This window comes from Mesocricetus auratus, unplaced genomic scaffold (genome assembly GCF_017639785.1).
Source record: "Mesocricetus auratus isolate SY011 unplaced genomic scaffold, BCM_Maur_2.0 Super-Scaffold_100004, whole genome shotgun sequence".
NCBI lineage: Eukaryota > Metazoa > Chordata > Mammalia > Rodentia > Cricetidae > Mesocricetus > Mesocricetus auratus.
The window spans coordinates 85031574-85308570 of record NW_024429189.1 but is presented as its reverse complement, the minus strand read 5'-3'; the positions used below and the strand labels follow the sequence as shown (position 1 = coordinate 85308570).

Genomic DNA, 276997 nt, shown 5'->3' with positions numbered 1-276997 from the left:
TACATTCTTAAAATTTTCCTGAAATTTGGCTAACACTCTAAGCTCTGAATTTTCAATCTTGAGGTCACATTTCATCTCCACTGTTCATTAGTTGAGTGATTTTGGCATGTTTAACCAACTGAGCCTCAGTGCTATCATCTATAAAATGGAGACAATTTCACCTGTCTCTGAGGATTGTGGGAATTCGGTGAACAAATCTCTTGGCGCAGGGACTATTCATCCAAGAGTTGAATGAGCTTCTGCTTTCCTCTTGGTTGGTCTATGTCATTATTGATCCTTCTTATTTACCAGTTACCAAGCTAATCTTCTAAAACCATGAGTCCCAGTCACTGCCTGTGCAAAGGTCTCAGGCTGCACACGTGCCCCTTGTCATTGAATCAAAACACAAACATCATTCAGGAGCCAACAGGAATCATATTCCCTTTAACAAGGTAGGCAGTTCCTTTTGGAGAATTCGTGTTTCCTTTTGTCCTTCAACATAACATTGTGAGAAAACAGTTATAAATGATCTACACGGGATCTAAAACCCAGGCAGATGCAAATTTAGTCAGAAGCAAATCCATGATGGTTCATACTTGTAATTCCAGGACTAAGGCAGGAGGATTGCTGTTAGTTTGAGGCTAGCCTAGGCTACACAAAGAGTTCTAGGTCTGCCAGAATTTGGTGTCTCTCTCTTGCCACCCCCCATACATGTTAGTATTGTTTGTGATCAGAAAAAAATGGAAGCTATAATAAGGCTCACGAATAGAGTATTGACTCACATAAGACTGTACTTCCTGATGCAAACAAGTACCTGGATCCTTAAGGATGGCTCGGTGGATAGCAGTGTAAGCCACACAAACCTGACAAGCCTCTTTGGAGCACCAGATCCCATGGTGAGAGGAGATTCTCTGATGACCTCCACGTGTGTGCCCTGGCATCTATGCTCATGTGTGCATGTGTGACACAAAATAGTAATAATAATTTAAAAATTGTTTCTGTAAAAACTGTATCTGCCCGGGCAGTGGTGGCACACACCTTTAATACCAGCACTTGGGAGGCAGAGGCAGGTGGATTCGAGACCAGCCAGGTCTACAAGAGCTAGTTCCAGGACAGCCTCCAAAGCCACAGAAAAATCCTGTCTCGAAAAACCAAAAAAAAAAAAAAAGCAAAAACTGTATCTTAACTCAAGAGAGAAGACACTGACTTGCTGCAGGACAATGAGAAAACAGTCCGTTGAAAAGTAAAATATATTTTTACAACTGTGTTTAGCAACAAAGTCTCACGCTGATGCCCCCAAGATTGGACCTAGTCAATCTTTTTACTTAAAACAAAAACAAAAAACTTTTGCTTTATTTGAAATTTCCACTGAGCATATTTTTCTAGTTTTAAAATTATAAAGTTAAACATAAGCCAGAAGGGCTGGAGAGATATCTCCATGGTTAAGAGCACTGGCTGCTCTTCCAGAGGACCCAGGGTTATTTGCCAGCACCACAAGGCAGCTGGAGCCACCAGAAACCTAATCCTAGGGGATCCGATGCCCTCTTCTGACCTTTGTGGCACCAGACACACACGTGATGCATAGACAAGCATGCAGGCAAACACCTATATACAGAAAACAAAAACTCTAAAGAAATAAGCAAGGGTTTAAAATTTTAAATACAGAATACAAAGCTAACATGGAAACCCACAAGTTATGAAGAGTAATTAAAATACACATATTTGAACATCCCCCAATTCCATTTTAAGGCAATGCAGGCATACAAAAAATCTTTTTTTTTCTTTTTTTCAAATTTCCAGAAATGGTCTGTTTTAGAAGGAAGGGCAACACAAAGATTGAAGGTTACTGAAGGAGTTAAGAAGTGGGTTGTTTATTATACTCAATTTGAAGGAATAATTGATTGAGATAACAACTACATTCACTCTCTTTAGGAAATGTAGCATTCCTAGGTTCCTGCCCATTTATAAGAAGTATCAGAAACCCTGAAGAAACTGACACATCTCCCTTCTGCGGTCACAGATAACAGTGATTGAATGAAGAGAACAAAACAAGCCACCTCCCTCCCCTCTCCGGATCAGCCAAGTTCTCCAAATACCAGCCCGGAGAATAGAGAACGGAACAGAGAAATCAGGGCAGTCTCAGGACCTCTAAGCATCAGCGTCTACACAGTCTACACAGATGCTCACACCTGGACAAAAGGTGCTTCGAAGCACCTACTGCAAGCCTGCACTGGGACCAAGGGGATTCTGATTGGCTGGCTCAGGTCATGTGCCCACACGCTGACAAAGGGGAGGAAGATTCTGGAGACAGTGCTTCTGTTATCACACATATGAGCTGGGAAATTAGTGTGCTGCCGTTGGAGGAAAGGAAACTGGGTGCCAGGCTATCAGAAATTACCCTCAGTAACAACAAATACATAGGCAGGGACAGGGGGCGGGAGGTGGCTCACAACATCTCTAAAGTCAGGTACTGTCTCGTAGCTTTAGGGACTTCTGAAAACTGATGGTCTGACCAGACTGAGACCCAGTCCTCTGTCGTGATGCATGGCTTGGGTGAGATATCTGTAAACTTGGGTCTGTACACATGTATGTACACACACACACAGACACACACACTCCGTATGAAGCAAAGATCTGCCAAACATAGGAAGAATTCCTGTAAAGGCTTGGCTGCCTGTTGCAAGTGAGAGGTGTCAGCTATCCCAAGTCCTGGCCAGTGGTCCGCCCTGGACCCTCCTTATCCTTCTAGAGTCCCCTCTCTCACCCCAGTAGCCTCTGGGCTCTCTAGGACAGGGTACAGCGGCTGCTTGTGTCATTTAGTTGGATAAATGAGTGAATATTTGAAGAGGCTCCATGCTCTAGCCACCCTTACTGAGAACACATGATTCTGAGCTCAAATGGATTCAAGGAAGCCCCGCCCCTCCTTCTGAAGATGCCAGCTGCCAACTGCAGCCCTGGGAGAGGAGGTGACTCAGCAAGAACACCCAGGGAATTAGAGGCAGCCAGGTCTAGAAGTTAACTTTCCTCACTCGCGAGTCTGGGTTTTCCCCTTACTGCTGACACAGGCCCATTGGAGCGGTAGTCCAGAGTGTGGTATTTCAGAAACTGTCAAGGCAGCAGCGGTCCCGTCCCTGTGGACATTTTGCCCTTTAAATTTTGGCTCCCAGGGATCTGCTGTAGTGTGAGTCAGCCAAGCCAGTGTCCTTACAACTTCAAAATGAAGTCTTTGGCTTTGCTGGCTTCTGTTTTTGTGAATGAACGTATGCTTAGGAACTGGGTTGTAACCTCCCTCACTTCACAGAGTTGGCTCGGCAGGAACAACCCCTTGTACGTGCGTTGTCCCACTTCATGGTTTTGGACTGTCATTTGGGGGTGCGTTTGGATAAGCCATGTCAATGGCATCTAAAGTTTTCATAAATCAGTAATTCCAAAGCTTTTCACAAAGTGACCAAATGTTAGACACAGACTTTTAGGTTCCAGTGTGTCCAAAGTTTTCCTCTTTACGGCCCCAAATGTCTAGAGCTTGTGGTGCTTTCCCACACTTCCTACCTACCTTTTACATAGACTTTTTTGCTGACTGAGCTGGGCTTGTCTTCACCTGCCTGCACTGTCAGTACCTGGAAGAGAGGAACGAACTTTCTGCCCAGCCCAGCCCAGCCCAGGCCAGGGCAAACCTGAGAGGAACAGCTTGGACCCATGAGCAGGTGTTGCCACTGGACACCCATGCACCTCAGAGCTGACCTACCCCTGGCCTTCAAGTCGGGGAAGCTAGACCAGGGGCAAAGGTCATCAGGCATCCCCGGTCACTGCACAAGGAAAGGTGTTCCTAGAGGGAAGGGGACTCCAGGGTCCTGTCGATGGGGATGCTCTAGGTTGCCTATATGCCCTTTCCTAGCTCTGCTCCCTGTTTCCTGTGGTCTGCTGGCAGGCCTGCCTCTGTTCTCTACTCTAGATGTGGGTGCCAGGGCTGCAGCCGAGGGAATGTGGGAGGGAACTCTTTCTCTTCTGGCAAAGGCAGCTAAGGGTACTGTGCGCCCCCCCCACCCCAGCCTTGACCTGGGATGAGGTTGCGTGTCTTCTTGGAAGTAAAGAAGAAGAGAAACCTTACAATATCGGGACCGGGCTGCAATCCTGGCTGCCAATGGGCAGGAACAGGGTGGGAGGAACTGTGAGGGACCACGGACTATCCTCCAGAAGCCTCCACACCCACGACACCCTGTTTCAGCGAGCTTGGGAGGTGAAAGAACAGGGCGATAAGCTGATAAGCACGGCCCCAGGGCTCGGGCAGCAGAGCGCACTGTCCTTGTACGATCTTCCCTTCCTGCCCACTTTTTAGCCACAGTGCTATGGGGGAGATGACTGTGGGATCCCGAGTGGGACTGTCACAGGGTCAGGAGTGACCCTGGTAAGGAACCCTCCTCCAGAGGAGCTTGGAACAGGAATTTTCAAGTAGGTAAGCAGGGGATGGGACTCTTTGTGACTGTGAAACCGGCAGCTTTGTGAGCCTGAGGCTGCACAGAGAAAAGCTCCCATTGGGCGGCATCTAACAGTCAGGCTCAGTAAGGCGAGGCTCTCTACCTTATTTCTGTGCTGACTCCTTAGAGCACCCCAAGGGGAGTGCAATTACCCCAGATGGTAGGGAGGAGCCTGCAGCTCAGAATCTGAAGAACCTGTCCCACCCAAGACGGAGAGGGGCTGGCAGGCTCGGGCTCGGAATCTGGGGTCTGCGGCTGGCTTTTACAGGGGCAATTCAGGCCAGAGGCAAGACTTACAGAAGAGGTTTGCATTTTTTGGATGACACGGCACAGGGGTGGGTCACTTGTAAGAAACTGCCTGCCTCAGTGGCTGGAGGGTTCACAGCGGTGGGACAGGAAAGCCAGGAGCTTAGGCCTCGGGTGGGAGCGGCTTTCAGTCCTCAGTGGTTCAGCAGCTGGCAGCCGGGCCAGCAACAGGGCAGCTTATGGATGGCTAAGTGTTTCATCCCCACAGAGGAACCTAGACAGGGAGCAGAGGCTCCGAGAGGGCCTACCCACTGCTGTCAGAGCAGGGAGGAAACAAAGGAAAACTGGCTGACAATTCAGCACGAAAAAGATGAAAAAGAAAAGCCTTTGTCAGTGATGGGCACCCATCCAGATCCTGACCAGGTGGCCTTGGAAGTGAGTGAGGCTGGTTCAGGGAGGGGTGGAGTTAACTCTCAGAGGTGACGGCAGTCGAGAGCTGCTCGGAAGCCAGTCAGAGGACAAACTGAAGTCCCAAGTAGGGACTGGTTGGAAGCCAGGGGGCCACAGATACTGACGTACAGGGTCTCCCTATCAGCATAGGAAGTGCCAGTACTCACTACCCACCTGATGTCCCAGAAACTTCTGAAAATGCCCAGCTTCTGGGAGAGCAGGAGGCCTGTGAAAGGCAACTCCTGAGTTTAGCTAAAGGGGATTTTCTCCCCACACATAATAGGTTACTCGCATAGGTTAAACATTGACTCTTCTAAACTTCAACACCTCAGTGAATTAATCTACTGTCCAACAAACACCTACTGAGTGAGTGACTGCTGGAGATAACTCAGCCCAAAGTACTCATACGCATGAAATTTGCAATCTCAGCAAAAACTATGATCCCAGTTTAGAGATGGGAAAACTAAGGCTTCCTCAGGCTAATCCACTCACTCAGATAGTGACAGAGCATGTCTGAGAAACAACCCTTTCTTCTCCCTGCCCGTTTCTAATTCCTAGCACAGTTCCTCATAGTTGCCAGGCTTGTGTGGAAAGTACCTTTACCCATGATGCATCTGGGTGCCTACACTGGCTCTTTTTGACTGATAGATCTTGTGTACTTGGCTGTCCTGTTGTTATATCCCACTAACTCAGAATTATAAACTCCTTCCAGGGAAAAAGTAGGCCTTCCATTTCTTTAAATCCCATCATAGATGATGGGCCATGGTGGAGCTTAATAAATGTTTATTGGCTAATTTTTTAACCACATTCCAAGATATCATTTGCTGCCCTGGAAGAGGTCTGTGAACTGGTTTCAACAAGCAGCAAAACAGGAGGCCATGGCTGCGACTGGAGGCCTGGGGAGTAGGCGTGCGAGGCATCTCGCTTGCTCATGGCTTGGAGTCAGCGATGGGGCAGCTCCAACCGCGCTCTTTCAGGGCTGGCAGATGATTCTAGGGCTCGCTGCGAGCCCAAGGAAGGTCCTGCTCTCTTTCTCCTGCTCACTCTCACAGGCCCGGAGGTAGGAAGCACGGGTCTGTGTAGAGGGACAACAGTGGCAGACAGACCCACAGCTGGTCACCGGCAGGGCTACTTTTCCAGTTCCTGAGTCAAGCTCAGGGAACTTCCTATTTCCCCCTGGTTTTTCCTATGAAGCAAGCCATGGTCTTGCATTCAGAAAGGAATATATCAGAGCACGAAACAGAAAAGGTTCAAAAGGTCAAGTGCAAACAGGAGGAGGCCAAGGATTTACCTTGTGTGACGTCAGTGGGTCCGGCTCCCTAAGCCAGCCAGAGGTCTCCCCAGTAGGGAAAAGGAGGGGAGGAACGAGGCACCGTGTCTGTGACTGGCTAGGGGGCAGCACTAGCCTGGTGGATGGGGGTGGATGGGGTTTAAGAAAAAGATTCCTGCACTCTGCACACAGCGCAGAAGCCCTGCAGCGGCGAGCCAGCGGCCCTTTGCATCCAAGCAGCCTTATGGACCAAAACCGAGGAGCGTACGCCCTCCTGATCATCTGGTTTTGCTTCTTTTGCTATTACTTCCAACCTTTAGATTTAAATTTGTTGTTTATTTTTTGATACAGGGTTTCTCTGCATAACAACCCTGGCTGTCCTGGAACTTGCTTTGTAGACCAGGCTGGCCTCGAACTCACAGAGATCAACCCACCTCTGCCTTCTAGCGCTAGAACTAAAGGTGTGTGCCACCATTGCCCAGCCAGAACAATTTCTTGACCTGTCTACTACAGTCCAAGTTTAGGTACACTGAGTACTATGAATTAAGGGAAGACAGTAAGTGGGCTAGCTGAACAAGAGAGTAAGGGGGTACTGGCCAATGCAAACAGAGCTAGAAAGCAGATGTGCCTAGTGCTCCAGACAGTGGGGAGGGGAGTGAGTCTGGTGCAGGCCCTGGCTCACCCTGAAGGCCCATACAGAGAGGCGGGAGCTTAGAATAGGGTCTGGGAGGGACACTGGAGGGCCAAGGCACAGCATGCACCTCAACTGGTCACAGACCACTTATGCCTTCTCTTTATGGTTGGTGTCAATGTCAACTTGTCACAAGTTAGAATCACTTGTGTAAGGAGCCTCAAGGTTGTCCTGATTGCCTTGACTGATGTGGGGACCGATTGGGTGATACTGTGAGGGAGCAGTCCATATGAAAAAGGGCATTTCATCTCACTTTCTGCCCACATGGCCTCTCTCTCACCGCCTACTTGATTCTCCCTGTTGCTAAATCCTTTACTAATGGTAGAAACAGTTTTCAAGCTTCCCTCACAGACTAGGAACCACCGGTTCTCCAGGATCCTCCCAGGCTCCCAGTAGTCAGACTGGGACTACTAAGGCACCCACCCCATCCTACAGATGGAGCATCTGTTGGCTGTTGCCATCTGCCCCACCAGTGAGAGACAGCTATTGTGGGACTACTCCAACTGTTGAGGCGTGCAGCTCCAAGGACGGAAGCTGCCAGGTTCTCAGCACCTCAGGTATGATTTCAGCACTGTTACTGTTTTACAGGTCACTAACACATTATTCATCTCCTTGGTTCTGTCCCTGTTGAGAGCGCTGACTAAAACATCTTCCTTCCAGGTTTGCTTCAAGGCCTTTTCCACATCCCCACACTGAGATCTGCTAATACTTGGACCCATTTCAGGGTCAGGGGTGTTCCTCATTTTAGGGACCTTGACCATGCTCAGGCCACACACATACATACAGCTCTGCCAGAGCAGTTTGGGGATGTTTGGGGTACATCGCCGTGCCTTGGTTTCCCCTGGCTCTTCCGCACCGTCTGCTCACACTCAGAGTCTCGGGCTTTCTCTGGACTGTTTGTGGGTGTTCTAATATCCACAGGGCTCATTGTCCCTTCGCTCTTGCTGCTTCTACTGCTCCCCACGACTCAGGCTGATCTGTCCCTATCTGCGTCTGGGTATTTCTGCATTCTCATGGCCCCAGCTTGCCACGCTGAAGCACTGGCAGACAAGAGCAGGTGTGTTCCTGAGACCTGGCTCTCACAGAGGTTTTGTCCTCACGGCTGGGAGCTCTAAGGCTGGAGCTGGCCTTTGAGGGCTTAAATCCCAGAGCACTTATTTCTGGAAGATGTGCCACACAGTTCCAAGCCTCGCCTTTGTTGCCAACAGGAATCCCAGTGATCTAGAAGGTGGCTACCTTGATGACTCTCTGACTACCACAGGGCTGGAGGAACAACTCCCCAAGGTGTTGTATTTTGTTTTTGTGCACCGGGTTTGAAATCAAAGCCTTACTTGTATGCAAAGCAAGTGCTGTGCCGCTGAGCCACACCTGGTCCCAACGCACTCGTCATCAAAAATTAATCCTTTATTTTCATGATGCTGGAGATGGATCCTAGGGCCTTGCAAATGCTAGGCAAGCACTCCGCCAATGGCTCCAGCTCCCAAATGCTTTTCAAATTCCTCACTGAAGTGAAAGGGAGGGCTGTAGAATTTGGTGCCAATCAAGTGCCAGCTCTTTCAAAGCACTGGGGGCTGAACTTGTCACCTCCTTTGCCCTGGGTAAAGAGTGGAGGTGTCAAACCCAGCCACCAGCCTCACACACTTCCTAACAAGCCACAAGCCAGCAGGCCTGAAAAAGGCCAATGAGAGAGAGCTTACACCTCCCACAACCTCTGCCCATCACCATCCGTCCTTTCTTTGTAACCCATCTGAGAACAAGCCACTCACTTTGAGACATGGTAATATGTATTGTATATAGTATAGCTCCTTTTAAATTGTGTTACTCTGCCCAGGAAAGAACTCAAGTTATTTGAAGCCTGGGCATAATTATGATGCATAAAAACGAGCGGCTTTATTCTTCTATCTGTAAATAGATTCTGTATCTGGGAATACAGGACCACCAGGTTACAACTGCTGTTGAGAAGTGTGCTGTGCGAGCTGGGGAGCACAAAAAGCCCTGGTTTCGATGCTCAGCATTTCATGAAACAAGCTTTAAAAAGTATAAGGTAAGGGTGGGCAGGGGTGTGGTGATGACTTTAATCCCAGCCTGCACACACACACACACACACACACACACACACACTCACTCACACACACACTCACTCACACACTCACACACAAATCCAAGTTTTTCAAAATGAAATACTTAGGTGGCCCTTGAAAAATGACTCAGTAAAAAGCACCTGCTGCCAAACCTGGCTACTTGGGTTCCATCCTCTGAACCCACATGGTGGGAGAAAACGGATTCCTGTAAGTTGTCCTCTGATTTATATCACACACACACACACACACACACACTCTCTCTCTCTCTCTCTCTCTCTCTCTCTCTCTCTCTCTCTCTCTCTCTCTCTCTCTCTAACAAATAGAAACCTGCTAGCATTGTGATGTTTCTTGACATAAAGGTTACAACAAAGTACAGAAGACCACTTGTATGTACAGATCTGATAGCAAGGCTCCAATCAACTAGGCAGGGTCTCAACCTACTTGAGAGGTCTTTACGGAACCTCAGGCCATTGGTCATTAGAACTAAACCAACACAAACATATATGCTGAGATCTTCAGTTTTCAATACTTTGTGAAGTAGGCTCTTGGGGTATCAGCATTTTAGAAAATGACATTCATTCAGAGAAGTTAAGGTACACAACTAAGATTCAAGTCCAATCCTTCTGGCTTCAAAGACAGTATTTCTAAATCTGGTATGGTGATATGAACTTATAATTCCAGCCTCGGGAGGCAGAAGCAGGAGGACTGCCATAAGTTCAAGGCCAGCCTGATCTTCACAGAGTTCTACACTACTGGTGCTACAGTGAGGTGAGGCCATCTTAAAAGCAAACAAAAAGATGGCTTTCTGACCACCACAATTTGTCTTGCCTTGCAGGGAATCACACTGAGGAACTTCTAAGCAGGTCCAAGCTTGTAAAGCTGACACCTGTAATGTAAACTCGAACGGAAGCGGAACCCGCCCCACTTCCGAAAACAGCTCACCTGAACTGGGAAAGCAGGCAGATGCAAGGCAAATGCAATGACTCCTAAGCACATGAAGGAGCAAAGCATAGACCTATGGGGTGGCCCTGTAGCTGTGGGTCTAACTATAGAGTCCTGGCTACTGGTCCGTGCACTGGGGGTAGGACGTGCTTGTCTCGAACCCTGAGCAATGGCTTTCTTGTCTATGTAGTGATGGCATGTCCTTGATATGGAAGAACCTACCAGACAGTTAGTTACCCTGTTCCCTGTACCAAATTTTACTTCCTGAGCCGACCTAGGTGAAACTTCCTTTGTGCATCTTTTCCACCTTTTTTTTTTTTTTTTCAAGACAGGGTTTCTCTGTATTGTTTTGGAGGCTGTCCTGGAACTCGCTCTGTAGACCAGGTTGGTCTCGAACTCAGAGATCCACCTGCCTCTGCTTCCTGAGTGCTGGGATTAAAGGCGTGCGCCACCAATGGCCGGCTCTTTTCCACCTTTATTAGCACTTTATTTCAGCACTACAAATTTTCAACTGTAAAAGCTAGCAAATACATATTCATCTCTTTACAGATTTTAAGTGGTCTTATTTACTTATAGATGGGCTTTCACTATGTAGCCTTGGTTGATCTGGAGTTCAGAGCTCAGCCTGCCTCTATCGCCAGAGTGCTGGATTAAAGGTGTACACCACCAAGTATGGCTCTGTTTATTTTGTGACATACAGTTGAGGCTACAAACTCACTATGCAGCTGAGGAAAATCAGTGTCTAACCCTCCTGCCTCCACCTCTCAAGTGTTGGGGTTGCAGTAGTACCACTACACTGGTGTGCGGTGCTGGGACTCAAACAGAGATATGGGGCATGTCAAGGAAGGCATTGTACCAAGTGAGTGCGCCCCCGGTCCAACATTTGCTTTTATGAAGTACAATCTCACTTTGCAAATCTTAAAATGGCAGCAATTAGACGAGAAGCATCATGTGACCAAGGTCCGCTGAAATGGCTGTGTCTGCAGCACACAGTGGCATCCCACTGTTTCAGCTGAGCACAAGCCCCAATTTAGCATGCACGGAAATGAGAGCACACGCCACAAAGAATACATTTCTGAAATAACATTTTCAGAGACAGTCTCTATATGTAGCCCAGGCTGACCTCAACGCAAGGTCCTGCTCAGTGTCTGGATTACAGGCATGCATCACCATACCTAGCATAACTTTAATCTGAAAGGTAGAACCTAGAGAGTGAAGCATATCACAATGTGAACTTAATAGTCAGTTAGCATGCTAAAGCAGCAGAATAAAATGGCATACTAAAGTGAGATCTAGAGCCACGAACAGACATTAACCTCAGAACCAATATACTTAGTCTCAGAATTTGTAGCCACCCCCTCCTAGTATTTTCATTTTTGAGAATTACACACATTGGATACAGAGTAGGAGACACAAAGTCCCTTGCTTACAAAGGGTTTGAAAACTAGTATTTTGGGCAACCTCGGTGTCAGGGAGAGGCTGACGTAAACTTGGGGAACAATTACAGTGAGCACCAACTCAGCCACAGGGGCCTCTCAAGAATAGCAGAAGCAGATGTTTCAGTGGAGAAGCAGTCCATTTGCAGATGTTTACCTGACACTCATCAGCGAACCTTTCATAAGTATACAGAACCAACTTGTGACAACTCACATTTCTATTCAAAAGCAGTGATTTTAAGTTTATTTGTGTGTGTATGTGTGCATGAAAACAACTAGCAAGAGGTGGTTTGTCCTTCCACCATGGGGCCCCATGTCATCAGGCTCAGTGACAAGGGCTTTTACCAGCGGAGTTATCTCAACACACACACTCACACGCATAGACGCATGCCACATTAGCACATGTGGAGGTCAGAGGACAACTTTCAGAAGCTGGTTCTCTCGTTCTACCATGTTAATCCTGGAGGCTGAACTCAGAATGTCAAGCTTGGAGTAAGTGCCTTTATCCAACTAAATATTTTAGTTTGGAGAAGCTGGACTGTATGTCACTCAATCCTTTGTTCATAGACATAAGGATGATAGTGACAGAAATGGTGGTTTTAGAAGCACGTATCTAACAGATCACAAAACATTCAAACTCAAATGAGTTTTCAGCATGCTACAGATACAAGTTTAGCTGCATTCTCTTTAGTGATTTTAAAATGAAGAACTGAGGGCTGGCTGGCTCAGTGGTGAAGAACACTTGTTCTTGTGGACCTGAGTTCAGTTCCCAGCCACCAGCCACATAGTGGCTCCCACTCGTCCATTAACTCCAGTTCCAAGGGACTCAGCTCCTAGTGTCCTGACTCCCATGGGCAGACGGATATACATTCAGGCAAAACATTCAAACACATAAAACAAAATAATTTTTTGGTTTGTTTTTTCTGAGACAGTGTTTTTGTGTGTAGCTTTGTAGACCAGGCTGACTTTGAACTCAGAGATGTGCCTGCCTCTGCCTCCTAGTGTTGGGATTAAAGGAATGTGCCACCGCCACTTGGCTCAAAATAAAATAAACCTTAAAAAAACAAATAATAATGAGGATGTAGGTTTGATTCCTGGCACCCACGTGACAGCTAGTGACTGCAACTCCAGTTCCAGGGAGTCTGACACCTCCTTGAGCACTGAATCAATGTGATGAATAGAGATACATGCAAATACCCATACACATAAAATAAACACATCTCTAAGAATAAAGAAATAAAAATGATAAACCTTCCTAAATTTCCCAGGATTTCATCTGTTTGCTTGTGAGATGGGGTCCTGGCTGTCCTGGAACTGGCTCTGTAGACCAACCAGGCTGGCCTTGAACTCAGAGACCCGCCTGCCTCTTCCTCCAGTGCTAGGATTAAAGGTGTGCGCCACTATGCCTGGCACCCTAACTTTCTCTTCAAACACAAGCTGGCAGTGACTGCTTGCCTCAGGTTCCGTCATCTCTAAGGAGGACTCATGGCAAACAGGTGCTAATGGCAAGATGTCTTGGCCACATGAGTCACCCCACTGGGCAGTGTTAGCTTACCATATCAATGTTTGGGTAATATAAATTTTTAAGAGTAATTTCTTAGCTGGAGAATATTTAAATTTAGAAAAGACAGTCAAGTTGGCTTCTAAGGATGAACCTGCTAGTGAGTGACTGATTCGTTAATCTCACTAGTGTGCTTTTCTTTAATATATATAATCTACCTACTTAAAATATAGTTTAGCTTGCATGTATGTATGCATACCTCATGTGTGCCTGGTGCCCTCAGAGATCAGAAGAGGGTGCTGGATTCCCTGGAAATGGAGTAACAGATGGCTGTGAGTCACCATGTGGGTCTTGGGACCAAACCTAGATCCTCTGGAAGAGCAACAAGTATTCTCAACCTGAGTCATGTCTCCAGCCCTTTACCAACACGATCTTCATCCTTGTGAACGATAATATAGTTTCCATGTATTTCGTTAGTGGAGCTGAAATTCTCACTCATGTCTTAAAAGGTTGCTTGTTTCCTGTCTCTGTTCTGGTTTTCTTCCATTTTTCGTACTTTGATAAATGGTTTTATTTATTTAGGTGCTATTCTAGGTATTAAGAGCTAAGAACTCAAGAGCTTAAATTGCAGTAGTGGGATACAGAAAAGGGGGTTTGAATACACAAGAACACATGAGGATCTCTCCTGTGTGCACAAGATGGTAAAGGGTGCTATGGGAATACAAAGGGCAAAACATGACAGGAAGTGACAATGAACCCACGGGACGCTATCCTGCTCAAGGAGGTCAGGGAGGACCACTCTAGTCCACAGGAGATTCGAGAAGGGCACCTCACTGAAGGAAGTAAGTCAGTCACCCACAGGACTGGAAAAGAATTACTTGTACTTTTAGAAACAAATGATTGTCCACATAGCAATTTGGCTCTCCAGCCTGCTGAAGAATTTGCTAGATGGAAGCTTATGTTAAAAGCTCTAAATTTCCTGGGTCAATGTAGGAAACTGAGAACTAAGGAAGGCAGAGGAAAGGGAAGGGGCCTGATTCCAGAAAGACAGAGTGTCATCATTTTATATCTTCCGTTCAGATCCAAATCATGTTTTATGGCTTTAACTGTACAGCTTGCTTACTATTTTTAATTGAGACATTTACTTAGGATTTTCTGCTTTCTAGTATTCTTAGAGCAATAATATAGTGACAACTATAAGGGGAAAATCAGGCACTAGCATGAGGAACATAAGATAACTTTGGTATTTTAATATGAAATAAACAACTAGATGGTTTTCATACCCTTACTGAAAAAAACAAAACCCTCCAGGCCAAGTGTACCTGGTGCTGCTCTCCGGGTACCCAGTGGCTATCAGATTTATTTTCTCCAATCAGTCCACACTTCAGAGTCCTCTTTAGGTTCTGACCCCTGCTTCTTCAAGTCAAGCAAAACCATCTTCTATCCTATCCCCTCAGCAACCCTGGCTTCCTTCTACATGAAATGACAGAAAGGTGAGCATTGCACTCCAAAAGGTTGGAAAATGCCTTCAGCAACTACAAAATAAAACTACAAATACTCAGATGTGAGTCATGCACAGAACACAACTTGGAAACTTCAGAAAAGTTGGTCTTGTGTACAGCATTTGACCTGCTCTCCATCTGAACACCTGCTAGAAGGCCAGAGAACCTGAAGAAATGAATGACCAGCTGGCTTGTCATAACCCATTGGCAGCTGTTCTAAACCTAGGGTACATTAAGTTTCCATGGTAAAATAATTCCTCTCTAAAATTAAACCATTTACCACCTTAGTTTGCAAATGTAGATGAAATGCCAGAAGCACACATTTAACAAAAACTATTTTATTATAAAATACATGGTGAATGCAAGAGTATATGTTACAAAATTACAAAAGAGAAAAGCAGAGGGGAAAGTAGAAACAAAAGGGTTAAAAAGTACCCATTTGTATGGAATCCGTTTAGAATCAAACAGGTGAGGCTGTCGGGGAACAGCATTCTATTAAAAATTGACACTTAGAATAAAGTCTGGCAGAAAGGATGGTAGTGTGTTAAGTGAGCTCCAGTTAAACGACAGCATCAACAGGCTAGCTCCCCACAGTACAGCACAGCTCAGGCAGGGCTCTGCGAGAGGCTTGACTGCTGGTCTTGCTGAAGGAGCAAAGCTCCAGGATTAATTACCTTCCCCACCTTCCACAAGGCTTTGTCCAGGTGACTATGGAACGCGGTGTCAAAAACCCCATTCATTTCTGCTGCCAGTTCCCTCAGAACAGACACCGTGGACTCATCGCCGGCATTCAGAATCCGCATAAAGAATTTATTCCATAAGTCGCCATCCTTTAACCTAAGAAAATATAAAAATCATTTCTATCAGGATCAGGCATAGAAGATTAGAATTCTTTCTCAGCTGAACTCAGCAGTACATTAATGTGTCAAAGTGACGGAGGGTAATACCCAGAAATCTAAGGCTGGAGATCACTCTTTTTAGAGTGTAGGGAAGAATTACAGAGCAAGTCTACCATGGCGGTGTGGAATGCACACAAAGGGGAAGCCACTCTCTCACCTGAGTCTGCAGACCTCGTCTGTAAACTAAAGCGCAGTAACGTCTCCTAGCGTCTCTCCTCTACAAACGGTACAAAGAAACAGTGTCCCCTATAGCCTTCTTCATTCCCACCTCAGGGGTCTGTCACCCTCACAGGCCTCTGATTCCTCAACTCGACTAAAGCAACTTGCTTACTTATTCTCCTTGTTCTTTACCTGAAAACATCCATTGCTGGAGAGGGCAGGTGTGTTAGGAAAAGCCAAGTCACCCCAGCTATTTCTGCTTGTGATAGCCCCACCTAGCTGGTCCATAGCTAATTGGAGATGCCTATTAGTCCTCCACATCTCAAAGTATGCTTCAAGCTATTTCATTCATTTACTTTGCTGTTGTTTGAGACAAGGTCTCATTGTGTACCCTGGCTGGCCTTAACCCTCTTCCAACCAAGTGCTGCGATGAAAGGCATGAGCCACCATCTCAGGCCATGCCTATTTAAAAATACATACAAGAGACAAATGTGATTGGTCAAGTTCTAAATCAAATGAAGAATATGCAACTTAATGCTTTGGAGAAGAAAGTAGGAAAAGGGCACTAAATCATTAACACTGATTTAAAGTGAAGACAAACTCAAGAACAGGCAGTAAGTCAGTAGTTGGTGAGCATCTTCTGGGAAGCCATTGGTGGAGATGACTTTTTTTTTTAATGAGACAAGGTTTCTCTGTATTGTTTTGGAGGCTGTCGGTCCAGCCCGGCCTCGAACTCACAGAGATACGCCTGTCTCTGCCTCCCGAGTGCTGGGATTAAAGGCATGCGCCACCACTGCCTGGTGGTGGAGATGACTTTAAATGGAACATGATACCTAAGTATGGTATGGGTATTGTTTTTCATTTATTGAGACAAAATCAAGGTCAATTTTGTGATGCTTATATTTCTCCTCTTGATTAAGTATTGTGCTTATACTGTTCTTTTAAAACATAATACATAATTGAATACAGACTATAGATAGTTACTTATAATAGAATTTATAGTTAGGTAAGTTAGGTTTTCTAGATATACAGAGATATATTTGAGATAGATAGTCTTCAAACCTTTCAAAGACCTTCAGAACATGGCATTTAAAATGGTTTAGGGTTTGTCTTGACAATGAGAAATGTCTGCTCCTGGCAGCACCAATTACGTCTGAGAGGAAGATGGGCATCGAAGAAACTTGTTATGGAGTTTGCTTTCAACATGGCAAGATTAGTCATTTGGGCAAGAAACTGCTCTTGCCTGTACTGCTTGACTGTTGTTGTATAATCTGGACATGCAGGACCCACAGGAAAGTGACTGCTGAACTCAGTCTTACAGGGTTCCTGCTTCATGAAAGAATCTAAGAGACTTTCTACAGGACAAAGAAAAATGACTGACAGACTGCCAGTGCAGATGGACAGTTTGAAATTTCCTGCTTTGCTGAGAAGTGTTCCAGACACATTGTGGCCTATGGGCTGAAGATGGATGCCCCAATGTTACAGAGGAACTTCAGGTGACTGTCCAGGCAGTAAGATATCTCTGTCAATCCTAGTGTTTATATATTATCCTTCTGTGGTCTTTGATGGAGTTGAAGACAGATAGTTATAATTATAGTTTTCCTTAGTTATGATAAAAGATAAGCTACATATAGAACTTTGGACTCACAAGGATGGGATGGATATTTTCTTTAAATCTTGCTAAAATATTGTAACTATGTTCTTATTTGATAACTGTTCTGTTATATATAATTTGACTATGTTAAAGTTAAAACCTTTCTTTTTGTTTAAACAGAAAAGAGGAGATGTTGGGGAAGTCCTGTGCATTTGTCAATAAAGAATAAAGCACTGTCTGGCCAATAGGGAATCTAGATAGGAGGGACGAGGAGTCCAGGAGGACTCTGGGTAGGAGAAACACAAGAGATTCGAGATGTAACCGCCATGGGGTAGGAAACCCGGAACTATTCTCCGGTAAAGAGACATACTTAGATTAACAATTATGGGGTAATTACTTAAGTCAGAGGTAGCCAGTAAGAAACAAGCAAGGCCAACAGCTTCATAATTAATATAGCTTCCTGTGTGTTTATTTGGGACTGATGCGGATCTAGAACCAGGTGGGCGGGAAGGCTCCTCTCAAGAAAAAAGCTTCTCTTTACACCTAAGAGGTTCACAAGCAGGCCTGAAGGAGTCCTGGGGTTCTGAGAGATCATTTATTTCTGCACCAGAAGAGTCTGCTCTATGGTTTGGTTCTACCTATTCCTTAAATGAATAAGTCTAAAATTAGTACCTAACATGGGAACTTAACTCTAGTCAAAAGACAATTAACTTTTGATAAACACAGCTATTAAAAAGACTAACACCAATGGTTAGAAAATTATTCTTCTAAAAGGTTTCTAATATTTCTAAACAAGACACTTCCACACTCCTATATGATATACCCAGGTTTAGAATGCTCTAAAGTCAGTAGCAACTATGACTTAGTTTTTTTCAGTTGGCAATTCTTTCTCCTTTCTAGCAAACTCAGAGAGACCACTGGAATCACAGTACCTGGTTTAGGAAACTAAGGTTACTCTACAGCAGGGACCACTGAGGAGAGAGGGAATGAACTACAGGGATGGGTGGAGACCCTGTAGGATCTGGTACTTACTCTGAAGTATTCTGGCTAAGTTTCCAGAGGAGCCCATCCCAGAAGACATGTAGGTGTTCCTTGAACAACAGTAAGTGGGCTAGGTCTGCTATGCCCAATAGATCTACCTGAAATCACAAAACATATCATGAGCTAAAGTCATTCTTGCTTCTACTATAAACTTATTCACATTAAGAGTTGAAAAGCATGCCAGAGCTTAACTGTGTATTTTATGACTTATTTTAGCAGATGTTCTATCTTCATGGGATGGAGAGAAGCCCCTCAAAGAAATAACCAGAGATAACCTAAGGGATTTTTATTATTGTTTGTTTTTGCAAGACAGGGTGTCTTTGTGTAGCCTTTGCTGTCCTGGAACTTGCTCTGCAGACCAGGCTGTCTCCAAACTCACAGAGATCCTTCTGCCTCTGCCTACCAAGTGCTGGGATTAAAGGCGTGCATCACTACCAACCAGCTAAAGAATTCTTTTTAAGAGCCAAACAGATGACCTGGATTACCAAATCACATTAGCTCCATCTGTGATCTAACAGGGCCCACATGACCACTTCAGTTACATGCTACCTATCCAATCAGCAAATATCTTATGTCTAGAAGATATGTGTGCATATAATACAATCTATAAGACACCTCACATTTGTCCTAGTGTTCTTTTCCTGTACATCACTGCATTTAATCTCACAAGTCTGATGCATAAAGAGCAGAGGTCACTATCTTTACTGTAGAGTGAAAAGCAAAGAGAAGAACTCATAAGAGACGGCATAGATGGTGAGTAATAGAAATGTCCTGAGCACTTAGTTACTGAGCTGTGTGTTTCCACGTGTGTGTTTATATTCTTGAATGCTGTGATACAGTATTTGGAAACATCATCTTTCCTAGGCAAGTCAATGGCAGTAAATACTAGCTTTCATAGCTTATCTAGACACAGAAGAGGCTAAGAAATGCTCTCCATAGTTGCTCAGGCTTATCTTCCACTTACCTGGTAGGGAGAACAGTTCTCCAGGATCTTTTGTCCTTCCAGGGTCTGTACAGTCCGAAAGCCACTGAAGGAAAAAGCATCTAGCTGCACCCTCAGGTCAACACTGTAGGAAAAGTCCACGATCTTCACAGCGTGATCGTTCTTATTGCAATCATAGGGATCGTGGATTCTGAGGCCAGATTCAAGAGGAGATAATAGAAACAGGCTGTGAAAGCAGCTGCAGAGCCTGTCTGTTTTTTTCTTTTAGGACTGCAGGTGTGTCTTCTCCTTGCCAACAGTACCCTCCAGTGGTTAGTTATGAAAATGCACATGCAGAAGTAATGGGAATGCCAGCCTGAAGGGTTAAGATTGGTTTGGCCACACAGGATCTACCTAACGTAAGCCACAGTGTATGGCCACACAGGACATTCTCAAGCTTTTGTACTATGTAGTAAGTTCTGCCCAATGCAGGTAAAACTGCCCTTCTTGTTACTGTAATGAGTAGGCTTTCCAAGTAGCAAAGATTTTTCCTCTAAAGGTTAATGAAAAACAACTTATAACGTTATTTTCTAGTGAGCTGCGATCTATATTACAAAATTTCCTGTTTCAATTACATCAACAACATATTCTTCCTTACTTTTTTTGTAACCCCATCTCTTACTTCCTACGAAAATACTCTTAGATCCAGGTTTCCCGTGGCCTGGCTCACACACCTCTGCAGCAGGGTTTTAGAGTTTACAGCAGCTGCCATTTTTCCTTGGCCCATATCCAACTTAATGTTGTTTTCTAAAACTGTGATCACATAAAACATTTTTGTGAGTTTGAGTGTTTCCAGATCAATGAAGAGCATGACTGCCTTCCAGTTCTCTCTCCTCTCAGCTACTCACGGGAAACCTGGATCTAAGACCTGCATTTGTAACAGTGAGCAACCAGAGGAACTAACCGAGAAAGGAAACAAAAGAAACATGTGAAAAGAGTTGTTGTTTTTTCTTTCCTCTCAGGCAAATTGTCTCTGGATATCCATAGCAAATAACTATTGTATGAAATATACTTACTTGATAGTAACTTTGTGTTTTGAAGTATTTTCGTAGGAAGGGACAGAGCTAGCCAATAAGAAGCCCTAGTCATCAGCCAATAATTTTATAGCATCAGTGCGTTTACTTGGGCTATGAAGGGGCTGTGGGACCGGGTGGGACAAGAAAACTCTATCGACAGACCCACCTGTTCCTTAGGACCAGACAAGAAAACTCTATCGACAGACCCACCTGTTCCTTAGGACCAGACAAGAAAACTCTATCGACAGACCCACCTGTTCCTTAGGATCAGACTCCTCGGACTCAAGTCTCCATGAACTATTTCAGCTTTGTGAAGCTTCTCCACTATCGTCAAGAGGTTATAAATAATCAGGACTATTATTTCATGAGTCACAAATTCACTGTGTTGGAGAAGATCCTGGAAACAGACAGACAGAAAACTGTTTCTCCAGCTGGTGCACCTGCAACACCATCCATCCCCGATGACCAATGCTGTGTGCATTTCCTTCTGTTCCCCACCCTTGTCCCAGCTGTAAGGTGAGGTCCCCTGCAGACTGGAGGGGTTTAGTGAGACTGTGGGCGAGGAGCATGGAGAAAAGGGAACGGTGCCTGCTGCCAAGCCACAAGATCGTTTGACCCTGGAACTGCACAGTGGACACAGAGAACTGACTCTGCTCTCTGCTCTCTGGTTACCATGGCATGTGCATGCTCACCTACATGTGAACACACACAATGAAATACATTACTTTCTCTCTCTCTCTCTCTCTCTCTCTCTCTCTCTCTCTCTCTCTCTCTCTCTCTCTCTCTCTCTCTCTCTCTCTTTTTTTTTTTTGGCAGTGAAACCTGAAGAACAAAACAAAGAAAAAAATGAAACTTTGTGCCTGTAAGGATGCAGGGGAGGCAGAATAGTCAGGACAACAAACTTATTTTGCCTTAAATGAGTTAATAATTATTCTAGTTAGGTGACTCATTCATTCCCCAGGATAAGTGTTAAAAAATACCGACTAGGCACTTGATCAAAACCATTGAAGAAGGCTGGGGAGGTAGCTCAGTGTAGAGCAATTGCCCAGATGTACAGGGCTCTCCGGTCAATCCCCAGAGCTAAAGACCAACCAGAACCCCTCAAAAAAAAAAAAAAAAAAAAAAAAAAAAAAAAAAGGCCAGGTGTGGTGGCGCATGCATTTAATCCCAGCACCTGGGAGCAAAGGCTGATGGATCTCTGTGAGTTTGAGGCCAGCCTGGACTACAGAGTGAGTTCTGGGACCGCCAAGGCTATTACACAGAGAAACCCTGTCTTGAAAAACCAAAGCCAAAACTAAACAAAAAAACCTCAACCAGTCAACCAACTAGTCATCTGAGAAAGGAGTCACTAGCACTTTTAAACTGTAATTAAGCTTGTCTTTCTCTAGAGATGATGTGCAATCCCAGCACTCGGAAAAACTTCTGTGAGCTCAAGGCCAGCCAGGTCTATGCACTCGCCACCGTAAGACTGATGCCAGGAACCCACAGAGAAAATTGACATGCCATTATCCTCAAATATCCACATACACACCATGGTACAATAAATGTTAAAGAAATAAAATTTGGGGAAGGGTCTAGGCCCTGCCCTATATGAAATGACAGACTATGGACACCCCCATGGAGGGCCTCACCCTCCCTGGGGGAATGAGGGGATAACGGGGGGGGGGGTTGGGGGGAGGGCACGGGAGGAGGGGAGGGAATGGGAGCGGGACCTGGAACTGACTTGTGAAGCAACCTCGTTTCTTATCTAAATTTAAACTGAAAAAAAAAAAGAAAGTTATTTGAATGCATGTTAAACATTAATGTAATTTTTGAAAGGTTATATCTGATTTTTTTTTTACCAAAATAAATCTGGAGAATAAATAAATAAATAAATAAATAAAAAAGAAAAAAATAGATGTACCATTTCAAAAAAAAAGAAATAAAATTAAAAACTGGTTTATTTCTAGATGATTGAAAGGAATTGTCTGTTAAATATCTTAAAATTTTAATTACATACATTTGTGTGTGTGTGCGTGCACGTGCACATGCCATATGAGAGTGAAAACCGGAAAACAATTTATAGGATTTAATTCTCTCTCATCACAATTTGGGTCCTGGGGATCAAACTTGGCAGCAAGCACCCTATCTGTTGAGCCACCTTACCAGCCCTGTATAAATCTCTTCTTTTCATTTTACGTTGTTTGTTTCGAGTATTATCACAAACCTGAAGGGTGGAACACTTTATATATTGGTACCAAACGATATGGCCATCTTGGTACTGAAAATAGCTACAAAGCGCATCACAGTCTTCATTTAGACGTTCCTTTAACTTGAGGTTGATGTAAAAATCCCATGGGACAGGTTGAAAAGATGCCTGTAAGATACAATATTTAACATGTAAAGGCAATTAGAATATGTGGTGATGGTTGACAGACTGAAAACACAAGGTTTCACTATGTATCCCTACATGGCTTAGAACTCTCATAAAGACCAGGTTAGTCTTGAACTCATAGAAATCCATCTGCTTCTGCCTCCTAGGATAAAGAGTGTATACGACCATGCCAGGCTGGAAAATACATGTCTTAGTCATAAAGAACAAAATCATAGTATTTGTAAGAAAGCAGATAGAAATGAAGATTATGTTAAGTGAAGTCAGTCGGATACAGAAAGAAAAATGCCCTGTGTTTTCTACTTAACTATACATGCATGAAAGCAGGGAGGGACTATGAGGGGGCAGTAATGAGGAGAGGGTGACAGAAGGGGAGCAAGCGTGCGTAAAGTACAATTATTTACACACACACCCCTACACATGTTAAAATGAAACCCATTATTTTGTATGCTACCTAAAACAATCAACCAACTAACCAACCAACCTAAAACACAACAATAACAACAAAACTGCAGAACTTGGAAGGTAGAGGTAGGATAACTAACATAAATTTAGACTAGCCTGGTCAACATACCATGTTCCAAACCAGCCAGAGCTTCAGAGTGAGACCCTGTCTAAAACAAACAAACAAACAAACAAAAGTAACAAAACCTCCACGTTTCTCCCAGCCTGTCTTAGTCCCTGTTGTATTGCTATGAAGAGACAACTTGACCAAGGCAACTCTTATAAAAAGAAAGCACTTAATGGGAGTGGTTTACAGTCTCAGAAGTTTAGTCCATTATCACCATGGCAGGGCATGGCAGCAGGCAGGCAGACGTGCTGCTGGAGAAGCCCCTAAGAGTTCCACACCCTGATGCTCAGGCAGAGAGAGAGTGACTCTGGGCCTGGCATGGGCTTCTGAAAGCTAAAAGCCCACCCCCAGTGACATATTTCCTCCAACCTACTAATCCTATCAAAGAATTACAATCCCTAGTGACTAAGCATTCAAATATATAAAACTATAGGGACCATCCTTATTCAAATCACTATACAGACTTTCTGATACTCCAGCAAGTATAAAGTAAAAAGTAATTTTAAAAAGCATAATCTGGGGGCTGGAGAGATAGATCACTGGTTAAGAGCACTGGCTGCTAGACGCCCTTCAAATGAAGAATGCAGTATATTTATACAATGGAGTATTACTCAGCGGTAGGAAACAATGACATCCTAAAATTCGCAAGCAAATGGAAAAAACATTCTGAGTGAAGCACCCAAAACAAGAAAGACAAATACAGTATGTACTCACTCATAAATGGATAACAGACATAAAGCAAAAGATACTCAGCCTACAATCCACAATCCCAGAGGAGCTAGAACCCTTTTCCAGAAACAGATGGAAGAAGATAAAGAAATCCACATCTAATCATTGGGCTAAGCTCTGGAGTATAATCGAAGTGAGGGAGGAGCAATAATAGGAACAAAGGAGTCAAGACCATGATGGGGGAACCCACAGAATCAGCTGCCCTGAGCTAGTGAGAGATCACTGCCTCAGGTCTGACAAATGGGGAACCTGAATAAGACCAAACTAGACTCCCTTCATATAGGCGACAGTGGTGTGACTGGGACAATATATGAGGCCAATGGCAGTGGGTCCAAGATCTAACACTAATGCACAAACTGACTTAGTAGAGCCCGTTTTATATGGAGAGATACCTTGCTCAGCCTAGACACAGGTGTGGGGGGTGGAGAGGTGCCTTGGTCCTGTGCCTCAATGAGATGATGGGACAGACTTAGTAGACTTCCTAGGGAGGCCTTACCCTCCCTCAGGAGGAGATGAGAGGTAGGGGGGAGTGGTGGAAGCAGGAGGAAAGAAGGGAGAGAGAACTAGGATTGGGATGTAAAAAGTAAATTAAAAAAAAAAGAGCATTGGCTGTTCTTCCTGAGGTCCTGAGTTCAATTCCCAGCACCCACATTGTGGCTCACAACCATCTGTAGGGAGATGTGATACCCTCTTTTGGCATAAAGGCATACATGCAGATAGAGCACTCATATTCATAAAATAAATAGATAAATCTTTAAAAAAAGCACAATCTGGCCAAGTGTGATGCACCCTTTAATGCCAGCACTCTACACCAAACAAACCAACAAAAGCCAAAGCATAACCTATACAAGACGACACAGAAGCAACACAGTTCTGAAAGCTGGAAAGAGAATAATAGAGTTAATGACTTAGAAGACTGCATCAGGGGCGGGCGGTGGTGGCGTACGCCTTTAATCCCAGCACTCGGGAGGCAGAGGCAGGCAGATCTCTGTGAGTTCGAGGCCAGGCTGGACCGACAGCCTCCAAAACAATACAGAGAAACCCTGTCTCGTAAAACCAAAAAAATAAAAGAAGACTGCATCAGTTAGGTGGGGGTGGGTGCAGCTACAAGAGTGCCCGCATCCCACTTAACTTAGCCTCCAATTCTCCTTCCTGACCCTGTAGCCCAGCTGGACAACCACTTCGCCCCGCCGTCTCCAGGAGGTCATTTCCAGATGTGCAGAGCAAAAGGACTGGACTAGAGGAAGCCAGGCACCGTGGAGTGGGGTGGAAACTAGGAGGAAGCGTCTACATCAGAGGTTGCACCATCCAGGCCACCTCTCCTCTGCACTATTTCTCACTCCAGCAGTCAACTCAAGAGAAAGACGTAACAGTTGGTGGGTTTCCAATGCCAAAACTACATCATCTACAGTGATGCCCATGCTGCCAGGGTCTCTCTCTATACACACAGTTTCCAACTAGCTTTCAGTGTTACACACCTAACTCCAAAGAGAGCAAAACACTCCAATTTGCTAATATGAAAAGACAGAACTTTAAATAGAAACCAGATTGGAGGGGGGCATGACACAACTTTTTTCCTCTCTTTAAAGAAAAAAAACATGGGGCTGGAGAGATGGCTCAGAGGTTAAGAGCACTGACTGTTGTTCTTCCAGAGGACCTGGGTTCTGTTCCCAGCACCCACATGGTAGCTTACAACTGCCTATAACTCTACTTCCAAGGGACCCAACACCCTTACACAGACATGCATGCAGGCAAACTACCAAGGCACTAAAAATAAAAATGAACAAACCATTTAAAAAAAAAAACATTTAGTGTGTGTGTGTGTCTCCATGTCGTGGCATGTGTGTGAAAGTGACAAGACAACTCGGGGGAATTGGCAGTGTCCACCCATGCCGGTTTCAGAGACTGAACTTCAGGTTGTCAGGCTTGGTGGCAGGCACCTTTATCCACTGGGCATCTTGCTGACCCAAGAAAAACATGTTATTTAAGGGCAGCCTGATCTACAGATTGAGTTCCAGGACAGCCAAGGCTACACAGAGAAACCCTGTCTCAAAACAACAACAAAGACCAATCAAACAAAAAAGGAAAAACAATTAAAAATTTCATTAGTATCTCAATGAGATTTGGAAGAAATAATAAAACCTGTAAAGAGACTGAAAATATGGCTAACATAAGTCTTCTGAATCCACAGATTATATATTGCAGGACTCAACCAACCATGGGTGGAAAATACTTAAGGGGTATGGGGGACAAGACACAGTAAATAACATAGTATGTACATTATGTTAGGAAGTATAGGTAACCCAGTGATGATTTAAAGCTTATTGGTGAGTCTGTGTAGGTTACTTGCAAATACAATGCCAGTCTATATTAAGGACTTGAATATCCTCAGGTTTGGTTATCTCGAATAGGAGGGAGGTCTCTTAGAATCAACCCCCTGCAGCTATGGAGAGACTACTACAGAAAGTAAGACAAAGGAGAAGCTGGGGGGAATAAAAACATTTTATTTTGTCACAGGTGGTTGTGAGCTGCCCACCATAGGCGCTGGGAATCAAACTCGGGTCCTCTCTAACAGCAGTAAGTGTTGTGAACCATCTCTCAAGGCCCATAAATGAGGGAAGGAGAGAGGGAGGGAAGAAGGGAGGGAGACCAAGGGAGGGAAGGAAGAAGAGACATAGAAGAAATAAGGGCTGGTAAGGAAATAAGGGTTGACAAGATGACTCGGTGGGTAACTGTGTTTATTTCATCAAGCCAGAACCATATGCTGAGAGAGAACTGGGGCCCACAACTTGTCCTTGGACCTACAAACAAACACACACACACACACACACACACACACACACACACACACACACACACACACACCACAAATAAATAAATGCTAAACAAAGAAATGACTGTCTAGGAAAAAACCTATACCCTAATATGAGAAATTACAAATTGAGAAAGCAGAAAATTAAAAGAAACAATTTTTTTTCAAAGAAAATGTCAAGACTGAGTCTCCAGACTGAAATGCCCACTGACATTTCATATCTGCCCAGCGCACACGCCATACAACTTATATCAAAGTGTGTAACTGCTACATGCTGTCGACAAACAAGACTACAGGATCTAGAATAGGGAGAGATTTCACACAAAGTACTGGAATTAAAAGGACAGCTGGGCGGACCTGCACATCCAAAGCTACAGGACTCATATGGCACAAGGCAACAGCAGGATACCCAAGAGGAGCCCCAGTGAGGGCCCAGCATGGGGGTGCAGCAGCAGCCAGCAGCCTCGAGCTAGGCCAATGACTCACTATGTAAACTCTTGAAAGTAAAGATGTATGCACTAAAGAGTATGCTGTGTGACTCACTGTGTCACACTGCAGCTTCCACACCAAGACCTCGTTGGTTTCTGTCTTTCTCATCAACTGTATTTTGATGGGGAGGTTGCAAGGGCAGAGAATGGGTGTGAAGGGATAGGAAATGAAAGGGATCAGAATGCATAATGTAAAATCCATGTACAATCAATAAAAAGTTAAAAAAACAAACTACAGCTGGGCATCGTGGCACATGCCTGCAACCCCAGCATCCAGGAGGCAGAGACAGGCAGTGCTGGTTTGAGGGTCACAACTAGGCCTACATAGTGAGACATCTCAGAACCCTATGACGGCTCCCACTGAGTAAAACTTTTGTGCACACAAACGCTCTGCTGTACTTCCGGAAGCTGAAGGCCTGGAGAGGCTGACCCCTGCCTTCACTCCCTTTGTGCTGCGGCTTCTAAACTAGGCAAAAGCTAAAGGCTGTGAGGTTGGACCCGGCCAACAGAGAAAAACCAAAGTCATCACCAAATGAATGTCCATGCTCAGGTATGCTTGGTTTGGGTTTTAGCACACCCTTTTTGCAAAAAAGAACCAAACAAAAAACAACAACAACAACAAAAAAAACCCCGCTTTGCTGAGCTTTAAAACAATGAAAAAAGATTAGGAGGGCAAAAGATTTTAAAGTAAGGTTGGGAGTTGATGTGGCTCAGTGGTGTGGTATTTGCCTGTACAATGCCTGTATTCAGTTTCAAAAATGGCAGAAAAAAACCCACCAAAACCCAATCCAACAGTATCAGAAAACAAACAAAACCAAGCAAGGTTACAAAAGAAGGCTTTAAAATTCTTTTGTTCTGTTTTTTTTGTTTTTGTTTTGTTTTTTTTTTTTTTGAGATTTCTTTCTTTTCTTCTTTTTATTTGATTTTATTTAATTATTTTTGAGACAGAGTTTCTCTGTCTAACAGCCCTAGCTCTCCTGGAACTAGCTCTCTAGACCAAGCTGGCCTCAAACTCAGAGATCTACCTGCCTCTGCCTCCCAAGTGCTGGGATTAAAGGTGTGCACCTCCACTACCTGGCTTAAAGTTCTGAGGAAAGAAAAAAAAATTAACAAATAATTCTATATCCAGTCAAACCATCAATCAAGAAAAGATGCAGAATAAGGAATTTTCTGACCCAGAGGATTTAAAAAGCTTTTTATTGCCTTCTTTTCCTCAGAAAGCTACTAAGTAGGGGGAAATGAGTATCTGCGTGTCCAGTATAAGAAAATGTAAAGAGAGACCCTACAGTGATGGTAAAAGGAGATTTCAAGGTGACGCTAATGTGTGTCAAGACTAGAATACAACTGTCCAGAGGGGAGCAGTCCACACACTCAGCATATTTCCTCAGAATGCTTGGGTGCAACAGTCTTTACACAACAGCCCCTCATTTCTGATCCCTGTCCTGACATAGAATGCTCATTTTTTTGATGGCTCACCGATTTCCCAGCAAAGAAGCCAGTAGACAGGTGTGACAGTTCCATGGGACACAACTGTCTGTCTTCTTTGCTTACTTACAAGGTAAAGAAATTCCAGAGTCAGCCTCACCTTGATCATAGTTAACTCTGCCGAGTTTCTTGGTGCCACCCAGAATAACTTGTAATCATCACATATTAGGTATTCTTGCTTAATGCAGTAGTCTTCGTTACCTGTTGACAAGTTAGATTCCATTTGAAAAGTCACTGTGAACATGTGCAGGCCCTTATACTCTACCTACTGGCTAAAGGTAAGAGGTGTTAGTGTATTTGTCAGTGAGTAACACCTATAATGCTTTTCAGAATCATTTGTTTAAAAATCAAGAGGACAGCTCGACAGATGGCTCAGTAGTTAAGAGCACTAGTTTTTACAGAGGACCTGGGCTTGATCCCCAGCACCCACATGGTAGCTCACAATCATATGTAGAAGCCCAGTCTAGGGAAACCCAGGCATCACATACATTCAGGCAATAAACACTCAGAAAGTAAATAAATCTTAATCTTAAAATAAAAGGAGGCAAATAAAAGTGCTAGTGTGAAACTATCAATGTGGGGCTGGAGAGATGGCTCAGAGGTTAAGAGCACTGGCTGCTCTTCCAGAGGACCTGAGTTCAATTCCCAGCAACCACATGGTGATTCACAACTATCTATAAAGAGATCTGGTGCCCTCTTCTGCCCTGCAGGCATATATGCAGTTAGAACACTATATATATCATAAATAAATAATCTAAAATAAATAGAATAAAACTCTCACATCAAAAAAGTAATTACTAATGTGTTAATCTCTATAATGCTATTTATTACAACCTAGGAGCGTTTACAGTGTTCAAAGGTTCATGGTATTCAAATCACTTAATTGTATGCTGTCATATGCAAAAGGCAGGTATTCAACAATACTTACCTAACTCAATTTCCTTCCCTGTTTCCAGGGTAGGCATTAGTCTATCTTCCATAGAGAACTCTGCATAAGCACTTGATTCTAGGAGGGATTTTAGTAGTTGTAGTCGATATTGTGAACACCAGGGTGACTGAATAGCATTTTCTGTGGAGAAAAGAAGTTGAAATAAGCATCACATATAAACTAATGTTCAGGGCCAGATGGGTGGTGGCATGTGCCTTTAATCCCAGAACTTGAGAGGCTAAGGCAGGAGGATCTCTGTAAGTTTGAGGCCAGTCTGATCTACAGAGGGAGTTCTAGGACAGCCACAAATGCTGGGCAGTGGTGGGCTATGCCTTAGTCCCAGCACTCAGGAGGAAGAGACGGGTAGATCTCTGAGTTCAAGGCCTGACTGGTCAACAGAGTGAGTTTCAGGGCTACAGAGAAACCGTATCTCAGAAAAACAAACAGAATACTAGCGGGGTTGGGGACGGGGTGCACATGGGAAGGAGACAGGGATAACAACGACATGAACTCCATCAAGATTACAAAATCAGCACTGCTAAGCTGCCCACATTCAGTTGCCTTGCATACTTATAAATTACGTTGAGTTACTGCTGGGTTATTTGGGAAATATCAGTTTGTGGAACTTCAAGCATTAACAGGTCAGATGGCTGAGGGATATAAATGTTCACCATGCAGATCTAGAAGCTCGCCCATAGGCTGGACAGATCTACCTGTGGCGTCATTAGTTAGCTCCAGCTTCTCAGGAAGCTGAAGGCCTTTGATGGAGGAGGTACTTGTAACCGAAGCAGAGGACCCAGAGAAGCCGGACGAGTGTGTGGCTTCACGACTGTCTTCAATAATTGGGCTGCAAGAAACAAAAGTGCAGCTGTCCTCAGGGATAGAGCACACCAACTTCTGACAGAACTTCTTAAATTTTCTGAGTGTTTCGCCTGCATGTATGAAGTGCACCAGTGTGAGAGCAGAGCCTACAGAGACCAAAAGGAGGCCAGATCCCCCAGAATTGGAGTTACGGGGGGCTGTGAGCTCTACTGGGAACTGAACCAAGAGCAAGTGTTTTCAATCACTGAGACATTGTTTCAGCCCCCAACCTTATGCATTTTTAATTTATAAATTTTACATTGAATTCATTTTGCAATAGATTTTAAAATAATTTATAGTTGCTATGATCTTTATTAGTCTCATTTTTAAAGCACATCATTTTCCCAAATCAGAAATAGATGGGGAAAACATTTATTTATTTATTTATTTATTTATTTATTTATTTATTGTATGTGAGTGTTCTGCTCACATGTTTATGCCTGGTACCTGGAGAGGTCAGAAGACACTGGACACCCCAGAACTGGAGTTAGCAGTTGTGAGTCACTATGTGGGTGCTGGGAATCAAACCTGGGTCCTCTAAAAGAACAAGTTTCTGAACTGCTGAGTCATCTCTCCTGTACCACTGAGTCTCATTATCATCAAAATTTACTTCTTCTAATCCTCAAATCCAAGCCTACCAGTAAACTCCCCTGATATTCTACCTGGGACAGTCAGGCTCTCTTTTTAAGCATCTGGCAGACAGTAAGAGCCCGATGCCTGCTCATTGTAACTGACAAGCTCACAGACAAAGAGAAAAAATGCTCCAATCACCTTAGCTTCTTGACACTGAGGGTCTGGTTATAAATAGTGGCCAGTGCAGTGTGATGAACCTCAGTGGTCTTCCCATCCAGATCCTCTTCCTGCAACAGTCTCTCGGGATCGGGAGGGATGCTCTGCAGGGATGGTAGCTCATGGAAAGGCGTAGATGCAAAACGGGGTGCTCTAGCAAAGTAACAAGTGTCCTCAGGGATAGGACACATAGTTACGTTCCTGAAACTTGGGATAGTGGCATCTTCACCCAAAGGATCGATTCCTGTAAGTTCATCCTAAAATAAAAACAACAACAACAAACACAGTTTAGCTGGGACAGTCAACAAACATGGGAAAGGCATATATATATTTAGACATCAGATCACTGGTATGAGATTTAGAAATAACATACCTGGATGTTTAAAGACAATTTAAAAAGCATAGTTCAGCATTAAGGAAAATGATTTTGTACTTCAAAAATCAGGCTGTGAGAACTCTCCACACATGGAAACCGCTTAATGCTGTCTCCCAACAACTTTACCTGCAAGCTGATGAAGCACTGACACTATTCTCCTCACTTAAGAGTACTCTGGGGCTAGAGAAATGGCTCAAAGAGTACTCAATGACTTTCCGGATGACCCCATTCAGTTCCTAGCACCTATGCAGGGCAGCTCAGCTCCAAGGGGTTTGATACCCGATTCTGGCTTCCACAGGTACCCCACCATACACACAGCATTCATTTACAGAACCTCACATACACATAGACAAAAACACTCTTTTAAAAAAATTCTTTAAATACTAATCTGGTGGCACACACCTTTAATCCCAGCACTCAGAAGGCAGAGGCAGGTGGATCTCTGATACAGGGCCAGCCTGGTCTACATAGTGAGTTCCAGGATGGCTAGAACTACATAGTGAGACCCTGTTTTGGTAAACCAAGTTAAAAAAAAATCTTAAAACCCAGGATGGTGACAACCTGGGTTGTAGTTTTAATTAATTGATTAGTTTGAGCGTGTGTGTGCATGCATATGGGGGTCAGAGGACAATTTGTCTAAGTCATTTTTCTCCTTCCACCTTATGGGTCCTGGGGACTCAGCTCAGGTCTCAGAATTGGCAGCAAAGGGCACCAAGCCATCTAGCTGGCCCCACAATGTCTATTTATTAGAAATTAGTCAAGGGGCTAGGGCTCTAATTCCGTAACAGAGTCATTAAAATATTCCTGGGGCCCCAAAACTGAGGACTAGAAGGAAAATGTAAGAAAACTTAACTTAGTCAAGACTTCCATGTCATTCCCCATTTCCCACTACTCGAAACTATTTTAAAATATACACAATTTTTTGAATATTTAAATGTTCCTAGGATAAATATTCAGAAAATAATTAGGTTAAAAACATTAAGGTTTTTTTTTTAACATGTATTGCTTAGCTGCCCTGAAAGATTAAACCACTTTATAAATTTACCTATAAGAAATGCCCACTTTATTCAACCCTGTAGATACTGGATATTAGTTTTCTAGATTATCTACTGTAAAGAGAAGTTTTTTTCCTTGAGAGAAGCCTTCCCGCCAGCCTGGTTCTAGAGCTGCATCAGTCCCAAATAAACATACAGGAGACTATATTAATTATGAAGCTGTTGGCCTTGCTTGCTTCTTACTGCCTAGCTCTGACTTAAGTAATTACCCCATAATTGTTAATCTAAGTATGTCTCTTACTGGAGAATAGTTCCGGGCTTCCTACCCCATGGCGTTATATCTTGACCCTCCTTCCCAGAATCCTCCTGGACTCCTAGCCCCACCTATCTAGATTCCTATTGGCCAGCAGTAATTTATTGACATATACACAGGACTTCCCCAACAATCTACAATTTGACATATTTTACACACTTTCTGACTCAAAATTAAGGAAGTAGAAGTAGAGGTACACCACAAAGAGACAGTGCGTGTAGATTTACAACAGCCTTGCCAGGCTTGCCTCAGAAAAAAATTTGTTTTGTTTTGTTTTGTTTTTTGAGACAGAGTTTCCTCGGTAGTTTTGGAGGCTATCTTAGAAGTCACTCAGTAGACCAGGCTGGCCTTGAACTCACAGAGATCTGCCTGTCTCTGCCTCCCTAGTACTGGGATTAAAGGCCATGCCATCACCACCTGGTGCAAAAGAGATTTTATGATAAAATGCTTAACTGGGCAGCCATCCTGGCCTACAGAACAAGTTCCAGGACAACCAGGGCTACACAGAGAAACCTTGTCTGGAAAAAATAATATTAAAGTAAAATAAACTACTGTTTATGGATCTATCTATTTCAGACATTTTAAATATGACTAGAAGGGGGAGCTAGAATATTCAGGTAGATATTTCTTAACAAAATCCAAGCAAGAGATTGCAAAGGGAAAGGGGGAAGAGAGGGAGAACGGGAGAGAGAAGGAAGGGGAGCGAAAGAGAGAGAGAGAATATGAATGAGAAGGAGAGCTCCTTTAATATCTTTGCAGAACAAAGTATGTATTAGTTACTCTTCAACCACTGTGTTTCCATAGCAGCCAGGAAACTAACTGCATCAGAATTACAGAGTAACTCTCCCAAGTTAGTTAAGACAAAGGGAAAATAATGCTTAGATTCCTTCTCCAGAAATTTAAATCACATAAAACTGGAATGGGGCCGAGTACCTTCCTTCAGTCATAAAAATCTCCCATGGCACTTCTGAATCATTGGAAATCTCTGTAATTTTTGGATATATAATTGATAACCATGTGTGAAAAATCTATCCAGCTATACAATCCTGTGACTTTACTAGATATCAAATATATCTCAAAAAAGTAAATAAAAAGAAAACTGTATTTTAAAAATGTCTCCTTGGATGTGGAGTAAGTACTGTCACTGACACCACTCATCACGTCCCCAGAAAAATCTTCAAATTAAACATGTCAGTCCTCCTCAACCTCCCAAGTGCCTGGGTGCCAGTTTGCCGAGAAGCCCGCTTCTTCTCCTCTAAAGTTTCAACAAAATGCCAATGCCAAGGCCCATTTTTTTTTTTTAGTTTAAATTGAATGCCTATATAGTACTTTTGTACCCCTGAGTATTATCAGGTAGTGACATTATAATGACAGTGGTTAAAACAGAACAGGAAGGGGACCATAGACAAGACGGCTCAGTGAATACAGGCACTGACGACTTTCACATGGTGTAGAGAGGATTTCTGACCTCTACATACACACACAAGCACTCACACATATAAACACAGAACAATTCAATGTAAATAAACAAACTACAACAGGAAGGAAAAACAGTTGGTCTACCTAATGTTTCTCCATTGCCACAAAAAGCATTTTACATATGTGTTGGAAAAGGCTGTCAAATTAGTGACCCCCAAACCTTTTACAACTTTGGAATATAATCCATCTCTTGACAGTGTTCTAATGTGTTCATACCAGCATGTTATTTCACAACACTGTCATCCCTCAGAAAGGAACCACAATGCTAGCAGCCCCTTTCAATTGCCTTCTCATTGTTCCCAACTACTCTGCTTTATTCTGGACACTTCATGTAAATGGAAAATATTTACCGTAGGTTCCTTTATTTTTATTTATTTACTTATTTTTGGCTTTTCAGGACAGGGTTTCTCTGTGTAGCCATGGCTGTCTGGAATTCACTCTGTAGACCAGGCTGACCTCAAATTCACAGAGATCCAACTGCCTCTTCCTCCTAAGTGCTGGGATTTAAAGGTGTGTGCTGCTACCACCGGGTTAATAACTATTTTTTAATTAATAAAAAAAAGTTTTACTTTATGTGTGAGTGTTGTGCCTGTGTTTGTATGTTAGCATATCATGTATGTTGGTACCCACCGGAGCCACAAGAGGGCTTGGGATCATTAATGCTTCAGCCAGTTGCTGGCTTCCAAGTTGGTGCTGGGAACCTGGGAATCAAACCCACGCCCTCTGCAAGAGCATGTGCTCTTTTTTTGTTGTTGTTGTTTGTTTTTTCCAGGCAGGGTTTCTCTGGGTAGCTTTGAAGCCTATCCTAGCACTCGCTCTGTAGATGAGGCTGGCCTCTAACTCAGAGAGCCACCACCGCTCGGCCGAGCATGGGCTTGCTCTTAACTGCCCTACGCTTAACACTTTAAAAAATGGCCAACGAGTGTTCCAAAATGACTGTTCCAGCAAGCTTGCCCTCAAACACTTGTTATTACCCCTCTCTTGATTATAGACACTCCAGTGGGTACAACGTACTATCTCACTATGGTTCTGTCATCTCCTGTGACATGATTCTGAAAATCTTTTCATGTGCTTTGTTAAAATTAGTGATTTTAATTTCATCCCTAAACTTTTTTTGAACAAGATCTAGCTATGTATTCAAGCTGGACTCAAACTCACACAGCCTGGTCAACCCAGGATTCTAGATTCTCCTCTACTTCCACTGCCCATTGAGACTACAACAAGCTTGCTTAGCACTTAACCCTAACCTTTTGTTTTAAACTTAAATATGTTCATTTGTACTTTCAAGTGTGTGGGGATGGGGGTGGGGGTCAGAGGAACAACCTGTGCAAGCCTGTTTTCTCCTTTTACCGTGTGGATGGGACCCAGTGGGGATCAATCTCAGGCCCAGTCTTGGCAGGCGGTGCCTTTCCCTGCTGAGTCATGTAAGCAGGCAAATGCTAAACTTCTGAGAGACTTGAGTGGACTAATTCACTAAGCCCACTTAGGTTAACTTACACAAGCATCAGGAGACACGTCCTCATTTGACGCAACGATTTCTGTAGTTTTGAGCACTGCAAGGGGTCTTCGCTGGGCTTTGAGAGCCTGTGGAGAATCTGCAGCAGTACTGGGAAAAAACATATTCCAGTTAGCAATCTCTGTTGCCGTATGCAGAAGTACCAGCAACCCTGACCGTGCCTTTTTGGTTGTTTGTTGAGATAAAGCTGTATTAGGTAACCCAGTTTGGCCTTGAACTCATGATCTCCCTCTCTCAACTCATTCTTCCCAGTGCCGTGTACACCAAAGTGTCCAGCTACCTTCACTCACAGACTCAAATCCTGCTGACATGGCTCAGCAGGTAACGATTTGCAGTTCAAGCCTGCTAACATGAGTGCCATCCCAGAGGCCCATGGTAAGAAATAGATATCCAATTTATAAAAGTTTTCATATAAGAAAACTTACAAAATTTTTCAAAGAATTTAACATAAGGGTTCAGAGAAATGACAATAGTTAAGAGTACTGACTGCCTTGCTGAGGTTCAGTTGTTAGTATCCACATGGCAGGCAGAGGACCTGGGTACAGTTGTTAGTATAGTATAGATCCACATGGCAGCTCACAACTGCTTGATCCAATACACGTTACTGGACACCTTGGGCACACAGCTTGTGTAGAGATACACATGCATGCAAAACACCCATATGAATAAAAATATTTTATTTTAATTTTTAAGAATCTAAAATTTTAAGTTAGAAATGTACATATATAGGAAGATTTACTCCTAAAAAATCCAAAAAAACAACAACAAAAAAAACCCAAAAAACAATAAAACCAAACCTTTTGTCCTTTTCGTCTGAAAGAAACTCATCAAAAATTGAGAAAGGCATGCTGGGACCTACAGAAAGAGAAAAGGGTTTTGGGAATATTTGATTCTTTAAGAAAACTATAGAAAGTAATTAATGCTGTGTTGTTTGAAAGAATAGGCACAATTGAAAAAAGACATTGATAATTAAGCAGATATGTGTGTGTCTTGTATATGGTACAGCTCATACAATTCAGCTGGCACTGACGTCTGAGAGGACAGAAAGGAGCATCCCATCCCTGAAGACGCATGACGTGTTCTGGGAACCGAACCTGGGTCCTCTGCAAGCACACACTCCTAACCACTAAGGCATCTTTCTGCCCTGGTTTGTTTTTATAAGGAAAAAGTTACGACACATAAAGGTAAGATCATTTCATAATAATTATCCAAACATGCATGATCTTACTTCATCTGTGTCTCCCAGATCCAACCCAACATGGTCCTGAAGCAGATCCAGAACACTTCAACTGCAAATATTTCAGTGTCCTTGTAAGCCTTTTAGAAGGTTCTTTTTTTATTGTTTAAGACATGATGTCTATATAACAATAATTTCTGAACATCTAGTCAGTTCTACATTTCAGTGATTGTTTACAAAGTTTTAAATGTGTTTGAACCGGAAGTGCATAACGAGGTCTGTATATCACCAATGATCCAAACGCCTCTAAAGCTTTTCCTCTGGGGCTGCCGAGGTGGCTCAGACAAAAGGCTCTTGCTTGATAGTCAGGAAAGCTGACAACCTGAGTTTGATCCCTGAAACCTGGCAGAGGGAATAGACTCCTGCATGCTGTCCTGACCTCCGCCTATGTGCCAGAACACACACACACACACACTCACACGACAAATATGAAAGATAAACCTTAAATCTTTTATTTATTCATTTACTTTTGATCACTTCACACTGGATTTTGCCAGTTATTGTTCCTCTGTTGTTCAAGACACATCTCCTTGTTTTGTGCTCCCTATATCTTAACTACAATCAGATGCCCACAAGATTTATGTTTTACAAAACTATTTCTAAGTAGATATTTAGTGTGTTTTAAGTCTTTTTGTTTAATACATACATACATACATACATACATACATACTGTGTGTATATGTGTGGTCAAGCATGTGGCAGTCAGAGAAAAACTTGCAGAAGTCAATTCTCTCCTTACACCATGTGGGTCTTGGTATTGAACTCAAGACACCAGGCTTGGTGGCAAGCCTCTTTACTGGCTTTGAGGTCTCTTTTTACTTATATTTTTCATAGCTTACATTTTTTTCTCTGATAGCTTTTATACAACAATAATCATTGATACAAAAAGAAACTGAGGGAAAATGTGTAATCTTTTTCAACTCAGCTGAACAGATGGGAAGTCGAATATTTTTAACATATTCTTATCAGAAAAGAAACCAATCTGGAGCTGAGGAGATGACTCAATGGTTAAGAGCATCGAGCTGGGTTCAATTCCCAGCACCCACATGGTAACTCACAACTCTCTCTAACTCCAGTTCAGACATTCTCATACATGGAGGCAAAAGACCAAATCACATTTTAAAAAATTAATGTTAAAAAAAAAAAAGCCAGGTGCTGTCAGCACACTCCTTTAATCTCAGCTCTCAGGAGGCAGAGGCAGGTGATCTCCATAAATGTGAGGCCAGCCTGGTCAACAAAGCTAATTCCAGGACAGGCTCCAAACCTAGACAAAGAAACACTGTCTCAAAAAACCAAAAACCAAACAAATCTGAATGTTTAAGACCTTCCCCTCTCCAAGAGCTACTTTCCTTACAGAGCTGGCTGCTGGTACTCCTGCTAACGCTTGTCTAAATGCAGAGTAATGAAAGCAGGAGACTTGAAAAAGAATTGTTTATTTTGCATGTGTATCTGTGCAATCACGTATCTTGACTGTGTGAAGGTACTGAGATAATCTTTCTATACACTGTGAAGAACATGTCTGTTTAGCCTCACCTGCCTAAGGTGCCTTCTGATTGGTTTAATAAAGAGCTGAGACTGGCCAATAGCTAGGAAGGAGAAGACAGGCAGGACTTCCAGACAGAGACAGGAATTCTGGAAGAGAATCTGAGGCAGGATATTCACCAGACAGATGAGAGAGAAGTCGGACATATGGCACAAAAGGGAAGTAACGAGCCACGTGGCAGAACATAGCTTAATATAAACAGGTTAATTTAAGCTTTAAGAGCTAATTTGGAAAAAGTCTAAGCTAAGGTTAAGCTTTCAAAATTAATAAAGAGTCTCTGTGTCATTATTCGGGAGCTGACAGTCCAAAGACCTGTTACATGAAGTTCAGTGGGTTCTGAGGGTCAAACTCAGGTTGTTGGACAGCAAGCACCTTTAGCTGTCATTCTGCTGTCCCTAAACTAAGTATTTCGAAGTAGTGAGAAATCTTATGAAAATATTCTCTCAAATCACATATAATAAATTATAGGTACTTATAATGAGTTCCATTATTTAAAGACAAAACTCTATGCCTACTCAGTCCTCTTCTATTCATTTTATTATAATTAAGAAAAGCGTTTAATGTTACATAGTGCATGTGTTGTTAGTATTCCTCCCAATGCTGTCAAATACAACTTACCTTTAGAGTCAGCCTGTTCTTGCAAAATGTTTTTAGCTGGTAAAGTTTCCCTGTGAAGAGATTTGTTTTAAAAAGATGTAAGTGTGCTCAATACCCACAGAAAGAGCCTTCTGTTTCAGAGACAGACCGCACACTGTCCAGGGCAGCCTTGACTAACTAAGTGGGTGGTAGTCCTGACCCCATACCTCCCAAGAGCTGGGATACAACCGTCTGCCACATACTCAGTCATATTGCTTTAAAAGTTAGAGGTTTCCATTAAGCATGATCTTGTTCATTCTAAGAGAAACAAATTATCCTACGAATATTAATCCAAACACTGAAAATTCTCTAAATAATTTTGATTAACACAAGAACCATTAAAGCAGATTACAAAATGGTAAGCCACCAATTTTATAAAACAAAGTAACAGTACAAAGAAGACACATAATAGCAGTTATTTTGTGTGGTAATGTTTTGGTTTTGATTTTAATTAGTATATGTTCATTGTACACAGCACTGAGTTACATAAGGACATTCCACACATGTATGTAATGAACTTCAAAGGTCTTACTGTATAGGCTAGACTGGCATTGATGATTTAATGCCTTAGCCACCTGAAGACTACCATTTTTATTTTGTGTGTATGGTGGTGATGGTGGTGGGGAGACATGGGGAATAGGACAACAGGGCCTCATGTATCCCAAGCCAGTCTCAAAGGGTATAAGCCTTGAATTCTTGATCCTTTTTGCCTTTATCTCCTAAATGCTAGGTGTCACTGTACATGTACCAGGCTATAGAAACATTTTATTTATTTATTTATTTATTTTCAGTATTTTTTTAACTTTTATGTTAGAAACAATCTTATTTTATATAATCAATCTCCCCTCCCCATTCCTTCACCCTCCCATCCTCCTATGCCCCCTAACGACCACCCAAACCCACCTCCCACCCACTCCCCAAGGATAGTGAGGCCTTCCACAGGGGATCATCAAAGTCTGTCACATCATTTGGGGGAAGGCTTAGGCCCTCTTCTGTGAATCTGGGCTGCAATAGTATCCTTCCATAGGGAATGAGCACCCAAAGTCCATTTGCGCTCTAGGGATAAACACTGACTCCACTGTTAGAGGTCCCACAGACTGCCCAGGCCTCCCCGCAGGCACCCACATTCAGAGGGCTTGGCTTGGTTCAATGTTGGTTCCCCAGCTTTACAACTGGGGTCCCTGTGCTCTCACTTGGTCAGGTCAACTGTTTCTGTGGGTTTCTCCAGCATGGTCTTGCCTCCTTAGTTCATCCCTCCTCCCGCTCTACAACTGGATTCCGGGAGTATGGCTCAGTACTTAGCTGTGGGTGCCTGCTTCTGCTTCAATTAGTTACTGGATTAAGGCTCTTGGATGGCAATTAAGGTAGTCATCAATCTCATTATAGAGGAAGGGCACCAAAGGCAGCCTCTCCACTACTGCCTAAATTCTTAGTTGGGTTCATCCTTGTGAATTTCTGTACATTTCTCTAGTGTCAGCTTTCTCTTTCACCCTACACTGTCTCCCTCTATTCTGGCATCTCTTCGTTGCTCTCCTCTATTCTTCCTGTCTCAGTCTTCCTGATCCCTCTTGTTCTCCTCACCCCTCCTCTTCTCCCCTTCTCTTTTTCCTACCTCCCCCCCCTTTCTCCCCGTGTTCCCAATTTGCTCAGGAGTTCTTGTCCCTTTCCCCTTCTTCAGGGGACCATGTGTTTCTCTATTTGGGTCCTCCTTGTTTCCTAGTTTCTCTGGTGGTGTAGATTGTAGGCTGGTAATCCTTTTCTCTGTGTCTAATATCCATATATGAGTGAGTACATACCATGCTTGTCTTTCTGTGACTGGGTTACCTCACTTGGAATGGTTTCTTCCAGTTCCATTCATTTGCCTGTGAATTTCAAGATTTCATTGTTTTTTTTTTTTCCATTGAGTAATACTCCATTGTGTAAATGTACCACATCTTCTTCATCCATTCTTTGGTTGAGGGGCATTTAGGTTGCTTCCAGATTCTGGCTATTATAAACAACTATGAACATAGTTGAACAGATGTCCTTGTTGTATGAATGTGCATTCTTTGGGTATATGCCCAAGAGTGGAATTGCTGAATTTTGAGGTAGAACAATTCTCATCTTCCTGAGAAGCCACCATATGATTTCCAAAGTGGCTGCATGGCAATAGATATGGATCTATCTGCAGTCTTCTACATGCCAGCATCCAGTTATGCCAGCACCATTTGTTGAAGATGCTTTCTTTTTTTCCGTTGTGTAATTTTAGCTTCTTTGTCAAAAATCAAGTGTTCGTAGGTATGTGGGTTACTATCAGGGTTTTCAATTTGATTCCATTGGTCTGCCTGTCTATTTCTGTGCCAATACCAAGATGCTTTCAGGACTATAGCTCTATAATAGAGCTTGAAGTCAGGGATGGTGATGCCTCCGGAAGTTCCTTTATTGTACAAGTATTGTTTTGGCTATCCTGAGTTTTTTGTTTTTCTATATATAGTTGAGTATTATTCTTTCAAGGTCTGTGAAGAATTGTGCTGGGATTTTGATAGGGATTGCATTGAATCTGTAGACTGCTTTTGGTAAGATTGCCATTTTTACTATGTTGATCCTACCTATCCAAGAGCTTGGGAGATCTTTCCATTTTCTAGTGTCTTCTTTAATTTCTTTCTTTAAAGACTCAAAGTTCTTGTTATACAGGTCTTTCACTTGTTTGGTTAACGTTCCCCCAGATATTTTATTTCTATTTTTACCAAGGAAAAGACAGTATCATATATTCCCTCACTAGCATAAAACCTTATATTAAAATTTGTAAAACTTGTGATTCAGCACTGTCAAAACATTAAGGAGACTTCAAGTCACCAGAGTCAAAAGTTTGTTCTGTGATCTGTGAGCAGTATGACTTCCACCAAAGTGGTCTTACCTGGTATTTGAGCTTAGTGAACAGACAGAACGGGACAGAGACGTTCGCAGCATTTCCTGAGATTCTGAAGCAATCCGAAGTCTGGCTGTCTCCTCTGTAGACCCCTTCTCTTCTTGCTGCTTACATTAACATAAAGAAAACCAATGTTCCCCATTCAGAAAATCAGCTGTCATACCAAAAAGGTCTCTCCAAAAATCTAGGTTCCTAGTCAAATTGGCACTGTTGTACTCAACTGAGCAGTGGCAAGTATATAGTGAATTTTTTAAATTTTAAATTTTAACAGACCATGACTAAAATAGAAAATTAATAACAGAATTAATCAGATAAGAATATAATCTAGAAGTCAGTGAATTACATCACTTATTTCACATGTTGCAAATCCCATTTGAAATCACTTGTTAAATTACTTTCTTGCTAGAAGTAACTAAAAACCTATCAAAAAAGTCTTTTTAGGTTGGGCATGTAGATCAAAGGTACAACTCTTGCCACGCATGTCTGAGTTTCCTGTGCTAAAAAAAATAGTAGAAAATTATTTACCTGGTCACCAGCTCTTTCTTGCTGAATAGTCTGGATTTCCTTTAGTTTTCTCTCCATCTCCTCAATCTGTTTCTGCATTTCTTCCCTCTTTTTTGCACTGGTCAGCAGTTCAGCTGCAAACAGTGAAGTAAGTTGGGGCATTCCCTCCCTCACAACAATTCTTCCTGGAAAGACTGACTCCGACTCATACTCTCATGGTAACGTAAAGACTGCCTGAGGCTCATAGCCTCATGTTAACACTGATGAAAATGAGAAAGGGGAAATGAGTCCTCAATTTGAGGTCTGGGTCTCTATTCTTTTATGTATGTGATCAGGAAAAAAAAGCAATACCTATCATACACAAGTAGTGAAAACAGGTTCCAATGATGCCAAGTCCTTGGCCATAAGATGCTAACATTCAAACATGGCAGAAACACACAAAGAAATAAGAAAATCATTTAGAGGTCTAAACTAGCTTGGGCTATAAAGCAAGACTTTCTCAAAAGCACCCAAAGCATCCTTACATAAAACAGGGCAGGGAATATAGCTTAGCTGGTAGAGTGCTTCCCTGTCACGAAACCCTAGGACTGCAGTACTTAGGAGGTAGAGAGGAAACTCCAAAAGTCAGTGTCATCCTCAAATACACAGTGAGCTCAAGACCAGCCTAAGTTACACGAGACTATTTATCAAACAAATAAGCAAGCAAGCACCCAGGAACTTCCAAATAAAGTGACCACAAGGCATGGGACTGAGGTTAGAGCCCACTGATAGAGCACTCGGCTTATGTTGCAAGCTCAATACTCGGTACAGCAAACTATGTATAGTGGATGAAGGGATGACGGTCATAGCTATTAAAGACCAGTGACAGTAATCATTTTGATAAAGTGTTGTGATAAAGCTGAAACCTGAATGATGAGGGATTAGTCACACAAAGATTTAGGGAAAGTTCGATAATACCAGAAGACCGCTGTACTGAAGAACCCAAAGAAAGCCAGCTTGCTTATAGCAAAGAAGGAAAGCTGTGAAAGATGGAACTGGAGAGGCAGTCAAGAGGTGTAGTGAAAAAATAGGCACTGGGTTTGGCAAATGGGCTTCAGAAGACCACGAGCAGAGCTGTTTGACAAGAATAAAAGGAATGCCTAAGAGAACACTGGGCAATGAAGACGACTGACTACACTTTCAAGGGGTCTAGGGTTGGGAAGACAGCTCAGTGTTAGAGCACCTGCCATGCAAACACAAGGACTGGAGTTTATCCTGGCATCCAAGTAAATGCTGGGTGAGTATGCTGGATACTGGTAATTCCAACTCGTGGAAGGTGGGGAGAGGGGAGTTCCTGGAGCAAACTGGCCAGACCAGTGTATGGCTTTTATCAAGACTCTACCTCAATGAAGAGGTGTGATGGGAAGTCCTGTGTATATGTCAATAAGTCACTGTTGGCCAATAGGGAAGCAAGATAGGTGGGACTAGGAGACTAGGATGATTCTGGGAAATGTAGTGAAGGAAGCCGGCGCCATGTGATTCCCGGGAAGAGGGGATGCAAATCTATGTTCTCGGAAAGATAAGTCCTTGTAAAAATATATATTGGTGGTGATAGGTCAATAATTAAGTCAGAGATAGACAATGAGAAACAATAGCAAAGCCAACAGCTTCATAATTAATATAGCGTCCTGTGTGCTATTTGGGGGCTGAGACTGTAACAGGGCCCAGGCGGCTGGTGGGAAAAACCACAGTTACAGAGGTGGAAAGTGATCCTGAAAAAAGCCTGAGCCAGGCCCAGGGTCTCATCATGCTGCCTGTGGACCAGGATGAAGCTCTCGCCACTTCTCTTGTCTGCCTGTGTGCAGTGATGCTTCCCTCCATGATGACCGTGGACTAACCTTGAAACTGTCCGCCAGTCCCAACTAAAATGCATGTGAGAGAAGACAATTTTCTCTACACAAATCCCACAAAACCTCAGCACAGGGATTTCTTTGGCTGAGAATAAAATGCATTCCATCACACTTTTGTATAGGAGGTATGAACTAGAAATTTTCCTTAGAAAAGTATTTTTAATTAGGCACCTCCTCCTCATTTAATCTTTGTTGACAGGCTCTTTGGGGGTTGTGGCAGTGTCTTCTGACTGACCCAGGTCTTCACACAAGACAAGTACTCTTAGCACCGAGCTTCGCCCTCCAGCTCAGCTCCTATTGTATTATTATTGTGTGTGTGGTGTGTTATGTGCCTGCCACAAGAGACAACTCTATGGAGTTGGTTCCCTCTTTCCAGCTTTATACAGGTCCTAGGGGTCAAACCCAGGTCACCAGGCTTGTACAGCAAGTTCCTTTACCCATAACCATGTACCGACCCCGAGTTCCTGTTTTTATTTTAATTTTTTAACACTTTATATGTAAGGGTCTTTTGTCTGAATATGCCTGTCTACTTGTGTACCTGGTGTTGGAGGCCAGAAGAGGGCATCAGATCCCCAGACACTAGAGCTAAGATGGCACTGAGCTCTGATGTGTGTGCTAGGTAGAGAACCCAGGTCCTCTGTAAGAGCAACTAACACCCTTAACTGCCCAGCCAGCCCTTCAGTTCCTGATTTCAAGAAGGCCACACTCAGTCTGCTGTAGTGGCACACACCTTTGATCTCACCACCCAGGAGGCTGAGGCCAGCCTGGTCTACACAGTGAGATGAGACCCTGTCTCAAAAACAACAACAAAACCAAAACACAAAAGGCCTAGCTCAGCTGGCCCCTTGCTTTTGCAACCATGGCTCCATCCCACATTGGCATATGGAGTCCATTTTTCAATATGTCATTTGAAATCTATTTTATCCCTAAAGTCTAGTTAATGCCCTAAAGTCTCCAATATCTACTTTCCTATTTGTTTGTCAGTTCCTTCTGTCCCTCCTAACCCAGAACAGACAGCTCCAGAACAGGAACTACTTTCTGTCCCCCTCAGTTTTCAAATCCTCCCTTACTTTCAGAGTGATAATATAAATAACTATTCTGAAGTGACTAAGATATGACTATGTTAATATAAATAAACTGCCAGAGAAATTGAGGCCTCGTATTTCACACAACATCAAGGAGGGTCCTTAAGGGAAAGTGCACCTATATGCACGCCAGGATCCTGGCTGCCTGCTTCTGCTGTGAAATGGGGTGCCCCTGCAGTGTGACCACTTTTCTTCTCTTACTCTCGAGCACAGACTCTGTCTGCTCCATCAAGAGGTTTTCTGGGAGGTGGCAATAAGAAAGAGTTGAGCATATGTACAGTGTATACATACACACACAGAGAAAAACTGTCCAGCCATAGAAGCACCACACAAAGGTAAAGGAGGCAAGCTCGTAGACCAGAAAAAGAGTTATTTCTTAGAACAACACACACACCTTCCCTTTGCTCTTTCAGCTTCTTCCGGAACACTTCAGCTCTGATCTCCTCGAAGGAGAACTCCCCGACGCCAGCATAAATCTTTTCCTTACAGTACATCATCTTTTCCTTCCTCTCCTCGGACCCTTGCTGATGACTCTGCACTCTCTGCAGGGGGTCTGCTTCTTCCTTCCCAGGCTTTCTGGTGCTGAGAACATGGTTGATACTAGGTTCAATTTTACACGGTGTCCTAAGGAAGCCAAACAATTATCATTCACTCCAAAGTCAAAATGAGTTATTTCTTACGAATTTTGTCTGAACAGATGGACAAGGCCAGCCTTGGGTCTATCTGTGATTTATTTCTAAAACAAAAACAAAACAAAACAAAAGGAAAATTAAGATTTTAAGATGGAGCTAAAAATAACCCACAAGAATAGCCAGGAATGATGTTCTAGAGCCCAGTGAGCACTGTTTGCAATGATCAAGGCAGAGCCGGGTCTCAGCACTAGGGTGGGAGGTGTGAGTTCTCAGGACCGCCTATGCTTTGAAGAAATTAATAGCAACACAGGCCATCAAGTTCAAAAGACCATATGCCAAAACTTGAGCCAAAATCAACCTTTTCTTTTTACACGCTGATTGTCTCAAGTGCTTGTGACAGAAAAGTTGATTAACATAGTTAGGTTGAAGAAATTCCAGCAAAGACTGATCCTCTAACTTAGGAAGAGCAACTATAAATCATTAAGAAAAGCTACCTGGCTGGGCAGGAGGGTGCTAGAGTAACCCAGCATTTGAGCTGTCCTCTGACTTTCACATGTACATTACTGCAGCGTTATCTCTCTCTCCACACACTCCATCCAGCACATACCGAGTCAAACGTACATTTTTAAAAAGGAGCCAGAGTAGTGATACATGCCTAGAATCTTAGCACTCAGGAGGCAGAGGCAGGAGGATCTCTGTGAGTTCAAGGGCAGCCTGGTCTACAGAGCAAGTTTCAGGATAGGCATGGTACATAGTAAGAACTGTCTTTAAAAAAAAAAATTAACTTAATTTAAAAAGTAGAATTGGCATAAAGCTCAATAACAATTCTATAAAGGTTCCAATGGCTTCCCTTGTTTTATGCTTGTTCAGAAAGAATTTTTGCTCAGAACCATACTGGTTTTGCCTTCCTATGCTTCCTATCATACAGCGTGAGTGATAAATTAGCCATGAGATTCAGGTGTGGTATTGTGGGCCTTTAATCTCAGCACTCCAAGGCAGAGACGGGTGGATCTCTGAGTTCAGGGCTAGCATGGTCTACACAGAGACTGTCTTTCAGAAAAAAGCAAATAATACAAATACACATATTAGCTACAAGAAAACTCTTACACTGAAACACCGAATTGAACCTAGTATTAGAACTCACAATCTTTAAAGACTAGACTAAAGCTTGAGCTGGTTATCTGTCATTTACCCTAACTTTTCTTATAACAAAAATTTTGGGGACTGGAGTTGACTCAGCAGTTAAGAGCACTTTTCTTGCAGAGGACCCAGGTTTGATTCCCAGCATCCACATGGTAGCTCACAATTGCCTGTAACTGCAGTCTCAGAGAATCCAGTGCCCTCTTCTGACCTCCGTGGACTCCAGGCACACACATGGAACACATATATACAAGGAGGCAGAACACTCACATACTAAAAACATTTAAATATCAAACACAAAAAATGTTTTTTAAAGTGTTAAGGATTAGGAAGGAGAAAAGAGACCCCTTTCTAATTACTGTCAATAATTAAGCAGCATGCTTCCCTTGAATAGCAGTGGTGTGTCTATTACATCAATATAACCCTAACCCTAACTATTAAGTTCATTACGGTTGCGCGGCTCTAACATATACAGAGAGTACAAAGAAGACACGCAGTTTTGTCTGCTTCCCTCCCACCAGAGGATGCCACTGGGACTGTGTACCAGGAACCTGTGCCAGCCTCAGTAATTCCCACTGCGAATGATCTGGAAGCCACTCACATGACTGACTGCTGAGCGCTCTCTTCCACATAGGGAGTAAAGCTGGGGAGCGAAGGGGGCACAGCTGTCACAGAGGCTGGATTGCTGCCATGAGGCTAAAAATGAAGGAAGAGTAAAAATGATGATTTTACATTCTCTCACAATTTAAGCAGACAATCTCTAAATAGTGAAGGAGTTAAGAGATATTAAAATAGAGTCAGGCAGCATGGTGTGTGACTATAATGCTAACACAAGGAAAGCTGAGGCAGGAGCATGGGAAGTTCAAGTCCAGCCTGAGATACATAGCAAGTTCAAGGAAAGCCTAAGCTAAATAAATAGAACCCATCTCAAACAAACCAAACAAAGCAAACAAGAAGCCAAGACAGACCCTGAAATCTTCATTAGATTGGCAAATACTATGAGATCTTACCCTATATTCCAAGGGTCTGTCTGTGTTCCACGGGCCTGGTTGTAGCTCATTCTCTTTGTCCCTAGGGACAGGGGGTGCCATCCATGGCTGGACTACAGGCTTAGGTAACTCTGCCCTAGAAGTGCTGTCAGCATTTTCATCAAAGACAGCGATCCTACGGTTACCACGCATCTGCTGAGGAGCTGCACTCTGGAATCCTCTGCTCTGACCCGGAGCTAGGAGACACGTATGAACATGTCATTATCAACTTGTATAGATATACACGGTCTGGTCCAAACTGAGGAGGGCACCTCCTCTACCACAGAGCCAAATGAGATTTTTAAAACCTTAAATTGAGGTAAAGAGATGGCTCAGCAGTTAAGAGCACACACTATTCTTTCAGAGGACCTGAGCTGTGTTCCTAGCACCCAGAAGGCTCATAGAAACTACAGCTCTAGAAACCCTCCCCAGGCCTCCACCGGTACAAGTACTTACATGCACATGCCGCCACACAGACCCACAAACATACTAATAACTATAAATACATCTTCATAAAAGGTAGTAGCAAATTCTCAATGATCCAACTAGTAACATTTTTATATATTTTATTTTCTCTTTCCTTTCCTCTTTGTCCTAACACTTCCAGTCTTTTATTTTTACTATTTTTAATTATGTGTACGGGTGTATGTCTGCATGAGGGTATACTGCAAGAGCAGGTGTTGATGGAGGCCAGAGGCATTGGGTCTCCTGTAGATAGGCTTCCATATGGCTATGATCTGCCTGATGTGAGTGCTGGGAACAGAACTCAGGTTCTCTGTGTAAGAACAGCAAGTGCACTTAACCCCTGAGCCTTTTCTCCAGCCCCCACTTACAGGTTTTTTTGTTTTGTTTTGTTTTGTTTTTTTTTTTTGAAATAGGATCTCACTATAAGCCCTGGGTGGCTTGGAACTCACTTTGTAGACTAAGTTGGTCTCAAACTCAGATCTGATTGCCTAGGTCTCCCAAGCACTATATCAAGAGTCCACCACTGCACGTGACCCACATCAATCCAGTCTTTTATTCATGACTTAAAAAAAAGAAATCCTATAACTTCTTTCAGTCATCGTTGTAACACTGCCTAATATTTTTGTTTGTTTGTTTAGTTGGTTAGTTTTTGTTTTGTTTTAATACAGAGTTTCTCTTTGTAGCTCTGGCAACTGTCCTGACACTCCCTCTATAGGCCAGGCTGGCCTTGAACTCAAGAGATCCACCTGCCCCTGCCTCCCAAGGGCTGGGATTAAAGGCAATGCACCACCACTGCCCCACAAAAATGATATTCTTAACTACATTAATAATATTCTGTAGGTTTTAATGCATTTAAGCTTTATTTAGATAATTTAATCCCATAATATAATAATAATATACATTGCTACATACCGTCTTTCAAAAACAACGCTTAGAAAACAACACATCTCAAATATAAGGTTTACTCACAGTCACAACACAAAATAGCCACCTTTGGTTCTCCTGCATTCTGTGACACCAGCTTTCTTTTTTGCTACCTAGTATTCAGAAACCTAGGGCAGTGTCCGCATGTATACCTACGTATTGCCTTCTTACATAATCTGCCCACCACAAGAGAGTGGCACTCCAAAAGAACACAAGCTCACCCTTCAGGGCACCTCCGACACGGCTGATGGGTGCTTTGGCCATCTTTTTCCCTCTGCTCTTCAGCTCAGCTAGTGTGCTTCTCTGTGGTACAGAAGACCCCAAGACCTCCTCCTCCTCTTCATTTTCAAGTGCCAAGAGAGCCTGTCGAGATACTCGTGCCTGGAATTGTCTGAAGCATGACAAAGGATGGTCAGCTTTTACCTGAAGTAACCGGTTCTCACACAACAAAAACAGGCTAGAGAAAATAGCATGCAACTATCCCAGGAAACTTGTTCTCTAGGAATAAGGAGAGCAACTCAAGACATAAGGACTTCCCAGCTAGGATGACTCTCAGGGTCCGTTAAAATATTTAAGTTTGACCCGTAATCGAAAAATCCTCATCACATTGACCCAAGCATCAGCTAAGACTAGAAAATTGATAAAATTAATAGTTTCTCAGCAACTTGTACTATAAAATTAAAAATAAAAATTGTGCCGGGCATTAGTGGCACACGCCTTTAATCCCAGCACTTGGGAAGCAGAGGCAGGCAAATCTCTGTAAGTTCGAGGCCAGCCTGGTCTACAGAGTGAGTTCCAGGACAGCCTCCAAAACAATACAGAGAAACCCTGTCTTGAAAAACCTAAAATAAAAAAAATAAAAATAAAAATTGCAGAATCGTGTAAAGAATGAATACCCAAATGCCCTTCACCTAGATCCACTGATACTACCCTGACACATGACCCCGCAAGTTTTTCCTTACACATATGAAATGAGTCAACACATGCCCCCACAGCTTTTCCTTACACATATGAAATGAGTCAACACACATGTCCCCCCAGTTTTTCCTTACACATATGAAATGAGTCAGCATACAGCATGACATCTTGCTTTAGTACAGGTAGCAGAAATTTGCGGTTATTGCCACAACTTTAAAGTGGAGTAAATAGATTGTGGGTGCTCACTAGGACACAAGCACTGCAGCGTCTTCCCCAGCACTTCAGTCTAAAACTCAGACCCTATCTTTCTGCCCAAAGGAATGGGGTTCTGAGGGCCAAACACTGTCAGAAGAATCCTGGAGAGGAATCCCCTGAAGACTGGGAACTCCTGACTCCCCTGCTCAAGTCTCACACTAGCCCAGCAGTACGTGTAAGACAGCACCACAACGGGCTTACGGCTGAACTGACACTGGAACAACCACTGCCATTAGCTGACAAAGAACTTGTGACTTCTGGAATTCAGTTCCTAAGACGACAATAAGGGTTACAACAGGCGCCAGGGAAGCCCACTACCTGTGCTGGGACTGCAGTCTTTCCAGGGGCTCCGCCTTGCGTTCAATCCCTTCCTGGAACACTGCATCTGCTCTCTTGAAGTTTTCTCTAGCTTCGTATTCTTCAGCCCATGAAATGTAGAACTGGGCAAGGGAGACGCCAATCCCCTGGCTGTGTAAATAGCTGTACAAATCCAAGGGCTCATTGCACAGATGCCCCTGTAACAGTAAGAGTGGTAACGGTCAGCCAGCTTCCTTCACTTGTCAAATGCCTGTTGTGTGCCAAACAACCAGTAGGGAAACTGCATGCAATTCCTGCACCGAGGAATATGTACTTCACCTTATCATTCCATCATATTATTTTTATACCATAATTATCCCAGTATTAAAATATAGGGAATAAAGACCCAAGAAAGGGACTAGAGTAAGAGATCAATTTGCAAGAAGAAGAGGAGGGGAGGGGAGGGGAGGGGAGAGGAGGGAAGGGAAGGGAAGGGAAGGGAAGGGAAGGGAAGGGAAGGGAAGGGAAGGGAAGGGAAGGGAAGGGAAGGGAAGGGAAGGGAAGGGAAGGGAAGGGAAGGGAAGGGAAGGGAAAGTTTCACACTGGTGACATTTAACTGACTGGAAAGGGAACTGGACTTTTAGCAGATATAGAATGGACGAGTACAGGACTCCCTTTATATCTGGCGTAAGTGAAGACAAAGACAGACTCTACCACGGCAAGGCAAGATGGGGAGTCTGGAATAAAGGCCATGACAGGTCTTAAATGTAAATCCAATTGATGGTAAATATATTCTGTGCCGAGACAGTTAAAAGCAAAGGCAAGATTTGATCAAGGCTATATTTAAGGAATTATGTAATCAGGTATAGTGGAGAAAATTTTAACAGCAAGAAATTCCATACTATAAACATATTTCTACATTTCCTGGCCATAAGAAAATTTCATTTCACTGTATTCTTTACATATACACATATAAGTATAGTATTTATTTATTTATTTACTTTGGGGGACAAGGTCTCACTCATAGCCCAGGCTGGCCTGGAACTCATCATTTAGACTAGGATACCCTTGAACATTTGGTAATCCCCTTGCTTCTGCCTTTCAAGTGCTAGCATTACAGACAGAACCACCACAACTGGCCTCAAATTTTTGTTGAGCAATAATTCAATGTCATTTAACACATAAAATCAATAGTTAGAATAAGTAGTTAATTCACATTCAGAATAAATAGTGAGCCTCCATAGTTTGTATCATTGTGACTGGTATTGCAGTACAGTCAGTGACAGCACTAAACTACTAGAAAGGAATCCAGATCACAGCACACTGCTGTGAGTCAGTCTTGCTGAAAACACACAGTAAGGGAGGAAGGAGGGCTGTTTGGGAATCAACACCTAGGGAGGGGACAGGAGGACGGGAAGCAAAGGGCTGGGATGACCTACAGGGGTTTTCCAGTTAAGTTTTAACTTAGTAACATTTTCTCTTGATGGTGCTTTAGGAAACTCACTTTGAGTGTGGTGTCAGCTTAAGATCCATTTGTGGTTCTGCCATGGCCCAAATAAAGCATAACAACAATTTAATACATGCAACTTACTGAGAGACTATCCCCTCGCATAGGCATAGCTAGTAAAGGTCAAACTACTCAGTGTTCAATAAGAACACTTAAGATGCAACATAAATAAAAAGACAATATGGCAGCTGGATAATGGTGGCGCACACCTTTAATCCCAGCACTCAGGAGGCAGAGACAGGCGGATCTCTGTGAGTTCGAGGTCAGCCTGGTCTACAAGGAGAGTTCCAGGACAGCCAGAGCTGTCTCAACACCCGCCCCACAAAAAGACAATATGGCTAGATGAATACATTTAAAGTTAAGTATTTCTTAGCAACTTCTAAATATTCAATATTCAAATAATTTTACCTCTTTAACTAAAAATACTGATTTTCTAGTAACAAATTTTTCCTTAGCTAGATTATAGGAATCATTGAGAAAATCACTGACAAGAAAAATCTTCACATAAAAGGAAGGAAAGATGAGGGATCCTTCAGTTACACCTTTTGACCACCCTCACAAAGAAAGAAAAGGCAAAGTAGTTAACAGGTGTTCTGTCTCTCCACATACAAAGTTTAGGTCCTGCTGAGCATTTCAACACAGAGGTGTCTAGACCAGTGCTTCAGATTATCTGTGAGGAAGAAGCCTGTGTGCATGCCTGCGTGTGTGTGTGTGTGTGTGTGTGTGTGTGTGTGTATACGTGTGTGTATACGTGTGTGTATGTATGCATGCATGTGCGTTTGAAGATTCCTACCCCACTGTGAACTGATATCTTTCCACTGCTACTGGGATTTGAACCTGCCACTGTGCACCACTAGGAAAGCACTGCACTATTAAGGGAACCCCCATTCCTCTCTCTTACTGTATTTTTTTAATTTATTTAATATGTGCGCAACATTCTACTTCCATGTATTCCTGCATGCCAGAAAAGGGCACCAAATCTCATTATAGATGGTTGTGAGCCACCGTATGGTTGCTGGGAATTGAACTCAAGACCTCTGGAAGAGCAGTCAGTGCTCTTAACCTCTGAGCCATCTCTCCAGCCCTCTCTTACTGTATTTTGAGAGAGGGTCTTACTAACTTCCCTGGGCTAGCCTTGAGTACATTATACTGTGCAGGCAGGCCTTTGCTCTGTGATTCTCCTGCCTCAGCCTCCCAAGTAGTTGGATTACAGGCCTATACTAACAGGTCTGGGTTTAAGGTATTCGCTGAACACAGAAGTTGGCATTGGAGAGTGGGCTCAATGGGTAAGAGGATTTGCTCTTGCAAGGACCCAGGTTCAGTTTCCAGTACCAACAGGGGAGCTTACAAACATCTGTAACTCTAGTTCCAAAGGATCCAACACTCCCCAAGAACACATGTACATACATGGAGGAAAACACCCATAAACATAGAATAAAAATGAACAAAATCTTGCAAACAATAGACATAGAAGTTACTAAAAAATGATGGTACTTTTAGATCTTCTACCAATCTTAACATCTGCTTTGTTTTTTCAAGGCTTTTGGTTAGTTTTATAAAACAGAATCTGACTATGTACCCCAGAATGGCATCAAACTTGTGATCCTCCAGCCTCAGCCTCAAGTGTAGAGATTATATGCACCACCATGTCACCAAGCATATAAGGGTTCAAATGGTTCCTGAAGTTTTCAAATGTTTACTGTTAACACCTCTACAGGAAAAAGCCGACCTGCTATTTGAATTCAGACGACACTTACCAATTTGAGCCAAAGACTGAGAAAGCGGGGGTCACTATAATAACGCTTCTCTCCCTGTAGGGCTCCTATAGCGCGCTCTAGTAACGTTGACATATTACTCTCCTTCCCCCCTTGAGGATAGTTCTGCTCTGTCCAGTTAATATACCTGAACAGAAGAAAAAGAATTCATACATGTTGAATTGATGTGTACTTTTGCTCTAGCTCTAAGTCTTATTCTGAATGGGTTTTTTGCTGTTTTGAGAAAGAGTCTTATGTAGTCCTGGCTGGTCTGTACTCAACTATGTGGGCCAGGCTGCACTCAGCTCAAAGAGATCTGCCTGCTTCTGCCTTCTGAATACTGGGATTATAGGCACGTGCAACCACACCTAGCCCATTCTGGATTTGCTTATTTCATTATTTGTGTATATGGGTTTTGGATGCCTGTCTCTGTATCACATGTGTGCAGTGCCAGAGGCCAGAAGGAGTCAGATTCCTTGGGACCAGAATTACACAGGGTTGTGAGCTGCCACGTGAGAACTGGAAATCTAACCCAGTTCTCTGGAAGTGCAGCCAGGGGTCTTAACAGAGGAGCCATTGTTCTAGCCCTCTCTTCTAGATTTTTCAACAAAAAATATTTAACATATTCAAAGACTGTTTCTTTAGAAGTCCTCAGTGACATATCCTAAGCCTCTGTCTCTCAAACTGTCTTGAAGTATTTGCAACAGATGTTCTGGGGAAAGGATAGAAAGATGCACTCAAAGCTGTGTCATAGGGGCTGGAGAGATGGCTCAGTGGTTAAGGGCACTGGCTGTTCTTCCAGAGGACCCCAGTTCAATTCCCAGCACCCACATGGCAGCTCACTATTGTCTGTAACTCCAGTTATAGGAGATCTGACACCTTCACACAAATGCACATAAGATAAGCTTAAATAAACTAGTTTAAAAAGAAAAAGCTGTGTCATACTCCAACTTAAACACCTCAAGGCAACTGGAGTTTAACTCAGTAGAAAAGCCCTTCCTTGGCATGTGTAAAATCCTGGGCTCTATGCACAGCCCTGCAAAACAAACACCTCAGAAAACCACTGTGGCTGTTGTGGAAGTCTGCGTCACCAAGACACCACTTTCTGCTGTCTTCACCACTCCATACCCTCAACTTGAGAAACAAGGCCCAGAAGATTTGTCTGTGAGTGTGTCTGTTGTTCCCTCCATGAACAGTACTCACCTGTCCCAAACATCCAGGGGGTCACTTCCAGAGTAAAAGCGGATTTCAGATTCAAAAGCCCTAGGATTGAAACAGACCACGTTACCACACGCAGCAGATGGCAGGCAGGGCAGGCCTCACTCACTCCTGAGACTGAGCTTCAGATTGATCTAAACAACTCTACCAGAGCTTGAGAATGTGTTAAATAGAAAAAGAACAGAGTGGGAATGTAGCTCAGTGGTACAGTGCTTAAGACCCTAGATTCAGTTGCCAGCTCAAAAAAGAAAAGGGCAAAACCACACCAAATCAGTTATGGAATGCTGTTCAGGCTAGAGAGCGGGCTCAGCAGTTAAGAGTGCTGTCTGTTTTTTCCTGTTATTGTGATAAGACACCATGACCAAATGAACTAACAGAAGAAAGAGTTTATTGGAGGCTAACAGTTTCAGGTGATTAGAGTCCATGGCCATCACGGAGGGATTATGGCAGCAGGCAGGCATAACCCAGGGCTTAACCCAGAGCATAACCAAGAGCTTATGCTATTGACCCACAAGCACCAGGAAGAGAGAGCTAACTGGGCCTGGTGTGGGCTTTTGAAACCTCAAGGTGCACCCCCATTGACACTGTTCCTCCAACAAGGACACACTTTAGCAATTGGAGACCCAGTGTGTACTGCTTGCTCTTGTAGACTACCCAAGATTCCAAGCACCCACATCATGCGGCTCTCAACTACATACAGCTTTATTTTGCCTGAATATATGTATGTATGTATATATGGGCTACATGTGTGTTGTGTCTAAGGAGGCTGGAAGAGAATGAGAGGTCAGCCACCATGAGTGCTGCGAAGCAAATCTGAATCTTCTACAAGAACAGTTAAGTGCTCTTAACCACTGAGCAATCTCTCCAGTACCGCCCTTCCAAAAATAGAATCTTGAGGAGCACACAAATAGGGTGAGTCACAATCACCTGGAACTCCAGATTACAGGGATCTGTATCTGTGCCTCTGGCCTTAGCAGGCACCTGTACTCATATGCATATACCCACATATACATATAACTCAATTAAAACTAACAAAAAGCTTAAATAAACACATAGAAAGAATAGAAATAATTAATATTCTAAGCTAGGTGTGGTGCTGCAGGCCTCCTCCAATCCCAGCACTCAAGGTAGAGGTGTGAAGATGTCTTTGAGTTTAAGGCTAGCTTGATTTACACAGTGAGTTCCAGGCCAGTCAGGGCTGCTCCATGAGAGCTTATTAAAAGTAAAACAAAACCCAACTCTATCAGTCATTAGCTTAGACAACAATAGTTAATTCTGTTTTTAGTTTCTTCACATGCAAAATGAGATCATAATGCTTCCTATTAGGCTTGTATGTATGTAATGCATGTATGTATGTTTGTTTGTTTTTCTAGACAGGGTTTCTCTGTGGCTTTGGAGGCTGTCCTGAAACTAGCTCTTGTATACCAGGCTGGTCTCGAACTCACAGAGATCCACCTGCCTCTGCCTCTGCCTCTGCCTCCTGAGTGCTGGGATTAAAGGCATGCGCCACCACCACCTGGCTGTTTATATATTTTTAAGATTTATTTTTAATTGTGTTTGTGTCTATGTGGGTATATGCATGTAAGCATAGGTGCCCAAGAGGGAATATGTATCAGCCTTGGTTAGCGATGCTAGTTTTTGTGGCGGAACACAGTAAAGGCAGATAAAAGGCTAAGAACCAGTGACTGATGAGTGCTCAGCCTAATTGAAGGGATATCTGCATCACTCCCTCCCAGGCTCAAGGACATCATGGAAGAGGTGGCAAGATTCTAGGAGATGGAGGATGGAGGAAAGCATCACAAAACAGTTTCCTGGACATGACCTGGGTATGGCACCCACCAATGCACAGCAGCTGTGATTGCTTGCACAAGACACAAACAAGAAAGAGTCCACTGGCCAGAGATGCTCACTGGGTAAGCACACTCACTGCTGAGGACATGAGTTGGGTTCCTAGAACCCACATGGCAGAAGAAGAGAACAGAGTCCTCAAAGTTGTCCTTTGACCTCCACACATATAATAAGTAAATAAATAAATAAATAAATTCCCCCCCCAAAAAAAAACAAAAATAAAGCAAAACCAAGATAGGGTCCAGTGACATTCAACCCTGGATGGGGAAGGGGTCATGAGTCCCCACTCCTTGCTGAGGTGCCACTGGCAGTTAATGGGTGATGGAGGGTAAAATCATTGTTTACAGGAGTAGTCACTGTTAGGTTACTCATTATCCAGTACCCCGCTATTTGTGCAAGCAACCATAATTCAATCCAATGGGTCTCACACACACACACACACACACACACACACACACACACACACACACACACGCACGCGCGCATGCGAGCACATACACACACCCCACATCACAAAACACACCAGACAAGCAGAGACATGAAAACGAGCGGTGGTGGCACACCCCTTTAATCCCAGTACTTGGGAGGCAGAGGCAGGAGGATCTCAGTAAATCTGAGGCCAAACTGGTCTACAAAGCGAGTTCCAGGACAGCCAGGACTGTTACCAGAGAAACCTTGTCTGGAAAAAAAAGAAAGAGAGAAACAGAGAGAGCGCAAGAGAGGAGAAGAAAAGCGAGATCATCAATAGTCAGAGAAGGGATAAGAGAGATTAAAGGGGGAGTGTGAAAATGACCAAATTATAGACACATATCAAAGTGTCAAGTGATAAGAATATAAACAATATTTATTATAAAGAAAATGTTAAGCTGGGCACAGTAACACACACCTTTAATCCCAGCATTCAGGAGGCAGAGGCTGGCAGATTCCTGAGTTCAAGAACAGCCTGGTCTACAGAGCAAGTTCCAGAACAACCATGACTACACAGAAAAGCTATCTTGAAAAACAAAAAACCAAACCGAAAAGATACTAATAATAAAAAAGCTGAAGTGTCATATGTCTGTAATTGTAGCACAATAGAGGCTGAGGCCAAAATCCTGCAAGTTCAGGGCCAGTCTGGGCTACCACAATAAGTTCAAGAACAGCCTAGGATATTTGGGGAAGTTCTGCTTAAAAACAATAAACAAACAAAACAGTTTCTAACAAAAACTAATTATACTCCTCATAAAAAAGGCAACATATACAAGTAAAAAAAAAAATCAACAATACAAAACAGGTGTGGTACTTGCCAAGAACCGATAGTAAAAGGTGTTTTGTTGTTGCAAGAGATTTGTTCACTGTCCCCAAAAGCTGTCAATAAACTGAAACTGAACCTTGACTCAGAGGGTGGAGTTCACACTCAGCAGAACAGAATAAACTATATTTTTTTTTTTTTTTGGCAGACTCAGATGGGAAGAGAGACACAGGGAGGAAGGAGGTGGGGTTTAGGAGTTTCATGGGCCTTTCTCAATCTTGGAAAAGCACAGAAGAGGGTTGACTGGGCCTTTCTCTGCAGCTTTTTGGATCTACCAGGTTCATACCCTACTATGTGACTCCCAAGTTTTTATTAATAATAGAATAATTTGGATAATTGTTACATTTTGTTTTTGTTGTTTCAAATGACCAGGCTGGGCTCCAGTAAAGGTTTTAAGAAGTCTGAAAAAGCCTTGTTAAATATCCACACTGGCTTGATTTACAAAGCACAAAAGAATGAACCAAAATGTCCAACAACTGGCAAATATTAAACAAATCACTTACTTGGCTGTAAAAAGGGACAGCCTACTGATATATGCAATATGAAGAGTATTCAAAATTACACTACATGAAAGATCCACATGAGACTATGTTGTGTGTCATTAGTTGAAGATGTGTTACATTTGTTTATGATGTAGAATATTTTAATGATGCAAAGATGTGCTGCATTCTTTTATGCTGCATTTGTTTAACTCTGTGAAGCTGTGTTAATGTATCTGCCTAAAACGCCTGACTGATCTAATAAACAGCGGATTGGTCAATAGCTAGGCAGGTAAGAGAAGCAGGCAGGGCTGCAGGCAGAGAGAATAAATAGTAGAAATTGGGAAGAAAAGATCAAGTAGCAGAGAAAAGGAGGAGAGGAGGGCATCAGGGGCCAGCCTGCCAGCCATCCATGGAATGAGTAAGAAGTAAAAGTATATAGAATATAGAAAGACAAAAGCCCAGATAGGACAATTAAGAAAAGCTGGCTAGAAACAAGCCAAGCTAGGGCTAGGCATTCATACAAAAGAATAAATCTCCATGTGTGATTATTGGGGAGCTGGGTAGTGGGTCCCCAAAGAGCAAAGAGTCAAAAGAGTTTAAAATAACCTACCATTTTATTTATATAAAATTCTACAATAAGCTGGGGGCGGGGGACATACACCTGCAAGTCCATCACCTGGGAGACAGCAAGAAGTGACCACAAGTTAAAGCCAGTCTAGGATACAGAGCAAGGCCCTGCCCCAAACAACGAAATTCCAGAACAGGCAAAGTGGCTTATTTTGACAGAAACCTAATCAGCGGTGCTTCACGGAGAGGGGAGAACGAGGGAGAGGGAGGGAGGGAGGGAGAGAGAGAGAGAGAGAGAGAGAGAGAGAGAGAGAGAGAGAGAGAGAGAGAGAGAGAGAGAGAGAGGAGAGAATGTCCTACAGTCAGTGTATGACGAAATGTACCGCTTGATTGGCATTCTTAGAAATCTGAGCATTCACTTACCTACATTATACTCAAATGAAATGTCCAGGGCTGTGGCAACAGCTTAATGGTAAAATGTAATCTTGGTATTTGAGAAGCCCTGGACCAACGCCAGAAAGGATGAGACTGCTGAAGACATGGCTCAGAGAGCACCCATGCTGGGCAGCTCAAATCAGCCTGCAGCTGCCAGGGACCAAAGCCCTTTCTGACCTCCTTGAGAACTTGTACACACGGGTACGTATGCACACACACGAAAAACAATAATATATAGCTTTACCAAAAGGGCATCAGAGAGCAATAAATAAGAGTCCTTCAGATGAGTTTTTGTAACATTAACCAAAATGGAGAAGTAGAAAAAGGGTCATTTGGGAGTACAGAAATTTGCTATCTGACAACAGAATTGTATCCAGTTAAACCTGTTACAGTTGAAAATACCCTAGGTAGCCTGGCAGTGGTGGTACAAGCCTTTAATTCCAGCACTCAGGAGGCAAAGGCAGGAGGAGGAACTTTGAGGCCAGCCTGGTCTACAGGGTGAGTTCCTAGGACAGTCAGGGCCACACAGAAACAGTCTGTCTCAAAAAAATAAATAAATACTTGTGTAATAATCTTTTTGTACACTGTGAAGATGTGTCTTTGCCAAGGTTCCTTCTCATTGGTTTAATAAAAGCTAAACGATCACTAGCTAGGCAGGAGGTATAGACAGCACAGCCAGACACAGGACACTGGGAAGAAGAAAGTCGGAGTCACCAGGAGCAAGACATGTTGAAGGACAGGTAAAGCCACGAGTCATGTGGCAATACGTAGTTGATCAATAGAAATGGGTTGTAAGAGCTAGTTAGTAACAAGTCTAACTTATGGCTGAGCTTTTATAATTTATAATAAGTCTCTGTGTCGTTAATAAGGATCCAATGGTACCAATGAAAAGGTCCAACCACAATAAATAAATAAAACAAACCCAAAAGGAAGAGAAAAAGAAAATACCCTAGATTACAGCGCAATAAATAAAATCTATCCTGCCAAATACCACAACTTAGCAACACAGCGTATTGCATATGGCTCAGCCTCTTAGAGATACAGGGTCACTGGGTACCACCCCTCTCTGCAACTACAGAGCATCCCAAAGCAGTCCTACTGTGTACCCCTCATCCTTGAAAAGATCAAAATTCAAAGTATGGCTTCTATCGGATGAGTATCATTTCCATGTCTACATAGAATCATAAACTGAATTTCCTCAAGCTTGGGACTGCCTACACGGTACAGGGAATAGACACTGAGAAGGCAAGAGTTGTCAATGGTAGCTGTGAGCACAGCTGAGGGCAGGGACTGGGACAAAACATATCGGAGCCAACACCGGTCAGACAAGTGGAGAAATAAGCACAGGGTCAATGCAGGCCCCAGGAACAAGCATTAAGAATGAACACCGGGCTGGGCGGTGGTGGCGCATGCCTTTAATCCCAGCACTCGGGAGGCAGAGGCAGGCGGATCTCTGTGAGTTCGAGGCCAGGCTGGACCGACAGCCTCCAAAACAATACAGAGAAACCCTGTCTCGTAAAAACCAAAAAAAAAAAAAAGAATGAACACTGGGTCCCTGCCCAGTTTGAGGCGCCTCCTCACCGGTGGCCCTGGGCACTGGTCCTGGTAAGGCTGGGAATGTCTCTGGAGGAGGCTGCTCAGAAGTGAGTAGCAGCACACCACCCTGCACGGCTTTGTCTCAGGGCCCGGGAAGTTCACTGTTACAAGATGGCCGGCCAGGGAGACGTGAAGTACTACACCCTGGAGGAGATTCAGAAGCACAAAGACAGCAAGAGCACCTGGGTGATCCTGCACCACAAGGTGTGCAATCTGACCAAGTTTCTGGAGGAGGCCATTTGCCTGAAAAGATTTTTTTTTTTTTGGTTTTACGAGACAGGGTTTCTCTGTATTGTTTTGGAGGCTGTCGGTCTAGCCTGGCCTCGAACTCATAGAGATCCGTCTGCCTCTGCCTCCTGAGTGCTGGGATTAAAGGTGTGCGCCACCACCGCCTGGCGCCTAAAAGGATTTTAATGTCCGTGCAACCTGTCCTTTGGACAGCACCCTGGTGGGGAACAAGTACTAAGAAAGCAGGCCGGGGCGACGCGAAGTTACCGAGAACTCTGAGGACGTTGGGCACTCTAAGGCCTCTCGAGAACTGTCCAAAACCTACAGCATTGGCGAGCTCCATCCGGATGACAGATCAAAGATAGCCAAGCCTCAGGAAACTCTTATCACTACTGTCGACTCTAATTCCAGCTGGTGGACCAACTAGGTGATCACAGCCATCTCAGCCCTGGCTATAGCCCTGATGTATCGCCTCTACATGGCAGAAGACTAACCTGTCTCTCCAAACCAAGGATGGGGAAGACTGCCCCAGAGAAGGGAGAAAAGAAACCAGTGTTAATCCACTGACAGAAACCTTCCCCTGAGAAAGTAAATGTAACATATCTGTTACCCTTTCCTTCTGTGTTAGCTGAACAAACTAACTCTTTAAAAAAAAAAGAATTAGATACCACTGGGCACATGCTGTAATCCCAGCACTTGTGAGGCAGAGGCAGAGGCAGACAGATCTCTGTGAGTTCAAAGCCAGACTGGAACTACATAGTGACTTCTAGACCAGCCAGGACTACAGAGTAATTAATCCTCTCTCAAAAAAAAAAAAGCAAAACTCAATACTATGCCTCAACTGGGAGGTGGTGGCACATGTCTTTAATCCCAGCACTAGGGAGGCAGAGGCAGGTGGATCTCTGTGAGTTCGAGGCCAGCCTGGTCTACAGAGCGAGTTCCAGGACAGTATCCAAAGCTACAGAGAAACCCTGTCTCAAAAAACAAAACAAAACAAAACAAAACAAAACAAAACAAAAAAAAAAAAAACGGGGCTGGAGAGATGGCTCAGGGGTCCTGAGTTCAATTCCCAGCAACCACATGGAAGCTCACAACCATCTGTAATGAGATCTGGTGACCTCTTCTGGCATGCAGGCAGAACACTGTATACTTAATAATAAATAAAATTAAAAACAAACAAACAAAAAATGCTATATACTATGCTTCTACAGCAAAATCATGAAAACGCTGCTTTCGAAGATCTAACACAATGAGTATGGTTACACATTACATTTTAACCTGAAATAAACAGTATCTCATGCAATTAAGAAGCTCACAATCACCAGGCAGTGGTGGTGCACACCTTTAATCCCAGCACTCGGGAGGCAGAGGCAGGTGGATCTCTGTGAGTTTGAGGCCAGGCTGGTCTACAGAGCGAGTTCCAGGACAGCCAGTGCTATAAAGAAACCCTGTCTTGAAAACCTAAATAAATAAATGAATCTTTTAAAAAGTTTGCAATCAGAGGATTTCTTAGGGCTCTTTCTACAGTACCACCCCCATGCTCTCTACCAGAACAGCAAGCTGGGCCCAGATAGTTCTACCCCTTACCTTTTCTGTTCTACCCCTTACCTTTTCTGCTGCTGAAGAGTAGTGTTACAGGCTGATTCCTGCTGTGCCAAAGCTCCCTGAAGCGTGGACATTTTCCGGCCATGCCGTAAGGGTTGTACGTTTTCTTTACTCAGCTCCCACTCATCCCCCTCCAGCGACACGGCTTCACTGTGAACAAGAGACAGAGGTGACCCTGACACCAGCAGTGTTATGGTATAGAGTATGTCACTACCTTTGCAGGTGCGGTTCTGGGATGCAGAGAGCTGGCACCCTGGTAGCATTGTTGTCCTGAGCTTCTGAGTCTACCATTTTGGTTTCCAAGTTTATGCCTAACAGAAGAGAGAACTTGGCAAAGACATTGCAAAATACCAATAAAGTTAAAGCCAGGAAAATTTTAAAAGCATCATAAATTTAGCAAAGTAGATTAGATTTTTTTAAAAGCTAGCAGTTTTATGTCTAACATGGAACAATCTGGTGTAATTCGAAAATTAGTCCTACTCAGAATAATATGCTATGTTTTAACTTTCACTTTATAAGAGAAATAAACTGGGCAGGGGAGGCGTATGCCTTTAATCCCAGCACTCAGGAGGCAGAGGCAGGTGGCAGGTGGATCTCTGAGTTCCAGGTCAGCCTGGTCTACAGAGCAACAGTTCCAGCCAGGGTTACATAAAGAAACCCTGTCTCGAAAAACCGAAAATATATAAATAAATAGAACAGAGAAATAAAAGCCAGGTATGGTGACCTAAGCTTTTAGTTCCAGCACTTAGGAGGCAGAGTCTGAAGCCAGCTAGTGCAGCATAGTGTGTTGTGAAACCCTGTCCAAAACAAGACAAAAAATCCAGAAATCTATCACTTCTCTATATCTGCACTGTTTTCAGTTTTGCTCAACTACCCCTTTCTCTCGCCTGAGTTAGTACAATGAGGTCTTCTCTAGTCTGCGGGTCACCATTTTTTTCTGGGTTTTTGTTTTGTTTTTGTTTTTGTTTTTTTCAAGACAGGGGTTCTCTGTGTAGGCTTGGAGCCTGTCCTGGCACTCACTCTGTAGACCAGGCTGGCCTGGAACTCACAGAGATCCTCCTGCCTCTGCCTCCCCAGTGCTGGGAACAAAGGTGTGCGCCACCAACACCCGGCCCTTTTTCTGTTTTTAATCCAATCAACACTGCACACCAATAAATCCCTCTCAAATTGCTTTGCTAAAATACATCTTGTGATTTTCCATTACGATCAAATGGAAAGCCCAGTCATTACTGTGCTGGCATACTGACCTTGTCATTTTGGTGGTCAGCCTAGCCTTTCATGGCTGAACCGTCTCTCCAGTTCCATACTCGCCTTAATTCCTTCTACTGTCTAGGTTCACGGTGCTCCAGTGACAATGACCATGCCAGGAGCAGCTTCCCCTCCTACATTTCTACAATACAGACATGACTAGTTCTTTAACATTAATGATTTATTTATGCGCGTGTGTTGTGTGTGTGTGTGTGTGTGTGTGTGTGTGTGTGTGTAGGCCAGAGAACAACTTTTCAAAGTTGGTTCTCTCCTTCCACCATGTGGGGTCCTAGGGACCAAACTGTGGTCCTCGGTCTTGGCAGCAGTCACCTCTATCTGCAGAGCCATGTCCATGACTAGTTCTAGTTTTGACCCAAATACCATCTCATCTGTTCAAATCTTTTTTCCTTATCAGTGCTAGGGAACAAAACCAAGGCCTTGTGAATCTTAGGCAAGTGCCCTATGTGATCCCAACTTTTCAGAAACTGCAAAACTCCACCTCCAATGCTGCCTGTCATCTCTTGCTTTATACCTTTAATTGGTTGCTATCTATTTTTCTCATTTTAAATGTGTCTTATTCAGGGTTTTCCCCATCTTTATTCCTGCCCAGAACTTCACAAGGGCTGGAATATTGTGTCTTTTATTGTTCACCTTCAGTGTTCATGTGGTGGTCAATAAATTCTGTTGCATGAATGGAAGCTTATGGCATGGCAATGACCCAGCTATTATGGATTCCATAATTAAAATGCATATTAAGTTCTAACCTAGAAAACCTGCTCTATATTTTTATATATGAGGAAAGTAGCTGAGGTTCGTGCTACTGGCATAATGAAACACCTATTAATTGAAAGCAGTTACTTTACAGCAGCATTAGTGTCTCCACGACTCCCATACAAGGCATGTTCAAGGTCAAACAAAATAGCTAAAATGAGTTGCAGACTCAGATCTCAAGGCAAATTCCAAGCTCTCCCTGTTTTGTCCCGTGGCTGGATGCAGGGCTCCACGCCATCAGGAAAGGGGCTCGGGAGGGCCTGCTCTTTCCCAACCTCTGCGATCCTCCCCCTCGCCCACCAAGCACGCAGCTGTAGCAGCTTGACTCGGGTCCTCACCTCGCTGCAAGCCCTTCCTCCCTCGCCGCGGCCATCCTGCATTCCCGGGTCTTGCTTTCGCCCGTCCGCAGACCTTTTTTCCCCGGGTTCCGACTATCTGGCTTTCCTTTCTCAACCTTCAGCTGGTCCTGGGGTTGCGAGGACTGTCTTCCCGTGCTCCTAGACGAAAGCGTGCCCCCAACTCTGTCCCAAAGCCGCCACCTCACGACCCATCACGCCTAAGCCGCCAAGTTTCAAATTTAACGGTCCCTCGCCGCGGACGTAGCCACGCCCCAGGCGCCTCTCTCCCAAAGCATTCTGGAGACTGTAGTTTGTCCCGGGTTAAAGCTCGCGCTGCGCTGTGCACATGGGAATTGTAGTTCCGGGTTTGAGGAGCTGGAACCAATGACTTTGCAGGCGCTGCAGCAGGCTGGGGCACTAAGAATTCTCTGTGGGCTCACTCTTGAGTTTCTACTCTAAGGCAACGAGAGACACCATAAGAACAAAGGTTTCTTTGATGTTTTGAGTGTTATATCTCAGAGTACATGTGTCTGACCTGGCTCTTCTGGCTTGCTCAGACCAAGTGATTGTGTTCCCCTAGGTCTTACTGTCTTCCCCAGGTATCACCTGTTCAGAGTTCCTTAGGCCACTCTCTCCCAGCTGTTTCCCGTCGAACCCTTGAATTTAAAAAAGTTAGATTCTAGTTCTCATTTTACCTCTTACACCAGAACTGGTTTAGCACCGCACTTCCTTTCTCCCAGCAAGCCCTTTCTCCTCCACAACTTCTCAGCTTCCACCAACTTCCGTTAAACTACCCTGGAAGTGAACCATTGTTCTTTCACGCAGCAGCCTAGCCAGATGTACTGTAAATTCCACACAACACGGAATACAACAAGGCTACGCTTCCTGCCTGTTTCCCTGAGGCTAAAGATCAGGCTTGCTACAAGCCTGTGTCTGAGCTACTCAAGAGACTGGGGCACAAGGATCAGGAGTTTTCAATAGCATTCAAGGAAGACCTTATTTCTAAATAAAAAGTTGGGTTTTTGTATTGTTTTGTTGTTGTTTTGGTCTGTGTGCTTTTAAGGGTGGGGAGGTGAGAGTGGCTCAGTGGAAACCACTGGTCTCGCATGCATCCGGGTCCTGAGTCCAATCCCCACGAACACACACACACACACACACACACACACACGCACACACGCACGCACGCACGCACGCACACATGCGCACGAAGCAGAAGATGGTGAGGAAGAAGAAAGGGAGGGAAAGAGAGAGAATGAGAGTAAAAATTACTTGGAACATGAAATCTGGTTAGGCTGGACAATAGTTGGATAGGACCTGGGGGTTTGAATGACAAGGGCCCCCATAGGTTTTTTTGTTTGTTTGTTTTTTGTTTTTAGGAGACAGGTTTCTCTGTATTGTTTTGGAGGCTATCGGTCCAGCCCGGCCTCGAACTCACAGAGATCCGCCTGCCTCTGCCTCCCGAGTGCTGGGATTAAAGGCGTGCGCCACCACCGCCCGGCTCCCCACTTGGTCCCCAGTTGCTGGAACGCTGTGGGAAGGATTAGGAGGTGTGGCCCCATTGGAGGAGGTGTGTCACTTGGGGGCGGGCTTTGAGGTTTGAAAAGCCATTTCACACCTTTTTAGTGGAAATACGATAAGACAAAGGCTCAGCTGGAGAGCCTCAGTGTGCTGAGCAATGGCAAGAACAGATGAGGTCGGTGAGCCAGACAGAGCTTTTGCCATTGAAGAACTTTGGTGGGGACACACAATGTTGGTGCACTGATACCCAGGCCAGAAGCAAATTAAAAGGGGGGGGGCACAGAAGCATAGCGGAGCTTGCAGCTAGGCTCTGGAGTAGAAAGGGAAGCTATGGACCGTCTCTACAGAAGTCAGTGAACCTGAAGGGAAAGGATGAGTCAGCACAATCTACCGCTCAGGGTACACAAAGTTGTGTAGGAGCTGAAGCGTCTTGAGTCCCACCCCCTTCCTAGTCGCTGCTTGAGTCCCACCCCCTTCCTAGTCGCTGCTGTCCAGGCAGTTTCCCACTGCAGGCTTACCTTGTGGACCTCTGTGCTGCCCCACCAAAATGTGCCTGACTTATGTTCCATTATCTCACCTCTCATCATCTAGAAAGCAGGCGTTAAATGGCAGAAGATGCTCCTGATAGTTAGTGTCTTAAGATACTAATACATGGTTTTTGTTGTTGGTTTGGGGTTTTTGGTTTCTCTCTTTCTTTCTTTCTTTCTTTCTTTCTTTTTTTTTTTTTTTTCCTTTCCCTAGACAGGGTTTCTCTGTAGTTCTGGCTGTCCTAGAACTCCCTCTGTGCATCAGGCTGACCTCGAACTCACAGAGATCCACCTGTCTCTGCCTCGAAAGTGTTGAGATTAAAGGAGTGTGCCACCACTACCAGGTGAGAATGCACTTCTTTTTTGCCAGTTTTCTAGATGCTTCACTGGCATCCCCTGGTTCATGCTTCCTTTTTTCATCCTCAGTGCCAGGATCTAGCTTCTCCCTGGTGTGGTTTCCTGATTCCATGCCTTTCTCTATCATAGTCAAGGAATTCTCTCTGCTTTTAAAGGCTCATGACTAGATGGAGCTCACCTAGGCAGCTCAGCATAACCTTTGCATCTCCCAGTCCCGAGCCCTAATCACATCTGCCAGGTCTCTTTGGCAATAGAAGGTGACATAGTCACAGGAATAATTTTGGAGGGTCATTATTCTACCTCCCTTGGGTTGAAAATATACATTAGTATCTCTAAAATTATTTCATCATAAAGAAACTTTTCTGTGTTCTTTCAGAGCAGATTTGGGAATATGCTGCTTAATACATTGCCTTCTCTAGGGCTCTTTATATTTTAATAGGGAGGTTTCTCTGTATAGCCTTGGCTTATTCTAGAACTAGTTCTGTGAACCAGGCTGGTCTCTCACTCTAAATCTGCCTGCCTCTTCCTCCTGAGTGCTGAGACTAAAGGCTTGTGCCACCGCTGCCTGGCTAACAGAGCTTTGAGAAAAGAAATTTATAAAGGAATACATTTTACTGATGGGGCCAGGCATAATGGTGTTTGCCCATCTGGAGGACAGAGCAGGTAGAGTTTGAGACCACCCTAGTCTACACAGAGAGTTCCAGGCTGCATAGTGAAACCCTGTCTGTCTAAAATAAAAAAACAAATAAATTCAATTTTAACTGGTAGATTTTGGGCAGAATGGCAACTTTTAGCAGTCTGGGATTGTTCTAAGCAGTTCCTTCATTTCTTGTATCTACTCTCATCAAAGCTGTACCTTCCTGCATGAGTGGCTCTTAGAGGGACCTAGTAGTGGTTACACATGGTCTCTTGTGCAGTATGATTAGGGTATGTGTTCTTCATCCTGAAATGGCAGATGGCCCCAGTTTTGCCTCGCCTTCTTGGGTTGTACAAAATCCATCTTTGGCATGGCAAAAGTCCAAAGATGGGAACCTTGGGGGTCTCCAGGGCACCCCTAGACTGACAGTTTATTGTGCGACTGCACAAGGAGAGTCTCCCTGGGGGTAGGAGTAAGGTCAAGGGGGACAAAATTAGTGGTAAAGAGAAAGTGTTCAAGGTCAGAAGTTACCACGTTTGGGAAAGCAATATCACTTTGGGGCCTTTACCCTGACAGCAGCAGATCAGCCAATCAGAACCTCAGGAACTGGTTGAATTTACCAACAATTAGGTGTTTTGGAATGGGAGAACCAGTAAGATAGAAGTATTATGAGTCAACCAACCATTGCCAAGAAGGGAGGTGGAGGATGGAGAGACATCTTGACCCCAGACTGAGGGCTGCTGGCTGCTGCCCAGCTGTGTCTCCCTAGTAGCTGTTGCTGACAGAGAACTAGGGAACTCTCCAAAAATGCTGGGGTTTTCTCTTCAGTTGGGTGGAAACTCCTTTCTGGGCTGCACTTCTGCTTTTCTGCAGAAGTACCCTACTTTCACGATCATCTTAAAAACATTGGAAATCGCTTGACCCCAGATTTCCACTGATATATGCAATAATTATCTGTGCAGAATGGGGAGGTACCATTTCAACTGTCTGACATCTGGCAGAAAAGGATCAAAATGTCAGAACAGACCACAGGCTGAGAACATACAAAACCATAGAGGAGGCTGTAAAGAGACAACTGCCTTTAGCCAGAGCACTTGGGAGGTGGACGTGGAGGACCAGATGTATCCTCAGATACATAGTGAGTTCCAGGCTAGCCTGGGCTACAAATGACCCTTTATGGGACAAACAAAGCAGCCCTCCCCATGAAAATTGCAAAAGAAACAAGACAAATGCAGGGTTAAATGAGCTTAGGAACCGGCAGGAAATAGAAAATTTAGGTTGCTTCACCATCGCATTTGCCCAGCCACTTTTGTGCTCTGGACAGAAGTTGGAGAGCTTTAGTTTGCCAGTCCCCCAGCTCCTGTGTACAAGCCTGTCTCTCCTTTCCCACACTCCCTCAGCACCCCTAGTTGGAGTTCCAGCACCAAGGCGAGAAGGGTGCCGCTGTAAGCTTCAGGCCAGCCTGGGTCACATAATGAGATCACGTCTCAAATACCAGGGGCTGTGGATGTAATTTAGGGGTGGAATGCTTGCCCAGCATATGAAAGGTCCTGGGTTCCATCCCCAACACTGCAAATCCATCAACAAATGAGCCTTGTTTCCCTAGTTTAGCTGAAGCACTGTGTGCCAGACCTGGCTCTGGACCCAGAGGTCCCACGGAAGAGCCAGTGGAGAGTTCTTGTGATTCCATCCCTGAAGATTCCCTATTTTGGAAGCTGATGATGATAAGCTACCTGGTCTGGATGGCTCCTGGAAGAATCGACCAAACATGGGGGGGCGCGCGCTGATGGGATGATGGGTAGAATGGATCTATCCAAGCTCTTTCTACTTTTCTACTAGGAAGGCTACCTTGGTTTAGCTTTCTCAGACATTGCCTCCTGAGGCTTGCTGCACATAGTACAAAGCTTGCTTCTGAAATTCTGAGGGGCTATGGGGGTGCATTCCTGGCAATCTGGGCTCCTTGTTGCTTTTCTAGAAGAAAGGTCAGAGGTCCCATACCATTACAAACAACATAGACTGGATTTGGAGTTTAAACTGATTCAGAGGGTTGAGAAGACAAGCTGATCTAACCCTTGTTCCCAAAGGTACCCTGTCTGCACGCGTGCGCGCACACATACACACAGTGCAGTTTGACTGGAGGGTAGGTCCCAGCTAAAATTGTCCAACATTGAGCTTCTATTGAAATAACCTTAAGCAATTGAGGGCCATGGGAGATGCTGAATCCAGAGCACCTGTGGGCCGTTCAGGAGATTCCCGACTCACTCTGCCTTTGATCCTCCACCGGTGATGACCTAGACTCAAGAGCCAGTGCAGAACCACAGCAGTTTCCCTTCTCCGTGGGTTCTTTCAGGGTGTGTTGCTTCTGGATTATTTCATTGCCTTCCTTCTTAACACTTTCTCCATGCCAGAGCAGGGAGAAGATACCCCAGAGGCAGGTGCATTACTGAACTATCTTCCCCCTGACGGCCAGAGACACAGGGAGGGGCGCAGACCCCCCTGAACCAAGCTGAGCCTGTTTCTGGCTTTCTATCCAGGCTTCGGCTTTGACCTCTGCTATCAGTTACTTTTCTGCAGCTATGATAAAACACCATGACCTCAGGCAGTTTATAGAAGGAAGAGTTTATTTTGGCCTATGGTTCCAGAGGGAGTGGAATGACAGTGGGGGTGGCTTGGCAGCAGTCAGCTAGAGCAGGATGTTGAGAGATCACATCTCCATCCACACAGAGATCAGGGGACAGGGAGAGGAGAAGAGAGAGGGAGAGAGAGGGGAGAAGGAGTGGGCCAGGGAGAGAGAGAAAACTAGAAGTATATTGAAACTATAGACCCCTAAAGCCTGCCTCAGTGACAACAAGGCTCCCCCTCCTGAAGGTTCCATACCCTCCACAAACAGTGCCACCCACTAGGGCTAGGCTCAAATACCTGAGCCCAGGGAACACTTGCATTCAAACCACCACAATCCGAGTCACTGCGAATCAGCAGGAAGGGGCCTTGCTTTCCTAAGTCACTGGAAGTACTGTGTATTCACTTTTCCATCCACAGGTAGGAGACTGCTGTGGCATTCGAGGAGAGAGGTGGAGATACTTGGTAACTCTGGCCCATGTGTCCAGCTGGGGACTGTGCAATAAGTAGACTGGGTTCTGTCCATGGTGAGGTGTACACTGGGGGCGTCTCATGCTGAAGATAATTACTTATAACTGCTAGCACGAGGAAAACGTCTCTAGGATGACACGCCCATGCACGGTAGTTTCCTCCACAATTATAAACAAAGAAATGGACCAGAAGATTCCTAGCATTCAGATGCTAAGGACTAGGGTGTTTTCTGGTGGCAATGTTCGAACCATGCAACAGGGCGTGGCAGATTTTGCTCTTCATCAAATGCTCAGCACCTGCCCTGGAGCAGTAGCTCAGTATTGGTTAGCTGACTAACAGGCATGAACACAGGGAAATAGTTAGCATGTGGCCTTGTTAGATCATGAAAATGACATATGTTCATTCAGCCAACATTTCTTGAATATTTTGTGTCAACTGCTGTGCTAGGCACTGGAGACCTAACTATGAAGAAAGCATAAGTCCTGTGACTAAGAAAAGCAGCCTGTAGCATGCCTACAGTTAGGGGCACGGGAGGGGCTGCAGCTCTTCCCCATAGGAAAGAGACCACCAAGTGTGAGTAGCTAACAGGGGACTGAAAAACAAAAGGGGATCCTAAAGGGGAGACAATAAGAGCACACCGGCCATCGGAGGGCTGCAGGCAGTCATAATGGTAGGAGTCTGGTGGAAGGTCCTGGCAGGAGCTATTCTGACCCACAGCCTGGTGAGCACAAGGTCAAAGGCCCAACCTGGCAAGCCTGGTCCCTTCTTTAGGTTGAAGAGCAAACCCAGCCCCTTTTGCTTAGTTTGGAGAAGAGAGTCTCTAGCTACAGCCTGAGTACTTCCCCTGAGCTCTCAGGTGGCTCTGCTTAGTCCTCCCACTGGCAAAGGGCCTGATAATCCCCTAGTCTTGCACTGGGACAGAAGCAGGCAGGGCACAGAGTGGGCCCTGTCCCCATGCCAAGGATGTATTCCCTTCCTCACCCCAGACAAAACTCTCTGATGTCAAGTTGTTCATGTTTGTTTGCTTTACTGAGAGTGCCAGGGCCCAGGGGAACTGGCCCAGCTGGTCTGACCGGTTGGAGGGCTCCTGGGTCTCTCTTGTCCCCACTGCTTTGCAGCCCACAGATGCACTGGCTGAGGAAGCCCAGGCTCGTGTCCGCCATTTTGCTCCATCTCCTGCCCCTACCAAGCTGGGAGGGAGAGGATTCAATAAAGGGCACCATGATGTTTTAGCTACTGCATCCTTCCTGGATTCCTGGGTCCATCTGTACACAGGCAGCACTGGAGTCAGACAAATCACCTGTACCCAAGGTCTTATGAGGAGAAGGACTCTCCTGGTTGTGAAGAACACTTCTCTCCAGCGTCATACTCCAAGGCACCCTAACCTAATTAATTCTTTGTCCCTAAGGGTGTTAGTGGGTATTTGCTAAAGGATGTTTCTATTTGTTATGGGGGGAAAAGGAGCTCATTGGACTTTCATAAGATGTCTTGCAAAGTGGGGGATAATTCCATACAATACCAGAGTGTCACACCCAAAATGTCAGTATCTCCCTGCCATATTCACACACTAAGGAACAAACACTACATGTGGCCCCGCTCTTTTCCAGGAAAGGTAATTTGAATAAACCCTACAGCTGTAGCAGCTAGAGAGAAGGCCCAGCAGTTAAGAGCACTTGCTACTCCTCACAGGTTCAACTCCTAGCAATCACACAGTGGCTCACAACCATCTACCGTGGCATCCAATGCCCTCTTCTGGCATAAAGTTATACATGCAGATAGAGCACTGACACATAAAATAAGTAAGTCTTCAAAACAAACAAACAAAATCACACTACGTCTAAACTTTATTGGGTAGATGAATGAATCATGGGGGGGGGGCAGTTTTAAAGGTCCAGATCTTGGTTCTGTAGGTCTGAGGTGTGGCGGAAGATCCAGGATTTCTGACAAGCTTTTGGTATTGTACAGGCTTTGAGCCTGCAGAGCAGACTTTGATGAGCAAGTTTCTTTGGCACAAATGCGCACATATTTTCTTTCAGGGAGACATTTTATCTGCAGAATTTGCTGAGATTGGGGTACAACTGATATCTAACAGCGAGAGGCCAGGGACATTGATGAACAGGTCACCACCCACAATGTGGAGAGACAAAATGAATTAATTAATGTCTCAGTTACTGTTTTATTGCTGTGAAGAGGCACCAGGACCAGGGCAACTCTTGTAAGAGAAAGCTTTATGAGGACTTGCTTATAGTTTCAGAGGGTCAGTCCATGGTCATGGTGGGAGTCCAGGGCAGCAGGCAGGCAGGTATGGGGCTGAGAGATTACCATGTCCTCATCTGCAGGCAGAAGACAGAGACACTTGGCCTAGCACAGGCTTTGGAAACCTCAAGGCCCACCTCCAGTAATATGCGTCTTCCAAAAAGGCCACACCTCCTCCAACAAAGCCACAATCTGTAAATAGAGGTTTTTCCCCTGCCCTCCAGTTCCCAAATAAACACTCAGAGGCTTAATATTAGTTATAATTGCTTGGCCAGTGGTGCAGGCATATTACTGACTAGCTCTCACAATTAAATTAACCCGTTTTTATTAATCTGTGTGTCACCATGTGACCGTGGCTTACTGGTAATGTTCTGATATCTTGCTCCTTTGGCGGTGACATGGCGTCTCTCTGACTCTGCCTTCTTTCTCTCCATATCATGTCCTTGTATTCAGAGATCTGCCAACCTCTGCCTTCTGAGTACTGGGATTAAAGGTATGCACTAAGCTTTTCCTTAATTGCTTTTCACAAGTTGGAAATTTAGTTTAGTGAGTCTCGCCCTGAGGTTACCACTCCCCTGTTAGTCCATTTCTTATCTATTTCCTTGGGACACAGGATTTAGCTCCATTCCACTTTTTGGTGTTCCTTTTCTCCTCAGCATGCTCCTTTTCATTATAAATCTTTGTTTGTTTGTTTTGTTTTTCAAGACAGGGTTTCTCTGTGTAACAGCCCTGACTATCCTGGAACTCACTTTGTATACTGGACTGGCCTCAAACTCACAGAGATCCGCCTGCCTTTGCCTCCTGAGTGCTGGAAGTAAAGGTGTGTGCTACCACCACCCAGCTCATTATAAATCTTTATAAGCATGAACCACATGACAGAGTCTATACTAGGCAGTTTTGAGATTTCTTTTGCCATGGAATTAATCCAAAATTCTTCACATTAGTCTCAGGCAGACTTTTAGGACAAGGGCAAAAGCAGCCACATTCTTCACCAAAACATCACAAGACTGGTCTCTGGGCCACACACTAACATTCTTCTCCTCTGAAACCTCTTGATCCAGACCCCCACAGTTCAAATCACACTCAGTGCCTCTATCTCCCATGTTCCTACTAGGATGTCTCATTAAGCAGAATTTAAAATGTTCAACTGCTTTTCCAACCCACAGTCCCAAGACCCATATCCCTTCAGATAAATGCATAATCAGGGTTATCACAACAATAGCCTACTCATGGTAACAGCTTCTGTCTTGGTTAGGGCTTCTATTGTGAAGAGACATCACGAATGGCAACTCTTACAAAGGAAAGTAGCTTACCTTTTCAGAGGTGTAGTCCATTATCATCATGGTGCAACATGGTAGCATGCAGACAGACATGGAGCTGAAGAGGTAGCTGAGGGTCCTACATTTTGACTTGAAGGCAACAGGAAGTAGTCTAAAACACTGGACAGTATCTTGAGCATATATGAGACTTCAAAGCCTGCCTCCACAGTGACACACTTCCTCCAACAAGACCACACCTACTCCAACAAAGCCACGCCTCCTAATAGTGCCACTCTCTTTGGAGGTCGTTTTCTTTCAAACCACCACACTTCAGTTACTGTTGAGCATCGGCAAATTAGTCAAGATCTTGGTCCTGGTGAATATAAACTGAGGCAGTAATTATGTCTTGGTCTGTTTGTGGTAATATGATGGAGTACCTAAGACCAGAAAAACTGTAAGGAAAGGTCTGTAAGGAAAGAGCTCACTGTTCTAGAAACAACATAGCATCAAAGGCCTCATAGTGCTTCGATTCATGGTAGAAAACAGAAGAGCAAGTGGGCCTTTGTGCAAGAGAGAAACTGAAAGGAACTGCCTCACTTTCTAACAGCCCATGCTTGCAGCAACTAGTCTCCTGAAAAAAACGAAAACTCGCCGGGCGTTGGTGGCGCACGCCTTTAATCCCAGCACTCGGGAGGCAGAGGCAGGCGGATCTCTGTGAGTTCGAGGCCAGCCTGGTCTACAGAGTGAGTTCCAGGGCAGCCTCCAAAACAATACAGAGAAACCCTGTCTCAAAAAACCAAAAAAAAAAAAAAAAAAAAAAAACGAAAACTCATTCACCACCTCAAGAATTAACTTGGGTTCGAGGCCAGCCTGGTCTACAGAGCTAGTTCTAGGACAGCCTCCAAAGCAATACAGAGAAACCCTGTCTCGAAAAACCAAAAAAAAAAAAATAATAATAATAATAACTTGGTCCTGCATAGAAAACATTAAATCCTTTAATGACCTAGCTACCTCACACCGAACTGTAAGCTAAAGTTCTCTGGAGATTGTGCAGGTCGGCTAATTAGAATTTAATGGCTGTCCCTTGTTAGTTGTGGCATGTGCCTTTAATCCCAGATCTCTGTGAGTTCAAGGCGTGAGCTCTAGAAGAGCCAGGGCTGTTACACAGGAAAATTCTGTCTTGAAAATGAGGAAGAAGAAGAAGAAGAAGAAGGAGAAGGAGAAGGAGAAGGAGAAGGAGAAGGAGGAGGAGAAGGAGGAGGGGGAGGAGGAGGAGGAGGAGGAGGAGGAGGAGGAGGAGGAGAAGAAGAAGAAGAAGAAGAAGAAGAAGAAGAAGAAGAAGAAGAAGGAGAAGGAGAAGGAGAAGGAGAAGGAGAAGGAGAAGGAGAAGGAGAAGGAGAAGGAGAAGGAGAAGGAGAAGGAGAAGGAGAAGGAGAAGGAGAAGAAGAAGAAGAAGAAGAAGAAGAAGAAGAAGAAGAAGAAGAAGAAGAAGAAGAAGAAGAAGAAGAAGAAGAAGAAGGAGAAGAACTTCATGAGTATGGAGAGGTGGAATGCTGCCATTCAAGAGCCAAATTATGTTTGTTTGCCTTTAGTCCCTTCAATAGCTATTTACCATGGCCTCTGTTGTCTGGGCTAGCATCTTTGTGACTATTAAGTAAAACCTTTGGAATATATCTACTTAGCAGACCACTAGTGCCCACCAGCCCTAAAGCTAATAGTGCTATTAATATAAAAATCTAAAAACTATAGAAGTCTTCTTCCGCCGGGCGTTGGTGGCGCACCCCTTTAATCCCAGCACTCGGGTGGCAGAGGCAGGCGGATCTCTGTGAGTTCGAGACCAGCCTGGACTACCAAGCAAGTTCCAGGACAGCCTCCAAAGCCACAGAGAAACCCTGTCTCGAAAAACCAAAAAAAAAAAAAAAAAAAAAAAAAGTCTTCTTCCCCCAGCTCTGCTACAACCACTGTCTCAGTCACTGTTCTACGGTGTGAAGAGACCCCATGACCACACAACTCTTTTCAAAGCATCTAATTTGCGCTTGCTTGCAGTCCAGAGGTTTAGTTCATTATCTTCCTGATGGGAGCATGGCAGCACCCAGGATGCTAGAGAAGTAGCTGAGAGTTCTCCAACTGGATCTGCAGGCAGCAGGAAGCGAGCAACACTAGGCTTTTGAAATCTCAACTCCCAAGTGACACGCTTCCTCCAACAAGGCCGTAACTCCTAATTCAAGTAGTGCCATTCCCTGATGACTAAGCATTGACATAGATGAGCCTGTGGGGTGGGTGGGGCATTCTTATTCAAACTACCACACCTGATGTGTTTGATAATTGCATCGACTCATGACTCCATTGTTTTGTATGAAAGTTCATGTAACCCCTGGCATGTTATTCCAGGTAACCTGAATCCAGGTTCCCTATTGGCTGCTCATAATGCTTCAGAATAAATATCCCTTAATCCCTTTTCAACAGGAGCTGGCTGCGTTCTTCACTTGCAGGCCCTGCATGCCAAGACTGCCACAATGGCAGTCAAGTTGCAACATGTGTTTTGGAGAACACACATCCTATTTTAAAAGATGTGCTTTATTTTCTAGTTGTGGCAGGGTGCGTATACAGGTGCCCATGAGTCCAGACGAGGGCACTGGATCCCCTGGAGCTGGAATTATAGCTGGTTTTGTGACTGCCATGAGTGCTAAAAACTGAACTCAAGTCCTCAGAGCAGCACATGCTTTTAACCTCCAAGCCGTCCCTCCAGTCAGACACATCATAGCTAAACCATAGTAAGATGAAATGCTTCTTCCCTGCTGTTGACCTCTCACCCAATTTAAGAAATAGTTGTCGCTATTTTGAGGCAGGTTTCATATAGCTCAGGCTGGCCTTGAGCTTGATATGTAGCCTTCAACTCACAACTCTTAAGTGCCAGTATTACAGGTGTGAGCCACCAAGCCTGAGAGACACTTTTTTTTTTTTTTAAAGAAAATCGATGTGGGTGTCTGACATGGTGGCACATACCACATATGTGTAATTCCAGCACTTGGGAATCTGAAGCAGGAGGTTGTACATTTGAGACAAGACTGGGATTATATCTCAACACACACACACACACACACACACACTTAAAAAAAAAAGAAAAAGAAAGAGACAAACAGAAAAGAAAACTTGATATGGGGTAGCGGGCAGTAGATGGGCGTAGGATGAAGGAGGAGCATGGAGCCTGTGAAGGTGGGGACCACATTTTAGCACTAGGTGATTCTTTCTAGATGTTCCTTATGGTATTACAAAATATATAATCACCCCAGAGAGGTGACACCATAAGTTGTAATGGGGGGGCAATTACTTTGGTGACAAAATGCCCTCCTCCTCTTCTTTTTAGGTTATTTGTAGCCCAGGCTTTGCCCAGAATGCAGCTTACTCTGTATCCCAGGTTAGCCTTGAACTTTCCTTGATTCTCCTACTCTGCCTCTTAGGGGCTGTGATTATACGTGTGTGTCACCACTATTCAATACCTGTTTTTCACGATGACATTTTCTTCAGCACCCTTTCTTCTTTTTTTAATATATAATTTATTTTTATTTTATGTCCATTGGTATTTTGCCTACATGTAGGTCTATGTGAGGGTGCCTTCTTTCTTTCTCTCTCTCTTTCTTTCTCCCTTTCTTTCTCTCTTTCTTTCTTTCTCTCTTTCTTTCTTTCTTTCTTTCTTTCTTTCTTTCTTTCTTTCTTTCTTTCTTTCTTAGGTAGGAGGATCTCCGAGTAGGCCCTAGTCTAATCGTCGAGGGCAGCATCTTGTGGAAAGACCATTGCAATGCAGTGAGAACCAATATACAGAGTTGAAGGTACATGGAGTGGGGAGAGGAAACTCCTGGGCCTGCTGCTACGGAAGACTTCACAGAGGAGCCTTCTGGTTGTGTTGTGAGTCTGCATCTGTGGTCTGGATAGGTCTCAGCATAGTGAGGAACTGTACACAAAGCAGCTTTAGAGACAGATGCGCTCAAGCTTGTCCCCAGTTGAGGTCATTCTTCTTTATTATGTACCAGTTGTCACCGACATATGCACCAGGATTCATTATCATGTTGAGCACAGGTTACAGCCCCAGCCCTGACAATGACATCATCACAGTAGTTGTCTGTTTGCACGGCTTCCCCAACATCAACCCTCTGCCCTCTCCTGTAATGGAAGGATGCCTGCTAGTGATGTGTCCTAGTTGCTTTTCTGTTGCTATGATAAAACACTGACCAAAAGCAACTGGAGGGGGTGCGGCTTGTTCTTCCATCTTACAGATTATACCACCAATAAGGGAAGCCAGAGGTAGGAACTCAAACAAGACCTGGAGGCAGAAACTGAGGCAGAGGCCATAGAGGAGCATAGTGGCTAGTTCTCATGATTTCCTTCTTAATACAACCCAGGGCCACCTGCCCAGGGATGGCACCATTCACGGGGACTGGGCCCTCCTATAGCAATCCTCACTCAAGAAAATGGTCCAAAAAAGAAAGAAAGAAAGAAAGAATGAATGAATGAATGAATGAAGGGAGGGAAGGAAAGAGGGAAGAAGGAAAGAAGAAAGGAAGGGAGGGAGGGAGGGAAGGAAGAAAGAAAGGAAGAAGGAAGGAAGGCAGGAAGGAAGGAAAGAAGGGAGGGAGGAAAGAAAGAAAGAAAGAAAGAAAGAAAGAAAGAAAGAAAGAAAGAAAGAAAGAAGAAAAGCAAGCTGGCCAGGCAGTAGTGGTGCTCACCTTTAACCCCAGCACTCAGGAGGCAGAGGAAGGCAGATCACTAAGTTCCAGGCCTGCCTGATATATTCAGCAAGGTCTAGAGTAGTCAAAGCGACACAGAGGCAGATCAGCTTTTTACTAACAATGAGTGCAACACGTTTTCACAGATTCCGCAGCCATGGAGGAGGAAGCAGTAGGGTAAGCAAGGGATGGGGGAGAGTGTTCCTGGGAAGAGGAGACCTCACAGTTGAGTGAAGGGTTCTCCTGCTACCTCCCTGCAGCAGGACTGCCTACTGACAACAAATTTGATTTGCACCAGGCCTGGTAGCCCTGGTGCAGGAAGTGAGTTTCTCGACTGCCCTCACTGATATGTGAAAAGTCTGTGAGTCACCAGGTGTCCCCTATCTGATTTGTTTGCAAGGAGGTTAGATGTGAGATAGTGCATGCAGTTACAATAACTACCACTAACTCACATTTTCCAGAATAATGGTTACCCCATATTTATTGCATGCTTCTTGCTTGTTTATCCTTGTTTTAATGATTCTATTGTGTATTTGTCATTTACGATTAATTGTCTCAAATTATACTTGGGACTAAATGGAGTGTGAACAGTAAATCCGAACTGGCCAGGCAGTAGTGGTGCACGCCTTTAATCCCAGCACTCAGGAGGCAGAGGTAGGCTGATCTCTGTGAGTTTGAGGCCAAGCCTGGTCTACAGAGTGAGTGCTAGGGCAGGCTCCAAAGCTACACAGAGAAACCCTGTCTTAAAAAAACAAACAACAAAAAACAAAAATAAAAAAAGGCCCAGGCTGGGCTCAAATTCACAGTGTAGTGGAGAATGGCCATGAACTCCTGATTCTCCTGCTTCTAGCTCCTAAGTGCTGGTATTACAGGTGTAGGACACCACAGCTGGCAATAAGTCTGACCTTGGCTCTGGGTAATAGATACACCAGTGACGCTGGCTTCAATAAAATGGTTACTTCTCAGTGAAGTGAGTATCTGTGGTGGACAGGCCATGCCAGGCATGGCAGATTTACTCTACAAATTCGTTAGGAACACGGGCCTTTTAGGGCTTGGGGGCCTTGAGGGGAGCTGCACTTTGGCCCTTTCATGGATTGTCTGCTGAAATTCTCACCAAGAGTCCTTTGACTAAGCAGAGCGCCAGCTGGAGCCTCACCCATGACCTTGGCTCTGGTATCATGGAGTGAGCTGCTATGTGAACACTGCAAAGACCTAGCACAGTCTGCATGCTTGGACTTAATGAATGTTTCAGGCTTAAGATAAAGTTTGCCCCCTCCCCAGCTTGAGGATCATTATGGGATGGTGGGGAGATACGGCACCATCAGTCTTCAAGGAAATACAGAAGCAAAGCCCCAGATGGGGTCTGTATTAGTCCATTTATTGTTGCCAATAACATTATACTGCAAATTGGACAAATTATATAGATTGGGGCTGGGGATATAGGTAAGTTTGTAAAATGTTAGACTAGCATACACAAAGTCCTGGGTTTGATCTGCAGCACCACATAAAGCAGGTGTGGTGACACTTGCCTATAACCCCAGCATTTAGGAGATAAAGGCAGGAGGATTACAAATTCAAGGTCATCCTTGGCCATGCAAAGTTAGAGGCCAGCATGGATTGCATGAAACTTTGACTCAAGAAAGAAAATTTAAAAATGGAGGGACAGGCCGGGCGTTGGTGGCACACGCCTTTAATCCCAGCACTTGGGAGGCAGAGGCAGGCGGATCTCTGTAAGTTCGAGACCAGCCTGGACTACCAAGCAAGTTCCAGGACAGCCTCCAAAGCCACAAAGAAACCCTGTCTCGAAAAACCAAAAAAAAAAAAAAAAAAAAATGGAGGGACAGGGACAGTGAGAGAGGAAAAAGAAGGGGACAAGTAAGGGGAAGGGAAAGAGGAAGGAAGGGAAAGAGGGAAGGAGGGAGGGAGGAAGGAAAGAAGGAAGGAAGGAAGGAAAGAAGGGAGGAAGGAGGGAAGGAAGGAAGAAAGGAAGGAAAGATATTGAACTAGGTCTGTGCCTGCTGCACCAACCACTTAGGAGACAGAGGTTGGAGGATCATTTGAGCCTGTGAGATCAACTCAGGCAAAAAGAGTTTATTTTGGCTGTGGTTCTGGTGGTCCAAGGTTGAGGAGCCATATCTGTGATTTATTTTCTTGCTGGCACAGTCCCTAGATGATGCAATGTCACACACCAAAACTCAGATTTTTTTTTAAAGGGCCAACAAGATGGCTCAAAGGATAAAGGCATTTGCTACCAAGTCTGGAATGCTGACCTTAGTTCAATTCCAGGCCAGACATGGTAGAAAGAGAGAAATGACTCATCGATGCCCATGAGTTGTCCTATGACTTCCACACGTACACTGAGGCATATATATACACATGTGCGCACACACATACACACATACACACACTGAGTGAATAAATAATTGTAATAAAAAATAAAACGAAAACCGTTCATTGTAGCAGGTGTGTTGGCACAGATCTGTCTGTAATCTCAGCCCTTAGGAATGGAGGCAGGATTAGCAATTCAAGATCCACGCCACTGCAGCAAATTCCAGATCTTTCTGGGTGACATCAGACTTTGTCTCAAACAGCAGCAGTAGCACCAACAAAACCAACAGACAGACAGAAACACAGGAAGAAAGAGACAGAGACAGAGACAGACATACACACAGAGGAAGAAAGTGTGTTGTGTCTTCTGGCATCTCTCCCTCTTATCCACCACCAGGATTCATTTATCTCTAAGATTGAATCCCATTATCTTATCCTAATCACATCTTAAAGGCCTAGCTATGTTCACCCTGTTAATACTTCATTTTTCTTTCCTTTTTTTTTCTTTAATTTTTTTGAGAGAGGAGAGAGGCTTTCTCTGGGTAGCGTTGGAGCCTGTCCTGGGACTAGATCTTGTAGACCAGGCTAGTCTCGAACTCACAGAGATCCACCTGCCTCTGCCTCCCAAGTGCCAGGATTAAAGGTATGAACCACCACTGCCCGGCCTGTTAATACTTCTTAATGTGGATTAAATTTCACACAGGAACCATTGGAAGATATACTAAGGACCACATCTACACCATAGTAGGAACCCATTGGAAGGCAAGTCTGAAGTTACAACCAGAATTCTGTTCTTATATAATGGGGTTGGGGGATATTTGATCACACAGTGAACCTTTGAGTTTGTGTTTGCATCAATTAAATAAAGTCAAGGGTGGGTCAGGAGGCTGAGTTAGCAACTAGTTGAGGGAAAGTAATCATGGAGAGTCATAGGGTGTCTGTAAAACGCTAGAGACATGCAGGGGAAGTAACAGGGAGGCACTTGGCATAGCTTGGGTTCTTTTGTTTTGGCTGAGCAGAAAGATGTGCTCTTAAAGTCAGCTACTTTGCTTCTCAACTTCTCTGAGCTAGCAGGTTTTCACTCCAGCCTTTGACTTCTGAGTCTTATTGATAAAAGGAATGATAGAGATTTAATTAAAGCCTAAGTAACACATTACCTCCAACAAGGCCACACCCACTCCAACAAAGCCACACCTCCTAATTGTGCCACTCCCTATGAGCTTATGGAGCCAATTAAATTCAATATACCGCATTGTCCTTTCTTCCTTGGCCTCTAAAGGACTGAGTCACCAGGTACATCCCTGCCCTTTGAGATCCAAAGCCAATCAAACAGCCTTCTTTGCTCTCTGTTCTCCAAGAGGACTAGAGAACATACCTCCTCTCTCTTTGTCCCTGCCACCTCTTTTTTGTCGATTTTACTTACTTGTCTGTCTGTCTTTCTATCTATTTGTAGTAGTATGTGTTTTTTAAGTTAGTGTCTCATGAAGCCCATGAAGGCCTAAAACTCACTATGTAGCTGAGACTGACCTTGAACTCCTCACCCTCTTGTCTATACTTCTCAAGTGCAGCGTTACAGGTATGTCCCACCATTCCTGACTTAATAGAAGTGTCTTAAGAGGGACCTGTGAAAGTTTCAAAGGAGGGTTTGAGTTGGGGTACCTGTAGGAATAGCAAGGGCTATGGAGGCCCACAGTGTTTGCCCCTCTTTTCAAGCCACCCCAGTGCTTAACCCCATGAAGAGAGAAGGCAACTACAGCAATGCCCAGTCTGGGTGGCGCTAATTTGAGTGTCATGGGGGATCCAGAGACTTTATCTACAGTTAGACTTGGCTCTTTGGATACAGATAACTCAAAGGCTAAAGAGTCCCTTGAGAGTAGAATTTGAGGTCGGAGGTCAAGGCCGTCCAGACTTCTCTTTAAGTCAGAGAAGTTCCAGCCCAGCTGTGGATGCTGGCACACACACTGTCCCCTTGGGTTTCCTCCACACACTGCTTGGCTTCTGGTTAAGAACTGAGTGACAACTCATTGGATAGGAAAGCCAGTAGAAAACCAGAATTTAGAACAATCTGACTTTGTCCTGGAGCCAAGCTGCTCTGCAATGGCCGGAGAACAAAGGACTCTGCAGACTTGAAAACAACATGAGACTTTGATGGTGTAACATTAAAAGCAGGGGCAATGGATCAGGGCCAAGTTCTTCCACGTTCCCAGGTCTGTCTGTCTGCCTGCCCTCGTGGAGATTTCCTTCCATGGTCCCACACCGTGGACATTCTTCTGAAGGCCCGTCCTGCTGTGGGGGCCGTGCAGATTCTTTGTGGTGCCTGTGTGAGCATCCTTTGGTGCCTAGGCTGGGAGTCCCTGAGCCAGGTCTCCCCTGGATCTAGAGGAGGCAGAAGCAGTGGTTGGGAAGGCAGAGAGACCTGGGGAGAGTCTCTGCATTGGGCCTTTGGCCCTCACTTTCAGGAGGTTCCTGAACAGTTGCTACCTGCTTGTGGCCTGCAACCCTGCCCTGCAGGTCTGCCGTCTGCTTCCCACAGGTCAGTGTAATCGAGGTTGATTACAATCATTACTAAGTGACCTAATTAACTCATTGTCCCTGCTTTCCTCTAAGTGTAAGTGAATACATGCTAATAAACATACCATCTGTGGCTAGCCTAAGAGGTCTGATGTTACTTTTATTCCCAAGTCCCAAACTAGAAAGGTGGGGTTTCTGTGGTAATTCTGGAGGCCCAGGTGCATTGAAAAGATAGTTATTTTCTATTAATTAATTAATTCATTCATTCATTCATCAATCAATTAGTTGATTGATTCATGAGGCAGGGTGTATCCAAGGCTGACTGTAGTCAAGGTTGATCTTGAACTTCTGCTTCTCCTCTCTTCACCTCTTGAGTCCTGAGATTACAGGCACAGGCCACCCCCCCCCCAACTCTGCCCCACCCGTTTGCCACTTCCTGTGAGAGAAGGGAAAAAAATGAACTTAAATCTAAAGATGAAACTGAAAGCTGGTAAGAGAGCCCTAGGCACTCACAAGCGTGGGACCTATAGCTGTGTGATAGGCTTACAGGACTGCCATCATCACTTTTACAATAGCAAATTTGGACTGTTAAGCAGAGGTCACAAGGAAGCCATCATTTTGAATTGAACTCTTGTATCTAGCCATTAGGACCCAACAAAAAATGGAGTCGGTTATGCTAAACACCACATTATCATACTGAAGCTTTAAGGAACAAACAGGCAGATCCTAAAACAGACCAGCATTTCCTGAGAACTGCAGAGTTCAGTCCTAGTCAGCTAGTAAGGAAGTTGCCCCTGCTTTAACCCTTAAAACAAAACAAAACAAAACAAATAGCCCAGAGTAACCTGATGTTAACCAATCAGCTTTTTTTTTTGCTTTCCGAGTTTCTATAGTACAAAACTTGCAATGTTGTTATTACTTAGAGCTTTTCCTATTTACAAAATTCATAAGTAAAAGCCAACTATATCTCTAAATTTGCTGTGACTTTGTCTTTTGACAAGAACTAAGCTGTAGATTTTGCCATTTTAATTCCTAAGTAATGCACTGGAAATGTAAATTCCTTTGCTAAGGAATTATTGGAGAAGTAGTTGACATTAACTCTTAGCCTGCTTTAGTTAGTGGGAATTCTGAAAGGCACAAACAATTGTAATGATACTGGTGGGTCTAGGAGGTCAGCCAAGGCTGTCCAATTATGTTCCCTTTTAGGGGAACGGAAGAGAAACTAACTTTGCATCTACATAGATGGCATCATGCAGAACTCATCTACATTCCCCATCTCTTTAATCCCTAATTTTAAAAAGTTAAGAAACTAGGACTCAAAATGTAAGTGACCTGGGCTGAAGCTATAGCACAGTTGGTAGAGGCTTGCCTAGCATGCAGGAAGCCCTGGGCTGCATCCCTTACACCGCATACACCGGGCATGGTGGTGCACACCTGTAATCACAGCACTCAGGAAGCGGAGGGCCACAGGGTAAAGAGATCACTAGTTACATAGGGAGTTTGAGACCAGACCAGGAGACATAAGCATCTGTCTTTAAAAAACAAACAACAACAAAACGTACAAGGTGAAAAGCATGTTCTCCGTTGCTGAGAATCCCAAATCCACCCTTCGATGGTGACTATTTTTTTACTCTGTTTTCAGCAAGCAGGTGGTCATTCCCTCTAATCAGAAGCAAGGCAGTTAGAAGCAAACATTCAGGTTTCCATATATCAGGTCTCACCCACCGGGTCACGTGGGTACTAGGTGCTCTGGTTTGCATTCACTCCCAGCAAACTATCCCAGACTTTGGAAATATAGGATATGCCAGGTGGATGTATGTGTGAGTGTGTCTGTGTGTGTGTGAGAGAGAGAGTGTGTGTGAGTGTGTGCGAGTGTGTGTGTGTGTGTGTGGCCACGACCTTGTTCCAGACTCATTCAGTGCGTGATTGATGCTGGGTAATTCAGCATCTTTCCTATTTCTCAGATAATTCAACTTGTCTTCTAGGGTGCATTTGCCACTGAGTGATTCAAAATGGAGTGTACACTCGGGAGGTGGAGACAAAAGCTGCAGAGAGACCCTGCCTCAAAAACAAAACCACACACACACAAAATTCTTTAAAAACAACAACAACCAAAAAGCCTTCAAGGTTGTCTCATCTCTATAGTGTGTTCCAGGCTATCCTAAGCTATAGGATACTCTGACTGGGGGGTGAGGGCTAGGGTTTCAAAAGTCAAGCACTTCAAGGGTTTTTCTATTCAGGGTTTGCTGGCCTTCTAAGAGACAAGAAACCTGGCTCAAGGTGAGGTTGGGAAGAGCTCATTTTTGGGTCTCTCATCTCACTGGCTGAGTTTGGAAGGAGGATGTCAGAATGGAAAGGGCACGTCGTAGGACCTTTTAGAAGCCTGCATTAGCACAGAGAAACCCTGTCTCCAAAAAACCAAAAAAAAAAAAAAACAAGCCTGCATTAGAAAATTTACCAATTTTTAGAATTAGAATAGTCTATTATTATAAAGCTTTGCCTAGCTGGGTGGTAGTGCCGCACACCTTTAATCCCAGTATTTGAGAGGTAGAAGTAGGCAGATCTTTGTGAGTTTGAGGCCAGCCTGGTCTACAGTGTGTGTTCCAGGACAGTAAGTGATACACAGAGAAGCCCTGTCTCAAAAAAAAAAAGAACAAAAACAAACCAACAACAACAAAAGGAAACAAACAAAAAGCTCTGCTTTGAGGTATGTTTTTTAAATACTTTATTTATTTTTATTTTGTGTGTATTGGTGCTTTGCCTGAATGTATGTCTGTGTGAGAGTATAAGATCTCTGGAACTGGAATTATAGACATCTGTGAGCTGCCATGTGGGTGCTGGGAATTGAACCTGGGTCCTCAGGAAGAGCAGTCAGTGCTCTTAATCGCTGAGCCATCTCTCTAGCCCCAAAAGATATATTATTTAACCCTTGATATATGTAAGCTTGGAGATTTAAGAAATTCTATGACGGGTTCCTGTCCCTCAGATGATTCAGATGATGACAACTGATCTCATGGACTGTGGCTCTCTCTCTCTCTCTCTCTCTCTCTCTCTCTCTCTCTCTCTCTCTCTCTCATTCTCTCTCTCTTTAATTTTCCCAGGCAGTTCTTTTAACCTTCATGTTTTAAGCTTTTACATTTACTTACATGCACATTCCCATGCTGCCATACCATGGCATATGTGTGGAGGTCAGAGAATACTTGTGGGAGTCGGTTCTCTCCTTTCTCTCCTACCATGTGGGTTCTAGGGATCAAACTCAGGTCATCAGGCTTGGTGGCAGGAATCCTGCTCATTGGCAATCTCTAGGCAGTTATAATGTACAGCTCTGCTGAGAACACATCTTCATCATCAGAAGGACATTGGCCTCTGCATCATCAGCTCCTGCCTCCAGGTTCCTACCCTGTTTTGAGTTCCTGCTTCAAGATGAACAGTGATCTGGAAGTGTAAGTCAGATAAACTCTTATGTACAAACGCAACCTGTAAAGGTACTTTGTATTTATTTACTTATTATACTTATTTGTATTTGTTAATTAACGTATGACAGTTTATACTCCAACATTATGCAAGGAGCCTGTCTTAGAGTTTCTATTGCTGTGAAGAGACACCATGAGCACAGCGACTCTTATACAGGAAAACATTTAATGGGGGGGAGGGGGCTTACAGGTCAGAGGCTTCATCTACCATCATGTCAGGGAACATGGTGGCGTGTAGGCGTGTTTGCTTGAGAGGTAGCTGAGAGTTCTCTGTCTTGATCTGCAGGTAGCAGAAGGAAAACTGTGAGACACACTGGGTGTAGCTTGAGCATGTGCAACCCCAGAGCCCACCTCCACAGTGACACGCTTCCTCCAACAAGGCCACACCTCCTAATAGTACCACTCCTCTATGGGCCAAGCACTCATACACGTGAGTCTATGGGGGCCACACCTATTCAAGCCACCACAGATCCCATCTGATAGGCGATGTGACAAAACTTAGAGGCAAAGCGGAGGCATGAATCTCCATGTACCAGACTCTAAAGCCTGCTCGTACCCTTTTTGGCTCTTTTTTTTTTTTTTTTTTTTTTTTGGGCTTCCTTTTTGGGACAGAGTCTCTGGCACTGTAGCCTTGGATGGCCTAGGGTTTACTAGGTAAATCTTGTAGCAATCACCCTGCCTTTGCCTCCCAAGTGAGAGAATTACAGGTATGGACCACCACATCTAGTTTATACTAACTGCCCCACTAAGTAAGAGCACTGTCCATACTGTAAGTGCTGTCTGTGCCCAGCAAATTAAACCTCCAGGGATCCCAGCCTTTTCTTCTATGGATGCCAAGCATGACTGAAATGGAAGAGATACTCATCCAGTTGCCTTCCTAGTCACACCTGTGTGTCTTGGGTCACACAGCCTGTGCTTAACAAATACTGTAAAAGTTTCTTTTTAGAGGAGAAGTGATAATTATTTCAGCTAAACCCATTGGGATTGTATGAAACTAGGAAGTGACCTTATTGCCAAAGACAAAGTGAAACAAGGTTCTCAAAATAAAACACAAAAATGTTAAACTAGGTGTGGTGACACATTCCTGTTAATTCTAGTTCTGGTAAAGCTGAGGCAAGGCAACTCTAAGTTTGAGGCCATCCTGGGCTACATGGTGGGACTGTCTATCCCAAAACACCTAGTTTTTTGTTAGCATGTTTTGTATTTGTTCTTTGAGAATCTCATACATATGTACAATGTATTTTGATCATATCTACCCCCCACCTCCAACTTCCCCTGGACCCCCCCAAACATGTGCCCTCCCCATTTCATATCCTCTTCTTCTTTTAAAAAGACAAACAAACAGCCCACTCAGTCATGTACATGGGGGCGGAGGGAGCCACCCACTGGAGCATGAGTAACTACCAGTAGCCATACCTCTGAACAAAATGACTCTTCCTAAACTCCCATAAAATGCTAATACATTCTCAGCTGGGGGTAGAGCGGCATGAACTCCCCTTATCCAATGAGTTAATGAATTCCACAGGCCTGTCATGGCCAGAAGACAGCCTTTCACAACAGTCCTTCCCATCTTCCTGCTCTTACATTCTTTCTGCACCCCTTGCCCTGAGCCTGAGACCTGAAAACTCAGTCACGGGGTCTTAGCACTTTAACCAGAAGTCTCTGTATTAACTGAGAGGCCCGCTGCAAAAACAGGTTTTTCTGACCAAAGTTGAGATTAGAGCAAATTAGGGGCATACACATAAATATTTAGAATGGAGTTTGACAGCATAATAAAACATTATAGGCTTCCCCCAGGGTCTATCACTTCTTCAGACAGCCTTGAATTCCCTCATGCAGAGCAAGCCTTAGGTCTGATCAGATAGCAGGGGGTTGCCCACAGCCATCATGCCACTATTGTACCAGTGGGACGTGAATGGAGGTTCCCAGAAAGAAGCTGCACCTTCCATTAAATCTTCTACCAGGCCAATCAACTGATAAAAATTGAAAGACTTTAGAAATGCCGGAATGTTGCAATTTATCTCGAGCTGTCTTTTGCCCCCTGAACAGTCATCCCTTGTCCACCTTTGGGCCTGACCTAATATCCTTTAACTTAAAACCCAGTCTCTACCAATCAAAAAACTGAGAACATCATCAGTTAGCATGTGAGGCCTATTGCTGAGATTTTTCCACTTTGCTGCAACCACTTACTATTTCCACCAATGTTTTTGAAAAGCACCTTGATTTATGACTTCTTTGTCTGTTACTATGAAAAATCATGAAATCTGGGCTAATATGAATCTGTGGTTATTCATATTTGGCGTCAGAACAATCTCATCCTGTTTGGGGTGACAGTTGTGTTTTTGTGTTGATAGGGAACGTTTTGAAAAACTAAATTTTCTTTTCTTTTCTTGCTTTTTGTTTTGTTTTGTTTTTCAAGACATAGTTTCTCTGTGTAACCCTGGCTGGCCTAGCACTCACTCTGTAGACCAGGCTGGCCACAAACTCAGAGATCCATCTACCTCTGCCTCCTGAGTGCTAGGATTAAAGATGTGCACCACCATCACCTGGTGAAAAGATTTTAAAAGCTCAATCATTTTTCAACCATAGTGTAAATATTTGTATTTGTTTATTACGATGTGTGTGATGTGTACACCCTGGTGCATGTGCAGTTGGTGCTCTCCTTCTGCCCCAGGTGCTAGGACTGAACCGAGGGTGCTGTGTTTGCCTTTCCTGGCAAGCATCCTACCCAGTGAGCCATCTTGTTAACTGTAAGAGGTATAGCTGGGATGAAGTAGCTCAGTGGTCAAGCACTTACTTAGCATAAGCCCTGGGTTCTATTCCTTCCTAGAACTATACAAAGAACAGCAAATCTCCCCAAAACCAAAGAAATGAAGCTTTCTACTTACAGGGAATATTCAAGAGCAAGAAACACTGAAACACAAACATCCTTCCCATAGCTAAGAACACTAACAAACATCAGGGACACTTGCCGAGGAACTGGACTCCAAAACAAGATATTTTATTTCTGAAAACTTGCCTAGTCCAAAAACACGGTCAAGGACAGTTTTACATCTGGTGGATACTGGAGAAGTCAGTAGTAATTTATACTGAGAATTTACACAGGGGTCAGAACTGGACCACTCCATGGGTACTACTGTTTCCATCAGAGTCCTGTTGAGGACACTGTCACCAGCACTGCCATGTGGGGGAGCCCAATTTGGACCAACAGTCTTACATACTTTACATCCTCATTTTAAGGGAACAGATCTGAAAAACAACTCCACTTTAAAACATTTTTGATGTTTTTCTTTAGTTGTGAAATCCAGGATTGATCCTAGTGTTCAGTTTCTTTATCAAGTCACATGGCTGCTGGTGATGAAGCCCCAAGCAGCCTCAGAGACTTGTCTGATCTGGGGGAAGAATTCAGATTCCTGGGATAGTTACATCTGGAAAGGACTTGACTACCTCAAAGCCTAAAATGACCTTATCACTATCCAGTTTCATTGTAGCTTGACATTTCTTTAGGCTAGTGGTTCTCAAACTGTGGGTAACAACCGCTTGACAAACCTCTATCTCTAAAAAACATTTACATTCTGATCCATGACAGTAGCAAAATTACAGCTATGAAGTAGCAACAAAAAATAATTTTATGACTGGGGGTCACCACAACATGAGGAATTGTATTAAAAGTCACAGCATTAAGAAGATTGAGAACCACAACTTTAGATAAAGTAATACAATATTGGCAATTAAAGCTGAGCTTGTCAAAAAAGATACTTTTGTATTATTTCAAATACTGAACCAGGCTGGGTGTGGTGGTGCACACTTTTAATTCCAGAACTTGGGAGGCAGACCTCTGTGAATTCAAAGCCAGCCTGGTCTACAAAGTGATGCAGAACTTATTTCAATAGATGAATAAATTAATTAATTAATTAAATACTGAACCAGTTGTCCTTAACACTCACCATAGAGTAAGTCATCTTAGGCTTTCAAAGAGCAACCAGAGAGCTAGGGGACTGGCAGAGCTGTCACCCGTGGAGAGCAGCACTCTCTGGAAAGATTGTGGTAACTCCATTTAAAATGTGTCTTGGGCTGGGTATGGTAACGCGCCTGCAATGCAATGCTAGCACTGAGGTGGTGGAGACAGGAGGAGCCTGTTGGCCCCCCAGTCTAGATGAAGGTGTGGAGTCCAGATTTAGAGACTCTGTCTCAAAAATGAGATGGAAAATGATAGAAACACACACACACACACAGTGCCTATCTGTGACCTCCACGCATGTATACAAAGGTGCACATACCCAAACATATACACACATGTATATAACACATGTCAATTAATAGTAATTAATTAATCAAACAAAATCTGACCTGGCAGGGTGTGATAGCATTTAACTGTAAATCCCAACATTTGAGAGTCTGAGGAATCAAGATTACTGTAGATCTGAGACCAGTTAAACTATACAGTGAATTGAGGACAGTCTGTCATATATATATATATATATATATATATATATATATCAAAAAAAACAAGCAAATACACAGTCATTCAGGCATAAGCAAACCATTTTTCTTTCTTTCTTTTCTTTTTCTTTTTTTTGGTTTTTCTTTTGAGACAGGGTTTCTCTGTGTAGTTTTGGAGCCTGTCCTAGAACTCACTTTGTAGACCAGCCTGGGCTTGAACTCATATAGATCCTCCTGCCTCTGCCTCCCGAGTGCTGGGATTAAAGGCATGTGCCACCAATGTGCAAACCATTTTCAAATGGAGAAGATTAAAAGTATTCTCTCCACCTGGGGACCTCCACTAAAACACTTTCTAGTTAGTTTGCTGGGTGTGGTGGCACAGTCCTGTAATCTAGCCCTGGGAGGGCTAAGGCACAGAGATCTTGAAGTCAAGATTAACTTGAGAGACAAATGGAGACTGTCTCAAAAAAACAAAAGTCATGGAGCATTTTGAGTTGATAAAGAGCTGACTGCCATTGTTGTGGCTCTAGGTGAGGCGGCAGATACAGGAACTATCCAGAAAAGAGGGGGGGGGAGATTAAGAGACAGAAAGAACTGTGGGAAAAGAGAAGGAAGCAGTTCTTCCCTCTAGGGAGAGGGAAAGTTCAGGGTGGGAATAAAAAATATTTATCCTCAGTTCCAGAAGATTCTAGAAATATAAAGGGAGACTGCAAAGTCAAATCTAGTGCCTACTGGACACCATCCCGGAGACATCTACCTGTGTTGACAGCTGTCAGTGTTCATCCGACAGCAGGACATGACTCAGACATGTGGGCCACTGATCCTTGAAAGTAAATGAAAGTGGATGGTGACCACCTTAGAGTTCCTTCCCTTGTGTGTCTCTTGTCCACAGAAGGACTTCTCTTGAGCCCATAGATCCCTAAGTAGTTCTCAGCTAGGAAAGTCCCTTCAGCCACAGCCGACTCCACCCATGCTCAGATCCCATCCCTATGACAGACTACACAGTATTTATGCCCAGTAGCCTGAGCCCTTAAGAGTCAGGGCAGGGAGTAGGAGCCGGGGTGCAGGCTGGAAGTAGGAAGTGAAAATATGCCTCGGAGAGGAGTAGGGCTGCCCGGCTGCTTCCTGTGGATGATGCAACAGCTTCTGCCACAGGTGGTGTGGGGGTGACCCTGGGAGTGTCTGCAACTGACAGACTGGGATTTACCTCACTAGGCTGCCTCAGGCAAGCTTCGCCTATTCTAGGGACAGGAGGGTGGTGTGTTATGAGTGGAGGCCAGGCCTGCTTGCCTTCAAGGCAGTAGATAGAGCCAACAATTTAAACCATGGTCCCATTGTTCGATTGCTGATGGAGAAAGGACCTTAGCTTTCTTAAACAGAAAACAGCTCAGTCTTGGGTTGTCTTGACACCCAGGTTGTAACACCAGGTCCGACTGTCTGTAAGTGCTCCACCATGGTGAAGGCTAGTTTGCTCTACTGAAGGTCCTGGGCCGGACTGATGGGCTATTGTCAGCCTTTGGATTGAACCCCTGCTGTGGCAGACTTTATTCTGCTTAGCAAGGACTTAAGTGTGAGTGTTAGAAGGTCTGCCTTTGGTAGAACCCAGATCTGATGTTTGGCATGGGTTTCCTTCTAGTCTCCCTAGACAGGTGGGCTTGGGGAATGGGACATCAGACCTTTCTGGGCAAAGCCACTGGGGAGGGAGCTCAGCCTCCCTGAGAAGCATACGGTTCTATTGCTTGTCTTGTTCCAGAGCTGTTGCTTTGCCATAGCCTGCTCCTGTCCCTAGTGTCTCTTTGATCCTGTGTGTAGTATATAAAATGCCATAAGTTATATACATTCGGGATACCTGTACCTCTAGTACCTCTAGATCCTGGCGTGGAGCTTAACACGAAGCATCACTGCTTGTTTGATGAATTCTCATCTCTCCCTTATTGCTTGAGACCTCTTCCTACTTCAGCACGTGGGGGCAAAAAGGTTGGCTGGGAAGCAGCCGTTCTAACGTGCTTTCTCAACCTATACCCTCCTAAGTGCCAAGGTCAAAATCTAAAGGACACTGGACAGTCATTTTTCTGTTGCTGTGATAAAACACCATGACCAAAATCAATTTATGGAAGGAAGAGTTTATTTGACTTATGGTTCCAGAAGGATGAGAGCCCAAGCAAGGAAACACCGGGCAGCATGGCGGCAGGAACAGAAAGCTGACAGCGCACATATCCAACAGCAACCACGGAAGACAAAGCAAGTAACCTGGGAATGGCTCCAGGATTTTAATTCCAAAGGCTCTTGGGAAGCACTGTGAAAACCAAAATGATGTTTTGAGTTTTAATTGCTGTGCCTAAGAGATCCATAAAACAAAACAAAAAGGACAGACACTTCCTGAAATGCTGGGGGCTATTGCTTGTTTTCACTGCCCTGACCATGCTTGTTTGACCCAACTACACTGAATGTGATTGATCACATGGAGGTGGAAGGTACAGGCAGGAAATATGTCAGGATGTACGCTTACCCCATTGGACCTAATGAGAACAGAGTGACCTTATAAGGTTGCCTTTTTAAGCCCCTGTAAAATACAACTCATCTCCATTTTCTAGGAGCCCAGGAATGGACCTGGCCAGAGTCCATCATCCTGGCCAGTTTTAATTAGAGCTTGCTTCAGATCTGGCTCAAAACTAAAGTAGTGGTTCTTTTGTTTGTTTTTGAGACAAGGTTTCTCTGTATAGTTTTTGAGCCTGCCCTGAAACTTGCTGGGTTTGAACTCACAGAGATCTGCCTGCCTCTGCCTCCTGAGTGCTGGGATCAAAGGCGTGCACCACCACCACCCAGCTACATAGTAGTGGTTTTATCTCCCTTGGTGGGGTTAACAGTACTTCCTTAGAAAGGCGTCCCACCTAACCCTCACGGGACAGCGCCACCAACTGGGGACCGAGCATCCGAATGCCTGATGCTATGGGGACATTCTTGTTCAAACCAGCAGACATTGTCAGGAGGGGTTGGTCCCCACCCTTCCCAGTGTCAGGAGTCCTTGGTAGCAGTCCATCTCTTTGGTCTCCTCTGAAAAATCTTGTAACTCCTCTGTTAATCCCAAAGAAAAGTATGTAATGCATACTAACACACTTTTGTCCGAAAGAGGCTGCCCTCTTTTGGTGTTAGTGAAGCCACAGGAGTATACTTTGATTGGATCTCTCCAGCCCTTGGGAAGATAAGGCCAGTTCTTTCCCTTGGGTCTGGGCGACAGGTGGGAATGGAGTACAGAACACTGCCCTGGTACCTGGCTTGGGATTTTTCTTTTAGTAAACTGTCTGCAGGGACCAGGGACAACTGACATCATCTCTGTTGCCTTGAGGGGTTCCCTCTGCTGATGAGAACCTAAGGAGGGCCAGGTGTTCCAAGGCCAAACACAATTTAGACCAGACTTAGTGAAAACCCTCCAAGGCTGCTGTCTCCCAACTTTGTGACACTTGTTTCTGTTCCTTTTCAAATGTGAAGGTGCACTCCTGTGTTCACTCTGCAAATGTGTCCTGAGGAGTCTCTAAAACAAGACTGAACCTGTGCACAGGGCCTGAACTATGCATCTTTCAGGTTGTCCTGGATCTAGTGTGCTTTAGTTCTTGCTTTCAAACCCCCTAGATGCTGCTTCTTCAGCACCTGCTTCTAACATCTGAATCCCCCTGAGTCCATAATTGTGAGTAGTAAGCACGGTTTGCAGAAGCTAATCTGTTCCGGTATAGTCTTTGAACTCATGGCAATCCTCCTGCCGTAGCTCTCCAGCGCTTCGATGGGGTACTGCTTCCACACTTGTCTCGCATATCACTTTTTTCTGTCAGTTTCCCTCTCTCACACACACACTGCAACTCAGAAAAGAGGGTTGTATGTCTGTACAGGCAGAACGATGCATAGAGAGAGAATTTGTCCAGCAAAGGAGAGGACCCCCTAAACCTTGGAGGTCCCCAGTCTTCCTACATGCCCGATCCCCCTCCTGAAGGGAGCCAAGAGGAAAGCACCATGGACTTCCCGGGCCAGACCTCACCTTACATGAATCAGTTTCCCATCTATTCCTTTTCTGGAGTCACCAGAAACCTCATTAACCCCAGGACAGCTTGCCTGCTAACGCCTGTTAGTCAGCTTTAAAAAAGACCCTCCCAGCGATCCAGTTAGGGGAGCTTGAGAGCCCATTCCGTCACCCTTGCCAGGTGAAACAATGCTGAGGGCTCCTGCCTGCTCCCTGCAGAGGGCTGGCGTTTTTCTTTGCATCTTCCCACGTTGTCCAGAGGCTCCTCCTCCCTCTTGGCCTCCTGGCTAACACTTTTCTCTGGGAACCCTCTTTGCAGTGCCAGCTTCAGTCAACAGAGAACAAATTGGAGTGGGGAGGTGGGAAGGGAAGGGCAAAATTGTCCAAAATGAAGATTGCTCTGCCCTGATGCATATTTGCTCAAAGTTGGATGCCTCTACTCCTATGCTGCTGCTGCTGCTGTATCCCAGGAGACTCAACTCAGATCCCCAGCTGGCAGGTCCTGACGCTTGCTCTGTCCGAGTACTGCAGGAGGAGAAAGGGCCAAGAGGGGGAGGGGTCTGCTTTGACAATAGTGAGTGGAAGGAGTGAGGCTCCTGACCTCTCCGAACTCTTTATCCCAGACAACCCTTCTCTGGTCCCTCCTGCTGGGAGGCTGGGCCTCCTGCTCTTTGACCCTAAAGGTTGATCTTACCAGAGACCAAGTCACCAGAAGTAGCCTGAGGGAGAAGGCTGGGGAGAGGTCTGAGCTTCCTACCATCTTACAAGTTCCCAGGCTCACTGAGGCTGTCTTCTGGGTCTCCAGCACCGTTCTCCCACAAGGATGATGCTTGCCTTTTGTCTTTGAGCTCGGGTCTCCCTGGATAGCCCAGTTTACCTCAAACTCCTGACTTTTTGCTGTAGTCTCCCTGGTGCTGGGACTACAGGTGAGCATCACCATGATTTTCAACCCTTTGTAAAGCAGTAGATTCCTTTGTGCGCACCCACCAACACCGTTTAGACACGTGGGTGGTGTGTTCACAGCTCTGACACTCAGGACTCTGGAGAGCTCCGTGGGTCTGCAGATTTGGGGTGAAAATCATGTTTTTGTTTTCGTGGCTTCCCAGCCTTGTGACCCAATTCTGACATGCATGGCTGGGGTAAAGTAAGTGGCTTTAGTGAGAAAGGTAGAACATTACTCCTCAGGGTCTGCAGGGGACTCAATGCTGCTTTGTCCTTCAGTTCTAGTTAAGACCCTGCAGTGGCTTGAATAAGAACGGTCCCTGTAGGCTCATATATTTGAATACTTAGTCACCAGGGAGTGGAACTGTTCTAGAAGGGTCAGGAGGAAGTGTGTCACTGGAGGTGGGCTTTGAGGTTTCAAAAGCCCATGCCAGACCCAGTCTTGCTTTCTCGTCTATGTTTTATCACCATGATCACCATCCTCCCTGCCATGATGATAATGGACTGATTAACCCTCTGAAACTGCAGGCAAGCCCTCAATTAAATGCTTTCTCTTATAAGAGTTGCCATGGCCATAGTGTCTCTTCACAGCAATAGAATAGTGACTAAGACAGATCCCAAGAGAAGCACTTAGCTAGCCCGAGGCAAGGGCCCAGGGAGATGTTGGTGATGAAGATGAACGGAAGGGATCCAGTGCATGGCTAGCAATGGTGGGTTCCTCATGTTTTTCTGAGCCACTGGTCCTTCATCTCCCCATATGTGGCACTCTGTCCCAGGTCACTCTGGCCCCCTGACAATCTCTCTTGGTCTCCTTTTGTACTTCCTTTTTGCTACAGCATCTCTTGTTGAACATCTATCGATTCCTAGTAGGATTGGGCTCCTGGCCAACCTCGACCCTCTTCTCTGTCTTTCTCCTTATCTCTGTTGCCTGGGATTAGGACTTTCTTACAGGAGCAATCACAGACCACAGCCCTCTGCACACCTGTTTCATTCTTCACTTCTTTCAGATGAATTTTGAGGAAACAAAGGAAATAACAGTAAGGGCATAAGGAACCTGGCATGGTGGTGCACGCCTGTAATCCCAGCTTTTGGAAGACGGAGGCAGGAAGATCAGGAGGTCACCTTTGACTGTATACAGAGTGTAATGTCAGCCTGTTACACACAAGGCACTATCTCAAAAATCAAGCCTGCCTCCATCACAGCTGTGGCAGGAATTGGCTCCTTTCACTGACTTCTGCTCCCTCCTCCCTCGATGCTCCCCTCTCTTCCTCTCTGTTTTCCCCAAATTCATCTGTAAAACCTTTGCTGCCAGCCCTCTATAAAATACAGATTCCTCAGCCTGGTTTTCCAGGCGCACCTCTGCAGTCTGATTTGAACCTGCCTGGCCACACTTAAGCATCTAAATCAAGGTGAGGATGCCAGATTGCTTGGTGGAGGGCCCTTGCTTCCTCCGACAAGCTTTCCAGCTGAGTACTTTATTCTAACTTCCTGCCCTCTCTGGGCCTGGGTTGTTTTATTTGGATTTTACTTAATGAAAAATTCCTCATTTTTCTAAGCCCGACTCAAAGTTTCTGCATTCTGAATTTTTCTGCACCCATCAGCCATCCTTATTCCTAGACTGAACGCCATTCATGCTGCTTTCCATTATTCGCAGGTGGGGTAGAAGTTCACTGCGGTCAGGCACCAGAAGTCTGGCACTTAGTCCTATACCTGGCACACGGCAGGTGTTCTAGAAATGTGTAGTCATCCTTGGATCGACCATAGTACGTGAGCTGCGTTTTGCTTTCCCAGCGGCCCATGAAGTCTTCTGATGGGACCATCAACAGGGTGTGTCGGCTGCCTAAGCTGCCCTCTTGATCTCTCCTCTGCCAGAATCTTTTTTTTTTCCCGCACATGTTCTTGCCCAGTCCAGAAGAGAGGACGTGGGCTTCTTATTGCACTTGCCGGATCCAAATGTCATTTGGTTACAGAGGAGGGCACATGTGTTCACCTCCAGCTTTCCTCCGACCCGCCCAAGCAGGCGATAGGGAGCCCCCCTTCACTAGGGACCGACAACTAGTTTTTCCGTTGCAAGCCGCTGAAAGCTCCCAGCCTCCTTTTGAGCCGGCTTTCTGGAAACCCCGCAATAATTCAGTCCATTTCCAAATAGACAAAAGTCACTTCGGCGCCCCGTCCTCCCACCTAGTGGAGAACCCAGGGATTCTCTTGCGCTTTTGGGGCCTGTCTTAGGAACCGAATCCTCACCCGATACAGCGCTGCAATTACGCTTCTGGCGAAGGTCAGAAATGCGCTCGGCCCCTTACAGTGTTTCCAAGGGAAGGTTTGTACATTGGTGACCGTCCCTGGCAGCTGCCCAGCCTGAGACTTGGAGCTCCACTTGTCATTGGTCAATGGTTGGAGTGACGCGGAGGGGCGGGGCCTCATCAGCTGTTTGCGGGATGCCCGGAGCGGGCGTATTTTGGAAACAATACCGCGCGGTGCGCCGTGGCCTCCTCCCGCGCCAGCTCGCGCCCGCAGCAGCCAGTGCCCCAGCTCGCGCCACCGCCTCCTGCCGCAGCCCGGTGAGCTCCCGGGCGGCCGGGGGCCAGGCGGAGTTGGATCGTGCCTCCTCCGGGAAGTGGGGAGCGGAGTCGCGCGGCGCGTGGGGGCCCGGGAAGGGTTTGGATTGCGGACATCTGGGGTGACCATGAGGAGTTGGGGTGCTGGGATGTGGGAACGGGGTGCAAAGCACAAATTTTGGCGTGCTGTTCCATGCGGGGCTTTCGGGAAACATTTGGAACTTGGAGTTGAGAGTAGGTGGGCAAGTGACCCTGGGGTGCATTGCCAAGCGCTCGGAACGTTCTGACCTCCGGGTCTGACTCTGGGGTGGGGCCGTGAGTTGTGGTGCTTTTTGCCTCTCTGCGAAGTCTGAAGGGTCCTCTTCTTAACAGCTGGAGTTTGCCCCCTCCTTCCCAATCGAGTGTGGGCTCCAAGCCCCCCGAGTGCTCGTCACCCTGGACCCTGGCGCAGAGCCCTGGCATCACGACTCGGAGGCTGAGACTCTGTCCTGGAGTCACCCAGGTGTGTGTGCGCTGGTGTGTGCGCGCGCGCGTGTGTTTTGAGATCTTAGCCACTATCGAGGTTCAAGGTGTCTGGCTAGTTCCATCTCCCCAGAAGAGGAGGAGTTTTAATTGAGCATCCCGGTTGGAGCTCTGAGGCTCTGGGATGGCTCCAGCGGACTTTAATCCGTTTGCTGGGAATAAAGCATTCTCTGGCTGTGCTCTCAGGAAGTGCCCTCTTCCTACCAGTCTGGACATTATCACTTTAGCTCAGGGAAGCTGAAGGTCTCTACTTTTTCCCCATTTTACGTTTGTATTTGCCCAGAACCCTCGGAGGCGGAGGCTCACACCAACCGGAGAACCACCTGCAGTTCTTGTGCAGAGCGGGAGGGGGGTCTCCGCGTTTTCAGAGTCACACCCTCTGGCTGCACCTCCCCCACTGTCCAGTCTAGGCAAGGGTTGAACTTTGGGGCTTTGCTGGGAGGGGGAGGGGAGTGATAGGCATCAAAAGAAACACCAAGACAATGACTCCTACTTGTGATTGGCTCTGGAGGATCCCTACTTTGGTTGGGATTGCCAGCCTGCAGAGAAGGGGTTGAAGGACAGAACCCCTCCTAGGTGACAGCCCTTGTTCCTTTTATCTGGGAACTTGATTTTTCTGTTGCTGACAAGCTGGAGTTCCCCCTTACCAATTGGAACAATATCCAAAGATACCTGCTTTGCCATCCTAGCAGGCATGGTATCAATCTCCAGGGAAGAGTCAGAGACAAGACCACAAGTAGCTCAGGGATGTGAGGTTGAGGCAAGAAACTCATTGAGTTCACATTTGGGAAAGGAAGGTTTCTGAATTAACTGAGATTTTTTTAAAGACAAAGCTTTTCTTTTGAAAGATTTCTTTAAAAACCCACAAACCATTTGACTTGTCTTTCAAAGGCAAGACCCTAGGGAGTCAGAAGAGTCTGAAGATTACCAAATTTGTTTTTGCATTGCCTTGACCATTCAGGTGCTTGCTGATGCTTCTGGTTGCCCCCCCCCCCCGGGGCATGCTTGGAAGCTCAAACTGCTGGGTGACTCCAAGTGCAGAATTTCACGAGCCGTCAGGTGGAGCGAGAGGAACTTAACACTAAGACACAGCCCCCACGGTGTAGGCAGTGAGAGAACACAGCAAGAGGACTGAATTTCACTTCCTTCTGTGAGGCACATTGCACCTATCTCAGGGTCAGCTCTGGTAGGAGAGGGAGGCTGTGTGGATGAAAATTTGAAGTCATAGAGATTAGAGGGTAGAATTAGCAGGACACTTTGCTAGAGACTGATTCAACCCTCAAGATTAACCTGTGGTGGGCAGACAGCTCTGCTCCAGTGGAAGAGAGCTGAGCCAGGCAGCTGGAGTGACTAACTTAGGTCCCCTGTTCCAGGACACTCTCACCATACCACAGAGCCTGTTTGTTGTGTTGTGCAAGGAGGGGGGGGTGGAGATGTGCCGAGGGGCGGGGCTTAGCAGGTTAGGAGGGAACCTGGCTGCTCTACAATTGCTGGCTTTTGTTTTTGCTGCTGAGCCTGGAGTTCAGCTCAGACCTAAGGGAGAGCTTGGAGATTCCTCCTCAGGGTGTGTGTGTGTGTGTGTGTGTGTGTGTGTGTGTGTGTGTGTGTGTGTGTGTGTGTGACTTACAGAGGTTAGTCTTGCTTATTATTTTCCCAGGTACCCTGTGGTAGCACCCGATCCTACCACTTGCTTACAACCCTCAGTGTTAAGCTTTGTGACCAGCCTAGGCCAGAGAGGGTGGGGAAAGGTGGCTCTCGTGGGTGCAGGGAGGAGGGATGGAGGGACCTGACCGTTGGGGTGGTCCACACTTTCCAGGTGAATGTCACCCTTGGCAGTGTTTAATTACCAGAGTTGTGTATCATCAGAAGCTGGCTTGGTTCCCTCAAGTGAGAAGAATGGGAAAGGAAGGAGGGAGAGGAGAATCCGTGGTCTGGCCTCAGTGGGACAGCATCCCAGATGCCTCCATTGTTCTCTGACAGGAGAGATGGAGCCACCTCAGTGTGTGGAGGAGCTGGAAGATGATGTGTTCCAGTCAGAGGATGGGGAGCCAGGGACACAACCTGGGAGCTTGCTCTCTGCTGACCCGTTTGCCCAGAGCCAGCTGGATTGTCCCCTCAGCCGGCTTCAGCTCTTCCCTCTCACTCACTGCTGTGGTCCTGGGCTCCGGCCCATAAGCCAGGAAGACAAGGCCACCCAGACCCTCAGCCCAGCCTCCCCAAGCCAGGGTGTTATGCTGCCTTGTGGGGTGACAGAGGAACCCCAGAGACTCTTTTACGGTGAGTGCTCTTAGCCTTAGAGATTGGGGGAAATGAGGGGACTTTCCCTTCCCAAACCTGCTCGGTACTATTTCCTTCCCCAAACTGAACAACGGCCAGGGCTATCGATCAGTTCATCAACTTTCAACCCTCTTCACCCGTGCTTGGGCCCCCAAAGGCCAGATGGCTTTATTCTTTCTGCTTCTTCCTTGGGTCCATGCAAGAGATCTCCTTCACATCCCGCGGCTCCTCCGCGGCTCTGCCTTTTGGGCCGGGCTGCTGATTTGCCTTTCCCGAAGTGGAAGGGAATGCTAAATTGTGTGTCACTGTTGACACTCAAGAAAAAGCCCAGCCAGCTCTTACACGGAAGGTTCCTGAAGACAGAAGGTGGCTTTGAGTTGTCATTTGGGACTTTCTGTGCTTGGAAGGGGAACTGGAGAAAAGAGGTTGGGCCTGCCTGGGCTCCGTGCCAGCAGAGGGGCTGTTTCCAAGGCTAAATCAGACAAGACCCCTTCATTTGTGGGCTTAAATGGTTTGTTTTATGGGAAATATGCCCTCCTCTGGCAAAAGGGCAGGAGTAGACACTTGGTCTGTTTTCTTCTTTTAGCACACTGGCCTGTGGAGGGAGGGTAAAGGCTCAGAGGTCATCCTGCTGTGTCTGCGGGAGCCGACTGAGAAGCCGCTGCGCTTAATCTCAGAGGGAACTGCCCATAGGGCACTTCTGGAAAAGCAGTTCTTGGCGGGAGTCTAAGAAGCTGGAGGAGGCCTGCTTCGGGCTGGAAGAGGGAGGAGGCAGGAGGTGGCAGGCGCCCCCAGCGGCCATTCTGGTGCCAGCACTCGGTGAGCCGACTTGGCTGCTCTGTGGGCTTCAGGAGTTTTCTCACTTGCTTTTCTGCTGCTGCTCTGATCTTTGAATGCTGAGCCCAGCTTTCCTTAACTGTACTAGAAAAACGAAGACACTTTTGGGTTTTTTGTTTGTTTTGCTTTTCTCTGTGTCCTTTGCTCAACCCGGGAACTCTCGAGAGTTTTCCCAGAGAAGAGTTTCAGAGTAATACATTGAGGTCAAGTATAGCTTGATAAATGACAGAAGATCGGTGTGTTCATCATACACATTAGCACTCTGTGCTATGCCATGGTGCTGAGAGTGGAGAGAAGGCAGGGTCTGTATTCTTCTCTGTTTTTCCAGGGTGTGTGTGTGTGTGTGTGTGTGTGTGTGTGATTGAACCTCATCTCTCGTGTGCTAAATATTCTGCTACTTCTAAGCTACACTCTCAGCCCTTGTGCCAACTTTCATATTCTTGGGCAGCTCTGCAAGATTGTCAGAATGCCCTGGTAAAGGCAGGCAGACTGCTTCCTCTTCCTTCTATCCTAAGATTTACTCCAGGTCGAGACCAGAAAGGATTGACGTGGAGAAGATGGGGGGGGGTAGAAAATGTTGACATGTGGACCCCTCCCTCTATCTTTGCAGGCAATGCTGGCTACAGGCTTCCTCTCCCTGCCAGTTTCCCCGCAGGCTTGCCCCTCGGGGAGCAGCCCCCTGAAGGACAGTGGCAACATCGAGCAGAGGTACAGATCGCCAGAAAGCTTCAGTGTATTGCTGACCAGTTCCATCGGCTGCACATACAACAAGTAGGCATGAGGGCTGGAGGTGGGGTGGGGGCAGGGAAGCCAGGGCCTGCCTTTTGTCCTCTTGTCGGTACCCAGGAGTTGCCAGGCCTCAGGATATGTTTCAGAGTTTTGGTCTTGCCTACTGTCGTTATGATGGACCGGGTAGGCACAGTTAGATGAGTTAGTCTTGTCCTTGAGAGCTCCAGCTGCCTACTTAGCTTCACAAGAGGTGGGAGATACTGGGATCCCTTCCCGCCAATGGGATGGCTTCCTGGTTGGACAAACTCCCCGGACCCAAGTTGGGGGCTTGTCTCTTGTAGACTGCCGAAGTGAAACTGAGCAGTTGGGGGTGTGCCTGGCGGAGGAACAGTGGGAAACCGGTAATCAGTCCTGAGATGGGGCCTGAGTGGGGGAAAGTGGTAGAACCGGTTGAAACCCGACACTTTCCAGCTGGGGAGCCACTCCTCACTGTCTGTGTCTGGGAACCCGGGCCCAGGACTCTGGAGATTGTACCTCGGAGTGTCTCCAGACCTGCGACCGGCGGCGGGGCGCTCTGCCTGGTGCTTGGCCGGCAGCCTGGCACCAGCCCCGCCGGGGCGGAGCATCGCGTGTCAGCCGAGCATGTGGCAGAGTCCATCAACAAAGGCGGCGGCTGGCAGGCTCGTGCTGGAGCCCGTTGTGCCATGGATGGGAGGCTGTCTTGCTCGACAGCCCTAGCCACCGCCTGCGCTGGGCCCCCAGGTGCTTAACCCTTCCCAGACTGGCTGGCTTTTTGGATGGCTGCCAAGGCAGGGGAGGAGCCTGAAGCTGGATCCTTGCTGGTACAGATACTACCTGGCAAAGCCACAACACAGGGAAATGAACACAACCTCTACCTATAGGACTGTGTTCCTATCCTAGCTGTGTGTGTGTGTGTGTGTGTGTGTGTGTGTGTGTGTGTGTGTGTGTGTGTGTGTGTGTGTAAATCACAGGATCGAATAACTATCAGGGCTGGGCTCAACCTGGGAAACTTCAGATGACCAGAACAGTTACTGGTAGTTATAGCTTTGACTTGGGAACAAACCCTTGCCAGCCAGTGGGTGGAGGAATTGACCTTGAGTTTTCTGAGAACAGGCCACAGGGTGTTATTGGTATTCATCTGTGTCAGGGAGTTGGAGGTTTGGGTTTTCCCCAGCCCTTAAGTGATTTGGAAAGAGGGTGGCCCTGAGCTTAGGTTATAAGGCAGCCTGGCTAATTGCTGTGGCCCAGCCACAGTCTCTGTTCCCTCTCTGATTATATTGTACAGACTTGGCTTAGTGAGTCCCCTGCAGTCCATGTACGGATGGACGCCCTCTGAGTCTTACCTTCAGCCTCTTGTGAAGGTGGGAAGACACAGTGACTGTAGTGTCTAGCCTCATCTAGAACACGTCTGGAAGACCTTCTTCCTTCCTTCAGAGCCTCTCTTAGCAGCTGTTTCCTGTGATAGTCCGCTGTCCATTAGTGAGCCCTGACATACTGGACACTAGACTAGAGGCCTACTCACTGCTGGACCTAGCTAGGTTCAGGAGGAGACCCTATCCTGAAGTCTCCTGTAGCAGGCTTTCTTGGACTGCCAGCCCCAAATCATGACATGGAGACTTATTATTAATTATGAATGCCTGGCCTTAGCTTTAGGCTTGTTTCTAGCTGGCTTTTCAAAACTTAAACTTAAATATTTATATTAATTCATGTGCTGCCCCAAGGCTGGCTTACCTCATGTACATACTGTCCATCCTGCTTTCCTGTCTCCTCTGCCTAGCTATTGGCTGTCCAACTTTTTATTAGACCAACCAGGTACCTCAGGCAGGCAAGGTGAAACAGCAATACATCTTTACACTAACAGATAAAGCATTTCTTCATATAGTTAAACAATTATTATGTCACACATCTTTACATAAACTAATATTCTATTCCACAACAGACCTTTCTCCCAGTTTAGGCTTGCTTCTTTGAGGGCACAGGTCAGCTCTGGATGAGGTGCTAGCATCTCATCTAGAGCGCCCCTTAGAGGTTGGAAGGAGAATTGCATGAGAGTGTTAGTTGCCCTTTAGTCCCTGTAATAGACTTCAGTGATGATGTAGAGCCTCAGCCCAGGCTGGCCGTGACTCACTACATAACTGAAGATGGCTTTTAACTTGTGATCCACCTCTTATGTACTGAGATGGCAGATTTATACCACTGTGCTTGATTTATATGGTGCTGGTGACCAAGCCCAGGCCTTCCTGGATGCTAGGCAAGTATCCAGTCAACTGAGTTCTCCCTCCAGTTCCTCAGCTGTTGTTGCTGTGGTCATTTCTCTTCCTGTTCTCCTGCACAGGGAGATGTGGGGCGTGACAGAGATGTAGGATGGTGTGCTGGCAGATTGGGTTTCTCTGTCGAGGCCCAGGGGTAGCAGGTGTCAATTCATGTTGGCCACATTCCTTATACCTACCTCTAAGCGATTTGCTATCTTACCACATTCCCTGAGGAGTGGGGAGAGGTGGAAGACCAACCTGGTTCCCCAAGGGGCTGGTTCAGAGTGACTTCTCTGGATTCATGGGCAATGAGTCTGCAGGCAGAAGCCGTCGGGTTTCTAAAGCAGTGAGAAAGTTGGAGGTGAGTGGAGGTAAAAGGTCCCTTCCTCCCCACTGCTTCCCTTCCCTCCCTCTCCCTCACTCCTCCTTCCCTTCCCTCCCTCCCCCCTCCTTCCCCACCCTCCTCCTCTTTCCCTCCCCCCTCCCCTCTGTCCTTCTTTTCCCTCCCTCTCCCCTCCCTCCTCCCCCCTCCTTCCCTTCCCTCCCTGCCCTCCTTTTGGTTTTGAGTAGGTGAGGCAGGGTCTTGCTGTATAACTGGCTTCAGTCTCCCTGAGTTCTGGGATTACAGGCATGCACCACGGTGTCTAGTTTAAGGGGAAGCGTTTTCAAACTTCCCCATGTATTCCACCTGTTTCTGCTGGGTCAGAGGGAGGCACGCGTTCTGTTCTGTTTTGACTGGCAGGCAGCAGAGGGATCTTTAATACCTGGCCAACAGGGATGTCCTTGGAGTTGGGTTCTAAGAGGGTGGCCCCTCCAGTTTCTCTGCAGAGGTGGGGGAGATCAGATTAAGTTCTTGACAAACTCACAGCTGCCCTGCTCAGGTCAGAGCCTCTGTTTCTCTGTGTTTTCTGTGAATGGATCCTCCAGCCAGTGTGGGCCTAGGGACAGTCAGTACCTAGTTTCCTTCCCGAAGGAATATTTCTAGACAGTGTTGAGAAGCTCAAAAAAAAAAAAGTAGCTACTGTAGGCTCTCGAGTAAGTGAACAAGAGGGTTAGCGTTATTTATATTGGAATTTTCTTTCTCTTACTTGGCCCAGGAGTGGCTCCATTCAGAAAAAAAATCAGATTTAGAAATTCCCTAGATAGTAATTCGATATTTTAGAAAATGACCTCTAAAGAAGCCATCTTCATTTGTAATATCAAAGGACAGATGGTAGATTTGCAGGCAGGTCTGAGGAGAATTCCCTTTCTGTCATTTACACATGCTGTGTTTGTGAGCAAATCATTTTACTGGTCCAGACCTCAGGTTCCAAGGTTAACCTTGCAGGGCTGCTGTGAAAGGCCTTTGGGAATTGTAATAAAAGCACTATTGGCATTGGCTTGAGCTCAGGTGAGTATTAAAGTCTTGTCTAGCATCCTGGAGGCCCTGGCTTTCATGTTCAGGGCTGCAAAAAAACAAAAACAAGAAACTATGATAGCTTGGAGAGTTGAACACAGGCTAGCATGTTAGCAAGGCTGGAGCAAGGCAGGAGGATCACAAGTTCAAGGACCACCAGGGCAACTTGGTAAGACCCTGACTCAAAAAGGGAACAAGGACATAGCTCAGTGGTGGGAAGCTTGCCTGGTATGTGCCTGGATTTTGCTTGGACCTGACTTTATAATTCTTGGGCAGCTCTTTTGGAAGTTGTACCCAGACTGGTGTTTGCATGGTTCATCACCTAGCAGCTTCTCTGCTTCACATCTTAGATCCTTTGTTCTGGGAGTCCCTGATTGCCTTCTGAGCCTTAGGATGCTCTCCACGTTGGTGAGTGGTTTTCTGGAGCAGAGACCATGGCTAATGAGGTCACTCAGGCTCCAGAAAGAACAGCACTGTGCAGGGGCCCCAGAGATTTGTCCTAGAGTGAAAAGTGTCCCTAGGAAGCCATCTTCTGTCCCAGGAATAGGAGGTCTATGCCAGACAGCTAGGGGAAGAATGGGGCTGGGGGAGGGGTCGCTGGAAGCTCAGTGTTCGTGAGAGTCTGTGCTGGGGCTTGGGGGCCCTGTGTTTGCTCTGTGGCTGGCTCTGTTTATATCACTCGCTATATTTAGCTTCTGAGTCATCAGCGTGGCAGACTGGAGGCCGAGTTCCCCACACACTTTGCACCTGACTGTTCTTTCTTCCAAGAGAAGGCCTTCTAGTTCCGGGCAGTTCATCCCTCTCTGCCCATCGAGACAGGCCATGGGGATGGGAGCTAGCCTTGGTGTGTTTTCAGGGTGGGGGAGGTGGTGGGAAGACAGGATTGGAGAAAGCACAAAGAAGAATGAAGAAAAATGCCTGGTTTGCAAGTCAAGAGGGCACATTCCATGACCAAAGCAAGAACAGCCTGCCTGTGTGCTGAGAGGAGGGTTCCAAACCTTATCCTTGCCCACTCTGCCTTGTCCTGCCCAGCAGACTCACCCCATACAGGAAAAGAAGAGCCAGCTGCAAAAGCTCCAATGAGCCTGGGGGTTCAGTCTCCATAGCTGTGTAGTCTCACAACCTGCTGGCCTGCTCCTCTGGCCTCCTCCCTCCTCCCTCCCTCCTCATCGGCTGAGACACTTCTCTGCTGTGCTCTTCAGGACTTATGTCATGGAGCTGGTCTGAGATAGATGAAAACTGAGACACCCCAAGGGAGCTAGGTAAGGGTGTCCGTAGTTTCTACCTCCAGGCTATGGAGGTAGGGACATGGGTAGTGTTCCACGGCTCTGTCTCTTGCCTAGCCACTTGACCCCCAGTGGCCAGATCCAGTGACTTCCAGTTGTGTCAGAGGAAACCCTGACACCCCCAGCCAAGAAGTGGCTGTTCTAGGCTGCCCTTTCTCCCTTGGAGAAGTGTAGGCTTTGCTTTGGCAGCACTGACATCCTGTTAGTACTGATGCCTGTGTTGAGAAAGTCCTTGGCAAGTATTTCTTTCCTTTTCCATTTTGCTATGTTGCTAATCATGGGGTGTCTGGGCAGGGCCTCACTGGATCCCTAGATGACCCTCTGGGTGTCAGACCCCAAGTTAGCTTGAAAGCCTTGAAACCTGAGCCCAACTGCCTCTGGCTACTGTGAGCCATCTCAAAATAGGAAGACTGGCCCCTCCCCAGGACGGCCTGAGTTTGGGCAGGAGCTGGTGCTGGGGGACAGAGGCAGATGTGTGCAAGCTGCTCAGTGCTGCCACCAGGCCCGAGGACGAATGCATGGTTTCTCATTTAATCAGCAGGACCGACTTCCAGCCCCACTGTTCCTATTTTATAACACACAGGCCCCTAAAATCAAAGCACCGCCTGAGTCACTCTGTAAGTGACCGCGCTCCTAAAACCGCCATCTTTCCACCTCACCGTCCCAGCTTCTTGGCACACGCATGTCAGAGGGCAAGGATAGAATGGCGCTGTCGTCCACCACCCTGACCAGTCTGACCCTAACACTTCACTCTGTTCTCTTGATTTCTTCCTCAGTAGACTGTAAAATAAACGAGAACAGGATTATTCTGAACCGCCTTTGTGTCTCTCGTAGCTCTCTGGGTTCCAGAGAACGAACCTCAGCAGCTTTAGCAAAACACCTTCCCAACTTGTGCAGAGTGGAATTTTCCTAAGGTTGCCATATCATTGTCCCTGCGCTCAGCCACAGGCTCTTTCCTTCATCCTTGGCCTGGCTAGTTTTACAGTGTGACAGGAGAATGTGAAGGGGCAGTGTGCAGATCCTTCTGTGACGTAGACCGTGCAGTTCTGCATGGTGAAGTAAATGAGGGTGGTTTCAAGACATGGCCCAAGGTCCTAATGTCAGCCAGTCCTTAGTTCTGTTTGATCTCCAGTTAGCTCTGCCTCTGAAAGGGCTCTTGTTTTCTGCTCCACATCATCTTTTCTCAACAGTTAATGATCTGGAAACAATGTCTTTAAGCAGACCGGGGAACAGTTCAGTGATGGTTCTCTTTGCACAGGTAATACTATTTGCATAATGTGAGCAAACACTGCAGTTTCTTTCCAAGACAGGGTTTCCCCATGAAGCTCTGGTTGTCCTGGAACTAACTGAAGACCAGGCTGGCCTTCTCTGTGTAGCCCTTCCCTGTGTAGCCCTGGTTGTCCTGGAACTAGCTCTGTAGACTAGGCTGGCTCTAAATGCAGAGATCAAAGGTCTACACCACCATGCCCACCATATTCATTGATGTTTTGACTAGATGTTTTTTGGGTTTTCGAGACAGAGTTTCTCTGTATTGTTTTGGAGGCTGTCCTGGAACTTGCTCTGTAGACCAGGCTGGCCTCGAACTCACAGAGATCCACCTGCCTCTGCCTCCCAAGTGCTGGAATTAAAGGCGTGCGCCACCAACACCTGGCTTGATGTTTTGCCTAGATGTATGTCTGTGTGAGGGTGTCAGATCCCCTGGAGCTGGAGTTACAAACAAGTGTCAGCTGCCATGTGGGTGCTGGGAATTAATCCCAGGTCCTCTGGAAGAGTAGCCAGTGCTCTTCTTAATCTCCTAAGCCATCTCTTCAGCCCAGACACTGCATTTATTAAGTAAAGAAAAGTTTTGTAAGACCTGGGAGGCAACTCAGAGCCAGAGTACTTGCCTAACATGCCCCAGGTACTGTGTTTGATCCCTAGCAGTGTAAATAAAGAAATGGCTTTCTTGTATCAGCTGGTGTAGACATTTTGCCTGCATGTGTCTATACACCACATACATGCATGCCTGCTGCCCTCAGAGGCCGGAAGAGAGCATCAGATCCCCTAGAGCTAGTTATGAGCCACCATGTAGGTGCTGGGAATTGAACTCATGGTTTCTGCAAGAATTAAGTGCTCTTAACCTTTCCAGGCCTTTTCGTTCGCTCCCTCCCTCCCTCCCTCCCTCCCTCCCTCCCTCCCTCCCTCCCTCCCTCCCTCCCTCCCTCCCTCCCTCCCTCCCTTTGTTAAAAGAATAGTTTGAGATTGAGAAGTCAGGGGTTTGAGTAACTCATCAAACTTTCCTGAGGTGATTCTTTGGAGACCTTGCTTCCCCATCTGTAAAAGAAGGTTGGTAATATCTGCCTGTCCTGTGACCCACTGAAGAGATATGAAAACACTTTGTCTGTTTGGTCAATGTGCTTTTCAAGTGTTAGGTCTATGGAACCCTCTTCTGACCCTCTGGGTGGCTTAGCTCTGCAGGGGCTCCTGAACACTGGTGACACATGAAGCTCCCAGAGGGCAGGAATTGAATCCGAACGGGGAGAGGCGAGTGGAGATTTTATCCAGGGAGGGCCAGGGGCACGCCTTGTGCTTGATGCAGAGGCCCCATGGGACCAAACAGTTTGATTTGTGTAATCTAACTGTATCACTCTTTCTCTCTTTACTGTTTGGCCTCTCCCAGATAAGAGGCTGAATCTATCATATAAGGGATATCTTTTCCCCTGGGCAGACCAGGTATTCTTGGCCATGGACGGCTGTGTCACCTTTCAGGTCTGATACTCCTGTCCTCAGCCCCGTGTGCACAGGTTGGGAATCCACAGTGTGTCTTCTAGCTTCCCCACTATGTGGGATGAGCGACCACACATTCAGTGGTAGTGCCTTGTTCACGGTGGGGTTTAAATACTTTCCATGCTATCAGCCCTTTCCCGACCATAGCAGGGAGGAGAGATTGACCCCTGCTCAGGCTCTGGGGTTACTCATACTCTCTCAGCTTTCGTTTCTTTTGTAAACATTTGATCTTTTGCTTATGTGTGTAGTGGCGGTCAAGAGAAAACCTACAGGAGTGTCTCCTTCCACTATATGGATTCTAGGTTTTTGTTTGTTTTGAGACAGCCCTGACTGGCCTGGAACTTGCTATGTAAACCAGGCATGCAGAGATCCATCCACCTGTCTCTGTCGCCTGAGTGCTGGGATTAAAGGCCTGCTGTCATGCCCCGTGGGTTCTAGGGATTGAACTCAGACTATCAGGCTTGGCAGCAAACACCTTTATCCACTGAGTCATTTAGTCAGCCCCCTTGAACATTTTCTATTTGTTCACTCCTCTTTTGGGTTTAAATCTTGATGAGTGGGAGGGCTTTGGGGTGTTTCATTCCCTATTCCCAATCTTTCATCTTTGGGTCACTCCATTGTGGTTTCTGGGAGCTCCCAGCCTGAGGCACACATTCCCCGCCTGGAAGAGCTGGGCCCTGTTCCAGGGGCTTGTCCTCAACGATAGATTGTATGTTGGGTGCTGGGCCGGGTGCCTGAGACTCAGAGGCCCCCAGATTCTTTCCTGGTTCCCCCTTCCTTCTCTCTCCTTTGGAAGGACTCGTGCTCTCCTGGTTTTGGTGTCTTTGTATCCTTCATCCTGTTTGGTAGAGGCAGATTTCCTTCCTCAGAAGTTTCTCTCTGGCTTCCTTTCAAGTCCTTTCTCTTTCCTTTCTCATTAGTCTCTTTTGTTTGACTTGTAGAAATAGTTTGTTTATTGTTATTCCTTGTAATCAGGGTATTCTTTGCCTCTTGGTGTGTGGGAGCTTGCTTTCTATTTTGGGGTGTGCAGGAGAGACTTATGTGCAGTATTCCTGGCTTTTGCCCTGGGGGTGCCGTCAGCCACCCCAGTAGTGCTTGGGCAGTCCTGGACCATGGCAAGAGAGGGCTGATGGGACTGAGTCCTTGGCACTGTGCTGTACTCCTGAAGGCAATTGTGGTCTCAAACTCCTTGGGGTTGGAAAGTACCTCAGTGGTTTCCAAAAGCCTGTCTGTGGCCTGGCTGCTGCAGGAGCACCTGGGCAGGCTCTACCTCTGCTCTGGCCACCAGGGCAAGACATCGGTTTAATGGAAAGAGGTTAAAAGGCACTGAAGAAGGTGACAAGCTATGAAGTGTTTTTTTCTAGGCTGTAGGATCACTAGCGGCTTTTACATTCTCCTCTGTAACTTCTTACATTTTATGATGGTTTTACAATGAATATGTATTGCTTTTATTATTATTTAAGTATACAATAAATTTTCCTTCCTTCCTTCCTTCTGTCCCTCCCTCCTCCAGCCTGCCTGCCTCTTCTGGTTTTTAAGCTATTACTCATGGAGTTTGTTCAGTGTGTTAATTTCTGGGTCCCTTTTCTGGACATTCTGACCTTGTTGGCATGGGTGGGGCTTGGACACTCTTTCTTGTGACACAGTTGGGTTTAGAAGGTATAGATCTACTATAACACCAGTGTGAGTTTTCACAAACAGATTAGCGAGAGAGCCAGCCTAAAGCTAGCCTCTGATTCCTGATCTGAGGGTCTAAGTGGATCTTCTCTGGAACAATGAAAGGTTCCTGGTGCACAGTGATTGTAAGTAGGGACATCGCTCTGGGTTTTAGCCAACCCCTGCCACTTACTAGCTATATGATGGCTGGATTAGATCTTTGGTTATCTCATCATGGGCATGATAATACAGATCCATTTCATAGGGTTTAGGGAAGTGATGGGTTTTAACATAAACAGAAGAGTGCTTTTTATCTTACACTGCCTCAGAATTTTGGGGATCTTGTTGAAAATTCACATTCTGATTCAGTGGGTCAGCATTTCTAGTGAGCTTCCCTGGTGCTGCTGAGGCTGCTGTTCTGGGGACCACACCTTAAGAAGCAGGACTGTAGCGTGCTCAGTATGGAACCACCACAACCTGTCTCTATTATTGTTGAGGATCATTGTTGTTATTGTCACTTGGCTTTTTCAGACAGGTACCTGAGAAGATTTGCAATGCCAGCAGACTGGCCTCTCCAGGGACCTGTCTGTTCCCGGGGTCTCCTGTTCCACTCATGACCTTTGCACCTGTTGTGGGTAGCGGCTGGGGAGGCATGGTGGCGGGAGTTCTCCCAGCTGCTGCTGGCCCGGGTCACTAGCTTTGCAGCTGAAGTTCAGGCTGCTCTACTGGAACCAGACTTTGTTAAGCCGCTGAGTTTCCTCTTTTTGCTCATCTTTGTTTACAAAACACAAGGAAGCCATCAGTCTCCCTAGCGCCTTCTGCCAGGCTGGCCTCTCTGTGGCACATCTCGTTTCCCTTAACCGGGCTGGCAGGCACACTTCCCTCCACTATGGACCCTTTCTCTTTGTGGCTGAGGGCCATGGGGAGGGGACTCACAGCCTGCTTGGTTCCCTGGGGAAACCTGGGGCTGGATGGAACTTCAAAGCTCCAGGAGTCCAGGAAACCTGGTTTAACAGCATTGCTTGTCTTACTAACTTACTCTACCCTTCTCCCGTGTAAGTAGGAGTCGCCTGGTAGGAGCTGATGGTTGTGGTTAGAGGCAGCCTGAGGGAGTCCCCACCCCCCTGCCCAACACCTCACATAAACTGGCTTGCTGACTGGGCCACTGAAGGAATCCAAATCCAGCCTGTGCTGACCCCTCTCTGCACACTAGGTTTTTATTCCCCTGTCCACTAAGAACCCCACCGAGAGGCCCCAGTCTGTCCTCCTCCCCTGGCAGACGAGGAGAGAACAAAGACCTCTTCCAGCATTCCCCTGTCCCCTTCAGGCCTCTGCTGGTCTCTGGGAAATGGTACCTGTATGGACAGGACACCAGCCAGAAACCTTTGTGCTTCTGACCTCTGAACTTTGCCCCCTAGCTTCCCAGCCTGACAGTAGGACCCGGGATAACCTCCAGAGCTGGTGTGCATTCTTTGTTTTTGTTTGTTTTCAAGTGTGTTCTTGCTTAACGTTTAATTGGCTCCAGTCAGTAGGAAAGCTCTCCAAGAGGGATTATTTATGGCTTACTGTCAAAGCAGCTATAAAAAGGGCAGCCCAGAGCTGGGGATGCTGAAGGGGGAGAGGGCGGGCTCTCTCACACAAGTGTGTGTGTGTGTGTGTGTGTGTGTGTGTGTGTGTGTCTGTGTCTGTGTGTGTGTTTGTACTGGATGAAATCAGATTTTTGCTGCCTCAGCAGTGTGGTTTAAATTGAAGATTAACCCTTTGACCTTCACAGTGTCAAATCACTTGCAGATGGAGGCTCCCCCCTCCCTCTCTTGTTCTCTGTGTTCCTTTGGAATGGGGGAGAGGGAGGGACTTCTTGTCTTTCTCGCTCAAGCAAGATTGTTGTTCATGCAGCTGAGATTGGGGGGGCTCGGGAGCCAATCTGATTAAAAGCAGTACTTGGCTAAACTCTGGAAAAATCCTGCGAGCTGGGAAGAAAGTCTGACCCTCCTGTCACACACAGTCTACACGGCCCAGCCTAGTGTTTTTAAATGCCCAAACTGCAGTTGTCTTTGGAGTTTTGTTCCCTGTCCCCCCAGTTTGCTGGATAACACAACGGTGCCAGTCTGAGATCTGGCAATGGGAGCTTGTTTGGAACCAGTAAGGAGCCTGTAGTCTAGGCTGGTGCCTGGCATCTAACACTTGTCTCTTTCCGTTACAGCACCAGCAGAACCGAGACCGTGCATGGTGGCAGGTCTTCCTCTTCCTGCAAAACCTGGCCTTGAACAGAGAAGAAAACAGGGAAGGGGTGGGTCCCTGGTGAGGCTGGGCGGCCCTTGTTGGATGGAGCACCAGGAATGCAGTCTGGAACAGGACGGACATCTGGGAGGACAGACACTGTCTTGTCGAGTTTTGTTATTTTTAATTTTTTTCCCTCTGTGTATATATACCATACCCCCGTGGGATCTTCCTTCCTGCTCAGAACTTGCACTGGGAATGGGGGCCTTTGTCAAACACTGTTGAAGGAGAGGCTGCTGTGGAGTTGCTAAGACTCTGACGATGACCAGTTGGTGATGTTCTCCAGGAAGTGGACTGAGGCTTTCCTGCTGGAACTGGTTAAGAAGTGGGAGGTCAGGTTAGACTCCCAGGATCACCAAATATGTCAGCCTTCCCTCATGCCTGATGGAAACACGACTCTAACCCACCAGGACCTTGGCCAGGGCCTTCCTGGCTAAGAACAGCAATGCCTTGGCTAGCCAGCCCTACATCTGGGTTCCCACTTGGCATAGCCGCTGCCCACCACATGGGCTCAGGGATTCTTATTCAGACCCTGTCACCTCCAGAAGACCTCAGGGAGGGTTGGATTACTCTAAGAACCTCTCAAAGGTGCCTCAAAATGGAGTCAAGCTTGATAGGCCTCAACTGTGACTTGGTCCCACATGGAAACCCCTTGATTGGTCCCAAGGTGCAAACTACTGCCACCTTTGCTGCCTAGGTGTCAACCGTGTGTGAGCCAGTCACCATCGTGTTGTACCCAGCAGCCTGTGCCTTTGTCAGCTCTGTTTTCAAAAGACCCTGCCAACCACTGGACCGGATTGGACTACACCCACCTCAGCAGAGATGGGGTGGGTTGGAAGGGGGCGTGGGAATGGGGCAGCCATTCCACTGATGAGTCAGTCCCAGGGGATCCTAGGCCTCTTGGTTTCCTGGCAAACATGTACCTCCTCCCCCTTACCCCCATTCCTTTTTCATACCTAGAGGGATACAGGAAGAAGCTAGGACAATGACTTTGTCAGCTGAAAAGTGACTTTTGAAGTAACAGACAGTGTTTAGAACATGGAACCGCAGAGCTGGTTCCTTCAGCTTCCGGCTAACCTGGAAGGGAGAGTTCTTGAACCCAGAGGAATCTCAGCTGCCTCTGAAGTCTTCCTTCTCTCCCTGCCTCAGCACTCAGGGAGGGGACTCAAAGCAGCTGACCTTAGTCACAGGGTGACTCCTAACCCGACACCTGGAAATCACATCGTAATTTTTATGTCTGTGAGGAAGACATTGGTGCTAAGGATGAAGCCCAGAGGAAAGATGGCTTCCCCAGCAAAGACGACTCGGGTCCTTCAAGGGATCTGGAGGAGGAGCTCAGAGGAGACTCAAATTGAACAAGCCCAATAGCTCTCATTTCTGTGGGGGGAGGGTCTTCAGTCCTGTAGAAGAGCAACTGGCCTTCCTGGGTATACAGTTGGGCATGCTTTCTACTCACAAGGGTATGTGAGGGATCACGGAGGCTCTGCTCTCTAGGCTGTATGTCCTCATGTGGGGCTGGATCTGCTCAGAGTTAGGGATGCCTTTCCTAATCTACACAAAGGTACTGTATGCACTCGAGACGGTCCCAAGAAGGACCTTGAGATACGTGTGTAAGCCTTTGTGTTCTGCTTAGATGATCTGGAGATGTTACCTCTTCTTGGCCACAGTCATTTTCTCAGGGTGTATACCATTGTCTGCTAAGAAGCTGGGTTCCTGTTTGCAAGAAGAAGGGACCTAATTAATGAATTTGAAGTCTGGTTCTGGTGCACACTAACCATCATGAAGACCTGTCTTCCTGTAGGCCTCCCAGGCAGGTTAGATGTTCACGGGACATATGTGGTCTTCCGCTTTCCTGAATCAAGGCTATGACGGGAAGGCTTCTGGTATGTGCTATGGTACACGTGCACCCCCCCCCCCCCCATACAGAACCATGTACACCTGTCATCTTTGAAACCTTTTAGCAGACTTTACATCTGTGCTAGGGCACAGCTCTCCGCTTCGGAGACCTTGCCAGGCACAGGCTGGGTGCCCCATGGTCTTTCCTGAGAACTGAGCCCAGAGATTGACCTGAACAATGAGTCTGGGCTCAGGTGGAAGCTGGTCAGAATGCACTGTCTCCACTTTGGGCCTAGGCAGGCTCAAACTCACTAACTTGGGCAAGCCAGGGTGAAATTGAAACCCTCTATTATCTTCCTTCAACCTGAGTCCAGGCTGGGGTTGGAGCTCTGTGATAGAGTTCTCACCTAACAGTCAAAAGACCCTTGGATGGATCCCCAGGACTGTAAAATATAAATAAACAAAAACACAGCCCCCCCCCCCCCAGCCCTAGGAGGTAGCTGGCAGCCCAGCCCAGGAGGCATAGGTTCCCCCTGGCTGGTTGCTTTAATTGGCCAGTGATCTATGCCTGGTGAATTGGCTTTACAGTCTCCCAGCCAAGCTCCAGGACATCCAGCCCCTCCCCTTTGCCTCTCTCCAACTCCAGGAGCCTAGCTGTCTCTGAGGAGTGGAGATTCAGGGCTAGAGGGAGGGAAGTCTGACCTGTGTGATGACCTGTAGCCAGCTGAAGGCTTTGTGGTGTGCTGAGGATGGGGTGGGAGAGGGGCGGGAAAACTGTATAGAAATGCCCTAGAGGGGCAGAAGCCCAATATTCAGGGGCCGAACTGCTCTTCTAGTTCACAATTCCCAACAGGCATTTCTAGAAGCCGGTGAACAGATCTGAAAAGGACTGTCCCCCAGTCCAGTTACTGGCTCCCCAGTGAGGCTGGGGCAGGGGGGTGGGGGCAGCCCACTGCCTGGCCCTGTCTCTGTTTCAAAGTCTGGCTGTGCTATGCAGTTGTCCCCAGTGGCCTTGTCTTGCTCAATCAGAGGTGGAAAAAGATCACCTCCCGGTGACCTCCCTCAGGCCCCAAGGGATGGGCTGTGTCCAGAGCTATGTGGCAGAGCTTGTTTCCAGGGCCTAGAGAGGCCCAGCTGGCCAGCCCTGCAGCCCCAGCCACAAGCCCAAGCCCAGCCCTGAGCATGGCGGGGAGTGGGTATTTGAGACAATCTAGCCAGGGCCCCTGTCTGTCCCAGGCTTTCCAGGAACTAGGCAGTGAAGTCACTGGCCGTCCCGTCAGGCCGTCCCATCAGGGAGAACAGTGCTGTGACAGGAGCTTTCCCTTCGGGGGACTTGATAGGGAGTCTGGTACATGTGCGCGGAGTGGCCAAAGCCATCAGTCCTCTGCAGGACTTGAGGAATCAGTACTGTGGCCTCTGTCCTCCTGGTGGGGCAAACTGGCTCAATGACAATGAGGACCTTTGGAAACAGGCTGTCTTAGCCTGATACCCTGGTGGGGCAGAGTGGACCCACGGGCGGTCAGTTTCCTGGGGTTCCTATGAGCTGCAGGCCTGGGAGACAGAGCCTCAAGAGGACAGCAGAGCGAAGCTGGGCTCTTCCGTATATGCCTCGCCTTGGCCAAGGTGCTAGGAGGTGTGCAGCCCCAGGCTTGCACTGCCCCTCTTTCCACAGGCTTGCACTGCCCCTCTTTCCACAGGCTTGCACTGCCCCTCTTTCCACAGGCTTGCACTGCCCCTCTTTCCACAGGCTTGCACTGCCCCTCTTTCCACAGGCTTGCACTGCCCCTCTTTCCACAGGCTTGCACTGCCCCTCTTTCCACAGGCTGGCACTGCTCCTCTTTCCACAGGCTTGCACTGCCCCTCTTTCCACAGGCTGGCACTGCCCCTCTTTCCACAGGTGTCTCATGGTCCACCCCATCTCTGGTCCACAGGAACTGACGGGGGGACCCAGTGAGATGTAGCATTTCATTCACCCCAGTTTGAGTGCCCTGGGGTCTGGGCATTCTGCCTTAAGGAGAGAAATGGGGACCATTATGTTTTACCCTGTACATAATATTTGGCTTTTTTTTTCTCTTTACATGTATACATGTGTAAATATCCTCTCCCTCATCAACTGGTACAATTTTTAATAAAACCATTTAAAGTAAATCTGTTCTTTATTTTTCTAAGATGTGGCAAAAACACTCGAGGGGCATCAAACCCTCTTAACATGTTTCTCCCTGACACCCCGAGTTACCCTAAGGCATCAGGCTCTTCCCATACTGCCTTTCGCCTCTCAGAGTTGGGAAGAACAGTCTGGCTTCATGGTAACAGCGCCACAGAAGCCCAGCGTCATGGGACAAAGGAGCTTTGGAGGGGTCATCCTGAGTTTGGGTCCAGTCTCTGGCCTCCACCATGACATTGACGGTGATGGAATGTGCCACAGGCCCTGCCACCTCTGGCACCCAGCACTGGCAGTCTATGTGGGAGAGGAAATTCCTGCCTTTCTGCATACAACCTATCCCCCGGCAAGCCAAACCTTGGGTTCCTTTTACCAGGTAACAAGCACCAGGTAGCATCTCAGGCCTGGCTTGGTAACTCAGGCCTGTGGTCCCACTGTTTGGGAGACTGAGGCAGGAGGATCACAAATCCAAGACTGGCCTGGGCTATAGAGAGAGTTCAAGACCCTGCGTAAAAGCAAAGGACTGGAGCTATCACTTAATGGTAGAGGACATTCCAAGCAAGCGGGACGCCTCAGGTTCAATCCCCAGCTCATGAAGGTAGGGGTGAAGTGGAGGGAGAGGGCTCAGGGGATACCAGTGGGTATGTACCTAAGGGTGGATCTTGAAGGACCCATTCAAAAGACCGGGAGCAAAGGCACACTCTAATCCTAGAGGCAGCAGCAGGAAGAGCCCAGCAGCTTCCCTGGCCAGCCACCAGCAATGAATTCACAAGCTCCAGGGTAAGTGACAGATCCTGCCTGGAAAAATTAGCTAAAGGGGCTAGAGAGACGGCTCAGTAGTTAAGAATGCTTGCTGCTCTTCCAGAGGACCTGAGCTCGGTACAGCTGCCTATGATTCCAGTTCTAGAGGGATCCAATGCCTCTAGGCTACACAGGTACCCACACTCATGTGCACATTCCCACACATATACAAACAAAGAGAAAATGAAACCTTTTAAAGACATGTATAAGGAGCCGGGCGTTGGTGGCGCACGCCTTTAATCCCAGCACTTGGGAGGCAGAGGCAGGTGGATCTCTGTGAGTTCGAGGCCAGCCTGGTTAACCGAGCGAGTTCCAGGACAGCCTCCAAGACAATACAGAGAAACCTTGCCTCGAAAAACCAAAAAAAAAAAAAAAAAAAAAAAAAAAAGACATGTATAAGAACATTTATCAATAGAGAGAGAGAAATAGGGGATACCCCAACTTCAACTTCCAGCCTGCACACATGCCTCCCCCATACATGCACATGTGTATGCTTGAAAAGAGCTTGGTGGTGCATGCCCTTAACCCCAGCACCTGGGAGGCAGGAGCCAGCCTCATCTACATAGGCCAGCCAAAGCTACATAGTGAGACTATTTATAAATTAATTAAAAGGTGGCCTGTGAGGAGTCATGTGCTGGGTGTGTAGGGACTTCCTGGTTGATCTCTTGTCTTATGTATGTATGTGTGAATCAACAAAGCATGAGACTAGACAGGGCGATTTCCAGCTCTTGACCAAGTTCTGTAAGTCCTTAGGGAAAAGCTGTTGTGGGTCCTGCTTAACCCTGTGCCGAGAGCAGAGGGCCAGCTGGCCTTCCTGTGTCACGCTGCTGTGAAACCACCAGCTCGCCACAGATGTCCTTCTCTTTAGAACGTGGTCACTTGGACCATCTTGCCTCTTGCTTTGCAGATCCGCTAACTGAGGCCCACTCTACTTTTCTATGGAGGCTCGTTAGATAGCTGAGTCAGGCCGGCTGTGTGTGAGTGTCGCACTCTATCTGCGTTTCCATTTGAAAATCACATTGCTAATGCCCAGTTATTTGAGGAAGCCAACACTTGTCTATTTTTAATGCCAAGTAACTGCCTCTTCTGTAAAACATGGCACTTTTAACTACTCTATATTTGAACAGTAAGGTTTATTTTTACTGGAGTGTGGTGAGAGTAGGGCTTGGTGCCATGTCCAGATGTTTTTCTACACATTATATGCTAAGTTGTAGTTGAGTCCATTAAGCAGTTCCTATGAGTTACACAGAGAATCAGTAGGTGCCTAGTGATAGCAATGTCTTGCAACCTCTGCCCCGCGAGATCGTCGTCTCTATAGGTCAGGAATTCTAGGTCAACAACCCAAGGTGGCAGCAGGATGAGACTGGGGTGTTGGCATAAAGTGGGGTTAGTTGAAAGACTCCTTTAGTTTGCATCAAGTCAGTTGTGTGGTTTAGCTGAGGAGGGTTGGAGGGAGGGGCTCATAGCATGGTGGGGGGCAGACAGTGATGTATTGGTGCATAGTGACATACTACAGCTCTCTTGCTCTTCTATGTGCAAGTGGCACTCTGTGCGTGCGTGTGTGCGTGCGTGCGTGTGTGTGTGTGTGTGTGTGTGTGTGTGTTTGTGTGTGTGTGTGTGTGTGTGTGACATGGAGCATGCACAGGCCCTTCCCTGGTCATATCACATCAGATTCTGATCATACACAGATACACCTCTCTGCTTCAGTGTTCTCAATGCCAGCCAGGGTTTTCCTCTGCTGCTCAGCTGAGGCAAAGAAAAAACTGGCTGGCTGGGCTTTCCTGAGAAGTGGTCATGGCTGCTTGTTGAACTTCATGGGCATCTTAAAGGATTTTCAAGGACAAATTTTACTTTATGTACTTTTCCCCCCCTCACTGGAGGACTTGGAACTGATCCCTTTGTAAAATGAGACTCTTTTGGACCACTAAACCCAACCACTCTGTCCTTAATCCCTTGCTTCCTGGGAGAACTTTTTGCCTAACTGGGAAGACTATATGGGACTGATGTCTAATTAGAATTTGAAATGCCACTTGGGCTAGGCAGTAGTGGTGCATGCCTTTAATCCCAGCACTTAGGAAGAAGAGGCAGGTGGATATCTATGATTTTGAAGCCAGCCTGGTCTACAGAGTGAGTTCCAGGACATCCAAGGCTACACAGAGAAACCCTGTTTTGAAAAACAAAACAAAACACACAAAAAAAGAAGTGCCACTTGGGAAGGTGAGAAGGAACCTTGTTAACCATATCCTGTCAGCCACCGACATTTAAACTTCCCTGGCTCCATGCCACTCTGCATTTGAGTAACACTAACAGTGCCTCAGAGGGTGAGGCCCTCTGATGAGCCAGTGACCACAGAGACGAGGAACCACCCTAAGCCCGGGGCACAGATCCAAAACAAGCCACTCAGTTCCTGTCCTGAAGATCATACCCTGCAAGAAATCCAGGTGGTGTAGAACACTGGAAACCCTAGCTGGCCTGGACTGAGGAGATTTGATTCGTAAGATGTCTGTCATTAACTGGTGAAGAGACCTGGGACAGGACCTCTCTGGTCTTGGGCATACTCACCTGTTAGTGGGACAGGAGTAGGTTTATCTGCCCAATGTTTTGTCCCTTGGTTTCTTTGCTGGGGAGGGGGGATCTTGAATTATTTTGTTTGTACCGAAACAAAATATTGATCATTTCCCCAGGAAAAAGGCACACAGTGTATCTAAAGTCAAGGATTTGTGTATAAGATTTCAGGCAATTAGCTGGGACATGGTTGGCATATGCCTGTCATCCCAGCAGAGGGGAGGCTGAGGCGTAAAGATTGAGAAATCATATAATGAGACATTCTCTCTCTCTCTCTCTCTCTCTCTCTCTCTCTCTCTCTCTCTCTCTCTCTCTCTCTCTCTCACACACACACACACACACACATACACACACACACACACACACACACTCACACACACACACCAAAACAAAACAAACAAAAAAAACCACAGAGGATTTTTTGATAGTTTTGACCTGGGTCTTGCCATATAGTCCAGGCTGGCCTCAAACTCACAGAGATCTACCTGTCTCTGTCTCATGAGTGCTGGAATTAAAGGCGTGCCCAGCTAAGAGAGACTTTACAATGTAGTAAAGACTGCCTTATTGCAAAGCAACAGGACCTAAGAACAAGCACCCGGGCATGGGTTCACATGAAGATCTTAAGACTGTCATTTTACAGAGAAACCCTGTCTCGAAAAACAAAACAAAACCAAAAAAAAGACTGTCATTTTAACACCCCAACTTTGTGATGAGAATGCTTTTTCTTCTCTGAACACCAAAAGCATTAAAGTCAGGTGTAAATGAAAAAACAAAAGAACAGGCACCCAAGGCCGCAGAGGCCTCGAAACCCAGGTGAGCCTTCTTCAACCTTCTTCCAGCCCTCGCTTTCCACAGTGAGCAGCATTGCCTCTGCACCCTCTGTGTACCGTGACAGAGAATTGTGCAACCAGGGGAGGCTTGTGTTTATCAGACTGCATTCCTGATGTCAGGGACCCGCATTTCCTGTCCACACACTCACAGACCAAGGCTGTGACAATGGCTGGTTCTTTGGGAAGCCACGGCCCCGTCCAGACAGGGTATTTGTGGCCTGTCTTTATAGCACTCTTAGCCAGTTTAAAGGGGGAGAGGTGCCTTTCCACAAACACAGAAAGGCCCTTCTGATGCTCATCCTGAGTCAGTGTCTTGAAACTAACCAGACCTTGAAAGTGTGGACAACATGGCCTGCGGCTATGGGAGCCCCAGGTACAGGCAGAGAGGCCAGGAGGTTTGCTCGATCCTGACAAAAGTTTCTTGTTTGTCACCTGAGTGAGCCCAGGGTTATGCCCCATGATTCTGACTTTGAAGTGGAGAGGGTTCAATGCCCAGTGGTTACCTCATTTCTAACACATATTTACCAAGTGCCCCTGAGCCCCAAGGCACCAATTTCAGAGGCTCTGAAAATGTGAATAGACTCAAGTGAACTGGATACTATTCTAAACAGAGCCACAGAAACGCTCTCCAGTCACTGAGTTTGGGAGGAGCAAAGCTGTGAGCTTCTTTGATGTTACCAGGGACAGTACAGAGTCAGTGTCCCACAGCTAGCCATGCTAAACATGACATTTCAATGTTTCCTTCCTGGATTATAGAGAAGAGTGATGGTTCTCCTCTCTCTTTCTCCTCTCTCTCCTCTCTCTTTCTCCTCTCTCTCCTCTCTCTCCTCTCTCTCCTCTCTCTCCTCTCTCTCCTCTCTCTCTCCTTCCAGACTGGTTTCTTTTATCCTCTGTGTGTGAGTGTTTGCTTGCATGTATGTACATATATGTGCATGCCTGGTACTCACAGGAGCCAGAAGAGGCACTAGATCCTTTAGAACTGGAGTTTCATGTGGGTGCTGGGAAAGGAACCTGGGTCATCCATAAGAGCAGCCTGTGCTTCCTGTCACTAAGCCATCTCTTTAACAACTGGTACCATTTTCTTTTCTTTTCTTTCTTTTTCTTTTTTTTAGATTTATTTATTTAGTATACAGCGTCTGTCTGTATGTCCATAGGCCAGAAGAGGGCGCCAGATCACATTACAGATGGTTTTGGCCCCCCATGTGATTGCTGGGAATTGAACTCAGGTCCTCTGAAAGAACAAGCTAATGCTCTTAACCTCTGAGCCATCTCCCCAGTCCCCTGGTACCATTTTCTTTTGCAGGGGAGCTCAAGACAGGACTCATTATGTAGCTCTGGCTGGCCTCAAACTCAGAGAGAGCCATCTGCTTCAGCCTCCCAAGGGCTTCCATTAAAGGCATGGGTCACTGTGCCCTGCTAGGTACCATTTTCTTGATCATCAATGGATGTGATGGGTGAGTGGCTCTGGACATGCCTAGTTAGACTGGAGGTCCTAGGTGGGGCCTGGTGGGGTCAGGTCAGTGGTAACTGGTCAGTCTCATTCCCTACCACAGCTCGATCACCTAGGAAAGAACTTGCCTCTGGTAAGGAGCTCAGAAATCTCTGGAAGAAGAGACTGAAGAATCATGATGAGAGGAGTGATGAGTGCTGGCGGTTATGGTGTTCAACCAGACCGTCACCACCAACTTCACTTCCGAATCCCTGAGCAGTCCATGAGACTGCGCTTTGTATGGCAACGCTGAGCCGGTTCCTTTCTTCCGGGTGCCAAAGCATGCAAGTCAGATCTGGGGACTTTCAGGAAATTTGTCTCACTTCTGTAAGGCTCCACGCAGCAAGCCCTGGGCTGAGGCGCAGCTCGGGGAAGGGCAGCCAAGGGGCAGGTAAGCTGTAAGCAGTACAAGATGATGGCCACCTGCCTCGTGTGTGTGTGTGGGGGGGGGGGGCTGGGGTATGAGCAGAACCCGTGCTTGCCAAGTTTCCACGGGTCCTCCGCACCTTGGTGCACACGGCTGCCGGGCCCGAGGGTGCAGCCAGGGTAGGCTGAGTCAGCAGCCTGCCGGTTTTCCTCCAGCTGTGGCCTGCCCACAGTCACCCTGCCACTCCTGGGAATGTTGCTGAGTGGCTAGGTCTGTGCTGCAGCAGTGTTCTTCAGGCCTCTCAGCCATGCAAGAGCAGAGGATGAACCGAGGGAGTGAGCCCGCAGCGTTTAGATGTGAAGACAAGGAAATGCTGTATCCATCAAAAAATCCCGGACTTTGGGCTGCCTCTTAGCTGGGTATAGGAACAATACTGTGTTCCTTTGCAAGCTCATTCCCTCACCCAGAGTCTCTGTCTCTGATTCCTCCCTACACCCCCCCCCCCCTCCAATGCTGCTTGACTCCTCAAGAAAGCCTCAGTTTTGGAAACAGCTTCGGCCTTCCCTTCCGTGCTGCGGCCCCTGCGTCTAGCCTCAGGACTGCTCACACACTCGCACTTGCTGGCTTGGCCAGTGAACACAAAGGCTCCCTTGTTTCTGGCCCCGCTGAAGTCACATGCTTTCACTCTTAACCGGAGCTTTAAAACGAAAGACCCGCCCTCTCTGGCCCCAGATGACCCTGTTTACGTCTGGGGAGCCGATTCCAAACAGCTACAGTAGTGAAAACTGCTTTCGAGGGTGACTTCCCACTATTGGTGTAGAGGGAACAGATCTTCACTTTGTGTAATGAGGGAACTTTAAGGAGTTTTGGGAAATGGCTGTGGGGGAAAATACTAGGAAGCCAGCAACTGGCCCCAACTTCTCTATTTTCTGAAGTATCTCTTAGCCAGGACCCCAGGGGCCAAGATAAAGCTTGAAAGAAACAAAAGGATGAGCAGAGTTTTAGGGGCTTAGAGACAGAACATTCTAGATGTTCCTAGTCAGATCCTATTTTGTTTAATCCCTGAAGAAAGTGGTATTTTATTTCTTTTTAAGATAAAGTTTTTTTATTTGTTTGTTTTTTTTTTGTGTGTTTAATGAGTTAATGAGTGATGCTCTTTGTTTGGTGTTACTAAGAGTAGGAAAGAAAGTTCTCTTCCTTAGCATAGGGGAGTGACCTATTGAACTGTGGAAGCTTCTAGAAATGTCTGGGCCCAGATCTGTTTTGTTTTGATTTTTCTGTTTGTACCATAAAGATTCCTTTCTCTCACTTTGTGAGTAGTGACCCACGTTCACTGTGAAGGAAGTCAAGTTTCCTTTGATTGTTCTTATTCTGATCAGAGTGGTAAAAGCTGAAGGGAAAACACCAAAGCCCAGGAGTGCTGGCAACACCAGAATCCCCAGATGAGGTACCACGTGTGGGCCACACAGATAACAAAGGATCAGATGCCGGCTGGCCTCCTTGTGCGTCCCTGAGAAAGTAGTGGAGCAGCAGAGATGGAGCCAGACTCGGCTGTCCTTGGGCAGTGGTTCTCAACCTTCCCAACGCTGTGACCCTTTAATACAGTGCCTCATGCTGTGGTGGCCCCCCAAGTCATACAATGGCTTTCATTGCTACTTTGTAATTGTACTTTTGCTACTGTTATGAATAGCAGTGTAAATATCTGATATGCAGGATATCTCCATATGTGACCCCATGGAAGCATTGTTTGAGACCCTCAGGTTGAGAATCATAATTGTAGGGTCTGGAGAAGTTCTTCAGGTAGGTGAGTTTCCTTCCCAGTGACGAGGCAGGGAAGGACTCTGCTGCTGTGTCTGGGCTTAGGAGAAAGAGTGCATGGCCAGTGGGTAGTGTGCATGCCCCGGGAAGAGGACCCGCGGCAATAATTGCTGTCTCTGGCTTGGGAAGTGTCAGGGAGCTGCATTAGTACACTATGGGAAGGTAAGTAGAAAGTAGGCGCTCACAGAGAGGAAGTAGCAAACAGGATGGCAGAGGTCGTGGTGACTATGGCAGACAATGGTGCTCACTCAACACTGTAGTCCTGAGTCAGGTGGACCATGAAACCTAAGCAGGAGTGAAGTTTCACCTTTGGTCTGAGGCAGAGAATAGTTATAGGCCATCCTGTACCCCGTCTTCCCAGTCCTTGTCGAAGGGTCTCATGTTCCACAAAATGGGGCAGCCTCTGTCACCATGGTTGCTTATGCAGAACACAGCTTCTGGCCAAACTGAATGTGTAGCCAGTGTGTGCGTGTCTGTCCATTGGAACACAGTGTACCCTTGCTCACCCTGACTGCTATAGTAGTGAAAGGAGAGCAGGTTGCCCCCCACTTTTCCATTTCCTACCCATTGCTTTTAGGGTCTCACTATGTAGCTCTGGCTGGTTTGGAACTTGAAGTGTAAATCAGGCTGGACCTTATCAAATTCATAGAAATCCACCTGCCTCTACCTGAGTTCTGGGATTAAAGGTATATGCCACCATACCTGGTTTATCCATGTAGTCTTGCTATATAGGCTAGGCTGGGCTGGAATTATCCATCTTCCTGCTTCAGTTCCCTAAATGCTGGGATTAAAGATACGCACCACTATGCTTGGCTTTGCCCAAACTTGAAACTGTTATTTAAAAAAAATAATGGCTGGATATGGTGTTAAACCCAGCTTCTTGGAAGGTTTAGATGGGAGGATCAGGGGTTCAAGTCCTGCCTAGAGTGTATAGTGAGACCCTATCTCACACAAGTAGGCATGCAAAAGCATAAGAAACACCTTGGTAATTTAGTCATGCATTAAAAGATTTCTTAAGAAGGAAAACCAAACCAGATCACTCTCTGATCATAATTAACAAAATATGTACATGCTTTATTGCAAAATGTTTGTACAAATGGTCAGCTTCTATACTCATTAAACATAAGATTTATACGACTTACTGATCAGTTTCTCTTCTTTGGGGGGGCATTAGAGACAGGGTTTCTCCATGGTTTTGGAGGGTGTCTTGGAACTAGCTCTTGTAGACCAGGCTGGTCTCGAACTCAGAGATCCTCCTGCCTCTGCCTCCTGAGTGCTGTGATTAAAGGAGTGTGCCACCACCACCCAGCAATCAGATTCTTTTCTTTCTTATTTTTATTTTTCAAGACAGGGTTTCTCTGTGTAACCCTGGCTGTCCTGAAACTTACTTTGTAGGCTAGGCTGACCTCCAACTCACAGAGTTCTGCCTCCTGAGTACTGGGACAAAGGGGTGTGTCACCACCTCCAGGCTCACCCTTCCCTTTCCCTTCCTCCCTCCCCCGCTCTCTTTCTTGGTGTCTATAACCCAGACTGGCTTCAAACTCACTAAGAAGCCAAAGATTATCTGGAACTTTAGATCCTCTCAAGTCCTGGGATTACAGAATTTATGTCAATACATGTGGTTTATGCAGTGCTGAAGATCAAATCTGGGCTTTGTGCATGCTAGGCAAGCATACTACCATCTGGACTCCATTCTTAGACTGCAGATTCATTCATTTTTCCTTCATTCACCCATTCTCTCCTTTTCCTTTTCTTTCTTTTGAGACAGGGCTTCACCGAGTAGCTCTGATTGGCCTGGACTTCTCTTTGTAATACAGGAGTAGGGGAGGATGGCTTGAATTTATGGAGTCTGCCTTGCCTCCTGAGTGCTGGAATTAAAAGCATACTCCACCATGCCCGGCATCTGATTATTTCTTTAGAAATTATGCCTAAGCTCAATGTCTGGGTAATAAGTGTAAGGGATACTAAACGCTAGGATAGATAAAGCTCCCATTTTCAAAGGCTTCACACAAGAGTCTATTTCTCCCTTACACATGTGTCTAATGTATGTGGCCTATGACCTTTACGTGATTGTTCATATTCCATCCAGCTTATTATGCTGTCACCACGAACAAGTTCTTTTAGAAGCCACTAAGTCTGGAAACGCACAGGGTGGAGAACATACTCCAGGCTTCTCAGCTTGGAAGGGATGCATGCCACCCCCCACTCACTTTGCGTCAGGGAGGGAAGCGGGTTACATACGATCAAACTTACCTCAAGGAAAACTGAGGAATACAGTTGGTGGCTGCATAGCTCCGGGTAGTCTCTTCCCAGGACTGAGCAGGACGGTGAGTGTCAATGACTCAGACTCTCCCCTCTACTAGTTACCAGGGAGAAAACATACACTGAGTCCGGAGTCTGTTGAAGCAGGATCTCAATTTATTCCAACAGGCAGGAACTTACATAGGGCTGAGGTAGGGGATGGGAATCTTAGGATGGGCTAAGGTGATGTGAGGAGTAAGGGCCAATAATATTCCACCAAGCTGGCAGGTAGCTAGGCAAATGGCAGTCTTACTTCAGGTCTGACTGAGTAACCCCAGTGGAGGTTACAGGCCAGAGACAAGTCACCAAACTCTAGCCAGGCTCAGGTGGTTATACTGGGCCTTGCATCTGAGCCTTTTTTAGGCCCAACGGGTAGCCATTTCCCAGAACACTTGTTATGTGAGGTTTCTCTGGGGAGAATGAACAAATGTCTATTCACCCCAGATAGGGAACCAAGGATAGACAATTCTACCCAAGTGTTGCTTGAACCAAGGAGTTTATTGGACTCACTTACAGGAACATGAGTTACTTACAGGAAGAATGGGCACCCACAAGCAGCCGCACCATCAAAATGTCTCATCTCAGCATGGATGATGACTTCCCCACAGCCACATAGATGGCTTGCCCCTTATGAACCTTCCACTTTCCATATTCTCTGGCAACTTCCAAGATCATGTGAAGCTGGCGAGGAATTATGTACAGCTTGAAGGAGGGAGTAGCCAGAATCTCAGGTAGGGATCTAATGGCTCTCTGTCCCAGTTAGCAGGTCTGAAAGAGGCTGGCTTGTGAGCAACCACAGCTGCTTTTGATTTAGATGATAACAGCTATTACACTCCAAGGAGATCGTCCTTGGCACCTGTGTACTGTGACAGACACTTGATTTTAGACAGCCATTATCTCTGGTCACAATAGGATGAGTTTCTCAAAAGCTCTGATGCCTGCGTCAAAATTGCCTTTCACTAAGTTTGTACCACTTTATGCTGTTAGTTCTAGTATACCACAATCCCACTAGAAAAGATTATCTAAAATGAAATGCAGTACTATTATCTGAAACATTTTTATTTTGCTAATTTTGGATGAAAGGGGTACATTTCATTGCTTAATATATTTGTTATTTTCTAAAAGACTGAGGCATATGTGCATGCTTAATTGTCATAGTTTCTTCTGTTAATTATCTCTTGGCATTAGCTCTTTTGGGGGGGGCAGTGGTGGACAGGATCTTAATATACGGCTCAGGCTCGCCCTGAACTTGCAATCATCTCACCCCAGTCTTTCGAGCGCTGAGGTTACAGGTGTTGTTTACCGCCATGGCCATATGCGTTTAACTCCTTCGTCTTATGGCATTAGTATTTTATTGTCCATTTATGAGTTCTTTATAAATTGTTTTTGTTTGATAATTTCATTTATGGGAGCTCTAACATTTTTAATATATTAAAACCACACATACTTTTCCTTTATGACTTCTGTTGCTTTTATGCTTTTAGATGTTTTGCATAAAAAAACAAATCTTTAAGAAGAAAGAAATTCAAATGCTGGTTGAGGAGGGGATGTTGCTCAGTGGTAGAGCAGGCATTCAGGATGCACGAGGCCCTGAGTTCAATTCCTAGCATTAGTTGACAGCAGCAGCAGCAAAATCCAAAATGTTTACTTACAAAAGCTTCTAGTTCTTTCTGGTGCTTTGCTTATGCTGGGTCTGGTGACACCTGCCTGTAATTCCAGCACACACTCAGAAGGCCAAGACAGAAGGATTTTACAGTTTAGGCCAGCCTGTGCTATAGAATGACAGAAGAAAACCTCATCTCAAAAAGCAAGCAAGCAAATAAACATTGCTTCCCTTCAAAAGACAGTCATTTATTCTGACTGACATTCTTTCTGGAATGTGTGTGAGCTGGAAAATACAGAAAACTCCCACAGGTAGCGGGTTCCCTGTAACATTTCTCTGCTGTTGCTGATCGCCAGAAGACCTGGAATACAAATGCTGTCGGTCAGGATTGATCTTGCTCCAATCACCTTCCAGTTACATGGACACAGTCACTCACTGTCCCCCAGTCCTTTCTCTCTCTCACTTAGTACTCTCCTTCCAAGTCCACGTGACTAACTCTGTAAAGACAGTCTGAGACACTGGTGGGACACACAGCCGACTAAAATGGCTAAAATCCATTTAATTCCCTGTCTTCTCTCATCATTAGACTCAAGGAAAATCATTTGGATCCAGTGGGGTTATGTTCCCACCCCAAGTAGAGTCTCCCCTTCACCTTTTACCCAGCATCCTGCAATTTTGGATGGTGGAAATTCCCCATACTCCCTCCTCTTCCCTTTGGGGGAATGAGAAGTCACTCTGCTGACTCATTGTTTTCTGCCCCACAGTTCAGAGCCCCTCTCTCTGAAACTGAGCTAGGTACTCCTGTGTTCTCTGAGTCTTGTTTACAAGGTTCGCTCCTGTGGCTTCTCTAGAAACCAGCGCCACGTGGAGTGCTTTCTTGTAGGGCGATGGTGGGATTAAACACCTTTAATCCCAGCACTCAGGAAGCAGAGGCAGGAGGATCTTTGTGAGACCAGCCTAGTCTACAAGAGCTAGTTTCACGACAGCCTCTAAAGCCACAGAGAAAGCCCGTCTCGAAAAACAAAAAACAAAAAGAAAGAAAGAAAAAGAAACCAGCGCCTTTGTCTCCTGGGGTGTAGGTCTTCTGAGTACGCTTTTACCATGCTGGGCTCACTATCTCCAGGGTCTCCTGGCCTGCCTATCTATTTTCACCCATCTCTGAGAGGGTGGACTTGGAGCACTGTTTCTCCCTGGGCCTGGAAAATGGTTGCTCCAGAGGATGTAGGGTGAGTGGATAGTCCTTCTACCCACAGATCCTCTTCAGTGGAGGAGGAAAGACAGAAGCAGGGCCTGGATGGCTGGGTAAATTCACTGAGCCCAGCATGTATCCCTGAGCACTGTGTAGGTTTTCTGGAGGTTGTTAGGATGGACCGGCCTGATTACTGCCTTGGAGAAGCAGACCCTCCCCACCTGAGTTATAGCCTTGACTGACAGCCAGAAATGACTACAACATTCCCTTTTGAGAGGTCTAGGATCAAAAGCTCTTCCCTGTGAAGAGGCCCAGTGGTTAAACTTCCTCAAAAAGGAGGCAGCTTGTGGGAGAAATTCTCATGTCACAGGCTACAGAGAAGTGCAGCCTGGAGAACCAGATTCTTGAACAATCCATGAACTTTCCCCAGGGCTAGTGACTGTGAACTTACTGATCAGAGGCCCTTTCCTTCCCCCAAATTCCATCTTACAGAAGACCCTGGTAGATTTTTCACTTACCTGCTTCAGATGACCCTATCTTCTCTCAAGATACTCCTTGACCTGCTGCAGGGAGGGAGGCAGAGGAAAGGGTAGTTTCCTTGAGAGACCAGGGCAGGGGAGCAGCAGGAGAGCTGCTTGTCTGCAGAGGAAGCAGTGAGGAAGGCTGAGACTCTTTGAACTGCTCCCACAAGCTGACAGGAAAGTTGCACAAACACCATCAGGCTCTGGCAGGATGTGAAGGGAGCAGCCAGGATGAATAAGTAGCTCCTTTGAAGGCTTCCCACCCTGACTAAGGGTAAGGAGTGGGAAGTAAACCTCCCCATCATCTGACAGTTATCTTGGAAGCAGGCTTCTCTGTGGTTGAGTTCCCAGCACCAGCAGAAGCAGAAGATAGGAATGTAAGAAGCTGCTGTGAGTTGTCACCAATAGGAGGTCCCAGGGGAGGCTGGCAGGAGCTACAGGAGGACAAGGTCAGCCCGGGTCCTGGCTGGACAGCAACAATGAGGTCTAGCTATGGTCCAGAAGGCTGGAGAAGATCAACAATGGCCTCAGGGCTATGAGATGAGCCAGCTACCTGTCCTGTGGGACCTAGACCTGAAGGAAAGTGTGGCTCCTTGTTAAAAAAAAGAAAGAAAACAAAGATGAGTTTTAAGCTGCTAAGCCAAGCTCAGACACCTTCTGAGCATTAGGCCCTGTGCAATTGGTTGCATTAGGTTGGAGTGTGAGGTTAAGCAGAGAGAAGGGGGCATAGGACAGATGAATCTGGACTAGATGGGAAGGGGGTGAGAGGGATCCCTGAGGAGTCCTTTGGTACTCAAAAACACGGGGAGACACATAGACTCTATTAACAACACATTTTTAACTTGCAGACAGGACTTTACATCTCTGAAACCATATAACAAAGGTGACAATTTTATGAGCCAAGTTATGCATAGCACATTTTATGTTCCTAAACGACCTAAGTGATTTTTGTAGGTCCTTCAAGGACATTAAAAAAGTAAATGTTGGGGCTGGAGAGATGGCTCAGTGGTTACAAGAATTTGCTGCTCTTCTATAGGAGTCCAGTTCAGTTCCCAACACCCATGACAGGGTCTCACAACTACCTATAACTCTAGCTCTGGGGGCATTCAACACCTCTTCTGGTCTCTGAGGGCACACACACGTAGATTAAAATAAATCATAAAAATTTCATTTTTCAGTTTGTCATGGTGGCTCATGATCGTAACCCCACTGAGAGGCTGAGGCAGGATTATTGCCTAGAACTGGCCTATAGTGTCTAAAAAACCAAAGCAAAGAAAGAAGGAAAGAAAAAGGAGAAGTAGGGGAGATTCTCAGTCGTAAAATGTCTTTCTTGCAAGCATAGAACCCACATAAAAAACTGGGCATGGCCCCCATGTGCCAGCCACCCCAGCAGATCGTGAAGGCCTGACAAAGACAGGTCGACCGTTGAAGCACATTAGCCGGTAGCCTTGTCAAATCAGCAAGCTTTAGGTTCGTTGTCTCAGAAACGAACGGGTGGAGGGCTGTGGAGGTGACTCAGAGGTTGGGAGCGCCCATATCAGGCTCACCTGGAGCTCACGTTCCAGGGGTCTGATGCTCTCTTCTGGCGCTGAAGGCACACACATCAAACAGACTAGGGTGGAGAACGAGCAAAGGGCACCAAATGGTTACCTCTGGCCTCCACAGGCACACGCGTATAGGTACCACACTAACACATAACACAAGCACACATGTATAGGTGCCCACACTAACATGTAACACATAACACAAGCACACATGTATAGGTACCCACACTAACACGTAACACATAACACAAGCACACATGTATAGGTACCCACACTAACACGTAACACAAACACTCACAGAAATAAATAAAATTCTTCCCTCCTACCTGTCTACCTAGTTTTACTTGCCACTGTCTTATTTTCTGTTTGGAGACCATCATTCCAGGGGTCATTTGGTGGCTGGTCGTACGTCCTTTTACTGGGGAGGATCTGGCCCCAGAGCCTAAAGGGAAAGGTTGAAAGTGGGCACCTTCCAGGCCCTGCCAAGTGGGCACAACAGAGTTAGTACAAGAGGTTTATTGGGGGAGGGGAGAGCGAAAGAGTGAGAGGCCAGGTCGGAGTGGGGACATGAGAGAGGCAGACAGACAGACAGAACAGGAAAGAGGCAAGAGAAGCAAGAAAGGTAAGAGAGGAAAGAGAGGAAGCAAGAGGAAAGAGACAAGAGAGCGAACTGTGCCTGGTAGACACTCTTAAGGGTCACATGTCGGGTAGCCCTGGGTGGAAAGGCACCTAGCGACTGGTGATGATGTAACTGCTTTGGCGGCAGAGGCAGGCAGCTGCCGCATCTGCAGTGGAAACTAACAAAGGAGAGGGGGAAATTGAGGGCGAAGAGGTACGGAAGCCGGAGGGAGGAGCACACGGTCACACCTGTGCTCGCACGCTCAGACTGCAGCTCTCAGAGGCCAGCTTCCGAAGGACGCTTGAACAATAATGAGGAGCCGATTGTTCCTGATTGGCCCCAAGGAGTCCGAGAGCTGGCATCATCTCCTGAGTCGAGAACGCCTGTGAGTCCCCCGGGCCGGCCCCCCTCCGCACGCCCACACTGTGCACTGGACAGCTTCATAGAACTCGGTCTCCTGCTCCTTCGTTCCCTTCCCAGGGTGGGGCTGCAGCGGTGGAGCACCGCTGTCCAGCAGGACTTTGGGGGACAGGAAAAGAAAGCCATCCAGCTGACAGACCCCAGCTAAGTTCTGTCCTCGCTGCAGGGGGATATTGCCTATCCCCTACACCAAACCTCCACTGCCCCTAGTCTGTGCGGCCCCAAACAGCCTGTGGCAGAAGAACAGACCTGGGAAGGATCACAAATCAGGGCCCAGGGTGTGTGTGGGGGGGACAACTGGCAATTCCTCCCCACCTGCAGTGATGGTGGTGGCGGGAGTGCAGCCAGCGGGTGACAGCGGGCGCCCAGGGTAGGCCTCGTGCCCTCTCTGTGAGGGTGACTGAATCTGCCAGCTGTGGGGCCTGTCCGTGCCAAGTCTGCCCTGGCTCCGTCTAGTCGTAATCGATGCTGGCGCCAGGCCAGGCCCCCTGCCAGCTCCGGTCACACTCGGCTAGCGCAGAGGCCCAGCCCATTAACTCCTCGCCAAGGCCCATTGTCTGGGTCCCAGCCCAGTGGTTTATTTACTCCAGGCTGGACGGGAGGTGGCGGCCAGCAACAGCCCGGGCGGGAGAGGATGGGGTGCAGGGGAGGCCTCCGCAGTCCCAGGGCAGGGCCTGCTGTTAGGACTTTCTGTTGGGATTTTCGTTGCTTGAAAGATTCCAAGGCTATCTCAGCGCTCCTCTGGGAGGTGTAGACACTGGAGAATAGAGACCCTTAAACCCCACTCACCTCCAAAGCCCCTTGAAGAACTTTTTTTTAAAACCTCGAATGCTGTCTTGCTCTTTTTAAGTTGGCATTTAAATATTTTCATCACACGATCATCCTTTCTATCATTTTTAGGAATATATACCTTTATTATATAGAATAGTCATGAAGTGTTGGTGGGCTTTTTTGTTTGTTTGTTTGTTTTTGAGACAGGATTTCTCTGTGTAACAGTCCTGGCTGCCCTGGAACTCACTCTGTAGACCAGGCTGCCCTCAGACTCACAGAGATCCACCTACCTCTGCCTCCCCAGTGCTGGGATTAAGGCATGCATGACCACTGCCCGGCATCATGAAGTTTTAATGGAAAATTATTACTGACATTTTACAATTATAATTTAGCATTTAGCACTTGGGAGACAGAGACAGGTGGATCTCTGTGAGTTCCAGACCAGCCTGGTCTACAGAGTGAGTTCCAGGACAGCCAGGGATACACAGAGAAACCCTCTCTAGAAAAGAAATTCGCATCTGTATTTTCTTTCTTTTTTGTTTTGTTTCAGCTTTTCATTACCTCTTTTTACTTCTTTGTGTGATGGGAGTGGCTTGTGTCCTGGCAGGCTAAAGGAAAACTTGTAGGAAGTGGTTCTCTCCTTTCATCATTTGGGTTCTGGAGAATCAAACTCAGTTGTCACCCTTGGTAGTAGATTCCTTTACCATCTGAGCTATCCACTTGGCCTGATTTCTCATTTGTTTGTTTTGTTTGAGATAGAGTCTCACTCCGTAGCTGAGGTTAGCCTGGAATTCACTATATAGCCCAGGCTAGCCTCCAACTCACTAGTGGCCATCCTTCTGCCATAAGTGCTAGGGTTATAGGTTATAATGGAGTTCTTTTTAAATAGCCAGTGCTGGCTAACTATCACAGCATTTTTATTCTCACAGCAGTTCTGCACTGAATGAAAATGAGGACATGACTGCACCTAGGTATGGATGAGGAGGAGGTTTTTATTGTAGGTATGAGGGAAGAGTCCAGACTGACTGTGGTCAGCAGGATAGACTGGGCCATGAGAAGAGAGGAAAGGGGGAGAGCAAGAGAGAACCCAATGAGGAACCAAGAGAGAGCATAGCCAAAGTGACTGGGTTTTAGAGGAAGAGAGAAGCCAGGATGGGGGACGGGGGAGGCGAGGGGGGTTTAGGGAAGCAAAGCTTAGAGGCTAGAGAGGTTTGGGGTAGGAGTGGGTAAGAAGTGTTGGAGGAGCCAGGGGCCTCGCTATACTGGGAGCCTGGTGCCAGCATCAGCTTTGATATGTTGAATAGGCGCCTCAGTTGGCCATTTTCCCCAGGTTTCTCTGAGACCTAACAGGCACCATTCAGTATCCATTTAAGGATCATAGTGGGACAAACTAAAGTTTCTGTTGATGGTTTTGAGACAAGGTCTTACTGTATAGCCCAGGCTAGGCTGGCCTCAAACTGAAGATTCTCGTGCTTCAGCCTCCCAACTAATCCTTTCTTTATTTATATTTTGAGACAGGGTTTCTCTGTGTAACCCTGGCTATCCTGGAACTCACTCTGTAGACCAGGCTTAGAGATCTACCTGCCTCCACCTCCAGAGTCCTAGAATCAAAGGTGTGTGCCACCACTAGCCAGCCCCCTTTGTAGAACATTTTTTTTTGTTTTTTTTGTTTTTTGAGGCAGGGTTTCTCTGTGGTTTTAGAGGCTGTCCTGGAACTGGCTCTTGTAGACCAGGCTGGTCTCAAACTCACAGAGATCCGCCTACCTCTGCCTCCTGAGTGCTAGGATTAAAGGTGTGCACCACCTCCTCCCAGCACATTTTGTTTTTTATAGATGTTTTTGTTGTTGTTTGTGGTGGTTTGGATAGTAAGGGCCCCATATACTCTTGTGTTGGAATGCTTGGACATAGGGAGTAGCACTATTAGGAGGTGTGGCCTAGTTGGAGTAGGTGTGGCCTTGTTGGAGGAAGTGGGCCACTGGGGGTGGGCTTTGAGGTCTCAGTGTGTCTCAGTTCACTTCCAGCTGCTTGCCATTCCTGATGTAGATGTCTCAGCTTCTTGTCTAGCACTGTGTCTGCCTGCACGCTGCCATGCTTCCTGGGGACTAAACCTCTGAACTGTAAGCCAGTCTCAATTAAATATTTTCTTTTATATGAGTAGCTGTGGTCATGGTGTCTCTTCACAATAGAAACACTAATGAAGACTTTGCTTTGTTTGTTTGAGACAGGGCCTTACTAAGTGCTGCCCTGAAACTCTCTATGTAGACCACACTGACCACCTGCCTCTTGTCTCCTAAGTCCTGGGATTAAAGGTGTATATGGCCATTCCTGGGTGTTTTGTTTCTTCGGTTTAATTTTTTTTAAATTTAAAGATTTATTTTATTTGTAACTATGTGCATATGTGGCAAGTGTGTGTGCGTGTTTGTGTGTTTGTGTGTGTGTCCAAGGATGTGCACATGTGAGTACAGGTACCCTTAGAGTCCAAAAGACAGCGTATGATCCTCTGCAATTGGAGTTACAGGCAGTTTTAAGCTGCTAGATGTCTCTAGTAGGAACCAAACTCAGGTCATACAACTTTGGTGATATTGAACTCAGGCTCCTGAAGTTGGACTTGAACTCCTGATTCTCCTGGCTCCACCTCAAAAGTTTTAACACAGGCCAGGTATTGGGCACACCTTTAATCCCAGCACTCGGGAGGCAGAGGCAGGAGGATCTCTGTGAGTTCGAGGCCAGCCTGGTCTACAGAGCGAGTTCCAGGACAGCCTCTAAACAATACAGAGAAACCCTGTCTGGAAAAACCAAAAAAAAAAAAAAAGCTTTAACAAATTTTATTAGTTTTTTTCCTTTAAACTAGCAACAAACTTGTTATACATGTCAATCCCAGTTCCTTCTCCCTACCCTTCTCCCCTGCTTCCCATCAACTCCCTGTTCCATTCTTTTTCTGCTCCCCAGGGAGGGTGAGGCCTTCCATGGGGATCTTCAAAATCTGTCATATCATTTGGAGCAGGGCCCAGGTCCCTCCCTCCCCCAGTATCCCTCTTTGTGTGGAGTGAGCTCCCAAAGCCCATTTGTACACTAGGGATAAATACTGATCCATTACCAGAGGCCCCATAGATTGCCCAGGCCTCCTAACTGACACCCACATTCAGGGGACCTGGGTCTGTCAGCTACCAGTCTGGGGTCCATGAGCACCCCGTTGTTCAGGTCAGCTGTTTCTGTGGGTTTCTCCAGCCTGGTCTTGACCCCTTTGTTCATCACTCCTTCCTCTCTGCAACTGGATTCCAGGAGTTCAGCTCAGTGTTTAACTGTGGCTGTCCACTTCTGCTTCAACCAGCTACTAGATGAAGGCTCTAGGATGGCATTTAGGTCGTCATCAATCTCATTATCAGATAAGGACATTTAAGGTAGCCTCTCCACTATTGCTTAGATTGTTAATTGGGGTCATCCTTGTAGATCTCTGTACATTTCCCTAGTGCCAGATTTCTCTTTACACCTATAATGGCTCCCTCTATTATGGTATCTCTTTTCTTGCTCTCCTCTATTTTTTCCTTGACTCAATTTTCCTGCTCCCTCATGTCCTCCTCTCTCCTACTCTTCTCCCCTCCTCTTTCTCCTAACTCCCTCTCTCCTTCCCTCATGTTCCCAATCTGCTCAGGAGATCTTGCCTCTTTCCACTTCTCTGGGGTATAATGCATATCTCTTGGGAACCTCCCTGTTTCCCAGACTCACTGGCCCTGGGATTGTAGGCTGAGACACCCTTGATCCATGTCTAAAATTCATATATGAGTGAGTACATACCATGTTTGTCTTTTTTTTTTTTTTTTTTTTTTTTTTTTGGTTTTTCGAGACAGGGTTTCTCTGTATTGTTTAGAGGCTGTCCTGGAACTCGCTCTGTAGACCAGGCTGGCCTCGAACTCACAGAGATCCTCCTGCCTCTGCCTCCCGAGTGCTGGGATTAAAGGTGTGCACCACCAACGCCCGGCTCCATGTTTGTCTTTTTGTGACTGGGTTACCTCACTCAGGATGGTTTCTTCTAGTTCCATCCATTTGCCTGCGAATTTCAAGGTTCCATTATTTTTTTCCACTGAGTAATACTCCATTGTGTAAATGTACTACATTTTCCCCATCCATTCTTCAGTTGAGGAGCATCTAGGTTGCTTCCAGGTTCTGGCTATTACAAATAATGCTGCTATGAACATAGTTGAACAGATGTCCTTGTTGTATGAATGTGCATCTTTTGGGTATTTGCCTAACAGTGTAATTGCTGGATCTTGTAGTAGACTGATTCCCATTTTCCTGAGTGGCAGAGTGTTCTTTCTCCACATCCTCTCCAGCATAAACTGTTATTGGTGTTTTTTATTTTAGCTGTTCTGACAGGAGCAAGATGATATCTCAGAGTTGTTTTTATTTGCATTTCCTGGATGGCTAAGGATGTTTAACACATTTTATAAAACTCTGAATGTTAGAAAATTTTACTGCTATTATTTCAGTTATTGTAATAGTTAATACTTAATTGATCAGGACAGCACTGATTATAAAATTCGGTATTACACGTAAAAAGTACATTTTTATTGAAAATTTACATCTTTTAAAAAACTTTATTTTTGAGCATATGTGTGTGTGGTTTTGTGTGTGCACCACAATGCATTTGTACTAGTGTGGGTCAGACTTATTGAAGTCACTTCTCTCCTGCCATGTGGGTGCTAGGGACAGAGCCCTGGCTGGTTGTCAGACCTTGCAGGAAGCACCTTCCTCTGCTGAGCCAATCTTGCCTGCCCAGAAATGGATCTCTTAATGAGATGATTAGGCATTTTTGTTCCTAACTATAGGTGCATGTTATATGATGATGATAATGGCTTATTGCCAGACTGACACATTTCAACATCAATTTCATTTTGTTTGTGGATCACAGACTGCCCCCTTCATAAGGTCTCATTATATCACTTAGACTGACCATAAACTCTTGGTCCTCCTGCCACACTGAGTGTTGAGATCACAGGTGTGCACGACCAGGCCCGACTCATGCTTTGTCTTTGAGAAACAGTAGTCAAGTAAATAAATACAGAGTTGGAGACTAGTGTGTTTTACTATGGGGATGTCATTCAAATCCTTGAACTTCTTCCAAGTTATACAGTGTTATCAAAGAATCACTGACAGTTTGATTGACAGTTTGATTAGTAATTCCTTCAGTTTTAATGAAGGCAAAGTTCTCAGCTTGCTTCTCTTTCTCTACACTGACTTTCTCATTACCTACCCCACTGTCCCCAGTTGTCATTCCTGGGCGCCATGGGTCTCCTTCCTTCCTTCCTTCCTTCCTTCCTTTCTTTCTTTCCTTTCTTTCTTCCTTTCTTTCTTTCATTTCTTTCTTTCTTCCTTCCTCATTCCTTCCTTCTTTCCTCCTTCCTTCCTTTCTTCCTTCCTTCCTTCCTTTCTTCCTTTTTTTAAAGAGTATGTGTGTGTGCATGCATGCATTCATGTGTCAGTATGGAGGCCAGGGGACATCCTTACCCCCACCGGTTGCCCTGACTCCATCACACCTGTACTGAGCAGTGTCACTGGGGGACATCCATAGCCTTGCTGACTGACCACACTCACATATCTGATCGCAGTCCTCAAGGAGGTGTTCAGCTTGCCCATAGCCTTACTATGTTTGTCTGCCAACTTTCCTGCCCCACTTTCCCAGTGCATTATCTGGCTAAATACCTTCCCTTTGTTCTCACTAATAGCTAATGAACTTCCTTCTTGTTTTGAGAGAAAACAGATGCAGGGTCCTTGCCTTCTTTATTTTTCCTCAAGGATTGTCGCAGTTACTTTTCTCCTCTGTGATAAGACACCATTACAAAGGCAACTCAAAAGAAAGTAATTTGTACTCACACTTTCAGAGGGCTAGAGTCTATAATGGCAGAACAAAGGCATGGTTGTAGAAATAGCTGAGCATTTACATCTGATCTGCAAGTAGGAGGCAGTAGAGAGACACTGGGAATGGCATGAGTTTTTTGAACCCCCAAAACCCACCTCTAGTGACACCTCTCCTCCAACAAGACCACACCTCTTAATCCTTCCCAGACAGTTCTACCAGGCAGACCCACATATTCAAACGTAAGAGCCTACATTCTTGTTCAAACCTCCACAAAGATTTATCCTTCTCCCTGCTCTGTCCACCTGAGCCCCCCTCCCCATCATCAGCCCTCATCTTAAAAACAAACCCTTCTCTGACTGCCCCAGCTTCTGCCCCACTCCCTCCCTCTGCTTTCTGCAGACCCCTTGCACCTGTGCTGGCTGCCCCCTCCCCCCAGGTCCTCACCTTCCTCCTTCCTGCTCCAGTCAAGCTTTTGTTGTCTCTCCTGCACTGAAACTGTCCGGGTCATCAGTGACCTCCCTGTGAGCACATCCAGAGGCTGCTGTCCTCTCATTGTCTCACTGCAAGAAGAACATTGGTTCCTCCGCGTCTTTACTTTGAGGCCAGGACACCACACTGGCCTGCTTTTCTCTCCGACAGATCTTTGTCCCTCTCCTTCCCTGACTTTCCCCCTTCGTGACCTCTAAATATGAGCATGGCTTGGGAAACTTCTTTCATATTTAGTCTTTCCTTGGTTAGATGTACCTAGGAAAGTGGAATCTTTGCAAGCAACGTGGAAGAAAGTAGACGATAAAGCATTGGGTTTTAAAGCTGGGCAGAGGTGGTACACTCCTTTAAACCCAGACTCAGGAGGCAGGAGGATCTCTGTGAGTTTGAGACCAGCCTTGTCTACCTAGAGAATTCCAGGACAGCCAAGGCCACACAGAGAAACCCTGCCTTGAGAAAAACAAACAAACAAACAACAAACAAACAAACAAACAAATGGGCTTCAGCATGCCTGGCCAGTGGGACTGCCACTCTGCACTGATGAGCTGTGTAGCAGTACTGTTGTTAAATGAGCCCTGTGCCTCAGGAAGACGGCAGTGTCCCTAGTCTCCCTTAAGTAGTTTTGAGAAATAGGCTTCATAGAATGAGGAGCTGGCTTGGGGATGTGATTCCAGAGAGCAGGAGTGGTGGGGAGGAAGAGGGAAGCAGGAATATTGGGCACTGGGGCAGGGGTATGTTAAGTGTGTTACCTTTATTGGTGGCTGTTCCATGATCCTTCTGAGACCTAGGAAGGTACTTCGGAATTCGCCAGAGAGTTCTGAAGTTTCCATGCAGTACTGCATAGAGCAAAACATTACTATACCGTGTGTGTGTGTGTGTGTGTGTGTGTGTGTGTGTGTGTGAGAGAGAGAGAGAGAGAGAGACAGACAGACAGACAGACAGACAGACAGAGACAGACAGACACAGACAGACACAGAGAGGTGTGTGTGAGAGAGAGAGAGAGACAGACAGACAGACAGAGAGACAGAGAGAGACAGAGAGACAGAGAGAGAGATGAATGACGTATGGAGGAGCACATGTCACAATGCATAAGTGGAGGTTAGAGGATAGTGTTGTGGAGTCTCTTCTTTCCTTCTACTTTTTTATTTTTTTAAGACAGGGTTTCTCTGTGTAGTCCTGGCTGTCCTGAAACTTGCTCTGTAGACCAGGTTGGCCTCGAACTCAGAAATTCACCTCCCTCTGCCTTCAGGGTGGTGGGATTAAAGGCGTGTGCCATCACCACCCAGCTCCTTCTGCCTTTACATGAGTCTCAGAGATGAAGTAACTCACTAGGGTTGTGTGGCAACCACTGTCACCCTCTGAGCCATCTTATTGACTTTTGTAATCCCAGGTGGGTTATATGACAATGCTAAGCATGTGTAAAAGCTGCCTCTGCCCTGGGTCAGGAGTCAGAGGCATCATGAAGACCCCATCTGCCTATGCAAAGCTGATCATTGCAGTCGTGGCTAGAAAGAGAGGTGAGGCCAGGGACTTTTGTAAATTTACAAGTGAGGTTTAGCTTTTCTTTTGTTTACGTGTCTATGTGTGTGTGTGTGCTTGTATTGTAGGGGTGAGCCCACAATACTGTCCACACGCCAAAGGGACAGTATTGTGGACAGTATTGTGGGCTCGCCCCTACATGTGCCTGCATGAATATACACACCACGTGATGCAGATGCCTACATAGGCCAGAAGAGGGCGTCAGATCTCTGGAACTGGGAATGCAGGCAGCTGTAAGTTACCTGATGTGGGTACTGTCCAGACCATCTCTCTGGCCCAGTTCAAGGACATTTGAACTAGTACATGTGTCTAGCGTAGATGAGGATAACTGTGGCACTTGCCTCATAGCATTGTTAAGGCAATTACATAAATAGCTGGTTAGTGTTCAGCCTTCAGCAGTGCCTCTCCGCATGGCGGAGACCCTTTCCTGATGTCTCCTTTACCCAGTAAACATCTGGGAGGCCTGTCATGTCAAAAGCAGAGCTGTGACTCCCTGACTGTCCCTTCACCCAACTCTTCTTCCGTGCAACTAGATGGACTGGATTCAGCTTCCCTTCCCTGGCTCTTTATATTAATTCATTGTCAAAGTCTAACTTCAAAATACACCCCAGCCCGACCTCATTAATTCCTATCACAGAGTGTCCGGTCCCAGCCAAGTCTCCATGAAGCTGTGCCTGGCCCCATGCCATAGCCTCCCAACTGTTTTCCTGCCTCTTCCTCTCCTCTCCATTGCCTCTGTAGTTTATTCTCCCACAGTGGCCTGAATGGCTAAAGCAACTCTCTAATGGCCCGTGATCCTTCTTAAAATAATAGCTTTATTGAGATATAATTCACACACCATGTAATTCACTTCTTTAAAGTATACGGCTCAATGGTTTTTTGGTATATTCATAGGGTTGTGCAAACATCACCATAATCAGTTTTAGAACATTTCCATTATACTTCCCCCCAAAGAAACCCAGTATCCATTAACATTCTGTGTTTCCTCCATCTCCAGGCAACCACTAATCTAATGCTTTCTTTTTCTATGGATGTTCTATTTTGGATACTTCATATAAATGGAATCACGTAATTGTTGTGGGATATTATTTTAACTGGTAAGGATGTGTCACATATGTTTATGCTGCGGAATATTACTTTAACTGTGTAAAGGTGTGCTATATTTGTTTATGCTGCATTTGTTTAACGATGTAAGAATGTGATTAATTATGAAGAGATGTGTTGCATTTGTTTCATCTTGCCTGCCCTAAGGCACCTGATTGGTTTAGTAAAAAGCTGAATGGCCAATAGACAGCAGGAGAGGGATAGGTGGTACTGCTGGCGGGAGAGGAAACAGGAGAGAGAGAGAGGAGAGAGAGAGAGAGAGGACAGAGAGGAGAGAGGACAGAGAGGAGAGAGGACAGAGAGGAGAGAGGACAGAGAGGACAGAGGACAGAGGACAGAGAGGACAGAGAGGAGAGAGGGATAGGTGGTACTGCTGGCGGGAGAGGAGACAGGAGAGAGAGGAGAGAGGACAGAGAGAGGGGGGGCAGAGAGAGAGAGAGGAGAGAGGGATAGGTGGTACTGCTGGCGGGAGAGGAAACAGGAGAGAGAGAGGAGAGAGGACAGAGAGGAGACAGGAGAGAGAGAGAGGAGAGAGGACAGAGAGAAGAGAGGAGAGAGAGGAGAGAGGACAGAGAGGAGAGAGGAGAGAGGAGAGAGGACAGAGAGGAGAGAGGACAGAGAGGAGAGAGGACAGAGAGGAGAGAGGACAGAGAGGAGAGAGGACAGAGAGGACAGAGAGGAGAGAGGACAGAGAGGAGAGAGGAGAGAGGACAGAGAGGAGAGAGGACAGAGAGGAGAGAGGGGAGAGAGGACAGAGAGGAGAGAGGACAGAGAGGAGAGAGGACAGAGAGGAGAGAGGACAGAGAGGACAGAGAGGACAGAGAGGAGAGAGGACAGAGGACAGAGAGGAGAGAGGACAGAGAGGAGAGAGGACAGAGAGGAGAGAGGAGAGAGGACAGAGAGGAGAGAGGACAGAGAGGAGAGAGGACAGAGGACAGAGAGGAGAGAGGACAGAGAGGACAGAGAGGAGAGAGGACAGAGAGGACAGAGAGGAGAGAGGACAGAGAGGAGAGAGGACAGAGAGGAGAGAGGACAGAGAGGAGAGAGGAGAGAGGACAGAGAGGGCAGAGAGGAGAGAGGACAGAGAGGAGAGAGGAGAGAGGACAGAGAGGAGAGAGGACAGAGAGGAGAGAGGAGAGAGGACAGAGAGGAGAGAGGACAGAGAGGAGAGAGGAGAGAGGACAGAGAGGACAGAGAGGAGAGAGGAGAGAGGAGAGAGGACAGAGAGGAGAGAGGAGAGAGGACAGAGAGGAGAGAGAGGAGAGAGGACAGAGAGGAGAGAGGAGAGAGGAGAGAGGACAGAGAGGAGAGAGGACACAGAGAGAGAGGAGAGAGAGGAGAGAGGGCAGAGAGGAGAGAGGACAGAGAGGACAGAGAGAGAGAGAGGACAGAGAGGAGAGAGGACAGAGAGGACAGAGAGAGAGGACAGAGAGGACAGAGAGGAGAGGGCAGAGAGGAGAGAGGAGAGAGGACAGAGAGGAGAGAGGACAGAGAGGACAGAGAGGAGAGAGGGCAGAGAGGAGAGAGGAGAGAGGACAGAGAGGACATAAAACAAGGGAGGAAAAGAGGGACGCACCTGGGACAAGAAGCTAGGCAGCCATCAGCCAGACAGGAGAAGCAGTGGAAACAAGATATGCAGAAAGAAAGGTTAAAAAGCCCAAGACAAAAGGTAGCTAGATAAACAGGTCAATTTAAGTTAGAAGAGCCGGCCAGAAACAAGCCTAAGTTAGGCGGAGCATTTATAACTATAACAAGTCTCCATGTCATGATCTGGGAGCTGGTTGGTGGCCTAAAAGAAAAATCCTAGTACATGTAATATGTGGTCTTTGTAACCATTTATTTTCCCCTTTATTCTTTTTTGTTGTTGTTGTTTTTGAGACAGGGTTTCTCTGTATTGTTTTGGAGGCTGTCCTGGAACTCACTCTGTAGACCAGGCTGGCCTCGAACTCACAGAGATCCGCCTGCCTCTGCCTCTCAAGTGCTGGGATTAAAGGCGTGCGCCACCAACGCCCGGCTGAAAACCCACTTTTTTATACTTTATATTCATTCCCTATTTTTGTATGTATGCGTGCATGTATGTATGTATGCGTGCATGTATGTATGTGTGCGTGCATGTATGTGTGTATGTATTTCTTTGTAGTACAGAGTTCCATGTATCCCAGGCTGGCCATGGTATCAGGACCCACCCTTCCTGCTTGTCTGATGCAGTCTCCCTTGTTGTTGCTGGCCTGCAAGTTTGCAGGGTTCTCCTCTCTCTGCCCGCTTCCTGTCATAGGAGCACTGGGATTACAAGTAAAAGCTTCCATGTCCAGATTTATGTGATTTCTTCGGATTATAACTCAGGTCCTCACCCTTGCATAGCAAGTACTTTTACACACGGAGGTGTCTCCCAGTCCGTAAAACTGCTTTATAACGCAGGTTAGAACATTGGGGCGAGATTTGAAGGACTATTGCTTTCTCATTTTAGGTGATCATTACAAAAAGCAAACTTAATTAAAAATAAGTCACCATTCTATTTAGAGAATTTATTTAGAATCTTTGTTTCCAGAAACTCGAAGTATTCAGCAGTCATGACTGGGTGCAAAGTGTAACCTATCTAGAATGTTGGCTGTGGCTCTTGGAGTGTGGCCTGTCAGCTCTCCAAAGACATGGGAACTGTTTTTGTTGTTGTTTGTTTGTTTGTTTCTTCAGAGTGTTCCCAACACCATCACCATAAATCACCCACAGTAGCCACTCAGTTAATGTTGTTGAATGTTGTATGAATTAATGAATGAGCAAAAGCATTTTATAACTTAGCAATGGAGATGTGCACATACCTTGTCAAAGGACAATGAAATGTTGACATGATAGAGTAAAATGTGTGTCTCTGAGCAAGGAGGAAAAGAGAAAGGCCATTTGGGAAAGCCAAAAAGTACACTGGAGGTCCGGTCAGTAGCACTCACAATAGCAGGCTTTTTGTGTTTTTGTTGGCAGTAAGCTCCCAAGCTCATAATGAGTAAATACTGGATATAGAGTTAAAACAACCATGAAGCACATGTAATCCACTGTGGACAAAGTCACCTCATCACAGGCACCTGCTTCCCAGAACCTTGATTTATTTATTTTTATAATATGAATTTGTGTGTGTGTGTGTGTGTGTGTGTGTGTGTGTGTGTGTGTGTGTGTGTACCATGTACCTGCAGTACCTATGGAGGCCAGAAGCAGGTGTCAAATTCCCCTGGAACTGGAGTTATAGATAGCTGTAAGTGACCATGTGGGTCCTGGGGGAATCAACTCAGGTCCTCTGGAAGAGCAGCCAGTGCTCTTAACCACTGAGCCATCTCTCTGGTCCCTCTCTCTTTCACACAGCTTTGACTCTGTACACCTGGAGAGAATCAGAAGTTGGTGTTCACTTTTCAGTCAGAGCTGTGCACTCTTGGTGTGCTATGTGGCCTGGCTGTGAATGTGTCAGGCATGTTCTGGAGCACACAGTGGTCTCCTGACACTGGTGCTGGACATGGTTATAGCCTGACAGGAAGGTGATGTTAGGTGGAATTTGGGACCGAAGCTTGCCCCTGTCAGCATGCACCCTGTCTCTCTCAGGCCCTGGCTGTCACCTTGCAGCTGGCCTATTCCTGAGCTGTAGTTTCTGCCTGCCTCTCCTTTCCTCCTCCCTACATCTGACTGGGTTACTGAGATGGGCAGCGCTGTTTTCTCTCAAGCCTCCTTTGCCAAATGGTCTCTGCAACTGGGGACCAAGGCCGCGCTGGGCCCGAGGCCGAGGGTCTGGTGGGGGAGTGCTCTGGCATCGCCTGGGGCTGGATACAAAAGAAGCCAGGGCTTTGGACCCTGTCACAGTGCAGGGTCCTGTCACATTCCTGCCTGTCACATTCCTGCCATCCCATCCCCCATGTCCTCTGGCTTTGGCACCAAAGTGAGTATTCCTTGGTTGTGCCCTGGAAGGGGCACCCCAGGTGTCATCAGTCACCTATCCCCTGGAATCTGAGCCCATGTTTTGCAGGCCAAAGGTAAAGGTTTGGCAGTTAGACTGAACTTCATGTTCATCTAGTGCTCGGTCCAGGGAGATGTCCCAGCAGGAAAGCTCCCAGGACCTGTTGCCTCATCGTCTCAGCCTGTTTCAGGATATCCCTGTATCCTGTTTCTGGTTCAGAGGGAAGCTGGGTACTTAGCTAGGACTCCAAGGCAGGCTGATCTTTTTGGGGGCTAGAGAACAGGCCTTACTGGAGTCCCAGCTCTGTGAATTCAAAGCTATTGTGACCAGCTGAGGTCTGTTCCTGCCCAGTCTCACTCTTCCTACCCCCTCCCCTGTCATACTTACTCACCCTCTCTTCTAGAGCTCCGTGTCCTACCTCAGGCAGCCAGGATGCCAAGTCAACACTAACGAGGCCAGTCGGTGTCTTCTAGAAGTCAACAGAGTGAGGCACACTAGGGCATGAGGGACTCTATGGAGAAGAGTTACAGCTATTTTTTCTTCTCAAGAAACCCCTTCTAGTTTCCAAAACAGAATCTCTGCCTTTGACGTCTAAGCAGGGACCCCAAATTGATCACACAACCAGAAGACTCCTTGTGGCAGCTCTAGAGGACTCTAAGAGCACCCCATACCATCCTTAGCAACTGAGTGGAGGATGAAGAGCCCCTTGCAGGCGCCTCAGACTCTGAGGCCTCTCGGGTTCCCTTGGAGGGAGGGGGCTGCTGTGGGCCAGCTGCAGCTGTGGGAAACCACACCACAGCCTGCAGGTGCAGGGGGCCTGATGGAAGGGAAACAATTAACTATTTCTTGGGAGTAAGCCTTTTCCTTTCCTTCCAATCCCAAACTGTGGCTCCCCCTCCCGCCAGACAGGGGAGCATGTGCAACGGGACTGCGGGGCGGGCAGCCAGGAGCAGTGTCAAGCCTCAGCTGTGTGAGAGTCAAGCCCCTGTGTTAGATGCAGAGCAACTTTCGAGCCACCCAGAAACCTTGTCACCGTGTCTCTTGGTGTCTGGTTACTTCTCTCCTGAGCAATCTCTTGCCATGCAGGGAAAAGGAAATCTTGTTTTTTAGGGTATGCCACTCACCTCCACCTTGGGGCTACCCACTGAGGACTTTCAGGGGGTCCTGCAAGGGCCAGTGGGTGAAGTCTCCTAGGGCAGCAGGTAGCTGAGCAGGCTGCTCCTACTCCTCCCGGGCCTCCGCTATGCTGTCATCGTATACCAGCAGCTCTAAGCTCGCAAGGACTTCGACACTGCTCTGAGGCTATCATGGGCTGGAAGCCACGAGAGGGAGAGCTTTCACACAGCTTCCAGACGGCTCTTTTCAGCTGGGCCTGCTGCTTAATGCTGCCAGCTGCTTGCTCCAGTTGCGTTGGTCCCATTCCTCATCCTGTCAGTCCGTCTGCCTGCTGGTGGAGTGTCTGCAAAAGCAATCTTAGCAAAACGGTCGGTAGGTTCAGGGTTCTGCTGGAGGAGGCGAGCCTTGACCTTGCCTTACTTAGTCCTACCCGACTCCCAAGTTTGTTTTCATTGTTCCCAGTAGAAACATAACCTATCACTACTATTCTTTTTTTTTTCTTCCTAAGACACAGTTTTTGTGTAGCCTTGGCTGTCTTAGAACTGGCTCTATAGACCAGACTGGCCTCAGCTCACAGAGATCCACCTGCTTCTGCCTCCCACGTGCTGGAATTAAAGACGTGTGCCACCACCGCCTAGCCAGTACTCTTTTATTTTGCCGAAATATGAGAAAGGTAATCTCTAGGAAGAACTGGGTTTTTTTCTGCTCATGTGCTGGGCCTGTGCTACATGTTGGGCTGCTCCAAGGATCAGAGCATAGACACTTGCCCCAGAGGAACTCACAGTTAGGGCAGATGGTCACATTCTATTCAGAAAAGCCCAGACTCTGTGAGGGAAAGCATGGGTCCTTGGTGGGCAAAGGAAGGGGCTACGGAGAAAGGGTGTCTATGTAGAGTTCACAGATGTTTCACAGACACAGTGTTGTTGTTTGGAATGGGGCACAAGGGGATGGAGTGCTTAGCAATAAATTGGGAGATAAAGATGTGTATAGTGGGCTGGAGAGATGGCTTAGTGGTTAAGAGCACTTTCTGTTCTTGCAGAGGATTGGGTTTCGATTCCCAATATCCACATCAAGTGGCTCAACTGTCTGCAACTCCACTTCTAGGGGATCCGAAGCCATCTTCCGGCCTCTGTGGACACCAGGCCTGCTTGTGCTACACAAACACACATGAAAGCAAAGCATTCATGCACATAAAATCTTTTTATGTGTGTGTGGTAATGTGGTTGTCTTATAGTAAGGGGCGGGTTCAAAGGGGCTTTCATAATTTAGGGCACGGATCCTTCCCATTGGGGTAATCAGGTAAGACATCCTTTTTTGTTTGCCAGACTGAGGATTGAACACTGGGCCAGGCAAACTCTCTACTGTTGGACTGCATCCCCAGCCCACCATTTACCCCCGGGGCTAGGGGTGCAATGCAATATTTTTTAAAATTATGTTTAGTTAGTTATGAGTGTATGTGTACACACATATGCACATGCCATGGTAGCGGTGTGGAGGCGAGAAGACACCTTGCAGGGGTCAGTTCTCTCCTTCCACCACGCGGGTCCCAGGGACGGAACCCAGGTCCTCTAGAAGAGCAGTCAGTGCTCTTAACCACTAAACTATCTCTCCAGCCCCCTCTTGTCATATTTTTTTATTCAACAGTAATAATAAGGACAGCACTTTCAGTGAATTCTAGAAGTTATCTGGATAAGTTATCATTTTTTATCTCTATTTTTTGAGACATCAGGTGTCACTGAATAATTATCAAAAATTTTAGTTTGTTTTTGAGTCAGTCTTTTGTGTCCCAGGCTGGTCTCAAACTGGCTAGTTAGCTGAGGTTGACCTTGAACTCTTGATTATAGCTGGTCTTTCTTTGGGCTGCCAGCTCCCAAATAATGACATAGAGGCTTTTTATTAAGTATGAAAACTTGGCCTTAGCTTAGGCTTGTTCCCAACCAGCTGTTATGACTTAAATTAACTCGTTTATATTAATCTGTGTTCTTCTATGTGGTTCATTACCTCTCCCCATACTATATGTCCAACGTCCTCCAAGTCTCACTGGCAAATTCCCTGCCTCTCAGATCCCTTCCCACTCCAAGTTCCTGTTTCTGCCCTGCAGTCCTGACTATCCTCTCCTGTCTAGCTATGAGTCATTTGTCTCTTTATTAAACCAATCAGAAGGTGCCTTGGCAGAGACACATCTTCACAGGGAACACAAAGATTATCCCTCAACACCTGCTCCTTCTTCCTTAGCCCCCTAGTGCTGGGATGGCAGGCATGTGCCACAATGCTCAACTCTGAACAAATTTTAGGAAGGTATGTGATGCTCCTAGATTTGTAACCACATCAGATAAAAGTGCAGGTAGCCTAAGGACCCCACTTGTACCCAACATCCAAAGTAAAGATGGACTTTGCCTTTTACCTTGTAGGACCTGACACTGTGCGTTACCGTGAAATGGCTAGCTGATGTTAGAGAATTGTCATTTGTGTACAAAGATGGAAGGATGGGCTGGGGATGTAGCTCAGTTGGAAGAATGCTTGTCTAACATTCACAAAGCTCTGAGTTCTATCCTAGCATTGCGTAGACCCAGCATAATGATGCATACTTATAATCCCAGCACTTGGGAGGTAGAGGTCTGGGAGATCCATTCTTTCCTCTCTTCCATCTCCCCCTTTCACACCAGAAGCAGTGTGCCATGTGGAGGCCCTGCCTTAATACACATCACTCCTGACTTTCCTTATAGGCAGAAAGGTTTTGTTTTTCTTTGAAAAAGGCTTTGGGAGAGGGATTGAGTGCCTGGGACAAAGGAGTTGCTCACAAAGCCCTCTGCCCTGCTTGGCAGACAGACATGGAAGGTTGTGTTGGTTGAGGAGAGTTGCTGGCCTGATGAATGCTGGGTACTCCTAGAAGGCAAAGCTCTTCCTTCAGCCTCTCCTCCTCCGTTTCCTTTTTGCTGAGAGAGGCAGTTCCTGGGTTAGGCAAGGGTGGGCCTCTGACTCTGAGGCTTCGAGTTTCAGTGGTCTTGACACCTTTACTGAGGTCGGAGGTGCTCCCCCAGGCTGATTAGCACACCCCCTCTTGTGTGCACACTTGTACACACACATACACACACATTGTATGTGGCAGGAGCATGTCAAGCCCCAGGCTTGCCTGACTTTGGGCTGCAGCTGAGAAGCACGAAATGGGCCTGGGCTGACCCTGCTCTTCCTCTCTACTTTTGCTTTTTGCCAACACTAGCTTTGGCAGGGTACAGGCCTTGAGACCAAACGCTGTGGGGACAGCCTGTTCCCTTCCCCCACATGCTCACCCACCCTTCCACCTCCAACACTGCACCCTGCTGGGAAGTCGCCTCTAAGAGCCTAGGATTGTGACTCATTTCGAAATGGCTATTGGGTCCATTTGGCCTCAGCTAGTGGGAGACTAGAGAGCAGTGTGACACTGTCCCCTCTTGCATACTGGAAAGCAAGCAGGTGGAAGATATTAGGTTGATTTTTCTTCCCAGGGGTTGCTGACACCTGGAAGGGAAATGTAGAGTGCTCCCTAGGGGCACAGAAGGTGTTTAGAAGGCCAAAGCCTCCTCCTACATCGCTACCCACAGTATGACTCCAAGGGGCTAACTTGGGATCTGCTTTCAGAAGAATTATGGTCCCTGTAGTCTTTGGCTCTCCTCTGTCTCTCCTTGCAGTCGCTGACCCCTCTTAAGCATATCCTTGGGCTTACAAGGACAGAATGTTAGCATTTAAATCATCATGGGGACTTGAAGGGTAGTGCCAAGTTTTTGTTGTTTTTAGCTGCAACTGCTGAAGGAGTTCAGGGGATACCAGCCCTAAAGATTCTACTTTTGGAGCTAGAGAGATGGCTGTGGTTCCATAGGATCCAGTACCGTCTTCTGGTATGCAGACAGACATGCAGACAAAACACCCATATGTATAAAAGCCCATATGTGTGTGTGTGTGTGTGTGTGTATTTTTTTTTAAGATCCCACCTTAGTATTTTGATGACATCAAACTGAAGGACTTGGGATACAGCTAATGTGTGGAGTGGGAGGGAGACCTTCTCTGGACCATGCTTACCTGCCTTAAGATAGGCACTCTAGAGAAAGCTTGAGTGGTGTGTATCCTCTCTTTCAACCAGGAAAGACTGTCATCACTTGAGAGGAGACTGGAGGGCCACACCATGCTCAGACAGACTTTGTCACAGACTGTCACCTATTCTGAGAACCTGTTCATATTTTCTCCAAAGCATTTAGACTTCCCTAAGTTGCTCTGGTCACCTTCTGTCCCCACCCGCCCATGAAGAAGCCATATATGCTTCTAGCCCTCCTGTGTGTAACAGATTTGCATACCTTTCCCCCCCTGATCTTTCCATGATACTTTAAACTTATCAAATCTTGGGAAGGTACAGGGGAAGTTCTTCCTCTTCTACACTAAATGAAAGTCTTGAAATGGAAATGTTAAAGAGACCCTCAAGAGAGACGTAGGAGTTGGGAAGACTGGGGTCTGTCCTTCCTGTACCTCACTCTGCTGTGGCCAGTGTGTCCCTCCCCAAGTCCTGTATGTGTGACTAAGGACATCAGGCATCTGGAAGCATTCCAGCTCCTCTACACCAAGAGTTTGGGAGTTTTCAGTAAAACTGCCCATTGTTCATTTTGCTGTTGTTGTTGCTGTTTTTTTAAAGGTCTTGCTATGTAGTCCAGGCTGGGCTTAGCTCACAATGTAGCCTAGAATAGCCTCAAACTCACAGTGATCCTCCTGCCCCAGCTTCCCAGGTACTAAGATGATAGGTGTGTGCCACCATGACCAGGTCTTTATTTTTTATTATTGACTATTTATTTTATTATTGTGTGTACGTATACATTATGAGTGTGTGTGGGTTCATATGTGATAGCACCATATGCAGGTCAGAGGGCAACTTCGTGAAGTCCGTTCTCTCCTTCCACTTTTTCATGGGTTCTGGGGGTGGAACTCAGGTTGCCAGGCTCATCTGGGAAGCACCTTTAGCTGTTGAGCTGCCTTATTGGCTCCTTGGATAGCTCTTTTAGAGAGATTCTCAGGTCAAGCGGCCCAAGAGTCTTAGTCTCTCTCTCTCTCTCTCTCTCTCTCTCTCTCTCTCTCTCTCTCTCTCTCTCTCTCTCTCTCTCTCTCTCCTGTTTCATTTTTTTTTTGTTTTTACAAGACAAGGTTTCTCTGTGTTGTTTTGGAGGCTGTCGGTCCAGTTCAGCCTCGAACTCACAGAGATCCGCCTGCCTCTGCCTCCCGAGTGCTGGGATTAAAGGTGTGTGCCACCACCGCCCGGCTCCTGTTTCATTTTTGAAGACATGGTCTTGTGTAGCCCAGTCTGGATTTGGACTCATGACATATTCAAAGCTGGCTTCCTGCCTCTGGCCTCCAAGGTGCTGGAATTATAAATGTGCACCAGCATGTTTGGCTTCTTTATATTTTTGAGACATTATCTTGCACTATAATCTAGGCTGTCCTCGTATTCACTGTGTAGCCTAGACTAGCCTTAAACTCATGGCAATCTTCCTGTCTGTCTCCTGAGAGATGAGGTTTCAAACATTGTCAACTCCCCTAACATTGTCTTTTTTTTCAAAGATTTATTTATTTATCACAAATACAGTGTTCTGTCTACATGCCAGAAGAGGGCACCAGATTGAATTATAGATGGTTGTGAGCCACCATGTGGTTGCTGGGAATTGAACTCAGGACCCCTGAAAGAGCAGTCAGTGCTCTTAACTTCTGAGCCATCTCTCCAGCCCCTCTTTGTCTTTTTAAAATGAAGACACGAAGGATTCAATTCAAGTCCTGAATAGAGTTTCTTACTTAAAAAATAAGCCTTTTATTATGTTAAATTATGTGTGCATGTACGTGTCTGTTGTGGGTATGTGCATGTGAGTGCAGGTGCCCACAGAGTTCAGAAAAGGACGTATGATTCCCTGGAGCTGGAGTTATAGATGGTTATGAGTCACCTGATGTGGGTGCTGGGAACTGAACTTAGGTCTTCTGCACAAATAGTAAGTGTAGGGAAAAGGAACCAGCCAAAGAAACACACCCTGAGCAGAACCAAAGACACACACCCTGAGCAGAGCCAAAGAAGCACATTTTGGCCCTGCAACCAGAACCAAAGAAATGCATCCTGACCCTGAAACCAGTGCCAAAGAAACACACTTTGTCCCTGGAATCAGAGCCAGTGAAAGAAATACACCTTGGCCCTAAAATTGGAGCCAAAAGGCTAAAAAGGACCAGAGAAAGAAACACACTTTGGCCCTGAATCCAGAGCCAAATCTGACCCTAGCCCTATGCAAAAAACTAACCAATCCTTGAGCAGGAGATCTAGCCAATCTGAGCTCAGCATTGAAATCTGACCAATCCCCACCCTGGAAGCCCTATATAAACCCTGTGTCTGTTCAGCTTCGTTTTGTTTTGTTTGTGCTACCTGGCTGTCCTCTGCCACTCTGGCAGAGGGCAGCCACTCTCCTGGATTCTTCCTTCCCGATAAACCCTTCGATGAGCTTTGGGTGAAGACCTTTTGCAGTGGAGCAGAGACGACCCTGGGCAGAGTAGAGCAAGCAGGGCTATAACACTTTTGCTGGGGAAACCTTCCCTTGGCAGAGCGGAGTGTCTCCACTCTCCCGGAGCAGAGCTGAACTGTAACAACTTTGTCTGGGAAACCTGCTGTCAGAGCAAAACTGCTACACTGAGCAAACATCCCCAGGTGGAAGACCCTCTCCTGCTGGAGCAGAGCCCATACACTGGGGAAGCCTTTCCCTGAGGCAGGGCTGTAAGCTGCTAAGTTTACCACAACCTGTGGTGTTCCTTGGCTCCCGAGCTCCAGGATACCTTTCCATTCAAGCTGTGTAACACTCAGTATTCTGTGACTCCCGAGTGCCAGAATACCTGTCCCATTCCGATCTGCCAGAAATGCCTACAGTAAGCATTCCTAACCCCTGGAGTAGTGAGGGATCCTAACCCTAACCCATCTCTCTAGCCCTTGAGTCCATTTCTTCCCTGTCTGGATCTTAGCTGAAATCATATCCTGATTTTCTTCTCAGTGATCCCAGCCCCAGTAACTGTGAGTTCTCTAAAGTGGCCTTAGAATGTTGGAATTGCACATTTTAATACTGAAAGGGACCCTAGAATTCAATTCCAGTTTCTCACGTTGTAGAGGAAGAAACAGAAGTCAGACAGGAAGTGGTTGGTCTGATATCACATAGCTGATTAATGACAGAGTGGAACTTGGAGTTCAGTGTTTTGATTCCTTCTCCCCACTGAGTGGCCCCACTCACTTTGAGTCTGGGGTCTGGGCTGGGGGCCTTCTTTAGAGATGCTATTGAAAGTTCCAGGAAGAGGCCCACTGAAGAGGCACTGCTGGTTCCCCCAAAAACGCTTGTTCTGGGCTTCATTGTCCCCAGGGTACTGAAGCTGGGTCTGGGGTGGTAGGGGGGGGGTGGTGGTGAGCAAGGCTGCTGAGTTGAGCCATGGGCTCTACTAGGCTCAGCCTGGGCTCATGGGGCCTGTCCAAACAGACCTGGGAGCAGGTGCGAGCCCTCTGTCCCTAGAGTTTCTTGAAGAACAGTTTGTTCTGCGGGGGTGGGGAGTAGGGGGGTGGTGGGGGGGGTAGAAGTGGGGGACGACAGTAGTGTAGCGAGTGAGAAACATTAGCAGGGCCCTGGAGTCTGTTGCAGCTGCTTCCTGTTGTCAGAGCACTTCCGGCGATGGAGAGGCTGGTCTCCCTGGCCCTACACACACACACACACACACACACACACGCACGCACGCACGCACGCACGCACGCACACACACACACACACACCACCTCTCTAAACTGTAACCTGCCTCAGGGTGCAGAGGAGTCAGCCTCAGGAAGCAACCGGAAGTTTGGTTCTGGCTTCAAGACTCGCCAGCTCCCTTGGGGACATGGGTCTCTGTCCTAAAATGTGCCCCCAGTCCTGTCCCCTCTCCCTTCCCTGTGTGAAAGGGCTCTCTTGTCTCTGTAGCATCCTTTCTCTCCACTCTGTCCCTCTCCCCCAGGTGCTCTGTTCCCCCAGGCTTGCACGCAGACAGTTTCTCTCAGCTTACTGGCTCTCCTTGACCATGTAGCATGCCAGTGTGGACCCAGCCTCCCCTGCTTGTCTTGTGGTTTGACATTTCACCTGGGCAGACAGGAGACTCTGGGTCCCTAACCGCTGCCTCCTGCTGCAAACCAGATCCTATGTACAGTCAGATCAGAACTGACCCTGTAACTGGGGGCACCGTAAATCCTCCCCTGCCCTTCCCTCCCTCCCTCCCTCCCTCCCTCCCTCCCTCCCTCCCTCTCTCTCTCTCTCTCTCTCTCTCTCTCTCTCTCTCTCTCTCTCTGCCCTCCTCAGTTCCTGCCTGAATTTTAGTCATCTGAGACAGTTTGCCTCAGACACTGGCATGTTGAAGAAGAATGGCAGCTTGCTCTCTTGGGTGGAGCATGCTGCTTGGTGGTCACTGTGTCTTCTTATAAAAGTCTGACCAAGACTTTGTTTCTTTTCATGTTAGTGGTCCCATGGCCTTCCAGTCACCCCTCTGATGCAGCATGAGAGCGCTACAGGAATGGCCTGAGCTAAGTGACCACACCACCCTGAAAAGGGTCCCTGCAGTGTGTTTGCAGGTGGTCAGCCAGGGAAGCAGCAGAGTGGTGGCCCATGCATGGCTGCCTCTACATCCAACTCTGCAGGTCATCAAATATTTCCCACAGGGAAACCTGGAGCCCCATTCTCATTTCTTGTAGCTCTTTTCACTCTAAACCTGCAGCAGGGCCTGGATCATTCTCCCCAAGGGGCCTGGTGGCGTGGGGGCGGGGAGAGCCGTACCCTGGTACTCACAGCCCAGCACTCTTCCCCCAATTGTGAAATGGCCTTGGACCAGAGCCAAACCGGAAGCTGCCTCTAATCTATGGCCTGGCGCCTGGGGTGTGAGGCCTGAGACTGACTCTTCCCTCCCCAGGGATGGCTGAGGCTGACACACAGGCCCACCTGCCAGGAGACAGCCTGAATTGCTCTTGGATAATCCAATGGAGCCTAAGCCTCCATCCTGCCCTGCCCTAGGCAGGTGCGGGGATATACCGAGTCTGTGAAGGCATGAGGGCTCAGGGCTCCCCGGGTCCACTTCCCCCACTCTGTTTTCTTACTTGAGAATAACTAGAAGGAAGCTTGGTATAGAGCCCACCAGTCGGGAGGCAGAGGCAGGCAGATCTCTGTGAGTTCAAGTTCGAGGCCAGCCTGGTCTACACAGTGACTTCCAGTACAGTCAGAGCTACATAATGAGACCCTGTCTCAAAAAAAAAAAAACAAAAATCCCCCCAAAAAGCCACTCGCCCAATCAACACACACACACACACACCCCGCAACTAGAAGGTAAAAGGTCGGACTAGAAAGATCTGGAGAGGCCGTTGCTTTTCCAGTTCTGTAGTGTGGCTCACTAGTCTGCGATCCACTGACATACCTATGAGGCTCAGTCAGGTGGGCAGTCTGTCTGTGTGTGTTTTTCCCCCCACAAATCTGCCTGCCTGTTCACCTGCCAGAGCAGTGGTGTGGCTCCTTGGTCGATCAAGGATGAGTGAGGACACGAGAGCATCTCTTGCTTTGGGAGTTAGGACACCTGCTGATCTGTGCAAGAATTCTCATTGACTTCCAAGCTGGAAAGTTTAAACCTGGAGCACTTAGGCATTAGTGGCACACGCCTTTAATCCCAGCACTTGGGAGGCAGAGGCAGGCGGATCTTTGTGAGTTTGAGGTCAGCTTGGTTTACAGAGTGAGTTCCAGGACGGCCTTATGTAGTAACCCTTTGTTTCAAAAAATCAAACAAAACAAAAAACCAAACCAAACCAAACCAAAACCCCCAAACCAAAACCAAACCGAAAAACAAATAAGTTTGGGACCCCCAACCATCATGAATAGAGGCTGCATCTCCCATCCACTAGGAATGGAGGAGAAGGAGGACAGAGAACATGAGCCTTCATGTACCAGGGCGTTCTGGCTGGGACTGCTCATGTAACAGCCAGGCATCCTTGTCTTCAACTCAGTTTCCTTTCGTACAGTGTGTAGTACACCCTGCATGAGTACCCCACGGCTTCACAAGGCACAGGGGTCTAGGGGCTGGTTAAGGGGCACAGGGAAGCCCATGCATCTCCCAAACCCCAGCATCTGAAGTGACATCTCTGAGTCTTTCCTTCATCCAACATTACCTCAGTTCCCTCCACTGATGGAGAGCTAGGTGTGGTAGAGCACTCCTGTGATCCCAGTACTCAGAAGGCAGAGGCGGGAGAGGCATGAGTCCAAGGCAAGTTTGTGTGGAGTCCTTGCTCAGACTCAGGGACTTGACCTGATGGGGACAGCAAAGGACTGCAGGAAAGACAGACACACAGACATACACACTGTAGGCTGGGACAGCGTGGATTGGGCTCTTGGATGAGAAACCACAGTGCTCTAGAAGTTCAGTGTTTATTGTAGAGCTGAACAGGAAGGTGGGGCTATTGCATACAGCTGAACAAGGAGGTGGAGTTATATATACAGATAAACAAGGAGGCAAGGTTAATATTTACAGCTGGATCAAGATCTAGCCAATCTTGGTAGGTGTAGTCTCTGTAGCCGAGCAGTCTTCAGGCTCAAAACATGGTGGTGTTGGTGGGCTAAAGCTATTATGGACATTTCTGCATACACTGCCAACATCCACACATGGACCAGAGGGAAGGTTTTGCCCATTTCCCTGTGAGCTCACCCTGGCAGGAGATGGGGAGGGGTGCCATTTTCCCATGGATCTGAGGCTATGGTCCTTGACATGGCTATGCCCATGTCAGCAATATACTTTCACTCAGGATTTCACTCTCTTAGGTTTTCCTCTATTCCCTACATGCACATGTTACAAGCTACAAAAAAGAAATAAAAAAAGTAAAGAAAGAAAAAAGGGTGTGTGAGACACATGATGCCCATGTTAGGGTGAGGAGGGTGAGGTGCAGGCTTTCCATAAGGGAGGACTGGTTGTGCTCTGTATAATGTTTGAGTAGGAAGGGGTGAGAACCCTGACTCCTGGCTTCTCTGGGTCTCAGTTGTGGAATGTCTCTGTACAGGCTCTCATGTAACTCTTCCCAGTGAGGAAGACCTTCCCATTTTCAGTTGAGATGGAAGTTCTTAGAAACCAAAGTGACTCTCCTGGGCTAGAGAGGTGGCTCATCACTTAAGAGCAGTGGCTGTTCTTCCAGAGGACCTAGGTTCTATTGGTAACATCTACATGGTGACTCCAGTTCCAGGGAGCTGATGCGATCTTCTGGCCTCAGGGGGTGATGCACACATGTTACCCAGACATACATGTAAGCAAAACACTCACAAGAAGTAGATAAGTCTTTTTTAAAAAATGATTTCCCTTCTGAAACACCACTGGAGAGTGCTTATTGGAGCCTAGAATGCCAGGATTTGAGGATTCGGGAGACAGGATTTTGCCTGGAGTATAAGGGAGGACAGAGGCTTGGAATGGGGTCTAGACCCAGAGACAGGAAAGAGAGTTGAGTACCAGAGCTGGGCAATTTTCTACCTCCTCTCCCTTCCACCATCTCTATGGCCATCTCTGTGGAAATCTGAAAGGTCCAGTCCCCAGTGTGAGTCCCTTTACTGGGCTCATCCATGGACATTGTACATTGGGCCCTAAAGGCCTAGTTCTTCTTGGTGTCATTTAACCTCTTAGTGCTTTAGTGACAGTGGGCATGTGTCACTCAAATCTCGGGACTGTTAGGAGGATTCAAGAAAAAATAGGTAAGGTACCTAGAAATGAGCCAGGTACTTAGTAACTTCTCAGTAAATGTGTGTGAAGTTGTCCAATGAAGCTAATCCCTCCGATACAGACAGGTATGTTTTGAATACCCACACAATGAGTGTTTAGCACCAAAGGTTGCCTGGATAGTCCCTGTTCAGTGAATGGATTAATGATAATCTTTTTTTTTTGCAGAAAGCTCCAGCCCCCTCTTAAAGCATGTTTTAAAGATAAAGCCCACAATCTAGTATAATGTCTGCTTAGACCATGGTTCTCAATCTGTGGGTCGTGGCTCTTTGGGAGGGTCGAATGACCCTTTCTTAGGATTGCATATCAGATATCCTGCATATCAGATATTTACATTACAATTAATAACAGTAGCAAAATTACAATTATGAAGTAGCAACAAAATAATTTTATGGTTGGAGATCACCATAACATGAAGAACTGTGTTAAAGGGTCAAAGCATTAGAACCATTGGTCTAAGATAAATTATTGTCCAAGCTCTAGGAGTTCACACTCATGGCTGCACCTGTCAATGATGCTATGGCGTCCCCTGCTGGCTATAAGGAATACTGCATGTGGGCCCCCGGGAGGTTGAGCCTGCCTGCTGGGAAGACACTGGGGCCTCCTCAGCTTTATCTGTCTAATGGAGCAAGAAGACCAGAGCTAATCACATACATTTCGAGGTGCTAGAGACTTTCTAAACCCCAGAGGGGAGAGATTCATAGTTCTGAAAGGGCCTGGCTATATAACTCTGGCTGACCAGGAAGTCACTAGCTAGATCAAACTTACTTCCAACTTTGATCTATCTTCCTGCCTGTGCCTCCTCACTGCTAGAATTACAGGCACGTGATACTGTGCTCTCTCAGTTCTCAGAAGTGGAGGACACTTTAGTAATTAGTGTAAGGTCTTACAGGATGGTGGAATTACCTTCTTGCAGCTGGAACACAACTCTTTGGGGTAGGTATTATGATCAGGATAAGGTCCAATAAATAACTCACCCAGGTCTCACACAAAAATGAGGAACCAGGACAACCCCAGACCCTCTGGTTTAAGTTGAAGCTGTTCACATTGTGGGGGGTACAGGGATGGGATTAACTCCATCACTTCATTCTAAGGATGAGGGCAGAGTAGGCAACGAGTCCCCAGAGGATGGGAGTCCCCCACCTGTACACAACAAACTTATTGACTGAAGAGAAGAGTATAGGAATTGGCAGTTTTGCGTAGCAATGTGGCCAGAGTGTGTGCAGACACGTCAGTGTGGTTATTCTCTGTAGGAACACCCAGGCTTCCAGAACACATTCTCTCCTCCCTCTGACTTCCCTCAGGGTGCCTTCACTACAGCTAATCTCTTCCCACTGACTTAGCAGGGATCTAGGTCTTAGGCCCTCTCTCTGTCACCCTGAACACAGCCCAGCCCAGCCCAGCTCAGCCCAGCCAAGTCAGGTGTCATTCCCTACTTCCTTTCAGCCACTCTCTCGTTCATCTTCTGCTCACACCGAGCCTGGGTGATGTAGCTCAGAATCCAAGGCCTGTTCAGACTGAAACTGAAAATGGTCCATATAGCTCAGAAGACAGTCTCTGTAAAAGGTACAAAGCGCCTGGGGAGGCACCACTGTGCTTCTGAGGACCATCTGCCTTGACAAGTAGTGAATGGGAGCCGCTTCCAGCCCGTGTGACTGGAGTCATAACGCTGCATGATCAGAGAGATCATTCGCTTCTCTCCATCGAGGCAGGCACTTCCTGTTTCATGACACCCCCACTTTGTAGTTGACGAAATTGAGGTGCAGGGAGATTTAAGTAGAGGTGTAATAAAAGTGGAAAAGACATTCAAAGAAGAAAATAACCCTCACCTCCCCTGCCACAGACACACGAGAGAGAGAGAGAGAGAGAGAGAGAGAGAGAGACAAGACAGACAGACAAAGAGAGACAGAGAGAGACACAGAGACACAGAGACAGAGAGACAGAGAGAGTCCTTAAGGAGGCTGAGAATGTAATTCAGTAAGGTGCTGGGTTTGATCCCCAGCATTGCATAAAACTGGGCATGTATTCAGGAGACAAAAGCTAGAGGGTTGGAAGTTCAAGACCATCTTCCACACTTAGGGAGTTCCAGGCCTGCTTGAGCTACAAGAGATCCTGTTTCCATCCCTGCTTCCCTCAGAAAAGCATACAAGCAAGATCTACGTAAACGAATGCAACCCAAAGTAGATCCTATGCTCTGGCCAACCTGCAGATCTTGGTTGATTTGTGATCTCTTCGGTGGCTTCCTTTGCAGACATTATTGGCTAGCAGTTTGTCATGAAATGCCTGATGCATCTTGAGATGGTCACACCACATTTGGCTGAGGGAGGCAGACATCCAGCTATAATAGAGCAATCTGACCTAGGAAAGAGAATAGCTGCTGGTGATGGGCTGTGCACCTGCTGACAAGGAGTCCCTAGGCAGCCTTGGAGCACCATGAGGTACCTTTAATGCTGTCCTACTTTTCAGAGGGAAACTTGTACTATAAGGGGAAGAAGAGTAACTTGTTTCATTAGTTCTTTTATACACAGTTTTGAAAATGTAATAACAAAAATCCAAAGCAAAACAACGATTAGTATTTTTTTCAAAGGGAAAGGCTGCCTTGTTTGGACAGCATCCCTCAGAGGTAGCCGTTCTAGCCTGTTGTTTCATTAGGTCAAGGATGACCCATGGCAGCCCAGATTTTTTTTTTTTTGCCTAGATTGACATACTCTGCTGAGTGAGGGACAACTTTGGCCTCCCTCCTCCTGTTCTCTTACAAACTTGTTTCTGAATTCCTGCTTTATAAATGTGTCTGGTCTTTATATTTTCCTCTGAATGAGTTGTTACATCTACTCAGATCCTTATTAAGAGTAATCTGAACAAAAATATGATCATAATTTCATTTTATTAAAAAATACATTTGTCTCTAGTCACTTACACAGGAGAGGTAGACATGACACATAAATTTTGCCAAATAGGAAGTGGTCACTTGCTGTGGAATAATCCTTCTGTACACTGTGAAGATATGCTGTTCTCATTGTTAGTAAAAAGCTGATTGGCCAAGGTAGGATTTTCAGGGCAGAGAGCATGCTGGGAAGAAGAAGGACAAAGTCTGGGAAGTTATGAGGCAGATGTGGAAGAAGCAACATGGGGAGCTCATAGATGAAGTAAACAGATTAATAGAAATGGGTTAATTTAAGTTGTAAGAGATAGTTAGAGGTAAGCCGAAGCCATGGGCTGAGCATCTATAATTGATATTAAGCCTCTGTTTTGTTATTTGGGAAGTGGCTGGTGAGATAGGAAAGTCTGGTTACAGTTCCTATCTTTTTTGTTTTGTTTTTGAACCAGAGTTTTGCTATGTAGCCCAGTCTAGCTTTAAACTTGGAATCCACTGAGTCTCCCGGGTGCTGGGATTACAGGTCTGTGCCACCACGCCTGGCTCATGAGTAGGCTTTAACATTTTTTAGAAGAAATTTTTATTTATGTGTGTGAGTGTCTTGCTTGCATGTGTGTCTATGTATCAAAAGAGTTCTTGTTGTCCTCAGAAACCAGAAGAGGGCATTGGATCCCCTAGAACTGGAGTTTCAGACAGTTGTGAACTGCCATATGGGTGCTGGGAACTGAACCCAGGTCCTCTATATGATCAGCATGCATTTTTAACCACTGAGCCATCTCTCCAGCCCATGCCTATGTTTTTGATCATCGCACTTGTGCTCCCCTCTTAAGAAGAAAGGACTGTGGCTGGAGATGGCTTAGAGGTTAAGAGCACTGGCTATTCTCCAGAGGTTCAGAGTTCAATTCCCAGCAACCACAGGGTGGCTTACAATCACCTATAGTCAGATCTGGTGCCCTGTTCTGGCAGGCAGACAGAATACTGTATACATAATAAATAAGTAATTTTTAATAAAAGGACCATTAATTATAGTCAGTAGAAGATGTGACCACAAAACCATGGAGCTTGTAGTGATATGACAAAGAGGCCATTAGCCAAAGAATGCAAATAACAACTAGAAGGCTAAGAAATTCTTCCTGGAAGCTTCCATATGGAAATCAGCCTTATAAACTTTGATTTCCAGAGATACAAAAGAATATTTTTTAAAAAATATCATTTTAAAAAGATTTATTCTACTTTGTGATTATGAATGTTTTACCTGTATGCATGCATGTGCACTGAGTATGTGCCTGTTGGATTCTCAGGAACTGGGGTTAAGGATGGTTGTGAGCTACCTCTGCAAGAGCAACATGTGCTCTCAATCACTGGACCATCTCTCCAGCCCCAGATGTGAAAGACGTATGTTGTATGAGGCTACGCATGTGGTATCTTGTTAGTAAGCAATTGGAAGCTGATAGAGCCCCCTAGTTGGGTTCCCACTTCCCTCCCATTGTTAAACCTGAACATTTCGAGGAAAAAGACCAAATTCACGATTTTCTAATTAAAGCAAGCTTTATTTAATACGGCCAGGATGACAGTCACTGGCAAGGCCCATATCCAGGATTCCGGGAGAATGATGCTGAATTAGGTTAGTCAGGTGCTCATAAAGGCAAACCCCACAAGGTTTCATACTTCCTGCCTTCCTCCAATTGGGGGCAAGCCTACATCCTGACATACTTCCTGTCTCAGTGCCTCCCAGCTATGTGTGAACAAACACATGCTGTGCAGTTGGGGCAACCAACCCTGTTTGCTGAAGTGAAAACACATGACTTGTTATCTTACATGAGCAACAGACCCAGCTTTCTAGGAAGTAATCTGTCCTTGGACAAGTGGGGCTTACAGGTTAGAGATCTCTTAAGCACAGTAATTTAAGCTAAAGCGTAACTTTAGCCATCACATTGCTAGGCCCCCACCCTGCTCTTTTTGACAGGGTCTCACTATGTAGCCCTGGCTAGTCGAACTTGCTGCATAGACCAGGCTGGCATCCAGTTCACAGACATCTGCCTGCCTTTGTCTCCTGCATGCTGGGATTAAAAGCATCAACCTATTTTTAAACATTGTTAACCTTAAATTTTGTAAATTATACTTTGACTGATGTAACTTCAAACACACACACACACACTCATTGTAAAGATGTCTTTCTCTCTCTCCATACACAAGGCACACACTTTGGGGCTGTGTATCCCGCTTCTCCTAAGTATCTTTCTAAACCCTGGTTCTTAAATCTAAAGCATGTATACACTCTTATCGCTACTTTAAATTTGGCTAATGCTTCACTGTAACTCTGAGCTGAAGTTATTTTCTGTGATGTAATCAAGGATTGCCCTTTGTTTGAATGGAGATTCCTAATAAGGGAACTCCTCAGAGTCCTGGTGTTTCTCTCAGCACACACACACACACACACACACACACACACACACACACACACACACACACACACACACACACACACACCCCTACCTCACCTGACCTTCCTGACAGAGCACTTGGTTTCCACTTTGGGATCTTTGCTCTAGACATTCCTTTGGCCTGAAACTCTTTGCCTTTGGAATTTTGGAGGTCTGGCTCCTTTATCCTTCAGCTCAGTTATCCTCTTGGGGGAAGCTCCCCTGACCACCACTTAAAGAGGTTCCTGTCACTGCCACTGTAACCCTTCTTAGTTGTCTTTATAGTGTTTGTTATCTGAAGCTCAGCTACTCACTTGTTATCCCACGTTCAAGGAAACCAGGACCTTAGTGTGTCTCCTGTGCTGCTGTACTCCACACCCTACAAGGGCCTGGCACAGGCTAACAGGCACTCAGCAAAAGCCTGTTGCAGGATTGAACACTTGCCCTTACAAAGGCCCGGGGTTCAAGATGGCTTGCAACAGAGCAGGGCCTAGAACCCTGGCCTCCTAACTAAATCTGGAGGAAGAACTGGCCTAGATTTTGATCACTTTTTTTTTTTTTAGATTTGGAGGTTGGACTTTAGGGCCACCCAGCCTGCTTAGAGGAGTTTCTCTTTATTATTTGACTTGGGATGGGGCTGTGACTCAATGGTAAAGTATTATTTGCCTAGCATACACAAGGTCTGGGGTTCTAGGACTGCATAAACAGAATGGCAATGGTGTGGTGGAAATAAGAATGGTCCCCATAGACTCATATATTTGAACGCTTAGTCATCAGGGAGTGGCACTATTTGAAAGGATTAGAAGGATTAAGAACTATGGCCTTGTTGGAGGAAGTGTGTGGGGAGGGGGAAGAGAAAGGGACTTTGAGGTTTTAAAAGCTCAAGCTAGGCCTAGAGTCTGTCAGGATGTAGAACTCACAGCTACTTTTTCAGCACCATGTCTGCCTGTGTGCAGCCATGATGACAATGGACTTACCTCTGAGACTGTAAGCAGGCTTCCAGTTAAACGCTTCCTTTTATCAGAGTTGCCTTGGTCATGATGGCGTCTCTTCACAGCCATAGAACAGTGACTAAGACGAATAGCTAAAGCTTAGTCAGCACTTCTGTGTACCAGATAGCATTCTATAGCAATATAAATTCATCTGCTCTTCACAGCCATCTTGTGAAAGGGGTACTGTCATCCTCACTTTAAAAATAAGGAAACTGAGGCAATGGGCTCTTGGATAACTTACATGTTTCCATCAAGTCTTTCTTTTGCTCTCATTTCCTTCCACAGCCTGGGGTGAGGCATGGCAGGCCTGACAGCCCAACGGCCCGAAGGACCCATGGACCGTGGTGAGCTGGAGTCTTGTCTTTTCTGCTTTGTTTTCTTTTAAGTCTGTCTGGCCGTGAACTTAATCTTCTCCCAAATCGCTGAGGTACAGTGCAACTCATTCCTCATCCTGGACAGGCTGAAGGGTGTGTCTGTGGCGGTGGGGGTCGGAGGACACATGCGCATGCTAGAGCGAGGCAGGGATTGGCGGAAGAAGCGCAACTAAAAGCGGAAGCCCCGCCCGTTGCAGGCGAGACTTCCGTCTGTAACCGCTTGCGGCGGCTTCTGCTGACGGAGTCGGAACCCGGGGAACCCAGGATGGTGTTGCTCGAGAGCGAGCAGGTACCGGCTGCCCGGAGGGCCGGGGACTCGAGCGGATGGGGTCAGCTCGGGTCGCAGTTCCCTCTTTGCGGGCGGGCCAGGGCCGTGACGCGGCGGGGCGAGGACTGGAGGCTGCCTAACCGGGCGTGTTGTGTTGCAGTTCCTGACGGAGCTGACCAGGCTCTTCCAGAAGTGCCGGTCGTCGGGCAGCGTGTACATCACCCTGAAGAAGTGTAAGCAGCCCCGGGGCCGCGCGGGAGGGCGGCTGGGAGGGGCAGCCTCGACTCGGGCCTCCCAGCCCCGGCTAATCCAGGACCCGGGGTCCGAGCAGCGCTAGGAAGCGGCTGGTGCGGCCCCGGGCACACGGTGACAGTGGGGCCCCAAGCGTGTCGGACGCCCGCGTTCTGTCGGGCAGACCAGTCCCCGCTCCCTTAGCGAGGTCGAATGTGCCGTGGGGTCGCAGTGTCCAGTCGTGGCTCCCACGACTGCCTGTATTGATGATGAGTGTAGTGAGTTTCTGGAGTCGAGAACAGTGATGGTGGATTGGGTCACCCTGTAACCCTTCTCTGCGGGTTTCACTTTGGAGCGGTGTTCACCGGGTGTATTTTTCTTTACGCAGATGATGGTCGCACCAAACCCACTCCACGGAAGAGTTCGGTGGAGAGCTTTGAGCCCGCAGAAAACAAGTGTCTGTTGAGAGCTACGGACGGGAAAAGGAAAATCAGCACCGTGGTGAGCTGGAGTCTTGTCTGTCTGGCCGGGGACTTCTCCCAAATGGCTGAGGTGCAGCCTATTCCACGGCCAGCTAGGAAGGTGCTTCAGTCCAGTATTTGCTATGAAGAATGATTGACGTATTTTTCTGTGCTGGGCCTTCAGTACTAGATACCCCTACCCCTTGCCAAACAGGATTCTCTGTAACAGCACTGGTTGGCCTTGAACTCACCGAGATCTGTCTGCCTCTGCCTCCTGAGTGCTGGGATTAAAAGCGTGCACCACTACGGCCTGGCTAAATGATTATTTTAAAGCTGATTTCCCCTTGTTTTTGTGTTCACTTAGCAAATGTAACTACCGGTTAGGATTGGTACTTGAAATTATAGTCAAGAACTGTGGTCTTTTTCTGAGAGGTAGAGTATGGCAAAACAGAGATTCCCTGATTCAAAGTTAATACTACTTAATTCTATGGGCCGCTTGTAATCACATTAGTTCAGGATACTCAAGAAACTGCAGACAATAACTGATGTCTTCCTCCATGAGTTATCTTGAGAAGACTTTTAAAGTAACACAAGTTCATGTGGCTGTTATGGTTGGCTGTTACAGATATGAATCTGAGGATTCTTCCTAGGCATTATTTCTCTTGTGGCAGCTTGAATTGTGCCTGTCTCAACCTGAAATAATGGAAGACAAAGTGGTTTTTTTTTTTTTTTGAGACAAGTTCTTGTTTATCCAGCCCATATTGGTATGGAACTTATGTCCTTCAGCCCAAGCCTCCTGAGTGCTGGGAGTCCAGGCCAGTGCCACGGTGCTGCTCAGCCGATATAGTTGGTTTAACACCGAGAAGTCATTTGATATCAGAATCCAAGGAAAAAACTCAGGGGCATCTGTATAAGGGATTTTTTTCCCCACCTTAAAGGCTGTCTTGCCACCTCTGCCTCGCAGTTGCTGGGACTGGGGTTACCAGAGTGGGCTTGTCTGAGAGGTTTTTAAGGGTGAATACGCTTGGTGGGAGCCCACTTCTGCCTTCCCATCCTGGTGCAGTTCTTGTGTGGAAGAAGGCACAGAGCTACTTTGCATGTTACAGCTTGCTCTGTAGACCACCATGCCTGGCCTGGGTGGTGTCTTGATGAAGCATTTTGAGCTCCTATCTGGGTGAAATAGGTGGCATCTATGTCTATAAAAAGAGGTGATTTTTTTCTCCTTTCCAGGTGAGTTCTAAAGAAGTGAATAAGTTTCAGATGGTAAGTTCCATTTCGTTGTGTTCTCCATTCCTCCTCCAGAAGGGTGGGGACTGTCACTGCTTGCCTGTGGTGTTTTGTTTTATGAATATTGTCCAGGAGTGCTTTTTCCTTTGACTTTTTAAGGCTAGTTTTGTCTTAAAACTTCAGATACACTCTATAATATTGTTGAATAGGAAGTTGCCCGAAGTTTTCATTTTTTCCTTGACAAGAAGAGTGCAAAGCCTGTAGCTCCTTGTGGAGGAGTCTCAGGAGTTGCTGAAGAGGTGAAGGCTTTCTGTGACTTACCAGTTCCCAGTGCAGGTGTCCCATGATGTCCCACTAGACTTTCTGGTGCTGGCTACTCTTAAGCCCAATGCAGAAAAGTCAGCTGCTTTCCCCATTTGTACCTTTTGCTGCTAAGGCCATGTTCTGACTTCCAGGCCTACTCAAACCTACTGCGAGCTAACATGGATGGGCTGAAGAAGAGGGACAAGAAGAACAAGAGTAAGAAGACCAAACCAGCACAGTGACAGGCGTGCCATTACCAACCAGCTGAAGTCTGGTTTCCTATGTTGCTGCTTTCGGCACCCTCTGTATGTAACTGTTTTCATGGAAGGGTCCTTTAAGAGGGAAGGGTTGGATGATCAACCCTTCTAAACTGATAAGAATCCAGTTTATTTTAGATCTTCAGTGTATGGCTGGATATTTTTAGACTCCAGCCTTAAAGTGTCTAGTCATCTCTGAAGAGCTGTGCACCATCAAGTCCATCCATGCCAACTGTTTCGTTGCTTACTCAGTTTCTGACATTAACTACTAACTCTAGAATGAATGATATTTTACTCAGTGGTTTTTGCCTTGTCTTTGAGAATCTGTAATAGAAATCTGACAGTTTTATTAAAAGTTGTATTATCCTGCAGGTGGGTTTTTTAAACTTGTATAATTTAAAAACATTAATGGCATTTATGTTTATGTGGTGCACACATTCGCCTTGTGCCACAGCGTCACATGTATGACTGGCTCTGTCCTGCCACGTGTATCCTGGGGCTGAACTCAAAGTTGTTGGATTTCACAGCAAGTATCCTTACCACAGAGCCATCTCCCTGGACCTTGTTGTCTAATTTTATAATTCCATCAGCAAGTCTGAGTTCTAACAGTTCCTTTAATGACAACAGAATAAATATTATAGAATAAGGAATAAAGGTTCTGCCTGGTATGGTGGCACAAGCCTGTAATCTCAATGGGCTGGAGGCAGGCTGATTTTGAGTTTGAGGCCAGTGAGATCCTGATCTGTACTCCCACTCCAATTAAAGAGGCAAAACAGACCACAAGGGATGATTTTTGATCTCTTTTTATCCATTTGGAAAAATGTTAGGGCATTTTTGTTTGCTTAGTGTTTAGGATCAAGGGAAGAAAAGGCTGTTCTTCTCTAGCTCCCATGTAACTTCTAGTGTTGACAGGATTGTAACTGGAAAACAGCAGATACATATGAAAGCATTTATTGTATCCAAAAAGATAAATTTATAGCATACATGAAAAACCGACAAAGCTCAACTTTGTAGGACAGCTTATTAGAATTTAAAGTTAAAATGAATGTACAACATTCCATATTCCAGTATAAGCCTCTGTCCATTTGAACAATGCAGCAACAGTTCCTCAGGGTCAAAATAGGATTCTGTAGTAGTCATCTCTGTAGCTGTACAGGAACAACACTGACACCCTGCAAAGGAGAGGGACAGGCAGACTGAGTGGGGTAAAACAATATTAGCTGAATGTAATGGGAGACCGATCACTACAAAGAGTGCATAAGCTTTCCTGGAGCTGGGACTCAACAGTTGGCAATTAAAGGGCTGGTGTGGAAGACAGACATTCTCTACCAGCTTCTGTGGCACCCTTTAAGTTACATGGTAACATGAATAATTGGCATTTTGACACACAGCAAGGGCAGTTGCGTTTTTGTTTTGCTTTTCTTTTTAATGTCTTTTTGCTTTTCTGTGACAGTCTCTGTAACCCAAACTGGCTTCAAACTTGCCTTTAAGACTAAGGATGAGCACTCGGGAGGCAGAGGCAGGTGGATCTCTGTGAGTTCAAGACCAGCCTGGTCTACAAAAGCTAGTTCTAGGACAGGCTCCAAAGCCACAGAGAAACCCTGTCTTGAAAAACCAAAAAACAAAAAAAAACAAAAACAAAAACAAAAAAACAAAAAAACCCCCAAAAACAAAACAAAAAAAAAAGAACTAAGGATGACCTTGGATTCCTGATCTGTCTTCCCAAGTGCTAGGATTATAACCATGCCTGGCTTATTTCTTTAATGTAAACATTTTCTGGGGCTTGGGAGATGACTCAGTTGGTAAAGTGCATGCCAACCAAGCACTGAGTTTGGATCCTTAGAACCAATATTAAAAAGCTGGGCAGAGCCGGGTGGTGGTGGTGCACGCCTTTAATCCCAGCACTCGGGAGGCAGAGGCAGGTGGATCTCTGTGAGTTTGAGGCCAGGCTGGACTGACAGCCTCCAAAACAATACAGAGAAACCTTGTCTTGTAAAACCAAAAAAAAAAAAAGCTGGGCAGAGTGGTCTTGCCTATAACTCTAGCCTTGGACAGGGTGGAGATAGGTGGGTCCCTAAAGCTCACTGATGCCAGTCAGCCTAGTTAATCTGATGAGCTTCAGGTTCAGAGAGAGAGAGACCCTGTCCAAAAGAAAAGATGAGGAAAGTGACATGAACCTCAGCCTTCACATGCCAGACATGAAAAGGCCAATATACTTTTAGAAGTAATGGAGATGGCTGGACAACAGACTTGGGACAGCTATACTCAGGTACGTAGTGTTTTGCTGTGGACAAGATCCTCACTGTGATTCACCAGCTGAGTAGGACTTACTAGCTGTCAATCACACTTCTGAATTTTAACCACATGAAACCCGCTGTAACTTACTTCTTTTCAACCTTGATGTTATAAATTTCATCACAGACGAGTTTGAGGTATCTTTGCTTTGGCAGGCGTGACAGCAGCTGCTTCACAGTTGTGTTAAATGCCTGTTCATCAGCATCCCACTAGAAAAGACCAGACAGATATGACAGCAGAGCAACAGGGATGTTGCCTGGGCTTTTCTGGATCAGGAGAGTGGTTTATGAGGAGACGGAGGGGTTCGTCCTTTGAAGCATCAATTTTCTGAAGACTACAGGTGTAGAGGCTTCTTAACTTTGCCACAGGTGAGCTAATGTGCTGCATCCTTTGTGTAAGGTGGAGATTGTTGCCTTTAATGTTTACTCACTGGACTAGATCATAAGTCAGCGAACTGCCATAGAGTGGTGTGTGCTTGTATGATCAACAGGAAATGATGGGACAGTTACTCTGTAGCACTGTCTGGCCCTGAACCCAGCACCCTCCTGCTTCCAATTCTTAGTGCAGTTTATTTTATTTTTAGTCTGACTAAACAGTATGGATAGACAGTGTTATTTGATGTGAAGTGTTTTAAAACCTACCTATGGCCTGTAATCTCACTCATGGGAGCCTGAGGCAGGAGTACTACTACATTTCAGGGCCAGCTTGGGCTATGTGCTGGTTTTTGTTAATGACACAAACTAACCTAGAAAGAGGGACCATCAATAGAATTGGCTCCAGCAGCAGACTGGCCCCTAGGACATTTACTTGATTAGCAGTTTTTGTGGGAAGGCCTAGACCACTGTGGGCGGTGCTACCCTGGGCAGGTGGGCCTGAGCTATGTGAGCAAGCAGGCTAGCGGACAGCAGCGTTTCTCCATTCCTCCGCGGTTCGTTCTTGCCCTGCACTTCCTGACTTGGTTTCCCTTAATAATGGACTCTAGGCTGCAAGAGCTGATAAACCTTTCCATCCCCAGTTGCTTTTGGTTGGTGTTTTCTCATAGCTACAGAAAACAAACTAGGACAGGCTACCTGGTAAGATCTTGTTCTGCAAATAAATAAATAAAAATTACTTGTGGCTGTGGTTGTTTACTTCAAATGGGAAAGTTCAAATTTCTAAAAATGAAACTAACCTAAAATTTTTGTTTTTTACAATAGACTCTTCTATGTAGTTGTGCTTCCCTAATTGGGATGGTTTGCTTGGGAAACACAGTACATTAGGTAAGAAACTAGATTATACTAGTCCGATAGGCTCTGATACTTTGTGGCTGTGTGATTCTGATTCAGGAATGCCTATGATATATACTAACAGACAGATCAATGTTATCAGCTAAATTCCTGATGCTGCCAGACAGACACAATTACTAAGGACATTTAAGACCTTTTTCCAGTTTTCCTTTGACAGAACTGTAAAAGTCACAGTGCAGAACAGTTCCCATGGCTTACCTCTAATGATAAAAACTGTAAGATTGTTTCTTTGGGTAGATCCACCTGTAAATACACAGAAATGTACGTCATTTACTAAGAAGTCTTAAGCAGCACACAGACTAGGGATTATCGTGTGGTCATGGTGTAGATGATATGACTAGAGCTACTGTGAATGCTGTGAGTCCCTCTCCTCCATATATGTGTGTATGCATGTGTGTAGGCACATGTGCATGTGTGAAGGCCAAGGTTGATACTGGGATTATCTCAACTGCTGTCCATCTTATTCCTTGAGGCAGAGTCTCAGTGATGTCCAGAGCTGGCTTATGTGCCTCGTCTGCAAGCTTGCCTTCTGAGGTTGGAATTATAGGTATTTAAGTGGGTTCTGGGGATCTGAATGCTAGCCCTCAATGCTTGCATGGCAGGTGCTTTAACTGTAGAATCATCTTCCCAGTCCCCAAAGCAGACTTTAAGTGGACTGTGAAGTAGCAGTGCTTGAGGCTGGATTTCCAGATTTTACACACACACACACACACACACACCCCCCAGAGGTGCGAGCTGCCACATGTGCTTCATAAGGTCTGACCGTGAGTGTGGCCTTAAAACAAAGAAGAGAAACACACCAACCACTTTTTCTCCCCAGCTCTGTCTAGCTTTAGGCTGCCGCCTATCACTCATTAGGAGCAGCCAGGTCTGATTCCAGAAACAGCTGACAGCAAAGAAAGCCCTGAATCCTGAGGCCACACTAGATAATACAGACCGATGCTAGCTTCACATTGTTTAAAAAAGTGACTTACAGCCAAAATCTCAATTTCACTGCTTTTCTGATGTAAATTGGCGAGGGTGGTCTGAAGTCGGGTTTGTACCTAATGAGAAAATGGAGTTCAGAGTATGTTAAACCAAGCCTTCTTACTTCCCATTCCAGAAACAGCAAGGCGGCAAAGCCAGGGTTTACGAAGGATGCCAACAAAGATTTGATATGCATTGGAGGTCGAGGAGAGACTGATTTTAGGACTTATGCTGCCCAGGTTGGACTCATCTTCCCAAGTAGCTGAGATTACAGGCGTACACCAGCACAGCTGATTTACAAATGCTCTTAACAGCTGGGCCATGGTGGCACACACCTTTAGTCCCAGCACTGGGGAGGCAGAGGCAGGTGGAGCTCTTTGAGGCCAGCCTGGTCTACATAGCAAGTTCCAGGTCAGCCAGGGCTATACAGAGAAACCTTGTGTCAAAAAACCAAAGGGAAACCACTCCCCCAAAACCCAAAACAGCAACAACAAAAAATATAAATGTTCTTAACATCCTCTCCCAGTATGTTCACGGCACACGCTTACCACTCACATTCAACATATCTAACTTGCCATTCTGTTCCTTTCTTTTGTTCTCTTAACTGCACAGTGCACATGCGTCTGAGGTCACATACATGGCCTTAGTGCAGGAATACAACAGACACTGAATCATGTTTAGAATGAGAAACTCAGTCTTGTGACTGGCCTAAAAAGGCTCTTATTTAGAAGAGAAACAAGCCACTTCTAGCTGCCACGCATGGGTCATCTGTTGACAACTGCTGTCTACACACTATCTTTGGTGGACAGGTGGGCTGAATTATGGCACCAGAGACTTTCTGCAGATATCTTCAGAGGCCACTAGGTTAGCAAAGGGGGGAAGAAATCTTTATATTTCTTTCCTGTTGCTTTCTTCTCTGTAGCTCTTGTTAGAAGCCAAGGACACAGGGCTGGAGAAATGGCTCAAAGGTTAAGAGCACTGGCTACTCTTCCAGAGGACTCAGGTTTGGCTCCCAGCACCCACACAACCACTCAAAATCATCTGCAACTTCATTTCCAGGGAACCTAATGCCCACTTCTGGTCTCCAAGGTCATGAAGCATACATACATGTGGTGCACAACATACATGCAGGCAAAACACGCATACACAAAAGCAAGCCAAAAAAACAAAAACAAAAACAAAAAACCAAGAAAAGGTAGATGTGATGTACCTGAATCTCATGTCGCCTCCTGGTGCTGGCTGACAGCTTTTCTGGGGATATAATACTCACAGTGGGGACTACTGTTGTTCCATGGATTTCAAACAAACCTGAGGCAGAAAGTTTCATGTTAGAGCCTTTATCTGGGTCCAGTTTCTAGAACACACCAGCCATAAAGCACAGTTTATTAGTGTACATCTCGTGATTCTAGGGTATAGATCATATCTGGGCCTTCTTTAGTCTGAGACGGTTTTGTTATATGTATCATAGACTCAGCCTCCTGAGTGCTAGGATTACAGGCATGTTCCACCATATCTGGCTTGAGATACATTTCTTTAATCCTTTGCATGAGTGAAATATCATTCTTTATGTATACAGTAAACTTAGTAAGATGAAGGTTAAACCACATGTATGAATGTAGCATTGAGACACACTGGATTAGAGGGCATCCTGAGCCCAAGCTGCATTAGTGATTCCAGGATGTTGGGCACATTTCATGTGATACAGCCTGTTGACACATTCCTTTTCCTGTTTTCAGTGCGAGGTGTCAGCCTTAGTCCCTAAGTGCTCAGTGCAGACAACATAGCATTTTTAACACCCGGATTCCAATTAGTAGTTATACCTGAAGCATTAGAAAACGACCCCTTCAGAGTTTGTACAGCAAGATTGTCAGAAGCTTCTCTAAAAACAAGCAAACAGACAATTAGGAAATCGTCAATAAGGCAGAAAGCAACTCAGATAAGGATGCCAGCACAGCATGCTACTTTTTCTACCGAATATAAAAATATGGTCCTCTTGGTTATTAGTTGGAAAAACAAAACAACAGAAAATGCTCTTAGTGATCCTTTTGGTCACAAGCAATTAAAAAGAAAAATACAAAACAAAAACAACAACAACAACAACAAAACCAAAAAGGACATGATTCAAGTTAAATGCCCAAGAAAACATTCTGATTCATTCAGCTGGGTCTCAAGTCCTGGCTCTGTTTTAATGAACTGTAACAGGTGTTCTTTCTGTTCCCCTCATCATACAAAAGTATAGTAACAGCAGGCCCCACCTGTGCTCGGCCAGGAGCCGTGGAGACCACCCACAGGAGAGCACTTGGTAAATATAGACACTTCAAAAGCTGTGAATAGATGTTCTTTCAAATATTGCAAATTAATTTCAAATGTCCCCACAGGAAAAAATTGCCACTGGCTGAGAATTATTTACATCTCCCAAAATGTAAGTGCTGTGTTTTCTTTGTCTTTTTGGGTTTGTTTTTTTTGGACAGGGTCTCATGGAGCCCAGGCTGGACTTGTACTTACTATGTAGCAGAGGCATACCTTGAACTTCTGGCCTTCTAAATGTTGAGATTACAGACATATGTCAGGATTACAATACTTGGATCTGTTATGTTTTCAGATGAGAATGTATGCAAGAGTTGCAAAGATACAAGATTTTTTTCTTTTTGGTTTTTTGAGACAGGGTTTCTCTGTATTGCTTTGGAGGTTGTCCTGGAACTTGCTGTGTAGACCAGGTTGGCCTCGAAGTCACAGAGATCTGCCTGCCTCTGCCTCCCAATGCCCGGCAAGATATGAGATCTTTTATAACCCTAGTATCCAGAAGTAACTACAATTAAACATCTTTTTGAGCCCTCCAACAGTTTCTGTATATAGAGTGCATATTTTGGCTTAATAAAGTAGGATTACACTGTCCATCCTATTTATGGACATCCTTCCATGAAAGTTTTGCAGAGATATAAACAAACTGTAACACCTTAGACTTTTGAACATGAAACACCACTTTTCAAACTGAATTTATTTATTTTTTTTTGAAAATAAAGTTAACTGGGTGGTGATGGCATATACCTTTAATTCCAGCACTTGGGAGACAGAGGCAGGAGGATCACTGGAAGTTCAAGGCTAGCCTGGTCTACACAGCAAGTTCCAGGACAGCCAGGGCTATACAGAGAAACCTTGTCTTGAAAAAAAAAATGTTTTCCATGAAAATATGTTATCAAGGTTAGCATGACTTAGGTTATTACTTTCATTTAAAACAATTAGGTATTTTTAAAAAATGTCTGTCAATTTCTAATGGATTTTGAAAGTTTTGAGATGGGATATTGGGGGGGTGCTAATGTAGTAGTCCAGGCTGGCTTGATTTCACTTGGCAGCCCAGACTGGCCTTGAACTTGCCATCTCCCAGCCTCAGTCCACTAAGTGCCAGATCAGTGCACTTCCCACCTCAACTAGAGTACACTGATGAATATAGCCTATGCATGTTTCTAGGAGCTCCTCATGTAATTTTTAGGGTACTGGTGTCAGTTACATCTTGACAGGTTCTTATCCACATCACAGTGAGGTGTGCTGTAAACTCCCGGGATGCAGCTGCTGAGTCCACACTTCTTAAAAATTTATTTTAATATTTTGTTTAGATGTATTTATACAAATGAGCCTTTTACATGCATGTACATATGTGTACCATGTGTGTGCCTGGTGTCCTTGGAGGTCAGAAGAGGGTGTTGGATCCCCTGGAACTGGCTGGAGTTATGGAAAGTTGTGAGTCACCATGTGGGTGCTGGAGCTTGAATAGGGTTCCTCTGCAAGAACAAGTGCTCTTAACCACTGAGCCACCTCTCCACTCCTCCTTGAAAACTAACTATATCACACTCTATGAGAAACTACATGTGTAACTTCTTGTAAACTAACGATACAACACTGTATGAGAAAGTTAATGATTTTGCTAATTAATATCTAGGTGATTGGATCATGTGATATGAGCTTTCCCTAGAACCTATTATTAATGTATCTTTTGATTTGTATAAATAAAATACTGCCAAGAGTCACTAATTAGACAGAGATAGAGACAGGCAGATTTTGATGTTTGAAAATAATTTATATGGTGCACGCCTTTAATCCCAGCACTTGGGAGGCAGAGGCAGGCGAATCTCTGTGAGTTCGAGGCCAGCCTGGTCTACCCAGGACAGCCTCCAAAACAATACAGAGAAACTCCGTCTTGAAAAACCAAAAGAAAAAAAAAAAGAAGAAGAAGAAAAAAAAGGAAAATGATTTATAAAATTATGAAACTACTACTATGGTTTGATATAATTTAAATGCATTTCCAAAAGTTCATGTGCTGACACTTGGTCCCCAGAGTGGAGATATTGAGAGTTAGGGGGGCTATTAGATAATAATTAGGTCATGGATGCATGGCATTGGCAGAGATTAATGATGGTCTTATAGAGTAAGTTCTCACAAATTCAGGTTGTTAAAACTACATATATCTACACAGGTAACTGCAGTTAGTCTTCTGGGATTTTGTTCTAAGTTACCTGATATTCCTTTCATCGCTGACTTTGGTCCTCAGTTTCTGCATAACATGATCCACAAGATCTGATTCCAATACACGCTTCTCTGTTTGTCTCTCTTTCTCAAAGGACTTGACCTGGAAAGAATGAAACAGCTATCATTTGGAGGTTTCTGAAGCCAAAAGGGTAGCTCATTATGCCCTTGTGAGGTGACTGGGCCAACAGTTTGTAGTCAGAGGGTCTTAACTTGGGGGTAATTCTGCTCCCTGGAGGACATTAGCTTTTTTTTTAAAGTAGCACTTAAAAAGACGTTATTTTATACATTTTGTGTGTATATGTGTATGTATATGGGTGCATGCATGCCATGGTGTGTGTGTGTGTGTGTGTGTGTGTGTGTGAGAGAGAGAGAGAGAGAGAGAGAGAGAGAGAGAGAGAGAGAGAGAGAGAGAGAGAGAGAGAGAGGACAGCTTGTAGGAGTAGAGTCTCTTTTTACTGTGTGAGTCTGGAGATGGCACTTAGATCATTAGGCTTGGTGGTAAGTGCTTGACTGACAGGCTTTGGAGATGCTTTTATGCCACAACTGTGGGGTGTGTTTCAGCATCCCTTTTTTTTTTTGTTTGTTTGTTTTTTTACGAGACATGGTTTCTCTGTATTGTTTTGGAGGCTGTCGGTCCAGCCCAGCCTCGAACTCACAGAGATCCGCCTGCCTCTGCCTCCCGAGTGCTGGGATTAAAGGCGTGCGCCACCAACGCCTGACTGTTTCAGCATCTTGACATAGACTATTATAAGGTCAAGGCCAGAGATACAGCAATGATGAACTATATGGCTTCACATTAAACGTGTTGTTGCTGAAATACATTGATATGCTCAGGAATAGTTAGAGATGACAGAGTTAAAACAAAGTGGCCATGAAGGACAGTTCCCATATCCCTCCATTATTCTCTCAAACACCCAATCAGTGGCTTCTCAGATGTCAGCACTAACCAGGCCCTGCCACCCCCTTTCACAGTTCCCGCCCTTCACTCCACTCTTATGGCCAGTGCCCAGCCGTGACCTGGGCTAGCCTGATACTGTCACATTGTTTTCAGCCCCCCAATAATATCTCTGTCATTTTTCAAATTCTATTCTGATATACCCCTTTGTCCAGACTTTTACTGGTTCCTCACCGTCTGCTAAATCACATCCAGACTCCTTGATCTAGTTATGGCCATTCTTGCCTGCTGAAGCAAGTAGCCTTCATCCAAAATAGACTGTTTGGGCAGAGTGGCACCCATCCTTGGGCATGTCAGAGCAGCTGTTCTCTACTCAAGATGCTCATAGTTTGGGGCTCACAGGACTGGACCTATTCACATTGTCTCAGAAGGGTGCAGAGAGGGTCATCAGATTGTCACTTTAGATTCCCACCCCTCACCCCACCCACATGTAACTGTCCCAGCTGCACATGATCTTGGTTGCGAGTACATAGAAGGTAGACTGTAGCTGGGACTCCAGAGAAGCAGCTGTCATGAGTTGTACTCATGCTGGGGTGGGCTTTTCACTGATGCAGCTGCCTTTGAGTTACCCATGCTTTTGTAAGTAATCTCAGTAAACTCATTGCTTTACTAGGCTGGGCTTGGATAAAATAGTTTGTCTATTTGTCCTCTCTGGGGTATGTGGGTACTTCTGTACAACTCCCTGGGAAAAGTCACACACCAGGATAGAATCAGAATATTGTCTAAGAATGTGTCCCTGTCTTTGAGACAACCTACTACTAAAATCACCCTTTGTGACCTTCACTATGCCCTCTGCTTAAAAGGTTCTTCGGCACACATCTATAGCCCACCTGTGTGTGCTACTGGAAACCCCACCACCACCTGAAGATGTCCCCACTACCTACAGCTACCTTCCAGGTGGAGAATGTCCTCTGCAGGGTACTGATTCACATCTCCTACCTCATGCGAAAAGTCTTATGTCCCCCATCAAATTGTATTGCTCTTCCATGTTTATTACTGCCCTAAGCACAACAGCTAAGAAAGGGAATCAGCCAAGACTCCATTGCATCATCCTTAGATGAATGGGAAAGAAAATGTTGTACATAACACACAAGGCCATTTTTTCAGCTGCAATGGAAATGAAATCGTGACATTTGCAAGAAAATGGGTGCAACTGGAGATTATGATGTTAAGCAAAATGAGCCAGACACAGAAAGACAAATGCTACGTGTGTTCTTTTATGTGGAATCTAGGTGTGTGTGTGTGTGTGTGTGTGTGTGTGTGTGTGTATGTGTACACTCAGACTCACATGGAGAAAGGGGATCACAAGGGAAGACAGATCTTAGGGGGTGTGGGAAAAGGGAATGGAATCCAAATGACAAGGACGCACGAGGAAGGGTACTGGAGGAAGGAAGGGGACCAGAAGGAAGAGGGCAGGCAGGTGGGGAGAGGCAGCTGGAAGGGACAAGAATAAACCCAAGGCCAATGGCAGGTATATATGAAAATGCCACTTTGAAACCCATCATTGTATGTTAGTTTAGTAATAAAATGATCCATGAAATTAAATATGCTATGTTAAAATGAAGAAAGAGGAAAGATGAAAATTACTAATACCAGGAACCAAAGAGGGGACATTCCCTGGGAGCTTAGCAAGAGCAGAAAAAAATAACCAAGGAATATCTGAGATGGTCAGAGAGGAAACTATGATGAGAAAGATAGAGTTCCTGGCTTGTTTCTTTTTTTTTTTTTTTTTTGGTTTTTCGAGACAGGGTTTCTCTGTGGCTTTGGAGGCTGTCCTGGAACTAGCTCTTATAGACCAGGCTGGTCTCGAACTCACAAAGATCCGCCTGTCTCTGCCTCCCGAGTGCTGGGATTAAAGGTGTGCGCCACCAACGCCCGGCCCCCTGGCTTGTTTCTGACAGAGGCAGCTCAACTGCTATGTATGTAGGCCTCTGTGGGCTTTTTTAGTAGTTATTGTTTTTGATTGTGTGTGTAGGCAGATGTTTCTGTCTGTGTATAGGTATGTGCACATGAGTGCAAACTGCCTGCAGAGGCTGGAGGTGTTGGACTGTCTTGGAGCTGGAGTTGCAGGTCATTGAGTCCTGATGTGGGTGCTGGGAATTGAACTCAGGACCTCTCCAGCATGGCCCATGGGCTTTTATAATGATCATACCACATATTTGAGGGGCAATTCTAATTCTAATCGCATACAAACTCTTACAGGAAACACAACTCATTTTATAAGATTCTGCTATCAAAACCAGACAGCATTACAAGAAAATAAAGAGAATGAAGAATAAAGGTCAATTTTTTTTCCCTTTTAGACCTTTAAAAAAAGGTCACAAGGTGGTATGTTTATGGACACTTTTAGTTAGGTACAATAAAGTAAAATGGTTTAGGAAGAACCCAGAAGACATGCTGGTGACAGGTACAGCAGCTCTCCTAAGAAAAGAGCCAGGGCTGGGGAGATGGTTCAGTGGCTCAGTACACTGGCTGTTCTTGCAGAGGACCTGGCTTTGATTTCCATGTGGCAGCCCATTACATCTGTAACTCCAGTTTTAGGGATTCTGATGCCCTCTTTTGGCCTCTGTAGGCATTGTACACACATGGTGCACATACATAGATGGAGACAAAACACCCATACATATAAAACTAAAAAAATAGAGTTCAGATATCTTCTTTCTTCAGGAAGACAACCAGTCATGATAGTGAGAGTTCAGAGACAGGAGACAGCATGCTGAAGCACACCAGTGACCCACCGGCAACACAGTTTGTGGATCAAGGGTCTCACTCACGATAGGCAATCTCCAGCACTCCTATCATCTTTACCTTAACATGGCTTCCTTCTTTATCAGAGACCAGGGCCACATAGGTGATTTCATGATGTCTGCAGTACTCTTGTAATTCTTCTTGGGACTGAAACAAACAGCGAGACAAATGAACACAGCATGCCTGGAGTCCCTTCAAGTCATTAAGAACAAAGAAAATACTGCTTCCAATTGTATTCCTGAAGTGAATTGCTAAACGTGCTGACTTCAGGGGATATGAAGGAATTAGCCTTGTGCTTTCTCCTTTCATGACTGTTTTGAAGGACAGAGAACAAGTAATGTAGTCGTGACAGGACGAGATCTTCAGTGCCTCCAAATCTTAACAAAAGGTGCCAAGAACTGTAACACACACAGCCTTTTAGGAAAGCAAAGGGATTAGGAAACAGTGGAAGGCAGACACAGAATTAGGCTGGGTACCATGGCTCTTGCCTGTAATTTCAGCCCTCAGGAGGCTGAAGCAAGAGGATGGGTTACACAGTGAGCTCCCATCTCACAGAACAGAAACAAAATGACAGAATGCTTTTCTAACACACGAAACAAGCAAATTGATGCTTTTTCTGTCACATGATTAAAAACTGATGCTTGGCATTCTGACAACAGTGTTTTATATGAATACACAGAAAGCTCATGGTCAGAGAGCTGGCCTGTCTGTGTTCCTGGTCATTGCAGAGCCCTGGGTGTCATTAGTATGGATAATCTAGAAGTACCTTTCCCTCCACAATGTCTGTGATAGTACAGGCACTGGGTATCTGAAGCTCCCATGCCCAATTCTGAAGGGCAGGCTGGTGTCTGGGTACCATTTTTCCTCACATCCACACCCATAGCAGGTATCAGGTCTGCACAACCGAGGAGGTCTGAAGACTTAAAGAAATCCACAGACACACCAAGCCCAGAGTGCCCTCTGTAGTCATGGCCCCATGCAGATGTCCACATCCTAGTCCCTGAGGCAGGCAGAGGCAAGGACAGTAGCCGAGGCAGGGAAGAAGACTGCATACTGCTGAGTTTAAAGGGAGGAAAGGGCAAGGAACAGAGCCAGGACCTCTGGAGGGACAGGTCCTGCCAATCCATCTCAACCCAGGCTCCTGACTTCCAGGAATCTAAGCAAACAAAACTGCGAAGCCCCTGGGATGTGGTCATCTGTTATAGTAGCAGCCAAAAGCTAATGCAGATGGGAAACTCTTTAGCAGACTCTGGTGGCACATCCAGTCTTTTTGTAAATGTATTTGTGTGTGCGTGTCTCTGTGTGTGTCTACATGTGTATAGGTACCTGCAGGGTTGGATCCCTGGAGCTGGAGGTACTTGCTCATGTAAGACACCTGACATGGGTGCTGGGAACAGAACTTGGGTCCTCTGGAAGAGTGGCAAGAGCTCTTAACCACTGAGGCCTCTCTCCAGCCTCTATGTCCAACTTTCTGACATTGATGCGTGACAGTGGAATTAGACAGATCCCCAAGATGCAGACAGATATGGGGGCGGGAACTCAAAAGATAATAAAGCTGGCAAACTTCCAACTTCTTTTTCATACTCATGACCTGAGAGAAATACCAGGGCAGGCTTCTCTCCCACCAGTATCTTCCCCATCCCTCCATTAGACTGATTTAACAAGTTCAGGGCCAGACCAGGACACAATTACACAAGTTTTGGGCCTATCAGTTTCCTTGTCTTTGTTTAAATTGACCAACCCTAAATGAGGGGACAAAGAAAGCTCAAAGACCTTTAAAACTCCCAACTCTCAAAGAGGCTGAACTTGAGGCTCACCTCTACTCTGCTGAGGGTCTGTCTCTGTGTGCCTTGCTGTGTCAGATTTTCCCTGCTGTTTCCTGTTGTGCTCTGGATTCTTTCCTGCCTTCAATTCTTTACCAGTCGAGACCCCTACACAGTACCATTATCATCTACAAAGCTCACCCTTGACAAACTCACCACTGAGTTACAAATAAGAAGTAACATCAAAAATCTCAGTGTTGTAAGTTTAGGACTTTGGCTGGGCCCTATGGTGTCATGTGACCTTGGGGTGGACACACCTGTGAAACGCTGATTTATCTTCATCTCATAACTATTTGCATTTTAGTCACAGCTTTCTGTCCCCTTACCTGTGACCAGTCGTACATGATCTCTGCAGTGATTCCCGCTGTCCAGAGTTTCTGGGTTAGGTTGATGGCCCTGGACATGGACATCTGGCCAACACTGACAACCAGGAGGTCACAGGAACTTACTGTAACCTGATGAGAAACAGAGTTACACCAGGGGACACTGCAGCTTTGGGGGTGGGAGCAGCACCATGAAATTGTGAATCGCCACACAGTGCACAGATGGCTGTGAATTAAAGTAGCATTGTGAAAAACAGAAAACAAGACACAGTTAAAAATCATTACATCCAGCCGGGCGGTGGTGGCGCACGTCTTTAATCCCAGCACTCGGGAGGCAGAGGCAGGTGGATCTCTGTGAGTTCGAGGCTAGGCTGGACCGACAGCCTCCAAAACAATACAGAGAAACCCTGTCTCGTAAAAACAAAAAAAACAAAAAAAATCGTTACATCCATCTTTTAACACAGACATCATTTTGGTTGTCCTTCACCATTAGAAGCTACATTCCCTCGCCCTCCACGAAAATGCATCTTGTCTGAAACGGAGAAAGCCATTCTTTAGCTTTATAAACTAGAGCTGGGTTTTTGAGCAAGAGGACTGACAAAAGCGTGTTAAGAAGCAGATTATTTTCTCTATGCAGTGTATGGCAGATGTGGAGAGAGGGAGGAGGTGTCTGAATCAGCAGCATCCACAGAACAGAGGACAAGGACTCTTAGGTCATTTCCAAAACAATCGGCCACATCTTCAAAGCAGCTGTGTGCTCTTTGTCCCCATTTCCTCAGATCCTAGAGTCATGGACGAGGTGGCTTTTCCTATGCTAATGAGATAACGGGGAGGGGGCTGGCCCTTGGGCAGGATAAAGGGTTGGGGCTGTCAGACACAACCCCAGTGCCTGGGAGGGGAAGGGATGAAGTGGATCACTGTTGACATAATCGACCCTGCTATGCAATGAAGCCTCCACAAACCACTAAGGCTCAGAGTGCTTCAGAGGAGCAGGAAGGAGGCTCTGGGAGGGCAGCCTGTGGAGGACAGTGCATCAGACAAGGCAGAGAAGAAGGTGTCCCGCCCTGAAGGGCCTATACTGTACTCCTCAACTCACTTTAGTATCCTTTATATTAAACTGGGTCAACACGGTTTCCCTGAGTTCTGTCACCTGCTCTAAGAAATGGATCAAATCCAAGGAGGAGGTCATGAAACTCTGAGCTACGATTCAAGTGCACAGACAAAACACATGGGACTTTCAGCTGACATGGATAGCAGAGGGGCAGCCGTGGGGACCGACCTCTCAACCTATGGTTTCGGTCATTGCCTCCGGGTGGGTGGCTAGAGTCTTAAGTGAAGGGAACCGTGTCCAGCTCATGTCTGCTGCCGTGGTGTTCCTCGCTTGGTGTGTGAGAGTATAACTGGGGAGGGTGAGTTCCAAAGGAAAGCAGTACCACTAGGGATGGGGGTGTCTTAAAGCATGCTGGAAAGCAGAGGGACTTACAGGCTCTTCCATGTTGAGGACAGCAGCGAAGATCTTGTCTATGGCTATGCTGACACCGACAGCAGTGGGGACTGGCCCCAGAGCCTGTGGGCCTCTGAACTTGGGAATCTGTGGATAGAGCGGAGGAGGGCTGGTTATGAAAGAGACAAATATACCGTGGGGAAAGCAAAAAGCAAGCTCTCAAAAGCCTGCCGTAATGGAGCATGCATGTAACCTCAGCACTTGGGATCAGAGGCAGGAGGATCAAGGGTTCAAGGCCAGCCTTGGGTACAGAGAGTCACTGTGTAAAAAACAAACCAACAAACCCCCAAACAAACAATAAAACAACAAACAACCCCCTCAACTCCAAAAATAATGCCAAGTTTTGTGTCAGTAATTAAAGGGTCCAACAACAACAAAAAAGTGGGGTGTGTGTATAGACAGAACCAAGCATGGATTCAAATTCAGGAAATATTAACAAGTGCTTTGTCTAGATCTGTATGATTCACTAGGCTCGCTAGCCACTACCTGCATGTGGCTACCAAGTAGCTGAGATTTCCAGGTTGACAAGTGCTGTATGTGGGAATCATGTGTTTGCTGTAGAGACTCCAGATACTCAACAACATCAACAAACACAAGCTTTAGACGCTTCAGTACCTGTTGAAATAATATCTGAGACATAACAGGCTAAATAAAACTGTTAGTAAATGTTAGTAAAATTAACTCTGCCCATCTATTATTTATTTTTTTGTTTTTCAAGATAGGGTTTCTCTGTGTAGCTTTGGGCTGTCCTGGAACTCCTCTGTAGACCAGGCTGTCCTCGAACACAGAGATTCGCCTGCCTCTGCCTCCTGAATGCTGGGGTTAAAGGTGTGGACTACCTTCACTCAGCCACCCATCTCTCTATTACTTAACATCACTAGGTAATTTAACATCATACATGTAGGTTCTGGGCTGTGATAGAGTAGATGTGTATCACTCTACTGTTTCTGCTGAGTATGCTGAAAACCCTGGCCATCATATAGCATCAAATATATGGGTGGACAAGACAGGCTAGGGACCACAGGATTTGAGTAACAACACATGCTCATCACTTCATACATCATGGGCTGGATGCTGGAGAAACTGGCAACTCAGAAAAGCTTGGAAAAACAGGCAAAAAGGCCCCAAGGAAACCTGTTCTCTCTAGGTAGAAGGTCAAGGGGCAACACAGCACACCACAAAACAGACAGTAACTGCCTCACACCAGGTGAACATCACAGAAGGAAGCAGTTGCCTAGCAGCCAAGGGTGAGTGTGGTACCCAGGCATTCACCCTCCTCCAGATGTAATCAGGCCTCTCTCTCGACAGGCCTGGAAACTGAAAACCAAGTACAGAGCCTGGACTTTGACATCTAACTCAATAATGTCTACCACCTCCCAACAGTCAGTGGAGGACCTCGGTCAGGGTTCTTGGGGTCCTGGACTGTCACTCTTACCTAGGCTACAGTAAGGCATCCTCTGCTGGGCATTGCAGAGGAGCTGAGAGGGAAGCTGGTGTTTTACCACTGTTCAGGAGGAGCTCCCATTGGCAGTGGAAATACATGGGAAACAGGAAAAAGGTGGTTTCCCACCTAGAGGTGTGGAAGGAGGGCACCTGAATCTTCAGTTGACACCTGACAGTACACACAGTACCCTGCAGTACCAGAGGAGCCTGCTAAAATAGAAGACCCCTGCATGGGCTCCACAGCCCTAAAGGCAAGGCTCTAGAACTCACACAGCACACAAGAGCCCAGAAGGTCCCAGGCTGAATGAGAAAGACAATGGGCACACACCAACAGCAGACAGTGGACACACACCAACACTAGACAATGGACACACACCAACAGCAGTGGACACACACCAACAGCAGACAGTGAACACACACCAACACTAGACAGTGGACACACACCAACAGCAGACAGTGGACACACACCAACAGCAGACAATGGACACACACCAACAGCAGACAGTGGACACACACCAACAGCAGACAGTGGACACACACCAACAGCAGACAGTGGACACACACCAACAGCAGACAATGGACACACACCAACAGCAGACAGTGGACACACACCAATACTAGACAGTGGACACACACCAACACTAGACAGTGGACACACACCAACAGCAGACAGTGGACACACACCAACAGCAGACAGTGGACACACACCAACAGCAGACAGTGGACACACACCAACACTAGACAGTGGACACACACCAACACTAGACAGTGGACACACACCAACAGCAGACAGTGGACACACACCAACACTAGACAGTGGACACACACCAACACTAGACAGTGGACACACACCAACAGCAGACAGTGGACACACACCAACAGCAGACAGTGGACACACACCAACACTAGACAGTGGACACACACCAACAGCAGACAGTGGACACACACCAACAGCAGACAGTGGACACACACCAACACTAGACAGTGGACACACACCAACAGCAGACAGTGGACACACACCAACACTAGACAGTGGATACACACCAACACTAGACAGTGGACACACACCAACAGCAGACAGTGGACACACACCAACACTAGACAATGGACACACACCAACAGCAGACAGTGGACACACACCAACAGCAGACAGTGAACACACACCAACACTAGACAGTGGACACACACCAACAGCAGACAGTGGACACACACCAACAGCAGACAATGGACACACACCAACAGCAGACAGTGGACACACACCAACAGCAGACAGTGGACACACACCAACAGCAGACAGTGGACACACACCAACAGCAGACAATGGACACACACCAACAGCAGACAGTGGACACACACCAATACTAGACAGTGGACACACACCAACACTAGACAGTGGACACACACCAACAGCAGACAGTGGACACACACCAACAGCAGACAGTGGACACACACCAACAGCAGACAGTGGACACACACCAACAGCAGACAGTGGACACACACCAACAGCAGACAGTGGACACACACCAACAGCAGACAGTGGACACACACCAACAGCAGACAGTGGACACACACCAACAGCAGACAGTGGACACACACCAACAGCAGACAGTGGACACACACCAACACTAGACAGTGGACACACACCAACACTAGACAGTGGACACACACCAACAGCAGACAGTGGACACACACCAACACTAGACAGTGGACACACACCAACACTAGACAGTGGACACACACCAACACTAGACAGTGGACACACACCAACAGCAGACAGTGGACACACACCAACAGCAGACAGTGGACACACACCAACAGCAGACAGTGGACACACACCAACACTAGACAGTGGACACACACCAACACTAGACAGTGGACACACACCAACACTAGACAGTGGACACACACCAACAGCAGACAGTGGACACACACCAACAGCAGACAGTGGACACACACCAACAGCAGACAGTGGACACACACCAACAGCAGACAGTGGACACACACCAACAGCAGACAATGGACACACACCAACAGCAGACAGTGGACACACACCAACAGCAGACAGTGGACACACACCAACACTAGACAATGGACACACACCAACAGCAGACAGTGGACACACACCAACAGCAGACAGTGAACACACACCAACACTAGACAGTGGACACACACCAACAGCAGACAGTGGACACACACCAACAGCAGACAATGGACACACACCAACAGCAGACAGTGGACACACACCAACAGCAGACAGTGGACACACACCAACAGCAGACAGTGGACACACACCAACAGCAGACAATGGACACACACCAACAGCAGACAGTGGACACACACCAATACTAGACAGTGGACACACACCAACACTAGACAGTGGACACACACCAACAGCAGACAGTGGACACACACCAACACTAGACAATGGACACACACCAACAGCAGACAGTGGACACACACCAACAGCAGACAGTGGACACACACCAACAGCAGACAGTGGACACACACCAACACTAGACAGTGGACACACACCAACACTAGACAGTGGACACACACCAACACTAGACAGTGGACACACACCAACAGCAGACAGTGGACACACACCAACAGCAGACAGTGGACACACACCAACAGCAGACAATGGACACACACCAACAGCAGACAGTGGACACACACCAACAGCAGACAGTGGATACACACCAATAGCAGACAGTGGATACACACCAACAGCAGACAATGGACACACACCAACAGCAGACAGTGGACACATACCAACACTAGACAGTGGACACAGATAAGATCATGCAGAGGAGACTATGATCTTAAAGGGCCACACAGTTGCCTCACTGCACACAGAAAGATGTAGGAAAGGAACCTGATGATGACTGAGAGCTCCGCAGCAGGATGGATGCCAAGGGAAAACCAGTGAATCTCAGAGCAGCAACAGAAATCAATCAGCTCAAGCCCCAGGGACAACCATGGTCTAACGTCTGTGTCCCAGGAGTTTTACAAAGAGAAGTAATAGCAACAGGATATCGGAGAACTTCCAAAGGATGCCTAAAAATTCAGGATTGGCAAAAGCCTATAGATAGATTCAAGAAAAAGGCAAGAAAACCTCAAAAACTATTAAATTACAAAAACCTCATGCCCAGGACACATTATAATTTAATTTCTCCTTTTTTTCTGTTGTTTTTGTTTTGGCATCAGGGTCTCACTGTGTAGCCCTGGCTGGTCTGGAACTTGCTTTGTAGTCCAGGCTTGCTTAGAGCTACAGAGATCTGCCTCCAGAATGCTGGGACTAAAGACGTGGGCCACCACACCTAGCTTATAACTAGACGTTCAACTCTGATGTGGCTATCCACTCAAGTAGATGAAAGGCTGAAGACAATCTGACCATACAGGCATGGGTAAAGTGAGGCAGCGTCTGCCTTTCTCCTGCTCTGATAATACTGATGCCAGCCAAACTGTGTAACGAAGAGCTGTCTTGATTGTGGTGGTGGCTATGGGAGTCTACAAGATGAGACAGTGCAGAATAACTCATGTGGCCATGGCAGATTCCTGCTTTTGACAGTCCATGGTGAGTGAGATGGGTCAGGGAAGGAAATGGGTAAGAAGGATCCTGGAGACCTATTTGTACCATTTTTACAGTTTCCTATAAGCCTGGAATTATTTAATATTATTATTACTATTTGTAGTGTGTGTATGTGTAGAGGTCAGAGGACAGCTCTGTGGAGTCAGATCTCTCCTTCCAACTTTATGTGGATTTCAAAGATAGAACTCAGGTCACCAGGCTACCATAGCCAGCACCTTTACCCACCTTACCAGCCCTATTGGTTTTAATTGGCATACATTCATTGTGTCTGGTACTGCATTTCATAAGGACATTTCATACATTTATATAATAAATATACCTCGATCGTTCTCCCCATTCCCTATTTCCTCCTCCTCTCCCCTTTGCCTCCCTTCTCTCAGATGTTTTTTGTTTTTAAAGATGGTTTCATGCAGGCCACGGTAACCTTGAGCTTGATGTGTAGCTGAGGCTAGCTTTGAACCCTTGCTTCACGCCCTAACTGCTATCATTACACCTGGACACTCTGTTTTTATGAGACAGGTGTCCTTATTTAGCTCTGGCTGCCTGGAACTTGCTATGTAGCTATGTTGGTCTTGAATTTGCAGCAATCCTCCTACCTCTGCCTCCCAAGTGCTGCGATTATGGGTGGTTTCACCATGCTTAGCTCCACAGCGCATTCACTATTCCTAGACAAATGCTAAGAGGGATTTGATAGGATTTACTGTTTTGTCTTCTTGTGTCGTAGTGAAAAATTTAAATAGTAAGTTGAGGAAGAACTAGAATTAAGCCAGAGCTAGTCAATACACAAAGGGCACACTCACCAGCAAGTCATATCTGCCGCCAGCTGCAAGGATCTCAGGCACAGCCCTCTGCCTGCGTCTGCTGAACGCCAGGAACTGGAAGATGATGCCAGTGTGCTGCTGTACCTTGTAAACCAAGCCTAGGTTGATGGAGACCTATGGAGGGAGGGGCAACACATAGGCGTCAGCAGCCTCAGTTGTGGAATGTGGACTACAGCTCTTTCAGTCATTTTGCATAAACAAAAACCTTCCATAAGATCAGGCAAATGCTATTTATTGGAGCCTGTCAAGCTCTCTGACAATAACCCTCTCTCTGAGGCACACACTGCAGCGTGGTTATGTGACAGAAACAGTGATGCTTGCAAAGAAATCCCAAGCAGAGTTTTTCTGGAAACATACAACCCTAGCATTAAGGAAACAACCACCCTCCCCGCTCTGGAGCCACTATGAACACCGAGGCCCGTATCGCAGGCACAGAACGGCTGTCACACCTGTAACTTCACGCCCAGTTTCTTCAGCAGCCCGACAACTTCCTCCAGGTCTTTTAAGCTATATTTCACCAACTGGGCAACACCTGATTTCTGTTTTATTAGTGAGTTTATTGTTGGGGTTAGGTCTTGCAAATCCCCCTTCTGCTCGATGAACTTGTAGAGTCGACACAGCTGGAAAGCAAAGAGACCCAGTCAACTGCCGCTCTGCAGGAGGGGACAGTGGGCACAGTGCTTCCACTTGCTGGGGACACAAGGAGCTTGTGAGGACTTTGTGGTCAGGTAATCCCAGACTAAGGTTAACTTCCCCTCCCCCACCAAATTCCAGTTTGAAGCAGCTCACAGAAATATAAGACACACGGTCCCCTCGTTCAGGGGTGAGCACTGGGCACACGGTCCCCTCGTTCAGCGGTGAGCACTGGGCACACACGGTCCCCTCGTTCAGGGGTGAGCACTGGGCACACACGGTCCCCTCGTTCAGGGGTGAGCACTGGGCACACACGGTCCCCTCGTTCAGGGGTGAGCACTGGGCACACACGGTCCCCTCGTTCAGCGGTGAGCACTGGGCACACGGTCCCCTCGTTCAGGGGTGAGCACTGGGCACACGGTCCCCTCGTTCAGCGGTGAGCACTGGGCACACGGTCCCCTCGTTCAGGGGTGAGCACTGGGCACTGGCCAGTGGCGTGGGGCCGACACCAGCAGAGCCTCCTGTGCATCTTCCTCCACTGAAAACCTTGTTTCCCTTCACCACACTCATCCTCATGGATGTTACCACAGGGGCACAAACGGGACAGGCAGATCAGACTTGCCAGATAGTCACAAAGTTAGCCAGGAATTCTCTCTCCTCCCTTTGCTTGAGTAATCCTTACAGGGAGCCTGGGGCTGCCTCCTCCGGCAAACGCCTCCAAAGCCTCTGTTCCCTCAGCTCATAATGGATGTTAGAGGCACACTGTTTCTGTCATTGTCTGCTCCTGAGGAATCAGTGGGGATGGTGGACTGTGGCTGACCGCAGTGGCCAGCACACAGCAGAAGGGAGAGGGAGTAGCCATGGACATAGAGCCACAGAGAAAACTACTAGGGGCTGAGCTGAATGTAAGACCAAAATTATAGCCAAGCTACACTGTAGGCAGAATCTGGCCCACCTATAAGCCATTACACAAAACCCAGGAACTGAATCATGACTCAGCTTAATGTAGTCAGTTAAGCGTAAGGTTTTGCTCTTTAAATCCCTAAGTGTTAGTTTCTTTCCATTTATTTATTTATTTATTTATTTATTTTTGAGGCAGGGTCTCACTTTATAGCCCTGGAATTCCTTGTGCAGATGTGGCCTCAAACTCACAGAGATCTTCTCTGACTCTGCCTCCTAAATGCTGGGATTAAAAATGTGTTTACTGTGCCTGGCCAAGTGTTTCTCTTGTGGTTTGCTTACTAAGTTAAAGATAAAAAATTCAAATACAAAGTCATGCCTTTGATTAATTTTTTTCTCCCTAGGGCTGGCAATGAAGTCTCCCCATTAAAAACCCGCCAGGAGTAGCCGGGCGTTGGTGGCGCACGCCTTTAATCCCAGCACTCGGGAGGCAGAGACGGGTGGATCTATGTGAGTTCGAGGCCAACCTGCTCTATAGAGGCCAACCTGCTCTATAAAGCGAGTTCCAGGACAGCTTCCAAGACAATACAGAGAGACCCTGTCTCGAAAAACCAAAAAAAAAAAAAAAAAAAAAAAAACCGCCAGGAGCAATGAGAAGACTTTGCACCCCTGTGAACCTGGAGGAGTCTCCGTGTCTCTTGGGTTTCAGGATGTTGCTGTGAATGAAGACTGGGGTGGACACTGGCACCTGCCCTGAGATGCTTCTTCCCTCTCTAACACATCTGCAGTGTCATCTTAAAACAACCAAGTATTGAATGTCATTATTAGATCCTAAGTTTTTCCTTTTAAAACTGGTCAAATACATGTCTTGCTCAGCATGATTACAATGAAAAGTCAACATTTTAACAGCAGGGTCTGACACCTGTCAGACATTTTCAGATGTGGTGTCAGCTCAAAGAACCTTTTGGGAATGGAGTCGAGAATCTGGATGGTTTCAACCAGATTCTTGGGACTATCTATTCTGCACACAGGAGTTGGTCTTGGGCATATTTAGGGTATATGTAAGCATTGTTCTTCACGCCTGAACCTTGGTTATTAGGTCACTAATATCACCTCCAATATTAGACAGTTAAGGTTTAATTTGGCTGTTTCTAAACTCTCAGTCTTGTACATCTCATTTACTTTTTACACTGGTTAGTTTTTGTCAAATTGACACAAACTAGAGTCACCTGAAAGAGGGAACCTCAGTTGGGGAATTGCCTCCATCAGCTGAGCAAGCCATGGGGTGTAAACCAGTAGACAGGGCTCCTCCATGGTCTTTGCTTCACCTGCCCTGACTTCATGGGAGTGAAAGCCAAATAAACCCCTTCCTCAAGTTGCTTTGGTCTTTGGTGTTCATCTTGGTAACAGAAAGTGAACTAGTATACCTTCCCTAAATGAAAGTGGAGGTTTCTTTCCACCATGGCCTATGGAGGCTCTGTGAAAGTTACTTCAAAGAGTTGAGGGTAGACATGCGCTGTGAAGATCCCCCCTCCCTCTTCTGTGTCCTGGCATGTGCCAACCAGACCCTGGCGGTCACAAGTGTAAGTCGCTCTACCTGGCTTATCTACAATCACATTTTTGCCTACTGAACCTGTGAATTTGCTGTCACCATAGGATTATGTAATGAAGTTTCAGGTCAGGGGCCTTAAAACTTCTGGGGAAGTTTTTGTAAGAAAGTTTTTAAACTTATTTTTATTTCTCAAGACAGGATTTCTCTGTGTAGCCCTGGCTGTCCTGGAACTTGCTCTGTAGATTAACTAATGCCTCTGCCCCTGAGTGCTGGGATTAAAGGTGTGTACCACCATGCCCAGTTACTTCTAGGAAAGTTTTAAATATAAAACGGTCTTTTCTTGGGGCTGGGGCTGTAGTTTAGTGGAAGAGTGTAATTGCCTAGCATGTATGAGACCCTATGTTGAATGTTTAACACTGCAAAAGGAAACCAAAACCAACCTGTTTTCTCCCCTTGTCTAGCCATTCAGTTAAATGAGGTCTATGTTGCCAATGATCTGGATTAACTGACATTGGTAGAGATTACACCCGATCCATTCACCACTCAAGAGTGTCCAGCTGACTGGATCAAACAGAAGATTTTAGAGGTAGGAAATTTTCCAGGAAAGTAAGAGCTCCAATTCAGTTAAGACCTGGGGTGAGCACAGGACTATCTAGAAGGATTTGCACGAATCTGTGCCCTGGTTCCTTCTACATGACCTGTTTCAGAAGAGGGCAGCCTGGCTGGGCCTGCTCAGTAGGAGGCTATGCCACGCACAGGCTTTGCTGGGTGATCAAAGGAAGGAGCTGGTGATGAAGGAAGAGCAGGGCTGCCAGCCTGTGGAGGCCGCACAGAAGGGCACCCTTTGATCACAGCGTCGGTTTCTCTCTTCTAATCTCAGCGGTTGCCATGGCACCAACACTCAGGGAAAGCTGCATTTGTGAGGGGCAGATGCGTGTTGCTTGCTCCCTCACTGCTACAAAAATTTGGTGACATTTTCTGACATCATGAAGCAGCAGACACAGTGGCAGTCACACCATCAGAAGGTACTTACACTATTAGAGGACAATGACAGGTTACAAAATTTAGCTTCCACCTCTCTCCTTGTCAGCTTCTCAGTCTGATGGAGAAGAGAAAGGGAACAATGAAAGACACCTAGTTCCTGGGAGGCAGAGGCAGCTTCTGTGAATCCAAGGTCAGACTGGTCTACATCGTAAGACTCTGTCTCAGAAAACAAAACAAAACTAAAATCCCCCTAAAAACAAAAGAATGAACTCAACCCTCCCTCCCTCCCTCCCTCCCTCCCTCCCTCCCTCCCTCCCTCCCTCCCTCCCTCCCTCCCTCCCTCCCTCCCTTCCCAGTCCCAGGCCGCTGCCAGTGCCCTGTCTGCATTCTGCTGCACCCAGCACAGCCAAACAGCAGCAACACTCTGGGAGGAAGAAACAGTCTCTAAAAACAGACACTAAAGCTGGAACCCTTGAAGTCAACCTGCCAAATGAATGAAAAGCTGGCCAAGGCTTTCATGTACTAAAAAATAACAACAGTGAGTGTCACAATTCATTCTGCATTAACCACAGACTGTCCACACTGTTACCTCTCCCCCACACACACATAATTAGAAATAATAAAAATAAACCCTAACCACAACTGGTTCTGATACATCAGAGCAATGAAGAAAGGAGATGAATGCTCAATGTAGTTTTATGGTTGCATGAATCAGAGAATAATCATGGTCTATTATTAGTGTTCTTCAACATCAAGTAAAAGTGAGTAATGCTCACCACAGCATCATACAGAATAACGTAGACCTGACTGAGTTTATCTTCTGGAATCCCACAGTGTAGGAGTATTGCCTTCAGTAACATTGTATGGTTCAAGTAAATGCTGTAATTTCTTTCCTAGGATATAGAGAAAAAATGCAATTATTTTCATTATAGAAGCAATACAAGTATGTGGCCAAATCTGAAATCTAGTAATTAATGTATTATCCTAATACTCCAGAAGGGCTAAAGTGTAGCGTCTTCTCTGCCGGTTTATTTTTCATATCCATTATCTCCACAGTGTTATAGTTGAAGGATGAAACACTTTTATAATATGCATAAAATATGCTGGCTCATCTCAGCTAAGTTAAAGAGCCTAAAAGAGAGCTTGTGCAGATTGCAAAGCAAGGAATCATTTCAGTGGTAACTGATTTGCAAGCAGAGGGTGGTAATGGTTATTGTTACTTTTGGCCACAGCAGTTGGTTAATGAGTTCTTATCGGTGTGCTGGGACAACTGGAGACATGGCCCAGGGGCTACCTTGAATGAGCACACTGGGCTTGGAGACAAAAGTTCAAGTGTGCACATGGATGCCTCATGTCAAGAGCTTACATGTAAGGGTTGAGACTGAAAGATCTGAGGGGGGTTCCTGGGAGAAAGGGTCTGAACCATGGCTGGATGAAGACTCTAACATGTGGACACCCATGACCAACAGTGGGGAGGGCAGGGCCTGTGAGGAGAGCAGACAAGCAGTCCCCATCACTGAGGGAAGAGATCTGGTGAGAAGGGACACAGGGCGCTGGGGAGTTCACGGATGAGATGAGGGAGGGCGCACTGAAGGCTCTGAACAGGGTAGCAATGCACCGAACATCTTAGGAAGCTTAGCCTCATTCCTGGATTTTGCAAGAATGGGTAGAGAAATGACATTTCCCCCACCCCTGACAAACCAGTTCTGTCAGGGTAGAGTGAGAGCCCTAAGATGAAGCTCAACTCATCACCCTCAAACCCTTTGCAGTTGCTTCAGAAAAGCTGTGATCTGCTCCTGCACCAAGCAAGAGAAGACAGTGGGCGTGGACTGCCCATCACACTTCTGGAAGGAGGCTAGTGGTGCCAGTCAACACATTAAAGTGCAGAAAGGCACCTGAAGTGCGGGAAACTCCTGGATGATTTCATAGATAGTGTAGATGGTTTCGGCAGTGGGCAGAGAGCTGTTGGAGGTAGAAGTGACGATATCAAATGCACATTCCAGGAGTTCTTTGGGATGAAACCGGTCTAATTTACGAGGTCTGAACACCCGTTCTATGCAGTATCTGGAGGAAGAAACAGGCTTTCTTAGGTGGATACTTACTGGAAACAAGTATGTATGAGGAATTGCTGAGCAAAAGAAATGAAGATGAAAAAAAATCCGTGTTTACTCAATGGCTCAATGTCAGATTTAAACCAGGCCATTTTTGCCTCATAACCCACACCCCAGTTCCCTACACTGTTCAATGCTTTTGTTTTCTGTCTGAAAGAGAAAAGAAGTTACACCAATTTTACCTTAAGTGATGGCCTTCTACACAGAACCACCAACACTTGATGGCTACTGGTAATTGCAGACTTACAGCACTCACAGAGCTGTGCTTTCATCTGAAGAACGGTTGTGAAGTTGTGTGCCTCACCGACAGCAATTCGGCTCAAACTAATGAAGACCCCAGAGTTTGATCCCTGCAGCATCAGGGCGGGCACAGAGCCTGCCCTTGCTGCCAAGCGCCCGAGGCTCGGTGCTGGTGCCTGTGCTGTCACCTCATTCTCGACAAGCAGCTTCTGTTCTATTACCTGCATAAGTTTTCTGTGGCCACTGGCCATTTGCTCCTCCAATTAAACCTTAAAAGGGGCCAATGAGATCAAGAACAGTCAGATTTTTCCCCCCAGGCAGCCATTTAAACACCATTAGTTATGTAGAAAGCACAGAATAATGACAGGCCTGTCAGGTGACCTAGCCGCTTCAGAAGATAGGATGTCTGGTGAAAGTCTAGTCATCTGAGGACAAAGTGGCACTGGGGGTGGGCTCCCTGACACATGCTACTCAAAACTTCAACCCTAGAATTCTCTTCTGTATGAAAGTTTCAGAATAAAAAAAAAAAAACCCACTCTGATTTCTTTGCCACATCCACCACACACAGGGGAGTAAAGTGTCTTACCGTTTTAAATTCAGTATGTTATTTCTTGCCACATATCTTGCAAAAGGAACCTGAAAGAAGAAAGTTTTAAAGACCTGTGACAAGAGGCAGCAGCCGAATTCTCTTAGTTCTAAAAGCAGCTTTACTGGGACAGAAAGCACTCATTGTTTTAATGAGCACAGCTCTGGGGTTCTGGGTAGTCACCCGCTTAGCAGTGAGGTCAGAACAAGACTGCATCTATAGTAGCAGCTCCCTAAGACTGCCGCCAGCACATTCTATGATGTCAGCACCCTAACCACTAACTGACACCCGATGGTCCCTGGGAGCATTCCCCTCTGACACGGCCATGAGTACTTCAGCAGCTGTAGACGCTACTACTAGACTCTAGTCACTGTGGCATTTCTTAGCATTTCTTAAGTCTGAGAAAAATTCTTCTTCTTTTTTTTTTTTTTGAAAATATAGTCACACTGGGTAGTGGTGGCGGATGCCTTTAACCCCAGAACTTGGGAGGCAGAGGCAGGCAGATCTCTCAAAGCTCGAGGTCAGCCTGGTCTACAGAGCTAATTCCCAGGACAGGTTTCAAAAAGTGATAGAGGAACCTTGTCTTGAAAAACCAAAGGAAAAAAAATGAAAATCACATTTTTGGCTATCTAGTTTTGGGGCTAGGGAGGTGGCTTAGTGGGTAAAAGGTTTTGCCATCTGTGCTGGCTAGCTTTTAAGTTAACTGATACAAGTTAGGGTCATCTGGGAAGAAGGAATATTATTTGAGGAAATGCTTCCATAAAAATGGCCTACAGATAAGTATATGGGTTATTTTATTGACTGGTGATGATATGCGAGGGTCTGACCATTGTGGGTAATGCTCCCATGAGCTGGTGGTTATCCTGAGTGCAGTAAGAAAGCAGGCTGTGCAAGTCACTGGGAGGAACCAGTAAGCAGTGTTCCCCCAGGGCCTCTGCATCAGCTCCCGCCTCCAGGTTCCTGCCTGACTTCCTCTCATGACAGACTGTGATGTGGACACGTAAGATGAAATAAACCCTTTCCTCCCTAAGTTGCTTTTGGTCTTGTTGTTTTACCACAGCAATCGGAACCCCAAGATAACCATGTAAGCTTAATGGCATGCCCTGGGATTGGATCCCAGAATTCATGGTAGAAGAAAACCAATTCCCAGAAGTTGTTCCCTGGCCTCCACATATACACACTGCTACACATTTTCTTTCTCTCTCTCATAGTCTAATACAGTGTTTAAAAATTCTCATTATCATAGTAAGATTGAGTACTATCTCTCATGGTGAATTTCCCGAGTTCCATATCAGTCTTAGAGGAAATGCTTATTAACCACCCACAAATAATCAAACCGGTGTTAGACTGCCCAAAGACACAACAGTGTTCTTAGTGGCCACACTCGCAAACAATGGCCTCTCTTCTTTCTTGCCTTTGGGTGCCAGTGTCTGGAAAGGCAGGGTAACTCTGCTTTTACCATCCTCTAGGGGCCAGAAGTCAGCTTTAAGCATAACTATGTAGCCGCTGCATTCCTGCTCATTAACAGAGCCCAAATCATGATAGGCAGTTTATTCACCTCTATCAAAAGATAATCCCAAGCTACTTTACTGATCTAATGGAAAAACAGAAGCCAAAAATATAGAAGGAAGGGCTGAGAGTGTAGCTCATTGGTGGAACCCTTGTTTCATATAATTGAGGCCGACATGTGACCCACCCATGAGCATGTGCATATGGTCTCTCTTCCCCCTTGCTCCTCTACCCACATACACATAATAATGTGGAAGGAATTTCCTTTTACATCATAAAGATGAAGGTTGTTTTTTGCCATAAGTCATAAAAAATAGGCATAAAAAAGAAAAGCCAAAAAAGCTGTGGTTGTATTCTAGGAAAGTACGTAGGAGACACCTTACTTTCTGGAGATGCCAAGACAGGCTGGTGTGCATGGTGACTCTGTAGGCACACGTATGGCAAACATACAGTTACACACACCTAAAAGTTTTAAATGTTTTATTAACTTTCATCACTTCTCTAAAGACTTAGCAATTAATATGCTCACCAGCAATTTACCTACATCCTGGTCATCTCTGGATAATATAAACATTTCTGCAGTCTGCCAAGTGAAGCTAGGCATGTGTACACAGCCACGTATATCTTGGCAAGTCCTCAATACCCTTTGAAGTTTATCAATGTTATTCATTTCCTGTCTATGTATTGCCTGGTTACATGCTTTCTTTTTGTCTCTACTTTTATTTTTAAAAATGATTTGTACTGAGGATCAAACTCAGAGCACTGCACATGCTAAGTGTGCACACCCTCCTTCCTGTTTCATTTGTGAGAGCCTTCTGTACATCAGGGATGAAAGCCTGTCTGTCATCTGTTCACTGCAGTAGGAGCGAACGCCTAAGGCTGCTGCTGGTTATGGGAGCCCTGGGGATCACATGCAAGAGAACACGGGCAAAACTCAGCACACCCCGTTAGTCGATGCAACATTAATTGCTCTAAATAGTAACATTTGGGGATTTTACTGAAGATCTAGCTGGGTAGTAAACAATACCTACGTTCATTTGTCTGAGTTGAGGTTAACTTAGCACCTGCTATACAGGATCAAACATTACTGAACTCTAATATGCTTTTACTCTGATTATTCTTTTCCTTAAGGTGACACCCCAAATAGAAGCCTGTAGTGGGGGTGTCTGGAAGGGGTAATTCTTTAACAGGGCAGATATGGCACCCAGGCTGTCAGAGCATCCCAGCTCACCCGCAGGTCGAAAGGAAGCATCACCAGCATGCCACTGTGGTCCATGAACACAGCGGCTTCATTGTGCTCATAGATTTGCTTATTTCGGGGAAGCAGCAGCGGGGTACACAGCTGGACAGCTCCTATACCAAAATACAGAAAAATAACTGAACCTTGGGTTCTCATGCTTCCTAGGAAACAACCCCAAATGCACACAAGCCCACAGGTGAGTGGCCTGCCCCCAGGATCACTGAAAGCCATCACCACTTTTTCCTCAGTTTTCCAAATAGAGAACTGAGCTAGGGCTAAGTTTGCCGATTGTCAACTGTATTTTAGTAGCAAGGCTGGAACAGTCAAACCAGTTTCTCTTCAACAAGCTCAGCTATAAAAATAAACAAACTTCACATGTCAACTGCTTATAGTTGGGTTTCAATGTACCATTATACCGAAATCCACTGGTAGTAGTTTCTTCCTTTCCTTGAGACAGGGCCTCACTATATTGCCTCACCTAGCCTCAAACTCAAGATCCTCCTGCTAGACCCCCAGTGTTGAGATTACAGGTGCGTACACCGATAGCCGGCCTTCCTTTCTTTGTGTGTGTACAGCCATGTGGTATGTTTGTGCTGGTATATGCACACATGAATGGGTTTGTACATTATGTGTGCTCTGATGCTGGAGGTTGGTGTCAGGGGTCTTCCTCACTGGAGCTTACTGACTGAGTTGGCTGTCTGGCCACTGAGCTCCAGGAACCCTCCTGTCTCTGTGGCCCCTGCCTAATGCTGGGGTTACAGATGCATGCCGACATATCTAGATTTTTCCCATGGGAGCTGAGGACTGAACTCGGGTCCTCATGCCTGTGTGCAGGCACTTCACTGGCTGAACCCTCTCCTCAGCCCCCAGAAGTACTTTCTAATGATTTTTAGAAAGCTGTTTGAGAAGGAGTGGTTTTTAGAAAAGGACATACCATGCCTTTTAAAGATGCGGATGATGGTTTCACATACAAGCTGCTGAATCTTGGCTGTACGAATCAAGAAGTTGCCCTAGAACGAGATCAAGTAAAATGTCATCACTACGCCTAATTCTAGAGTTCCACTAAAACAGTAGTTTGTGGTTTGCATACGACACTGTATAGGGTCACAACAGAGGTCTCAAGCGAGTGAACATATTTACATGTATATATTTACATGTATATATTTCCTTCTCATTCCATTTTATTATAGTAATTGTAGAAATAAAAAATAAATAAAAAGACAAAGTAAAGTTACCTGTGGTCTTACAAAGAGAGGTATCTAATATTACCAGACAGTCAACACTCTCCTCTTCATCTCTGAGATAGGGTCTCCCAGTGTTACCCATGCTAGTCTGGTCACTATGCTCTGCAGCTTCCCTAGGAGTCACAGGTGTGCATGACCATACATTTAAATCTATGCTGTTTCCTCTACTATTCTACCTTCTAAAATTATACCACAGGCTAACTGTATAGAAATACATGACAAAGACAGCCAATACTGGTTATCTATTCACCCAACTTTTTAAACATTTCTCTAAATTGTCTCAGGCTCTTCAGTTTTTTATTTTTATTTTTTAGAAATAAAATAATAGGGCTGGAGAGATGGCTCAGAGGTTAAGAGCACTGACTGCTCTTTAGAGGCCCTGGGTTCAATTCTCAATACCATCTGTAATGAGATCGGGTGCCCTCTTCTGGCATGCAGGCAGAATACCATATACATAATAAATAAATCTAAAAAAAAAAAGAATGAAGGATTCAGGAATATAGAAATACAAAATTGAAAGCCCAAACATTTTGGGAAAAAAATAAAGCTGGCAATCACTGTTAACCTTTAACATCCACTTTCTACCTTAAGAGCAGACATCCTGATAGCAGCCACTGTGTACAGAGGTAAACTTCTAACAATTGTCTCCCACCTCCCAGCTTCCCAGCAGACAAAGGTTAGCGTCTAACTATGGCCTCTATGGGACACTCTACATTGTAGTCCCTTAATTTTTAACTGTCCTCCTATATGACTTTACTCTCTGCCTTGCATTCTTTCAGGGACAGTGAAAAAATGGCTGTTATCAGCCACAGGCTTTCACAAACATTCTAAGTTGGCAATAGGGTGGGAGGGAGGGTGGAAGGGGAGTGCGGGAGGAGGGGAGGGAGAGGGAACTGGGATTGACATGTGAAACAAGCTATTTAAAATTAAAACAAAAAATGATTAAAAAAAAAAAAAAAAAAAGTTGTAAAACTTAAATTGTAGTGTGACTTTAAGCCTGACCTCAAGGTTGTAAAAGCTCTTTGACCCACATCTGGTGCTGGATTTTACTATAAGAGGAGGCCCGAAACAAGCCCCTATTGCCCCAGCTTCAGCAGCCTGAACACTGGCTGTGGTCACAGCTATAGCTGATAAGCTTTTTGTGCTCTGCAGAGATTTTTTTTTCTTTTCTTTTCCTGGAATAAAGCTTAGACAAAGTGTAATAGATTTTGGTGGTCTGTCCCTCATCACTGTGCGACCCCAGACCCAACATGAAATAATAAAGGCTCCTAAAACTGGCATCTTTACAACTCCTAAGAAACAACCTGGAAGCTTTTAAACTCTTGTGATGCCTCACAGCTGAAGATCCCAGGCACGAGAGCTGCTGGGCCATGGAACCTTGGATCAGGATGTCCTGGACCATGAGCCCATGCTGGAGTCACCCTGTTACCTCACATGGATCTGACTGCTTGGATGTCCTATTGCACATCTGGGATTGGCTCTGACTCTTAAGTCTCTTGGGTGGACACAGAGTGGGAAGGGTCGAGAATCATCTAAGTGATTACCAGCATGGCTCTTCCGTGAACTAAGTGCAGTCACACTTTTTTCTTGTTTTTCCCGAGACAGGTTTTCTCTGTATTGTTTTGGAGGCTGTCCTGGAACTCGCTCTGTAGACCAGGCTGGCCTCAAACTCACAGAAATCCGCCTGCCCCTGCCTCCCAGGTGCTGGGATTAAAGGCGTGCGCCACCAACGCCTGGCTAGTCACACTCTTTGCATGTGCTTTTGAGGTTTTTGGAACCTAAGTCAAGAACTTACAGTGGAGGAACAGGTGATTAAAGTGAGTATATCACAAAGTAAAGCCAAAACCACAGCAAAAGTGGGATGGCTCAGCAGGTGAAGGTACTAGTTGCTTAGCCTGACAGTGTGGGATCTGTCTCTGAGTCACACATGGGGGGGAGGAAAGACGTAACTCCTGCAATTGTCTTCTGACCTCACATGTACCCCACGACATGTGTGTGCCCCACCCCATAAATAAATGCAATAAAAAAACCTGAAAAAAATAAGATATGAGGATTAGATAAGCATCTAGGGGGAGGGAGTCTGGGGTGGGAGGAGGGAAGGAAAGGTGGATGAGTGTGATCAGAATGTATCATAGACATAAATTAAAAAAAGGAAGCATCCAGAGACACACACTGTATGCAAGGCTTGGCTACCTTCAGGATGTCGCTGTCGTAGGTGTAGTCTATGGCGGGGGAGATGCGCTGGGAGAAGATCTGGCCCATCATGGTGCGGTAGGCCTTCCCGTCTATGTTGGCCAGCGTGTGGTGCAGCACTTCATGCAGCTCCGACTCCTCCATCTGAGGTGGGGGCAGCAGCTCGCTCTTGAGCAGCTCTGTGGCTGTGGGCCGTTTTGCTGGGTCATGGTTCAACAGCCAGGAGATGACGGATTTCTGCAGGGTACCAGGCACATAGCGGGTGAGGACACAGCAGGGGAGGCTCAAGAATCTTCCCCACAGGCAGTCACACAGGGCACTTCTAACAAGAGCTCTGATTGTGCCAGTCACATCTCATTATGACCAGACTTGTGGATAAACACAACTGTTCTATTTCTCGAAAGGGAGAGATCCTTTTTATATCTCTTGTTATCAACATTCAAAAACATCCTTAACTCGGCAAACCACACACTAGCTGAGCTTAATTCTTACAAAAAAGAGGCATGGAGGAAACGTCAAAGAGCCGATGCTAATGTCAGCACTTAGCACACAGCCCAGGGCAGCTAGTATAGCACCCTTACTGCTCATTACCCTTCTCTTCTCTTCTGTGTTCTCTACTGATCCCACTCCCTGGAATTCTCCTGCTCCACGTTCTTCTGCCCCTGTAGTACAGACCCCTTTGACGCAACATAACGCTTTGAGAGGTTCCCTAAGGGCTCTCTTTTTCTTTTTAGACAGGGTTACTAAATAGCCTGCCTGACCTGGAACTTACGACATAGCCCATGCTTCAAACTCACAGAGATCCACCTGCCTGTGTCTCGAGACTGCTGGGATTAAAGACATGCCACCACATCTGTCCACCTGTGATTCTTAGCCCTGATATAAATCCTTAGAACAAGAATTTGTAAAAAATGTTAGCAGAATATTTGAGAACAGAAAATTTCAATTTTTAGATGGATTTTATTAAACATTTCTAATGTACCTTCTGCTGGGGGTGGTGGAAGCAGAGGCAGGTAGATCTCTGTGAAGTCAAGGCCAGCCTGGTGTACATAGTGAGTTCCAGGACATTCAGGGCTATGTAGAGAGACTGTCTATGAAATGAGTGTTTCTAATTATGACACCCAGAAACACAGCAAATGAAAAATAGCAGCTAACAAAATAAGTAGAACAGATAACAGTCCATTTTATAATGGCTCTTCACTAATTAAATAGATGGGCTCAAATGAGCCCCATAGTCTTAAACAGTGTCATGTTAAACACCATCGAAGTACAGAGGCCCATGTAAACAGAAATAGAAAGATGATAAATCCCTATCTTAGAGATGTACAGTGGTGTGGTCATGTAGGCAAAATAAGAAGTTGCAAATATTCACATACATTGTTTACACTCCTGATCTCAACACCGATAATTTAAATAAGAGACTTTTGCCCTGACTATCATTGTCAATAACAGTCAGTGTAGGGAAATTTCCCTGTGATGAGCATCAGTGAGTGAAGAAGGTTCACCACAGTGAACCACTGTCAGCAAGAAGAACGGAACCCAGCTCCAGCTCACTGGTATTAGCTGGCTCCAGTGAGAGCCAGAGACAACCATACGCGTGCGCTGGATAGTTATGGATATGTGAGAAACTATCTTGCTTTAAAATACTGTAACATCAGCTGCAGAGAGAGTTCAGTGGTGGAGCACTTGCCTGACGTGTGGGGGGCCTGGGCTTGATCCCCCAGGACTATAAAAGCAAACAATCCCCAAACCTGTAACAGCAGATCACCTGGAGAGTGCAATCCTTCCTGCAAAACCTGAATCACTTCAGACTGAGATTATAATTTAATTTTTCCCTTCAGGTCCTAAGTTTTATTTAAAGCAACTTGCTGTAAAACCTTTCCTTCCCTGACTCCCACAGCTAAGCCACTGTTCCAAGTAACATTTCAAAGGCACAATTAAGCATACAAAAGAACTCTTAAATTTGTTAATTTGCTCTGTCAGACCTTGACCTTTTTATAGTGTCTCGAGTCTAGTAACATTTTAAGAGCTTTGTCTTTTAGTACTTTCCCCCCACATTGTCCTTAGAACACAAGATAAAGAGTGGCAGGAGATCACTAATTGAAAATGAAGAAAACAGTAATTAAAACCCAAGACTGGAAGACACAGCAATGCAAGCATCAGCGAATTACCTGCTTTGTATGCTCTCCATCATCAAAGTCCTCGGGGAACTTGGGCGATGTGGGCTAAAAGAATGTGATATTCCAATCAGCAAGAGCTTGGCAGACTGCCACGGCAACGCTTTTATTCATCTCCTTAAGAAAACTAAAGAGCACACTGACATTTGCGATCCCTTCCCCACGCCCGGTGTTCACCCTTCCAGTACACAGTCTACTAGCACAGACTTCACCCAAATGACTGGAAATCACCTCCCTCAGGTTTAAATGAGAGAGATTCAAGTGAGAGACGTTTGCTCCAACTATCATTGTGGATAAAAGTCAGTATAAGGAGCAATTCAATTTAAGGGTTTCAGAGAAACACAGATTAGTTTAATGAGACACATAATGAAAAAAGGCAAAATTCCACCAAATCTCCAACCCAAGTTAAAAGAAAAACTTGGTAGGTGGATCAAGGGCAGCCTCAGATACACAGCCAAGTTTGCAGCCAGTTTAGATTACATGAGGCCCTGCCTCCAAAAACAAAAAACAAAAAAACCCCAAAAAAACAAAACAAAAACAAACAAAAAAAACCAAAACCAAAAACAAAAAGATTCACACTGAATGGACAAATTCAGTTAACACCAATCCTGCTCACTCCCCCAAATCCTCACTTTTCTGATAATCAGGACCTCAATTACAAGATTAACTTGATAGTTTAGATATTCTTTTGTTTTGTTTTGTTTTGTTTTTATGAGAGAGGGTTTCTCTGTATTGTTTTGGAGGCTGTCGGTCCAGCCCAGCCTCGAACTCACAGAGATCCACCCGCCTGCCTCTGCCTCCCGAGTGCTGGGATTAAAGGCATGTGCCACCATCGCCCGGCTGATAGTTTAGATATTCTTGAAATGAAGAACAAACATAACTTCAGACTACAGACAGGCACTTCCTCAAGGACATCCTCATCTGCTACAGTGAACAGCAGAATCACCGGTGGTTCACCGACACTCCATGAACTGCTACCGACATGCTGCTGTCCAAATAACCAACTACTGTCCAAAGTATCCATAGGTTTTTAAAATCCACTAACAAGACACCTTCCCCACACCCCGTGCTCACTCTTCCAGTACCGTCTACTAGTGTAGACGTCATGCAATGACTGCCTAGGTTGTGGAAATCACCCCTTATGTTTAAATGAGAAATAATATAAGTTCACCTCAGTGTATGTGATTTATTTGTTATCTTGCTGCATGGTCCAGGCTGGCCTTGGGCTCGTGACCATCACCTCACAAGCCGGCACTGACTGTAGGCACGCACTGTCACGCCAGGCTTGCTGGTGTGATCTCATTTGCTTGCCTTTGCTCCCTAAGGATGAGAAAGGCTCCCCACATCTGTGGCTCATAAATTACTGAGTCTAAACTGTTCAGGCTTCACTCTCCACTTTCTTTTCTTTTTTTTGAGACAGGGTTTCTCTATAGCTTTGGAGCCTATCCTGGAACTTGCTCTGTAGACCAGCGTGGCCTCCAAACTCACAGAAATCCACCTGCGTCTGCCTCCTGAGTGCTGAGATTAAAGGCGTGCACTTTTGTCCGGTAACACTGGTCTCTCTGTGCTCAAACAGCAACAGAGCAAGGGTTAATCCTAAAAACCGTGAGTAGAAATTCCACTGGGGGAAAAACCGCTCAAATGACTGATATTTTTAAGAGCCGTGTATTTGCCAGGATCGGCAAATACTCTGCCACAGAGGCCTATCTCAAGCCTTCAGATCCATCTTAACTTCTGGTCAATATGATCTTTATGTTTTTTTGGGGGAGGACAGGAGATAAGGTCTCAAGTTTCATGTAGCTTACGCTGGCTTGCCTCAAACAAAACTGTTTTTCATCACTGGGCACATTGACAGGCGTGGGTTTTTTTCTTACTAGAAGACAGAACAACAGCCCATGCTGACAGTCTTTAGTTATCAAACCTGCTGTGTTAACTCCTTAAATGAGGTGATTCTCCTTGTTCTGAAGACTTGTCACTGAAAATGACAGCTGATTATCTTTCCACCTAGCAGTCAGTGACAGCCATTAAAACGACAGGAGGTAGCCAGGCTGGTGTCACACACCTGCAATCCCAGCACACAGAAGACTAAGACAGGGGAACCTCACACTTCAGGCCAGCCTGGTTATAGGGTAAGACCAGTTTTTAACAAAATCAACAATTGCTAGCCTCTTCTATATTATAAATACCAGGAGAAAATCCTGCTTTGAGCTCTGAGGATCAGGAAACATATGCATCAAACATATCTGACACCCACATCTCGAAGCTGGTTGAGAACGAAAATTCTTTCTGAGGCTGTCACCATGGGATGATAGGACATCTCAAAGAAGATAATTCCCAGGCTGAAGAGATCTACTTTCTGTGGGGAAAACAGAATAAGAATTGCCGTTAGAGAGCTCTGATATCAAAGTGAATTTCCAGGAGCTAAGGGATTTGCACTGGAATGAAGTAAAAGAAACCTGATGATCTACCCTAAAACAAGTCTTTAGGCCTGTAATTTTAAAAACAAATCATCAAAATGTTCACTCTAACATCTATTTAATAGCTACCCCCCCATAAGAACATTTGAGAACTGGTCCTTTGCCATGTTTGAAATTATTATACATTACAAACTGTAGCTGCCATGCTGTACAAAATGTATTCACCTTACCAAGAAGTCTTCTTGAAGCTTCCATTCCCACTGCTTCACCCCTCCCCCTCCCTGGCATGCTGTAGCCATGGCTTGTCACCGCCACTGACAGGCAAGTGCTCTACCCCTAGTCCTGGCTTGTCTTTGTTCATTTTTATTCTAAATGCCATCCCCTAAGGGGAATGTTCAGGGTCCTTAGGGCTGGATGCCCAGACTGAGAAAAACAATTCTGAATGCCTGCCAGGGCCCACGACTGCCTTCCTACTCAGTACACTTCTTAGTCTCATCGCATTTCAGGTGTTTCTCTTGTTTTTTCCTTGCTCACTGTTGGTTCCATCGTCCCTGGGTCGGCTCCCCGACTGCCTTGCTCCCTGTGTTCCTGACCTGAGGAGGGGATAGCAGAGGCTGGCTCACATATTCCTAATGGACGGAGGGACTGCAGGCTTCTACAATGAAGCCAGCCTCAGCTGCTGCACTTGGGCATCGCGGCATCCCCGCCTCAAATGGGAATCAGAGACTGTTCCTATTTCACTGGTCTCGAAACCGTGCCTGTTACAGTCTTGATGTTCTTACTTGTAACTTACTCTTTTTTTTTTTTTTTTTTTTTTTTTTTTTTTGGTTTTACGAGACAGGGTTTCTCTGTATTGTTTTGGAGGCTGTTGGTCCAGCCTGGCCTGGAACTCACAGAGATCCGCCTGCCTCTGCTTCCCGAGAGCTGGGATTAAAGGTGTGCGCCACCACCGCCCGGCTTTGTAACTTACTCTTGAGATTGCCCCACCACACACACACACACACACACACACACACACACACACACACACACACACACACGCACGCACGCACGCACGCACGCACGCACGCACGCGCGCATGCACGCACACCACAGTCTATACCTGGTTGTATGCAGACTTGGTGCTTCCTTGGACCTCAGGACTTACATAGAGAGCAGTGCCAACCATGCCTGTCAAATGGCCTGTGGAGGAAAACAAAAGGAGAACAGTCCAGCCGTGGACTATTGTTGTTGTTGCTGTTTCACAGTGCTAAGTATTGAACCCAGGGCCTTGTGCATGCCCGGCGAGTGGCAGTGAGCTACATCCCCAGCTCTAGGTAATGAAAACCAAAGCGCCCCTCCCCCCACTTACATTTATTTATTTGTGTGTGGGCATGTGTGCTGTGGCATGTCTGTGAGGTCAGAGGACAACTTGTGGGAGTTTGTTGTATCCTTCCACCATGTAGGCTCCAGGGGTTGAACTCAGGCCATTATGCTTGGTGGCAAGCACCTTTACCCGCTGAGCCATCTGGCTGGCCCAAAACAAAAGAGCTTCTTAAAATCGAGGCCTGGTCTGTGTCCCATGTGCAGTACTCAATCAGGAGAAAACACGAGCACTACACGAGTCTAGGGCATAGATCAGTCATAGACGACTGATCTATGCCCTAGACTGCCTGGCACTGCCTCACACAGGGATGTCTGCTTACACAGGAACGGAGGATTAGATAGGACCCCAGATAGGCCAGGACTTGAGGGGACCCTACAGGACCAACTGGGATTGGCTAATACACAGCTTTGGGCCCCAGGAGACATTTCTACTAACCAAAACTCTTACATTTCTGAACAACAACTAACTTAGTGAAAAAGAAAAAAATACTTAAGCTTCCATAAAAACTATTCAAAGAATAATTTCAGTTTGCTTCAGAATAAAGTCTTTAAAGTCAAAGGCAGATCCCAGGCTGAGGTGCTTTATGGTCTGCTTTGAATACACAGACGTGCGAGGTTTTACCTGAAGGGTCTGACTTGATCACGTGATCGCCTCCCTGGTCGTCCTGTTTACCTTCAGTCTAAAACAGAATCATACAGATTAACCCTGAGAGCCCTCGGGGAGAACGCTCATCCATCTCTATGAAGACTGACACGCTAACGTGAGTGTCAGAATCGTTATCACCATGTTTGTTTGTTTGAGGTGGGTTTCCCTGTGTAGCCCTAGACCAGGCTGGCCTTAGAACTCTGAGATCAGCTGCTTCTGCCTCCTGAGTGCTGGGATTAAAGGAGTGCACCACCACCGCATGCACAGCTATCCCCATGCTTCTTTGAGTTGCCTCATTTACATGTTTTTTAGCTAACCCATTCGTGCAAAGGCTCAAAGAAGCCCAGTGAACACAGAGGAAGAAGAGCAATTCACTGGGCAGCTCTCTTCAGGATAGAAATGCCCATCTCTTATAGAAACCCACTTATGTTCATACCACAAACACTAAGACAGAACCTGTTTACCAGGAAGTATAGGACTATGAAAAACAGCAATAAATCTTTGCTCTATCTTTTCTAGTGCTATAACTTTTCCAGGTCAGTTTTGCTATTTCTTCTCCTTAAAGGCTGGTCACTAACATGGCCTCATTGTCCCTTGCTGAAACAGTAACCGGGCAGTTTCAGTCTCTTTGCCATACCTGTAACCGTCACACCCTAACAAGCATGGTGATTTAAATGAGATACTCCCCCATAAATCTTTGAATTTGAATACTTGGTCCCTAGTTGGTGGCTGTTTGGGGGAAGCCTGGAAGGAGTGGCTTTGCTGGAGGGAGTATGCCACCGGGGCAGGCTTAGAGGTCTAAAAGATTCACATCATTCCCAGTGTGCTCTCAGTTTCCTGCAGGCCTCAGCCGTCAGCTACCCCGGCTCTGCCGCCATGGACTCTAACCCTCCAAAACTGTAATCCCCAAATAAACTCTCTGACGTCGCCTTGGTCATAGTGTCTTATCTCAGCAACAGGTAAGTAGCTAACACACCCAGATGTGGTGATATTTTGTTTATGATCTATCAAAGCTTGCCTGAAGATCAGAGTGCAAAGCTGGCTAGCTACATTAGCTAGTCACAGAGGCTAGGCCGTGGTGGCACAAACCTTTAATCCCAGCACTGGGGAGACAGGCAGACAGATCTACATGAAATTGATCCAGTCTAAGAGAGAAGCAGAACTCACACAAAGGTGATCCTGGCACTTGGGGTGACATGCCTTTAATCCTAGCACTAAGGAGGTGGATACAGGGATATGACTGGGCAGACAGAAGAATATAAGGCAGGAGGAGACAGGAGAGGGATGCATCTTTAGAGAAGGGTGCACAGTCTAGGCAGTCAGCCTGAGGGTTTGTGGACAAAGGGTCGCCCCTTCAGTCAGAGGGTTCGTGGACAAAGGGTCACCCCTTCAGTCTGAGGATTTGGTAGAGGTAAAAGGTCTCTCTTGTGGCTTGGCTTCTCTGATCTTTCAGCACCCCACACACACATCACCCCACAATATGTGACTATGGGTTTTTACTATTAAGGACAATTTAGAATTCATGCAACACCCAGGAGTTTACACTCGCCTTCTGTTCTACTTTCTGGTAAGACTCTGAGGCTGGTCCTAGAACACACAAATTTTACAGATAAGGCATGAATTCTGCCAAGCCATGACACAGGACAGCCATAAGGCTCTCCGTCCGGATCTGGCTAGCCAAGGATTTGCTATGCAACTCTGGCTGGTCTTGAACTTACATGTAGCAGGTCCTCCTGCCCCTGCCTTCTGCATGCTGGGACAATAGGTGCTCACTGACACTCCCAGCTCTTTTCTGCCTCCTCACTCTCCACTCCTAATTGCACCTGCTAAGTTAGCCCTGATGGTTATTCTTGTCATTATCTAAACTCTATTTTCTTCCTTTGACCAGCCTTGGAATGAGCTGCACTTACTACAGACCATGGAACTTACAGCTTAGGATAGCATGTAGAGCCCTGGCACTCAATTCTGACCAACTTTCCAAAGACTTCTTCTCTCCACACCAGGCTGTTTACATTTCACAGGTTCAGCCAATCAGAACATGGGTATTCAAACAACCAAGTCCACTCACATTAGGTCCTCAGCTTATACTGAGATCCCTGCCCTGGTGGTACAATGCTCTGCCCTTGACTCTGGCTTGCTAGACTCCTACCTACCTTTTAAAACCCATCTGAAATGTCACTGTTATTATATAGTCTTTCTTTTTTGGGGAGAGGTTTTGGGAGTTTCATTATGTGGCCTAGGTTGGCCTTGAACACCTGGGCTTAACTGATTATGAGTAGCTGAGACTGCAGTGCATTTCACAGCACTGGGCCTACAGCCTTTCTTGTTCCTCACAACCACGTGTCTTCCCCCGTTTACTCTATTTCTGTCCCTCATGTTAATTAGTTTTGTATGCTAAACTAAGCCCGAGGGTCAGGACAGTATTTGTCCAGAGCTGAGTCTCACTTTTGCAAACCAGCTAAAAGTTCCTCAGATGAAAAACATCTCGTCAAATGCTCAGCAAGGGGGCCTAAAATATCAAATTATTTCATAGAGGATTGCATGCCTTCCACCTAAACATTGCTCATGAACCAATAGCCTCAAAGCCAAAGAGACACTTGCCTCTTGCCCCTTCAGACCCGCCTCCCAGCAGAAGGTGACACGACAGGGCACAGGAGGCTCACTACCCCATCTAGGTCATTTTCAGGCATAGCCTGATTTTAAAAATACTCACAGTGAAGGCTAGATGGTCTGTCGCCAAACCAAAATCACCTATCTTCACATGGTCATCAGAATCCAAAAAAATGTTGACAGGCTTCAGATCCCGATGAATCATTCCCTGTGGAAAGACAGTGAAGAATTCAGCAATTGCTTCCCACACAGAGTTTAACATTTCATGTTTCCTAATTTTAAATGATGGCAACTGGAAGAGGTTCTCTCCTGTGGCCCACCTGGTCCTAGATGTCTGGTCTCTGGAATGTCCTCTGCGATCCTGTGGCCTCCCCACTGGTGTGGTCTGCACAGGCTCCCTCCACCAGCTCCCTTCAGTGACTTCACATTCCCTTCCCTCTGCCGCACCACAAAAGGTGGCTCTGGTCAGGCCCACACCACCTCCATTCCCTCTCCGCTACTGCTTCTCCTGCCTAGGCCACTCTCATACTTCCCCACTCATTCTATTGCACCAACATTCCCCATCCACCTCCTTCATGAGCCTGGGAGGAGCCTGGGAGGGGCCTGGGAGGAGCTCAGTGGTGATGTCATAGGAGCCCTGCTTCCTTTCTCCTCCTCCCAAGGGCTTATTATGCTCCCTCTTTCACTTGGGAGATGCTAAATGTAATAAGAACTCTTCCTTTTACTATGATACAAAGGATGTGAGCTGTCGGATCCAGCTCTTGCTGCCTTGCCTCCACTCTGCCATCATGGACTCTTCTCCCTCTGGATCTGTAAGACCAAATCAATTCCTTCTTCTGTAGTTACATTGGTCATGCTGTCTTATCACAGCAACAGAAAAACAACTAACACAGGCTATACAGTCTCTACTGCAACTACTCAAATCTGCTGTTATGGTAAAATATAGACATAGGCAACTGAGCATGGCTTTGTTCCAATAAAACTTTATTGACAGACAATGAAATTTCAATTTAATGTCATGATATATCCTTTTTCTTTTTTAAATTGCTATAGCCACTTAAAAACATAAAAGCTATTCTTAGTTCACTGGCCATGTAAGAACAGGTGTGAGTTAGATTTGACCCAGTGACCATCTTCAGTGTTTTCTACAGGAGCCGACACTGGGTACTCTCCCTCACTTTTGGCACTTGGTTCTATTACCTACAAAAATATGTTATTTCAAGCCAGTGAGATGGCTCCACAGGCAAAGGTCCTCTCAACCAAGATGATGGCCTGAGTTTGATCCCTGGAATTCACATGGTACAAGGAAAGAAATTGTCCTCTGACTTCCACATGTGCACAGTGGCATTTACTGGCCCACACATGTATACACAATAAAAAAATACATGTAAATAAATGTAAAAAGATCATTTCATCATACCTGTAGTTTCCTTCCTGGCTTTGTTTTCCATACTCATTTTTTTCCACTTTCCTCTTTGCTTTTTAATATACGTTTATATAAGTAGGGGCTGGAGAGACAGTTCAATAGGTAAAATGTTTTCTATGCAAGTATGAGGACCCAAGTTCAGATACTCAATACCCACATAGAAGCTGGGTACAGAGGGTGGTATACAAGCAGCCCCTGAAAACTGGTTGGCTAGCTAGTTTAATTGAATTGGTAAGTTTCATTTTCAGTAAGAGACCGTGTCAAAAAAAAAAGGGAGGGGGGAGATAGTAATAGAAGACACCTGTCTTATTTACTTTTCTATTTTGTGACAAGACACCATGACCTAGGCTTACAGAAGGAAGAGTTTATTTGGGCTTACAGTTTCAGAGGGTGAGTCCACAGCACTCATGGTGGGGAGCATGGCACCATGAGACATGGTACTGGACAGCAGCTGAGAGCTTATATCCTGCTCTTCACACTCTGGCAGGGAGAGCTAACTGGGAATGGCATTTCCATCGTTTTGGAGTTCCACCAACTGGAGACCAAGTATTCAAATATATGAGCCTATGGGGCCGTTTTCATTCAACCTACTCTGTGTTGACTTCCGGCATCCACAAGCACATTCATAGGGGAGCTTCTCCCTAATCCCCACAACACGTGCACAGACATTCATGCAACACACATACACAATTTATATAAATCGAAGTACATAGACATGGGATGTAATAAAACTTACTTTCTCATGGATGTACGCTAATCCATCCAGAATCTCTCGAAAAAGCCTCCAAAGCCTGATGGTGTCTCGGTACAGTCCTTGGTCAATGGTGTCCCGCAGGGTGCTCTTTTCACAGTACTCCATCTACAGACAAGAAGGAAGCAGGCAGGACCCATCACCAAAGGTTCAAAATCAGGAGGATAACTGTAGTCAGTGCAATCACTCGTAAAACTTGTAATGGGTTTGAAGCAGTTTTAGAAAGAATTGCCATGTTATTATGGTAAAAGATAAAACAAACTTAAAAGTATAGGAAACCACCTTGAGTAGGGAATGTAGCTCAGTGGAGGAGTGTGGTACATTCTAACCATGCATGAAACTCTGGATTCAATCTCAAGTCCCCCAAATATCCCCTAAGATCCTAGGAGCAAATATGTGTTTAATGATAATATTAATAACCAACAGTACTGAAGAATACATTGGGGCAAATATATATAGTATTAGCAGCTAATATAACCTTCTCCACCAGTGGGATTGAACCCAGGACCTCTTGCATGTGAGACAATTGTCCTACTTCTGAGCTATACTCCTTGCTCCTACTTTAAAAGAAAAACATACACACACACACACACACACACACACACACACACACACACACACACGGGACTAGAGAGATGGCTCATCAGTTAAGAGCACTGCTGTTCTTCCAGAGGACCCGGGTTCAATTCTCAGCACCCACATGGCAGCTCACAACTATCTGTAACTCCAGCTCCAGGGGATCTGACATTCTCACACAGACATACATGTAGGCAAAACACCAATGTATATAAACGAACAAATAATATATATAGCTGCTTATTTTAAAAAGGTTTTACTTGTTTAAAATCCTTGTCACAAATATGAAAATTGATATTGCAATAAAATGTTATTACTTTACAAGATTGAATCCAATCTCAAATTTTCAAGAATAGCTAACTAGCCTAATGATGTCCTTGACTTTACTTGTATACAAATAACTAATCCTCTTTGAATCTAGATAACATTATACCTATGGAAACACTCAATCCGGGGCTCTGTCTTACCCCTCCTTGGGTGTGCTAAGAGAGAAAATAATGTAGCATCATGTAAGACTTAGGTCGTGTGAAACTAGCTTCTGGTTTGGGCCAAGGTCAGAGTGGTGAATTCCTCATGCAGAAGTGTTGCACTGTTTTAGGGGTCAGTCTCATCTTCTCGTGGGCAGCCATTGCTGGCACATTCCGAGTCATCCTCCAGGCCTCATTCAGCCCTCCCCGAGCTCCCATGAGTCCCACCTACTTCACAGGTGTGTTTAGAGAAGGAACACATGCGGACAGTTAAGGCACGCCCACACCTGCATGGACCTGGGCTATAAGCACTTCCTCTTATTCAGAGAAGGATCAGATAATTAAGTTGTGGGAAACGGAGGCACATTTGAGCTCACACAGTGGTGACAGATGGATCCAGGGTGTGAATGTGCACAGCCTGGGCCCAGGGCTGCCCCCAGGTGCCTCCTGATAACACTGGGAAAGAACAAGTTCAAGGCTGGGGTAGGGCAGGCTTCCATGCTGTAACTTTCCTGGCCAATTAACTTTGGCAGTGATAATCAGCCCCCTTCTGTCCATTACCTTGTAGTACATCATAAAACACATTGCCATCAAGCAATGAGAGGTGCCACATCACCGAGCAGGGTCTCACCTGGATATAAAGGTAGTGCACAGCCTCGGTGGTTACTGATGGCTCACTTTCATGGCAACTGTCCTTTCCGTTGCAGTCTTCAACCTAAACCAAGAGGAGCACAGGAGAACGGCAACTGAGGGCTAAGTTAAACGAGAGCATCGCCACCTTCAAGGGCTTGTCTAAGACCCCCAACTTCAGCCCTGTGCACGGCTTCCTATTGCTTTAGGGGACATCCGCGGTACAGGACACAACCACTGTCCTTAGAGGTTTAAAGCACTGTAACCAGAGATTCTGCATGGATTACAGACCTGCTGTTACACAGAACAATGGGGAAGATGGGGACCAGGTGAGATGTGCAATAACAAAGTTTCTGCTCAAGTCTTACCACTGAAGGCCTGTGGATCTGAAGGGCAGAACAAATACAGGGCTCCGTATTAAAGGCTGTCTTCCCTTGGTGGTAGTCAAAGAAAGTAGGTTAATGTGCTCACACATCAGAGGGTATACTGCCCTCTAGAAAGAAAGTAGGTTAATGTGCTCACACTGTCACAGGGTATACTGCCCTCTAGAAAGAAAGTAGGTTAATGTGCTCACACATCAGAGGTTATACTGCCCTCTAGGCTACACTCCTCAACAGCCACTTAGCTGCCACAACTTTATTGTCTCCCATAAGCAATTTTCTTTCTAATGAATGACACCTTAAAAAAACAAAAACAAAAACCGGGCGATGGTGGCGCACACCTTTAATCCCAGCACTTGGGAGGCAGAGGCAGGTGGATCTCTGTGAGTTCGAGATCAGCCTGGTCCTACAAGAGGTAGTTCCAGGACAGCCTCCAAAGCCACAGAGAAACCCTGTCTTGAAAATCAAAAAAAAAAAAAAAAAAAAAAAAAAGACTTTTCCAGGGCTGGCTCAGTGGTTAAGAGTGCTAACTACACCAACATCAGGCAGCTCACAACTACCTATAACTCCAGTTCCAGGGGACTCAGTGCCTTATGGCCTCCGTGGGATAGCTGCACTCATGCAGTGTGCATAACCGAAACAGAAACATACACAAATATATTCAAATATTTGTGAAGTCTTTTCTTCTGGATAGACATATTTAAATACCTTTAATGCCTAGTAGGCAAAAAGAATGATTCTGATTATTTTTGATTTATTTTCTATTTTTAGTTGCATATATGTGTGCATGTCTATGTGTGGGTGCGTGCATGTAAGTGCAAATGCTCGTGGAGGCTAAAAGAGGTCGTGGGACTTTCCGAAGCTGGAGAACCGGGCAGCTGTGAACCACCAGAGTCGATTCTCTGTAGAACATCACATGCTCTTAACTGCTCTCTGGCCCCTTGGCTTCAGTTTTCGTGAGGAAGGATGTTTTTCAATATTTTCCTTTTTCAAAGAAAAATAAAAAGTTCTGCTCCTGAAATAACTGGATTCAGCTACTGAATTACTTGTATTCTCTGGAGAACTATGAAGATTATGAATCCCTTGGGATTAATTATTAAACCCATCAATTAGAATGCTCATGGGATGTTGTCTTTAACTGAGCCGAACTGGAAGTATAAATTGGATGTCCTTAATAATTAAATGCATAACTAATACTAAAAGCAAAGATAATTTTGCTTTAGTAGTTTAGACTAGTTATGTTAAATTAATAAGAAAAATGAAAGCAAAAGGATCTTAAGTGATTTTTAATTGACAAGTACTTAATAAAAACATACTGGCTAATTCATTCAAATCTTCAAATCAATTCTAACAGGGTCTATATGTTTATATCCTGTGAGTAAACTCATAAATGCTGGTGGTTATCCTTTTATCCCAAGTAATGAAGTTATTACAAACCACATGTAGTTACAGAACATTTATTATTTTGAACCTAAAATGGACAGTCCACTGTTTTTACTCTGAACTCTAGGCATCAGCCTGGACCTCTGCAGCCTGACAAGAAAAGCAAGCAGGTACACATGGGATCTGAGGTGCAGACAGTGTCTGTTGTCAAGCATTTAAAACCAGGAGTTGTATGGAGAGATGTGTTTCATATCACACCTACTACACATGACTACAAGAGACAGTTCTTTAAAAAAGATTTCATTCGTGTGTGTGTGTGTGTGTGTGTGTGTGTGTGTGTGTGTGTGTGTGTACACATCTGGAACGGAGTTACAGGGAACTAGCTGTGAAGTTCCTTTTCAAGGGCATTACTTGCTCTCAACTGCTGGGCCAGCTCTCCAGTCCTCAGAAAGGATATATGCCATCAACAAAATTTACTTCTACTAAAAGTAAGGTGAATCCTGGCATTCTCTCCTCTTGTCCACGACATCAGAAATAAAATAAGGCTGGCTGTGATCCTTTAAATTACCTCATCAAACATTACAGGATCATGCTACATAATTGAAACACTGTTCTAGAAGATGGTCAATCAAAGATTAAATTGAGCATCCAGACTGACTGATGGGGGAGATTAAGCTAACCCCACGAGATTGTTAAATTTGCATTCCGTCCTCATTCCCAACCATAGAAGACATTTTCCAATCCTGTATGAAACTTAAAAATATTTTAACACTTTATTTTACTTATTTGTTTATGCACACCATGTGTTTTACTGATGCCTGTGGAGGCCAGAGAACACTGGATCGCCTGGAACTGGAGTTACAGGGGGTAATGAGTCACCATACGGGTGCTGGGAACCAAGCTCAGCTCAGTAAGAGCCATTAAGTGCTCTCAACTGCTAAGCCATCTCTCCAGGCCCTCTGTGAAACTCTCACCACGTGCAAAAAAATACAGTGTGTCAATTTTTTCTTTTATGTCAGAATAAAACATGGTAAGTTTATATGTGCATATATCAGTATAAATTTATGATGTGAATAAATGCCTGTAATAAACACTAGTAGGCACATATTTTAAAGGGACGGGTGTGTTTTAAAACTGATATTCACATATCAGATTAATGCTCTGGCATTCTGCCTGAAGCTTCTAACACCAGATGTCATTTCCTTATATACCATGCTCTGAGTAAAACTAGCGAACTTCTGCTTACATATTTACCTGGTTCTGACTTTTACTGTTTTCATCTTCATTGTCAAAGATGATGTCACTGTCAGAGTCTGAAGCAGGACTGAAGAAAAAGAAATAAAGAAATATTAAACAAACATAAAAGCTGACATTGAATGCTTTCTTTTATAAGTTGCTTTGCTTATGGTATCTCTTCACAGTAACAGAACGCGACTAAGACACACCATGATTGCAGCATCAATAGAGATTGGGCTGTTGGCTTCGGTCTTTATTTTATTTAAAGAAAACCTTTGTTTTATGTGTATGGGTCTGTGCACCCTATGTATGCAGTACCTGCAGAGGCCAGAAGGGGGCGTCGGTTCCCCCTGGGACTGGAGTCACAAATGGTTGTGAGCCTTGCTGGGTATGGAACTCAAGTCCTCTGGAAGAGCAAAGAGCACTGAGTAATCTCTCCAGCCCCCAACAAAGAACTCTTTCTCAAATCTATCAAGATTAAGTACTGGAAATCACTTCTGCTTTTCCTTTCTCCTGGCCTCGGATGTGGGAAATCTTTAAAATTCCTGCAGGTTGCATTTGGCTACTCTCTGAAACTGGTTTCCACCGGCTCGGCCCTCTGGGGTGGGCCTGTTGGGTTAGGCATCAGGGGCCCCCACCGCCAGCTAGCACTTACAGGAAGGACTGTGAGAAAACGCCATCGTGCTCATCTTCATCCTCCTCATCGCTGCTGGAGCCGGGGCCGGAGACTGGGAAGCGCGCACTGGTGGAGCGCTCCGCAGATGTGCTCCACTCCACAGAGCTGCTGAGGATGGGCGGCGGTGCTGCGGCCTCCACACTGCCCAGCTCCTCGGTGTCGTCAGCTGCTTTCCCGCAGGTAGCTGGGCTGTTCTGGGCCTGGGGTCTACAGTCTGGGGGTGGTGTCCCGGGCACTGCAGGGCGTTCATGCCGCTCGATCCAGGCATTGTAGTAGCGCACAATGTTCTCATGGTGCAGGCGCGACAGCAGCGTCACCTCGCCCTTGATCCTGCGGAAGTGCCTGCTGGCGGGGTTGATTGGGATGCGCTTCACCGCATAGCAGCAGCCATCCAGCTTGTTTTGCACCTGCCAAGCAGTAGGGGACAGGACCTGGTCATATCCGTGGCCAAGGACATTGCACACTGGCATTCACTCTGCCGGGCCCCATTAGTTCATCCCCAGCAGAACCTGGAATTCTTAGGACCCACAATAATAGCTGAGACTCAAGGCTTGAATTCAGACTGAGGAGAGCCTTGGTTACCCCCAAGCTGGGGGAAAGTTCAAGGTTCTGCTGGGAGACACAGAGGAGGGCACAGCCTTCATGCCCCGCCTCCCTGTTTCCTTCGCCTTCTCCTCGTACTCCCTTTCCTCCCATCTCTTTTTGGGACAGGATCTCACTATGTAGCCAGGCCTGGAACCTGATATCTTCCTGCTTCAGAGCTGGGATTACTGAAATACACATTACCTCTGTTTTAATAATTATTTTTCTATCTCTTTTAGGCTGGCCGCAAACTCCCTATGCAGACAGGGTAACCTTAGATTGCAACCTCCTGTCTCCACCTTATGAAAGGTGGGATGGGCATGGACCACCGTGCCTACCTTAATAATCTGTCCGTCCGTCTGTCTGTCTGTCTGTCTGTCTGTCTGTCTGTCTGTCTCTGTCTGTCTGCCGTCTGTCTCTGTCTGTCTGTCTCTTTGTCTGTCTTCTGTCTCTGATTTGGTTTTTCGAGACAGTTTCTCTGTATAGCTTTGGAGCCTACTCATGGAACTCGCTTTGTAGACCAGGCTGATCTCAAACTCACAGAGATCCACCTGCTTCGGCCTCCCTGGTGCTAGGATTAAAGGTGTGTGCCACCACTGGCCAGCAATAATTTATTTCTTTATTGATAAGCATATCATTTGCTTTTCTTTAAAAAATTTAACATATGAAATAGAGTTACACTAATTAATTTTCATGACATTGCTTCCCTGTTCGTCTCACATTATATCTGCCAACAAAAAACACTATAGTTTTAAAGTGAAATTAATTTTCTAAAGCCAGTTCAGGGTTTCATATGATGATTTTATTGGCTTAATACTTACAATCACTAAAAATGAATGAAACTCCAGAAATATTAACAAACCTGAAATAAAATGCTGACTATTTTACAAAGAATGTACAAGGTCACATAAATGTGGGAGAGAAGCTCATTTCCTTGAGACTCAGCTTTCTTACCTGTATGGCACTTGTAGATTTTCATGACTGGCCTGAACGGGGACAATGAGGAGATGAGGACATATGGAGAAAGAATCCTAGCCAAGCCCCAGAGAGGTGTGATTGGCCAACAGCAGCGATTACCATTAACACGCATGCTGCCCACTGATTTTGTCATCCAACTAAGATTCTGACATGTGGTTATAAAATAAGACAATAAAATTAGGAGCACAATGAATCAATAGAAAAAGTCTCAAAGGCCACTGTGCTCATAGACCATCCCTATCCTGAGGATTTCACTGGCCTGACTGAAGTAACTATACCACATTCTCCTTCTCATTTACATAGGACCTAATGTACTAAAAGCTAGCAATTAATTTGTCCAAACGAACCCGTGCGCACATGCTGAAGGACCAGCTGCTAAATGGACCTGATGGGGAAGCAGACCTCACGGCTCAGATGGCAGTGTGGGGAAGGGCGTGAGAGCCAAGGGGAGATGGAGGGCACACAGACGATGACGCCCTCGCTATAGCAAACTCACTCATTGTCCTTAAGATCATGTGAACAAGGAAGGCTACAAGGGGCCTGTCCAGAAATAAAAGAAAGAAATGAAGTTTAACAAACGTCTTTCACATTGCTTGAAATTCAGAATAAAAAAAAAAAAAAACCAAAAAACCAAGCTGGGCGTGGTGGTGCACACCTTTAATCCCAGCACTCGGGAGGCAGAGGCAGGTGGATCTCTGTGAGTTTGAGACCAGCCTGGTCTACAAGAGCTAGTTCCAGGACAGCCTCCAAAGCCACAGAGAAACCCTGTCTCAAAAAACAAGAACAAACAAACAAACAAACAAACAAAAAACCACCACCACCAACAACAACCCAAACTTATGGAGTTAATAAAAATGACACTGAATTAAACTCTTCCTAGAGCTGTGAGCTTTCTTGTGGGATACCTGCCTTGCGAAAGGCTGCCCCTCTTTTATTTGGGGAAATTGGTTGTTTTGGTTGAGAGGCATTCTGCAGTAAGAGTGATGCTTCTAAGCTGGGTGTGGTGGTACATTTCTGTAATCCCAATACTTGGGTAGTAGGGGAAAGAGAACCAGGGGTTCAAGGTCATCTTTGACCACACAGAGTTTGAGGGCAGCCTACCCTATATAATATGCTATCTCAAAACCTGCATGGGAATACAGCTCATTTGGTAGAGTGCTTGCCAAACATGCACAAACTCTGGGTTTGCCCCCAGTATGGCATGAAACAGGCATGGAGGTATGACCTGAAATCCCAGCACTCTGAAGACATTAAGTAGGAAGATGAGAGGTTCAAGGTCAACTTCTGCTACATTGCGAGTTGTGGCCAGCCTAGGCTTCAGGAAACTCATCTCAAAACAAGCAAGCAAGCAAACAAAAACAACCACAACCCAACAAAACAAAACAAAACAACTTCCCCAAAGCCACATAAAAATCACCCAGTAAACAGCTCCTTCCTTCTCATGCTCTCAGAATCAAACACACATATGTCCCACTGCTAGAAGTCACCTTCATCTGTACCTCAGCGGTTCTTCAGACATTTTAGTCTGCATATCTTATGGCTTATAGCATACTTAAATTATATAAGATCAGCAGAGGCTTCTTCCTACATTCACAAAATAAAATTTGCCCCAGACCGGAATGAAGAAAGAGCCCTAAGAGCAGCGCACCTTAAAACAGGCCATCAATTTCCCATTTTTGTAGCTAGAAAATGAGAGCCATCAGGACTGTCTCCCCATGTGCCACCTCGTTCTAACTTTGGAACCCTTTTCCCTATGGCAACTCCACAAAACTGGGGGAAGATGGAAAGGACAATTCCCTTTCTGAAAATGTGCTTCACGCAGAGATCTTGACCACTCAGGATGTTGATAATCATGTTCTTTTCCTGTCATTGTTCTGACAACCAAGGACAGGGTAACATTAAAGCAAGCCTTTAACTCCAGGGGGAGGGACCACAGCTTCACGAGTCTCGTTCGCTTTCCTTCCCACTCTCAAAATGGAAACCAAACCTGTGGGGTCATGGAAATCAAAGAGAAGGGGCTTTAACTCTGTCACACCTTGATGACTGCTCCAAAAGCGCCTTTCCCTAGAAGCTGTAATTCTTCAAACTCAATGAAGTATCGGGAAAACTGTCTCTGTGTCTCACTGAAGAATGCAGCGCTGGGCAGCTGGTTGCTGGGGATGACAGTCTCGATGTAATCTTGTCCCCCAGAGTCTAAGAAGAAACAAAAGCATTAGAAAGACAAGAAGACTGGGCCAGAGAGATGGTTCAGTGGTTAGGGGCCAGACTGTTTTCAAAAAAAGGCTGGCCCTTGTTTCCCAGCACCTATATTGGGCAGCTCACAACTGTCTGTAACTCCAGCTCCGGGGAATCCGATGCCCTCTTCTGGATTCTCTGGGCACTGCATGCACACATGTATATACCACCCCCTTCCCATATACACATAATTAAGAATAAAATAAAAAAAATACGGGCAGTTCACAGAACCCAACAACATAAGCATGAGAGGAAGGGGCTCCAACTGGTCTGAAAAAGCACTCCTTACACTTTGACACCTTTCCTCAGGAATGTACAGTCAGCCCATTTACAGGTGAGGGTAACAGGGATGGAGAAGTGACTGAACCAGACAGCCAGAACCCAAACTCAGGTCTCCTGGTCCATTCCAAGCTCTACTAGGGTTACATGGCAATATGAGCGACACAGCAAGATGAGGATGTCCACTCCATCAACAGACGCTGGGAGAACTAGGGTTGCAAAGCACTCCGTCCCATGCACACAAGGCCTGCACATGAATGGATTATGTGTAGCCTGGCGTGGGGAAAAGAAACAATCCATGCAAACATTCTTAGTTTCAGGCTTTGTGTCTTCATAATAAATAAAAGAATAGTGGTCGAGTATAGTAGGGCATGCCTGTAATCTCAGCACTCAGGAGCAGATGCAGGAAGACCAAGAGGTGTAGCCTGAACTACATAGTGGGACTCTATCAGAAATAAAAAAAAAGAGGAAAGAAAAAGAGAAAAGGAAAGGTAGGTAGGTAGGTGGGTGGGCAGGCAGGCAGGACTCACCTTCAGGACTCTGCTCCACCAAGGGCATTTTCGGCTGAGGGTTTATAAAGCTGTGTTTCAGCAGCTGCTGAGGGCTCCATCTTTCTTTGTCGTCCAGGCAAACACACCTCAGTTGGGGAGGGAGAATCTCAGCAGTGTGTAACACAAATGCCTTCCTGTCAATCTACCCCATCCAACTATGGCTCTGCCTTCCCTTTTAAATACACATTAGCAAACTCATGTCACTTATGGAGCAAAATGTACTTAAAAGTGGATCTAAATGAGTAAACACCATTTCAGGTTTGCATGCTCTACAGCAGATTGGATGAAGTAGAAAATGAAAAAAACAAAACAAAACAAAGCAAAAAACTGGGAAAATGAATTGCATTGTGTTGACGACCTCGGACTTGATATTCTCAGACCACAGACATCAGCTTTGGATTTTCACTTCCATTAGTAGCTTGGTCACTCGCCCTGTTGAACTAAGCCTGCTGGGGACCAGACATAAATTAAGTTTTCCAACCAGATGAACCTGAATACACTGGGCAACACTGGTGACCACACACATTTAATACCCATTCCCAGAGCCTGCTTAGCATTTGATGTTCTAACAAGTCATTTTTATTTTGCTTTAGGTGAGTCAAAACAAGTCATGGCAGGAATTCTCAAAGTGGGGTCCCTGTCATGACAGGAATTCTCAAAGTAGGGTCCCTGACCCACATTTGACTCTGACATATTTAAAAGAATCATGTCATCCTGAGTTCCAGATTTTGAATCTACATATATGAAGCAATAACAGCAGCCATCATAAAGGATAACGTAGTTTTTATGTCATAGCATGAAGAGGTAAAACACTGGTTTATACCTGGAAAGGGCAAGAGAACATCATTTGTACAAGATGTTATATTTTCTGTTACATTTAAAATAAATTTCAATTATACCAGTAAAACAAAATTCCTGCGAACATTAAAAATATCATTCAAAAATTATAAAGTATTTTATTTTACTTTTGAAACAGGGTCTTACTATATAACTCCCTATGTCCTGGAATTCACTCTATAGACCAGTCTGGTCTAGAACTGAAGAGATTTGCCTGCCTCTGCCTCTGGAATGCTGAGATTAAAGGTGTGCACCACCAAGCCTGACCTTATTTTATTTTCAGATTTATTTTATTTTATGTATGATTTTTTTTGCCTACATATAAATATGCATAGCATGTAAGAAGTTAAGAGGGTGCCAGATCTCCTGGAATTGAAGTATGGATAGTTGTGAGCCTGGGAACCAAATTGAAGCCCTCTGTAAGAGCAACAAGTGCTCTTAACTGCTGAGTCATGTCTCTAGCCCCTTCACTGCATATAAGAGGCGGGCTCTCCTATGTATTCCACAGTGGCCTTGCATTTGCAATCCTCCTTTCTCACTCTTCCAAGTAAGATCATGTGTCAACCACACCTGGCCAAAAAAACAAACAAAAACTAGTTTTATAGGGTATGGTGGTACATACCTCTAATCCCAGCTCTTGGGAGGCAGAGCAGAAGGATGTCTGTGAATTCAAGGTCAGCCTGGTCTACATAGCAAGTTGTAGGCCAGCTAGAACTATAAAGTGAGACCCTGTCTCAAAACAAAACAAAAACACAGTTCTTGCCTGATTTCTCCTCCCTCTTAGTTTCCTAATGTGTATCACTATAGACTCTTTCCTATCTATTTCTATATATAAATGCACAACAACCCAACCATAATGTTATCCAGGATATTGAGGTTTTTAGATAACATTATCTTGTATGTATCAGTTTTAAACTTGCCTTTCAAAAGTGGCCTTTTTAGCCATATGCCTTAAATTTTTATGTCCAACTCCTGTGTCAGCTTGGACCTACTAGAATTAATTTATGTATTCTCCTAGTTCTGTTGGGGTGGTTTCCAGTCTTACACTCACTGAACATCCCTACACACCCTGCTCTCATTCTATAGTGCACTATCTACTCTGTCTGCCGTGACATTAGTGAGACTCGTAGATCTGGGTCAGGTTTAAAGCTTGCGGAGAGCAAACTGCACTTTTCAGGGACTCTCACTTGAAAAGATTGTATTCTTGGAATCGATCACTTTGGCACTATGGTGGATACTAGCAGCAGAGGCTATGCTAGCTCCAGCTTTGAAACCAGCAGGGATGGCAGGCCTGGAACCTTCCACAGCTCACACAGTGGAGGGTGAAGAGAGCTATAGTACTGACTCAGCAGGGGCCAATGGCAGCACTTGATAGGTGTCAACTCACTTAACCACAGAAACAGCCAGGGAACTACCAGAATTTATTTACTACATTCTCCTACTGTTGGGATTGTTCCCAGTTACACACACACACACACACACACACACACACACACACACACACACACACACACACACACACATACACACACAGCCCTACCTCCCCCATGGTGCATTAGATTTCTGAAGAGCACTATCAACTCTCTCTCTCAACTGTGACATTAATGTGACTGATGGGACAACAGATGTGGGTGAGAAAAAGTTTAAAGCCTACTGAGAATGACTTGTATTTTCAGGTATGGGAAGCTACCAGGATCTTGTTGGGACCTGAACACCATCTGACCCCAGCTCTTCCCCACCTCGCCCTGACTTCCCAGGGTGCTGACTAAGTAAGGCAGGGATCACAGAAGGGATCCACTGTGCTTTCGTAGATTATTTGCTTCTTTTGCTAACTGGGATAGAGAGCAAAGCCTCTAACACCTAACACCCCAACTGTTTTCCACCCCCAAGCAAGCAGTCCATCAGAGCCCTCCCTGGAGAGAGGAATACACACAGCACCCCAGATGGTAGTTATGGTAACAGAGTCAGAACAAATCTCAGATCTCAACTTCAGAAGTGACAGAGGGCAGCTGTTTCTGTAAGGAGAGACCAGGAGAGTCTCAACCGTCCAACCCACTGCTTGTTACTGAGGTGAAAACACCTTCTGTGTAAACCTCCTGTGTCGTTTCTGAATCCATTACTGCCACCCTGGACTGAAACACTCCTGACCAGCAGACAGGAGTAGAGGGCTCAGCTCAAGGTGACATGGGAAAGATGGAAGGAAGATTTTCCACTAGGGACTCATCATGCCCTCTGTCATTTCAGTCATCGTCATTGTGGAGTGCATTTAAATAAATGCCTTTAAAGTTCTATTTCATTTAAAAGAAATAGATTTCTTTAAAACCTTAAAGGTTTATATTCTCTAAGGAGAGAATATTACATACAGAATCAGAGTTGGCCCCTTTCCTCAAATGAATGATCTAGTGCGGCTACTTTCTGTGACACATCAACAACCTTGTTTAAATGCTATGTGTTGCTTAATAACAGGGCACAGCCTGAGAATGCGTCATCAGGTGGTTTATGGAGTGTGCTGCATATATGAACACAGCTCCAATGTCACACTTAGTCTTATGTGGCCACCATCACCTATGCAGTTCATCCCTGACAAAAACAAGATGCTCCAATAGTGAGCTGGTGAGTGACAAGAGATCACTATGGGTCAGGCCAACTGGAGACGGTCAAGAGAAATGTTCAGGCAAGAGAAAGGAATGCAGGGAGATGAAGGAGGCTGGACCAGGGGGTACTGAAGAAACCCAAATCGTGTTCCCTCTTATTAGAAACTAAGATGGAAGCACTGGCTTAGACGAGAACATTTGGGGCTAGGGTAGAAAACCCTGAGGGGAATGACCTGGACAAACACTTTAGGTCCAAGGGAAGCCTCCCATTAAGGATTCTCTCCAGCTGGACGATCCTGACTCTGGACCAGGGAGATGGCAGTGGGAGAAAGCACCTGCCCCATAGCCTGAGTTTGAGCCCCCGGGCCCACTGTGAAGGAGAGAACACACTCCAGGAAGTCGTTCCCTGACTCCACGCACAAAATGGCAGTGGGTTCTTGCACTCATAGATACAGACAAATACAAGGACACAGACACACAGCTACACACACACACCCCCCACACATACACACCACACACGCCCCAATTCTTTTAAAGCTGGCTTTGTAATGATTATGTGCCTGTGATTCACAAATATGGAAAATCCTCTGGCGGGAAACTGGCAGTCTTTGCTCGTCTGACCTGGCTGAGTGAGAGAGCCACTGGAGAGGAATAGCCAGGAAGAAAGAAGCAGAAACACACTTAACAACTGGTTTCCTGAGGCCTCCTCTTTGGTCTCTCAGGACTCAGCAGCAAAGCGAATGGAGAAGGTCTACCATATGGAACACGCAGGCCACCTCTCCTCTTACTACTGCCAACACGTGTGGGATAGACAGGAATGGGGGAAATTCTAGAGCATTCCAGGCAGTCTCCCAAAAGCAGTTTAAGAATCAATTATTAAACTCAAGTGTGTTTAGGAGAATGAGGAAACAGAACACAGGAGCCTGGGAAAGGAACTCACCCTGGCTCCTCTCCTCAGGTCTCAGCTTCCCCATTCCTTAGACACATAGGAGGAAAGTGCAGCTGAGCCATCAGTGATACTCACTTCTTCAGGAAGTCTTGGAAGTCAGCTGGTAAGTCACTGGGGATGGTCACAGGGTACTCCGCACACTCCTGTCCTTGGCTAAGAGACAACAGCAGAAGGCCAAGCCGCCACACATCCCCTTTCTTTCCTGTTTTATAAGGCAGGGCACTGTCACTAAATCGAACTCGAGTTTGCTCAAATACATCTTCTTTGCAAATGTCTGCCAGACGCTTAGAGATGCTGTAGTCCGTTATCTTTACAGTGCCCTCGGCATCTACCAAGACACTGGACGCACTCAGAACCTTGTGTACCACGGAGTTGCTGTGCAGGTAATCCAGGCCCGCCAGGAGCTGAGCAGTGTACTTGCGCAGCTGGTGCACAGGGATTGGGCCTGAGTGACTCAGGTGTGCAGCAAGAGAGATCCCACTGATGTGCTCTGCCAAAATGTCTACCACGATGGAGTCCTCCTGCTCTCTGGAGTTCATTGCAAAGTAGCGTACGACATTTGGATGGCTCAATTTCACCAGGGAGCTGAATTCCGTCTCTGCTCCTTGAATCTGAGAAGAGCATGAGGCAAATGACCTTAAGTGGTGTTTCACTTCAACAGTGAGGTGAAGTAGACATACATACCCTTTCAAAGACAGGAAAGCAAGATGCCATGACCCAAATCTTGCCCTAAACTGGTGGATCAACCTGACAGTACATAAAAATGCAAGGAATTTTAGCTAATTATCAACTTCAATGTCAAAAATTGGTGCAAATACCATAAAAATTGCTGAGTGGCTTTTAAAATCAATTTTATTTATTTTTGGGGTGATATGGCCAGCAGAAAAAAAAGAAACATCATATGTAAAATAGCATTTTCTAATTATACCAAGGGTTATTGTAAAAAATTTAAAATCTGGGGGGTGGGGATATAGGTCAGTGGTAGACCCTCTATCCAGCAGGCAGGAGACCTTAATTTAATTTCTAGCACTCACAAAGGAAATTTATATACATATAAAACACAAAAAGGAAAAATCCTCAAACTTATTTATATGAGCACCATCCAAAAATAACTTGATTTTGGTGTGCTTCAGAATTCTTTTGCTTTTGGTTGTTTTCTATCTAATCTCTTCATTAAGAAAGGCAACATACACTATTAAATGCTTCCCTGAGTTCAGCATTATAAACTCATGTAAAATTCTTTCCTTATTCCCAGAACTGCACAAAAACAAAAGGAAACTCTGAACCCTCAAAATTCAGTTTTAAAGCAGCATCTTAAAAGGGCAGTGAAAATATAAGTGATTGCAATGGGCACAGCTCTGCAGTGGTAATTAACCCCAGCCAGGCAGACGTCTCCCATGGTCCTCACGCTCTGAGGACCACCTGTGGGAGCCAACAGAACACAGGCCTTTTGCTTCATCATTCACAGCTTGAGATTAGGCCTCTGGTCAGCCATGGAAAACACTCACTGATCTTTTTCTTCCTTTTTTTTTTTTTTTTTTTGAATCTGAGACAAGGGTTCGTGTAGCCCAGGCTGGCCTCAAACTTGCCATGTAGCTTAGGATGAGCCTGACCTGGTTTCCCTCCTCTGCTTCCGAGTCCTGGGAATCGCAGGTGTGTGACAGCGTGTGGGGTTACCTACTTGCTTTCTGCACTTATCGATCTTCTCTCTTTCTTGACTGGTAAGGAAAGGACCCATCTTTTTCTGCCACTGAAGGACCCACTCATACAACAAGACAAAGCTGCCCGTGGCTGTTTCCAAAGCGTTGTATACCACCTTCCCCAGCTGCTCGTCACTGCCTGCAGAAAGACAGAAAAGGTCACTGCGTTCACTTCCGTTTTCTGTAAATGTATGTGTGCATACATGTGTGTGCATGTGTCTGGGCACACATGCATGCACATACACATTCACATGTGTGGTGTACTTTAACTCCAGCAATGGGTACCACATGCTAACTATGAAAAGAATCATTTAGTATAACACATGTCCGTTTGTAATCAATTTTTATTAATTACCAATACAACCCAAGCCTTCAAATACCAACTGTGGAAAGTTCAGAATCAATGATGAGATCTTAGCATCGGCAAAGATAAAGAGAACAGCAGCTTACTGGATCTTCTTTCCTCAGCAGCTCCCCTTGCTAGCCATGTCTGCCTTCTTTCACACAGCTCAGCAGGAAGGGCACCTCAAGGTCACTCCACTAATACAGATTAGTGCATACAGTACAAACAGCTTTTAGTCTAATTTGAAAATCATAATCAGTGGCATAAACTCTGATTATGCTCAGCAAAGCCAAACTGCCCAATATTTTGGAGAATAAGAACTAGAAATGACAGTTAAGGCTAGAAAGTGGTGCACTTAGCTAGCTAATAGGCATACTGTTGTACAAAAATCTACATTGCCATTAATGATTATAATAGAAAAAGATATTTTTTTAAACTTTTATTTTCCTTTCCTCTATACTACTTTTTTTCTTTTTCTTAATTTACCTCATCACAGCATATGTAGCACCAGGCCAGACAGTCCTTGGTTGTAGGGGGATGCTTAGTGGCCGGCTGTCAACAAGTTAGGATGCCAGTAGCATCAGCCATCAAACATACCTGCAGACTGGAGTAGCTCAGCAGTAGAGTGCTTGCCAAGTATGTGCTAGGCATGGGGTTCAGTTCTTAGCATGGAAAACAAGTAGTCTTCAGGTATCACCAAATGACCCCAGTTACTAACTCCTCCAGTTGAGAACCACCAATAATATAGTAATCTATCCTTGTGTGTGCGTATATGAAGTGTGTGTATTATATATCTATATCTATATCTATAGATAGATAGATAGATAGATACAGACAGACAGACAGACAGACAGACAGAATATGAGACTGTGTATGTATGGCTTGGGTACTGGTCCTCTTGCTATTTTTGAGGCAGGGTCTTTCTCTGGCCCTAAGAATCTGCCCACCTCCCCAGCACTAGTGTTCCAAGTGCACACCATCACACTTACCTCTCTTTACTATTTGAACTGGGTTCTGGGGTTGAAGTCAGGTCTTCTTGTAAGCACTTTACTGACCAGCTATCCCACAGCCTAACCCTTCCTCTTAGTGCAAAAGACTTTTTTTTCATGACATTACCTCACTTTCAAAATGAAGAAAAAATCACTTAAAAGCCACTGATAATTATGTTTTCCAATTGAAAAATCAGAAGCAGAAATAACCTGCATCTAGAAGACAGTTTCAGCATAAGTACTTTGAAGAAGTATGGCCGAATTCACTCACTTAGACTCTGCATTTAACAAGGTAGTTTTTACTTCAGGGAAATGCTGATTTTAATTACAATAATCCAGTTATTTGCTAGTCATAATGACTCCTAAAAGTCTTAGCCTAAGAGGGAAAAACCTGGATGTTTGGAAACTTGTCAACTAAAGGAAGCGACTTTAGAAACATGTATCGAGCAGCTCACTGGAGACGGTGACACTGAGAGTTTATGGGATGGAGGATGACATGATCCACATGAAATTGTATGTTGCCCAGTGTGCATTATCTCATATATATAATATATACACACATATGTTATATGTAACACTTATTTATTGTATGTGTATGCACATGCACATATGTGTGGGGTGGTCAGAAGACAACTTTTGCGGATCACTTATTTCCTTCTACCATGTGGTTTTTGGCTATCTAACTCATGTTGCCAGGTAAGTGCCCCTACCCACTAAGCTACCCACTAAGCACTAGCTAGACATTCCATAACTGCTAGGGATTAAATTAGAATTTTATTTTGCTGCCCTCCTATCACCTCTTTCTTGGTGGAGGCAACCCAAGGAATCTTGTCATGGTAACGAGACAACGCTGAAGGAGAAGCGTCAGCGGGACACTGACTGGAGCTGCCACACGCCGGCAACAATTACTTATCCAGACAGTTGTCAGTCTCATCCGCAGCCATAAACCCCTCTCTACTATCTCTAGCTCCAGCAACTTTAAGCTGAAAACCAAACATCAGTCTGCTGTTCTCCAAAATAAAAATAATAGTTGATGGTTAAAAGAAACTTCACAGAAAATTAGGGACTAGTTACAATGCCAGGCCCATTATAAGAAAATAAATAATTTATTCTTGATAGTTTACAATGTGTCTCCTAATGAAATCACTGAAGGTAACTCTAACCAACATACACCAGTAAAACTAAGAGCCCAAGCACTTTGCCTTCCTGACTTCCCAGGTTATTAAAGCAGGGAGCTTCATGCTGACAGTTCATGAACACCAAATGTCCGAGTCAAGGACAGGCTCAAATCTAAAGCCAACCACCTCTGCCATGGTCTTGACTCTGCCTAGTGGCTGTTTTGAATATGGCAGCCCTGTGTCTGCAGAGTCCTGCCTGTCTAGGCTGCTGCTGGAGTAGCCAGGTTGAGTGGTCAGCCCACAGACTCTTCAGATGTTGGTTTCTCCCCCTCCATCTGCTGCTCACTCAATGGCTGTCCTCTGGCTTATTTGTACCACCTTAAAATGAACAGAAAAGGGCTGCAAGCAAGCACGCTTGATTTTAGATATGCTATCCATTAATTCTGGCAAGAACATTTATAGATTGAAAGCAAAAGTTAACTATTAAACTTACAACATGAAAGCAAGTCCTAGCAGCTTGTCTATATGGCAGAGAAAGTCAATGTAAGAAACTAGATTTTAAAAATAATGGAAATCTTGACTTTCAGAAAAAGGTTCATTCCAAGTAGCCACCAGAGACAACTGCTAAATAAGATAATAGAAAAAAATAGTTTGCCTTTTTTTTCTGGCCAGGCATAATGTGCCATGTAGGAAAATGCCAGGCGGATGGATGGTAACTTGAGAGGAGGAGATGTGGGGGCCAGGATGTGACTCAGTGGTCTAGTACTGGCTCAGCATGCACAAGGATCTTGGTTCAATCCCCACCACCACAAAGGAAAAAAACAGCGATTTGGTTATTAAAGATCACAAGCATCAGGGCTCATTTTGTTTATACATCTCACCATACCAGATGCCATGATGCAACATTTAGGACTATGTGTCCACTGTACATTTTCAAGAGATGCTTTGTTTCCATGTTACATTAGAGGATCTGAGGAGCTGCTCGCCCTGGGCATGAGGGTGGGAGCCAGAACTGCCCCTTCCTGTTAGGGAGGGATGGGAGCCAGAACTGCCCCTTCCTGTTAGGGAGGGGTGGGAGCCAGAACTGCCCCTTCCTGTTAAGGAGGGGCTCCTCCTTGGACTGTGCTGGCGGAGATGCCAGTCTCCAGTCTGCTGTTACATCAGGATTAACTTTTGTCACTAAAGAACTTGGCTAGTTTACTCACCAACACATTTCCCTTTGTGCACCATGAGCTGATCAGGGCTACCCACACAGAAATACAGGATTTCACACGAGCCCGGAGAGGCTTCACCACTACAGACAGAATGTTGACGTTCTCGCCTTAAAAATAAATCGGGACAATGTTTTTTTTTCCTTTAACTTACGATTCACACAGGAAATTCTTGACCTTCCATCCCTCCTAATCATTAGGCCGTTCAGTGCAGTCTCAGTATCTGCTGGTGAAAGAGTTGAAGACTCTAATGGAAAAACTACTGCCCATCTCCCACTGTTCCCTTTCATACAGGAATGCCATAAACTCCATTCAAGGTGAAATTAAAATTCAGATTTTGACTGGCAAGACGGCTCAGTGGGTAAAGATGCTCATCTCAAAAGCCTAATGGCCCGAGGTTAATCCCTGAAGAAAACCAACTCTACAAAGTTGACCTCCACACAAGCCCACCACACACCCACACATACAACCAAAGACATTAAGTTCTTTTGTCCTTAATCACCACCTGGGGCTGGTGGTTACTGTACTGACTAGAGATGGAACATTCATCATCACAGAAAGTCCAACTGTCTGTCCATCACTGCAGGAAGTCCAACTGGATGTAGCAGTTTACCTTCGTCCCTCAAAGCCCAGAGGCTCAGAGTCCTATCAGTCTGGACCTCATTCTCTTACTGGTTTTGATAGACACTTCCTGTAATTCCCCTCCATGACTGTCCCAAAATATCAAGCTCTCTATTTTTTGTTTCTTTTCCCTGTTATCCCTCCCATGCCCTCCTTTCCCCTTCTTCCTCTACTATGGATGGGAAGCACAAGCTGGGGCATTAGAATGCAAAAATAATTAACAAGCAGCAAAGGTGAGAGCTTATAAATGCTTGGACACTCATTAGAAACTCTAATTATATCTGCAGATCTCGAAACCTGTGACATTTACTTTTGCTGAACAAGGAGCACAGAGGGAAATCCATGATCCCTAGAGTCCTACCATACAGAAAGCTGGCTCTGGCAGCAGTCAACACTGAGGACAGACTGTAGGTAATGCCGCTGTTCTGTATGTTATCTGATATCTTGGTCCATCAGCTAGTTCCTCTGTCCTGAATGTTCAGTCTATCCCTCTCATCCCCACACTGCCCTCTCGGGCTCCACTTGCCACACACTTATCTCGGCTCTTCATATTCAAACTACTGCTCTTGCTGTCTGCACTCCAGCTGCCATACCATTTACTCCCACCACGGCAGCCACAAGGAACCAACATCGCCTTCCTCTGCTGTCAAATATAGTTTTATTTTCCTGTGGTCCTTTGACTTTGGTTGGTGGCATGGTTACCTACGAGGCTTCCCTAGTCCTACGTCCCTCTCATCTCTTGCTCTCTGTCCTGTGTGGACATCTCTAACTTTCTCCCGGATACAAAAACTGCTCAGTCATAGCCCAGTGTCTCTGCTTCCAGATCTGCAACTTGTGCCTTCCTTGACCATATAGGATCTTATACCAGGCACATGTCATACATATTTGAAATGCTGGGACATAACCCATACGCTGCAGTTCTGTTTAAGCCTCTTCTTGTGCAAACAGGAGCACACTGAGGTTTGCAAAGAAAAGGACACAAAGCTCCAAAACCATACAATAGACTCACATGAGGGACCCAGAAGCCCTCAGTTTGAGCTCTGCCCCAGCCAGAAGACAGTGCTACACAGTCCTTTTAGTCCAGGCCACCTCAAAATCCTTCAGTTGACAGGTTTGAAGGTGTGTTAGAAGATCTGTCACCACATACTTGAGTCACAGAACATGGAGATACTAAAATGGTACTGACCTGTAAGCTTCATCCCTACCGGCTAGATTTCAGAGTGTTAGAAGGAGCTGTGCTCACTACACGAGGGTCAAGCAATCACTGATCTGGCCCAGCTGTGAACACTGTGACTACAGTAAGGTTGGCCCTGACGAGATAACAGTGGCATGAACATCATGGAAGTAACCAACTACTTTGACTGGCTTTAAGTCACACTCCACAAGATGAAACCCATACCTAGCACCATTGTTGGGCCAAGAACCTATGGCTAGACAGGTCCCAGGTCCCAGAAGAGAACTTACTATTACGATTTAGTTAAAATATGGACGTTGTATTGTTGGGGGAAGTCCTGTGCATTTGTCAATAAAGTACTGTTGAGCCTATAGGGAACCAAGATAGGAGGGACTAGGAGTCCAGGAGGATTCTAGGAAGGAGAAAGACAAGGAGTCGAGATGTAACCGCCATTGGGGTAGGAAGCCTGGAACTATTCTCCGGTAAGAGACATACTTAGATTAACAATCATGGGGTAATTACTTAAGTCAGAGCTAGCCAGTTAGAAACAAGCAAGGCCAACAGCTTCATAATTAATACAGCGTCTTGTGTGTTTATTTGGGGACTACATCGAGGCAGAGCCCAGGCGACTGGCGGGTGATAAACCAAAGCAGCTAGCAAAGAAAAAGCTTCTCTTAACATTGTATTAATCAATTCCCATTGACATTGCTATACTCAGATCAGTGCATTTCTCATCAAAGCAGCCTCTCTTTGCAGTAGATGGTGATTGATACAGAGACCCTCAAGGGGCCGCGGTACAGAGTATTAGAGACTGTGGAGTGCTCAGTCCTAAGTGGACATCTGTATCACACCCTCCTCCTCCCAAGGCTCAGGGATCACTGCAGAAGAGAAGCTGGAAAGACTTTAAAAGCCAGAGTGGTGAATGGACACAAGGAACAGTATTCTCTGGATACATCAGGGCAGTAGCACAAATGAACTCACAGTGATTGTGACAGCATGCACAATCGCCATGCAGACTCAAGCCAGCGTGGAAAGGGGAGGGGACATGAAGTTCCACCCCTAGCTGAGCCGCTACTGGCAACTGGTAGCTGCTGGGAGAGAGAGGTCACTTTTCTTTGAGTTTAGCCCTTGGTAAAGCAGGCCAGGCTCCAGTGGAACACCACACATCCAAGGATACATGAGCAGCACAAACTGAACTTGTGGGTTAAAGAAAAGGGGGACACAAAGTTGGGGGGGGAGATGGGGGCTGAATTTGGGAGGGGGTGGGGCTGGTAAAACACACTGGATGAGATTCTCAAAGAACTGAAAAAAAAACTGACTACCTCAGTACAACTATTAGCAGTGCTAGGGTTGGGGTGTAGCTTAGTGGTACACATAGCACTTGCCCAGTACATACAAGGCCTTGACTGTCACCTCCAGCACTGCAACAAATAAGTAAACACATGGACAAATAATAAACACATAGGTACATAAAATAAAAGTGTTAAGAGGATAATCAGGACTAGCGGAAAAGTGGAGATGATTTTAAAAGTGAAAAATGTCAATAAATAATAAGTGTGGCACAGGCCGGGTGGTGGTGGCGCACGCCTTTAATCCCAGCACTCGGCAGGCAGAGGCAGGTGGATCTCTGTGAGTTCCAGGCCAGGCTGGACCGACAGCCTCCAAAACAATACAGAGAAACCCTGTCTTGTAAAACCAAAAAAAAAAAAAAGAAAGAAAAGAAAAAAAAAATAAGTGTGGCACATGCCCAGCCAGGAGAAACTGACATCAAGAACAATTATGGAGGCTGAACAGTACATCACCAATGAACAGAATTTAGAATAAGGAATACAAGCTTGTTTGTAATTTAAATAAAAAAGTAAAACAGAAAAAATAGAATAAGGAATAAGGAGGCAAAAGCCCATCAGCAATGCCTACTATTTTCTCAGGATTCGTGAAAAACTGGGCTAGAAGGACCTTTCGGGACCCACTCCACTCACGAGGCAGCTTCTGACCCCTGGCGCACAGCACCTCCACGAGGCCAGTGGTGTCTACAGGCAGTGATGTCAGTCTAGGGTCTGTCTGGTTATGGCTGGCTCGGAGTTTGGGGAAACATCACTTCAGCAAGCAGGAACTTTCTTCAAGCTCCCTGGGAATGGAGACTCTTATCCAAATGCCTGACCTTGGGAAAGGACTTCTTCTGGGGAGAAGATGCTATTATATTGCAATTTCCTAGTTTTATTATATGGGTCTGTTCTCCTCATAATGCTTCCAAAAGGGAAGGTCCTGATTTCTTACTCTTTTCTCATGGATCTGAATTGTAGGCATTTCATCCTTGGGATCAGGTGTGCATAGTGAATCTTAACTTTCCTGTTCTTGGTGTGATTAGGAAGGCACAATGGAATTCCTAGGTCTGGGTGGCAGGGATTATTTTCCAAAGAATTATTTTGTTTAGAGATGCTATCATTGTACATATTTTTATCCTCTACCAAAGCCCACGTAAAATTTCCAAAGGGAAAGGCGTTAATATTGGGAATCATTAAAAATGAAAGTAAAAAGGGGTGGTCTGTAATGTTGAAATGCTGAAACTCTTGTCAAGCAGCAATGGTCACCATGTGGCCCATGCCAACTGACCATGTGTCAGGTACCAGTGTCTGCATTGCACTGCTGTCCAATACCGCCACCAAGGCCAAAAGTGTACCTGCTGCAGTTTCGAACTAGAATGCACCACAAGGCCCATGTGCTAAAAGCATCCCCGTGCTCCTGGGAATTGGTAGTGTCCGTAGGCAAGGCCTAGTAGGACTTCAGCACTTCCTGCCTCTGTAGCCTGGCTGTGAGGTGAGCAGGCCTGCTGTGCTGCACCTCTCCATTCTGATGTGCTGACTCAGCTAAATGTGGGGAAGAATGGAACCCAAAGTGGCTCTCTTCCAAATGTGGTCCACGGCACACACACACACACACACACACACACACACACACACACACACACACACACACACACACACACAAACGCATGAACAGTAGGAGGACTGGAAGTCCAAGGTCATCCTTGGCTACATAGCAAGTCTGAGTGAAGTCAACCTAGCTTATATAAGAACCTGTCTCCCCTACCCACCACCACAAAAAAGTTATAGGCTCGAACACACACAGCATGAAATATGAAATTTGAGTGGATAATGATGATTCAGATGAATAAAATCTTTAAACCATTAAAAGTCAAATAAAATTGTACTAGAAGTGAGATTGTAAAATGCATAGACGGCTCCATTAGGTGCTCAGAGCCAAGCAGGAGGCTGAGGCAGGAGGATCAACTTTAAGGGCAACCTGGTCTACAAGTAAGATTTTCTTCCAAATAAGATGAAGAGGGTTGGGGTGCAGCTTAGTGGTAGTTTCACCACAAAAACAAATACACGAAGTTACTTAGAAAGTGTTAAATAAGAACATGGTTTCATATAGCTAGCTAACAGATTGCCACAATAGTGCTAAACAAAGTATTAAGTTTCTATTTGAGACTGGGCAGTGGTGGAGCACGCCTCTAATTCTGGCCCTCAAGAGGCAGGTGGATCTCTGTGAGTTCAAGGTCAGCCTGGTCTACAAAGAGAGTTCTAGGATAGCCAAGGATACACAGAGAAACCCTGTCTCCAACAAACAAACAAAAGACACCCCCCCCCAAAAAAAAGGAAGAAAGAAAAAGATTCCTATCTGACTGCTTGGGCCACATTCACTGCAAGCCATTTTTTCCTTCCACATCTTTTAGCTGCTCACAGGAGAAGTTGGAGGGACTCACCTGGACCTCCCTGAGGAGTTTGCCCGGGATTTACCATTTCCTACAAAGTCGGGAGAGCCGCCATGGAGAATGGCTGCTGCCCTGTGTCCTGCTGAGTCTCTCTTAGAGGCATGATCCTGGTTTGGCAAACTAGTCATTTCTAAACGTTCCTAGAAGAGGGAGAATAAGACCCATATTAGTTGTCTGCATAAGTGGATAAGCAAGGCATGGAATCACCCACAGTACAGAAGAAATATCTTATTTGAAGGGGATGCTTTCATTTCATTTCTGTCACTGCCAAGAAGCAACTTAGAGGAGTAAGAGTTTACTTCAGCTCACAATTCGGGCTCACAGTCCACCACTGTGGCAGGGGCTTCAGGCAGCTGGTCACATCCATCTATAGTCAGGAGCAGAGAGAAACGGACATAAGCATGCCTCATACTTGGCTAACTTTCTCTGCTCTTATATTGAAGAAACCACCTGACTCCACAGCAATTATTCTGTATTTTAAAAAAATAAGTTTCTATTTACTGTGAGAGTTGAGCTGCTCTATTTTCTGGAACCCGACTTTCCCCAACCTGTGACCTGGATTTGTTTTGGAGAATACCCTGACACTTCTGATCCCTCCTAATCACATGGTGGGTGACCACATGATTTTTTTTTTTCCAAGACAGGGTTCCTCTGTGTAACAGCCTTGGCTATCCTGGAACTAGCTCTGTAGATCAGGCTGGCCTTGAACTCACAGAGATCCACCTGCCCCTGCTTCCCAAGTGCTGGGATTAAAGGCGTGCACCACCACCGCCCAGTGACCACATGATTTTTTGAAAAAAAAATTAAAATTTCCTTATTGCCCCATTGTCTTCCTTCTGTAAAACTACTCGTGATTTTACTCCTTGAAAGGAGCCCAAGAGGTAGATTTGGGGGTGTTCTCTTTAACCCAAGCTGGCCAGCTTTTGGGTATACCCCAATAAAAACCAAGCTTGCTTCAAATTTGGCTCAGATGATGGTCTTATTCTCCCCATTGGGATTAACAATACAGCCCAGGGATCAAAACCAGGGAATTACGCTCCTTATAGTGGGCTGGATTTTTGGCAATCCAGACACACCCCTCCCTTCCACAGGCTGAATGCAATGCAATGTAAACAATCTCTCATAAAACTCTCTTCCCAGTGGTTCCACATTGTCAAGTTGACAATTACAGCTAACTACCACAGTTTACAGGGTAACAGGCTCAACTTAAAAATGTGTACTGGGGGTTGGCTGTACAAGCAAGCGCAAGAACAGGGTGTGGTGGTGTGCGACCAGGGAGGCAGAAACAGGAGCATCCTGGCGGCTCACTGGCCAGCCAGTCTAGACAATCAGTGAGCCAAGTTCAGTAAGAGACCCTGCCTCAAAAAATAAGGTTGAGGGGGCTGGAGAGATAGCTCAGCGGTTAAGAGCATTGGCTGCTCTTCCAGAGGACCTGGGTTAGATTCTCATCACCCACATGGCAATTTACAACTGTCCATAACTCTAATCCCAGGGGATCTGATGACCTCTTCTGGCCTCCTCAGGCACTGGACATGTGTGCACGCAAAACACACTACTCATTAAAAAAAAAAAAGAGGGGGAGGGGGGGAGCAAAAAATTGAGGAAGCAAAGTTGACCCAGCCTCCACATATCCACACAATTGCGAGGCATCGCTCAAGCTGACCCTGGATCACCAAGTGAAGTCCAGGTCACAGCTTTCAGAGGTGAGATTTTTATATGTGAAAGAGCTTAGACTCTGCTTGGGAAGTCCGGGAGATAGAGCTAGGAGAGGATCAGAGACTGGTGGTTCAAAAAAAGAATGGCTGCTGGGAGGCAGGTCAGAGGCAACAGAAAATCAGATTTGGATGCATCTTTACCCAAGGGTGGCCTCACTACAGTCCCTTTGTCTTTAAGATGCGAAAAGGCAGTCACAAAAGAGTGTCTAAAGTCACAACAGGCAGCAGAACAATAAAAGCTTAAATAAAGACCCTGTTGCATGGGAACCTTTCAGCAAATACCTGAAGGACAGTGAGGAGTGCCCCCATGAGGAGTGCCCCCATCACGGCAGCTGCATGGAAACCTTCCAGCAAATACCTGAAGGACAGTGAGGAGTGCCCCATCACGGCAGCTGCTTGTTCTTTTTAAATCTGCATTCCAGCACCAAATTAAGTTTCAGACAGGTGTGTAAGGTTTCATTCACTCTTTATAAGAACAACTTTTGTTTGATAATAAAAATTCTATTTCAAGCTAATTAACCAAATTCCAATCTCCTCTCTTTGTACTCATTTGATAAATTACTGTAATTATGTAAACTGAAGTCATTTACAGACAATATACAACACTGAATTTTATCACCTATTTGGGAAATCTAAAAATACACAATAAACACCACAGTGCTCATGTATGTGCTCTCAGAGCTAGGGGGGGCTGAGGCAGAAGAAATGCTATAAGGGTAGCCTACAAAATATTATGAATTCAAAGCCAGCCTAGAATACATAGTAAGATCCTGTCTCAAGCCCACAAATAAGAAAAAACAAACAGCCAAAAACATAATAAATGAAAGGTTTTGTGTTTTAAATTTTAGCATGAGAGGGAAAAGTGACTTCAATGGAAACAGACATTTTATAGGAGGAAATGTAAACCCTTCAGCACAAAACAGCCAGCACCTGCTTAGCCATTTCCTTCCTTTTCTTCTCCTCTTTGATCTCCTCTTTCCTTCTCTGAATCTCATGGAGGATTTCCCGTTGCTGGAATAAAACAGACCGGGTCAGATACCAGTCTAAAACATACATAACAGAGAGATTACAAATTTCCATGACCCAAAGTCCTTGTCTCCCGAGATCTACACAAAGAGCTTGGAGGAGCCACACCTCATCACCTCATCTGTGCTGCCAACATTCTAGGAAAGCAGACTTAAGTCAGCATTGTCACCTGCCTGTGTGCAGGGACCGGGTACCGGGGCTGCGCTCTGCCATGGGCCTGGACAGGCATGGTGGAAGCCTGGGTCTGCAGTGAAGGCCCAGGTACCATGTCTGTCTTCCATGACCTTAATCTGCCTTCTCCATCATCCCTTTAAGTATTAAAACTAGTATTTTGATCTTCATCAATTTTTCTTAGTTCCCCAGAACTCTAAATTACATCGAAACTATTAAGGAAGTCATCAGACACATTAACAGCAAAGATATAAAATGTGGGAACATAACCTATACTTACAGGTAGCTACAGCAGTACAAAAAGACTGTTAAATCCCACTAACTTCTAGTGATGAGCAAATATGTACTGTAAACAGTGACCAGACACACTTCAGTGGCAGCTAAGCAACAGTGGATGAGACCCATCTCAACAGAAGATGAGGGATGTAGAGGGGTAGGCTTGATTAGTGATAACAGCACAGGGTAGCAAAACAAGGCAGAACCACGAGCTGGGCACAGGCACCTAGAAAACAGAAAGGGGCTACTTTGGAAGAGGAAGGAAGCCAGAGGATGGAGAAAGGGAGGGATGAGAGAGGGTAACATGGGTGGTGAACAGAGTCGCCAGCCAGTCAGAGAAGGAGCAAGAGACACAGGAGGACAGATAAATGCCATGAATCATGTAGCAACACATAGATAAATAGACATGGGGTTAATTCTGCCAGGCGGTGGTGGCACACGCCTTTAGTCCCAGCACTCAGGAGGCAGAGACAGGCGGATCTCTGTGAATTTGAGGCCAGCTGGGTCTATAAGAGCTAGTTCCAGGAGAGCCTCCAAAGCCACAGAGAAACCCTGTCTTGAAAAATGAAAAAAAAGGGGGGGGGGAGGGTAGGCTGATTTAACTTATAAGAGCAAGTGGGACAAGCCTAAGCTATTGGTCAAGCTTTCATAATTAATAAGAAGTCTGGGGGGGGGGGACAGAAAAATCCAACTACAAATGCCTCTTTCTATAACCTGTACCCATTTAAGTTCTCAGTAAGCTGATCAACTGGATAAACAGAAAACAATTTAAATTAAAATCAAGAAGGAAATGCATGGTATAAAGCACCTTCAACTTACAGGATTTTAGAGCCAGGAAACAGTTCCTGCTTAGGACAGACTAAGTGTACATGAAAGTCAGTTTAACCCTGGCTCTTCTGCTCACTGGGCACTAGACACGTCTCTCAGTTAAAAGAGAAAAGCCTCCAGATCCAGGGAAGTCCTGTACAGCTTGGTAGGCTTAGAGACACAGGAAGCCCAGTCACACAACCCCTTTCTCTCCATCCCGGAGATGGGCTCTAAGGTCAGCAGAGATGGCTACAGGGAGCAGCTGGGTAATGTTTCTTCTCAATGAACTCATAGGGACTTCTCTCACATAAATGCATATTTCTTCAAAACTCACAGACACACTCATAGGCAGAGATGGAGTAGACACATGGACACCTGCAGGCACCAGGCCGGGCCAGGACCAACAGCCGTTTCTTACCTCCTCCTCCTCCTTCCGCCTGGCCTCTAGCAACCTCTGCTGTTTCTCCTGAGCCTGCCTTTCCAGCATTTCTTCATGGAAAGACTTTGGAGGGGGCTTGTTATGCTCACTGAGAAACGACTGCACGTGGTGTGCCAGTTCAAATATCATCACCTACACATGTAAACAAAAACAACCACAAATGGTTAGATGATGGCACAGGGCAGGGCCTGAAGCGCCCAGCAACACGATGAGCAGACAAGCAGACTCACATCGCCATGCCAGCATTCCCCTTGCGCTGACATGTTTGGAATTAGGTATATGACACAGTCACAGCAGGAAAAGCTTTGAAAGCATTCATTGAGTCTGTGATCAAGATGAACTGCTACTTAGATAAATAAAAAGTTTCTTCTTGTGTGTGTGTGTGTGTGTGTGTGTGTGTGTGTATGTGTGTGTGTGTGTTAGAGCTACTCAATTTTACTGTCATCCCCCTAAACATCTGTATAAATAAAGTTGAAAATAGATATCTAAGACTGCAGGCAGGGAATGGCTGTCTTCCCAAGTGGAAAGCCTGTCTCCATGACAGCTGGGCAGAATGCTCCCAGGAGCATCAGCACGGTCACTTGTTCACACAGCACACTGGTCAGAGCCCAAAAGCAAGATTATACAGCCCTCACTTCCTCTCTTCTGGCCATGAACCAGCAGGACGCTGATCAACACCTCAAGAGTCAGTCAGACACAGCCAGGAAGGAGACAGAGAAAGCTGCTCTAACCTCTAGGCTAAGCCAAAAGCCATACCCGGAGTGGGAAATAACAGTATAAGGGGTTCTACGACCACACCAACTGGCACCCAGTCCAAGGTACAGTGGCCAAGCTACTTTATCAATGAGGAATGTGGCACTGAGGTTCTTCTCCCACAATTATCAGAGAGCGTTTTAAATGTCTTATTTCTTCAATCTTCTTCTAAAGGGGCCTGAGTGTTGGTTACACAGTCCCTTAGGAAGACCAAGAGTCCATTCATTGGTATCCCACCTTCCAGGGAGGGAGTGCTCCACAGCCTTTGCTGGTGGAGTTGATTTAGTTTTTGTTTTACCAGAAACTGTAGTGTTTAATGAATATGTCTTGACCTAGAGTTGAGAAGTGCCAGTCTAGATTCTAAGAGGCAAGTGCTAAGAAAAGACTAAGGAAGTCTAGGAAAAGGAAGCAATTTCTACCACTTTGAGAGACCATTTCTAAAGCAGAAAGGGGCAGAACCACAGCTGTCAAAGGTTTGCTTTCACCGATTGAACTTACTAGCATTTTCTGAACAAGTCAAGTCTGACAGTTTCCAAAGTGGCTCTTCCTCTGTAACCCTCTCCTGCCCACGCAGCGTGGTTCAGGACTGGCCTCAGACTCTGCCTAGAGGCTTCTCCTGCCCTCCTGCCACTCTGGACCTGTCACCACAATTCCCCGGAGCATCAGTGTCTCCAATCTGCCATGGTCCTTAGACTGTTCTTTGTGCCACTCTCAGTGAAGACAATTGGTTCGCTCACTGTAGCCTCCCCAGAACCAGCCAATCCCAGCGCAGGAGGACAGGTGGTAAACACCTGCTGTTATCCTGGAACCCATGAGTTTGATTTTACTTATTAAAAAACAGAATCTCTACTACATTCCAAGACTGACAGAGCTCTACTAATATATAACCAGGCATGGTAGTGCACACCTTGACTAATTCCAGCACTTAGGAGGTAGATCTCCGTAAATTTGAGGTCAGCTTGGTCTCTATAGTGACTTGCAGGACAGCCAGGGATACATAGTGAGACCCTGTCTCCAAAAACCAACAACCAACCAACCAACCACCACCACAAAAAACCCTTTTTAACACAATTAAAAATCATTCGGAGGAGTGTTGAGCATGCTGGCACACGGCTCTGATCCAGGCCAGTCAGAGCTATGCAATGAGACCCTGTCACCTTACCCCCCACAAGCCATCACTCGAAGGCAAATGGGAATGTTCCTGAGCATTGTTTTTGGTGCTGCTAAGAAAGAAATGATACATTTTAACAGCTTGTTATGAGGCAATGCCCTACCTCCATGAGTTCCTAAGCTTGTGCTAACATTTAATTATAGTCTATTTTATCCGAAAACAAAATTTTCAACTGCTAGGACTTCAGACCTATGGAAACAAACTTTAGATAAACAAGACGGCTCTGCACAGCACAGTCCCATACCTTACGCCCTCAAATCTCACCCTGTGAGGATTTCTCAGGGACAGCCTTTTCAGTTTGTGGGGAAGGCGCCAGCAGCATACTGTCCACCACTTAAAACATGCAGTAAAAATGCTGAGTGATCATGATCTTCAACCACAGCTGTCATCTATTTCCAGGACTTTCCAAACTGAAACTGCTTTCAAACTTTCCACTCCTTGCTCTCCTAGTCCTGGTAGCCACCATTCTTTCTGCTTCTGTGAATTTGATTTCATAGTATCTGGTATAGCAATACAATATTTGTCTTACTAACCAGCTTAGTTCTTAGTTCTTTCTGCCTCTGTGAATTTGACTTCATAGTATCTGGTATAGCAATACAATATCTGTCTTACTACACCAGCTTAGTTCTTAGTTCTTTCTGCCTCTGTGAATTTGACTTCATAGTATCTGGTATAGCAATACAATATCTGTCTTACTAACCAGCTTAGTTCTTAGTTCTTAGTTCTTTCTGCCTCTGTGAATTTGACTTCATAGTATCTGGTATAGCAATACAATATCTGTCTTACTAACCAGCTTAGTTCTTAGTTCTTTCTGCCTCTGTGAATTTGACTTCATAGTATCTGGTATAGCAATACAATATCTGTCTTACTAACCAGCTTAGTTCTTAGTTCTTAGTTCTTTCTGCCTCTGTGAATTTGACTTCATAGTATCTGATATAGCAATACAATATCTGTCTTACTACACCAGCTTAGTTCTCTCATTGCCATGTCCTTAAGGTTGTACCACGTTGTGGTGGATGCTAAAACTCCCTTTCCATTTAAGGCTGAACGACACCGCACTGCACTTTGACCTCCTAGGCTAGCTATCTGTGGGATGACAGCTGTGATGCTGGGTGTAGCAGCCAGCTGCAGCTCCTGGCTGGTGTTTGATCACAAAGGGAAAAACGACTCTCACTCTCTAGGGGACTGTGTTACTAAGCTTTGACATTCAGTGAGAGAAGTACAGAAAACACATCTTTCACTTATGATGAGCTTATCATTGTAACTTGAAGAACATACGTAGGAATATTACAGCAACCTTATAGTTATAACAGGAAAACTTGGGTGTATCTCATCTTATAAATAAAGGAACATCTGGTTGGAATGCTACTCAGCAATAAAATCTAACAAGTATTGATATATCTAACCACTGGGAGAACTCTTCAGAGAACTGTACTGTGTGAAAAAATGCCAATCTCAAAAGGCTGCATACTGTATGAATCACCTCCAAAATGAGATTATAGAAATGCAGAACAGGTGAGTGGCTCTCAGGATCACAGGAAAGAGGAAGGGGAATAGAGAAGAGGCTGAGAAGGGTATTGCGAGGGATCGTTGTGAGATGGAATTGGCCTATACCTCGACTGCATTACTGTTGGGATGGTGGCTATAACCCTGTACTTAGAGCTGTAAATGTTGTATGGGCAGGCTGGGTAGAGGGTATGGGTCTTCTGTATTATTAGCAAGCCTTACCTCCCCACACTGCTTTTTGGCCAGTGCTTCCAGGTGTGATTTTAACAAATTAACACTTTCATTTGACAGACCTTTAGCATTCTTTAACTCTATTTCAGGAACTCTGAAAAACAAAACAAAACACAGAAAGGAGTTACCTGAAAAGAAGTCTGTTTGCATTATGATCTGCTAGGTTCCCAGCAAACCTAAGCACCTATACTCTACGTACAGACCTCTTGGCTGAATCTCTCCTCGTGACCTGCCATGTATCCCTTTAATCTCAGAAGGCCTTCAACTATATCCCAACATCTCCAGCTGACACAATGCTCAGCATGGAGGGCCCTAAACCCTAAGGAGAAGTGGGCAGACCAAGCTGGACACCACCCCTCTTGACTCCTACTCAGATGATATCAATTTAATGAATTCATTAAAATATCCCAACATCAATTACGACCTACATAAAAATCCTTCCTGCTCTGTGTCTGGCTGGTGACTTGACTGCGTGTGTGCTCCTCTGTATGGTAATTCTTGATCTTAGCTTGGACCCACAGTCATTCTAGCCCTCTGCACATCCTTGGGCCCAGCAGGAAGCACAAGAAGAATGCCAGGTGAGTGCAGGCATCTAGGATTCTCACTATGGGCTGTACTGTCACTCACTCTGAGTATAAACAAGAAGGGCATGCTGCTGCTGTGTGTGTCTGTGTGTGTGTATCTGTGTCTGTGTGTGTATATGTGTGTGTGTGTGTCTGTCTGTGTCTGTGTGTGTATGTCTCACTATGGGCTGTACTGTCACTCACTCTGAGTATAAACAAGGAGGGCATGCTGCTGCTGTGTGTGTGTGTGTGTGTGAGTGTGTGTGTGTGTGAGTGTGTGTCTGTGTGTGTGTATCTGTGTCTGTCTGTGTGTGTGTCTGTGTGTGTGTCTGTGTGTGTCTGTGTGTGTGTGTGTGTCTGTCTGTGTCTGTGTGTGTGTGTCTCACTATGGGCTGTACTGTCACTCACTCTGAGTATAAACAAGGAGGGCATGCTGTTGTGTGTGTGTGTATCTGTGTGTGTGTGTGTGTGTGTGTGTGTGTGTGTGTGTCTGTGTCTGTGTCCTGAACACTAGTCAGGTGCATCATATAAACCCAGCCTATTCCCAGGAGGCCTGATTTGCTAGTTGTTTCATTCCTCAGAACTCATCTAAGAAAACACTTTAAACTCAAGGAAGTTACACAGTCAGCCTTAGGGTTTCCTTTTATTCCCAACCAAGAAACATCCATTAATAGTTCTCTGGGATTAAGCAGAATTCACATAATTTTCTCAATGAGACAATGATTCCTCACTTCCTGTTAGGCATTTCTAAGTGGCTCCTGGCATTTTACCCTGGTGAAACCTTCCTGAGTATTATTCACCTAAATGTGCATTCCTTCAGTGCTTCAATCCCACCCGTGGGACAGAATGCTACAGTCATTATCTACCTGGACAGATGAAATCTGGGAGATCTAGCTTATATTTCAAAAAAGCTAGTAATGTAAAAATGTTTTCAATCCACATAGCCTATCATACCCTGGATGCTCTCTCATGAAGGCATTAAGGATCTACCATGCATAAACCAGCATCCTCCTATTATTTAAAAAAGACTGGAACAGTCCCCAGAATCAAGCCTTACATAATTGTTTCTCTGTGTCTTTGAGCAGGTACACATGTGTGCCTATGCATGTAGAGGACAGAGGTCAACATTAGGTATTGCTCCTAGCAACTGTCCACCTTATTTTTTTGAAGACAGAGTCTATCACTGGGACATGGGACTCACTCATTAAGCTAGGCCAGCTGGATCACCGAGCCCAGGGGTCACCAGCTTTGGGAGTACTATGCACCCCATCATGTTCTGCTTTTCACATGCTTGCTGGGGATCAAACTCAGGTCCTTGTGCTCACACTTTACTGACTTATCTCCCTGGCACTTACACAATTTAAAAATTATCTGTTTTTATTCTATGTGTATGGGACGGTTGTTTTCTGGCATGCATGTCTGTGCACCTACAAGAGGATATCATAGTTTCTATGGCTGTGATGGGACACCATGACTAAAAAGCAAGTTGGGGAAGAGAGGGTTTATTCAGCTAACACTCCACATTGCTGTTCATCACTGAACGAGTCAAGAACAGGAGTTCAAACAGGGCAAAGACCCTGGAGGCAGGAGCTGATGCAGATGCCATGGAGGGTGCTGCTTACTGCCCTGTTCAACCTGCTTTCTTGTAGAACCCAGAGCCACCAGCCCAGGGATGGCACCACCTGCCATGGGCTGGGCCCTTCCTCACTGATCACTAATTGAGAAAATGCCTTACAGCTGGAGACATTTCTTCAACTGAGGCTCCTTCCTCTCTGATGACTCTAGCTTGTGTCAGTTGACACACAAAACCAGACAGTACAGATCCTTTAGAACTAGAGCTATGGATGGTTGTGAACCACGTGTGGGTGCTGGGACTTGAACCTGGGTCCTCTGCAAGAGCAGCCTGTGTGCTTAATCACCGAACCATTTCTCCAGCTCTCCTGTCCTACATAATTTATTGGCCAGGTGTGAGAGTGCATACCTTTAGTTCCAATACTTGGGAGGCAGATTGGGTAGATCTCTGTGAATCTGAGGCCAGTTTGGTCAATAGACTGTGTTCCAGGCCAGCCAAGGCTACACAATAAAACCTTGTCTCAAAAAAAAAAACCTATATGGCAATATTAACAGAACCAAACAGTCATGTACTATACTAATTAAGCATTAACCTTTTACGTCCTTGACATGTTAGGAATAATTTTGTGTGGCTGATATGATTCCCTTTTTAACTTTCTAATTTCCAAGTATTTCTATGTTGTTTTAAAAAGTCATCCCATGTTTGTATCAAGTGGACATATAATCTATCTGAAGATTTCTTTGGAGTTAGTAGCTTTTCAACTAGGGCAGTTTTAGTTTCCTAGGAGACATTTATTAATAACTGGAGACTTTTCAGTTATCACAACCCAGGGATGGGGTGTTCGGCAGACAAGTCAGGATCATAACTCAGCTTCCCATTGTACATAAGATAGCTCAGAGATCTTCCTGTTAAACATATCAGGGGCTGCAAAGCAAGAAATTGGGCTCTACTGTTCTCTTTTGTGGCCTCGAACTGACCATCTTCTGGACTCAGCTTCTCAAATATTAGGATCATAGGCACAAGCCTCCTCCCTGTCTCTAGTCTATTTACCTTCAAAAATTGCACTATAATTAGTATTTGAGTACTCATACATCTGGGCTTTTCATGTTGACTTTTCAAGAACAAACATTTGATTGCTTGAGTCTATGGTACAATAAAGAATATGTTACCAGCGATCTTTGGCCGCAGTTTCCGGCTCAGAGGCCCCATTACCTTTGGAATTCCCTGAGTGAAAGAGCTCAAGGGAGCATCTTACATTCTTCATCACAAACCCTTTTCAACCAGACCAGAGTTTATGAGGTAGGGTTAACCATTGTTGGGCAACTGAACAGTGAGTATCAGGATGGAGGTGATTACAGATAGCTCAAGCCTTGACTACAGGATAAGGCATTCCAACCATACCCCAGACCTCCTCTGAGGGTGCTGCTGGAGTCTGAGCTCAGTTACCGATGGTCAGTGACTTAGCTACTGCTCAGTCATGCCTATAGAGCAAAACCTCCCTGGCTCGCATGGACAGCAGGGTTCATGGATGCAGTGAGGTGCTGAACACATGGAGGTGCTGAGGATGGTGGCCTGGAGAGGAGACACAAGTCCATGCCCTTCCCCATGCTCTGTCGATGCAGCCTTATTTGGCTGTTTTAGATCAAATCCTTTATAACAAACCAGCAAATTAGTTTTCCCGAGCTCTGTGAGTCATTCTAGCAAGTTATAAAATCTGAGGAGGTTGTGGGAATCCCCAAACCTGACATTTAAGCAAGAACTGTCATGAGAAAAATGAGCCCTTGACCTAAGCAGTCTGTACAAACACAGACAGTGTCAGTACCATGTACACTACATCATGAGACACAAAAAACCCAGAGAGCCACTGTCTTAGTTTTATTTTATAATCTTAATTATTTTCTTACGAATTAACCTCCTACATGCCTACTATGCATGCTCTCTCAACACTTTTGGAAGCACACAAGTCACTGACTTCAGGAAGCTCAGCCTTGACCTGCTTATAGATTCTTCAGCATGTCTTAAATTCATAGACTCCACTCATGTTCCACCCACTGTGCAAACCAGCAGTGCCTTTCAATTGCCACTCTCCTCAAAACCCCTCACACATCCCTGCACAGTAAGTTAGAACCGCCTCATACCATCTCAGCCAACGGGGAGGATCCAGAGAACATTTACAGAAGAGCCCACAGGCCCTGATGCACAGGCTTTTGTTTGAACTTTTACAATCAGCGGTGATATCACCTGCCTGGGTGTTTATGACTATGTGAAGTTTGTGGTAGGAGGACTGGGAGAGTCAAGGTCTGTAGTACTGGGACAGCCCTGGACCACAAGGGACAACCCTGTGCCATCTGAGACAAACAGCAGCTCCAACCATTCCTTCCTTTATTCCAGGCTGATTTCTAATAGCTCTGAAGGAGGCGCTTCAAGTGTTCAACACACTTTTGTCCTATGCATCTAGACCTTCCTTCTTTCCAGAGTCCTAGAATTAAATAAGCATTAAAATGGCAAACGCAAGAAGACAGTCAATGAGTAAACATCAGTATAGGTAATAAGTATTCCACAACTACAAGCAGACTTAAGACAGCTTTTGTGAAACTGTCAAGGGCTGAAGTAGTGTTACAGAAATACAGATCACAGGAAGTGAAATTTTACATGGAAGACAGAAGGAAAGAGAAAATACTCCTAACTGTAATGTTTCAATGTGGTTAAAACAGAAATTACATCAAAGCTACTTATAAAGATACTCACACATCTGGGTATGTTGGTGGGCACCTGACCCTCAAGTCCAACTTCACGTACACTTCTTCACCAGTTAGGCCCTGAGGGTACAGAACTAAATTGATTTCAGGAGGCTCTTTTACCTAAAAGAGAAAAAGAACACATTTCTCTCTCTCTCTCTTTTTTTTCCTGAAGAGTCAATTTTTTTTATTTTTACTATTTTACGTGTATGGGTGTTTTGTCTGCCTATATGTCTGTGCCTGATGCCTGGAAGAGGGCATCAGGTCCCCTGGAACTGGAGTTACAGATGGTTGTGAGCTGCCATGGGGGTCCTGGGAATCAGACTCAGGTCCTTTGGAGGAGCAGATGGCACTCTTAAGCACCGAGCCATCTCTCCAGCCCCTGGAGAAACAACCTTAATGAGGAAGATAATGATAACCTTACCTGAAGAGTTCTACTCCCAATTACTGTTAAGTAATCATGGTTTATATAATAGGTGTTAGGTCATATTTCCAAAAGAACAGTTTAAAAACAAAACTTAAGCTAGAAAAATGCATTTTTCCTTTCAAAGGTATCAAAGGAACCAGAAGCTACACACTAGAAGGCAGGTAGGCAGTTCCAAAGGCTGGGGAGAGCTGTAAAGTAAATAGACTGGACAAGGTGAGGAGGGAGGGCCTCTGAAGAAGGGATACAGGCCAAGCATCCCCTGCCTGAAGTGCCTAGGGTGAGTTTCAGATTGTAGAGATTTGGGATTTTGAAACATTTGCAGATTTTTAAATCTTTCTTTGGGAAGTACTTCAGAATTCAGATTTCAGATGATCGATGCTCATCTTGTACTTGGATTGAAATTTGAATGTCTACGTTTGCAGGGGAAACCCTTGGTTAGCATGGGAGAATCCCAGAATATTTTTGTAGCCGCATGTGCTTTTTCAGTCAGCTGCTCTTCACCAAATCACCAGATACTGTGCGGTCCATCCATTTCAGCCTCCTTTCCCCCAACCCAGCCACCAAGATGCAGCTGAAGTCTTTCTTGGTTACCTCGTTTTTTTTTTGTTTGTTGTTGTTGTTGTTTTGTTTTTTTGGTTTTACGAGACAGGGTTTCTCTGTTTTGGAGGCTGTCGGTCCAGCCTGGCCTCGAACTCACAGAGATCCGCCTGCCTCTGCCTCCCGAGTGCTGGGATTAAAGGGTTACCTCGTTTTTTTAGCTTTGTATACAGGGTGGTCTCCCAGGCAGAAGCTTTGTTAGCGGCCATCGTTACTTACAATTAAATCTATTACAACTAAGTACGTTAGAATCAGGGGTATATGAAAGGACACTCGTACCCTACATGTACTCCTCAAGGACATCACAGGTGCCAGCTGGCCCAGAGCCCTGTTCATTCTGCTGTCTAGTTTGGATATCTCATACACAACTACAAGCCTTCCCACTCTTCTCTGTTAGTGCTCCACTCTGTCATTCTTACCCTGACTCTTCCTTTTAACCCCAGCCTGGTCTGAGGTGAAACCATGAGATGCAGGGCCTCCTGTTCCCTCTTCAACCACAGCAGGCCAACATTGTGGCTTTACACACCAAGAGTATTCCGCAGAGGAGTTACTTTGTTGCTGGAAAGGACGTGGAAATGTGATACCTTGATCATGCCCCTTAAATAGCCTATTTCAAAGTTACTAAATTATTTAAATTAGTGTGTGCTATGTGAATGTATGCCACCTGTAGACAGGTACCCAAAGACACCAAAGGAAGGTGCTAGATCCCCTGGAGTTGGAGTTGCAATCATCGTGAGCTGGGGATCTCAGGCCCCTGGAAAATCAGGGTGCACTCTTAACTGCTGAGCTCCAAATAGCCTTTTTTTTGTTTTTGTTTTTCGAGACAGGGTTTCTCTGTGGCTTTGGAGGCTGTTGTGGAACTAGCTCTTGTAGAATAGACCAGGCTGGTCTCTAACTCAGAGATCCACCTGCCTCTGCCTCCTAAGTGCTGGGACTAAAGGTGTGTGTCACCACCACCCAGCTAGCCTCATTTTTTAAAAAAGGTTTTTAATTAGGGAAAATTTCAAATAAAAGTAGAGACAATAATAGAACCTTGTACCTACCATGAATTTTCAACAATTACCAATTTATAGCCATTTTTTAGCTGAGGCTTATTCTTCGAGAAAACTCATACCGAACTAGGTCTTTTCAGGACTCCTCAGACTGCTTCCCTAATAACAGGCCAAGGGTAAGGCAAAGCCAGATTTAGCAAAGCAATGCACGTTCAGAACTTTCCCCAAAACATCATGGCTATCATGGCCTCCTGGACTGAGCCTGACTCTAGATGCCCAGTCCCCTCTCTATTACGTAGAAAATGAGTCTATTTGGATGCACCTAATTTCCTTGGGAAAGACTCTATGGAGGCCATGGCTAATGCTCTGAGTCACTGAAGCAGGAAGCAAGCTTCAGGAGATAGCAGCTCATTGGAGAGTCACACAGCACTAAGACACTGCACAGGGAACACTTAATGAAGTGCAAATGAGCCCATGTAAGGACTGCTAGCTAACTACAGGAAAAGAGGCTCTGATAGCCAGCTCCTGGGACCATTGGGGATCATGGAAGGTAATGGTATGCAGAATCCTGGGCTGAAAAAAACATCCAGCAAATACTCCTTGGTTGGAGCAGCTAAGATTCTCAGGAAGGTTTTACAATCTAGATACTTCCACAGTGCCGCAACACCAGAGAACCAGTAACCAATGTTTAGGAACAAGGATAGAACATGATTTGAAGTGAGGAGACACCTGAGACATACAGGTGTCCACTTTAAGAGCTCTAGTGATGGTGGCTCGCATGTAAGGACAGACCACAGCCACTCAGGAAGGACACAGGATGAGTTGAAGCCTAATAACTTGTCAGGGTGTAAGTTGGTAGTGTAAGCTGCAAAGAAAAAGAACAGGCCACTGAAGCAACAAGCTGACTGGCTACGCTGAAGGCCCTTATTTTGGCTGACAGAGTTAAATGACCACTGTAGTATTTCTCTCACAGGTTACAGACTTTGGGGTATTTCTCAGAAAAAAAGACTACTAGTTATCCTCAGTCCCTAGTTTCCCCTTTATTTTGTAACAATAGAACCACTGACAGTTTAGCTGGATATATCTCGCAGGCTACTTTGCAGCTAAGTTGAGCCCACTGAATTTCTGGAAAATGGAGGGAATCCAGATCTGTTGTATGCAGAGCTAGGGATGGAGTTGCTGTACGGCATCTGTCTAGGGATGTGAGTCCCTGGTTTCAGTACCCAAATCATGGGAGGGGGGTGGTGATCAAGTGCAATTTAGAGAAAATGGTCTTAAATAAAAGGATACAACAACTTTTTCTGATTTGGGGTTTTGTTATATAGCCCAGGCTGGCCCCAAACTCATACTCCTGTCTCAGCCTTCTGAGGACAGAGATTACAAGTCTGTGCCACTGTGCTCAGCTTCATGTGCAGCTCCTTCACCTATTTCTTCTCCAAACAGGCTGGGATAAAGCTCCGGAAGCTGGAGTGTGGATACCTGTGTTCGGCCACAAGGGCACATTAAGGGCAGAGCATCCTCAGCAAGACAGAAGAGCTCCTGGACTCCAGGTTTTATGTGCAAAAACAATTGTTAGGTTCTCTGGCATATGTAGCTAAACTTAATACTAACCATCACAAGCTTACTGAAAGAGAAACTTTATCCAGCAATCAGTGGAAAAATGCAGACCCACAGCCAAACATTAGGCAGAGCTTGGGGAATCCTGCAGAAGGGATTGTAGGAGCCAGAGGGGTCAAGGACACCGTAAGAAAACCTACTGAATCAACTAACCTGGGCTCATAGGGGCTCACAGAGACTGAACCAACAACCAGGGAGCCTGCATAGGACTGACCTAGGCCCTCTGCACATATGTTACAGTTGTGTAGCCTGGTTTTCTTCTGGAACTTCTAACAGAGGGGGCAGGGGCTATCTCTGACTCTTTTGCTGGCTTGGAGTCCTTTTTCCTCATACTGGACTGCCTCATTCAGCCTTCAACTTGATCTGCCATGCTTTTTTGATATCAATGGGAGGGGCCCTCCTCTAAATAGAAATGGAGGAGTAGACGTGGGGTGGTGCAGAGCGGAGATGGTGTGTGGGGGACTGGAAGGAGAGGGTGGAGAGGAAACAGCAGTTGGGTTGTAAAATAAATAAAAGTATTTAACAACTATATGAACTGGGTGTGTGCTGCAGTAAGGTCTCCTTTATCTTTACAGAAGACAAATGGCCATAAGAAATCAACGATCATAAACATTTTGACGTACCCAATCTGGATATCTGCATATAAACACAAAGTAATGAACTCTGAAGGGGAAGAAAAATATCCAGGATTTATCATTTGCAAAACCCACAAAATGTAGGGCATCATTAAGAATACTTATGTTTTCAGAGGACCTGGGTTAGATTCCTAGCACCCACATGATGGTAACAATGGTCTGTAACTCCAGCCCGATTGGATCTGACATCCCCTTCTGACCTCCTTGGGTATTAGGTACATGTGTAGTACACAGACATACATGTAGAGAAAACATTCATACACATAAAATAATATTTTTTAAAATGCACAAGGTGTATATGATGAAAAATACTTTTAAAGACTGAAAACTATTAGTGATAAGAAAGAGGTACAACAAAAAGACCCAAGGCCAGATGTGGTGGAGCACCCCTGCAATCCAGAACTCAGGAGGCAGGAACAGGATGACCACCAGATGTGGTAGAGCACCCCTGCAATCCAGAACTCAGGAGGTGGGAGCAGGATGACCACCACAAATTTGAGACCATCCTGGTCTACAGAACCAGAGAAAAGTAGTTGAGAGAGGTCATGTGTCCTTAAAATTGAATATGAACTAAACATGAGACTATATATTTGGATATTCTTCCGTTAGCAAAACATATAAACAGACTCAAGCAAGAGATACAAATTCAGCCCTTTCTCAGGAGAGGCCATACTCATGTGGAACTCACAGGAAACCAACCACTTTCCTAGCTCTTCAAGAAACAAAGCAGTCGGCCAGGCGTTGAAGGCGCACACCTTTAATCCCAGCACTCAGGAGGCAGAGGCAGGCGGATCTCCATGAGTTGGAGACCAGCCTCGTTTACAGAGCAAGTTCCAGAATAGGCTCCAAAGCAATACAGAGAAACCCTGTCTTGAAAAACACACAAAAAACAAGGCAGCCAAGATCTTAAACCTTAGGACACAGAATACTGCAGGGAACTTCAGTCAACACCATGCACATCTCCTAGAGATCTCCCAGGCCAAAGACTCAAAAATACCTACTGTTTAGTTCAAATGGTTTTGCCATAGTCTGCATCCTCAGTATCGTTTATGGGCCCACAAGCCAGTCTTCACTCCCAGCTGGGTACTACAGGGAAAATAACTTTTTGTTGTTGTGTTTTCTGAGATAGGATTTCTCTGTGTAGCCCTGGCTGTCCTGGACCTAAAGAAAAAGTTGACTATGACACCTTTACAATTCTGCCAAGATAAATCTTTCTTCTTTTTAAATTGATTATCTAAGGTACTTTGTGATAGTAACAGAAAGCTTCTCTCAGGTACCTCGACCTGCTGAACACTCAGGCCCAGTGAAATGAACTGGTTTAGATGTATGTCTGTGTTTGTTAAGACTCCTAGAGGGGAGGAAGGTTAAGATCCTTAAAACCCGAGGTTCCAAGACTCAGAGGCTAAAGTATGAAGGTGACTCCCATGATTACATTTACTGGCTTATACAACAGGCACCAAAGTCAGGATGAGGCCTGGGAAAGTAATTTGTTATACAAATGTCCATCAACACCGTGTAAATAACCGCTAAGCACACCTACAAGTCTATAGTAACTGTGTATGCACATGTATCATCTATCATAAACTAAGCACACCTACAAGTCTATAGCAACTGTGTGCACATGTATCATCTATCATAAACTAAGCACACCTACAAGTCTATAGTAACTGTGTGCACATGTATCTATCATAAACTAAGCACACCTACAAGTCTATAGCAACTGTGTATGCACATGTATCATCTATCATAAACTAAGCACACCTACAAGTCTATAGCAACTGTGTGTGCACATGTATCATCTATCATAAACTAAGCACACCTACAAGTCTATAGCAACTGTGTGCACATGTATCTATCATAAACTAAGCACACCTACAAGTCTATAGCAACTGTGTATGCACATGTATCTATCATAAACTTTAAAGAAGGAAGGCATATAACTGACCAGCTTGAGGTCACTGCATTCCTGTTATACATCCTCTTTGCATTTGATGGTCAAACTTTGCTCAGCATACCTTCTTGTTCTTCTCTGTCTGATTTATAACACTCGGATGGAAGTAATTTATAGGAAAACAGAATAAAGCCATCGGCAGTCTGCTTGTAAGTCTGTGCAGAACCAAAAACGGAGACTGGACTGGGAGGATGGCTCAGTGGGTAAAAACACTTTCTGCATTAGCAAGAAGACCTGCGTTTAAATCCCCAGGACCCACATAAAACCCATACATATTCACATTCTGTATGTGCCTATAAGCGTAGCAATGGAGGACAGAGGTAGGTGGATCCTAGGAGCCAGCCTAGCCAAAATGGTGAGCAAGTTACAGTAAGAGATCCTGTCTCAATTAAAAAGAAAAAAGAAAGAAAGGAAGGAAGGAAGGAAGAAAAAGAAAATCAAAACAAAAAAAAAGTAGAAAGCAATAGGGAAAGACATCTTATGTCCTTCTCAGGCCTCGACACATACTGGAGTATAGTACAAGTACTGCAAATACATCAGTTCCATTTTGAGCAACATCACAACATCCAGACTTCTCTTTGAACATATGTACTGTTCTAATAGAAATTCAAGCAGGACTGGACATGTATCCTTCAAAAGCTCATATATTGGGAAAGAAATCTCCTGTAATATATTCTGATGATACTCAGAGATGGCACCCCGCTATGGGATCAGTGTCTTTATAAGACGACAAGAGAGACACAGCACACCTGTTTGCCCTCCTTTCCCAGGCCTTCTGCCATTAGGATGAAGCAAGGCCTTTACAAGATACAGTCCCTGATTTTAGACTTTCCAGGCTCCAGGGCTGTTTTTTTTTTTAAATAAAGTTTTCGATCTGTAGTAGTATGTTATAGCAGCAGAAAGTGAAGGCAAGCTCATTGAACATTTACATTGGAAACTGTTCAGGAAAATTGTGTATAGTGAATGATGACAGCATCAAACACCAACTCTACAACAGTTTAAAGCAATGTTATCATAGTGCTGAAAAAGAAATTAAAGAGATAGGAATAGATAAAAATACATTTGGTAACTGCCAATAGCAACTTTGGAAGATTTTACACCAAGCTCTTGAATGGAAGGGTTAGTGTTCTACAAGCTGGCCTGGTCTTTTGAAGCCAGAAGTCTACGGGCTGGAAAGGCAACACTTCAGGTTGGCAGTAGAAAAATCCAGAAACTTCAACCATGTCTCAGACTGTGAGAAGAATACGATCTAGACCCCATTGAAGGTGGAGCCTCATTAAAAAGCTATTTCTATATTTGTCTGATAGAATCTTTAAAGTAAAATGAAGTCATGAAATAATAAAAATCAACGGATTGTTCTTTTTTTTTTTTTTGTAACACTGGAGCAGAGGAGTGTTCCCCTTCTCTTTTTTCCCTGTTTGTTTCTTGGTGGTGAGAAATCAATCCTAGAGCATGGTGGGCAAGTTCGATTTCAGACTGGGAAGCACTTTCTAGAGAAAAAAAATAGATAAAATATCCATGTGGCTCATAAAATGGGTATTTCATTTTGATTGTCAAATTTTTTTTTTGGTTTTACAAGACAGGGTTTCTCTGTATTGTTTTGGAGGCTGTCGGTCAAGCCTGGCCTTGAACTCACAGAGATCCGTCTGCCTCTGCCTCCCGAGAGCTGGGATTAAAGGCGTGCGCCACCACCGCCCGGCGATTGTTAAAAATTTAATTACATAAACTACATAAATATGGCTATGCTCAGTTAGGAGGAAATATTTGTAGCATGTGACTACAAATGTTAATCTCCCTAACATAGTTCTACCTATTACCATTGAGTAAGAAAACAGTCCTTGGGTAGAAAAATCAATCAATAAATATGAACAGTTCACAGAAAAAGAAAAATAGTGATTTACAAACAAAGATAGTTGACATGATTTCTAATCAAACAAATAAGAACTACAGCAGAACTTATTATTTATGATTTATTAAAGCTTGGCTGAGGATTCAGAAAGCAAAGTCAACCATAAGCCATAGAAGCCAGGGACACACCTTTAATCCTAAGACTCAGGATCAAGAGGCAGATAGATGTCTGTGAGTCCAAGGCCACCCAGGTCTACACAAGACTGATCCAGTCCTAAAGAGAAACAGCTCACACAAAGATGGTCTCAGCACCTGGAATCACACGGCTTTAATCCTAGCATTAGGGAGGTATGCAAAACAGGAGCAAGGCATTCATTCTCCAGCCACATTGAAAATAGGAACCCCCAAGCCCTTTTAGAGGTAAGAACTCTCTGGTAGCTTGGCTACTTTTCTTCCCTGATCTTCAGGTTGAGCCCCAATATCTATCTCTGGGTCTCTTATTTGTTGTGCAACAGGTTTCATTCATTTACTAACAAATTTAAAGCATGACACATTCATACAATGTGTTGATGAAAGCTAAAGAGACGAGCACACTCTTACACAAGCAGGAGGGTCTGTAATGCCTACCAAGCCAAGTGGTAAGTGAGCAGACCCTTTGCTGATACAGAAAGTTAGACAAAATAAACAAGTAATACTTTTATAAACTATATCTTAAACCATTGGTGTCCAAACTTTTCAACATATAAGCTAATTTTTGATACATACTCTAACATAAACTCCAAACCTGAAATTTAATCCATGACATATCCCCCAAAAGTTAAAAAAAGAAAACAAAAACTGAAAAACTGATCTGAATTTATTGTTTTGCCTAAAATGAGAATAGGCGATTAATTTTCTTTGTTCTGCACAGGTTGAAATTTGTATACTCATACATTTCATTGTGCTTGCATTTTGGACACACCCCAAGCATGGAGGGAGGTGGGGCAAGCACCCCTGACTCTTCCACTGTTGTGTGTTGTTTTTGCTTTGACTTTTTGTTCTTTATGAGGGGCTTGCCATCCAGCTCCCAAGTAAATCACACCCTGAAGCTTATTTTTAGTTGTAAGTGCCCAGCCTTAGGTAGACTTGTTTTTAGCCAGCTTTTCTTATCTTAAATTAGCCTGTCTATCTTTTCCCGCTGGGCTTTTATCTTTCTTACTTGTGTTTATCTTACTTTCCTTCTTACTCTGTGGCTGGCTGGGTGGCCCCTGAGGTTCTCTCCTAGTTCTCTTGCTCCTCCTCTTCCTCATTTCTCCTTCTATTTCTCCTCTCGGCCTGCCAGCCCCGCCTATCCTTGCTCCTGCCTTGCTATTGGCTGGTTGTTCTGCTTTATTAGACCATCAGGTGTTTTAGACAGGCAAAGAACCACAGCTTCACAGAGTTAAACAAATACAGCACAAACAAAAGTCACACACAGTAAAGTAATATTATACTACATTCCAGTAGGCCTCAAGGGTTCTGGACTCAGGATAGTGAACCCTGAAGAATGGCAAGCAGCCGGTGCTAATGAGGACTTATTCAATGAGTGGCCTCTGATTCATCAGATTTAGCATCCATTATTTGCCTGAGAGGCCTATGGAAATGTGATCCAGGACCAGAGAGCACACTACTGAACACCTCCACCTCACTTTGTGTGTAGTCTTGGTTATAAAGGCCACATGTTGTAAATTCTTGGGCTTACCTGGATTAGCAGTAAATTCTTAGGATTATCAGTAGCATTACCTAAAAGCGCCTGCTGGCTTCTATCCCATATTCCTGCACTTTGGGAACAGAAAACTAAAGCCAGATCAGTCGGCTATATCTGAGTACCCTGCACATTCTTTTTTTTTTTTTTTTTTTTTTTTTTTTTTTTTTGGTTTTACGAGACAGGGTTTCTCTGTATTGCTTCGGAGGCTATCGGTCCAGCCCGGCCTCGAACTCACAGAGATCCGCCTGCCTCTGCCTCCCGAGAGCTGGGATTAAAGGCGTGCGCCACCACCGCCCGGCCCCTGCACATTCTGTAACACTATTCCGGCTGCTTAGATCCTACTTCCTGGTTCTCAGGAAACAGAAAAGTTGCCAGATGACCTGTAAGTTATCTTTACTGTTTACCAGGATCGTGCATAAACTGTGCGTGAAGTTACAAATAACTCTTAAAAGACCTAAAAAAGTAAGCTCCCCGCGGGCAGCTGGGCTTTTGTGCCTGTTTTGTGAGGCTCTGTTCCCAGCGTCTAAATTGTTAACTATTTGAAAAAGCAAAATGATTAGTGGAAGAATCTTGGCTATGACAGCTCCAGGAAAGTCTATTTCATAAAGAAACACTAGATATAGAGGTAAGGCAGATACTGTGAGTTACAGAAGTAATGCAGAGGAAGGGTAATTCCAAAATGGCAATTCAGGAACATTTTAGTTCGCCAGATAAACTATTCAAGGATAGGGAGAAACTGTCATTGTCCCTAGCTTAATTTCCACACAAAAAAAGAAAAGCAATATTTTAAATAAAACGGATTCGGTGAGCACTGCATTACAGAGACAATAAATGCGTTCTATACCTATTTTTCCTCAAATGCTTCAGAGGAAAGGTACAGAAAGTTCCTCCACACCGGAAACAGGATTTACATAGTGTGACCTGGCAGTCTGTTTGCACAAGGCCTGGACCCACGCCCCCTAAGCATCCCCAGCACAAAGTTGCAATGAGTGACTTTGAAGGTGAGGCTTGTAACCCACCTAAAGGGCCTGGGGCGAGTTGGGGAGGGGGTTGGGACAAAGGTTGGGAGGACTCAGGGTTGTTAGGGGATGTCAGCAGGAATAAGACGCAGGGCTGAGAGAGGAGCCGACTTGGGGGAAAGAGGAAGCCCAGGTGCTGCCTCTGGCGACCAGCGGCGGTGCAGAGGAGAAAGTGAGGGTGGTGGAACTGGAGAGATGAAAAGCCTGCAGGATCTAAGTGATCGCCCCGATCTGGAGGCATCTGGCTGGGTCCCGGCCCGGACAAGTCAGAAGCAGGCCAGACCAGCCACGTTCCTACCGGTCCGCGCGCATCCGGACGCAGATCCTGGAAGTCCTCGCCGTAAATGGCCTCCAGGGCCTGCAGCTCGTGGTCCTGTCGCTGCGAATAGCTTTCCTGCGGCTCATCCCGGCCGCGTCCAGAGGCCCCGCGGCCCCCAGCCATGGCGGCCGGGACAGGCGCAGCGGCCTAGGCTAGGCAGCGGCGCTCCGGAGGGCTTCGGGTCTCTGCCGGCGTGGTGACAGAGCTGGGGGCGTGGCCCTGCGCCGGGGCGGCGCTTTGAAGGCAGGACCTCCAGCGGGAGACCAGCCTGGGGGCGGAGCCTCGAGCCGAAGACCGGCCCAGGGGCGTGGCTCTGCGCGGGTGAGGGGGGGGATGGGCGGAGCCTAGAGCAGGAGGCGGGTCTGGGAGCCCGGGATCTCCCCGCGGACCTGTCTGGTCCACTCTGGAGAAGTCCAATGTGCCCGGCTTCGCTCCAAGTTCCGTCCAAAGGTTGGAAGACTTCTAGTAGAACCCGGTTGGGGAGTCCTTTACCCTAATCCTGGGGGATGGAATGAATCAGGAGATTGGGAGAGGCAATCACTCAGGTTGGAGTGATAAAAACTTAATTAGTTTTCACAAAACAAGTCTGTAGCAGAAATAGGCGCTAGAACGCCTCCACCTTGCCTGGCTAGTGAGGGCAAGTTTTTAAAAAGCAGACCGATGAGTTCTTAAGTCACTTATCTTACCTAACCTTTCCAGAATGAGACTGCTAGAAGTAAAAACTGTAAACCTTTTTTTCACAATAGTACCCTTCAGTCATGCTTCTAACCATTTAATATTTCATATTTTTAATTTAATATTTCATACATACTCTCTGGCCCCTCTGAAAACTTCTCTTTGTATTTTCAACTGAAAAAATTTGTGTATTTTTATGAGCTACGTCCATGGAGAGAATTATCCGGCCAGGTCATCTAATGTGAATTTAATGTAACCCGAACAGATCATTTAATATGAATTTGAGCGATCTTTCTGTTGCATCCTATCTTACATGTATAGGTGTGTATATGTGTCCTTATGTGTATATGTATATTTTGAGTCAGGCTGTTTATTACTTGTGGTCTTTCTGCTTCATCCTCCCTAGTGCTAAGATCATGAGACTGTGCCACCATTACTATCTGACCATAGTTTTTTTTCAATCGTATAAGCAACCTGTCTATTCAGACATTGTAATTGCTGTGTTGTCTACATGCTGCATCTTGGTTCAGGAAAATTGCATCCTAAAACCTCGAGTTAGGTTTGGGTGACATGTCTCTGTCCATCTTGTTGGCAACTATGTTGTCCACTTAGTAATGATGACTTAGGCACCTCGCTGTTTTTTATCCCCTCTGTTCAGACCAGATAACACAAGGCCTCTTCTGAGCCATTTTCTCCCTCCCTCCACTGGAGACCTGTTTCATTTCCAGTGCCCCCTGACTAGGTACACAGCAGCACTCAACAGTGAAGATCTGGGTTCTCCCCTTTACAGCTCTCACATTCAAATTGTGATCGTTTCCTCAGTTTCCCCTTAAGCTGCATTCCGTTTCTGTCACCTCTCCCCTGGCTCTCCACTCAGCCAGTCTTCATCCTTGACCCATGTTGAGCAGCTCCTCCGACTGCATCCAAAGTAAAGCTCTTATATTACAGTATGGTCATATCACATCAATCTCCAAAATTCTTCTATCTTCCAACTGGTCTTTTTCCATTAAAAAAGACATACTCATTATGAAACATTTTCAACGCAAAAGCAGAGGATATATTATGATAACCCTGTGTATTTGTCACCCAAGTCCAACAACTTCAAATGTCTCACCAATATTGCTTAATTTTCATCTCCCTTAGGAATGTTTCAAATGTCAAGTATCATGGTTTTTCTATAAATACACATATATGTAACAGAAAAGGACATTTGAAGCAAATATAAAGTAACCTTATACCTTAAAATGTCACACTTTCAAGTTGTCAAGATGGCTTAATAGGGAAAGGCCGTTGCTCAGGTCCCAGAGGGCTAGAAGTTCATGATCATCACAGTGAGGAGCAGGCATGACGGCATGCCTGGAGTGGCAGCTGAGAGCTTACATCTGGTCCATAAGTCTAAGGCAGAGAGAGCTGACTGGGCTTGGTATGAGCTTTTGAAACCTTAAAGCCCACCCCCGTGACACATCCCTTCCAACATGTCCACACCTCCTAATCCTTCCTAAATAGTTGCATCAGCTGGGCTCCAGGCATTCAAATATATGAGTGTACGGGCCATGCTCACTCAAAGCACCATGATTTGGATGCCAACTACTTGTAAGAAACATCAGTGGCGCAAAATGCTAAGGTGGGAATCACCAATATAAGTAAGAAAGTCTCACATGACTGTTTTGTTAAGAGAAAGGGCCTAAGGGGTTTGTTGTTACTGCTGCTATTACAGCATTTTAATGGAGTCAAGCCCGATGCTATTATGAATTTTGCAGTTACACTATGGCAAGGTCATCCTCTCTCTCAAGCCTGTTGAGTCTGGATTTCTATAAACTATCCTGGCAAGAAGACCGTGTGAAATAAGTTGTTAAAAAAATTAGGACAGGGTGAGGGTTGCAGTTCAGTATTAAAGTGCCTGACTCATATATATGCATGGGGCCCCTGAGCTAGATGTCCACCATTGTCTTAGTTAGGGTTTCTATTGCTGTGAAAAGGCACCATGATGACAAAATGCTTATAAAGGAAATATTTTAATTGAGGTGGTGGCTTACAGTTCAGAGGTTTAGTTCATTATCGTCATGGTGGGGAGCATGGTGGCATGCAGGCGGCATGGTACTGGCTACATCTTGGTCAGAAGGCAACAGACTGGACTGTGACACTGGGAGTAGCGTGAGCATAGGAAAGCTCAAAGCATGTCCCCATAGTGGCACACGTCTTCCAGACAGGCTATACCTATTCCATCAAGGCCACACCTCCTAGTAGTGCCACTCCCTATGAGTTTATGGGGACCAATTACATAAACTACCACAACCATCTTAAATGATGAAACAAAAATTGACATCTCAGGGGAAAAGCAAGAGGGGCTAGAAAAGTGCAAAATTCAACAAAGGACAGGCAGCAATAGAAAATGCAAATTACACTAGAGTTGTAGGGTGAAAACCATTTTTCATTTTCAAAAGGCCTGCTTCATCGATGTCATTGTTGCTTCTTGGAGGATCTGAATGCAGCCAGTGGTCTTGTCTGATGGGAAAAAGTATGCATTCCAAACTCTGCAGTTCAGCCCTCCTCCTGCAGTATCGGGGCCTTGTGCATTCTAGGAAGGTACTCTACCTAGCTATAGCTCCAGTTCTCCCCCCAACCACCAAGAAACAAAGATCATTAAGTTGCTCAGGCTGGTCTGAAACTCATTCCTCTTGCCTCAGCCTTCTGTGTTACTGGTGTTAGACCCGATCCAGGTCTTTTACTTCTGATGTCTGAGCCTAAAGTAAGAAAAATATTTCTCCCTCACAGTGATCAGGAAGGTCAAATGTATTTTTGTTTAATTGCTTGACTTATGTGCATAGGGTTCCTGGGCTAGGTGTCCACCATTGTCTTAGTTGGAGGTTCTATTGCTATGAAGAGACACCATGACCATGGCAACTCTTTTTTTCTTTTAAAGATTTATTTATTTATGTATTTACTTATTTATTATGTATACAGACAGGGTTATGCCTGCATATATACCTGCAGGTCAGAGAGGGCACCAGATTGATGGGGGATGTCCTTCCCCATCACCAGATCTCACTATAGATGGTTGTGAGACACCATGTGGTTGCTGGGACTTGAACTCAGGACCTTTGAAAGGGCAGCCAGTGCTCTTAACCACTGAGCCATCTTTCTAGCATCCCCCCTCCCCATGGCAACTCTTATAAAGGAAAACATTTAATTGAGGTGAGTGCTGGGATACATTAAGTGGGTGCTCTAACCCGAACCACACCCCTAGCCCAGAAAAGTCTCTTAGCATAGTGGTCTCTCCCACAGCAGTCATCAGCTGCTGCTGCTTTACCCCAAGTTCAGAGCCAGTGCTTCATATGGAACTTGGACTCTTCTGTGTTCCCACAACAGTTTCTTTCTGCTGAGGAAAATCTTCAGTGCAGTCCCTGGGCAGTTAGTCAGGCCAATCCCACCCTCAGTTTAGGATAGCTCAGTGCATGTCCCATGGTCAAAATGTTAGCTTTCACTCAGCATTATGAGCATTCCAGACCAGAAATTCTGAGTTGCAGGGAGCTGCCCTGCATACTGTGGGGTGCTGAACCATGTCCCTAGCTTCTGTCTGTCATGAGCAAACTGGTCTTGAACTCACTCATTGTGTCTTAATTTGCATTTCTCATGATGAAAGATGTTGATCATGGTTTCCTGTGTTTATTTGCCATCCATGTATCTTCTTTTCTGCCTGACCCTTGATGCACTTAAAATATTGAATTGTCTTATAATTGAGTTTAGAGAGCTGTTTGTATGCTCTCCATGCACATCCTTCATCATCATATATGTGATTGTCGGCACACCTTCTCATTCTCTTGACAGTGCTTTTTGTCAAATCTTTAAAATCTATTTTTTCTTATGTAAATTATAGACTTCACTTTTCCATTTGGGTATACCATCCTGCTTTAGTTAAAGTTTGGGCTGAAGTTCTATTGCTTAGCATGTACAGTGCCCTGCCCTGTGGTGATATTTTGTTTTTGATCTAACAAATAAAGCTTGCCTGAAGATCAGAATGCAAAGCTAGACACACTAGTTAGCCATAGAGTTCAGGCAGTGGTGGCACACACCTTTAATTCCAGTACTCGGGACACAGAGGCAGACAGATCTCTCTTAGTTCAAAGCAACCCTGGGCTACATGAAATTGATCCAGTCTAAAAGGAAAACAGTTCACACAAAGGTGATCCCAGCACTTGGAGTGCCATGCCTTTAGTCCCAGCACTTAGGAGGTGGAGATAGGAAGGGAAATGTCTGGGCGGAGAGAGGACTGTAAGGCGGGAGGAGACTGGAGCTCATGGCAGTCTGAGGCAGCAGTCTGAAGCAGGTGGTATGAGGAAGCAGTCTGAGGACAGGACAGACAATTTGGTCTGAGCATTGGTAGAGATAAGAACTCTCTAGTGGTTAGTCACTTTGCTTCTCTGATCTTTCAGTTTTCACCCCCTGAGAGCTGACTCTGAGTTTTTATTAATACCAATTAGGATTCATGTTACACTGCCCATCCCCCAACCATGTTAACCATACATTTACCATCTATGCAGTTCTGTTCTTAGATGTCTGTCCAATATAAATGAAAGCATATGCCCATAGAAAGTCTACTATATAAATAAGGAAGTGAGATAGATGTACTAACATACCAGCCATGAGCCCATTGCTGTAACATACTAGTGGTAGAAAGAGGACAAGAACTTGCCTGTGGCTAAGAATAGTTGAGGAGGTGGAGAGAGGGATCCCAGAAAAGTTAAATGTTCATCTTGGGGGTGGTGTGTGCATTCACTACCCTGTGGTGCTTGATATCAGGCTTAGGGGTATAGCTTAGCAGAACACCTGCCTAGCAAGTACAAGGCCTTTGGTTCTATCCCCAGCAAGCAAAGCAGTTAAAGCCCTGTTCTAACCATTAAAATGTAGTGTGTCATATACTGGCCATACTTTAACATGCTGTTAAAAAGAAATGCTTCTATTTGTAGTGGTTTATTAATCCAAAATCTGAACAAGCCCCGGATGTTGCTGCTGTTTTGGTTTCTGTATGTTCAGCAAAGTTCAGGGCAACGTTACAGGTTTAGAATGTGTAAACATACATTTCAAGGGTACCCTACTTGATAAGAATGATTTTGCTTGTCTGAAGTCCACAAGCCAGCTTGTGAGCATGCTTCAAATTTCCTTGTTCTCTAAATCCTCTTCAGCTTCTGATCCTTTCTGCCCCCCCATCCTTCCTTCTGTCCCTTCCGTCTTTCCTTTGTGGTACAGGGGACTGAATGTTCTCAGCAAGTGCTCTACCCCTGAGGTACTTTCCCAGCCCTCGCACGAACTTTTGAATCAGTCAAAAGAGCTCTTGGTCTTGCTAATTGTTGATGATTTCCTGAGGACAAAAATAGCCACATTTTTTTGGCCATTGTCCTCCAAAATTCTCCATTTCTAAAGGACTGTCACTGAATGGAGAACTCAGAACCGATCTTTTCTTTCTGCAATAATGAAAAAGTTCTGCTATTTCTTTTTTAAAGTTTTTATTTGGCATTAAATAGTTGTCATATTTATGGGGTAGAGTAGGGTGATGCTGCTATACATGTTAACAATGTGTGAGGACCAGATCAAGGTAATTGGCATATCCATTTTCGTAGTTAGGGTTACTATTGCTGTGAAGAGGCATAATGACCAGAGCAAGTCTTATAAAGGAAAAACACTGAATTCAGGTATCTGACATTTCCAGATCTTCAGTCCATTATCATCATGGTGGGACATGGAGGTGTGTAGGCAGACATGGTGATGGAACTGAGAGACCTACATTTTGATCTGCAGGAACAAGAAGTGGTCTGTCTCACTGGGTGTGGCTTGAGCATATATGAGACCTCAAAGTCTGCTTCCACAGTGACATACCTCCTCAGACAAGACCATGCCTACTCCAACAAAGCCACACCTCCTAATAGTGTCACTCCCTTTGGGGCCCATTTTCCTTCAAACCATCACACCCACTATCTCAAACACTGCACAGTTCTTTGTCTTACAAACATTCAAGATCCTCTCTACTAGATATTTTGAAAGCATTGCTGCCTACCCGAGTTAACCTATTATGCTGTAGAACATTAAAAGTTATTCTTCCTACCCAGCTGTACTCTGGTTTTGCATATCATAATATGTGTTATTTGTGTGCATGAGTATGTTCACCTGTGTGCAGAGGGCTGAGGTTGGGTGTCTTCCTTGATCAATCTCCACCTTATATATTGAGAAAGGATCTGTTGCTGAACCCAAGAGCTTGCCATTTTGGCTTCTCTGGCTAGTCAACTTGCTCTGGGAATTCTGTCTTTATATTCTGTATGGAGGGATTAAGGTAGACTACCATACCCACCCAGCTAGACATCTCCCAGCTTTCCTATACTACTTAACAATTATCTTAGTTACTTTTGCATTGCCATATAAAACACCATGATGAAGGAAACTTATAAAAGCATTTAATTTGAGGATTCATGGTTCCAGATGGGTAGAGTCTATGATCATTGTGGTTGGGAGGTGACAGCTTACATCTTGAGATGAGAGAGAGAGAGAGAGAGAGAGAGAGAGAGAGAGAGAGAGAGAGAAACAAGCTGAGCTAACTGGAAATGAAATGGACATTTGAAATTTCAAAGCCCACCTCCAATGACACATCTCCTTCAACAAGGCCACACCTCCTAATCCTTCCCAAAGCATTCCACCAAGTGGCCACCATGCATTCAAGCACATGAGCCTATGGAGGCCATTCTTGTTTAAGCTATCACAACCATCCTCTATCTCCTCCTCTCACCTTTCCTTGCCTCCAGACACCCCAATTCTACTCTCTGCTTTGGTGAAACAAACATCTTTAGCTTTCTCATATAAAAGAGACAATATATGGGGCATTTGTCTTCCTGTTTCTTATCTCAATGTCCCTCAGGCTCATTCATGCTGATACAAATGATAAGATTTCGTTATTTTTATGTTGGAATAAGATTCCACTATATATATATTCCATATTTTATCTATTCATTCATTAATGGATGTTTAGGTGGACCCCATATCTT

The 276997-nt window shown here is 45.6% G+C and overlaps 4 protein-coding genes and 3 long non-coding RNA genes across 11 annotated transcripts; 2 read left to right on the top strand and 5 right to left on the bottom strand.

The window, feature by feature from the left end:
* Positions 1–14895: 14895 nt before the first annotated feature.
* Bub1b (BUB1 mitotic checkpoint serine/threonine kinase B) lies at positions 14896–66585 on the bottom strand. 2 transcript variants are annotated; one of them, XM_040746035.1, is made up of 23 exons: positions 66327–66585; positions 63973–64119; positions 55903–55962; positions 54703–54847; positions 51460–51656; positions 50190–50359; positions 48562–48776; positions 48153–48247; positions 46174–46403; positions 42827–42939; positions 42290–42408; positions 39376–39425; positions 36775–36832; positions 35959–36067; positions 31281–31555; positions 30362–30495; positions 29649–29789; positions 28821–28921; positions 22471–22620; positions 20519–20661; positions 19231–19399; positions 18258–18364; positions 14896–15410 (listed from the first exon to the last, which is right to left on the bottom strand). In XM_040746035.1, the coding sequence occupies exons 1-23, from the start codon at positions 66359–66361 to the stop codon at positions 15179–15181; spliced, it is 3195 nt and encodes a 1064-aa protein (XP_040601969.1). In that variant the 5' UTR covers positions 66362–66585; the 3' UTR covers positions 14896–15178. The 2 variants fall into 2 exon arrangements, with proteins under 2 accessions (XP_040601969.1, XP_040601970.1); XM_040746036.1 differs by having other exon boundaries at positions 42290–42405.
* Positions 66586–95556: 28971 nt separating this feature from the next.
* On the bottom strand, positions 95557–100675 carry LOC121140238. The gene is made up of 2 exons (XR_005877030.1): positions 100114–100675; positions 95557–95745 (listed from the first exon to the last, which is right to left on the bottom strand). It is a non-coding gene; the product is annotated as an uncharacterized LOC121140238 (long non-coding RNA).
* A 165-nt stretch (positions 100676–100840) lies between these two features.
* Positions 100841–120967, top strand: Bmf (Bcl2 modifying factor). 2 transcript variants are annotated; one of them, XM_005064747.4, is made up of 5 exons: positions 100841–100964; positions 101334–101463; positions 103464–103760; positions 105208–105368; positions 116907–120967. In XM_005064747.4, the coding sequence occupies exons 1-5, from the start codon at positions 100842–100844 to the stop codon at positions 117006–117008; spliced, it is 813 nt and encodes a 270-aa protein (XP_005064804.1). In that variant the 5' UTR covers position 100841; the 3' UTR covers positions 117009–120967. The 2 variants fall into 2 exon arrangements, with proteins under 2 accessions (XP_005064804.1, XP_012977623.1); XM_013122169.3 differs by lacking the exons at positions 100841–100964; positions 101334–101463 and adding an exon at positions 102971–103047.
* A 12021-nt stretch (positions 120968–132988) lies between these two features.
* On the bottom strand, positions 132989–135262 carry LOC121140237. The gene is made up of 2 exons (XR_005877029.1): positions 134462–135262; positions 132989–133115 (listed from the first exon to the last, which is right to left on the bottom strand). It is a non-coding gene; the product is annotated as an uncharacterized LOC121140237 (long non-coding RNA).
* A 14793-nt stretch (positions 135263–150055) lies between these two features.
* Positions 150056–152062, bottom strand: LOC110342816. Its single transcript, XR_002384977.1, has 3 exons — positions 151860–152062; positions 151127–151204; positions 150056–150168 (listed from the first exon to the last, which is right to left on the bottom strand). It is a non-coding gene; the product is annotated as an uncharacterized LOC110342816 (long non-coding RNA).
* An 18398-nt stretch (positions 152063–170460) lies between these two features.
* On the top strand, positions 170461–173414 carry Srp14 (signal recognition particle 14). The gene is made up of 5 exons (XM_005064749.4): positions 170461–170585; positions 170725–170797; positions 171184–171296; positions 172487–172519; positions 172939–173414. The coding sequence occupies exons 1-5, from the start codon at positions 170562–170564 to the stop codon at positions 173026–173028; spliced, it is 333 nt and encodes a 110-aa protein (XP_005064806.1). The 5' UTR covers positions 170461–170561; the 3' UTR covers positions 173029–173414.
* Positions 173415–173830: 416 nt separating this feature from the next.
* Eif2ak4 (eukaryotic translation initiation factor 2 alpha kinase 4) lies at positions 173831–269500 on the bottom strand. 3 transcript variants are annotated; one of them, XM_040746032.1, is made up of 40 exons: positions 269271–269498; positions 258171–258283; positions 253278–253380; positions 249605–249757; positions 247837–247917; positions 245183–245331; positions 239616–239731; positions 235942–236099; positions 234336–234871; positions 229860–229966; positions 228851–229008; positions 225235–225662; positions 224598–224667; positions 221582–221665; positions 219893–220015; positions 217834–217938; positions 215097–215154; positions 214212–214291; positions 212947–213048; positions 210687–210740; positions 208516–208752; positions 206013–206088; positions 205070–205191; positions 202330–202379; positions 201965–202012; positions 201288–201456; positions 200169–200285; positions 199442–199507; positions 195773–195943; positions 195303–195437; positions 189447–189554; positions 187967–188095; positions 185878–185964; positions 182102–182214; positions 179411–179469; positions 178801–178898; positions 177599–177667; positions 176823–176867; positions 175429–175547; positions 173831–174215 (listed from the first exon to the last, which is right to left on the bottom strand). In XM_040746032.1, the coding sequence occupies exons 1-40, from the start codon at positions 269412–269414 to the stop codon at positions 174158–174160; spliced, it is 4998 nt and encodes a 1665-aa protein (XP_040601966.1). In that variant the 5' UTR covers positions 269415–269498; the 3' UTR covers positions 173831–174157. The 3 variants fall into 3 exon arrangements, 2 of the variants coding, with proteins under 2 accessions (XP_040601966.1, XP_040601967.1); XM_040746033.1 differs by lacking the exon at positions 201965–202012; XR_005877333.1 differs by lacking the exons at positions 173831–174215; positions 175429–175547; positions 176823–176867; positions 179411–179469 and having other exon boundaries at positions 177616–177667; positions 269271–269500.
* Between the last annotated feature and the right edge of the window lie 7497 nt (positions 269501–276997).

Coding starts and splice junctions, on each gene's coding strand:
- Bub1b (XM_040746035.1), bottom strand. CDS start 66,361: ATGGCCGCGGCGAGGGAGGAAGGGCTTGCAGCGAG. Junction 51,657..54,702: donor TCAGTCTTTGGCTCAAATTG/GTAAGTGTCGTC, acceptor TTACTGTTACAG/GGGCATCTGTGCAATGAGCC. Junction 46,404..48,152: donor AGCGCTCAGCAGTCAGTCAT/GTGAGTGGCTTC, acceptor TGGCTTCCTTAG/GACACCGTGTAAAATTGAAC.
- Bmf (XM_005064747.4), top strand. CDS start 100,842: ATGCCCGGAGCGGGCGTATTTTGGAAACAATACCGCGCGGTGCGCCGT. Junction 100,965..101,333: donor CCGCCTCCTGCCGCAGCCCG/GTGAGCTCCCGG, acceptor TCTTCTTAACAG/CTGGAGTTTGCCCCCTCCTT. Junction 105,369..116,906: donor ATCGGCTGCACATACAACAA/GTAGGCATGAGG, acceptor TTTCCGTTACAG/CACCAGCAGAACCGAGACCG.
- Srp14 (XM_005064749.4), top strand. CDS start 170,562: ATGGTGTTGCTCGAGAGCGAGCAG. Junction 170,798..171,183: donor GTACATCACCCTGAAGAAGT/GTAAGCAGCCCC, acceptor TTCTTTACGCAG/ATGATGGTCGCACCAAACCC. Junction 171,297..172,486: donor AAAGGAAAATCAGCACCGTG/GTGAGCTGGAGT, acceptor TCTCCTTTCCAG/GTGAGTTCTAAAGAAGTGAA.
- Eif2ak4 (XM_040746032.1), bottom strand. CDS start 269,414: ATGGCTGGGGGCCGCGGGGCCTCTGGACGCGGCCGGGATGAGCCGCAG. Junction 208,753..210,686: donor ATGGAGAGCATACAAAGCAG/GTAATTCGCTGA, acceptor GGTACCCTGCAG/AAATCCGTCATCTCCTGGCT. Junction 205,192..206,012: donor CCGCATCTTTAAAAGGCATG/GTATGTCCTTTT, acceptor ATTTTGGTATAG/GAGCTGTCCAGCTGTGTACC.